Genomic DNA, 286,436 nt, shown 5'->3' with positions numbered 1-286,436 from the left:
TTACCCGACGACTCTGGGAGGAAATCTGTTCGCTCCTTGTGGACCGCTGGGAGGACCTCGAAGCTCGGGCCCAGATTAAAGAGCGTAAGTATATACAGTACCGGTTGCTTGATTTAAACCTGTGTTTCCCGAACTCCAGTCCTCGTGGTCCCCACGGATCATGTGTTCAGGATTTCTATTTACTTTGGAAATCCTGAAAACATGACCCCTGGGGACCATGAGGACTGGAGTTTGGGAAACACTGATGTTGTATACTAACCACTTTGTCCTTTCTCGTTTCAGGGGAGAGAATTGTGAAGCGGTGGCGGTCTGTGAGGGATCGTTTCAAGAAGGAGTTCAATAAAGAGATGCGGGCCCCGAGTGGATCTGGAGGACGCAGGAGCAAGTACAAGTACGCACGAGCCCTGTCGTTCCTCCGGGAGACAATGCTCACCAGAAGGTAAATATTACACACCACATGTGACAAAAAAATGTTTAGATGTAACTTTTTTTTTTCAGCCAGGGCCATACCATGTCACTATTTTAATTGTTTTTTTTTTCTCTTTATTCCACAGCACGGTGAGCAGCACTCGGGAGCCTGCACGATTGGACCCTTCTGAGGCGATCCCTGAGGAGACCGGCACCGAGGGAGACTTCGACCGCCCCGGTACATCTGCACCTTCCCAGCCTTCCCACACATTCGACCCATCAGTCCCATCCACCAGCACAGGAGCATCGTGGCCGCCTACATTACATGAAGCTGCTGGTGAGGAGATCGCTTTCCCTTTACCCCACCCTTCTGCCCCTGCCACCTCTAGTATACCTGCGGGTACTGGGTGGCAGCGGCAGAGGGGTCAGGAAAAGACTTATGCGCCAGAGTTCTTGCATCTGAATGCATCTTTCCAGAACTGTCTAAAAGTCTTGTCAGAGCAAATCTCCGCAGGCTATCAGCAGATCAACTCCAGCATTCTGGAGGTGAAGACACTTCTGCAAACCATGCATTCAGAAGCAAGATCTTCGCCAAACCACACCTTTTTCAGGTCTGTTGTGGAGCGCATGGAAACGCTCTCTCCTGCCCAGCAGATGCATGTAATGCATTCATGCCACGCTGCTCTCCAGCAAGTTACCTCCCAACCTCCTCCTCCCACCACAGTAGTTCCTCCACCTGCACCCCCTCCAGCCACTTTCCATCCTCCCCCTCCTATTACATCTACACCCCCTCCAGCCACTTTCCATCCTCCCCCTCCTATTACATCTACACCCCCTCCAGCCACTTTCCATCCTCCCCCTCCTATTACATACCATCCACCTCCCCAGCACCATCCACCTCCCCAGCACCATCCACCTCCCCAGCACCATCAACCTCCACAGCACCAGCAACCTCCACAGCACCAGCAACCTCCCCAGTACCAGCAACCTCCCCAGTACCAGCAACCTCCCCAGTACCAGCAACCTCCCCAGTACCAGCAACCTCCCCAGTACCTGCAAACTCCCCAGTACCAGCAACCTCACCAGTACCAGACATCTCCCCACTTCCAGCAACCTGCCCCGTACCAGACATCTCCCCACTTCCAGCAACCTGCCCCGTACCAGACATCTCCCCACTTCCAGCAACCTGCCCCGTACCAGACATCTCCCCACTTCCAGCAACCTGCCCCGTACCAAACTCCTTCCCCATACAACTTGCCATCAACATCATCTGCTCCTACAGTCCCTGCCCAACCCTCCACTCCACCACCCACCACCTCTTCTGCTTCCCACATGTCCACCCATTCTGTAGTTTTTTCCACACCTTCACCTCTAACTGTTCCTTCCCCACCACGATCCCAGTCCTCTCTCCACACTCCCAGTGTCGAAGTGTCCCGCAGCCCCTACAGCAGTATTTCCACCACACACTACACAGATTTATAATGTGTGTATTTAAATAAAAATGACCAGATTTATGGTTTCAGTTTTATAGTTTCAAAGCTTTATTAAACAAGTTTATTAAAATTTTAAAAAAGTTTACTAAAAAAAACATTTTTCAATAAAAGTTAAATTATTTTACACTGGTTGTCTGTCATTTCTTTCTACGGCGAAAAAGGTTAAATACAGGGTATTTAAAAGGTGAAATGGTATTCAAAACTAGGTATATAACTGTGGGTAAATTTTAGCTTTTTGCCACAGTTGTGTTCCTGGTTGTGTTTGAAGCAAAGTATTTCACCTAAAAAGTTGTGTTTATTGTTGGTGATTTCCTAACAATGTACACAACTTTTGTTAAAAGGTGAAATACTTTGCATAAAACACAACCAGGTACACACCTGTGGCCTAAAGCTAAAAATAGAGACCATGACAAGATAGCCAACTTTGGTTGGCAAAGGTATATACTGTTGGTACAGAAGGTACACAAGTTTGGTTGGGCACAAATCTTTCACACTCTGTCATCCTGCCAGTGTACTCTGCCTTGAGGTGACATAAAGTATAGTGCAAAATTGTCCCTCATTACTGAAACCGTCACAGAACTTCTAGTGGTAATGTCATGGTAATCTTGCAAGGTGGTTTCTTCAGAGGTGTCCTCAATGGAAATGGGTTCCTTGCAGATAACAAAATTGTGGAGTACCACGCACGCTTTGATCACCTCGTCCACAGTTTCTGTCTTGAGGTTGATCGCAGTCAATAGGACCCGCCATTTGGCTGTCAGAATACCAAAGGTACATTCAACCATTCTTCTTGCTCTTGTGAGGCGGTAATTAAAAATGCGTTTTGGTCTTGTCAATCCTCTACTAGAGTACGGTTTCAAAAGGTGTTCTGACAGCTGGAAGGCTTCATCGCCTACACAGACAAATGGCATAGGTGGACCAGATGTTTGCGGCAGCGGTCTAGGTGGTGGGAACTGGAAGGTGTTTCCATACAGTTTACGCCCCATGGCAGACAGTTTGAAAACTTGAGAGTCATTGGAGCGGCCATAGGCCCCAATATCAACCGCAATAAATTTGTATTCCGCGTCAGCGATGGCCATGAGGACAATTGAAAAATATTTCTTGTAATTGAAATATTCCGATCCCGATCCAGCTGGCTTTACAATGCGGATATGTTTCCCGTCCACAGCGCCCAAGCAGTTGGGAAACTGACATATCTGTTGAAACTTGTCAGCAATTTCAATCCACCTCTCTGTTGTGGGCTCTGGTAAAAACTCTTCAGCTAAGGAGTCCCACAGTGCACGGCATGTGTACTTCACTATTCCAGATATGGTGGAAATCCCGAGTCTGTACTGGAAATGCAGTGACGAAAGGGATTCTCCAGTTGCAAGAAATCTGTGGGGAATTAAAAAACAATAAATTAGTTTTAAATCACAGCATTACATACCAAAACTGAGCTATAACACTTGGAGATACAAACTACCACCAACAAGATTGCAGTGAAAGTGTGCTCTGATGCGATCACATCCAATAAATGTGGCTTACCTTAAAGTCACCATCAGACGCTCTGTGGGTGAAACAGAGAAGCGGCAATAGGTGTCCGCTTTTCTTATGAGGTGTGCAATGCGCTCCACCAAGTAATCAAAATTCTCCATTTTCATCCTAACATATCCAAAAAATTTATCCGGGTTTCGTCGAAGGTCCATGCAGAGTGTAGAATAGACCCCACGCGTCATTCTCTTGGCTGTGATGGGGTGGATCCACAAACGTCGTCTACGATGCCTGATGCGCTGCTGTCTCGCTCTCTCCTTCTCCAGAACAATCACCCTCAAACGATTCGCCTCAGCTATAAAATCCGCCAAATTCTTCAAAATATTTCCAATGACAACATCCATCTTCGCCAATAACTTGCTCTTCTCTCCAACCTGCACTTTCTCCTCTACAACCTGTCAAAGAAGGGCTGTAGGAACATGCTATATATAGTTTTCCAGTAGCCAATCCCGTTCGGAAGGCCACAAGGGTCAATTTTAAAAACCGGATCCGGGGTAATCCGTCGAAAAACGGATAGAAAAACGGATGAACCGGATGAGACGGATCCGGTTTTGTCTGTCAAGAAAAAGACGGATCCGGCAGAAAAACGGATCCGTCACATCCGGTTTTACTAAACATTTGCCGGATCCGGCGTTCCGGCACGACGCCGGATCGCGCCTGACGCCGAAAACCTGAAGTGTGAAAGTAGCCTAAACTAAAAATGCCGCAGCGCGCATGAAACAGGTCAGACTTGGCGGGAATGCGCAGCGCACAGGTGGACAGTGTGAGTGCTCCGACCTCGGAGCATAGCGTTGGAGCAGACCCAAACCTGAAAGGCCGCAGCGCCACTACCAGAGACTGTTGACAGACACTTGCGTCGTGTCCGCCTTCTCCTCTGCTACCACTGACATCACCCACTGTGCTGCTACCGCTGACATCACTGACTCCGCTGCTACCGCTGACACCATAGACGTCACTGACACGTATGACAGTGAGTCACAAGACCCGTGAGAGGGACACGCGCCCGCACTGGCAGGGAAGCTGGGTGACCCTTTTTGAACTGTGCCTTAAGTCTGCATATAGTCACCGCGCAGTGATAAACTTTGCCCAGGATAGAGACTTTATCCTCTCCGTTCCCTCATCTTCCGGATCCAAGACCATCACCAGGACCACGAGGAATCACTGCTGTTGCCAGGATCCAGGACGCCATCTTCTCCAGGACTATGCCAGACCCCATACGTGCCACGGTCTTGGCACCAATGTTTAAACCCAGGATTCCAACTGCTGAAGTCGCTGGTTTGATAAGTTTAACACTTCTGAACTTCTTGTCTTATTTGAATAAAACTGTTTTTTCCTAGTTATAATGCCCCCCGCTGAAGTAAACCCTTTCCCCCACTTCTCCCTGTGTGGAGTATCCACTGTATTATTAAACCCCCTTTAACCCTTGCTCTGCCTCCAGTCCATTACTGCATCTTTCTTTTGTCACGATTAGTGTTGAGCGATACCACCCGATACTGAAAAATATCGTATCGGAATGGATTGGCCGATCTAAAAAAAGTATCGGGTATCGCCGATTCCGATCCCGGAAGTCCCATTCAAGTCAATGTAACTGAAATATCGGAATTAAAAAAAACCCTTTGTTTCCCTGTAGGTTAATTCTATATGAAGAAACACAACTAATAATAATGTAGAATGTATTGTGGGAGGTGTAGGAGACATTAAAGCCATAGAGGTTTAGCCCAATCAAATGGAATAGCAGAAATTAGTTGGTTTTTTTTAAAGACGTTTGGAGTTACAAAGATATTTACTATGTTAACCTCTTTTATATTTTGTCAGATATGTATGTTTCGCTACTTCCATGCTCTTCACCTTCTTTTTTACTTCTCCCACACTTTCTCATTCATCATCCTCAGCAGCATCTTTTTCATCAACTTCTTCTTCACCTTATTCATCTTCTTCGTCTTCTTCTTCTTCACCTTCTTCCTATTTTTTTTTTACATTCTTCATATTCTTCTTATTCAACTATTATTCTTCTTCATATTCTACTTCTTCATCTTCTTCCTATTCTTCTTCTTCATCATATTCTTATTTGTGTCAGGCATTCCTGTAGTTGTAATCTATAAAAGTTTGAAGATTACACCGTCCACTCTGCCTGTCACAAAAGATTTACAACAGGATTTGTCCGCGTTCAGTTTGGCCTGCAGCAGCAGGCGTTTTCCAGGGGCACCACGAGGAGGAACGGACTCACCCCCATACACTGCTTAGTCTTATTCTGCTTATAAATTAGAAAATATCATTTGCTCTGATTTTTAGTCTTATGCTTAATGTTCTTCTGCTTTTGGTTTCTATGCTTCTTGGTCTTCTGTCTCTTGTTGTTCTGCAGCTTGGTGGTTGTCTTCCTGTTCTTTGTCCTCTTGGTCATCTTCTTCAGGGTCATCTTTTAGGTATTCTTCTGTGTGGTCTTCAGGGTCGTCGTCTTCAGGGTCATTGTCATGGAGATCCAGAGTGAGAATCAAAAAAGATATTTCCACAAGCTTGAACTTGGAAAAGTAGCAGAAGGTACAAGAAGGCTGAGGAACTGCCGAGAACCAGCTGACGGTACTGGAACCCGGAGGGGCAGCAGAATGAACAAGAGCCAATGGCACAACCGTGGACCAGCTGACGTTGCTGGAACACGGTTACTAAGCAGGAGCTACCTGTGCTCCAAAGCACTACCAAGGACCAGCAGACGTTGCTGGAACTCGGATACCAAGAAGGAGGCACCTAGGCCAAAGGCACTGCTGAGAACCAGCTGACGGTGCTGGAACCCGGATGGGTAGCAGAAGCTGCAAGAGAAAATGACACTAGCGAGGACCAGCTGACGGTGCTGGAACCTGGTGGGGCAGCAGAAGGAACAAGAGCCAATGGGACAACCGTGGACCAGCTGACAGTGCTGTAACACGGTTTCTAAGCAGGAGGTACCTGTGCTACAAAGCACTACCAAGGACCAGCAGATGTTGCTGGAACTCGGATACCGAGAAGGAGACACCTAGGCCAAAGGCTCTGCTGAGAACCAGCTGACGGTGCTGGAACCCGGATGGGTAGCAGAAGGTACCCATGATCAACAAAGTTGCAAGGCCGCGAGCGAGACGCAGTTTCCGAAACCCATAGTCCTACAGGGGGTGCTTGCCCTATTGGCACTACTGAACCAGCCTTTATTACCAGAACCCGCAGACCACATAGGAAGCACCGAAACTGCAGGCACCATAGACTCGGCTAACCCGACCTCAACACGACAGGACAACGCATTGGTGGCAAAGTGACGTTGACACTACCCGGAAACAGCAGGCGTGCTGGAACCATGCTGGGCAGGAGGGAGTGCCCGTGCCAAAGACATTTCCGAGAACCAGCTGACAGTGCTGGAACCCGGATGGGTAGCATTAGCTACAAGAGTCAATGGAACTACCGAGAACCAGCTGACGGTGCTGGAACCAAGAGTGGCAGCAGAAGGAACAACAGCCAATGGCACAACCGTGGACCAGCTGACGGTGCTGGAACACGGTTACTAAGCAGGAGGTACCTGTGCTACAAAGCACTACCAAGGACCAGCAGACGTTGCTGGAACTCGGATACCAAGAAGGAGGCACCTAGGCCAAAGGCTCTGCCGAGAACCAGCTGACGGTGCTGGAAGCCCGGATGGGTAGCAGAAGGTACCCAGGAAAAAAACAAAGTTGCAAGGCCGTGAGCCGGCCGCAGTTACCGAAACCCACAGTCCTACAGGGGGTGCTTGTCCTATTGGCACTACGGAACCAGCCTTTATTACCAGAACCCGCAGCCCACATAGGAAGCACCGAAACTGCAGGCACCATAGACTCGGCTAACCCGACCGCAACACGACAGGACAACGTATTGGTGGCAAAGTGACGTTGACACTACCCGGAAACATCAGGCGTGCTGGAACCAGGCTCGGCAGGAGGGAGTACCCGTGCCAAAGACACTGCCGAGAACCAGCTGACGGTGCTGGAACCCGGATGTGTAGCAGAAGCAGGCAGAGGGCTGATGTTGTTGGCATGTGGATGGAGCAGGATACTTTGCCGTCTACACAGCAGGGGAACAGCTGGCATTACTGAACCCCACTAACACAGGAGCTAGTGTGTTTTGCTCTGTGAAGATGGCACTTCTGAACACCAAATAGCGTTGTTGGAGCCCAGGTTGAGGCATGGAGCAGGCTGAGGTCTGATGTTGTTGGCATGTGGATGGAGCAGGAGACTTTGCCATCTACACAGCAGGGGAACAGCTGGCATTACTGAACCCCACTAACACAGGAGCTAGTGTGTTTTGCTCTGTGAAGACGGCACTTCTGAACACCAACTAGCGTTGTTGGAGCCCAGGTTGAGGCATGGAGCAGGCAGAGGGCTGATGTTGTTGGCATGTGGATGGAGCAGGATACTTTGCCGTCTACACAGCAGGGGAACAGCTGGCATTACTGAACCCCACTAACACAGGAGCTAGTGTGTTTTGCTCTGTGAAGACGGCACTTATGAACACCAACTAGCGTTGTTGGAGGCCAGGTTGAGGCATGGAGCAGGCAGAGGTCTGATGGTGTTGGCATGTGGTTGGAGCAGGAGACTTTGCCGTCTACACAGCAGGGGAACAGCTGGCATTACTGAACCCCACAGACACAGTAGCGAGTGTGTTTTTCTCTGCGAAGACGGCACTTCTGAACACCAACTGGCGTTGTTGGAGCCCAGGATGAGGCATGGAGCAGGCTGAGGCCAACTTGCAGCACGTTTTATAGAGGTTGTAGACTACTACTGATTGTAACCGTGCTCCACTTAGGCCTCAGGCTCCACTGTCTCTAGTATTTCCCCTGGCCTCCATCCCCGCCAGTGACAGCTCTGAAGTGGCGTCAGCACAATCCACACTTGTTCCTGTGTTACTTGGGCTCAGTCCCGTCAGTTGATCCCCTGACATGTGTCCGGCAAGGTCTCCTGCTCTGTCATTCACACTACTAGTAATGGGAATGTGGACAGACCAGGAGACCTTGCCGGACACACATCAGGGGATCAACTGACGTGACTGAGCCCCAGTAACTCAGGAACAAGGGTGGGATTGTGCAGACGCCACTTCAGAGCAGCAACTGGCGGGGATGGAGGCCAGGGGAAATACTGGAGACAGTGGAGCCAGAGGCCTAAGTGGAGCAGGGTTAAAAATCAGTAGTAGTTTGAATGTGGATGGAGCTGGAGACTTTGCCGTCCACACAGCAGGGGAGCAGCTGGCATTACTGAACCCCAATAACACAGGAGCTAGTGTTTTTCTCTGTGCAGACGACACATCTGAGTGACAACTGGCTATGTTGAAGCCCAGGGATTATAGTTCAGGTGGTAGAAACATGAACACAACAGGAGACCTGGATACAGTTGCCAAGCAATTATTTAGTCGGGAAGAGGACTGGCAAATTCTGGGGAGATCCAGGCCTTGTTCATTTTCAGAAAAGTAAGCCGGTCGACGTTATCGGAAGAAAGTCGCGTGCGACGGTCTGTTAGTACACCACCTGCGGTACTAAAGATGCGTTCCGATAAGACACTGGCAGCAGGGCAAGCCAGCACCTCCAATGCATACTGGCTAAGCTCTGGCCATGTATCCAGCTTAGAGACCCAAAACTTGAAAGGGGAAGAGCCATCTGGGAGTACACTCACAGGGCAAGACATGTAGTCTGTCACCATCTGACGGAAATGTTGCCTCCTGCTGACTGGAGCCGTCAGTGATGGTGTAGACAATTGTGGCGGACACACAAAACTTTGCCACATTTGGGCCATAGTGGTCTTGCCTTGTGCTGAGGTGCTGCCTCTGCTCCCTCTTTGTGCCGAGTTTCCTCCACTGGCTCGACGCACAGAGGTGCTTTGTAAAGCACTACCACCACTGCTGTCGGATGGAATGGAAAACATGATGGACTGCACCAGTGTGTCTTGGTACTCCCGCAGTTTGCGCTCCCGGTTCAACATTGGTTTAAGAGTTTGCAAGTTGTCCCGGTAGCGAGGATCTAGGAGGGTGTACACCCAATAATCAGCCATGTAGAGAATGTGGGCAATGCGGCGGTCGATTCTCAGGCACTGCAGCATGAAGTCAACCATGTGCTGCAGACTCCCAACTGCTAAAGAACCGCTGTCCCCTGCTTGAGGCTTGATCTCTGCCTACTCTGCATCACCCCACCCTCGCTGTACATACTGACTAGAGCTTTGTGTACCTCCCTCCTCTGGAGAGATGTCTTCCTCCTCCATCGACTCCTCCTCATCCTCCTCACAAAGTGTCCCCTGCCTAGGCCTTTGTGAGGAAGCACGTAGCGCAGACTGTCCAGAAGCAGATGGCATTTGGGACTCCTCATCCTCCACCTCTTCGAAAACCTCATCCCTTAGTGCTTGCAGTGTTTTTTGAAGCAGGCAGATAAGGGGGACAGTCATGCTGACTAGTGCATCATCTGCACTCGCCATCCGCGTGGAATCATCGAAGGCACGCAAAACGAGGCAGATGTCCTTCATAGAGGGCCACTCAGTGGTGCTGAAGTGTGACCGGCGCACAGTGCGACTTGTTTGCGCCTGATGCATCTGGTACTCCATGACTGCTGCCTGCTGCTCACACAACCGCTCCAACATATGTAACGTAGAATTCCACCTGGTGGGTAGGTCACATATGATGCGATGCTCTGGAAGGCGCAATCGGCGCTGCAGAGCAGCAAGGCGCGACCTTGCCGTGCTGGAACGCCGCAAGTGAGCGCACTCTATGCGGACCTTGTGCAGCAGTGCATCAAGATCCGGATAGTCCCTCAGAAAGCTCTGCACGACCAAGTTGAGCACATGTGCCAGACATGGGATGTGAGTGAGGTTGCCAAGGCCAAGAGCTGCCACCAGATTTTGGCCATTGTCACACACTACCAAGCCCGGCTGGAGATTCGCTGGCAGAAACCACACGTCGCTCTCCTGCTTGGTGGCATTCCAGAGCTCCTGCGCTGTGTGGCTTCGATTCCCCAAAGAAATTAATTTCAGTACGGCCTGTTGACGTTTGGCCACGGCTGTGCTCATATCGGTCGTAACAGGCTCCTGCTGCGCTGTTTCAGAGGAACTTGAGTAGGAGGAGGAGTCAATGTGTACAGACTGGATTCCTGCAATCCGTGGAGTTGGCAGAACATGTAGAGCGCCACTCTCCAGATCTGTACCCGGCTCCACAACATTGACCCAATGGGCAGTGAGGGAAAGGTATCGTCCCTGTCCATGGTTACTGGTCCACGCATCGGTGGTCAGGTGGACCTTGCTACTGACAGCATTTAGTAGCGCATGTTTTATGTTTGCCTCCACATGTTTCTGCAGGGCAGGGACGGCTCGCCTGCTGAAATAAAAGTGGCTGGGCACGGTGTATTGTGGGACTGCCAATGCCATGAAGTCCCGGAAGGTGTCAGTCTCCACCAGCCTGAATGACAGCATTTCAAGTGCCAGTAGTTTGGCAATGCCAGCATTCAGAGCCTGTGCTCGGGGATGGTTTGCCGAGTATGGCCGCCTTTTCTCCCATGCCTGTGCTACCGATGGCTGTCGAGTGGCCTGGGAGTGTGAGGATGACTTTGAACGTGGTGCTGTGGGTGGAATGTCACAGGGTCTCCGGACAACAGTGCCAGAGGTTCTTCCTCGGTGATCCTGTGAGGAAGCCGAACCAGCTGTGTGTGAGCTGGAGGAAGAGGCCCCAACACGAGCTGAAGAGGTGGTAGGTGGTGCTGTATGTTGGCCTACGTCTTCAGTGTGTCTGTGTAACTCTACCTCGTGCTTGGTCCGCACATGTTTCCACATATTAGTGGTATTGAAGTTGCTGACATTTTTCCCTCTTTTGACTCTCTGATGACACAGCTTGCATTTGACAAAGCAAATGTCATCTGCAACTGTGTCAAAAAAGGACCACGCACTGCAAGTCTTGGGAGCACCCGTTTTGCCTTTTGAAAGTGGAACGCTCCTAACGGGTGCCAAAGTGGAGGCTACAGGCAACCAAGTCTGCCCCCTCCCTCTCCCTTCGGTTTTGGCCATTCGGGGAATCTCTTCCTCAGAGCTGCTCCCACCACTTTCCTGTTCCTCACACCATGATGGGTCAAGGACCTCATCATCTACACTCCCCTCTTCAAACACCTGCTTCTCCTGGGTTGTCTCGCCAGCACCGTACGCAACAGAAAGTGGCAACTGTGTCTCGTCATCATCTGATGCGTACTGAGGTGTGCTGACCATAGGCACTGGCCCACCCGCCTCTTCAGATTCAGAGGGACAAAGAAGTTGCGCATCACTGCATACTCCCTCTTCTTCACATTCTGGAATGCTGCTTGGCTGGCCCCCTCTTTCCAAGCCAACAGATTCAGAGAACAGAGGTAGAGACTGTGATGGCTCCTGTCCAGGGCTCTCTGACTGCACGGGCACTTTGGCAGGTTGTGAAGAGACAGATGGTTGCTCTTCGGTGCTCTGGCCCTGAGAGGATGTGGAAGTCATTGAAGTCGATGCGTTAGCTGCCATCCATCCGACAACGGCTTCAATTTGTTCCTCCCGCAGCAGTGGGGTACGGTGAGGTCCTACAAAGCTGCGCATAAAGGACTGTTGCCTGCTAAAACTGGGGGATGCTGACTCACTGGTGCAAACAGCAGGCACAGAATCCCCACGTCCTCTCCCTGCAGAATCCCCACGTCCTCTCCCTGCAGAATCCCCACATCCTCTCCCTGCTGAAACTCCACGCCCACGCCCACGTGCCTTACTCCCTGCCTTCTTCATCTTGCTAGACTGAGAAAGATAGGCAGAAAGGTACAAAGGGGGGCCTTAGTGTGCTTATTCCTGAACAGCTGGTTACAGGTTTAAGAAACACTAATTTTATGCAGTGTGTGTCGACTACACTTTAATGGGAGCTAATGTAGCCTACACAACTTTCAAATGTAGTGTTTGGTGAACTTTGTTTTTTTTGGGGAGAAAAAAACTAAAAGGATGTGACCAAAGATTTGAAAGTGAGAGTATCACCAACTTTTTGGAGCTATTACAATGCAGGCAGGTAACCTACAATGCAAAAGATGAGGCTCCAAAAAAATTGGGTAATACTAATCTGGCTGCAGCTGAAGGGCACAAGCCAGAAAAAAGGCTCCTCTATCTACTCCTATATAGTGTTTGCAACCAACCAATGTAGATGGATATGGATGGATGCACACTAATAGGAGAAGAAAAAATGAGCTGCAATTAAAGAAAAATATGTGTGAGGCAGTGACGCACGCTGAGCGGCCTTCAACCAGACGTAGCTGCAGGACACACTACTCAGCGTGAGCTGCACTCACACACAGTCAGAGACCTCTCAGACAGCCGTGAACAGTGCAGCTAAGTGGGCACTAGCATTGAAAGGCTGCAGAAAGGCTCCGCTGTCTACTACTAGTGTTTGAAACCAACGTATATGGATAGGGATGGAAGCACACTAGATAGAATTTTTTAAAAATAAGCAGCTCAAAAAGAAAAATATGTATGAGGCAGCAGTGAGGCACGCTGGGAGGCCTACAACCAGACATGGCTGCAGGACCCACTCCACAGCGTGAGCTGCACTCACACAGCCCTTGCAGACAGCTGTGAACACTGCTGCTAGGGAAAAGAAAGCTACAGTGGTGGTTTATGTAGCCTGGGTAAAGCACAATATTGTTTTGAGAATCGCTATTTCTAACTGTCCCTCACAGTCTTCAACAGCAGCCTGTCCCTAACTGAATTCACAGCAGAGTGACCAGAAATGGCGGCGGCGGTGGCTTTTATAGTGTATCATGACATCATTTCAGCAGCCAATCACAGCCATGCCAATAGTTAACATGCCTACATGCCTAACAGGATGTGCCCACACTTCTGAGGATTCCCATTGGCTGAACCAAAGCGAGCGGGCTGATAGCATTATGGGAACTTCCGATTCCGGTATCTGATATGAAAATAGTATCGGAAGTCAGTATCGGAATTCCGATACAGCTAATATCGGCCGATACCCGTGACAAATGGGTATTCGTGATTCATGTGAGCTTCCTTACCTAGTTATTTAAAACTCTTATTGGCCACCCAACCCCATCGATTCATACCCCAACAAAATAAACACTCCAGAGGTATTTGGATAAATTGGCCACAGCAGCCTTTTATTAAACATATAACATAACATTTTAAACACAACATCCCAGAAGGGGTGGTCCTCGAAGCCCCAAACCATAAAACTCAGATTTGATATTCCCAACTTGGTCCCCAGGTCGAGTCTTGCCTCTAGCCGATAAGCACCAGCTCAGAGACACATATCAACCCACCTGGCCAGTTTCCATTACCATTAAGCACGGGTCTACTTTAATCCCTTCCGCGGGATAATTCAATTACCAAAACCATAAAACTCAGGTTTGATATTCCCAACTTGGTCCCCAGGTCGAGTCTTGCCTCTAGCCGTTAAGCATCAGCTCAGAGACACATATCAACCCACCTGGCCAGTTTCCATTACCATTAAGCATGGGTCCACTTTAATCCCTTCCGCGGGATAATTCAATTACCCGTCCACTTGAATCCACCCAGGGGGGAGTCCAGGACCTCTTGAGATCCCCCCCCTGAACCGCTATTTACCAGCACCACCAACTTCGAGGACCCCCCCACGCCACACTGCCGTGACAAGTAATTATACAGACTTACAAAACAAATAATAACCCCAACCCCTAAATACCGCCCATATCCATACAAGAAAAAGAAACCTATTAACACAAGATTAACCCCAAAGCAATTACCTAACCAAAAGCTAATTAAGGGTGGGTGGGTGGGAGCTTCTTGTCGCTATGTGGGGGAACCTAAAATGGTTGCCACACTAAGATGGTCACTGTCTTTAGAATGATAGCTCCTACTCCAGCTCTGACCCCGCCTCCCCCTCATCCCAGCACTAGCCCCAACCTTATCCAAATACATTAACTCGTAGTACCATCCTAATCCCTAACTCCAGCTCACTATATTCCCACTCAACCCTGTCATGTCGGCCTCCCTTTTAAGGCCTGCGGCCCAGTACGGCCTCTCTATACTTGCGGTATCGGAAAGCTCAACACTAGTCACGATCCATGTTGGATTGTGGCAGATTTAGCACAGATAACCTTTTTTTTACTTTAAGCCTTTGGCTTAAGGTTAGTTTTGCCCTGGGTGGCCGCTGGGGTTATTACACTGTAGTTGCTTTAGTTCTGGTTTTGCCCCCGGTGGCCGCTGGGGTTATTACATGAAAATTACCAAGCAGGTGTGATTACCCTGGCTCCTACCTATAAAGGAGTATCAGTTGTTCTCAATTGCTGTTGGTGATATTGTTCATTCCCAACCAACCTTGGTGGAGAAAGGAGCTATTGAGAGGATTTCCTTGCAGCTCAGCCAGAGCTTGGAATTAGCAGCTATTCAGGTGGAAGCTGGATCCGGGTGTTGTACTCTGTTGCTTGGAGCAATTGCAGCAGAGCAAAGCTAAGTTGTGTGTTTTCCCTGTTGCATTTTCCTTCTGTGTATTAGTACAGCAGTGGGACTAGTGTCTGCACCATCCAGTTCACTAGTAAGGGATAGGTGCAGGGCGAGTTAGGGATTGAGGTATCCTGCTTGGCCACAGGTGAAGAGCAAGTATAGAGAACGTTAGGAGTGTTCAGGGATACTGCCTCAGGGGAGTGCAGGAGGTCTCCACGTCCCCTGTTATGAATGAGTCACCAAGGAGGAAAAAACAAAAAGCAAGCTAAGCCCAGAAAACCGGAGAGGTTGGTAACTAGCGGATTGCAGACCCCTGATCCTATCCACAACAACTAGCAGTAGCCGTGGAGCATGCCTACGGTGGTCCTAGATGCCTCGTCACGGCCGGAGAACTAAATAAGCCTAAAGAAAGAAAGGGAAAATCTAAACTGCCCCAGAGCAGACCCCAAAGCAATAGACAGCCCCCAACATGTATTGTCGGTGAAACAAGATGAAAGCACAGACACAGATAGAAAGATAGGCTGAGCAAACAATGGGGCCCTCGCTAACTAGAAAGGACAGGAAAGAAAAGCTGCTGTCTGCAATCATGCAAAAAACCCTGCCAAAAAAAATGTCCAACACGTCTGATAGAAAAAGGCCCTGAAGTCGCTAGACTTCAAATCACTATATCAGCACTCAGGTATATTCTGAAGACAGAACAAAAGAGATCAACTGATCAAGACAAAATGTGGATTCAGCCCAGTCCCACCCAGGGCTGGCTGAACACAAAAACTAAGTAAACCAGACAAAAACTCATATGAACAATAGCAGAGAAAACTTAGCTTTAGGAAGGCAGGAACTAAACTACAAACCAGGAGCCACAGTCAGGAAAAATCACCAGCAAGAAACTAGGGAGTCGGCTGCCTTAAATCCAATCAGAAACTCCTGATGTCCAATCGCAGTTCTCTTCCTCAGGTGGCCGGTCTCTGCCATTTAGATCAGCTTCATTACCTCCCTTCACCAACAGAGGGAGTCCAGATAGAGAACTCACTACTCCTCTGTTAGCACAGCCAGCTCCATAACCCTCACCAGAAGCCAGAAGCAAACCCGAAAATGAGCTCACAACAGTACCCCCCCCTTGAGGAGGGGTCACTGAACCCTCATCCACGCCACCGGGCCGATCAGGATGGGCCCGATGAAAAGCACGAACCAATCTATCGGCATGAATATCAGAGGCAGAGACCCAAGAATTGTCCTCCTGGCCATAACCCTTCCACTTGACCAAATACTGGAGTCTCCATCTAGCCAGAAGAGAATCCAGTATTTTCTCTACCTCATATTCCACATTACCTTCAGCCAATACAGGGTCAGGCGGTGCAGCCATAGGAACTACTGGCTCAACATATCTCTTCAACAGCGACTTATGAAACACGTTATGGATCTTAAACGTAACAGGAAGAGCCAATCGAAAAGAAACCGGATTAAGAATCTCCAAAATCTTGTAAGGTCCAATAAATCTTGGCTTGAACTTTGGAGAAGTCACCTTCATAGAGTTATTCTTTGATGACAACCAAACCATATCACCCACTTTAAACCGGGGACCAATGGTCCTATGCCGGTTAGAAAACCGCTGGGCCTTTTCCTGGGAGAGAGACAACTTATCCACTACTTGGTCCCAAATCTGCTGCATTCTCTCTACCACAGTGTCAACACCTGGGCAGGCTGAAGATTCCACTTGCCCTGAAGAAAATAGAGGATGAAACCCAAAGTTACAGAAAAAGGGCGACATCAAGGTGGCAGAACTAGCTCTATTATTTAAAGCGAATTTGGCCAAAGGCAAAAATGAAACCCAATTATCCTGATCAGCAGATATAAAACATCTCAAATAGGACTCCAAAGTCTGGTTTGTTCTCTCCGTCTGCCCATTGGTCTGAGGGTGAAACGCAGAGGAGAAGGACAACTGAATTCCCTGCTTGGAACAAAAGACTTTCCAGAATCTGGAAACAAACTGAACTCCTCTGTCCGATACAATGTTCTCAGGAATCCCATGCAACCGAACCACCTGTTGTAAAAACAAGGGTACCAACTCTGAGGAAGATGGCAACTTTGGGAGTGGTACAAGATGGACCATCTTAGAGAATCTATCACAAATCACCCAGATAACAGTAATTCTCTGAGAGACAGGAAGATCAGAAATAAAATCCATTGAAATATGGGTCCATGGCCTCTTAGGCACCGGCAAGGGCATCAACAACCCACCAGAGCGAGAACAGAGTTTAGACCGAGAACAAGTCCCATAGGACTGCACAAAATTCCTGACATCACGAGATAAGGCGGGCCACCAAAAAGACCGACTCACCAAATCTCTGGTACCAAAAATACCTGGATGACCAGCCAATGCGAAGCGATGAACTTCAGACATCACTCTCTTCCTCCACTGGTCAGGAACATACAATTTTCCCATAGGACAACGCTCAGGTTTGTCCTCCTGGAATTCTTCCAGAGCACGTCTCAAATCGGGCGAGACGGCAGAAAGAACTACCCCCTCACCTAGGATGGTAGTAGGCTTGGTCACATTAGGAGAATCAGCAAAGAAACTCCTAGAAAGGGCGTCTGCCTTAACATTCTTAGTGCCTGGGAGAAAGGAGACCACAAAATCAAAACGCGTAAAAAACAAGGCCCACCTAGCCTGTCTAGGATTCAAGTGTTTGGCCGACTCAAGGTAAATCAAATTCTTGTGGTCAGTGAGGACCACAACTTGATGTCTAGCTCCCTCCAACCAATGTCTCCACTCCTCAAATGCACATTTCATGGCTAACAATTCCCGATTCCCCACATCATAGTTGCGTTCAGATGGGGAGAACTTTCGGGAAAAGAAGGCACAGGGATTCATTTTAGACGTCACCGGATCTTTTTGGGACAAAACAGCTTCTGCACCAATCTCTGAAGCGTCTACCTCCACCTGAAAAGGAAGTGAGACATCAGGTTGCCGCAAAACCGGAGCAGAAGTGAACCTTCGGTTCAGCTCCTGAAAGGCCGAAACAGCCTCTGAAGACCAATTCAGCACATCAGCACCCTTCTTAGTTAAATCAGTCAGTGGTTTAGCAATACCAGAAAAATTAGCTATAAATTTACGATAAAAATTAGCAAAACCCAAAAACTTCTGGACAGCCTTCAAAGAAGTGGGTTGAACCCAATCATAAATGGCCTGTACCTTGGCCGGGTCCATTTCAATAGTTGACGGAGACAAAATAAATCCCAAAAATGAAATCCTCTGTACACCAAAAAGGCACTTCGATCCCTTAACATACAAGGAATTCTCCCTCAAAATACGGAACACAGTCCGAACATGTTCCACATGAGAATCCCAATCCCTGGGAAAAATCAAAATATCATCCAGATAGATGATCAAAAACTTATCCACAAGTCCTGGAAAATATCATTCATGAATAGTGTTGAGCATTCCGATACCGCAAGTATCGGGTATCGGCCGATACTTGCTGTATCGGAATTCCGATACCGACTACCGATATTTTTTCAATATCGGAATTCGGCATCGGAATCGGAAGTTCAGTTGATTGACGGCCTGACGTCATCATGATGCGCGGTGTGTGCGCATCATGATGCGCCGTCATTTCGGGCCTTCCGGGGGTCTCTGCCGGCCTGCCGGGGGGCTGTGCCGGCCTGCCGGGGGGCTGTGTGGACTGCCCGGGGTCTGTACCGGCCTGCCGGGGGGCTGTGCCGGCCTGCCGGTGGTCTGTGCACCCTGTGGGGGTCTGTACCGGCCTGCCGGGGGGCTGTGCCGGCCTGCCGGGGGGCTGTGCTGATGTCCGGGGGTCTGTGCAAGCATCGTCCGATGGGACTACAAGTCCCATCGGGCGATGCCTGCTACCATGACAGTGATTGACACATTAGCCAATGATGGGACAGTAGTAGTCCCATCATCCGGCTAATGTGTTAAATGTAAAAAAAAAAAAAAAAAAAAAAAATACTACATACATACTACATGCATGCTACATACATACTACATGCATGCTACATACATACTACATGCATGCTACATACATACTACATGCATGCTACATACATACTACATGCATGCTACATACATACTACATATATACTACATACATACTACATACATACTGCATGCTACATACATACTACATACATACTACATGCATGCTACATACATACTACATACATACTACATACATACTACATACATACTACATGCATGCTACATACATACTACATGCATGCTACATACATACTACATGCATGCTACATACATACTACATGCATGCTACATACATACTACATATATACTACATACATACTACATACATACTGCATGCTACATACATACTACATACATACTACATGCATGCTACATACATACTACATACATACTACATACATACTACATACATACTACATGCATGCTACATACATACTACATGCATGCTACATACATACTACATGCATGCTACATACATACTACATATATACTACATACATACTACATACATACTGCATGCTACATACATACTACATACATACTACATGCATGCTACATACATACTACATGCTACATACATACTACATATATACTACATACATACTACATACATGCTACATACATACTACATACATACTACATGCATGCTACATACATACTACATGCATGCTACATACATACTACATGCTACATACATACCACATATATACTACATACATACAATACATTCATACAATACATACATAGACATACAGTACATATAACATAGAGTAACATACTTACCAATACTTGTCACATTGTTCCCCGAAGCCATTGTCTTTTCCGGGATAAATATTAACATAACAAACCACAAAAATACTCACCCACGATCCGAAGCAGTCCACGAGTGTGTCCCACGACGATCTTGGGTAGAGAACGGCAGCATCAGATGATGCTGCCGTTCTCTACGGGCTGCAGGAATCCAATGACGGAAGGTAGGTATCCTTCCGCACTGTATTCCTCCGCCACTTAAAAAAAAAAAGTCCCTAGTCTCACTTTATGCCATTGCTGTGTGGGAATTTCCCACACAGCAATGGCATAAAGTGAGACTAGGGACTTTTTTTTTTTTAAGTGGCGGAGGAATACAGTGCGGAAGGATACCTACCTTCCGTCATTGGATTCCTGCAGCCCGTAGAGAACGGCAGCATCATCTGATGCTGCAGTTCTCTACCCAAGATCGTCGTGGGACACACTCGTGGACTGCTTCGGATCGTGGGTGAGTATTTTTGTGGTTTGTTATGTTAATATTTATCCCGGAAAAGACAATGGCTTCGGGGAACAATGTGACAAGTATTGGTAAGTATGTTACTCTATGTTATATGTACTGTATGTCTATGTATGTATTGTATGAATGTATTGTATGTATGTAGTATATATGTGGTATGTATGTAGCATGTAGTATGTATGTAGCATGCATGTAGTATGTATGTAGCATGCATGTAGTATATATGTAGTATGTATGTAGCATGTAGTATGTAGCATGCATGTAGTATATATGTAGTATGTATGTAGCATGTAGTATGTATGTAGCATGCATGTAGTATATATGTAGTATGTATGTAGCATGCATGTAGTATATATGTAGTATGTATGTAGCATGTAGTATGTATGTAGCATGCATGTAGTATATATGTAGTATGTATGTAGTATGTATGTAGCATGCATGTAGCATGCAGTATGTATGTAGCATGCATGTAGTATATATGTAGTATGTAGTATGTATGTAGCATGCATGTAGTATATATGTGTTATGTATGTAGCATGTAGCATGCATGTAGCATGCATGTAGTATGTATGTAGTATATATGTGGTATGTATGTAGCATGCAGTATGTATGTAGCATGCATGTAGTATATATGTAGTATGTATGTTGCATGTAGTATTTATGTAGTATGAATGTAGCATGTATGTAGTATGTAGTATGAATGTAGCATGTATGTAGTATGCATGTAGCATGTATGTAGCATGTAATTTTTTTTTTTTTTTTTTTTTTTACATTTAACACATTAGCCGGATGATGGGACTACTACTGTCCCATCATTGGCTAATGTGTCAATCACTGTCATGGTAGCAGGCATCGCCCGATGGGACTTGTAGTCCCATCGGACGATGCCTGCACAGACCCCCGGAGCCTGCACAGACCACCGGCAGGCCGGCACAGCCCCCCGGCAGGCCGGCACAGCCCCCCGGAGCCTGCACAGCCCCCCGGCAGGCCGGCACAGCCCCCCGGCAGGCCGGCACAGCCCCCCGGAGCCTGCACAGACCACCGGCAGGCCGGCACAGACCACCGGAGCCTGCACAGACCCCCTGGCAGGCCGGCACAGCCCCCCGAAAGGCCCGTACAGACCCCAGAGAGGCTGTACAAGGGCAGGAAAGGGTTTTTCTTATTCCGATACCGGAAGTCCCATAGACTTGAATGGGACTTCCGGTATCGGAATCGGCGATACCGATACTTTTTTTAAAGATCGGCCGATACCATCCGATACGATACTTTGAAGTATCGGACGGTATCGCTCAACTCTATTCATGAAGGATTGGAAGACAGAAGGGGCATTAGTGAGCCCAAAAGGCATCACCAGGTACTCAAAATGTCCCTCCGGAGTATTAAACACCGTCTTCCATTCAACCCCATGCTTGATGCGAATAAGATTATACGCCCCCCTGAGGTCAAGCTTAGTAAACCAGCAAGCACCTTTAACTCTGGAGAATAAATCAGAAATCAGGGGTAACGGATACTGATATTTAACCATAATTTTGTTGAGGGAACGATAGTCAATGCAAGGCCTTAATGAACCATCTTTCTTGGCCACGAAAAAAAAAACAGCACCTAAGGGCAAAGAGGATGGTCTAATATGACCCTTCTCCAACGACTCCTTAATATAAGATCGCATAGCCTCGTGTTCGGGTACAGATAAATTGAAAAGTCGACCCTTGGGAAATTTACACCCAGGTCTCAACTCAATTGCACAGTCATAACTTCAATGAGGAGGCAAAGACGCAGACTTGCTCTCACTAAATACATCATAAAAATCAGCCAAATAGTCAGGAACATCATGCGACTGGGGAGAGGTGGAGAAAACAGGAGTGTCGCCAAGAGCACACCGACAACCCCAACTCACCACAGACACAGATTTCCAATCCAAAACCGGATTATGGATTTGCAACCAGGGAAAACCCTGAACAATGGTATCATGTAAATTATGCAACACCAAAAATCTGCAATTTTCTTGGTGGTCTGGGGCGACCCACATTATCACCTGGGTCCAAAACTGAGGTTTATTCTTCGCCAAAGGAGTAGCATCAATACCCCTCAAAGGAATAGGCGTCCGCAGAGGTGTCATAGGAAAACCACAACGTTTAGCAAAATCCAAGTCCATTAGATTCAAGGCCGCTCCTGAATCCACAAAAGCCTTCGCGGAAAATGTGGATAAGGAGCAGATCAGAGTAATTGCCAAAAGAAACTTAGGTTGTACACCACCCACAGCAAATGTGTGTGCAAAACATTTCTCTCGTTTAGGGCAGACAGAAATAACATGAGAGGCATCTCCACAGAAAAAACACAGCTTATTACGCCTTCTAAACTCCTGATGTTGCGCCCTAGACAAAACTCCATCACATTGCATAGGTTCAGACATTTGTTCAAAATGTGGCAGCGCCTCCCGTGTAGTCTTGCGTTCACGTAAACGCCGATCAACTTGAATGGCTGATGACATAGAATCGTCAAGACCAGAGGGAACAGGAAATCCCACCATAGTATCTTTTAAAGTCTCAGACAAACCCTTCCAAAACAGAGCTGCCAATGCACTATCATTCCATGTAGTAAGGACCGCCCACTTTCGGAATTTCTGACAGCATAACTGCAGGATCCTGACCCTGGTTCAATGCCAATAGGGCTCCCCGATGAGTTAGGCTTCAAGGCAAGAAATAATTTACAATTATTCTTAAAATTCAAACATTTAGACCGATCCCCAGAAAACACATCAGGAGCAGGGATCCTTGGTTCAACAGCATGTGAATGAGTGAGATAGGCGGAAATTCCCCGCACTTCAGCAGCGAGCTGCTCCACACGATCAGACAATTGCTTAATCTCCATCAAGGAGAAAAAGAAAAGAAAAAAAAAGAATCCTCCTACGGTCCCAGAGAAAAAGAGGAGAAAATATACATATAAAAAAAAAATTCTGGCCCTTTTTTTTTTTTTTTTTTACAATTCTCTCCTGCTTTTGAGTACCCTAGATATGGCTGGTGATTCTGTTATGAATGAGTCACCGAGGAGGAAAAAACAAAAAGCAAGCTAAGCCCAGAAAACCGGAGAGGTTGGTAACTAGCGGATTGCAGACCCCTGATCCTATCTACAACAACTAGCAGTAGCCGTGGAGCATGCCTACGGTGGTCCTAGATGCCTCGTCACGGCCGGAGAACTAAATAAGCCTAAAGAAAGAAAGGGAAAATCTAAACTGCCCCAGAGCAGACCCCAAAGCAATAGACAGCCCCCAACATGTATTGTTGGTGAAACAAGATGAAACCACAGACACAGATAGAAAGATAGGCTGAGCAAATGATGGGGCCCTCGCTAACTAGAAAGAACAGGAAAGAAAAGCTGCTGCCTGCAATCGCGCAAAAAACCCTGCCAAAAAAAATGTCCAACACGTCTGATAGAAAAAGGCCCTGAAGTCGCTAGACTTCAAATCACTATATCAGCACTCAGGTATATTCTGAAGACAGAGCAAAAGAGATCAACTGATCAAGACAAAATGTGGATTCAGCCCAGTCCCAGCCAGGGCTGGCTGAACACAAAAACTAAGTAAACCAGACAAAAACTCATATGAACAATAGCAGAGAAAGCTTAGCTTTAGGAAGGCAGGAACTAAACTGGAAACCAGGAGCCACAGTCAGGAAAAATCACCAGCAAGAAACTAGAGAGTTGGCTGCCTTAAATCCAATCAGAAACTCCTGATGTCCAATCGCATTTCTCTTCCTCAGGTGGCCGGTCTCTACCATTTAGATCAGCTTCATTACCTCCCTTCACCAACAGAGGGAGTCCAGATAGAGAACTCACTACTCCTCTGTCAGCACAGCCAGCTCCATAACCCTTACCAGAAGCCAGAGGCAAACCCGAAAATGAGCTCACAACAGTCCCCGTTCCCTATTGCAGGGCCCACCATTGTACCTGTTTCCCCGGTATTCCCCTTGTTTGTCCTGGTTTGAGTGCCGTACTGCGGGTCGCGGTACAGAGGACTGGTGACATTATCACCAACCCCTTTTTTTCCTGGTGAGCCATGACCCACATACAGGTCTCTACCCAGCTGCTTCAGCCCCTCGCTGATGAGATTAGGGTGCTGTGTGGCGAGGTGGTGCATCAGCTGCAGCAGTTGGTGGGGTTTGGGGCCTTGGTTCAGGTGCAGGCTCAGCCAGAACCCAAGATATCCCTCCCTGACAGGTTTTCTTGAGGGAGAGATAAATTCTTGGTTTTTCAGCAAGCCTACAAGTTATACTTCAGGCTTCGCCGTCGTTCATCAGGGAGTGAGGAGCAACGGGTGGGAATCATTATGTCCCTTCTTAAGGGGGATCCCCAATCCTGGGCCTTCTCCCTGCTGGTCAATTCACCATCCTTATGATCTGTGGATGAGTTCTTTGCGGCATTGGCGCTAGTGTATGGGGATCCTGATGGCATCTCCATGGCGGAAACGCGACTCCGTAGGATTAAACAGGGAGCCCGGCTTGCTGAGGAGTACTGCTCAGAGTTCAGGAGGTGAGCCACTGACACGCAGTGGAATGACCCTGCACTTAGGAGTCATTTTGTAAAGGGCCTGTTTTCAAGGTTGCAGGATACTCTGGTGCAGTATGCCGCCCCCAGGTCGCTGGAGGCCGCCATGTCCCTTGCCATCCGGGTGGATAGACACCTCAGGGAGAGACATACACCTAATGTACCCCCTATAGTCCTCTCTAAAGAGGAGGACACACCAGTGCGGACGGAGGAACCCAGGCTGCTCGGAGTTGTTGGTGCTAAAAAGGGGTTGCCTGCAGGTCACCATGGTGTGGGGGTATGTTTTTCCTGTGGGAATCCTTGCCATTTCATAAGAGCCTGCCCAGTGCGTGCCAAACCTCCAGACAAACCCATGCAAGTAGGAGGAACTAGTTTTCATACAGTGTTGCCTACGGTTCGTGGTGGGGGCATGTTTTCACTGTGGGCAGACTGATCATGTCCTAAAGGCTTGCCCAACGCACGCCAAATTATCTGTTGCAGCTAAGAAGCCGCGTCCCCCTGGTCGTTTGGAGGAAGATGACCTGGGAGTGTATATTTCCTCCATTTTGCCCTCTCAAGGCACTATGTCAGCAGAAGTGGTGGTTGGTGGGGTACCTGAGGGCATACCGGTGCTTATGGACAGTGGAGCAGAAGTCAGTCTGGTGGATGCTCATTTTGTCCAGACTCATGGCCTGAGGTGTAAGACGCTGAGCAAACCCCTAAGCATCCTGTCCCACTGAGCCAGGGGAGGTTGACCCAAGTCGTAGAAGAGAACAGCTGCATATAGGACATCATGAGGAGTCCCTGTCATGCTACGTCTTGGAGGGAATGCCAGTACCTATCGTTTTAGGCCTCCCTTGGTTGAAAAAACACAACCCGGTCATAGATTGGCGGTCTAGGGAAGTAGTCAGCTGGGGCAGTCGTGTGAGGGCTGCTGCCTAGGGGCTACTGTCTCTGCCGTCTCTCTACAACCGTCTCCTTCCTCTCCAATGGGGGCAGCAGAGGTGCTGCCGGGGAGTAGGGACAAGTCTCAACCCTCGCCAGTAGCGAACCCTGAGAGGCGCAGGCCTCGTAGTAGGAGGGGTCGGAGGGTGGTGGGACCCGCTCTGAATTGCGGGGGTGTGAGTGTGGTGACACAGGGGGATGCCTCTGTTGTCAGTTCCATAAAGAGTTCACCGTCTTGTGGCAGACGGATGGGTGGCAATAAACGTTCAGGTCTGGACCTGTGTGTGAACGAGTATGTATGGGTGGCCACCAAAAACATCCAGTGGAAGTGTGTTGCTGGGGTCTCGAGTTCTCAGGTGATTGGGCCGTATCAGGTGTCGGCCATCCTCGGCCCGGAGACTTACTAGCTGGAGTTACCCCCTAATATGCCCATACACAACTCGTTCCCCAGGTCGGCGCTTTGGAGACTTGTGGTGCCTCCGGAGCATACATTGCCACTACCAGCTGCGCACGTTTGTCATAAACCTGAGAATCAGGTAGTTGCTGGGGTGAACCCTGGACCTGGGCGTCCCCACTGTAGGTGGTTTTTTGGTGTGGAGTGGTCTTGAGAGGGTCCAGAGGCCCCTCATTGAGGGAGGGTACTGTCACGATCCATGTTGGATTGTGGCAGATTTAGCACAGATGACCTTTTTTTTCCGTTAAGCCTTTGGCTTAAGGTTAGTTTTGCCCCGGGTGGCCGCTGGGGTTATTACACTGTCGTTGTTTTAGTACTGGTTTTGCCTCCGGTGGCCTCTGGGGTTTTTACATGTAAATTACCAAGCAGGTGTGATTACCCTGGCTCCTACCTATAAAGGAGTATCAAGTGTTCTCAATCGCTGTTGGTGATATTGTTCATTCCCAACCAACCTTGGTGGAGAAAGGAGCTATTGAGAGGATTTCCTTGCAGCTCAGTCAGAGCTTGGAATTAGCAGCTATTCAGGTGGAAGCTGGATCCGGGTGTTGTACTCTGTTGCTTGGAGCAATTGCAGCAGAGCAAAGCTAAGTTGTGTGTTTTCCCTGTTGCATTTTCCTTGTGTGTATTAGTATAGCAGTTGGACTAGTGTCTGCACCATCCAGTTCACTAGTAAGGGATAGGTGCAGGGCGAGTTAGGGATTGAGGTATCCTGCTCGGCAACAGTTGAAGAGCCTATATAGGAAACCTTAGGAGTGTTCAGGGACACTGCCTCAGGGTAGTGCAGGAGTTCTCCACGTCCCCGTTCCCTATTGCAGGGCCCACCATTGTAACTGTTTCCCCGGTGTTCCCCTTGTTTGTCCTGGTTTGAGTGCCGTACTGCGGGTCGCGGCACAGAGGACTGGTCACTCCTTGACAGCTTTCCTGCTGTATCCTGCAATTTAATCGGATGCCGAGCAGGGAGGAGGAGGGACGATGGCTGAGACCCAGTGATTCACTGCATGTTTGGGCACACGCACCCCGCCCATCATGTGTCACTCAGCCCAGCTGGTGTCAGAGAATCCCCGCCGTGCATATGAGTATAGCAGGACCTTCTGCTCAGATGCCAGGTGGGGAGAAGGATAACGCAGCGGCGCAAAGATGCGCACGCACCCACATCGAATTCACCAGCGCCATCTTGTTACCTGGCATTAGCGATGGCAAGAAATGAAGCAGGACCAATAATATATCATGCATTGCATTTTTATATAGCATGAAATCTATCCGTTACTTAACGTGGAGGAATTTCTCAGTTTCATGAGATGATTTATTGCTATCTAGTGACCATTGTCCATATTACTTCTTTAATGACAAAAGGAATAACAGGATGGTCCCCGGCAATGTGTCTCATCATGAGCCTGTTGGCGCCAGCATGGGGAATCTGGATGGACAAAGGGTGGCACTTGTCAATGAATTTCAGGTGATTTCACAGGAAGCACACATATATATATATATGTATATATATATATACCCACTGGAACATTGCCTCATTACCTCCTGACAAAGCTACACGCGGAACGTGCATTGGAGTTGGAGTGCTGGGCACTGTGATTCCACTTACTATAATGACACATGGTCTGTATCTCTGAGCTATATCTGTTAACATACACTTGCTGCCTCACAGTGGTTTTTTGTTATTGCCTTTGTGCAGGTAACTTTTACCTAGCAGCATAATTATATCTTTTTTGCTCTTATTACTTTTTCATAGCCTTGTAATTATTCTAACATGGTTATGTATTTGTCTATTAGATATATTGGATGTAAGAATTTATAACATATTTGTACATGCCAATCATATCTTGTCTGAACCACACTGCCCTAACTGTTTTTAACGGTTTTTTAGGGGCTTGTTTGTACTGTTTTTCTCTCAATGTGTGATTTTTGTAATAAAGATTATTTTGTTTAATCATGAAACTATTTATATTTGATATATTTAAAGTGGCGATGTTAGTCTGAACTTGATTCTTAAGTGGTTACCCCCACATAATGCTATTTTTTTATGCATTATCGGTCTACAAATCATTTTCATTGCATTGATCATTGTTCAAAGACCCTGCATGAAAGAAGAGTTATCATTTCAGATTCTTGCCCAACTGAACTATTCTTCCTGGCTTGCTGAAAATAGACATCTAGTTAATTAAGATAAAATGCTGTGTTCCCACAACATGTACTGTATGTTCCTGTATTTCACAACATTGATGACACTACTAATTTAGATCAAATTCTAAACTCCACTAGGTTTTTTGGTTTGAATACCACAGGACTCCATATCAAGTTTTATTGATGTCACGTACTTGTAATGATGACTGAACGACACCGCAGGGCAGGACTCAAATATGGTAGAGTAGATCAGGAGGTAGAAACAAAACACCAGCTTTATTGAAAGACAGAGGATTAAATGATGGAAAATAAGATTAACACTTCTTATAATGATAATGCAATAATAGATACAAGGAGAGATAGCTGGGTCATGTCACACAAGCTGCGCTCCAGCTATGGCAATGCAAAGTTTAATGCAAACAGTATAAACAATTTATACACATTACTCTCTTCTAACTTCCTACCTGGCTTTTGATTATAGGGCCATGCTGCTTCAGCCCTCTAGCTAAAGAAGCCTGCTCTACACCCTAACACAGTTGAACACCGGTGTTTCATTCACACTTGTAGAACTTAGAAGAAAGTCTGCTAGCTTCTGCTTGGTCCTGACGTAGTGGTGCCGAGTTTGTTATGTTGAGCTCTTCCTTCACGTTAATGGGTTTGTCTTCTTCCGGGTGAGGGCAAGTCTCATTCCCACTTTCAATGCTGAGGGATTTCTGGCACCACAGCCCTTGTAACGCTGGTGGGTTTGTACTTTGTTTCTCTGGCGTTACTCTTCATGTCTCTGCTTTAACCCTTTACTCCTCTCCCCCTAACTAGCAGGAATACTGTTGTCTGCTACCTTTATAGATGCTGCTCAGTTCCCTGCTCTGCTGCGTAGCTGTGTTGTGATGTCTTACTCCGCTGCATGACCATCTGGCTGCCACTGTATAAGCTATCCGCGGGTTGCAAGGTCCTCTGCAGCTGGTGCATGACTTTCCACGTGTGTCCAGGCTTGCAGCCGCTGCCAGGTGCCCTAAGCCTCAGTTCCAGTGCTGACTGTGCTGTAATGGTTTCTGTTTGCGCTTAGGGTGCACGACCACACCTTCTCTGCTTTTATTAGGGTTAGTGTGTGCACCTGAGTTGCTTTCCCTAGCCTATTGCTGAGGGGCAGCTCCTAAATAAAGTTACTCTTTCCTGTTGGGCGTTGCCAGAGCTTCGCATTAAGTTTCTGAGTCTTGCCATGTGTGTTTGGTGTTCAGCTCCTGTTCTGCCTGCATTCAGTTCTAGGAAAGCTGATGCCTGTTCTTCCGCCTGCTCTGGGGGCTGAGTACCCAGATCCGTCGTTCCCGTAGTCTGCATATCCAGGCCTGTTTCTGTTGTGTTTTGTTTCCCGCGTCCCTGAGGGCTGCATTCTCAGGCCAGAACCCTTGATCCTGTATCTGTTCCTATACCTGACCTTGTCTGAATTGTGTCCTCTGTGTTATGTTCCTGAAGTCCCTCTGTGTCTGGAACCCTGTACCACGTGACTATGAACTAACCTGGGTTCGTCTTTTAAAGAGCTGAGCGTTTACTATGCTGTGCTCAGCCTGCTATGCGGGGCTAACTCCATCCGGCCCCAGTCCAATCCGGCGGTGCTTGCACCATCCCGCTTGAGTTCCTTTCTAGGTCTGATAACCGGAACCTGATGACTGTAGTTTGTAACCTGACAACCGCTGCCTGGTGCCTGGACATCGTGTCCGGTGTCCGGAGTCTGGCGACCGCTGTCTGGTACCCGGAGCCTGACTACCGCTGCCTGGTCCTGTGCCGTCCGTCTCTCAGCCGATGACCTGAGCTGCCACGCCAGTGTTTCTGGTCCTGTGCTGTACGTGTCTGTCAATGATCTGAGCTGCCACACTGTTGTTCCTGGTTCTGTGCCATCCGTGTTCCAGCCGATGACCTGGGCTGCCACGCCAGTGTCCCGATGTCATGCCTGTGTCCTGATGTCCCAATGTCCAGTCTGTGTCCTGATGACCCGATGTCAAGCCTGTGTCCTGATGTCCAGCTTGTGTCCTGATGTCCTGTCTGTGTTTTGATGTCCTGATGTCCAGTCTGTGTCCTGATGTCCAGCCTGTGTCCTGATGTCCAGCCTGTGTTCAGATGTCCTGATGTCCTGCCTGTGTCCACGTGAAACGATGTCCTGCCTGAGTCCTGATGTTCTGCCTGTGTCCTGATGTTCCGCCGGTTCCCCGGGGTCCACCCTGTGATGATGTCTGTCCTGGGTCGGTGTCTGATGTTCTCCTGCTGAGCCTGTGCTACGCCTGAGGCCTGAGAGAGAGGCCATCCTAGTATGCCTGTGCCAGAAGACCCTGGACTGCATCAACCCATGATGACTCCTGCCATCTTCTGACGTCTGTCCGAGGTCGGTGTCTGATGTTCTCCTGCTGAGCCTGTGCTATGCCTGAGGCCTGAGAGAGAGGCCATCCTAGTATGCCCATGCCAGATGACCCTGGACTGCATCAACCCGTGATGACCCCTGCCATCGTCTGAAGTCTGTCCGAGGTCGGTGTCTAATGTTCTCCCGCTGAGCCTGAGATACACCTGAGGCCTGAAGGTACTGTCACACTTAGCGATGTACCAGCGATCATGGTCAGGATCGCTGGTACATCGCTAAGTGGTCGCTAGTGCACTGCCACACAGGTAGATCTCACCAGCGGCATCGCTGGGGACGGGGGTCGCTACTTACCTGTCACACTAGACGATCCTGCGTCCTCCCGCCCGGCTCCACGCTCGTCGCTCGTCTCTCCACAGGAAGCGCCGCAGGAAGCTGATGACGAGAAACTGTCCTGGAAGTTCTCGCGCGATCAGCGATAACCAGCGGGGGATCGGGTCGTAGGTAAGTATCAGACATAGCGATATCGCTAGCAATATCGCTATAACGTCACAAGTTATAGCGATATTGCTAGCGATATCGCTTAATGTGACAGTACCTTGAGAGAGGGGCCGTCCTAGTATGTCCGTGCCAGATAACCCTGGACTGCATCATCCCGTGATGTCCTCCTGCCTTTGTCTGTTATCCTGAGACATGTACCCTTCCTTGATGTGCGGAACTGGGAGCCTGGCATCGCTATGTTCCTTTTATGTACTGTGATTTCGTTTAAGTAAACTTTATGTTTCTTCATACCTGAAGTTGTGCAGTGATATCTAGTTCTGCTTGTCACCATCTTGCCCATATGCTCAGCTGCCACAGACCCTGCTCGCTGCCCTTCCCTTGTCTGGGTAGGGCTAGGCTACCCTTCTGTGGTCTAGTGGGTCCACATTCCGTTTTACCTGGGATGCTCGCCCATGTCGTCGTGGTCGGGCGATGTGGAGGCGTCGGCTGCGCCGCGTCTGCGGCCGCAGCCGTAACAGCATTGTTCTGTATCTGGAATTACAGGTGCTCGGGGAGAAGCATCTTGTCTGTGCAATGCGATTTTTTATTCCTTCTGACACGATCTTGCGGTAACCGGGCACTATCTTCTCCCTTGAAGTCGTCAATTCATTTACCAATCTCTCAGTATAAGGACACACTTATAGTCCTATCTCTATCACCCAAGCATGAGTCTCTAGCTACATTTCCTAAACAGAGAATTCCTGCTTCTAGCCATTCCAAGTGCACACAAATCAGAGGGGAGCATCAACTCTCAAAGTCACAGTGTAATTCAGTTCTTGACAGGGGCTGACCCCCTACACGCCACTGAATCCTTCAGCCTCGTGGTTTTCAGGGATGTTAGCGGCTGGAGCGCCCCAATTTCATCACTTCTACTAAGAAAGACTATCAGCGTCTCGCTGCACCATCTGAATACTAGTGCTCAGAGATGAGCTGAAGAACCCACAACTCCTATCCTCCATACAGAAGAATACAGCTGTGTGCACATGGTGCATTTTGCTGCATATTTGCTGCTTATTTCCCACCTGGAATTGGTCCAAAAACGCCCTGTAAACCTTATGTCAACAAAGTCTATGATAATCCTGAAGCACTATACCCATGGTGAGTAATTTTCCTTTCAAGATTTGGCGTGCGAAAAATTCTGCAGCATGTCAATTCTTTGTGCTTTTTTGCCCTGCGTATTTACTATTGACTACACTATAATCAGTCAAAAATACAGGTCAAATACGCAGAGCAAAAATGCAAGCAAAAACACACGGAATTCACGTGGAAATGCTGCAGATATTTCTGCAAGCAAGTATTCAACATGCGCACGTAGCCTATCAGTGTCAAGCTGCACCGCCCGGATACTGATGCGCATCGGAGCGCCAAAGACCTGACCACAACTCCTATCCTCCATCGAATGATGAGTAGCCAACTCCTGCACACAGTATGATATTCTATGCTATTATCAAAGTATGTTTTGCAGTTGGAAAGGCAAGTTTGTTTCATTTTAGCATCTATTGACTATTTCTGGGGATTAATATAAATTCTACTTGTCAAGTATCACTACTTGAATGATGTATATTTACCTATAAATTTACCTAATTCTATAAGTTATACTGATATTAGTTTATATTGACTCAATCATTCACCTAATATATACAAAATGGTGCAACTTTATTTATGTACTTAAAGAGGTCTTAAACAATTTTTTTTTTATTTATTTAGTTCATTGTTATCATAGAATCATAGAATCGTAGAGTTGGAAGGGACCTCCTGGGCCATCTGGTCCAACCACCTGCTCAAAGCAGGATTCGCTAAATCATCCAAGTCAGATGTCTGTCCAGCCTCTGTTTGAAGACTTCCATTGAAGGAGAACTCACCACTTCTCATGGCAGCCTGTTCCACTCATTGATCACGCTAACTGTCAAAAAGTTTTTTCTAATATCTAATCTGTGTCTCCTCCCATTCAGTTTCATCCCATTGCTTCTAGTCTTTCCTTGTGCAAATGAGAATAAAGATGATCCTTCTACAATGTGACAGCCCTTTAGATATTTGTAGACAGCTATTAAGTCTCCTCTCAGTCTTCTCTTTTGCAAACTAAACATTCCCAAATCCTGCAATCTTTCCTCATACGACAAGGTTTGCAGACCGGTCACCATTCTGGTCGCTCTTTTCTGAACTTGCTCCAGTTTGTTGATGTCTTTTTTAAAATGTGGTGCCCAAAACTGGACACAATATTCCAGATGAGGTCTGACCAAAGAGGAGTAGAGGGCAATAATTACTTCACGTGATCTAGACTGTATGCTTCTGTTAATACATCCTAGAATTGCATTTGCCTTTTTTTGCTGCTGCATCACACTGTTGACTCATATTCAGTCTGTGATCTATTAGTATACCCAAGTCTTTTTCACATGTGCTGTTGCTTAGCCCTATTCCTCCCATTCTGTATATGCTTTTTTAATTTTTATTGCCCAGATCTAGTACTTTGCATTTTTCCCTGTTAAAAACCATTCTGTTAGTTGCTGCCCACTGCTCCAGTTTATTTATATCTTTTTGAATCCTCTCTCTCTCTTCTCTAGTATTAGCTATCCCTCCTAGCTTTGTGTCATCAGCAAATTTAATCAGTTTACCCTCAATTCCTTCATCTAAATCGTTGATAAAGATGTTGAACAATACAGGGCCCAGGACAGAGCCCTGTGGTACCCCACTTGAGACATTCTTCCAACTCGATGTGCAGCCATTTACGACCACTCTTTGGGTCCGATCACTAATCCAGTTATGAATCCACCTAACAGTTGCCTTGTCCATTCCATACTTAGTCATTTTTTCAATAAGGATTGTATGAGATACTTTGTCAAATGCTTTGCTGAAGTCAAGATATACTATATCTACAGCATTTCCTTGATCCACCCAATCAGTGATTCCGTCATAGAAGGAAATTAAGTTAGTCTGACATGACTTGTTAGTTACAAACCCATGCTGACTCTGTTTAATCACTTCATTCTTATCCAGGTACTGACATACATGTTGTTTAATAATTTGTTCAAAGATCTTTCCTGGTATAGAAGTCAGACTCACCGGCCTATAGTTGCCTGGGTCCACCTTCTTCCCCTTTTTGAAGATAGGAACAACATTTGCTCTTCTCCAGTCATCTGGGACTTCTCCTGTTCTCCAAGAATTTTCAAACATTATGGAGAGGGGTTCAAAAATTTCTTCTGCTATCTCCTTCACTACTCTGGGGTGTAATTCATCTGGTCCTGGAGACTTGAATTTATTTAGGTTAGCTAAGTGTTTCCTCACTATCTATCTGTTTATAGATATCCTGGATTCTTCTATTCCCTTAATAGGATAGTGAAGAACAGTTGATGTTACATTTCCTTTCTGAGAGAAAACAGATGCAAAATAGGAATTTAAAAGTTCGGCCTTCTCAACATTCTGTCTTACCATTTCATCATTTTCATCCTGTAAAAATCCTATAGCATCTTTGACTTTTCTTTTACTTTTGACATATCCCCAAAATCCTTTATTAATGCTTTTGACATCTCTTGCAAGCCTCAATTCATTGTCAGCTTTAGATAATCTGATTTGTGCCCTGCAGGTTCTGCAGACAGCATTATATTCTTCTTTAGATATGCCTCCCTCTTTCCATTTTATAAACATTTTTTTCTTCTTTTTAGCATGTGCTTAAGTTCTGTGTTCATCCATCCTGGTTTCCTTAAATGCTTCCTATTCTTCGCTCTTTTCGGAATTGTTAACAATTGTGCTTTGAGAATTTCATTTTTCAAGATTTCCCATCCTTCCTGGACATTTTTGTTTTTAAGGATATCCAGCCATTGGATCCCTCCAATTCTCTTTCTGAATCCCTTAAAATCTGCCTTTCTGAAATCTAACCTTGACGTCTGAGTCTTCACAGGTCTTCCTCCTCTAGTTATCCAAAATTCTAAAATAGCATGGTCGCTACCTCCTAGGGTCCCAGCCACTTTTACCTCCTCCACCTTTTCCTCCCTGTTTATAAGGATTAGATCCAAGGTAGCAGTTCCCCTTGTTTCTCCCCTACCTTTTGGAAGATAAAGTTGTCAGCAAGAGAGGATAAGAATTTCCTTGACCTGTTAGTTTTGCCTGAGAGATTTTCCCAACAAATGTCTGGATAGTTGAAATCTCCCATGACAACTATGTCATATTTTTTGGAGAACTTGGCCATTTGATGCATAAAGAGTTCATCCATATCTTCAGCTTGCACAGGCGGCCTGTAGTAAATGCCTACAATGGTGTCCTTTCCATTGTTCTGTCCTTGTATTCTTACCCAAACAGTTTCCACAGAACTCCCAGTCTCTGAAGCTTCAATCTCTGTGCAGACATACGCGTTTCTAACATACAATGCGACACCTCCTCCTCGTTTATCAAGTCTGTTTCTTGCAAATAAGTTGTATCCTTCTAGTCTTGTATTCCAATCATGTGTATTGTCCCACCAAGTTTCAGTGATTCCAATGACATCATATTTCTTTTCCTGTGTTAGTAGTTCCAATTCTCCTTGTTTGTTGCCCATGCTTTGTGCATTAGTATAGAAACATTTTAGTTTGTGATTGGTTTCTCTTTCTCCAATATTTTTATTAATTAGATAATTTTGTCTTTGTTCTTCCTTTCCACTTCTAATAGCAGAGTTCTCAATAGCATTTGTCAGGTGCATGGCTTTTTCTGGTCTTTTGCTTCCCTTCCCATGTTTTTCTAGTTTAAAGCTCTCCTTACAAGTGTAGCAAGGCGACTTCCAATTACATGTTTTACAGTCTTCCTAAGGTGCACCCCATCTCTAGCAAGTAGTCCATCATATAGATAATTCACTCCGTGATACAGAAATCCAAATCGTTGCTGATGGCACCATCGACGTAGCCAGTTGTTCACCTGCAGAATCTTATTCCACCTCCTTGTTCCATGGCCATCCACTGGGAGGATGGAAGAGAAGACCACCTGCGCTCCCAGTTCTTTCACTTTCTTGAAAGTGAAATAATTGTTGCCTTTACTTTAAAACCTATTTATCTAGGTATTAGGTCTTATATAGATTCATGGGATTTCCATTTCTATTTACTATTTCTCTAACTGTATAGAGCAATAGTACCATTACTTCTAGTTATCTAAATTTTAAATTCTATTTATTGAAATGCAGCCTCAAACCTCCAGCATACTTCACTGCTCTCTGCAGACACTCATTGTACCACTCTCCAGACCTCCAACAAACACACTAACTTCTGTTGCAGCCAAATATTTCACATTGTGACTTATAATTCCACAATGCCTGCTATCATTTTTCTGCACCCCAGTTCATATGTTTTCAGTTGAGCCACTTGACTTACTGCCAGGTCAAATGTTTGTTTTGGCAGCATTTCTTCCATGAAGACAACTTCTGGCCAGACTTTCAGAACAGTATTTGGGTGTAGCTGGGTCCCACTATAAGCAACCAGTTCTGAGTTGATGACACTGCTGGATATCTTCTTACTTTAAAGGGAAATAAGCATTATGTTTCTTTCATCTGCTGATCTAAGTTTCCTTGGCTGACCATTGTGTCTATGATCTTCCACTTTGCCCATTTTTTTATGTCCTCACTACTGTTGAGCATTCCGATACCGCAAGTATCGGGTATCGGCCGATATTAGCTGTATCGGAATTCCGATACTGACTTCCGATACTTTTTCATATCGGATACCGGAATCGGAAGTTCCCATAATGCTATGAGCCCGCTCGCTTTGATTCAGCCAATGGGAATCCTCAGAAGTGTGGGCACACCTTGTTAGGCATGTTAACTATTGGCATGGCTGTGATTGGCTGCTGAAATGACGTCATCATGATGCGCGATCTGTGCCGACTGCAGGGGGTCTGTGCCGACTGTCGGGGGTCTGTACGGGCCTCTCGGGGGGCCTGTGCCGGCTGTCGGTGGCCTGTATGGGCCTCTCGGGGGCCTGTGCCGGCCTGCCGGGGGCCTGTGCCGGCTGCCGGTGGTCTGTACGGCTGTCGGTGGTCTGTGCGGGCCTGCCGGGGGTCTTGTGTGTGTGCAGGCATCGCCCGATGGGACTACAAGTCCCATCGGGCGATGCCTGCTACAATGACAGTGATTGACACATTAGCCAATGATGGGACAGTAGCAGTCCCATCATCCGGCTAATGTGTTGAATGTAAAAAAAAAAAAGCATACTACATACATACATACATACTACATACATGCTACATATATACTACATTCATACAAAATACATACATACTACATACTACATACATACTACATATATACTACATTCATACATACATACATACTACATACAAGCTACATATATACTACATTCATACATACATACTATATACATACTACATATATACTACATTCATACAACATACATACATACTACATACTACATACATGCTACATATATACAACATACATACTACATACATGCTACATATATACTGCATTCATACAAAATACATACATACTACATACATGCTACATATATACTACATTCATACATACATACTATATACATACTACATATATTCTACATTCATACAACATACATACTACATACATGCTACATATATACTACATTCATACAACATACTACATACATACTACATACATACTACATACATGCTACATATATACTACATTCATACAACATACATACATACATGCTACATATATACTACATTCATACAGCATACATACATGCTACATATACACTACATTCATACATACATACTACATACATGCTACATGTATACTACATACATACTACATACATACTACATATATACTACATTCATACAACATACATACATACAACATACTACATACATGCTACATATATACTACATTCATACAACATACATACATACTACATACATGCTACATATATACTACATTCATACAACATACATACTACATACATGCTACATATATACTACATATATACTACATTCATACAACATGCATACATATATACTACATACATACTACATATTTACTACATACACACTACATACATACATACATACTACATACTGCATACATACATACTACATTTATACTACATACATACTGCATACATACATACATACTACATACTGCATACATACAAACTACATATATACTACATTCATACAACATACATACTACATACAATACACTCATACAATACATACATAGACATACAGTCCAGCAGAGCCGGGGAGTCAGACAAGGCTGCAGCCTAAGCCCAACGCTCTTCAACATTTACATCAATGAGCTGGCTACCGCTCTGGAATCTTCCACAGCACCAGGTCTCACCCTCCACGACGTGCAGGTGAAATTCCTGCTGTATGCAGATGACTTGCTGCTTCTGTCACCAACCGAGAAAGGCCTCCAAGACAACCTGAAAATCTTAGAGAAATTCAGCTCCACCTGGGCTCTACCGGTCAACCTAAAGAAAACCAACATCATGGTGTTCCAGAAGAGAAAGAGAAAATCAGACCAGCACCCTTCATTTATCCTCAACAACTGCGCCCTTACAGGAACGGACATATATACCTATCTGGGCCTAGAGATTCACCGATCAGGGAGCTTCAAACAAGCCATAGAGACCCTGAAAGACAAGGCATGCAAAACCTTCTATGCCATCCGAAGGAAACTCTACCATCTAAAGCCACCAGTGAGGGTCTGGTTAAAAATCTTCGATTCTATCATCGCCCCAATCCTCCTGTATGGCAGCGAAGTCTGGGGTCCTCACACCTACCCAGACTGGTCAAGGTGGGATTCAAGCCCAACAGAAATATTCCACCTGGAATTCTGCAAGCACCTTCTCCAAGTCCATCGGAGCACCTCCAACAGTGCTTGCCGGGCCGAGCTGGGCAGATTCCCTCTACACCTAACGGTTCTAAAGAGGGCACTGTCATTCCGGGCTCACCTACGTAGGAGCAATCCAAGCTCCGATCACCATAAAGCCCTGACACATGTAGGGGAAACAGAAAAACCAGGACCCTCGGAACAGCTCACCCAAACCCAACCTGACCAGAAAACCAATCACAACAACCTGACAAAAGCCGGAATCAGGAAGATGGTAGACGAAGGCCAGGAGAGGTACGTAAGTGACTGGAAGAACGACATCATCAGCTCACAGAAACTGACCATGTACCAGAGTCTACAGAGAGACTACAGACTGGCTCCATACCTGGAGAAACTCCAGGACCCCAAAGACCGCAAGATCCTGAGCCGGTATAGACTCAGTGCCCACAGTCTGGCCATCGAATCCGGCCGACACAGGCAGAGCCACAATCCCAGGGAGGAAAGACTGTGCCAACACTGTGACCAGGAGGCCCTGGAGGATGAGACCCACTTCCTGCTACACTGCTCCAAGTACTCAGCAGTGAGGGACACTCACTTCAGGAGACTCTCACATCTCTTCCCGGATTTCACCACCATGAAGGAGGAAGAGAAAACATACATCCTGCTGGGGAAGAAGAGAGAGCAGTGGAGATAGCAGCGCAATATGTGAACGAATGCCATAGACTGCGAGAAAGAGAACTCTGATATGCCATGGACTTCTATGGCACCCACCCTGGATATGCGCCAATCCCCCATCCACCTTCCCTATGCCATGGACTTCTATAGCCTCATCCTGGATCTGCCCCCATGCCGCCATCCACCTTCCCTATGCCATGGACTTCTATAGCCCCAACCTGGATCTGCCCCATCCACCTTTCCTACAGCCCCTTCCCAACATCCCTACAGTCCCTATCCCTATTCCCTTCTGTACACCTGCTTTGGCAAAACTAATGTGTATTTAGTCCTGCCAATAAAGCTTCTTTGAATCTTGAATCTTGAATCAGTACATATAACAGAGTACATACTCACCAATACTTGTCACATTGTTCCCCGAAGCCAGTGTCATCTAAGGAAAAATATGAAAATAACAAACAAGCCATATACTTACCCTGATCCACAGAAATCCACGAGGGTCCCACGCCGATCTCCCGTGGAGAACAGCAGCATCAGCTGATGCGACCGCTCTCTACGGGGCTCAAGGAATCCAGTGTCGGGAGGTAAGTATCCTTCCGCACTGTATTCCTCCACCACTGTAAAAAAAATAGTCCCTAGTCTCACTTTTGGCATTGCTGTGTAAGAAAGTTCCCACGCAGCATTTGCCATAAAGTGAGACCAGGGACTATTTTTTTACAGTGGCGGAGGAATACAGTGCGGAAGGATACCTATCTCCCGTCACTGCTGCTCTCCATGGGAGATCGGCGTGGGACACTCACGCGTGGATTTCTGCGGATCAGGGAGTATATGGCTTGTTTATTTTCATATTTTTCCTTAGATGACACTGGCTTCGGGGAACAATGTGACAAGTGATGGTGAGTATGTACTCTATGTTATATGTACTGTATGTCTATATGTATGTATTGTATGAATGTATTGTCTGTAGTGTGTATGTATTGTATGAATGTATTGTATGCAGTATGTATGTTGTATGTCTGTAGCATGTTGTATGTATGTATGTATGTAGTATCTATGTATGTTGTATGAATGCAGTATATATGTAGTATGTATGTAGTATGTATGTATGTTGTATGAATGTAGTATATATGTAGTATGTATGTTGTATGTATGTACTATGTATGTATGTTGTATGTAGTATGTATGTTGTATGAATGTAGTATATATGTAGTATGTATGTAGCATGTATGTAGTATATATGTATGTTGTATGAATGTAGTATATTTGTACTATGTATGTATGTTGTATGAATGTAGTATATACACTCACTGGCCACTTTATTAGGTACACCATGCTAGTAAGGGGTTGGACCCCCTTTTGCCTTCAGAACTGCCTCAATTCTTCGTGGCAGAGATTCAACAAGGTGCTGGAAGCATTCCTCAGAGATTTTGGACCATATTGACATGATGGCATCACACAGTTGGCGCAGATTTGTCGGCTGCACATCCCTGATGCGAATCTCCCGTTCCACCACATCCCAAAGATGCTCTATTGGATTGAGATCTGGTGACTGAGGAGGCCATTTGAGTACAGTAAACTCGTTGTCATGTTCAAGAAACCAATCTGAGATGATTCGAGCTTTATGACATGGCGCATTATCCTGCTGAAAGTAGCCATCAGATGTTGGGTACATTGTGGTCATAAAGGGATGGACATGGTCAGCAACAATACTCAGGTAGGCTGTGGCGTTGCAACGATGCTCAATTGGTACCAAGGGGCCCAAAGAGTGCCCAGAAAAAATTCCCCACACCATGACACCACCACCACCAGCCTGAACCGTTGATACAAGGCAGGATGGATCCATGCTTTCATGTTGTTTACGCCAAATTCTGACCCTACCATCCGAATGTCGCAGCAGAAATCGAGACTCATCAGACCAGGCAACATTTTTCCAATCTTCTACTGTCCAATTTCGATGAGCTTGTGCAAATTGTAGCCTCAGTTTCCTGTTCTTAGCTGAGAGGAGTGGTACCCAGTGTGGTCTTCTGCTGCTGTAGCCCATCTGCCTCAAAGTTCGACGCACTGTGCGTTCAGAGATGCTCTTCTGCCTACCTTGGTTGTAACGGGTGGCAATTTGAGTCACTGTTGCCTTTCTATCAGCTCGAACCAGTCTGCCCATTCTCCTCTGACCTCTGGCATCAACATGGCATTTCCGGCCACAGAACTGCCGCTCACTGGATTTTTTTTCTTTTTCGGACCATTCTCTGTAAACCCTAGAGATGGTTGTGCATGAAAATCCCAGTAGATCAGCAGTTTCTGAAATTCTCAGACCAGCCCTTCTGGCACCAACAATCATGCCACGTTCAAAGGCACTCAAATCACCTTTCTTCCCCATACTGATGCTCGGTTTGAACTGCAGGAGATTGTCTTGACCATGTCTACATGCCTAAATGCACTGAGTTGCCGCCATGTGATTGGCTGATTAGAAATCAAGTCTTAACACACAGTTGGACAGGTGTACCTAATAAAGTGGCCAGTGAGTGTATGTAGTATGTATGTTGTATGTATGGTGAGAATCATGTGGGAATAGTGGATGAGGGCAGGTATATCTCTCCCAGATACCTTTCCTATGTGGCCTAGTCTGGTCAGTATCGCACCTGGTTACTAATGAATAATGGGAGGCGTATATAAAAGGATGCCAGGTGGTTGTGTGAGTGTCTCAGCCTGGGAACACAGAGAGCCTGTCTGTGTGAGAGACGCACGTGAGTGAAAGCAGTGCCCACTGCAACTGTGGTTTGGCTGGACAGGAGAAGCCCGCCAGTTGGTAGTTAGGTTGTACTATGTTTAGTTAGTGCCGGACAGGCAAGGATTTGTTTTATGTTTTTTTTCTTTATGCATTGCTTTCAACGTTAATAAACCTGACCCAGTGTCAGTTATACACGGACCCCGGCTGTGCGCCTGAGTTTCATGCTGAATGCACGTGACCTTTGACCCCAGCAACGGCGATCCCGGAGTGTTTTATCACATTGTGGTGGAGAATGAGGGCATCACGTGGGAAGCATGAGCATGAAGGACGTGGTGAAAGCGCTGGTACAGTCCACCACCGTCCAGCAAGAAGCTAATCGGGTGATGATGGCCCAGCTGAATGAGTTGGTGGACATGACAGTTACCGATTGTTCACTTCTCCAGCAGGTGGCGCAGCGCTTGGCAAGCTTACCTGAGGTTAACCTGGAAGCCGAGTCGAGAGTGATTCACGTGAGTCGGTACTGGCAGAAGATGACGACCGAAGATGATGTCGAGGCATGCCTGACCACGTTTGAACGGACGGCAGTGCGAGAAAAATGGCCGAAGGCACGATGGGCCGGCCTGATTGCCCCGTTTCTTTCCGGTGAAGCCCAAAAGGCTTATTATGACTTAGAACCTGAAGCCGCACAAGACTTTGACAAACTGAAAGCCGAGATCTTGACCCGGCTGGGAGTGACGACCGCTGTCCGTGCACAGAGAGTGCATCAATGGACTTATCAGCCGGATAAACCACCGCGGTCACAGATGTTCGACCTGATCCACGTGACGAAGAAGTGGCTACAACCCGAGGTGTTGACAGCGCCAGAGATAATCCAGAGAGTCGTCATGGACAAATACCTGAGAGCCCTACCGCCAGCCCTGAGGAAGTGGGTAAGCCATGGAAATCCTACGACGGCAGATCAACTGGTGGATCTGGTTGAACGTTACTCCATGGCGGAAGGACTCCGAGACGACGCTACCCCACCTCGTTTTCATCATCTCCACGTGGAACCGGTAAGACTGTTCCAGGGAGTAGGGGAGAAGGAAAAATCCCTAAGACAGTGGGGGAGGAAAACGGGACTGCCCGCACTGCGAGGCCGCGAGTAACAAACTATGGTCTAAGCAAGGGGCCCGTTAGGTGTTTCCGCTGCCTAGAGATGGGACACATTGTTGCGAACTGTCCGCTCACGACTGAACCCATGCAGTGCGACGTCACAGACTCTAAAAACCGCATGTCTATGGTTGCACGGGTAGTGAGTGTGAATGCTGGTCAAAAAGATGTGGAGAAACACTTGTGTGATTTAAGTGTTGATGGAAAAAATGTGGTGGCATTGTTAGACTCAGGAAGTGTGGTGACTCTGGTGAAGGCCAGTCTGGTGTCAGCCCCGACTGGACCATCAGACACATTTTCTGTAACGTGTGTGCATGGAGACGCCTGTTCGTACCTCACCACGGTCGTATGCATTACTACTTCCTATGGGTCTGTGCAACATAAAGTGGGACTCGTCCCGGCGTTGTTGCATGATGTTATCCTGGGCCGGGATTTTCGCCACTTCTGGCAATTGTGGGAGAATCAGTTGATACCCCAGGGTAATAGTGTACATGATTCTTCTCCCAGGGCGCGTGTGGGTCCCAAACCCCTGGAAGAGGTCTCCCCGGAAGACTCGGGGGAAGAGTCTGCTGGAAATGACCTGCAGTTGCCGTTTTCAGTCATGGCGGGTGATACGGAGGAGACCGGGGAAGAGGAGGAGGCCGACAGCCGCCCACCTCCCCGTTTGCCGGATTTAGAAGTTCAGAAAGATGACTTCCAAAGCGAGCAAATAAAGGATCCTACCCTTTCTCAGGCTAGGACAAATGTAAAAGTGATAAATGGGGTACCCGTAGAACCTGGCTCTAGGCTGGCATATCCTTACATGGTTCTGGAGAATGATTTACTCTATCAGATAGAGAAAAAGGGGGAAGACACGGTGCAACTATTAGTCGTGCCAAAACCCTACCGGCGGCAGGTGCTGGACCTGGCCCACGGACATGTGATGGGAGGTAACCTGGGAGTCCAGAAAACCACCGAAAGGATATTACACTGTTTTGTTTGGCCAGGCATGCATCATGATATTCGTGTATATTGTGAGTCTTGTCCTGACTGCCAAGCCTCTGCACCTAAGCCCTGGTTCTGTAGTCCTTTGGTACCCCTACCTATTATTGATGTCCCGTTTGAGAGGATTGGGATGGATTTAGTTGGGCCCCTTCCACGGTCTGCACATGGACACCAACATATCCTGGTCATCTTGGATTATGCCACTCGTTACCCGGAGGCCATCCCTTTGCGTAACACGGCCACCAAAACGATTGCCAAGGAACTGGTGCATGTGTTTAGTCAGGTCGGTATACCAAAACAGATACTCACCGACCAGGGGACCCCCTTTATGTCCAGGGTAATGAAGGAGCTCTGCCTATTGTTACAAATCGAACCGTCACGCACATCCGTGTATCACCCTCAAACAGACAGGTTGGTCGAACGGTTCAGTAAAACTCTGAAGCAGATGCTGAGAAAGGTGATAGACAAGGATGGGAAGAACTGGGACTATTTACTTCCCTATTTGCTTTTTGCCATCAGGGAAGTACCCCAGTCTTCCATGGGATTCTCGCCTTTTGAGTTATTGTACGCCCGACGTCCTCGCGGACTGTTAGACGTTGCAAAAGAAACCTGGGAGGGTCAGGCCACTCCATTTAAAACGGTGATAGATCACGTCACACAAATGCAGGACCGTATTGCGGCTGTTATGCCTATCGTCAAAGAACACATGATGCAGGCTCAAGGAGCCCAAAAAAGAATCTATGATAGGGGCGCCAAGATCTGTACATTTGCACCCGGAGATAGGGTGTTGATCCTGGTCCCCTCGGTGGACAGTAAATTCCTGGCAAAGTGGCAGGGCCCCTTTGAGATCAAGGAAAGAGTTGGTGAAGTATACTACAAAGTATACCAGGCAGATAAACGGAAACCTGAACAGATTTATTATGTAAATCTGATAAAACCCTGGAAAGATTGGTCTGCCTTGTCAGCGGAGCTGGCCCATCCCGTCTGCTCGCATACCGTACCGGAGGTACGGGTTGCAGAGACTCTCTGGGAGCGGCAAAAGACTGAGGTCAGGCAGTTTCTACTTCACAACCAAAAAGTTTTTCTCAGAAAAACCCGGGGAGACTACGCTAATGAAACATGACATCGTAACGGAACCTGGTGTCACAGTTCACGTAAAACCCTACTGAATCCCGGAAGCGCCGTGAAGCCGTTTCCGGAGAAGTGAAGGCAATGTTAGAGTTAGGAGTCATTGAGGAATCACACAGTGCTTGGTCCAGCCCGATTGTGCTAATTCCTAAACCGGACGGCACCATCCGGTTCTGCAATGACTTCAGGAAACTGAATGCAGTCTCAAAATTTGATGCCTACCCTATGCCCCGGGTCGACGAGTTAATAGATCGGTTAGGAAAAGCCCGGTATATTACGACCCTAGACCTAACAAAGGGGTATTGGCAGATCCCTCTGGCGGAGGCTGCCAGAGAAAAGACGGCATTTGCTACGCCGGAAGGTTTATTTCAGTATGTGTATATGCCGTTTGGACTGCATGGGGCACCGGCGACCTTCCAGAGACTGATAGATCGAGTCCTGAGGCCACATAGGCAGTACACTTCAGCCTATTTGGATGACATTGTCATTTACAGCTTGGACTGGGAGACTCATCTCCAGAAAGTACAATCTGTGATTGACGACCTGTGGGAGGCAGGTCTAACCGCGAACCCCAAGAAATGTCACATCGGGCTAGAAGAAGCCCGGTATTTGGGGTATGTAATTGGGAGGGGTATTGTTAAACCCCAGCTCGATAAGATTCAGGCGGTACAGGACTGGCCGCAACCTGTCAACAAGAAGCAGGTGCAAGCCTTTCTGGGGATCGCCGGCTATTATCGCCGGTTCATACACAATTTTGCAGCCATCGCTACCCCCCGACGGATCTTACAAAAGGGAAAGACTCAGTCATGATTAAATGGAGTTTAGCGGCTGAAGAAGCCTTCCATAGCCTAAAACAGGCACTTTGCTCTCAACCAGTACTAGTGACTCCGGACTTCTGCAGCGAGTTTGTGGTACAAACGGATGCCTCTGATACCGGTATCGGGGCCGTACTGTCACAAGTGAGGGACGGAGCGGAACACCCAGTCCTCTATCTCAGCAGGAAGCTGAACAAACATGAGCAAAAGTATGCAGTCATAGAAAAAGAGTGCCTAGCCATTAAGTGGGCTCTAGAGGCCCTCAAATATTACCTGGTGGGCCGAAAGTTCAGGCTGATCACTGACCATGCCCCTCTCAAGTGGATGCACTTGAACAAGGAACGGAATAGCCGGGTGACCCGGTGGTTCCTTGCCCTGCAGGCCTACACTTTTACGGAGGAGCACTGCCCAGGGGTACAGATGGGGAATGCAGATGCCCTGTCCCGAGTGCACTGTTTGGCGGGTGTCATTGCTCGACCGGAGTGGTCTGAGCAGAGAGGGGGGATATGTGAGAATCATGTGGGAATACTGGATGAGGGCAGGTAAATCTCGCCCAGATACCTTTCCTATGTGGCCTAGTCTGGTCAGTATCGCACCTGGTTACTAATGAATAATGGGAGGCGTATATAAAAGGATGCCAGGTGGTTGTGTGAGTGTCTCAGCCTGGGAACACAGAGAGCCTGTCTGTGTGAGAGACACTCGTGAGTGAAAGCAGTGCCCACTGCAACTGTGGTTTGGCTGGACGGGAGAAGCCCGCCAGTTGGTAGTTAGGTTGTACTTTGTTTAGTTAGTGCCAGACAGGCAAGGATTTGTTTTATGTTTTTTTTCTTTATGCATTGCTTTCACCGTTAATAAACCTGACCCAGTGTCAGTTATAACGGGACCCCAGCTGTGCGCCTGAGTTTCATGCTGAACGCACGTGACATTTGACCCCAGCAAAGGCGATCCCGGAGTGTTTTATCACAGTATGTACTATGTATGTATGCTGTATGTATGTTGTATGAATGTAGTATATATGTAGTATGTATGTAGCATGTATGTAGTATATACTGTATGTATGTTGTATGAATGTAGTATATATGTAGTATATATGTAGTATGTATGTATGTTGTATGAATGTAGTATACATGTATGTATGTAGTATATATGTATGTTGTATGAATTTAGTATACATGTAGCATGTATGTAGTATGTATGTATGTTGTATGAATGTAGTATATATGTAGTATATACTGTATGTAGTATGTATGTATGTTGCATGAATGTAGTATACATGTATGTATGTAGTATATATGTATGTTGTATGAATGTAGTATATATGTAGCATGTATGTAGTATGTATGTATGTTGTATGAATGTAGTATACATGTATTTATGTAGTATATATGTATGTTGTATGAATGTAGTAGATATGTAGTATGTATGTATGTTGTATGAATGTTGTATGAATGTAGTATGTAGTATATATGTATGTTGTATGAATGTAGCATGTATGTAGTATGTAGTATGTATGTTGTATGAATGTAGTATATATGTAGTATGTATGTATGTTGTATGAATGTAGTATATATGTAGTATATATGTAGTATGTAGTATATATGTATGTTGTATGAATGTAGCATGTATGTAGTATGTATGTTGTATGAATGTAGTATATATGTAGTATATATGTAGTATGTATGTAGCATGTAGGTAGTATTTATATATGTAGTATGTATGTAGTATGTTTTTTTTTTGTTTTTTTTTACATTCAACACATTAGCCGGATGATGGGACTACTACTGTCCCATCATTGGCTAATGTGTCAATCACTGTCAGTGTAGCAGGCATCGCCCGATGGGACTTGTGGTCCCATCGGACGATGCCTGCACACACACAAGACCCCCGGCAGGCCCGCACAGACCACGGCAGCCGGCACAGGCACCCGGCTGGCTCGTACAGACCCCCTGCAGCCGGCACAGGCCCCCGGCAGGCCGGCACAGGCCCCCGAGAGGCCCATACAGACCACCGACAGCCAGCACAGGCCCCCGAGAGGCCCATACAGACCACCGGCAGCCGGCACAGGCCCCCGGCAGGCCGGCACAGGCCCCCGAGAGGCCCATACAGACCACCGACAGCCGGCACAGGCCCCCGATAGGCCGGCACAGGCCCCCGAGAGGCCCGTAAAGACCACCGACAGTCGGCACAGGCCCCCGAGAGGCCCTTACAGACCACCAAGAGGCCCGTACAGACCCCGCCCGCACACACAGACACGCACAGTGTCTGCCCATGCACCGCCCACACTCTTCCCCCCTCCCGAACAGGCTGTACAAGGCAAGAAACGTTTTTTTTTAATTCCGATATTTCTGTCCCATTGACTTGAATGGGACTTCCGGGATCGGAATCGGCGATACCCGATACTTTTTTTTAGATCGGCCGATCCATTCCGATCTGATATTTTTCAGTATCGGGTGGTATCGCTCAACACTAGTCCTCACTGCTGAAAAATGCAGTCATAGCTAAAAGTTTTGAGACTGACACAAATTTTGGTTTCCATAAAGTTTTCTACTTTTTTCGTAGTTGCTTTCAGATGTACAGTATTAGTCAGATGTTTCTATTATATACTGAAGTACAATTATAAGCATTTCTTAACTTTTTAACGCTTCAGTTTATGGAAGGACTTCGTATTTATAGTGTTAATCCTTATTTTCCCTGTCTTTTGAAATTCGTTCTGGAATTCTGGATACCAGCTTCTGGACGAAATGCTTACTGATAGCTATCCATTTTTGCCCAACAGAGCTTGTATATTAGCACAATTTGCTATTTTTTTGTCCATTTGCTTTATGGGGCTTGATCACAGATTATGAATGAGATAGAGATCTGAGGAGTTTCCTGGACATGGACTCAAAATGTCAATGTTTTGGTCACCGTCCACCTTATTTATCACTTTTGCTTTGTGACATGATGCTCCATAATGCTAGTTCTACAGTAATGTTGTTTGGATTGTGACAGAGTTCTGTGGCGCCCCCAGGAGTATGATCGCCACAATGTCATTGACTTCCTCCTAGGGAGTGTGATGTCATGCTTGGAAGCAATAAAGGATCTCTCTGGCAGTTAACCACAACACACAACACAGTTTTCCTTTCCAGGTCAGCAGAGGGAGCTCTGAACCAAACCTGGGGGAGGAGCTACTCTCTGGGGGCCAGGAAGGGAAGAGAGAGGGAGTTCGTGTGAGGAGGGCAACGTGTGTGGACGTGAGGAGAAGAGCTGGGAGATTGACCAGAGAGTTCAGGCTCATTCCCAGCTATAGCGCATGATCTGGAGCCCGGTATCCAAGGCTGTATGGACACTGATGGTCCTGCAACAGAAACCGGAGGAATAGGAAGCTGTAAATGCTCTATTCCCACATAAGACTCGGAGGCACAACAGCAACATGTGAGCCAGAAGAGGAAGGCTACAGCTGTCTGCCGTACGAGGGAGTTCTAAGTGAGAACAAGCAAGTGGAACTTCAGTGTAATACAGTACTGCAAGAACCTAAAATAAGCGCTAGAAAGGAGACTACACAACCCATCTGCATAGAGAGATTCCTAAGTTGCTTCCAGGCCGGGTAGCCTCTGTTCCATCTGTAATCTGGAATTCTGGACTGCTTTTACCAAGCAAGTAAAGGTAAAAGAAACTGCACCCTATTGTGTCCTTGCCTTCTTCCTGCAAACTCTCCAGAACTGCTACATCTCTGTGCCAGACACTACACCCTCTTCCTCAACACCTATCCTCTTCACCTACTCTGCCCTGGGACTGCAGCCCTGCCTGTGGAGGGCTACAACATCATTGCTGCACCACACCATCTGTCCCAGAGGATCTGTTTGCAGCGTCGGCTTAACATCTTCATTGCCGAACACCACAGGTGGCGTCACGAATCATTCACTCAAACTTTATTCCATCACTTAATTCCTTTTACATGGGCACCCAGGGCCACAGACCGGCTCACCGCTGCTTTGACATTCCCCTCTGAGAGACCGGCCCGGTACCGAGTACCCCACAGCCCTGGGAGGGCGACCCAGTTCCAACTGGAGGGAATTAAGCCCAGCTTGTGTAAACCCTAGACCATCCACAAGCTCCTCACAGTCAAGAATGTGTTGAAGTTTACCCCAGGGTTCTCAGCTGATAAAGACTGTATGGATTAATGTGTCTTCTGGTAGATCGATCAACAGGAATACGGACTTGTAGTGGATAGCCACTGCCCGTCAGCTCATTCATGCATGTCCATTCAAATATCGATAGCAATCAAGGTGCCCCTTCATGGAAGAAACATCTTTGCACATCTTTTGGAAATGCCATCTTACGCAGGGCCTTTCGGAAGCCCTTGAACATGAACTCAAAGACTATGTAACCAAGAGGAGTCTTTCGTATCACTTGGTACTTTAGAAGCTATGAATTCCCCAAAGATTCACTCTGTTGTAGCCATAATTGAGGTTTTATACCTTATGAACGGTTTTAAGGACACTGTGTGTGGTCTGCCCACTGAATATAGGGTGAATATGTTTATATTATGTGCTGGTTTAGTTATAGCACCATCTAGTGGTGGCTGAATTTATAGCTGTGTCTTAAATAGCTTTATAGCCTGTGCCTTTAATAGCAGACAGTGTTGCATTGTGGGATTAAAGCAATGTATTCTGGGATGAGGAAGATACCATTTTATTCTGTGTATTTCATAGGACACACGTTGTTTATTTGTCCTTCGGTACCTCCCCTACTTGAGTCGCTATCCTGGTAAAGCATATCTGGTAAGATTAATATCTTTTCTTGCAATGCAGTGTTGTACAGAGATGTTATTAACTGTATAGCAGCCAGTGTTCAGTAGATGTAATTAGACACCTGTGTATTCCATGTAAAGTTTGCATCACACTGTATACTTCCTGTAATTGGGTTAGCTGTGTGATCATCTGCCCAATACTTACCCATGTCATTTGTATTCTTTATAGTTTTACCACATGTTCTATACTCTTCACCAATAAACAAGTTAGACTACAAAGAAAGGTCTGCTTATTTTGGAAGATAGAAGGTGATTTATGCTGTATGCTAGATTGCACACTGTGTCAACGTGTATGAAGGCAGAACAGTGTGGCTTGCCAAGGATTGTCTAATTTCATATTTTCCTGATCCAAAGACCACTCAGAAATGATTCCATCTTGGACAGCCCAAATGTCGATGAGGAAGGGTACTAAACCTTTTGACTTCCCCCTCTTCTCTCTTTTTATCATTGCCTCTGAATAAAGCTTCTGGCCTGTAATTCTCCTTATCTCTATTGCAACATGTAATCTTTTGTGGGTGACTTGTAGCAATTAAGTTAGAGTGATGGCATAGCTCCCAACCATTCTGGATTCAAAGGGATTGTCTCACTTTGACATGTCAGAGATTTGTCCCTGCTTCTAAATACTCACCGCACTCTGACGTCTTCATCGCTCCGTAGGTCCTCCTCCTGGGGGGGAAGGATCGGTTCTCTCTGCTCAGTGCAAAAATTAAAATATAATAATCACTGCTACTTGTCCTGTGATCAACACTCCCAGTACTCAAACTCACATCTCAATGTTCATAGGCAGTAGCTTAACCTGTGAGCCACACCTCATAATGATGAGCACAGGAGAATTTGATAATCTTGACTTGTATTTCAGGCAATGAACCCAGAAGCAGATTATGTATGTACATAGAAAAACCGTCTATATTTCAATGTATTTTTATGTTCCCTGTACACTGAGGTGAAAAAAAGTCGGATTTTTTTCTATAAAACTACTAAAAATAATAAAAAGCAATTCCAAAGAAGTTAAACATTCTTCTGTGAATTGCACGTGTGAGCAAACCCACAACCTTTAACATTACGGGCAGGAGCTAAAGCGGGACAAGTTCTGATGTAACAGGGAAATACTTTATCTGTATTGCAGGCTCTGACTCCACAAGTAGATTGTACTGATACATTGTACACAGCAGAGTATTACTGTATTTCTGCATTCTAAACGGAGAATAATAAAGATTTTTTTATCCTATAACATTACTAAAAAAAATTGAAAAACACTTAAAACTTTGTCATTTTAATGAGCTTTTTTAAAAAAAATAATGACCATCACAAGTCAGCAAATAACAGACATATTTGGTGTACTGTAAGTGTCCTTACCCCACAACGCAATAACAATCTTTTCTGGTTTTTGCATGTTTTCTGAGATTCTTTTATTTTTATCCTCCTTATTTGATGCAATTTTGGTGCAGATGTGAATCCGTGTTTTTAGTGCTTTTTAATACTGCAGAAAAGCTTTGATTCTGTGCTTAGAAATGCAACAGTGTTTTTTTTCAAAGAAGTCTACAGAAAAAAAAAGCACCAAAATCGCAGAGTTCAGCAGCGTCTTTAAATGCCTTTAGAGTGTAGATTTCATGAAATTGTAAGGGGGTGGCAGTGCTATGGACAGTAGAGACAAGCTGCCCCTTTAAAAGACAGCACCCCCTTGGTTAGAGCAGTGGGACATTCTGTGCTTCCCTGCTGTAAAGGCTGTTTTGGTTTCATCTGCCAGACTACAGAGGGAGGGGCTGCTTTTCTGTGTGGAGAAGAGAGTCTGCAGGAAGCTGGTGTGCTGAGAGCTGTGAGGAGAAAAATGTGCAGCTTGTAACTGACTGAACTTGTGGATTGTGTATACTCTTCTGGGGATAACGAAGGTGTCTTTCCCGTGTTGCTGCAAGGAGCCAAGAAGATATACAAAGAAGAAATTCAGAGGAGAGAATTCATCATTTCTAGGAGCAGGCTTGGAATCTTCACACAATGACAAGACCACATTGCGCAGAGCTGCCAGGGAGGACATCGCATCATCTAGCAGAGAACTGCAGTGGGCCCCCCAGGAAGGAACTGAGACACCAACTTCACCATGAGTGTTAACCTCGTGTGCGCACATGTTTAGGGCTTAGGATAGGCTGCAATAGACAGAGCACTGTAGCCATACGGCCGGAGTAGCAGCGGTCAGATAAGCTATAGTTAGAGAAGCAGCATACTGTACTTTATTGCTTTGTTTTGCCTTTTGTCTGTAATAGCTGGTGCTCCATGCCATTTGTATGGCCCAGCTAAAGAATATCACTTTTGTAAATTGCTTTATGTCATTGCATACCTCTGTTTACACCTTCCTATCACTGCATTCCTTGCTTGTAAATAAATTAACCCTTTATTGTTTGCACCTCATCTTGTGTACTGTAGTCTCCCTGCATTGTGGTGGTCCCCCGGCAATCGCTTCAAGTGGCGTTGCGAGCAGGGTTACTGTCACCAAGATACAGGCAGCAGGCGGCAATGGCAGGAATGCTAGTGTTAGTGGGGATGCTGTGGGCATTGGTGGAACCCCTGCAAGGACACTCCCTATGGGCATCACCATATTTAGTGTGCTTCCAAAGTTTGACGGCAATAATATGCTCCTGTCTGATTGGGTGTCCCGGTTGCAAAGCACCCTGAAGATTTAGAACATCAGCACAGACCTTGAAGTGGATATTGCTTTGACTGCCTTGGAGGGAGAGGCCCGTAAAAATGTCTGTCTACAGCCGGAACTCACCCGTAGTACCCTGAAGGAGCAAGTGAAATTCCTGGAAGAGATCTACGGTGAGACTGCTAGCGCGGGACACCTCTGAGCCAAATTTTTCTCTAGACTGCAGCAGGAAGAAGAAGGGATCTCTCAGTATGCGACAGCACTGCAAGAAGTGTTGGCAGAAGTGAAAAGGAAAGAGACGGATGGGCTGGGTAGCATGGGCTCCATAGACCGGATACTCCGGGAACAATTCATTCTGGGACTGCATAGCACATCCTTGAGAAGAGCACTGTCAGAACGGGTCTGTGTAGATCCGACTCTTTCATTCCGTCAAATCCTGGCAGAAGCAGTGGCCCGAAGCAAGGAAGACAGTTACGCGTCTGGTGTGATGCGTGTCCAGGGTGCAAATACCTGAGGAGATCCAAATCATCATTACTGAGGCAGATGCTGGATTCAGAAGTAGTGCCGAGTAGTCAGAGCCCTTGGGCGGCACCGATGGTGCTCGTCACGAAGAAGGATGGGACCATCCGGTTCTGTGTAGATTACAGGAAACTCAATGCCTGCACTGTGCGAGACTCATATCCGTTACCCCGCATCGAGGAATCCTTGACAGCATTGGGGAAAGCCAAGTACTTCTCCACCTTGGATCTAGTGAGTGGATACTGGCAAGTGGCCGTGGCTGAGAAAGACAAGGAAAAAACTGACTTCATCCTCCCTATGGGACTGTTCGCATTTAACCGGATGCCCTTCGGCCTCTCCAATGCTCCGGGCACGTTTTAACGGCTGATGGAAAAGTGTTTGGGAAACTTAAACTTTGAGGCTACCCTGATCTACCTGGATGTGTTCTCTGCCTGGTTCGAAGACCATCTTGCCCGGCTTGGACAGGTACTCAGAAGACTGCGGGCTAATAACCTCAAGGTGAAGCCAAAGAAGTGCCACCTCTTCAAGAGAGAGATTGAGTACCTGGGCCACATAGTGTCACAAGATGGAGTTCTTCCTTCACCAGAAAAAGTGGCTGCTATCCAGAAGTGGCCAGTTCCTCGCACCGTGTGGGAACTCCAGGCCTTCCTTGGACTCGCCGGGTACTACCGACGGTTTGTCAAAGATTTCGCAAAGGTGGCGGGTCCTCTGAATGAACTGCTGAGGGGGACCGCCGGAGTGCCGAAGACCCAGTGCATCCCCTGGGACCAGAGGCGAGATGAGGCCTTCCAGGCTATAAAGAATGCTCTTACTTCAGCCCCGATTTTGGCCTACGCAGATTTCGATCAACCGTTCCTGTTGTACACAGACGGTAGCCTTCATGGACTCGGTGCAGTACTTTCCCAAATACAGGATGGACATGAGAGAGTCATCGGGTATGCCAGTAGGTCCCTGCGAGACAGTGAAAGAAACCCCCATAATTACAGCTCTTTCCAATTAGAGCTCCTGGCCTTCGTATGGGCCATGACAGAGAAGTTTGCGGGCTTCCTGGCAGGGACCAAGATTCAAGTTCAAATGGACAATAATCCCCTGGCCCACCTTGAGAATGCAAAATTGGGGGCCTTAGAACAACGGTGGGTGGCTCGCCTGGCCAGGTTTGACTTTACCATCAGTTATCGCTCTGCTACTGAAAATGCTGATGGCCTGTCACGATTGACGGTGTAAACTCCAGTTGGGGATCTCGATGAACAACTCGAAGAGGAAGAAACCCCAGACTTCCGTAAGTTCAAGACCCCAGTGGTTGCGGTCCAGTCGAGTAGGGAGGCCTGCACACTACCCCGATCTCTGGGGAGAACCAATGAAGAGTGGGGAAATGTTCAAGATGAAGACGGAGGGCTGAGACAAATGAAATGCTGGGTAGCACAGAAGCGGAAGCCAGGCAAACAAGAGAGAGCTAGTCTGGACGCTGAGATGAAGAGTGTCTTACACCAGTGGGATAGGCTGGAGGTGCGAGAATCGGTTCTATATCGCAAGAGGCAACAACCGAAAGACACTGAAATAAGGTGGCAGGTGGTCATCCCAGGAGGAATGGCCCAAGAAGTGGCTAAAGATGCTCACGAATTCTGAGCCCACTTCGGGTTCACAAAGACCTACCAGTGGTTACAGCGGCATGTGTACTGCCCCCGGTTGGAGTCCGTGGTAGAAGAGGTTTGCTGGCAATGTCGGGTATGCGACCTCATTAAGAGTACTGAAAAAAGGGCACCCATCCAGACCATACATACTAAGGAACCGCTAGAAGTCCTGATGATTGACTATCTCCTCGTGGGACACTCAGCCCGGGGGCCCCAGTACTGTTTGGTGATGACCGACCATTTCTCCAAGTTCGCGGTAGTCACCCCGACTAGAGATCAGACTGCCGAATCGGCGGCACGGGCCATCTGTCAATACTTCATCCGAGTGTATGGGTGCCCAAAGCGCAAGGTGATGGAAGAACTATACCGTTTGTATGGCATCGAACGGTCCCGGACCACCCCTTATCATCCTCAAGGCAACGGAGCATGTGAACACTTCAACCGGACCTTACTTCAAATGCTGAGGACGTTGGAAGAGGACAAGAAGGCATGCTGGCCAGATTTCCTGCCAGAGTTGGTCTGGACCTACAACAATCGGGTCCATTCCACCACAGGTTACACCCCCTATCTGCTGCTGTTTGGAAGAGCTGGACAAGAGATCATTGAATTGAAGTTGGAACAGCCAGAGGAGCTGATGGAGTGAAATGTTACTTCATGGGTGAAAGAACATCGGAAACGACTGCAAACAATATGGCGGTTGGTGGGTCAGCAGCTACAGGAGAAAGAACATACGGGCCGTAAACCAATTCAAGAGATACTGCTCCAGCCCGGGGACCGAGTATTAGTCAGAGAGAAATGCCCCAAGGGTAATCTAAGCGAGAGATGGGAAGTACAGCCTTACAAAGTCATCGAGCGAGTGTATGCTGACGGTCCGGTCTACAAGGTTCAGGTTGAGGATGGGGCGTCCGCCCCTAGAGTGCACCACAGGAATATGCTACGGCCGTGCCGGTCTGAGGCCCGTCCTGTACCAGTGCCGCAAGAGGGTGATGCTCAGCCTCCTGAACCTGTCTTGCCTGCTGGTGAAATCAAATGAAAAAAAAGGAGAAAAGAGACACAGGATAACATGCACACAACAGCAGAATGTCCATGTGAAGAAAGGCTTTTATTTGACATACAATAGCCATGAAGGTCCAAGTGTACAATAAAAACAATTAAAAACCACAAATAGAACAAAAGTGGGCAGGTGAAGAAGTCATGCAGTATACAGAAAGAGAAATAATTATATAATTACATATTTCAAGTATGCATTCACAACAATGCCCTCTATTACCATATAATATGCATAGAATATTTAGTATAAAGATATGGACAAATTGCAACAGTAAAATCTGATCAACCTACAGTATTAGTCAGACTTCCCCTGACGAAGCTGCAGGCAAGCAGCGACACACGTTGGGCATTGTGGGCAGTGTGAGTATACTTGGGTGATTTTCATGTGATCCAGCAATTGTCTTCCCTCATCCATGGGCTTGCATGGTAATCATTTGGATTGTTCATATACCTACTATTTGTCACTATTTGTGTATTTTCCTCATTATTCAAGTGACTAGTAGGTAGGTTCGCACTTATGTAAATTGTTTTCTGTCATTGCATACCCCTGTTTACACCTTCCTATCACTGCATTCCTTGCCTGTAAATAAATTAACCCTTTACTCTTTGCACCTCATCTTGTGTACTGTAGTCTCCCTGCATTGTGGTGGTCCCCCGGCCATTGCTTCAAAATAACATCCACTTTGTTTAGACATTAATATCATGTTCACATGGAGCATAAATGATGCTTTTTTGCACAGCACAGAAATTCTGCTGTTTAACTGTCCAAGCAAAGTGGATGTGATTTCATGAAAACTGAGCCTGTGAGTCTAAAGATGCTGCAGAACTGTGCGGTTTTGGTGCTTTTTTGTCTCTCGTGGCTTTTAAGTGGAACCTTAAATAAATGCATGTAAATAAAGTAACTGCAGTTTTTTACATAAGGGCAGAATCAAAGCTTTTCTATACTATAAAAACCACATTAAAACTTGGCTTCTCATCTGCACAAAAAATGCATCAAATAAGGGGTAAGACCAGAGTCCGGTGAATTGATCCGCTCATCTCTAGTCCCAACTGCCCAGGATACAGTGGACAGTCCTAGATTTGGGTCTACACCCTGCAGTCTCAGGAGTCTTCTGAATGTCCCTCACTACCACTGCCCCTCTGACATCTCCTCCTGCCAGGGTAGAAAGATATTGTAATTGGGTGTAGAATGGGGTGTAGCCAGGGGCATAATCAAAGTTCTCTGCAGCGCGCCACATAATTTATCCCTCTTTCTGATCTTTCTGATCTTCAAAAGTTGTGAGGTATGCTGATGGTGCAGTATGCAGGGTAACCTGTGCTAATCTCTTTCTTCTTAGCACGTGATGCGTCTCAGTACATTGTATGTTTCTGTTTGACGACTGTTGACAAAGTCATAAAATATCTGTAAATTAAAGTTTCTGGTTTGGCTGCTGTTCTGCAAATTTGGTGCAGCTAGATATTTTTAGGCGCTGTTCCAGCTATCGCCAGTAGGTGTCATAAGTTGCCCTTCTCTTTTATTCCTGTGTTTGGAATTTCCTGTTCCCCGAATGGTTAATTGTTCAGAACCACCCCTTCTTCTGGCCTTGGTCAACAACATGTGTTACACCGCTCCGCCATACTCACCCGGCCTCCGCTCCCACGCCACAGTCAGCCTCCGCTCCCACGCCGCAGCCTCTCTCCACCCGACGGCCGTGGCGGTCACCTGAGACGGGCTCATGACCGATGCCCTCCCTGCATGCTATGCGCATGCACCATAGGCCGCTGCCGCGCCTCCTTCCTGCTTCTTATGCTCCGGCTGTGCCCTGACCCGGAAGCACCTTTGGACCAATGGCTGACCAGACGGGGCCATATCAGGCTGCTTCCCCCTGAGGGAGGCGCCTGATCGTTGTGTTTCCTAGCACTCTGGCCTTGCTTCATCGTGTGCTCTCTGCTCCTGCAGTTCCGTTCTCAGCTGCTCTCTGCAGCAGCCTCTCAGTCCTGCAACCTGTGTTCCTTGTTCTCTTCCGCAGTCCTGTCTCCAGTGTTCCTGCCGTCCTACTCCAGTTCTGCCTCCAGTGTTCCTGCCGTCCTACTCCAGTTCTGCCTCCAGTGTTCCTGCCGTCCTACTCCAGTTCTGCCTCCAGTGTTCCTGCCATCCTACTCTTGTCCTGCCTTCAGCGTTCCTGCCGTCCTACTCCAGTCCAGCCTCCAGTGTTCCTGCCGTCCTACTCCAGTCCTGTCTCCAGTGTTCCTGCCGTCCTACTCCAGTCCTGTCTCCAGTATTCCTGCTGTCCTACTCCAGTCCAGCCTCCAGTGTTCCTGCCGTCCTACTCCAGTCCTGTCTCCAGTGTTCCTGCCGTCCTACTCCAGTCCTGTCTCCAGTATTCCTGCTGTCCTACTCCAGTCCTGTCTCCAGTGTTCCTGCCGTGCTACTCCAGTCCTGTCTCCAGCGTTCCTGCCGTCCTACTCCAGTCCTGTCTCCAGTGTTCCTGCCATCCTACTCTTGTCCTGCCTTCAGCGTTCCTGCCGTCCTACTCCAGTCCTGTCTCCAGTATTCCTGCTGTCCTACTCCAGTCCTGTCTCCAGTGTTCCTGCCGTCCTACTCCAGTCCTGTCTCCAGTATTCCTGCTGTCCTACTCCAGTCCTGTCTCCAGTGTTCCTGCCGTGCTACTCCAGTCCTGTCTCCAGCGTTCCTGCCGTCCTACTCCAGTCCTGTCTCCAGTGTTCCTGCCGTCCTACTCCAGTCCTGTCTCCAGCGTTCCTGCCGTCCTACTCCAGTCCTGTCTCCAGTGTCCCTGCCGTCCTACTCCAGTCCTGTCTCCAGTGTTCCTACTCCTGTCATTCCTTCCCGTTCCAGTCTTCTGTCTCACTTCTTTCCGGCCTCCTGGTTCCAGTCTTGTTCTGTCATTCTTTACTCCAGTCTCACAGTCTTACTCAGGTCTATCGTGAGCCGCCCCTCTCGGTACTGGCTACCATGGTACTCGAACCCCTGGGCCTGCTCATAACGGTCCCTGTATAGGGGTCGGTTCCACCGGGCAGCTCGCCCGGGGTCCCTCGGTGCCACGGTCCAGAGGGTCCACTCCCGGGGTTTTCCTGCTCCAGACCACCCACGCTAACAACATGTAACCATTCTCCAGCGTCTCCTGAGCAGCCCACATGTGTGTAGCTCAGCTCTTTGCAAAACCATTGCTATAACAAGCGGATTCCGGTAAGGATAATGCAATTATGAGTTATGAATCTGTGTTATATGCGATAATGCAGCCCCCTATGATGTTTGCATTGCATGCTCAGCTCCTGTGATGTTATTTCACTGCATGTTTGTTATAAGCATCCTCTAGTTATGCATCCTCTGCTCAGTGAGTGTAAAGCTGGCAGCCACTAGTTGTGTTAGATATTTCTTTCTCCATTGCTGCTGTGTATGTTACATTGCTCAGCTCTTATATAATGCATGATAGCAGCATCCTGTATCATTGCTACTGTTGTGATAATACCCTGCATTGCTATTACCTTCCAGTATTCGTCTATTGTATACTGTCTACTAGTACTGATATGCTGTATTATCTGTCTTTTGTAGTTTTTACCTGAATCATCCACATTTTGTACAACAATCTGCTGAATTATCCATCTGTTATCATCTCCCATCGTTGTCCATATCATCCCAATAAATAATAGACTTAAGCACCCATACAGTCTTGTTTCTGGGAGTGGATGAAAGGTTCAGCCGTATGCTGGAATCCACACAGCATCATGCGTGGAAGAAGGCAGAACAGCTGCAGTCCCTAAATTATGTCGCAAAACCGTTTAGAGTATGTGCACACGTTGCGGATTTGGCTGCGGATCAGTAGTACAGTAGTACCATGTAAACCGATGGAAAACCAAATCCGCTGTGCACATGCTGCGGAAAATTCCGCGCAGATTTGCTGCGGTTTATTGTCCGCAGCATATCAATTCTTTGTGCAGAATCCGCAGCGTTTTTACACCTGCTCCATTATAGAAATCCACAGGCGTAAAAACGAAGGCGAAATCCGCACAAAACTACAAAAAATCTGCACTAAATCTGCAGGTCATTTTACCTGCGGATTTATGAAAATCTGCACAGAAAAATCCGCAGCCAAATCCACAATATGATACAGACTTTTAGGATCCCTACTTCCCATAGGTGGCAGCAGAGTTCTTATTTTTTCCATCTGTGAAGCGTGTGTTGCATACAGTACAGTCAGCACACCCTGCCTGCAGTCACATGGTTCCCCAGAAGTCACAGTGCACAGAATTACGCGTCCCATGCTGCCTTGCAACCGGTGTTTGCAGCAGTGAGGCAGCTTCACAGCTCGAGATGTCTAAAACCCGCTGGAGAGGCACAGGGGGAGCCCTACTCGGTTTGCTGCTCCTTGCAGTGGGCTTCTTGGTGTGTGCGCTGCTCCTGCGGACTTACACACTGCCGAGCAGACTGGTCACCTGGCAGGGACCAGGGGCCGCAGAAGTGGTGTTTACACCTGAGGAGAGGCAGCAGCTGAAGAGAGCAATAGTAGGTGAGTGACGGTAATAATGTATTTTGTATAACCGTAGAGTTGTCAACTTGATTTTTTATTTTTTACTTTTATGGTTTTTTGGAAAACCATAATAAATAATTAGGTCATATGCACACGATGCAGATATCCAGCGGATTTTACCGAGCAGAAACGCTGCATATCCACGTTGTGATGTACAGTAGCATGTTAATCAATAGAAAAAAAAAACCGCTGTGCAGACGCTGCGGATTTTTCCGCGCAGTTTTCTTGTGGTTCAAAATATGCAGCATGTCACTTCTTTTGTGCGGTTTTCCTCCTGCTGCATTCTCCAAATCCGCAGGGGAAATCCGCAGGGAAAAACCGCAAGAAAAAAGGAAGAAATCTGCAGGAAAAATGCAGGTAATTTGACCTGCGGATTTCTTCAATTCTGCGCGGAAAAATCCGCAGGGCAAAAAAGTACGTGTGCACTCCGCCTTAGGATTATCAGTGATGCATGTTTACAGCCAATAATTGTGATATGAAGACTAGAGATGAACAAATTTGTTCGGATTTTGTCCCCTAATCTAATTTTGACATATTCGAGCCATATTCTAACAATATTCGTGCGGAATGTATGTCTTATGATCGGTTCCGAACATATTCAGTAATTTCTACTCCCATTGACTCTAATGATGCTCGGCTGTGTTCGTCGAATATTGCAAAACTAATATTCGATTCCGATTGTATTCGGAACCTAATCCAAACAAAGTCGCTCATCTCTAATGAAGACATCAGCTGCATTCACTGTGAATGGTAATATAATAATTATAGTCAAAATAATCTATATAAGTTTCTTCAGCTTCTAAACAATCACGGACGCCTGAAATGTTTTTTATGGACAGGTCAAAAAGATGCATAGTTTTTACGGCCTGTCCTGGAATTTCTGATCGGTTGACCAGCTTCCCGGAGAGCTGTATACGATGGGTATATACATCAGTATATTATGTATGTGTGGCTTCTAAGGACTGTACGTACAGTATAGTGATTATATAAGTCTATCCATGATGACATTTTGTATCAGTTGTACATATAGTCAGATTATCAAACCTCTGTCAAAACGTATATAAAGAGAGACTTTTGAAAAATTTGAAGTCACAAATGTTGTTTGTTATAAAATGCAGTTAAAAAATGGCATGTAATCTTACTGCAGTTTTTACATGTAGTAATGCAGAAATGTGTCCACGTAATGCAAGCCCAAAGTTTTCTGCACAGTCCAAAAAATGGGGTGTTATAACCTGAATGCAAAAATATAAAAACTCAAGAGACATTTTATTGTGGAAAGTGTGAGATATATACCATATTTCAAATCGCAGCAGAAAATCATCCTCAGGTATTAAGGGAGTTAAGTAGAGTTGAGCGACTTTGGTCGGATCGGGTTTCGTGAAACCCGAATGAAACAAAATAAGTTTCAGATGAAACTCGTCCGACTAGAGCAAAACAAAGTCGGAGTTTCGTCCGAAACCCGACCCCAATGCAAGTCAATGGGAAATAAAAGTCGGACGAAACTCCGACTTTTTTTGCTCTAGTCGGACGAGTTTCATCTGAAACTTATTTTGTTTCATTCGGGTTTCACGAAACCCGATCCGACCAAAGTCGCTCAACTCTAGAGTTAAGTAATGTGATAGACAGGACTCTATTCCTTATATTTAAGACTCTATAGAAACAGGGTCTGTTCCTTTGGATTGGCGGCAAGCAAATGTAGTACCAATATTCAAAAAGGGGTGTAAAAGGGAACCTGGAAACTATAGGCCGGTAAGCTTAACATCTGTTGTGGGTAAAATTTTTGAAGGGTTTCTAAGGGATACCATTATGGAATATCTCAATGTTAATAAATGTTTAACTCCATATCAACATGGATATATGAAGGATCGCTCCTGTCAAACTAACCTGATCAGCTTCTATGAGGATGTAAGCTTTCAAATGGACCAAGGAGAATCATTGGATGTCATTTATCTTGACTTCTCTAAAGCATTTGGGTACCGTTACACTTAGCGATGCACCAGCGATCCTGACAACGATATGGATCGCTGGTGCATCACTAAGTGGTCAGGAGAGGGGCAAACGTGCCTCCAGATGCGGTGTCCACCGGCCGGTGGACACCGCATCTGGAGGCACGTTTGCCCCTCTCCTGTATACTGACAAGCTCATTACCTTAGAGAGATTATTCTCCTCAATGCTTAAAGTACCATCGTCCTTTCTGATAGATGCCTATAAGCTCTACACAATCTATATACCACACGTAACTGAAGGTCACATTGACCGAAACGTCTTTTTTCGTGTACTACAATAAACCGCCTTGCAAATACCTTTAAGTTGAGTGCTAGGTTTATATTTGTTGCTTTAACGGTTTGGGAACCTAACCCTTAGCACCATCTTGAGTTGTGCTCACCGTGTTTTTTCTATAGTTTGCAACTACAGACAGATTTGAGTAAATTGGAGAATTGGGCTGAAAAATGGCAAATGAGGTTTAACACAGATAAGTGTAAGGTTATGCACATGGGAAGGTGAAACAGATGCTACAATTACTTACTAAATGGGAAACTGCTGGTGAAATCAGACATGGAAAAAGACTTAGGCATCTTAGTCAATAAGAAGCTAAATTGGAGTGCCCAATGTCAGGCAGCTGCCACCAAAGCAAATAGGGTGATGGGATGCATTAGAAGAGGTCTGGGGACACGAGATGAAAACATAATTCTCCCTCTGTACAAATCACTCGTCAGACCACACTTGGAGTATTGTGTGCAATTTTGGACGCCGGTGCTCAAGAAAGACATTACTGAACTTGAAAGGGTTCAAAGGCGGGCTACTAAAATGATAAATGGAGTGGGTTCACTACAATACCCAGAAAGGTTATCAAAATTAGGTCTATTTACTCTAGAAAAGAGAAGACTTAGGGGAGACCTAATATATGTGTACAAGTATATCAGAGGGCAATACAGAGATCTCTCCAATGAACTGTTTGTACCAAGGACTGTGACAAGAGCAAGGGGGCATTCTCTTCGTTTGGAGGAAATACAATTTCTGTACCAGCATGGAAGAGGGTTCTTCACGGTAAGAGCAGTGAGGCTCTGGAATTCTCTTCCTGAGGAAGTGGTGATGGCCAACTCACTGAATGAATGTAAGAAAGGAATGGATGCTTTTCTTGTAACAGTATAGAAGGTTACGAATAACATAATATTTTAGGTAGATGGTTGACCCAGCTTAGGGGAAGGAATTTTTTTCCATATGGAGAAAATTGGCTTCTACTCTGTGGGGTTTTTTTGCCTTCCCCAGGATCAACAATGCAGAACAGCTGCACTAAAAATAGGCTGAACTAGATGGACATAAGGTCTTCCATCAGTCTAAACTATGTTACTATGTTACTTTTTAAAAAAAAAAAAATCTACAGCGAGATCAGATCTCCATCAAAAACAAACTCAGAGTGCGAATGAGATTTACTTTATGTTTTAAAAACCTAAAAGAAAAGTCTGTTGTATATACTATATAAAAACATGAGGAAATCTAAGTACATATCTTTGAATTTTTTTTGTTTTCCGTTTTTCATATAAATTACCAGGCCTACTTCTGCCTCCTGTGGCAGTCTGAGGTGACTGACCATTGGGCAAATGTCACATGGGCCGGCCCAACTGTGGGCACTGGGCAGCATCGACCTGCTGACCAGTTGCCAGCATCGGCATCATCTGGACGCCGATAGTGTTGTCAGCTGTAGTGGGACATAGAGCCGTCGGGGCTCCGTGATCCGCCAGTTACTTCAACAGGTTACAAGCTACTTCTAGCCTGTGGCATATTATAGTCCGGCACCACGCAGGAGACGTTGGGTGGTGCGATCACATCACAGAAAGATGCTGCCCACTCTGCCCCACTGCGAGACAAGCTGGAAGAGGTGATGGAGACTGCAGTGGATGTGGAGACTGGGTTAGTTGATTATAAGTTGTTTTTCTTTTATTATTATGCAGCCCAGGAGTTGGGGGCTATGGCTGGCATCATGCGTTGTATGGAAAAATGTATTGTGGGACCATCATACTGTATATAGGGGAGCTGTTGAGGCCAACCTACTGTATACAGGAGGTTGAGAACATTATATTGTATATAAGGAGCTATGTACTGTATATAGGTGTGGCTATGTGGCCATCATGCTGTTTGTAGGGAGCTGCTGTTGGGCCATTATTCTGTATATGGAGAGCTAGGGGACCTCATAGGGAGCTGTGGAAACATTATACTGTATATAGGGTAAATTTGGTGGCCATCTAGCCATATGGGAGGCTGTGAGGCCATCATAATATAACCTGCTCAAAAAATAAAGGGAACGCTTAAACAACAGAATATAACTCCAAGTAAATCAAAGTTCTGTGAAATCAAACTGTCCACTTAGGAAGCAACACTGACAATCAATTTCACATGATGTTGTGCAAATGGAATAGACAACAGATGGAAATTATTGGCAATTATCAAGACACCCTCAATAAAGGAGTGGTTCTGCAGGTGGGGACCACAGACCACATCTCAGTACCAATGCTTTCTGGCTGATGTTTTGGTCACTTTTGAATGTTGGTTGTGCTTTCACACTCGTGGCTCAGATAGTGCAGCTCATCCAGGGTGGCACATCAATGCGAGCTGTGGCAAGAAGGTTTGCGTGTCTATCAGTGTAGTGTCCAGAGGCTGGAGGCACTACCAGGAGACAGGCCAGTACACCAGGAGACGTGGAGGGGGCCGCAGGAGGGCAACAACCCAGCAGCAGGACCGCTACCTCAGCCTTTGGGCAAGGAGGAACAGGAGGAGCACTGCCAGAGCCCTGCAAAATGACCTCCAGCAGGCCACAAATGTGCATGTGTCTGCACAAAAGGTTAGAAACCGACTCCATGAGGATGGTCTGAGTGCCCGACGTCCACAGATGGGGGTTGTGCTCACAGCCCAACACCATGCGGCCCTCCAAAGAAATGCCACCCCACACCATTACTGAACCACTGCCAAACCAGTCATGTTGAAGGCTGTTGCAGGCAGCAGATCACTCTCTTACCAGACTCTGTCACATCTGTCACATGTGCTCAGTGTGAACCTGCTTTCATCTGTGAAGAGCACAGGGCACCAGTGATGAATTTTCCAATCCTGGTGTTCTGTGACAAATGCCAAGCGTCCTGCATGGTGTTGGGCTGTGAGCACAACCCCCATCTCTGAACGTCGGGTACTCAGACCATCCTCATGGAGTCAGTTTCTAACTGAAGGTAAGAGGGATCCGGGAACCTGCATGGCCAGCAGGTAATGGAATGGAGTCCGTGTTATACTGACCGGGGTCAGGAAGAGACTGTACTTTGTGCTATGTTTGCGGGATACTTCTGAAGATAAGAGGCATCCGGGAACCTGTGTGGCCGACACCAACAGGTAACGGACAGGTGTCTGTGTGTTACTGACCTGGGTCAGTGAGAGACTATTGATTTGTTAAAGCTGAAGGTTTAACGGACAGTGTAATGACTGCTGAAACTGTCTTGGTAATAAAGTGAATGGTCTCGTTTTAACCCTGAGTGTCCCAGTGTTTACCTCCAAAACCTGCAAAGCAAGTAATCTCCATCCACTCACATGGTGGAACCTTACAATTGGTGGAAGATGCGGGCAATGGTCCAAGAAGGACGCGTGCAAATTTTTTTGCTGTGGATCGGTGGGTCCATGAATTTTTTTTTCTCTTCACATTGACTTGCTGTGGCTCGGCGGGGCTACGAAGCTTGCTATGGACCCATGGATCCATGAATACGGTGCAGTGGAAGCGTGCATGGACTTTTGACAGTGGGAGCTGCAGTTGCAAGTTGCAGAAAGAGGTTCTGCAGCAGCAGGAGCTGCAGTGACACCAACAGCTGCTTGTGAGCGGCAGCCAGAGGTTTGTGGCTACAGCAAGAGCTGTGGCAGTGCCAGCAGGAGCTGGTGAGGTATCATAGGAGGACAGTGTGAACCAGGTCACATAAACTCTTTAAGGGCCAGTACAAGCACGAAAGACAAACTGTACTGTCTGAACTCTGGCCTAAGAAGGCCGTGGAGGAGTACACGGGGTGTATCCCAGAGTGGGGTGGAGTCCCAAAAGGGGGGCGTTAACCCATCCAGGGATGGTGTCCCAAAAGGGCGGAGCATCCCGACGTAAAAGGGGTAGTGCAGACAAACTCTTGCCAGGGGAAAATGTACTACAGTTGTGGCCAAAAGTATTGACACCTCTGCAATTCTGTCAGATAATACTCCGTTTCTTCCTGAAAATGATTGCAAACACAAATTCTTTGGTATCATTATCTTCATTTAATTTGTCTTGAATAAAAAAACACAAAAAAGAATGAAGCAAAAAGCAAAACATTGATCATTTCACACAAAACTTCAAAAATGGGCCAGACAAAAAGTATTGGTACCTTCAGCTTAATACTTGGTTGCACAACCTTTAGCCAAAATAACTGCGACCAACCATTTCCGGTAACCATCAATGAGGTTCTTACAATGCTCTGCTGGAATTTTAGACCATTCTTCTTTGGCAAACTGCTCCAGGTCCCTGATATTTGAAGGGTGCCTTCTCCAAACTGCCATTTTTAGATCTCTCCACAGGTGTTCTATGGGATTCAAGTCTGGACTCATTGCTGGCCACCTTAGAAGTCTCCAGTGCTTTCTCTCAACCCATTTTCTAGTGCTTTTTGAAGTGTGTTTTGGGTCATTGTCCTGCTGGAAGACCCATGACCTCTGAGGGAGACCCAGCTTTTTCACACTGGGTCCTACATTATGCTGCAAAATTTGTTAGTAGTCTTCAGACTTCATAATGCCATGCACACGGTCAAGCAGTCCAGTGCCAGAGGCAGCAAAGCAACCCCAAAACATCAGGGAACCTCCGCCATGTTTGACTGTAGGGACCGTGTTCTTTTCTTTGAATGCCTCTTTTTTTTCTCCTGTAAACTCTATGTTGATGCCTTTGCCCAAAAAGCTCTACTTTTTTCTCATCTGACCAGAGAACATTCTTCTAAAACGTTTTAGGCTTTTTCAGGTAAGTTTTGGCAAACTCCAGCCTGACTTTTTTATGTCTCGGGGTAAGAAGTGGGGTCTTCCTGTGTCTCCTACCATACAGTCCCTTTTCATTCAGACGCCAACGGATAGTACAGGTTGACACTGTTGTACCCTCGGACAGCAGGGCTGCTTGAACTTGTTTGGATGTTAGTTGAGGTTCTTTATCCAACATCAGCACAATCTTGCGTTGAAATCTCTTGTCAATTTTTCTTTTCCGTCCACATCTAGGGAGGTTAGCCACAGTGCCACGGGCTTTAAACTTCTTGATGACACTGCGCACGGTAGACACAGGAACATTTAGGTCTTTGGAGATCGACTTGTAGCCTTGAGATTGCTCATGCTTCCTCACAATTTGGTTTCTCAAGTCCTCAGACAGTTCTTTGGTCTTCTTTCTTTTCTCCATGCTCAATGTGGTACACACAAGGACACAGGACAAAGGTTGAGTCAACTTTAATCCATGTCAACTGGCTGCAAGTGTGATTTAGTTATTGCCAACACCTGTTAGGTGCCACAGGTAACTTACAGGTGTTGTTAATTACACAAATTAGAGAAGCATCACATGATTTTTAGAACAGTGCCAATACTTTTGTCCACCCTCTTTTTTATGTTTGGTGTGGAATTATATCCAATTTGGCTTTAGGACAATTCTTTTTGTGTTTTTTCATTTAAGCCAAATTAAATGAAGATAATAATACCAAAGAATTTGTGTTTGCAATCATTTTCAGGAAGAAACTGAGTATTATCTGACAGAATTGCAGGGGTGTCAATACTTTTGGCCACAGCTGTATGTGTGTCCAGTCTGCCTTATGAACTACCCACCCGGCATGATGCTATGAGGGTGTGCCCTACAGATAAATAATGAATATGTGGTGGGTCTGGTCGACTGTGGCAGCCTGGTGACTCTAGTGAGGGTTGCACCTGAGGTATTTGAAATACCCGGTAGAAAGCTCGGGGTCACCTGCAACCACGGGGACACTAAGGATTATCCAGTGGCCAGGGTAATCTTTGAGACATGCCGGGACATTGCGGGACAGAATGTCGCTATAGTCCCGAATTTGTCTTGTCCAGTGGTTATAGCCCGGGACTCTAAACTGTTCTTTGACTTGTGGAAGAGGGGAGTTCCTCTACAGCAGGAAGATGGAGGCCTCTCTACTGTTAGGGTGGCATGCATTGAGACAGTGACGCCTCCCAAAGTGGATGGGTCAGATGTAGGAGCGGCAAGAAGAAAGGCGGCTGTCTGACAAACTCGGGGACCTAGCAATGGGGTCCAACACTGTTAGATGTGGGGACTGCTGGTTCCAGGATGACCGATCGAGTGATGGTGACTTCCATTCAGATGGTGACGCAAGAGGAAAGGGTGCGTCTGCCCAACTTACGGACCTGATGTCTCTTGACATGTACACAGAATGACTGATAGTAATGTGGTAGATAAGACATGTGGAGCGGACACCCAGTTAGAGGGTAACTGGAGGATTCACTATACTGTGGGGTGTGACTCAGACTCCGGGGGAGTGACTGTGACTATAAGATATAAAGGGAGTACAGTAAGGAAGGGCCCCAGAAGGAGGGAAAGTCCTCCCGTCATCAGAGACATAAAGGGCACAAAGAGCCTGAACAAATTGCACCTTTTGAGTATGTCAATAAAGAAAGAACTGTGACTTGTTCGTTAATGCAAGATGTGAGTACTATTCCAGACACTGAAGAGGTCGGGGATGAAGGTGACGTGTCATCACTAGTAGCAACCGCTAAGGTTGAGTATGATGTTGTGATGTCAGAAGCACTGACACAGTGGAACGACAGGGCAGAGCCTCAGGAAAGTTTGAAGGAGTCTGAATTCTTGGCAGTCAAGGCCCGGCTGGAGAGAAGGAAACGCAGGAGTTCAAAGACCTCGCTAGAGCGTTGTCTCGAGAGAAGGACAAGGTGGCAGATTTACAGGCCGAGATAAGGAAAGAGCATGTAAAATAAGAAACGGTCCTGAGACAGGCGGCTGAGTATAGGGTGGATGAGCTGTAGAAGGAAGTCTCTGAGCTAAGAGGTCACCTGTTAATGTGTCAAACCGAGAAGAAGGCCATATTGGGAGATATGGAGGTGCTCCGGGAAGCATTAGGAGGTCTAATGCAAGAGAAAAAGTTGGGGGTTGCAGATTTACAGCGGCAGTGCCGGTATGATAATGAAGTGGAGCTGCAAATGCCCATCTTGGCAAGTGGTCTTGAAGAATGTGAAACTGAGGAAGAGTTTGCGCTGAGGGTGGAACAAGACAATCAACTGGTCGAGGCAGATGTCTTGATGGAAAGGTCTATGGTGAAGCGGGAGCCAGCTGTCCATGAAGAGAATGAGACCTCGCTCCTCAAGTGCGTGATAGAGGTACCCGAAGACGTGCGAGAAGCATGTGCCAGGGAATCTATGCATGAAGATTTCAAGAAGTCTGTGGCGGCGTGTAAGGTGTATTAGACCCCGGAAGATAAATAGTGTTACTGTCCACATCTAGTGTCACGGCAAAAAGAGTAGCTGTTCTGAGTGACCAGCACTGGAGATGTGAGCAGACAAAGTGGTTTATCCAAGAAGCTGCTAAGAGGCTAGAGCATGTGAGGAAAGCTCGGAGGCTTCAGGAAGATGTAATACACGTACCTATTCCTATGGTGAGGAAAGTCATTGGGAAAAATGGTCGAGCTGTGCAAGAGATGATGAATAAGTCTGGGGTGGTGAAGCTAAGGCTATGTGCACACGTACCGGAACTCTCGCGGAAATTACCGCGAGAATTCCGGAATTCCATTCCGCGGGAAAATCGCATTTTGCAAGCGTATTTAGCTTGCAAAATGCTAGCGTTTTCCAAGCGATCTGTAGCATCGCTTGGAGAACTGATTGACAGGTTGGTCACACTCGTCAAACATAGTGTTTGACAAGTGTGACCAACTTTTTACTACTGAGGCCGCCTATGCAGCATCAGTAGTAAAAGAAAAAATGTAAAAAAAAAATAAAAAATGGTGTTATTCTTACCTTCCGACGTCCCGCGCAGCCGTTCCCAGTAATCCTTTGCTAAAATGCCCGCGATGACGTCCGTTCTCGCGGGATCGCGATGTCTCGCGGTAATTCGCGATGATGCCGCGCAAATGACCGCGAGACTTCGCGATCCCGCGAGGACGGTCGTCATCGCGGGCATTTTCGCAAAGGATTACTGGGAACGAGAGCGTGGAGAGAAGCGGGAAGGTTGCGCGGGACGCCGGAAGGTAAGAATAACAATATTTTTTATTTTAAATTCTATTTTTTACAGGGATATGGTACCCACAGCCCAGAGGACAGTCTCCTCTCCTCCGGACCGTGGGCACCATCCGCAAAGGTTCTGCTTACTTTCCGCATGGTGTGCACAGCCACATGCGGGAAGTAAGCGGAACAATGCATTCCTATGGGTGCGGGATCGCCGCGATTCCGCAAAATTAATGAGCATGCTGCGGTTTTTACCGCGAAGCGATTCCGCCACGGTAAAAACCGCAGCATTAGCACAGCATTGCGAAATCCCATAGGAATGCATGGGATGCTTATTTTTCGCGTTTTCGCGGCAAAATCGCGCGGTTAAAACTGCCGCGGAAACGCGAAAAAAACGCCACGTGTGAACTCAGCCTAAGTATTCCAGGTGACCATGAAGATCAGATACCCAGTGAAAAGGGTATGGTACCATTCTTCGCTTTAGGTACAGTGGAGAGTCTTGAAAATGTACGTACTCTGCTGGAGTATCGTATGGCATATCTAAAGGGGATGGAACAGTTAAGGCTGGAAAGACGGTGCCTTACGGGACTACTGGCCCACATCAGTGAAAGAAGATGGCGACTGCTTCCAGCCCGAGATATTGAGAAACGAGGTACTTCTATAGAGACTGGCAGTACGCTGACTGAAGCAAAGCGGGGTAGAGATAGTGACTCCACTGTTAACTTAGAGCTGAGTAGCAAAGACAGGAGACACCATATAGCACGTGGTAACAGAGGATCAGACTCAGATCAGCCAGTAGGAACGACTGGACGTGGGGCTCATGACCACAACAACTGTGGGAGGTGGCCATGGAGAGAAAGGTCACATGAAGGGACACTTTTAAGAAGTGTGGTGGCTAAAAAGGGTCTGGTGACACAGACAGAAAGTGACTCAAGTGCTGAAGTCCAAGGGCGACATACTGAACACTGGGGGTGGGGGAGGCCTAACAAAGGGGTGATGTTGAATGACGCCCAAAATGGACAGAGACGGTTCTCTTGATGGATGGGGCTAGGTAACGTCTGTGACCTGTTTCGAGGTCCCGGGGATATGACAAGTGTTCAACCCCACAAGTTTGAACAGAGGGGGGGAATATGTGGTGTGACTTGTGGTCACGTGGTTAATAGGATGTATGTATCACAGGGATGGCAGCTTACTGTGATGTAGCCCAGAGTGTTTTATTAAGTGTACGTAATATTTAAGTAGTTGTTGTTCACATTTGGGTCCGGACTATGGGTAGCTTTGAGAGTTGGGAGGGTCTGGCTACCCATGTACCTCACTCTGTGGTGAGGGGGGCTCACTGTACCCCATTTTGCCTGAAGATATGTGTGTGGTTGTGAATTTGGAGGACCTGGGATGAGGTCATGATCATGTGACTAGCCATGTGATAGGTAACTGGGAGTGGTTACAGCTATCTAGGGAAGGTGTGCTGCACATGTGAGAGAGTGTGTTAGGAGTCTGTCATCCTGGACGGACCTCCCATGTTCCAGGCTCGGATGTCGCATAGCCTGGGGAAGCCGTGCCAGTGAGTCGGAGTCAAAAGGAGCGGACGGTCTTGAAACCCGTGTGATACTGACCAGGGTCAGGGAGAAGTGCTTACAGGATACCTATGAGGGTAAGAGGTATCCGGGAACCTGCATGGCCAGCAGGTAACGGAATGGAGTCCAAGACCTGCAAAGCGAGTAATCCCCGACCACTCACATGGTGGAACCTTACTATATATATATATATATATATACTGTGTATATATATATATATATCACAAAACTCAAGATAAAAAGCGGACGGCACCGCTGTTACCGTGTGACTTCAAATGATGTGCGGCATACAGAAGCCCAGCAGCTGGGAATCTCGGGTGCCAGACCTGGAAACAGTCAATCCTGGGAATCCATGCAAAGAGAAGAGGTCGCAGTCATCGAGATGAAAGTTTCACTGATCTATTGACATATCATGAACATGTCAAGTCGGGGGAGTGACATAAGGAGTGCAAGAAAGGCTGACAACGGCCGTTTCGCGCTATTCGAGCGCTTCAACCCGAGCGCTTCAAACGGCCGTTGTCAGCCTTTCTTGCACTCCTTATGTCACTCCCACGACTTGACATGTTCATGATATGTCAATAGATCAGTGAAACTTTCATCTCCATGAGTGCAACCTCTTCTCTTTGCATCGATATATATATATATATATATATATATATATATATATATATACACACATACACACACGCACATACACTACCGTTCAAAAGTTTATGGTCACTTAGAGATTTCCTAATTTTTGAAAGAAAAGCAGTTTTTTTCCAATGAAGCTAACATTAAATGATTCAGAAATACACTCTATACATTGTTAATGTGGTAATTGACTATTCTAGCTGCAAACATCTGGTTTGTAATGCAGTATCTTCATAGGTGTATGGAGGCCCATTTCCAACAACCATCACTCCAGTGTTCTTATGATACTTTGTCTTTGCTAACTGTGTAAGAAGGCTAATGGATAGTTAGAATACCCTTGAAAACCCTTGTGCAAGTATGTTAGCACAGCTGAAAACAGTTAGGCTGATTAGAGAAGGTATAAACCTGTCCTTCCATTGAGCTACTTGAGAATCTGGAGCATTACATTTGTTGGTTCCATTAAACTCTCAAAATGGCCAGAAAAAAAGAACTTTCATGTGAAACTCGACAGTCTATTCTTGCTCTTAGATATGAAGGCTATTCCATGCGAGTAATTGCCAAGAAACTGAAGATTTCCTACAACGGTGTGTACTACTCCCTTCAGAGGAGGGCAAACAGGCTGTAACCTGAGTAGAAAGAGAAGTGGGAGACCCTGCTGCATAACTGAGCAACAAAACAAGTACATTAGAGTCTGTAGTTTGAGAAATCGACGCCTCACAGGTCCTCAACTGGCAGCTTCATTAAATAGTACACGCAAAACGCCAGTGTCAACGCCTACAGTGAAGAGGCGACTCCGGGATGCTGGCCTTCAGGGCAGAGTGGCAAAGAAAAAGTCATATCTGAGACTGGCTAATAAAAGGAAAAGATTAATATGGGCAAACGAATACAGACATTGGACAGAGGAAGATAGGTAAAAAGTGTTATGGATAGATGAATTCAAGTTTGAGGTGTTTGGATCACACCGAAGAACATTTGTGAGATGCAGAACAACTGAAAAGATGCTGGAAGAGTGCCTGACGCCATTTGTCAAGCATGGTGGAGATAATGTGATGGTCTGGGGTTGCTTTGGTGCTGGTAAAGTGGGAGATTTGTACAAGGTAAAAAGGATTTTGAATAAAAAAAGCTATCACTCCATTTTGCAACGCCATGCCATACCCTGTGGACAGCGCTTGATTGGAGCCAATTTCATTCTACAACAGGACAATAACCAAAGGAAACCTCCAAATTATGCAAGAACTATTTAAGGAAGAAGCAGGCAGCTGGTATTCTCTCTGTAATGAGTGGCCAGCGCAGTCACCAGATCTCAACCCAACTGAGTTGTGGGAGCAGCTTGACCGTATGGTACGCAAAAAGTGCCCATCAAACCAAACCAACTTGTGGGAGGGGCTTCTGGAAGCATGGGGTGAAATTTCTCCAGATTACCTCAGCAAATTATCTGCTAGAATGCCAAAGGTCTGCAAATGCTGTAATTTCTGAAAAGGGATCATTCTTTAACGAAAGTAAACTTTGAAGGAGAAATTATTTAAAATAAAAATCTTTCTTTCGGGCCTTGTCAATGTCTGGACTAGATTTTAAATTCCTTTAATATATATATACAGCTCTGGCAAAAATTAAGAGACCACCACATCAAAACCCTGTCATGGGCAGCCCATTCTCCAGACCTGAACCCCATTGAAAACCTCTGGAATGTAATCAAGAGGATGATGGATAGTCACAAGCCATCAAACAAAGAACAACTGCCTAAATTTTTGCACCAGGAGCAGTGTGAAAGACTGGTGGCAAGCATGCCAAGACGTATGAGAGCTGTTTTTATAAATCATGGTTATTCCACAAAATATTGATTTCTGAACTCTTCCTGAGTTAAAACATTAGTATTATTGTTTCTAAATGATTATGAACTTGTTTTCTTTGCGTTATTTGAGGTCTGAAAGCACTGTTTTGTTTTTAATTTTGACCCTTTTTCTTTGTCAGAAAATAAATACAAAATGTATTGCTTGGAAAGTCGGAGACATGTTGCCAGAAGTTTATAGACTAAAAGAACAATTTACATTTTACTCAGAAATATACCTATAAAGAGAAAAATCAGACAAACTGAACATTTGAAAGTGGTCTCTTAATTTTTGCCAGAGCTGTATATATACACAGTGGCATGCAAAAATGTTGGCACCCCTGGTCAAATTACTATTATGTCAGTTAAGCAAATTGAAGATGTAATGATCTCTAAAAAGCCTAAAGTTAAAGATTACACATTTCCCTTGTATTTTAGGCAACAAAATATATATATTGTAAATTTTTACATTTTAAAAATTTCTAAAATGAAAGTGGGCTGATGCAATAGTTTGGACACCCTTGGAGCTTTGCATGCTCAGATAACTTTGACTAATGTTTCAGACCTTAATTAGCCTGTTAAGGTTAAGGCTTGTTCACTATTACCATGATTTAGATGAAGGAATTGAGGGTACACTGATTAAATTTGCTGATAACAAAAAGGGATAGCTAATACTAGAGAAGAGAGAGAGAGAGGATTCAAAAAGATAAATAAACTGGAGCAGTGGGCATCAACTAAAAGAATGGTTTTTAACAGGGAAGAATGCAAATTACTACATATGGGTAATAAAAATGAAAAAAGCATATACAGAATGGGAGGAATAGGGCTAAGCAACAGCACATGTGAAAAAGACTTGGGTATACTAATAGATCATAAACTAAAAATTAGTCAACAGTGTGAAGCAGCAGCAAAAAAAGGCAAATACAAATCTGGGATGTATTAACAGAAGCATACAATCTAGATCACGTGAAGTCATTATTGCCCTCTACTCCTCTTTGGTCAGACCTCATCTGGAATACTGTGTCCAGTTTTGGGCACCACATTTTAAAAAAGACAGCAACAAACTGGAGCAAGTTCAGAGATTGGTGACCCATCTGCTAATCATTTAGTATGAGGAACGGTTACAGGATGTGGGAATGTTTAGCTTGCAAAAAAGAAGACTGAGAGGAGACTTAATAGCTGTCTACAAATATCTGAAGGGCTGTCACATTGTAGAAGGATCATCTTTATTCTCATTTGCACAAGGAAAGATTAGAAGCAATGGGATGAAACTGAATGGGAGGAGACACAGATTAGATATTAGAAAAAACTTTTTGACAGTGAGTGTGATCAATGAGTGGAACATGCTGCCACGAGAGGTGTTGATTTCTCCTTCAATGGAAGTCTTCAAACAGAGGCTGGACAGACATCTGTCTGGGATGATTTAGTGAATCCTTCTTTGAGTAGGGGGTTGGACCAGATGGCCCAGGAGGTCCCTTCCAACTCTACCATTCTATGATTCTATGATCATTAGGAAAGACCAGGTGATGCAGATTTCCCAGCTTTGAAAAAACCTAGTTAACTCTAACCTTGTGCCGAAAACCAGCAGCCACGAGTTCTTCTACACAGCTGCCTAGCACTCTGAGAATGAAAATGGTGGAGGCAAACAAATCAGGAGAAGGCTATAAGAAGATAGCAAAGAAGCGTTTTCATGTTGCCGTTTCCTCAGTTCAAAATGTAATTAAAAAATGGTAGTTAACAGGAAGAGTGGCAGTCTAGGTGTGGTCTGGAAGACCAAGCAAAATTTCAGTGAGAGCTGCTCATAGGATTGCTAGAGAGGCAAATCAGAACCCCCACTTGACTGCAAAAAGACCTTCAGAAAGATTTATCAGACTCTGGAGCTGTGGTAGATTTTTCTACTCTTCAGAGACTGAAGAAAACCTCTCTTGCATCCTCACTATAAAATTCAGCGTCAGAAGTATGCAAAAGAACAGCTAAACAAGCTTGATGCATTTTGGAAACAACTCCTTTGGAACGATGAGGTTAAAACAGAACTCTTTGGCCACAATGATCAACTGTATGTGTGGACAAAAAAAGGGCACAAAATTTCATGAAAAGAACACCTCTTCAACCAATAAGCATGGGGGTGGATGAATTATGCTTTGGGGTTGTGTTGCAGCCAATGGCATGTGGAACATTTCACAGGTAGATGGAATAATGGATTCAACGAAATTTCATTTCATGACAGCATGGGAAACACTGGATGTTCAGGCCCCCCCATTGAAGTGAATGGGGTCCGGGTTCGGGTCAGGGTACTGTTCTGGTACCCTAACTTTTTGTAACTATTCGGGCGGACCCAAACATCCAGGTGTCCACCCATTGCTTGTGGTCATCTTGCTGTATCTAGGGAGCTATAGACCATCATACTGGGTGTATGGGCTATAAGGAATTATACTGTATATAGGCAGATGTGGTGGCTATCATATTGTGTATGGGATATATAGGCCATCATATTTTTTATTGGGAGCTTTGAGGCATCAGACTTTGTGTACAGGAACTGTGGTGGCCATCATACTGTGAGGGATCACACTGTGTGTAAGAGTTGATGGGCCATTATACTGTGTAAGGCAGCTATGGCGCAGTCCATCATTCAGTGTATAGCGGGCTATGAGAAATCACACTGTTTATGGTGCCTTGGAACATCATACTGTGTATAGGAGGCTATGAGATGTCACACTGTGTATATAGTGCCTTGGGGCATAATACTGTGTATAGAAAACTATGATGGATTATATTGTGTGTAGAAGTGAATGGGCTATCATACTGTGCATAGGCAGCTATGGCATATCATACTGTATATAGGGGGCTATGAGAAATCACACAGTGTATAGAGGGCAATGATGGTGATGGGGGAGGAGGCAATGATGGTGGTGGTGGAATAGGCAATGATGGGGGTGCTGGGGGAGAAAGCAGTGATGGAGGTGGTGGAAAGGGCAATGATACATATATGGGGCTATGGGCATTCATAGTGTGTATAGGGGTGCTATGGCCCAATATAATGTGTGTAGGGGACTGTGGGTCATCAGAGTGGAGGTTATAGGTCTTAACGGGTGATGGTGTGTTTTCATAATTCATAAGGGTTGACAAAATGGAGTTCATTGTTCATCAGGGAGGACAGTTTGGTAGTAATGGCTTATAAGAGCGGAGGATAGAGTGGAGGTTATATTTCATAAGGACGCCGTCGCAACTCTGTAGCGGGATTTCCCAGGGTAATGGGCTCCTTCCCTGTCCCTCAAGCTAGGAGGAACCTAGGCTCTGTACCCCAGATTACCCCTGAAGGTGGAGATGTCCATGTTACTGTTCAGGTTCGCCCCCCCCCCCGAACACTGGGTGTTTGTTGCGCTGTCATCTGCATGACAGCGCAGCAAACACCGCTTCTGATCTGCAGTGAAATCATCCCCGTCAGGCAGAGAGGTACAGAAGTGTATAGGATAACACTATCATGACAGACAGACATAAAAGAAAACTACAATCATAAAAACACACTCACAAAAACGACTGAGTGGGAATCATGGGAGCAGTAGGAGGGATAAACTAAACAGGAAAAAGGGATCATATAAAAAAAAGGGAAAAAAAAGGCCATGTAAGAAAAACCGTAATAATATAAAATACAAAATTTTATTAGAAATAGTATATAAAAACAAAAAATAATGAACAGCTCAACCAAGTGATGGTGCACGTTACAAAGGAGGGAGTATACAAAACTCCTAAAAAGTGTAAATTCATAGAGAAATTATTATATTGCAAAAATGCCCAGAGAAGGTAAAAATATACATTACGCTTAATCAAAATAAAGTGCAAGTGTCATAGCAGCACCTTAAATATAGAATAGCACATGATATATACATATACCAATTGTATACAGTGATAGAGGATTAGATACACATCAGTGTGTGAGTATTGTTATAAGTAAATGGTAAGGGTCTGGAGTACATGAGACAGGTAAACGATCAGGCTTATAAGCACAATGTGCTATTAAAAGAGATAAAATGCCTGAGCAAATGGCATGAAATAACATCAAAATAACATTTTGTAACTAAAGAGTAAGGATATGTGCACACGTTGCGGATTCTGCTGCAAATCTGCAGCGGATTTGGCCCTGCGGATCCGCAGCAGATTCTCCTGCGGTGTACAATACCATTCTAATCAATGTAAAACAAAAAACGCTGTGCACATGCTGCAGATTTTTCCGCGGATTTGAATCTGCAGCATGTCAATTCTTTGTGCGGAATCCACAGCATTTTTACACCTGCTCCATTATAGAAATCCGCAGGTGTAAAAACACAGGGGAAATCCGCACAAAATCTGCAGGAAATCTGCACTAAATCTGCAGGTAAAACGCAGTTCATTTTACCTGCGGATTTAGTAAAATCCGCGCGGAAAAATCCGCAGCAGAACTTACCCTAAACGTGCTGCCAGGTCCTCTATGCGCGTTTTGGAGCTTGCCTTCTTCACGTCCTCCGGAAGCATATCTTCCTGCTCTATCCTGCTTTAAGCCAGAGAAACCAAGGAGAGACCTGCCCACAGGCCGCCTCGAAGCACAAACATGTTCCTTATCATAGAAACAGAGCCTGTTTGTGCTTGTTTTAAACAAAAAATAATTATTAAAAAAAAATCAAGGCAGCAGAGACTGAGACCAAGAGACTAATTGATAAGGAAAGCAAGACTAATCTAAAAATATTCTTCAACTACATAAACAGTAAAAGACTAAAAAATGATAATTTTAGTCCCCTCAAAAATGTGTGAAATGGTAGAAAAGGATGGCGAAACGGCAAATCTATTAAAAGTCTTCTCTGCATTGCTAACTCAAGAAAATTCCATGACAGAGAACCTGACTTTGTTGAAAAATATAAAGTACAAGGATATGTGTACTTGATTCTGTGATTGCCATATATTGACACCAGAAGGAATTGCCATCTGCCTCATTTGCCTTCCTCGGGAACAAGATATTAGTTTTTAGGTTGAACTTCAAGGACTTGTGTTTTCTATCAATATTAAAACTGTTAAACAGGCTATGCTGGAACAGTAGACAAACAAGCAAGGCAGGACACATCACCTGGAGGACTGATAATGCCATGTCTGAAACCAAACTTAGACGTAAGTTGAAGAACCAGCAGAAGATTGTAGTAATCTGAACAGACTCTAATAACAGTTTGCAATGTTTACTGCAAATTATGGGTTAAACAGCAGGACACATACAATATTACAGGATAGGGGTGCCAGATTCTGTGAGGAGTCGTTGATTCGGGGAACTAGTCTGATTGCAATACATGGAGTCAGGAAGCATTTTTCCATTAATATGGAATTTGCATCTTACTCAAGGGGTTTTAACTTTCCTATGGATCAACATTATAGGGTCTAGGTTGAAGTATCCATAGCAGTTTACAATGCAATGTGAACAAACTGTAATAACTTTTTAATCCTTACTGCAAATGGTGAGTTAACCAACTGGTCACAGATGCAGTAGATGCAAGATTAAGAATTCACTGCAGATTTCAATTTAATGTGAACAGAGTTTAATAACAGTTCCTAATGCTTACAGAAAAGGATGCGTTAACCAACAGATCTTGTGGAGCAGTAGGTGCAAATTATAGAAGTCACAGTGTATGAGGAGATGATGGTAGCAGAAGATACTGGATGGAGGTAAATTCAAAATGACAACTGAACACATTACAGCCTCAATGCTCAGACCCAGAAGTGTGTCAAAGTGGGCTTTAAAAGGCCTTAGAAGATTATTATCGAGGAACGCAGTTGTTGTAAGACCCAAAAAGGAACACAACAAAGGGTAGCGACCATAGGGAAGGCAAGGCAGGTGCGTAAGAGAACACTTTTCAGGCCATTTCCAAACAGTTTGAAGTTAATAATTTTGTCACGCCTGCAGGTGATGTTTGTGGTTCGTGGATCCACTGTGCCATGGTGTCGGGCATACCTAGGAGAGTTGTGGCTAAGCAGCCACCTGGTTTTAACTGGAGAACCTGATGGTGAAGTCAGGCTTGAGCTGCATGTAGGTGCCACATACCACCCCGAAGCAGTCCTTGATTCTGCAGCTGCTGACCCCAGGAGTCAGGTTCGTCATTAAGGATAAGGACTCGGAGTCACTTACAGGCAGGATTCGGACTCTGTTCAGACTACTCAGGTTCTAGGTGCTCTGACAGAATGGATATTGATACAGAGTCACAGACAGGGCTGGATTCAGATACTGGAACAGTATCAGAATGTACAGACACAGGAGCGCTAATCTGGACTAACTAAGATGAGGGTTCAAGTACCACCGAAGGGACTTCACAGGGTTCAGATACTGCCAGAGAGACTTCACAGGTTTCAGATACTGCCACAGAGACTTCACAGGTTTCAGGTACCACAGGGGCGGCTTCATGGGTTTCAGGTACCGCTGGAGTGGTTTCACAGGGTTCAGGTACCGCTGGAGTGACCTCTCAGGGATCAGGTTCCGCTGAAGCGGCTTCTCAGGGTTCAGGTGCCACTGGAGTGGCTTTTCAGGGTTCAGGTGCAACTGGATGAGGTTTCGGGTTAAGACCCTGGCTACACAAAGACAAATAGTTCAGGATCAGGCCCTGCCCACACAAGAACCAGGGGTTCAGGTTAAGGACCTGGCCACACAAGGACCAGAGACTTGTGCAAACTCTCAACTACATTTGAACAGAGACATGGCAACATACAGTTGTATACGCACACTACTACCAGGAACTATAGGGGTTGCTCTAACACCTTCCTAAAGAAGAGGGTGCCTTTTATACTTAGATGACTACCAGCTATTGTTCTAGGCGTGCCGGTCGGTCAGTGCACAGGGAGATAATGAGTGATTCCCTACTAAAATTTAAGAAGGGACTGGATGCCTTTCTTGAAAAGTTTAATATTACAGGGTATATACACTAGTTTCCTTAGTGTTGCGTTGATCCAGGGAGCTAGTCTGATTGCCGTATGTGGAGTCGGGAAGGAATTTTTTTCCCCAATGTGAAGCTTACTGTTTGCCACATGGGTTTTTTTTGCCTTCCTCTGGATCAACATGTTAGGGCAAGTTAGGATAGGATGGGTTGAACTAGATGGACTTAAAGTCTCCCTTAGATGCGGGTTTGTGTGCAAAATTTGGGAGTTGTAGTTGTTATATTAAGGGGTTAATTCGCTTTTTAAAAATGCGTGGGCTTCCCATTGCCCTGTAGCGGTGGCGAATGGGTTAATCTAACAAAGGGTTAATGTCACCTTACAATCGAATGGTGACATTAACCCTTTGTTAGATTAACCCACTCGCCACCAATATAGGGCAATGGGAAGCCCACGCATTTTTTAACAAAGAACCCCTTAAAATAACAACTACAACTCCCAAATTTTGCACACAATCCCTCATCTAATTATTAGTCAAGGACATATAAAAAAAACATGAAATGAAATGCTTTACTGAATGTAAACCATGTGTCATTTCATGTCGGGTTGGGGAATTATTTGATAGAAGCCGGCAATTTAATTAGCGGCTATTCTGCTATGAAGAACTCTGTGAAATATAAATATATATACGGTATATATGTTTGTCACAATGACATGTATGTGTATATATATATATATATATATATATATATATGTATTCTATGTGTATATATCTATTCTTTCTTTATTAAACCTGTCAGTGTGAGTTTACTGTATAGCGCACTGAATTGCCGGCTTTTGTAAAAGACACCGGGTGCGTATTTCTCGCAAGTCACATGTGTGGTCCGTGTGTAATCCGTATTTTTTGCGCACCCATAGACTTGCATTGGCGTATTACGGGCGTAGTACACTAACAAATCGCAGCATGCTGCGATTGGCACGGACCGTAGAATACGCCCGAGAAATATACGGCTGATGGGAGCTGCCCCATAGAGAATAATTTGTCCGTGTGTAATGCGTGCTTTTAACGCCTCTCACTCGTCCGTATTCCTCGCCAGTGTGACCCCGGCCTAATGCTCCGTGCGCTAACAGTGTGAAAATAACCACAGGTGTCACACTAGGTAATAGTCTTTCTAGGAGTTGTAGCTTACCTATTTGTAGATATAGGTTGATAACTGCGGTGTCGGGAGAAACTGTAGCTTTCTTGTGTCTGGTCACGCTAGAGACAACCCCGGGAGGTAGGGGTAGAAGCGGACGTGTGTCAATACTGCCAGGGCACGGAACATTGGGTATAAGGGCATTTTAGTGTTTTTATTACATTGTGTTATTGTTTCGACCTTGTCAGCATCGCTACTTCTGGACTGAATTAATGTTTGGAGATCCAGCTTAGTTGTAAGCGCAGGTTCCTTTCTTTGTGATTTATTCAGTGTATTCTAACAAACCAAGCACAGGGTTTGTTTAGGCACCCGCAGCTACAACGTCAATTTGGTGAGCGCCAGTGTATATTTATATTTATTGTTCCTAGCTAAGAAATAATATTTACCACATATCTACTTTACATCAGCATGATTTTAGAAAAGTCTTTTTATTTTGTTAGGATGTTAGACTGCTTGACAATTGTACAACAATTTTTCATTTGTTTAACAATTATTTTTTAGGTACCGCTTCACTTTTGAAATTACTTTAGAAGGACTCACTGTCAGAAAACCTCAAAACAATACCCCATTTTAAAAATTGTAACCCACCAAGAGTTTAATCAAATTTTTATGAATTTTGTTAACACTTCAGGTATTTCAAAGAAATTGATGATACAAAGTTTAATTGAAAAATGGAAAACAAAATGTTTTGCACTCAAATTTTTCATTTTCACAAGCGGTAATAGGAAATAAGACACCCTACAATTTTTTTATGCAAATTGCCAAACATGGCAATTACCCATATGTGGTCAAAAACATACAGGTGTGCTCGTAAGAGAGGGAGTACTTGATTATTTGATTTTTGGAGTGCAATTTTGGTTGGAAGAGGTTGAGGATGCCGTGTGGCATTTGCAGAGTATCTGAGGTGCCAAAACAGCAGAAACCGCATCTAAGTGACCCCATTTCAGAAACCACACCATGTAAGGAATTTATTATGCAAAGCATTTTTATTCCTAGAGAATGTTACTTTAGCCCTAATTTTCATTTTCACAAGGGTGTACGAGGAGAAAACGTACCCCACATTTTGTTATACAACATTCTCTTCTCCCTGTCTTTTGGCTGGAATAGATGTGCGTGCTGTATCGCATTTGCTGTTTTTCAAGCTTTGGAATCATGGGGTGTACTTAATTTTCTACACACTGCTTCTGCATTTTGGCTTAGTTTTTGGTAAATAAACAAAATACGCTTTGTCATAATTTATCTTAAGTTGTATTTACTTGATTTTAAAATCTTCTAAGGACCAGATTTTATTTTATTAAGTCCTGATCTGTAAATCATGGAATTCAAAGAGGGTGTGCTTAATTTTTCCTGTGACTATATAATATAGTATATGCTTGGTCAAGCAAGATATTGAACCAGTAAACATGGACATAATATGACTTGTATTTGATGTACAGCTTGTGTACATAGAGCATTCATAGTGCACAGTCTGTGTGCATGGAGTATAAATGGTAAGGCATTTATTTATATGATGTTTTATGACTTACACATAATAAAAGATAATATGTAAATGAAAATACATATTATATCTCTGTCTTCAAGAAAAGGGATAAAATGCTGCAAGAGTGATTGTATAGCAAAGGCTGCCATTCATAGCAGGACTGTAAAAAGGATATTGTGTGATAATGTAGACCCTATGTGCATAGTCAATTATACCACAAGTCTTCCTATCCCATCAGGTGCTATCCAAATTCCAACAGTTTCCTTTTCTGAAGAGGAGCAGAATTTTACAGCGCTTGCTGATTTTGGAGAATACATCCGAAAAGGTATGTGTCAGGTAAAACACTGATTATATCAAAACTACACTAAGCATTACATACACTACATTATGCTGCGCTCAGATTAGGTGGCAAAAACGTAGTGACAAATTCCCTTTTAATAGTAACTTCTTCTATATCCCTCTAAATGTGTGTCTTTATTACTGCAATTACAGTATGGTACTAATATAATAAGGATGATAAATAGGTACAGAAGTAGCAGTTACAGAGATAACGCATACAGGACTGCGGCCATTCACAGTATTGGCAGCAGGATTTTACCAGCCTCTCAATATCTAACAGGACAAATCCTGGTAATCAATGCATGTAGAAGTTTGTGACTCTGGGTTTGTCACAAAGAGTTTTTGACATAGATATTGGTGCATAATCAGCTTGAAAATGAATATAAATGCACACACAAATATAACTGCGCATGAGCCCCATTAGTTCTTGATTTTTTTTGCTTTTTGAGTGGTTAAAAAACTAGTTTTAAATCATGGTGCGTTTTTCACTAGATGTTTATAAAATTAACCACTCCTGAATCACAAACACTTTCTGATTCACGAAACTAGTATATAAAAGTCCAGTCTATCAAAATACATAATTTATCAATTCATATGGTAAATACTAGTGACGAGTGTACGTGCTCAGATAAGGTGTTATCTGAGCATGCTCGTGTGCTATCCAAGTGTCTTCGGCGTGCTTGAAAAATATGTTTGAGTCCCCACGGCTGTGTAAGGGGAAGGAACTAACTAGGTTGTCTCCTCTGTGAAGGGTCTGGAACCGTCGGGGCTGTCACCTATATCCCGCGTAGAAAGCTTGAGACTCCAGACCGTACTCTGTGTTTGAGAAAAGGGGGCGTAGCTAAACGGACAGAACTGCAGCGCGCAAGTTACCAGACAGTTTGGGCGGGAGCTTTGAGCGCCCAGGACGCCTGTGAGGTAAAATCAGCTGAGAGGCTTCTGGGCAGAGCAGAGCCTGGGACGGCAGAGCGCTTTGACAGGAGACCTTTGACTGAGTACCGCTGAGACACCGCTTTCCCAGCCAACATCACTGCCCTCACTGAGACCGCTGCCACAGCTGACAACGCTGCCACAGCCACCCCTGCTGACAGTACTGACCGTGAGATACAAGGTCTGTGAACGGGACTTAGGCGTGTGTCGATTCGGCACAGCAAACCGGGCTGCCCATTGTAAACTGTGTTTGGGCAGTGCTGCAAATCTCCGTAGTGTTGGGACACCGCTAAGGATAAGGACGTATCCCTCTACATCACCTCATCTGCTGGACCCAAGACCCGCATCAGGATCCCACGGATTCACCGCCATCATCAGTACCACGGGAGGACACCGCCAACGTCAAAAGATACTACATCATTTACCTCAGGATTATGACCCCCACTGCAACGCAATCTAGGCAGCACCAGTCACAGACAGCAGTTCAACTGTGACTGGCGCCTGAGTCACAAGTTATGTTTTATTGTACTGTCGGTTTTACTTGTGCCTGTTCCTTAAGTTATCCCCAGTAGCCTTTTGCTGCATTAGGGAATAGTATCCCTCCGTTTTCTCCCTGATTGGAGTTTCTACTGTGTAATAAACACCTTTCACCCTTGGTCTGTGTACAGTCCGTTACTGCATCCTACATCCCTGCAGTCTCCTCACACTTGTTTGTCTCGCGGCTGTTCGACAGTCACAACACTTGCAGGAATTGTCTGTCTAACAGCCGTGAGACATGAAGGTGCAGGGATTGGAGCGTGATCGAATAACACCTTATCCAAGCATGTTCGCTCATAACTAGTAAAAAAATTTCTGAGAAAAAAATTGAATGTCAGATTTTTGGTTTTTCAACCCTAAAAAAATGCAAAATATAATAAGTGATCTAACTATACCACAAATTGAAATCAATAGAAACAATGGGAAAAAAGCAACTCTCACACAGCTCTATTGATGGAAAAAATTATATACCGTATTTTGCAGATTATGAGACCCACCGGATTATAAGACGCACCCCAAATTTTGAGGAGAAATATAGGAGAAAAACTTTTATTAATAAAAAGGTGGTGCTTCTTATAATCCATGTGTCTCATTGCTTACTGGGGGTGGTGACTGTGGTGAAGCAGAGTTCCAGGGTCACTCTTGGAGGAGGAAAGAATGGCGTGTTGCTGCAGGCCGCAGGCTGGGATGAGGGGATGTTCCGGTGTGCGCCGCTGTGGGTGTTCGGTGGTGCGGGGGCTCTGCCAACATTTTCTGAAGGCCCAGAGCCCCTGCACTTACATGGTTTACTGTGCAGTGGACTCCGGGAAAATGTCTGCCAGGGCATGCGCAGATGGAGATCTCAGCACCAAGATATCGGGAGATGAGATCGGGGGATGAGGGGGTGTTCACACCGGAACACCCCCTCATCCCAGCCTGCGGCCTGCAGCAACAGTGGTTTCACAAAATGTTGGCAGAGCCCCGAACACCCGCAGGGGCGCACATCAGAACACCCCCTCATCCCAGCCTATGGCCTGCAGCAACACTCCCCTCTTGCCTCCTCCAGCAGCGACCCTGGGATCCTTCTCCACCGTGGCCGGTAAGGTATATCCGCATTGTAAGACGCACCCCCATTTTACCTCAAATTTTGAGGAAAAAAGTGCGTCTTATAGTCCAAAAAATACGGTATATCATTTTTTTTCTGTGGGGTTTCTGTAGGTTTTTTCACCACTTTCAGCTTAAGTTCCCACAATTAAGTTTTGGTGAGTTTTTGGCACTTATTTTTGCTGTGAAAAAAGCATAGCATCTTCCAATTTCAGCAAAATGGATAGGATTTATGGAAAAATCATGCCCACTTTGCCTTTTTTTATTCAGCATAAACTGACCTGAGGTACCTGCTTCAAATCTGCAACATGCCAATGGATACACTGAGTTTTATGTGTGGATTTTCCTATAGACTTGCATTGGATGTGGGAAACCCACAGGTAAAATCTGCTATCTATTTTTAGAGCATCTTCGCTACTGAAACGCCCCAAAAATGAATCTAATCCGCACAACTATCAATGAAGTTTTCTAAAAGCCAAATGTCAGGAACAATAAAAAACCACGAAACTTTATTTAAAACATGACATACTAAAATATCTAATTTACATAATAGCTTCATAAAATCTGCAACATCAAAAAGTCAGCAAATATTCATTTTAGGAACCTAGCCGAATTAAAAAAAATCATACAAGTAGTTTTACATCACAGCAATTATATTGACTTGAAAAATCGTGTTATCAGTCAAATGTACCACTCTTTGAACACGGTAAAAATGAAAACAAGAGCTGGGATTGTAAGTTTTCTTGTTTTTAACTTTTTCTTTTTTTCACTTTACTTAGAATTTTTATTTTCCCATTTTTCATCACATTATTTGGTAAAGTGAATGGTGTCATTCACAAAAACAATTATTAACCCCTTCACCCCCAAGGGTGGTTTGCACGCTCATGACCGGGCCAATTTTTACAATTCTGACCACTGTCCCTTTATGAGGTCATAACTCTGGAACGCTTCCATGGATCCCGGTGATTCTGACATTGTTTTCTCGTGACATATTGTACTTTATGATAGTGGTAAAATTTCATTCAAATAACTTGAGTTTATTTGTGAAAAAAATGGAAATTTGGCAAAATTTTGAAAATTTCGCAATTTTCCAACTTTGAATTTTTATGCCCTTAAATCACAGAGTTACGGCACACAAAAAACTTGATAAGTAACATTTCCCACATGTTTACTTTACATCAGCACAATTTTGGAACCAAAATTTTTTTTCATTAGGAAGTTATAAGGGTTAAAAATTGACCAGCGATTTCTCATTTTTGCAACACCATTTTATTTTTACGGACCACATCACATTTGAAGCCACTTTGAGGGGTCTATATGATAGAAAATACCCAAAAGTGACACCATTCTAAGAACTGCACCCCTTAAGGTGCTCAAAACCACATTCAAGAAGTTTATTAACCCTTTAAGTGTGTCACAGGAATTTTTTGAATATTTAAAAAAAAAATGAACATCTTACTTTTTTTCACAAAAAAAATACTTCAGGTTCAATTTTTTTTATTTTACCAAGGGTAACAGGAGAAATTGGACTGCAAAAGTTATTGGGCAATTTGTCCTGAGTACGCTTATACCTGATATGTGGGGGAGAACCACTGTTTCGGCGCATGGCAGAGCTCAGAAGGGAAGGAGCGCCGTTTGACTTTTTCAATGCAAAATTGGCTGGAATTCAGATCGGACGCCATGTCACGTTTGGAGAGCCCCTGATGTACCTAAACAGTGGAAACCCCCCACAAATGACCCCATTTTGGAAACTAGACCCCCTAAGGAACTTATCTAGATGTGTGGTGAGCACTTTGAACCCCCAAGGGCTTCACAGAAGTTTATAATGCCCGGGCATGAAAATAAAAAAATCGTATTTTTTCCACAAACATGATCAATTAGTCCCCATTTTTTTTATTTTCCCAAGGGTAACAGGAGAAATTGAACCCCAAAAATTGTTGTCCAATTTGTCCTGAGTACGCTGACACCCTATATGTGGGAGAAAACTACTGTATGGACACACGTCGGTGCTCGGAAGGGAAATAGTGATGCTTTGGAATGCAAACTTTGATGGAATGGTCTGCGCGTGTCATGTTGCCTTTGGAGAGCCCCTAATGTACCTAAACAGTGGAAACCCCCCACAAATGACCCCATTTTGGAAACTAGACCCCCTAAGGAACTTATCTAGATTTGTGGTGAGCACTTTGAACCCCCAAGTGCTTCACAGAAGTTTATAACGCCCGGGCGTGAAAATAAAAAAATCATTTTTTTCCACAAAAATGATATTTTTGCCCCCAATTTTTTATTTTCCTAAAGGTAACAGGAGAAATTGGACCCCAAAAGTTGTTTTGCAATTTGTCCTGAGTAGGCTGATACCCCATATGTGGGGGTTAAACACTGTTTTGGCGCATGGCAGAGCTTGGAAGAGAAGGAGCACCATTTGACTTTTTCATCTCAGAATTGGCTGGAATTGAGATCAGACGCCATGTTGCATTTGGAGAGCACCTGATGTGCCCAAACAGTGGAAACCCCCAATTCTAACTCCAACCCTAACCCCAACACACCCCTAACCCTAATCGGAGCCCTAACCCTAGCCCTAACCCTAGCCCTAACCCTAGCCCTGGCCCTAACCCTAGCCCTAACCCTAATGGGAAAATGGAAATAAATACATTTTCTTTTAATTTTTTATTTTTCCCTAAGTAAGGGGGTGATAACGGGGGGCTTGATTTACTATTTGTAGCGGGTTTTTATGTTTGGCAGCTGTCATATGCTAAAAGACGCTTTTTATTGTAAAAAATAGTTTTTGCATCACCACATATTGAGAGCTATAATTTTTCTGTATTTCGACCCACCGAGTCATGTGAGGTCTTATTTTTTGCGGGATGAGTTGACGTTTTTATTAGTACCATTTTCGGGCACGTGACATTTTTTGATCGCTTTTTATTCCGATCTTTGGAACGCAGAATGAACAAAAACCAGCGTTTCATGAATTTCTTTTGGGGGGGGTGCGTTTACACCGTTCAGCGTGCGGTAAAATTGATAAAGCGGTTTTATTCTTCACGTCAGTACGGTTACAGCGATATCTCATTTAGGTCGTTTTTTTATGTTTTGTCGGTTTTATGCAATGAAAACTATTTTATATAAAAAATATTTATTTTTGCATCGCTTTATTCTGCGAGCTATAACTTTTTTATTTTTTCGCTGATGATGCTGTATGGCAACTCGTTTTTTGCGGGACGAGATGACGTTTTCAGCGGTACCATGGATATTTATATGCGTCTTTTTGATCGCGCGTTATTGCACTTTATGTTTGGCGGTATGATAATAAATCAATATTTTTTGCTTCGTTTTTTATTTTTATTTTTTAAGGGGTTCGCTAAAGGGGTTAACTAACAGGACAGTTTTATAGGGCAGGTCGTTACGGATGCGGCGATACCTAATATGCGTACTTTTATTGTTTTTTTTTATTTCCAAAAAATGGATTTATTGGGGGAATTCTTTAATTTTTTTTTCTAATTTATTTGGCGATTTTTTTTAAAATTATTTTAACACTTTTTTTTTTACTTTATTACATAGTCCCAGGTGGGACATCACTGTCCTGTGACAGATTGCTGATCTGTCACATCACAGATCACTGTGACAGATCAGCGATCTGTCAGAGGCACTGCTGGAGACTTCCTCATGCCTGCGCTTTGCAGGCACTGAGGAAGTCAGCTCCCTGCAGGCCCCCGAAGGCCCCCGTTGCCATCTTGGATTCGGGGGCCTGCAGGGAAGGAGCCCCCCGCAGCAGCGCTGCACATTGCGCTGCCGTGGGGGGCTCAGGGAAGCACGGAGGGAGCCCCCTCCCTGCCAATGCTTCCCTTTAACCCCCGGTACACTGCGATCATGTTTGATCACGGGGTGCAAGGGGTTAACGTGTCGGGGGTGGTCCGTGACCGCCCCTGACATATTGTGCCGGGTGTCAGCTGTGATAATCAGCTGACACCCGGCCGCGATCAGCGGCGCTCACCACGTGGGCGCCGCTGATCGCGCTAGACGTACTATCCCGTCCATGGGCATAGGGGCCCGGGTCCCATGGACGGGATAGTACGTCTGATGTCAGAAAGGGGTTAAAGAAGAAGAAAAAATCCGGCACCGTTATGTGACAAAAAAATTACCCTCGATGATAGCACCTGTGACTTCACATCCGTTGTCAGTAACACACCTTTTTCCCCTATAGAACGGGTGCTCAATCCCATGTAGAAAAAACATGAAATATCATTGTAAGGCCTCATACCCATTTGCGATTAAAAAAACGGTCCAATTTCTGGACTGTAAAAAAGCATGGAGTGTTATGCGAGTGTCATGCGATTTCTATGCGATTTTTAATCTTTCCATCCGTTTTCTATCCGTTTTCCTTCCGTTTTACATCTGTTTTTTTTTTCCCAGCCACTCTTTTTCTACAGTCATTTACAGGACCATTTACAGTGTTCTATACCACAGAATGGTGATGTATCGGTTTAAAACGGATGGTCAACGGATGGTCCGTTTTTGGTCCTTTTTTTAATCGCACCCATTGACTTGTATTGGCGAAAATTGCTGCAAATCGCAGCATGCTGCGATTTTTTTCTCAGACCGATTTTGGATGAGAAAAAAATCACAATTGAGATGTCACCAATTCACTAACATTGGTCAGAGTGCAATCAGATTTAAAATCGTATTGTAATCGTCCGATTTTATCGCCAGTGAGTATGAGGCCTAAGAGAAGAAAACAGGATGGCACTCACCGTTCTCTTGTAACAGTTTGCTTTATTTCATAAAAACGAGGCATAGGCATTGGCACAGGAGCAATGTGTAAAAGACGGACAACAGCCGTTTCGCGCACAATGCACTTCAACAGGTCCTGTTTTCTTCTCTTAGGCCTCATACTCACTGGCGATAAAATCGGACGATTGCAATACGATTTTAAATCTGATTGCACTCTGACGAATGTTATTGAATGGGTGACATCTCAATTGTGATTTTTTTTTCTCATCCAGCTTGCAAGTAGTTCACCACAATCCAGCATACAGCTACATCCTAGGGATGGCACGGGCACAGAATGGCCTGACAATGGTCTCTTTATCTATCATATACCCCAGTTTATCAGATTACACCACTGGCAGGGTTTGATTGGATAACCTTCAATCAAACACTCACAGGTAAGATAATGACTTGTACTACATAAGTAGTACAGTTTATTATCAATGTGAACAAGGAATCACATGTTCAAGTCCCCATGTTTGACTGGTAAGTATTGTTTAAAAAAAAAGGTTTACCTGTGACCAGAAAACCCCAAAACCCAACCCCCCCCACATAAAAAGCACATTTGGTATCACTGTGTTCATATTGATCAGTACTATAAAACTATATTGCTGTTTAATTCACAACGTGAGCGATGTATAAAAAAATATGAAAAGCTTTGCTATAATTGTTGTGTTCCTAATTTCACCTAGAAATAAAAAAAATTGATCAAAAAATTGTATGCATTTAAAAATTCTATCAATAAAAACTATAGAGTAATATGCAAATGAAAGCACCCTCATTCGGTTCTATAAACATAACAATTAAAAAGTTAGGGCTCTCAGAATACAAAGTTTTTTTAATTGGTATAAATATAGCATATAGCTCCGTCAATGGAAAAATAAGAAAGTTATAGGTGTCAAAATATAGTGACCAAAAAAAAAGTTTTTTTAACCCCCTTACCCCTCAATCCTGTTTTTCACCTTCATGACCAGGTCAAATTTTACAATTCTGACCAGTGTCACTTTATGTAGTAATAACTCTGGACCGTTTTAAAGGATCCCACTGATTCTGAGAATGTTTTTTCATGATGTATTGTGCTTCATGATAGTCTTAAAAATTGTTTGATATGACTTGTGTTTATTTGTGAAAAAAATACAAAATATTGCAATTTTCAAACTTTTAATTTTTATGCCACTAAACAAGAGCTATGTCACACAAAATAGTTAATAACATTTCCAACATGTCTACTTTACATCAGCACAATTTTTGAAACATTTTTTTTTTTGTTTGTAAGTTATAAGGGTTAAGCGATATCTCATTTTTCCAACAAAATTTACAAAACCATTTTTTTAAGGACCACATCACTTTTGAAGTGACTTTGAGGGGCCTATATGACAGAAAATATTGTCTGTAAAGCGCTGTGGAATTACCGTAATGGCTAAATAAAATGAGTAAAAATAAATAAAATACCCAAAAGTGACACCATTCTAAAACATGCAGCTCAAAACTGCATTCAAAAAGTTTATTAATAACCCTACAGATGTTTCACAGGAACTGAAGCAATGTGGAAGGAAAAAATTAACATTTCACTGTTTTTCGCAAAAATTTTATTTAAACCCACATTGTTTTATTTTCACAAGAGTAACAGGAGAAAAGGGACACCAAAAGTTGGTGTGCTATTTCTCCTGAGTACATCGATACCCCATATGTGGGAAAAAACTACTATTTGGGCGTACAACACAGCTTGGAAGGGAAGGAGCATCATTTGACTTTTTTAACACAAAATTGGCTGCAATTGAGAGTGGATGCCATGTCGCATTTGAAGAGCCCCAGATGTGACTAAACAGTGGACACCCCTCACAAGTAACACCATTTTGTAAACTAGACCCCTCAAAGAATGTATCTTGACATGTGGTGAGCACCTTGAAGCCACAGGTGATTCCCGGAATTTTACAACGTTGAATTATGAAAATGGAAAAAATGTTGTTTTGGCCCCAATTTTTTTCATTTTCACAAGGATACCAGGAGAAAATTTGTTGTGCAAGTTCTCCTGAGAACACAGATATCCCATATGTAGGGGAAAACTACTGTCTAGGTGCATGATAGGACCTGTAAAAGGAGTGATGTTTTGGAACACATTCCAACTTTAATGAAATGGTCTGCAAGCATCATGTTGCGTTTGGAGAGCCCTTGATGGTTCAACTATCTTGAGGGAGGGGGGGATAGATAGAGATAGTGAATAGGCTACACACACACACTTACACATAAAGTGACTTTGATTAGGGAACGTGATAGGCTGCTCTGAATAAATGTGTGTTGAGTGCCTAAAACTGTGCAAGTTGTGGCTGGTCCTAATTTCTTGGGGTAGAGCATTCCAGAGGATTGGTGCAGCGCAGGAGAAGTCTTGGGAGTCGGGAGTGGGAGGTATGGATTAGTGCAGAGGGTAGTCGAAAGTCGTTTACAGACCGCAGCTATTGGCTAGGTCGATAGACAGAAATGAGGGAGGAGATGTAAGGGAGTGCCGCTCTGTGGAAAGCTTTGTGGGTGAGAGCAAGTACTTTGAATTGGATTCTGTAGTGAATGGGCAGCCAGTGTAATGACTGGCCAAGAGCAGACACGTCTGAGTAACGATTAGCCAGATGGACAACCCTGGCTGGTGCATTAAGGATAGACTAGAGAGGGGAAAGTCAAGTGAGGGGGAGGCCAATTAATAGAGCAGTACAGTAGTCCAGGCGGGAGTGGATCAAGGCGACAGTGAGGGTTTTTGTTGTTTCCATGGTGAGAACAGGGTGGATTCTAGAGATGTTCTTTAGGTGTAAGCGGCAAGAGCTGGCAAGAAATTGTATATGGGAGGTGAAGGCGAGATTGGTGTCAAACGTAACACCCAGACAGCGCGCCTGCTGCCGGGGTGTTATTATGATGCCACCGACAGAGAGGGCAATGTCAGATTTAGGGATGTTAGTGGATGTTGGGAGCAGAAGAAGTTCAGTTTTGGAGAGGTTGAGTTTCAGATAGAGGGCAGACATGATGTTGGAGACTGCGGGCAGACAGTCACTGGCGTTCTGTAGTACAGCGGGGGTAAGGTCAGGGGATGACGTGTATAGTTGTGTGTCATCAACATAAATTTGGTACTGAAAGCCAAATATGCTGATGGTCTGTCCAATTGGGGTCATGTAAAGAGAAGAGAAGGGGGCCAAGGACTGAGCCCTGAGGTACCTCAACAGTGAGAGGAAGAGGAGATAAAATGGAGCCAGCAAACAAAACACTGAAGGAGCTGTCAGAAACATCGGAGGAGAAATCGAGGTGAGGCAGTGTCCTTAATGCCTAGTGACTGAAGTCTAGAGAGTAGGAGACGGTGGTCAACAGTGTCAAAAGCTGCAGAAAGGTGGTCACTATTACATTTTGCTGTCAGAAGATCATTAGTCACTTTGATGAGTGCAGTTTCTGTTGAATGTAGGGGGCAGAAGCTGGACTGTGAAGGGTCTAGGAGGGAATGAGTGGAGAGGTAACAGGCAAGGCGGGAGTAGACAAGGCGCTCCAAGAGTTTAGAGATGAAGGGGAGATTGGAGACTGGTCGTAGTTGTTTGTGCAGGATGGGTCGAGGGCGGGTTTCTTTAATAATGGAGTAATGATAGAGTGATTGAAGAAGGATAGGAAAATGCTCGAGGAAAGGGAGAGATTAAAGATTGTACTTGGGTGACAACTGGAGAGAGAGACTGGAGGAGCTGAGGGAATGGGGTCAGTAGTGCATGTAGTTGGACAAGAAGAAGAGAGATGCCTGGAGACTCCTACTTCTGTGATGGGATCAAATGTGGAGAGTGAACTAGGGGAAATGCAGGGAGGGATGGGAGTCACTGAACTTGGTGGCTGGGAGTGGATTTCCTGAAGGATATTATCTATTTTCTCTATAAAGTGGGAGGCCAGGTCATCAGCACAAATGTCAGGGATAAGGGCTTGTGCTTTCGGCCTGAGGAGGGAGTGAAAGGTGTCAAAAAGTTTCTTGGGGTTGTTGGATAGTGAGGAGATCAGTGGGGTGTAGTAGATCTGTTTGGCGAGGTGGAGGGCAGAGTTATAGGTTTTTAACATAAATTTGAAGTGGGTGAAGTCTTCTGGTGTGCGAGTTTTCCTTCATAACTGCTAGAGCATCGCTGGAGTAATCGAGTTTGAGATGTGAGCCAGGGCTGTTTTATTCTATGCTTGGTAGTTCTGAGGGTGAGGGGCGCTACTTGGTCAAGGGTGCTTCTGAGAGTGTCATTGTAGTGGTGTATAGCCAGATCAGGACAGGAAAAAGAGGAGATTGGGTACAGTGATGAGTGTAGGGAGTATGAAAGTATATGAGGGTTAATGGCATGTAGATTTCTGAATGTGCGGTAGGTAAGCGTGTGCTGGGGTGGGCGAGGAATTGTGAGCGTGAAGGAGAGAATGTTGTGGTCACAGAGGTGAAGTGGTGAGTTATTTAGGTACGAGATTGAACAGAGCCGGACAAAGACCAGGTCAAGGGTGTTACCATCTTCGTGTATTTCAGAGGTTGAGAGCTGTGAGAGGCCTAGAAAAATGGTTAGTGATAAAAGCTGGGATGTAGATGTGGAAGTGGGGCTGTTATTGGGGATGCTGAAGTCTCCCAGGATAAGGGTTGGGAGTTCTGAGGACATGAATTGTGTCAGCCAGGCCGGGAAATGGTCAAGAAATTGGGTGGGTGAGCCTAGGGGCCGATACATATGACCGCTACTCGGAGGGAGAGGGGATGGTGGAGCCTGATGGTGTGGACCTCAAAAATGGGAATGAGAGTGATGGAACTGGGGGGATGACCTGGAAAGTGCTTTGCAGGGACAGGAGTATGCCGATTCCACCACCAGGTCTGTTTGTGGGTCTCGGGGAATGGGAGAATTGTAAGCCACCATGGGAAATGCAGCAGGGGGAGGCAGTGTCATAATCCTGAATCCAGGTTTCAGTGAGGGCCAACAGATTAAGAGAGTTGTTCAGAAAGTAGTTGTGCAGGAAAGGAAGTTTGTTACATACAGACCATGGATTGTAGAGGGCACAGTTAAAAGTAGATGAAGGAGTGCAACTAATCTTAATAAGGTTAGTAAGGTTTCGATGTGAGGTAGGGTAGGGGTTGAGAGATGGTGGACCAGGGTTAAGGGAAATGTCCCCGGAAATCAGTAGGAGTAGGAAGATAAAGAGCAAGTAGTTTTTGGAATTGTCAGAAGTTTTTTTGTGCGATGTGTTTGGGCAAGATGGGCTGAAATAATTTTTCAGGAAGGTGAAAAGTGCATGGGAGCTGTACATGGGAGAGGGAAGTATAGAGGAGTTGATGTGTATGAGTCATGATGGAGGGGGGATGGGGCAGTGATTGTGGATGGCAAGGGAACATAGGAGGATAGAAATAAAGCACATGGCTGAAAAAGAGTGCAAAGTGTGGATTACCTGACTCCTGCCCTGACTAACTGCCATGGATTAACTGTTTTTTCTAGATGCTTAGCTTCTGGGATGCTTTGATGGATGAGATACGTGCAAGGACCCCACACTGCGTGCACCCCTTAGAATGCTTCTAAATTTATAGGACACGAGAGAGGGATTGTGGAATATGGTTTGTGATAAATTAGCACCAGCTGCTCTACACACCCAAATGTGGATAGATGATCAGAGACACAAGTCCTGGCTCTATCTCTGCCATAACACCTTTCCCAAGATGGTATCTACAATGACCCCCAACCATTGATACACATCAGTAAGTTCTGAGAACGATGCTACAGATGAATTATTTCTCATGGCACTGTACAACTTGATCAACGACATCAACTCTCCCCATGTTCTTGTTGTACCCCAGTACACAATCTGGTTTGAGGGCTTGTGTATAGGAAACATGTAAAGCGGTCGGGTGCTGCCATCACCATGATACTCAACAAAAGGGCATTCCTCTTGTACTCATACTTGATCATCAGCATTTTGTCACTACATTAAGCTCTGCGCTCACCTTTTCTGAACAACTGCCCAATTAGTCTTAGGGAGGCTTCTCTGATTTTTGCAGACAGCATCGTGTGTTTCGGTAGCTCACGCAGAGAGGGACTTGAAGAGTGGGATGCTGGTATAAAAGTTATCTACGTAGAGGTGATCACCTTGATCCAGCAGTGGGTGCACCAACTCCTACACAATTTTCCCAGTCACACTCAGAACAGGGGGAAGTTCAGGGGATTGAAATTGGGTGTCCGTCCTTCATAAACTTTAAACCTGTGTTTGTACCCTGAAGTACTCTCCCACAGCTTGTAGAGTTTACTTCCATACCTGACCCTCTTACTGGGCAGATATTGTGGGAATTTGAGCCACCCCTTGAAATGTATTAGGGACTCATCCACGCAGAGGTTCCTTTGGGGAGCGTACACCTCAGCAAACTTGCTGCTGAAGTGATCAATGACCGGACAAACTTTGAAAAGTCAGTCAAAGTTGGTGTCATCTCGAGGAGGACACCGTGCATTATTGTTGTAATGACTAAGTTTGTGGATGACATCAAAATATTTACTTCTCATAGCCATACGGAATAGTGGAGTGTTGTATAAAACATCCAAGAAGTATCATTTCTCCTTGAGGAGATTGACATGCTAAGCATGCCGAGATGAGGGGACTTAAAGCCGCAATGCTCCTCTGGGAAATATGCAAATTGTCTCTTCAGAGGGGAAGAGGACTAGAACTCTAGTTTCACCTATTGGAAGTAACAATCCTAAAAGTCAATGTTGCACCTTTAATGAGCCTTTTCACATGACTTAGGATAGAAGCCAAACCAGGATCTCAATTTGCAGACACTGTGTGTCAGGGTACTGCCCCTCGTCAGTGCAAAGTGTGAGATGTGGTTTGACTGTGTGACAGTCGTCAGTATAAAACATCAATATTCCAATATTATTGAAGTTCTGGCTTATTCACTAACCCCATGTGAAGAACAAGGCCCCAAAATGTCTTCATTTCTTCTGTGTTTATAGGGCTCCAGTTAGAAAATGAAGTAGTGGTGTTTTGGTCCAAAAATTTAATCTAAATTTTTATTTTTGCTTCCATTTTTTATTCTTTATTATCTGACACTAACCCTGACTTACTAAGGTATATTTCTGCTATCCCTAATAGAGATGGGTGAACCTGAACAGAGAGAGAGATTTTTTCTTTTCTTAGCAGATCGGGTATCCATTATTTTCAGTAGTTTTCGGGTTCAGGTGGAAGTTTGCATACTATTCTGGTACCCGAACTGAACTTTCCAAAAATTTCGGGTCGGGTAACAGAACTCGAGCTTCCACGGGTCCACCCATTCCTAATCCCTAATCTACTCCAATCAACTAATCTGAATTATATTTGATTCAATTCTTTTTTCACCCAAAAAGAAATAACTGGAGGCTGATCAGTGATGTGTGTCACTGACCGACATCAACGACTGTAGGACGCACACACAGATGTAGTGCAAAAAAAAATAGGCAGTAAAAAAAAAAGTCCTGGCCAAAAGCGAGCATGGGTACCAATCAGTGATGTGCGTCTGATTGGCAGTGGTGTAAAGGGGGTGGAGAAAAATTAGGAAAAAACTGGAAAACAGAACTCGAGCATGAGTGCTGATCAGTGATTTGTGTCACTGATTAGAGGTTGACGACTGTAGGACGCATGCACGGAGGTGGTGCAAAGGGGAGAGGGGGATAGACTGAGAAGAAAAAAGTCATGGAAAGCAGCGAGCATGAGTGTCAGTCAGTGATTTGCAGCGCTTGGCGGCTGCAGGACGCAAGAAACTAGAAAAAAAACTGCCAAAATAAGAGTTCAAGTACTGCTCAGTGCCTGGCAGCAGTAGGGGGTGGAGGAGGGGATTGGGGTGGATTAGGAAAAATCGGGGATCAGGAACATCTTCTTTATTCTTTCAAGAACAGCAGCAGCAACACTAGCAGTGATTGCACAGGCTTCAAAAAGTCTGTTCCACCACAGGGCACGGCACAGCACTATAGAACAGCACTATGACTGCTCTGCACTATTCCGAAGTTAGAATGAGTAAGTGCAGAGTGGTCACTGTAAAGTCAGATCGCGTCTGTGCACTTCGATTAGTGCGATCGATGCTGTGAACAGCCAATCGCAGCGATCGTAGGTGGGGTGACGAAACCCAATGTGACAACCAGTCCAGGTGCCCTGTTCTTAGAAACAGCAGGCAACTTAATGTGATCACCTCAACTGTGGTTGTGGTGCCGCATTTTAGCCATGACATACCCAGTGCATCCAAAGTCGGGAAGTCACTCCCTTCCTTGATGTACTGAGTACATTTGTAAGGGTTATATATAAGGAATTGTGGGTACAAAACCTTATGAATGTTTCCTTAGCAATATTAAGCATTTCCACATAAGATCCTTCCTTAGCTCTCATACCCATCACCATAAAAAGTTCTATATTGTTCCAGAAATGTGGGACGAGTGTCATGTGATTTTCATGCGCGTGCAATGCGATTATTATTACCTAGCATCCAATTGACATGAAAATGCGATCCAATTGCAATGCAATTTTAATGTGGTTTTACATAGAGTAATTCTCTGTCATTTACACACAGTTTTCCAAGGAAATTTTCTTCACCATATAGATAGATATAAATATGTGACTGAGCTATATTATCAACTCTTTGCGTGTGTAGCTTACTGTACATGTATTTTATTGCTAAATAAATAAAGTTCTGAAACAATGGTGCGCGATCCCCCCAAATTTTATTAACCAGTAGAGGGAAAGGGAACAGCTGGGGGCAGATGTTTATAGCCTCAGAAGCGGGTAATACCCATGGAGCTCCCCAGGCTATTAATATCCGCTCATAGCTGTATGCTTAGCCTTTACTGGTTATTAAAATGGAGGACCCACTCAAAAAATTACATAGAATGATATAATGTCCCTGTCATGATATAGGACATGGTTAATGTCCTGCTCTCTCAGGGATAACTTTTGCTTGCCTCCCTTTGGATTTGGGAGGGGTATTTATACTCACTCCAGATTAGGATTCCCTGTCAGCTATACTGTTGTTCTGGCTGTGTGTCTGACCCCCTGGTGTGCATGTATACTGCTTTGCTTGATTGCCTCCCATGTGTGACCTGGTCTGTCCGTTCACTCTGTTCTCTGTCTCAAATTTTGGCACTATTGTCTTCTCCGGTTCTGACCTCCTGGTTTGGCTATTGTTGCTCCATTACAGTTTGTCCCTGTTGTACCGTCTATTGCCTGTTCTGGTTTACTGATCTATTGCTTCGTCCTGACTATCCATTCTGTCTAATCCTTTGGTACTGTCCTGCTATCTCGTGCTAAGACCCTGGCCTGATCTGGTTTATGTCCCTGTCTATGCCCCTTGGTAACTTTGTCCCATAGTTACCTTTCTAGGAGTTTTCCTACAGCTCCTAGCTCTCTGGAGTTTAGGCCACGCCCCCAACAGTCACGTGCTTCAGGTCCTGCTTGTCTTTACTCAGGACACGCGCACTGGCTTAGTGAGCAAGTGCCGTGTGGTGTTCCTGACAGCCCCCCTATAATTAATAATTAGTAAAGGCTAGGCAGACAGCTGCCAGCTGATATTAATAGGCTAGGATTGTGCCATGTATATTGGCCCCATCCCAGACTAAAAACATCAGCTCTCAGCCATCACAAAAATGGCGCATCAATGAGATGCGCTAATTCTGGCGCTTAGCCTCGCTCTTCCCACTTGCCTTGGTGGGTTGGAAAGTGGGGTGATGGTATTGGAGTTGATGTCCGCTTTGTATTGGCAGCTGACATCAAGTCCAGAGGTTATAAGATGCCCCCATTACTAACCCCATAGTCATATTGTAAATATAAAACACCCTGAATAAAGTCCTTTATCTAATATATAAAGCTCAATGTGTGTGTATGTATGTATGTGTGTATGTCCGGGATTGGCATCTTCACCGTCACGGCTACAGCCATAAAATTTGGCACAGTCGCATGTCTGGACCCCGAGAGCGTCATAGGCTATGTTGTGAGGTGAAATTTTAACCCTGCGCATTCCAATTCACCAAGCAATTTTGCCCCTAGGTACATAATGGGGAAAAAGTGTATGTATGTGTTTATGTCCGGGATTGGCATCTGCACCGTCGTGGCTACAGCCACAAAGTTTTGCACAGTCACACGTCTGGACCCCGAGAGCGTCATTGGCTATGTTGTGAGGTGAAATTTTAACCCCGCGCGTTCCAATTCACCAAACAATTTTGCCCCTATCTACATAATGGGGAAAAAGTGAAAGGAAAAGTGTTGGAGGCAAATTGACAGCTGCCAGTTGTGAACAAGGGGGACTTAAAGAATAAGAGCGATGGCGCCAAAGAGTATATGCCGTACAGTTGCTAAGGTGGGGCCCTGACATGGGATACTCACCACACGCGGGGATACGAACACACACACAAACTGCGCCACACACTACCACGTGCTTCAACACATATACCACCCTCAGCACACATTTCACCACACATACACCAACCTCACCACATAAAAGTCAAAACACAAAAGTCGCCACTCAAAACTCACCACGCTGTCTCAGAACTGTTTAAAAGATGAAAAATGAGCTGTGATTGGTTGCTATCAGCAACAGTTTTCTTTGTAGACAGTTGTGGTAACTGAGGCCTATTATTCTTATCATTTCTATGGTGTTATCGTCCTTCTGTAAAGCTGAAAATAACACAATTTATTACCTTGCCAACACAGACCACACTCTGACACAGACTGCAGGGGGAGCCCAGTATCACACAGGATAGGATTAGCTACACGGCTCAGCAGTTAGTATCACACAGGAGACGATTAGACACATGGCTCAGCAGGCAGTATCACACAGGATAGGATTAGATACACAGCTCAGCAGTCAGTGTCACACAGGATAGGATTAGATACGCAGCTCAGCACACAGTATCACACAGAATAGTATTAGATACACGGCTCAGCAGACAGTATCACACAGAATAGGATTAGATACACGGCTCAGCAGTCAGTATCACACAGGATAGGATTAGATGTACGGTTTTTATGTGCAATATAGTTATTGTAATTTGTTATAACTAACCACAGTTGGTTACTATGCCCAGGCAACGCTGGGCTCTTCAGCTAGTTTTAAATAAAGACACTAACAATTTTGTTTATTTAAAATTAAAAAAACAAAGTTGCACCCACCTCAATGCCCTTTCCACTGAAGCCAATGTCCCCTGTAAAAAAAATTAAAATAAGAAATAACCATATCCCTCACCTGTCCCCGACGTGAAGATAATTCTCCAATGCCCATGTCCACTTTAAAAGAGTTTGAAAAAAATAAGCACCCATATTCCTCACCTCTCCGACGAGAAGATAGTAACCCATTTGTCCATAGCCGACGCTAGCTCTGTTACATCTATTTGGCATGTTGAACACTGTCATGATGTGAGTCTTCAGCATGTCAGGCAGCCGAGACACTGAGTTGCCCATGCTTGCGCACCTCAGTACCTCGCGGTGAGGGAAAAAAGATGAGCACGTGTGTCTCTCTGCAGCATAAGTATCACGGCAGCAAAATGCAGTTATTACTACGGCTGCGAATTAACATCAAGCTCCTCTCCTCTCTTCACACAGGTACAATCTCTGCTCCTGCTACAATTCCTGCTTGCTGTCATCTAGTGCAACCTGTCATTTAATGGTACAATCTCTGCTCCTGCTACAATCCCTGCTTGCTGTCATCTAGTGCAACCTTTCATTTAATGGTACAATCTCTGCTCCTGCTACAATCTCTGCTTGCTGTCATCTAGTGCAACCTTTCATTTAATGGTACAATCTCTGCTCCTGCTACAATCCCTGCTTGCTGTCATCTAGTGCAACCTTTCATTTAATGGTACAATCTCTGCTCCTGCTACAATCCCTGCTTGCTGTCATGTAGTGCAACCTTTCATTTAATGGTCTATAACAGTGCCTACTGAATGTTTGCTAAATTCATTTGTTGCATTGAACTCAATACTTACTGCTGTATAGACATCTTGGGGCCAGTAGAGATGTTATCAGGTGTAAGGTGTTACTAGCATATGGATGTAGGGAGGCCCTGTGCCTTTGATTGTCTAACCTCCCCTGGTGTGCTAGGCAATTGGTAATTTATCCCAAATCAGTTCCCACAATCCCTCTCACCTGATCCTCTACTCAGTCTTAAGGCCCTTTTACATTTAGCGATGCACCAGCGATCTGACCAGCGATCCCACCCGGTCAGGATCGCTGGTGCATCGCTAAATGATCGCTAGTGAGCTTTCATACAGAAAGATCTCACAGCGATGCAGCAGCGACGCAGCGCACGATACTTACCTTTCACACACAGCGATCCTGACGTCCTCCCGCCCGCCTCCACACGTCGCTCGTCGTCACAGCAGGAAGTCTCAGCAGGAAGCGCCCGACGAGAAATGGAGCCGGACATTCTCGCGCGATCAGCGATGGACAGCGGGGGAGCCGGTCGCTGGTAAGTATCACACATAGCGATATCGCTAGCAATATCACTATAACGTCACAAAACCAGTGACATTTTAGCGATATTGCTAGCGATATCGCTTAGTGTAAAACCCCCTTTATATATTCAGATGCCTTCAAGGGGGCCACGTGTGTGGGGTCTGGCACGTGTCTCCCTGCAGCATAAGTATCACGGCAGCAAAAGTATCGCGAAAATGCAGTTATTACTACGGCAGTTAGTCTCGGCAGGAGTCAGGATCCCACACTATCTACCTGTCTCTTTTGGGTATGTCTGCTGAGTAAGCCCTTCTTATTACTTGGACCTAGCTTCTCTTAACCTATCTTATTTCTTCACCATGTTTACATATGCCCTCACAGTGTTTGCTCCTTTAGTCCTCACTCTCCTTCGCTATCCTCAAACCCCAGCAGCCTCTAACCAAATAATCATCTCCCCTTCCCTCATTCCTCCCCACCTGACTTCCTCTGCTGAACTGCTCCTCAACCTCAAATCTGTCGGAATGAAACATAAAACAAGCTGCCCACTCTCCTCCTCCCATGTGCTCTACCTTTCTCTGCTTCTCCTCACTGCTGGCGACATATCTCCCAATCCTGGACCCCCACAGCTCCCACCCCCCATTACTTACCCTTCCTACTGCTCCCTATCTAATAGGAACTACCACAATCTTTCCAACTTAAAACCTGTGCCATTGACACCCAACCCCCTGCTCCCTCTCCCGGGTGCACTTTGGAATGCCCGCTCCATATGCAATAAGCTCCATGTGATTCTTGACCTCTTTCTCTCACAATCTTGCTTTCCTCGGCCTCACAGAAACATGGCTGACACCCTCTGACACCGCCTCCCCTGCTGCGCTGTGTTACGGCGGCCTCCACTTTACCCACACTCCTCGCCCTGGCAACAGACACGGTGGAGGAGTGGGTCTTCTCCTTTCTTCCAACTGCACCTTCAACCCAATCACACCTCTTCCCTCCCTAATCCTCCCCTCTTTCGAAGTCCACTCTGTCCGCATCTACTCTCCCTCCAACCTCCAAGTGGCCGTCACATACCGAACTCCAGGCCCGACCACTGCCTTCATTGACCAATTCTCTACCTGGCTTCTTCACTTTCTTTCAACTGACACCCCCACTATCATCATGGGTGACTTCAACATTCCCACTGATACCCTTCAGTCAGCAGCCTCCAAACTCCTGTCCCTTACTTCATCCTTTGGACTTACTCAGTGGTCCTCCTCAGCCACCCACACAGATGGACACACATTAGACCTGGTCTTCACCCGTCTCTGCTCTCTTTCTAACTTTACCAACTCCCCTCTCCCTCTATCTGACCATCATCTACTCACTTTCTCATCCCTGTCCTCACCTGGCACCCATGTCCAGCAACATGCACACCCCCGCAGAAACCTTGCACACCTAGACACCCACGCGCTCTCTGACTCTATTCTACCACTGGCATCCATATCCTCACTCCATGACACAGACAGTGCCACTGCCTTCTACAATGCCACTCTCGCATCAGCTATTGACACGGTTGCCCCTCTTGTTCATGGCAGAATGCGACATATCAACAGACAACCCTGGCACAATAACACCACTAAAAAGCTCCGGCAAGTGTCCAGGATTGCAGAGCGGCACTGGAAGAAAACAAATTCGCAAGATGACTTCACCACATTCAAACAGGCAACACTCGATTTCAAATCTGCCCTCACCTCTGCTAAACAGGCCTACTTCACAACCCTCATATCTTCCCTATCTTACAACCCCAAACAGTTATTCAAAACTTTTAACTCCCTCCTCCGCCCACCACTGCCTCCTCCAACCTCCCTCATCTCTGCCAAGGACTTTGCCACACACTTCAAAAACAAGATTGACCAAACAAGGCAAGTCTTCATCACTCAACCACCACAACCCATTTGTATACCAGACCAATGCCCAAACCCCATAACCTCACTCTCCAACATCACTGAAGTGGAGCTTAATCGCCTCTTCTCCAAATAGCACCTCACAACCTGTGCACTTGACCCCATCCCATCCTGTTATGATTGAGTCACCGTAGGAGGCAAAAACAGAAATGCTAGCTAAGTCCAGAAAACCAGAGAGGTTGGCAGCTATCAGATTGCAGACCCCTGAACCTATCAACACAACTAGCAGTAGCCGTGGGGGGGTTCCTACGATGTCCTAGACCCCTCGATCACAGCCGGAGAATTAAATAGCCTAAAGAAAGAAAGGGAAATCTAAACTGCCCTAGAGCAGACCCCAAAGCAAAAGGCAGCCCCCCACATATAATGACGGTGAAGCAAGAAGAAAGAACACAACACAGACAGAAAGATAGACTGAGCAAAGACGGGGCCCAAGCTAACTAGATAGGAAAGGACAGGAAGGCTGCTGTCTGCAATTCGTGAAAAACCCTATGAAAATAAGAGCCAACAGACTGACAGTGAAAAAGGCCCTGAAGACGCTAGGCTTCAAAAAGACTATGTCAGTACTCAGGAATATTCTGAAGACAGAGCAACAGGCAAAAGAAGAATCAGTTCACCCCAGCAGGGAATGGCAGAATCCAGAAAAGCAAGGCAAACAAAAACAAAACACAAATGCTAAAAGGCAAAGCAGAAAACTTAGCTTTAGAGGAGCAGGAATCAGACTGGTTTCCTAGAAGTCCACAGAGAAATCACCCGCAGGGCAGAAGGGCGTCGGCAGCCTTATATCCAGTCCGTGACTCCACTCAGCCAGTCATCATCATTAGACTCAGGTGCCTGATAATCAGGCTCATTACCTTCCTTTACCAGAATAGGGAGTTCACCAGACCTCAGTGACGAAGGGGAAAATGAACTCACAACACCATCCCACCTCCTCCCCAACCTCACCACCTCACTTATCCCATCCCTAACCCACCTCTTCAACCTATCACTAACGTCCAGTACCTTCCCATCTGCTTTCAAGCAAGCCACAATCACGCCTATCCTTAAAAAGCCAACCCTCGACCCAACCGCTATGTCCAGCTATCGCCCAATATCATTGCTTCCATTCGCTTCCAAACTCCTGGAACAGCATGTCCACGCTGAACTTTCCTCCCACCTATCATCTAACTGCTCTTTGACAATGTACAATCTGGTTTCCGCCCCCATCACTCCACTGAGACAGCCCTGACCAAAATTACTAACGACCTAATTACAGCCAAATCAAATGGACAATACTCTATACTCCTGCTTCTAGGCCTGTCCGCTGCATTTGACACAGTTGACCACTGCCTCCTTCTACAGATCCTCTCCTCCTTCGGCATCAAAGGCCTTGCCCTATCCTGGATCTCCTCATACCTTTCCAACTGCACATTCAGCGTCTCCCACTCCCACACCACCTGCTCATCCCACCCTCTCTCTGTTGGAGTCCCCCAAGGCTCTGTTTTAGGACCCCTACTCTTCTCAATCTATACACTTGGTCTGGGGCAACTCATAAAGTCCCACGGATTCCACTATCGCCTTTATGCTGATGACACTCAGATCTACCTCTCTGGCCCAGACGTCACCTCTCTGCTGTCCAGAATCCCAGAGTGTCTATCAGCCATATCCTCCTTCTTTTCCTCTCGCTTCCTTAAACTCAATGTAGACAAATCTGAACTCATCATCTTTCCGCCATCTCACAGATCTTCTTTATCCGATCTAGCTATAACAATTAATGACATCACACTTTCCCCAGCACCAGAAGTCCGCTGCCTCAGAGTAACCTTTGACTCTGCCCTGTCCTTCAAACCGCACATCCAAGCTCTTTCAACCTCCTGTCACCTCCAGCTCAAAAGTATTTCCAGAATTCGTCCTTTCCTCAACCCTCAATCTACTAAAATGCTTGTGCATGCCCTCATCATCTCCCGTCTCGACTACTGCAACATCCTTTTCTGTGGTCTCCCTGCTAACACCCTCGCACCTCTCCAGTCCATCCTTAACTCTGCCGCCCGACTAATTCATCTCTCTCCTCGCTACTCCTCCGCTTCTCCCCTCTGCAAATCTCTTCACTGGCTTCCATTCCCTCAGCGTATCCAGTTCAAATTACTAATTCTGACCTACAAGGCCATCTATAACCTGTCTCCCCCATATGTCTCTGAACTAATCTCCCGATACCTTCCCTCATGTAATCTCCGGTCCTCCCAAGACCTCCTTCTCTCCTCCACACTTATTCGCTCCTCACCCAACCGCCCTCCAAGACTTTGCCCGAATAGCCCCTATTCTCTGGAATTCTTTGCCCAACAAGTCCGACTATCAACCACATTTGGATCCTTCAGACGGAACCTGAAAACCCACCTGTTCAAGAAAGCCTACAGCCTGCAATGACCCCGCTACCTCCTCTCTCACCACTACCGGTGATATCACCTCAACGAACACCGGAACTGCTGCAACCCACCAACCTACTGTCTCTTTCCCCACCATCCTGTAGCATGTAAGCCTGAAAGGGCAGGGTCCTCTCTCCACTCTGTATCAGTCTGTCATTGTTAGTTTGTTTACTGTAAGTGATATCTAATTTGTATGTAACCCCTTCTCATGTACAGCACCATGGAATCAATGGTGCTATATAAATAAATAATAATAATATAAAATGAACTCTGTTCATCTCAGTGATGTAATTGCCTCTGAACCCTGCTGACCTTTCTAATGGCTCCATGAGATTGAGAATTTTCTCACGTTCGCGGTGACATCAATGAGGTGAAAGGGGTTCATTGGATATGAACTCCACTTAACCTTATCACGTGACTGCAAGTCACTGATCTGCGCAAGCATGCACAGCTCAGTGTCTTTGTTGGATGGCAGGCTGTATTGTCACATCGTCTAGATGTAGCAGAACTAGACACATCGCAGGACAAATGGATTATTATCTTCATGTTCGGGACAGGTGAGAAAGATGTTCGTTTATTATTTTAATTTTTTTACAGGGGACATGGGTTTCAATGGATTGGGTATATAAGGGTGAGTATAATTGTTTTTGGTTAATTTTAAATCAATAAAAAAGTCTGTGACATTTTTTACATTTTTTTTTTCAAATAAAGGACTTTATTCTAGGTGTTGTTGTTTTTTTTTACAATATGACCATGGGATTATTAATGATGCTTCTTATAGACGCCTCTCCATTACTAACCCCTGGGCTTGATGTCAGCTGCCAATATAAAGCTGACACCAACCCCAGTAATATCACCATGCTTGCCAATGCACCAGAGCAAGTGGGAAGAGAGAGGCTAAGCTCCAGAATTGGCGCATCTTATGGATGTGCCATTCTGGGGCATTAAGAGCTGATGTTTTTAGTCTGAGATGGGCCAGTATCCATGGCCCCTTTCTAGTTTATTAATATCAGCCCGCAGCTGTCTGCCTAGCCTTTTGTGGTTATTAATCATTTTTTTTTTAGAGGTCCCCCATTTTAATAACCAGTAAAGGCTAAGTGTACAGCTGTGAGCTGATATTAATAGCCTGGGAAGCTTCATGTATATTAACCCCTTCCCTGGCTATAAACATCTGCCCCCAGCTATCCACATTCCTTCAGCTGGTTAATAAAATTTCAAGGTATCCCACGCAATTTTTTTCAGAAATTTATTTATTAACCACTTAATGACCGGAGCTTTTTTCGGTTTTTGCTCCCCTTCTTCCCAGAGCCATAATTTTTTTATTTTTCTGTCAATATGGCCATGTGAGGGCTTATTTTTTGTGGGATGAGTTGTACTTTTGAACGATATCATTGGTTTTACCATATTGTGTAACAGAAAACTGGAAAATAATTCCAAGTGCGGTGAAATTGCAAAAAAAGTGCAATCCCACACTTGTTTTTTGTTTGGCTTTTTTGCTAAGTTCACTAAATGCTAAAACTGACATGTTATTATGATTCTCCAGGTCATTATGAGTTCATAGACACTAAACATGTGTGGGTTCTTTTTTTATCTAAGTTGTGAAAAAAAATTCCAATTTTTGCTAAAAAAAAAAAAAAATGCGCCATTTTCCGAAACCTGTAGCATCTCCATTTTTCGTGATCTTGGGTCGAGTGAGGGCTTATTTTTTGCATGCCGAGCTGACATTTTTAATGATACTATTTTTGTGCAGATACGATCTTTTGATCACCCATTATTGCATTTTAATGCAATGTCGTGGCGGCCAAAAAAACGTAATTATGGCGTTTTGGTTTTTTTTCTCGCTACGCTGTTTAGTGATCAGGTTAATCCTTTTTTTTATAGATCGGGCGATTCTGAACACGGCGATACCAAATATGTCTGTTTGGTTTTATTATTGTTCTATTTTGAATGGGGCGAAAAGGGGGTGATTTGAACTTTTATGTTTTATTTTTTTTTTTCCCGAAACTTTTTTTTTTACTTTTGGCATGCTTCAATAGCCTCCATGGGAGGCTAAAAGCTGCCATAGCTCGATCGCCTCTACTACATAGAGGGTGGCGCTCATAGCAATCCAGCATCAACAACCATAGAGGTCTCAGAGACCTCTGGTTGTTATGCCGACGAACCGATGACCCCCGATTATGTGACGGGGTTCACCGGTGAGCGCATTTCCGACCAGATGGCCGGGAGCGCTTGTTAACAGCGGCATTTAACTAGTTAATAGTCGCAGGCAGATCGCGATTACGCCCGCGGCTATTGCGGGCACATGTCAGCTGTTCAAAACAGCTGACTTGTCCCGGCTTTGATGCTGGCTCACCGCAAACTCCAGTGATTTCTCTGTCCGCTGTTTCTCCCTACTTCGCCACTACAGTCCTGATCAGCAGGTCTCCTTTACTTGTTTAGTTTCCTGTTTCTTCTATTACTGGTGCCCTGGAATGTCCTCTTGGGACACTTCACTAGTTTCCCATGCTCAATCCTGTTTAAGCCCATTACTTTCAAGAGCTATCACCTCGGAGTCTCGTGGCTAGGTGTCATCCCCTAAGACCCATCTCAAGAAGGCCACTCTGTCTCTCGTACAATTATACTCAAGAACTCGCTATCACTTCTTCGATTTCCTCTCATTTAAGGTCCACCTTGAATTTGGCACTGTGCAGCTTGGACCATTATGTCCACTCACTTTGAACTCCAGGCCTTTTCTAACTTTCTAGCAGGAAGCAGTCACTTTCCCTTTTCACTAGCTCCTTAGAGTATTGGCTAGTCCCAACTGTTAACTCTAAGTTACCCTATAGTCAACTATCTATATACAGTTGTGTGAAAAAGTGTTTGCCCCTTCATGATTTCCTGTTGTTTTGCATGTTTGTCAAAGTTAAATGTTTCATATAACCAAACAAATTTAAATATTAGACAAAGATATCACAAGTAAACACAAAATGAAGTTTTTAAATGAAGGTCATTATTATTAAGGAAAAAAGATATCCAAATCTAATGGGCTCTGTGTGAAAAAGTGATTGCCCCTTCCCCTTAAAACATAAATTAACTGTGGTTTATGACATCTTTTGGGAAACGGAGTTCAAATTCACTAGCCACGCCCAGGCCTGATTATTGCCACACCTGTTCTCAATCAAAATATCACTTAAATAGGACCTGCCTGACAAAGGGAAAAAGACCAGAAGATTCTTAAAAGCTAGAAATCAAGCCGCACTCCAAAGAAAATATGAAACAAATGAGCAACAAAGTAATTAATAATAATAATAATAATCTTTATTTTTATATAGCGCTAACATATTCCGCAGCGCTTTACAGTTTGCACACATTTTCATCACTGTCCCCGATGGGGCTCACAATCTAAATTCCCTATCAGTATGTCTTTGGAGTGTGGGAGGAAACCGGAGTACCCGGAGGAAACCCACGCAAACACGGGGAGAGCATACAAACTCCTTGCAGATGTTGTCCTTGGTGGGATTTGAACCCAGGACCCCAGCGCTGCAAGGCCACCGTGCTGCCCCTATTGAGATCTATCAGTCTTCAAAAGGTTATAAAGCCATTTCTAAAGCTGTAGGACTCCAGCAAACCACACTGAGAGCCATTACCCACTAATGGTTAAAACATGGAACACTGGTGAAACTTCCCAGGAGTGGCCAGCTGACCAAAATTACCCTAAGGCTGTGTTCACACACAGCGTTTTTTTTCACGTTTTTCCCCCGGATTTACCAAAAAATCTGTGGGAAAAACGGGAAAAAGAAGCTTCCCATTCATTCTCATGCATTTTGCACTTTTTGTGCATATTGATGCGTTTTTTACCGCGAAAAAAACGCTTTGCGGTAAAAACCGCAGCATGCTCATTAATTTTGCAGTAAATTCCGCATTTCTGGCTATTTTCTATGTGTCTGGGGACGCACGGAAAAAATTGCGGCAAAAAACGCGCAAAAACGCGCGGGAAAAAAACGCGCATTTTCTGGAAAGGAGTCCTGTTTTTATGCAGAAATTTTCTGCATACGTGTGCACATAGCCTAAAAGTGCAGTAACGACTCATCCAATAGGTCACAAAAGACCCCACAACAACATCCGAAGAACTGCAGGTCTCACTAGCCTCAGTTGTGGTCAGTGTTCATGACTCCACCATAAGAAAGAGACTGGGCAAAAATGGCCTTCATGGCAGAGTTCCAAGACGAAAACCACTGCTGTGCAATAAGAACATAATGGCTTATCTCAGTTTTTCCAGAAAACATCTTGATTATCCCTAAGACATTAGGGAGAATACTCTGTGGACTGACAAGACAAAAGTTGAACTTTTTGGAAGGAGTATGTCCCATTACATCTAGTGTAGAATTAACACAGCATTTCGAAAAGGAATAATAATAATATTTATTTATATAGCGCCAACATATTCCACAGCGCTTTACAGTTTAACAGTTTCAAAACACAAGACATAAGTAACAACGTTAACAATACAATAATTAAAGCAAAATAAGACGACTCTGCTTGTGAGAGCTTACAATCTACCATAAGGTGAGGGAGATTCAAAGTACAGGTGTGTATTTACAATTGTATATTTACAATGAAGGTCCAGCCATCTTGAGGGAGTGAAGGATGGATGGAGATAGTGAATGGGCTATACACGCACACTTACACATAGAATGACTTTGATTAGTGAACGTGATAAGCCACTCTGAACAAATGTGTTTTGAGGGAGTGCCTAAAACTATGCAAATTGTGGTTAGTCCTAATTTCTTGGGGTAGAGCATTCCAGAGGATAGGAGCAGCATGGGAGAAGTCTTGGAGTCGGGAGTGGGAGTTACGGATTAGTGCATAGGTTAGTCGAAAGTCGTTTGCAGAGCGAGCGATCGGCTAGGCCGATAGACAGAAATGAGGGAGGAGATGTAGGGGGGTACTGCACCGTGGAGAGCTTTGTGGGTGAGAACAAGTACTTTGAATTGGATCCTATACTGAATGGACAGCCAGTGTAATGACTGACGAAGAGCGGAAGTACCGATTAGCCAGATGGATGACCCTGGCTGCTGCATTAAGTATGGACTGGAGAGGGGATAGTCGAGTGACAGGGAGGCCAGTTCATAGAGCGTTGCAGTAATCCAGCCGGGAGTGGATCAATGCTACAGTGAGGGTTTTTGTTGTTTCCATGGTGAGAAAAGGGCGGATTCTAGAGATGCTCTTTAGGTGTGAGCGGCAAGAGCGGGCAAGATATTGTATATGGGATGTGAAGGAGAAATTGGTGTCAAACATAGCACCCAGACAGCACGCCTGCTACAGGGGAGTTATTGTGGTACCACCCACGGAGAGGGAAATGTCAGATTTAGGGAGGTTAGTAGACGGCGGGAGCAGAAGAAGTTCAGTTTTGGAGAGGTTGAATTTCAGATAGAGAGCACACATCCCAACAGTAAAATATGGTGGTAGTAATGTGATGTTCTGGGGCTGTTTTGCTGCTTCAGGACTTGGAAAATTTGCTGTGGTAAATGAAACCATGAATTCTGCTGTCTACCAAAAAATCCTGAAAGAAAATGTCCGGCCATCTGTTTGTGACATCATGCTGAAGCGCACTTGGGTTATGCAGCAGGACAATGATCCCAAACACACCAGCAAGTCCACCACTGAATGGCTTAAGAAAAACAAAATTAAGACTTTGGAGTGGCTAAGTCAAAGTCCTGACCTTAATCCGATTGAGATGCTGTGGTGTGACCTTAAAAAGGCAGTTCATACTCGGAAACCCTTCAATGTGGCTGAATTACAACAACTCTACGAAGATGAGCGAGTCAAAAATTCCTCCAGAGTGTTATAAAACACTCATTGCCAGTTATCACAAACGCTTGATTGCACTTGTTGCTGCTAAGGGTGGCCCATCCAGTTATTAGGTTTAGGGGGCAATCATTTTTTTTACATATGGCCCATAGGTCTGGATTTCTTTTTCCCTTAATAATAAAGACTTTAATTTAAAAACTGAATATTATGTTAACTTGTGTTATTTTTGTCTATTGTTTAAATTTGTTTGGTGATCTGAAACATTCATATGTGACAAACATGCAGAACAATAGGAAATCAGGAAGGGGCAAACACTTTTTTTTACTTATCCCATAATACCGCAGTGGCATGTAAAAGATTGGGCTCCCCTGGTCAAAATTACTATTATTGTGAACAGTTAAGCAAGTTGAAGATTAAATTATCTCTAATAAAATGCCTAAAGTTAAAGATAATGTATATCATTAGTATTTTAGGCAAAATTTATATATATTTTTCCATTTTTTACAGTTTAAAAATTAAAAAAAGGAAAATGGGCTGATGCAAAAGTTTGGCCACCCTACATGGTAAACACCAGTAGCACTCCTTTTTGAAATATCACAGCTTGTAAATGCTTTTTATAGCCAGCCAAGCGTTTTTCAATTCTTGTTAGAGGGATTTTCTTCCATTCTTCCTTGGAAAATTCTTCCAGTTCCAATGTAACACAACTGCAGAGCAGGGCTGTGGAGTCGGTATAAGATGGGCCGACTCAGGCCTCTAAAATATATTATAAATTGGGTACAATAGTTCAATGCAGTATATGCTGTACATTTTTTCAGAAGAATTTGGAAAAGTCATTAAATATCTGTTCTGTTCCTGATCTAAGGATCTAGGCTTTTAGTTGAGATGAATCTGTTGTACACTTTATGTACATGCTCAGTAGTGAGTCCAGTCTTGTGGAATCAGAGTCATGGAGTCAGAGGCTTGACTTACCCACTCCACAGTCTACTAAATATTTCTGAAGGTCTTTTTCAGTCAATTGGGGGTTTTGATTTAACTCTCTAGCAATCCTGCGAGCAGCCCTCATTGAAATTTTGCTTAGTCTACCAGACCTTATCTTGACCTCCATTGTTTCCTGCTAACTGTGATTTCTTTTTGGGCTGAAAAAGCACAACTTGAAAACGCTTTCCTATTTTCTCATGGCCTTCTCCTGCTTTGTGGGAATACGCCATTTTCAGATTTTCAGACAGTTTCTTCAAAGAACCTATGGCTGCAGTTTTTTGACACAAGGTTAAAGGAGGTTCGGTTTTTATAAAGCTGGGAAATTTGCATCACCTGGCCTTTTCCAACAATGATGATGACACAGGCTAATTAAAGGGAATCTGTCACCCTTTTTTCCCCATCAGCTGCCGGCATTGACATCAGGGGCTTATCTACAGCATTCTGTAATGCTGTAGATAAGCCCCCAGCGTAACCTGAAATATGAGAAAAACACGTTAGATTATACTCACCGGAGGGTGCGGTCCGGTCCGATGGGTGTCGAGGTCCGGTCCGGCATTGGAGCAGAATTTAGGCTTCACATCATGGAAGACATTGGGATTGGTGGCTTAGCAATCGCAAGATGCACCCATGATAGCAGCATTCGAGTGACAGATGAAGAAGTTTGCATTGCGTTGGTCTAGCTACTATAATGAGCTGAAGTGGCCACCGCACCTGGGTAGTGCAGATCTTTTGTTTATTTCTATCTGTAGCATTTATACACTGCTCAAAAAAAAGGGAACACTAAAGTACCACATCCTATATATATGTATTTACATATGTTAGCTATAGGCCAAGTTCACACAACTGTATTTTCAGTCCGAGTGCTGTCCATGACCAAACTGACACCACAGGGACAACTTTATGATCAATGTTATTTATTTAGGCTGGTCAGATGAGCATTTATTTCTTTTCATGACCAAATTTGCATGTGAAAAAAAAAATCACAGCATACACTAGTTTCTTCCATATGTTGAATGAGACATGTTTATCCAAGCTCATGGTTGCACGAAAAAAAAAAAATCAGGTCCTATAAAGATCAACCTCAGAACATCTGATTTTTATAGATATATTGTAATTTTTTAACATTGGAACCTGTATTTAGTCTTCAATTTTAATAGTGTCTGATGTCTGAAAATGCCAAGTGAAGTTTGAATAATTTATTATACGTTTGTGTGAACTTAGCCTTAGGGCTCATTCACAGTCTGATTTTTCCACATACAAGAAAAACAGAGCAATTATTCTCATCAAACTTTGATCAGCACTTGGTCAGAGTGTAGTTCGAGTGTCATCCATTTTTCATATACTGTACGTGGAGAAATAAAAAAAAAAAAAAGATTCTCTATCTTCTCCACTGTCATAGACTTGCGTCGCCGATTTTGATCCCTAGATCAGAATTGGACATGTCTCCAATATTTTCCAAGGAACTCTTGGTCCGAGGAAATGGTTGGACACATGCAGAGTCCCATAAAATAACTAATGTACGAGTGCTATCCGCAGAAACCACGGACAGCGCACATACGCAAAAATCGGAGTGTGGGAGAGCCCCTTGCACACTGTATACTTGGTGTCTGCAGTGCAGTTCCTACCCCTGAAGACACCAATCATGTTGTGTGTTGTAATATGTAAGTAGTGTAAGGTATACAGTAGCATAATAAAAGTTTGGGCACCACTGGTCAAAATTACTGCTATTGTGAACATTTAAACAACTGAAAGATGAAATGATCTCTAAAAGGCCTAACGTTAACCCCTTCATGACCCAGACTATTTTGACCTTAATGACCTGGCCATTTTTTGCAATTCTGACCAGCGTCCCTTTATGAGGTAATAACTCAGGAACGCTTAATAATAATAATATTTATTTTTATATAGCGCTAACATATTCCGCAGCGCTTTACAGTTTGCACACATCATCATCACTGTCCCCGATGAGGCTCACAATCTAAATTCCCTATCAGTATGTCTTTAGAATGTGGGAGGAAACCGGAGTGCCCGGAGGAAACCCACGCAAACACGGGGAGAACATACAAACTCCTTGCAGATGTTGTCCTTGGTGGGATTCGAACCCAGGACCCCAGCACTGCAAGGCTGCAGCGCTAACCACTGAGCCACCGTGCTGCCCTTTTCATGGAGCGCTTTCTAAGGTGGATTGCAAAGGAGAGGGCACTGGGAAGGAATGCCTGCACCCATCTCAGTACTGCTCATGTGAACAGGAAATGGCTGGATTGTAGAGGAGAGGGCACTGGGAAGGAATGCCTGCACCCATCTCAGTACTGCTCATGTGAACAGGAAATGGCTGGATGATTGTAGAGGAGAGGGCATTGGGAAGGAATGCCTGCACCCATCTCAGCACTGCTCATGTGAACAGGAAATAGCTGGATGATTGTGGAGGAGAGGGCACTGGGAAGGAATGCCTACACCCATCTCAGCACTGCTCATGTGAACAGGAAATAGCTGGATGATTGTATCATCGAGGTGAGAAGTCGGATGTTACCGTGTTACTCCAGTACATGGATCACTTGAACAGTTGGTCAGGGAAATTGGGGCGTTGGCAGTTTGGCTTAAGGACTCAACAGCCCTGGACCCAGCAGATAAGATAAAGGGGGAAACCAGCCATATGTGTATAGGGGAGTCCCCGGGGAATGTGGGATTCGAGGCCCCGCTACATGGCATGTCAACTGTCTCCTGACACTTCCGCTGCACCTGACAGAACGCTCCGATTCACCTCTCTCAGAACTGGTGTCTTCCTCTGTTCTCAGCTAATTGACACCTGGGCGTTACTTTCTGGGGGTCTCCTCCCACACTGGCCAATCAGAGCTGCCAGTGTCGGGATCCGCAGGGACACGCCTCTGACCAGGAGCATGGTAACACCCAATTGTCAGCCGCAGCTCTGTGAGAGGATGGTCCGGCCCGTCCTGCACGGCAGCAGCTGGTGGCCAGCACACGTGACAGTGCACACAGTACACGCAGCCTCCGCGGCAGGGAGCAGCTTTCATTTCTCTTGGCCGCACATACAATGCCAGGTACCGGTGCGGTGCAGGTGAGGCAGCAGCGGCTCCTCGGAGCTGCGCCACTGCCAGCACATGGCGGTACACTGCCCGTACTATGCCCGGACCAGCTCAGACCGCTGCTGTCATAGGGCCGGGCCTCATACTCACGCTTCAACGGATCCTAGCGATTCTGAGATTGTTTTGTCGAGACATATTGGGCTTCATGTTAGTGGCAAATTTATGTCGATAATTTTTGCGTTTATTTGTGAAAAAATCAGAAATTTGGTAAAAATTTAGAAAATTTTGCAATTTTCACATTTTGAATTTTTATTCTGTTAAATCAGAGAGTTATGTGTCACAAAGTGGTTACTAAATAACATTTCCCACATGTCTACTTTACATCAGCACAATTTTGGAAACAATTTTTTTTTTTTGTTAGGAAGTTATAAGGGTTAAAAGTTGACCAGCGATTTCTCATTTTTACAACAAAATTTACAAAATCATTTTTTTAGGGACCACCTCACATTTGAAGTCACTTTGAGGGGTCTATATGGCAGAAAATGCCCAAAAGTGACACCATTCTAAAAACTATACCCATCAAGCTACTCAAAACTACATTCAAGAAGATTATTAACCCTTCAGGTGTTTCGCAGGAACTAAAGCAACGTGGAAAGAAAAAATGGACATTTTACTTTTTACAACAAAAATTTTCTTTTAGCATCAATTTTTTCATTTTCACATGGGCAACAGGATAAAATGCATCCTAAAATTTGTTGGGCAATTTCTCCTGAGTACACCGATACCTCATATGTGGTCATAAACCACTGTTTGGGTACATGGCAGAGCTCAGAAGGGAAGGAGCGCCATTTGACTTTTTGAATGGAAAACATGCTGGAATATTTAGCGATTGCCATGTCGCGTTTGGAGAGCCCCTGTGTGCCTAAACTTTGGAGCTCCCCCACAAGTGACCCCATTTTGGAAACTAGACCCCCCCAAGGAACTTATCTACATGCATAGTGATCACTTTGAACCCCCCAGGTGCTTCACAAATTGATCAGTAAAAAAAAAAGTACTTTTTTTTCACAAAAATTTTCTTTTAGCCTCAGTTTTTTCATTTTCACATGAGCAACAGGATAAAATGGATCCTAAAATTTGTTGGGCAATTTCTCCTGAGTGCACAGATACCTTATATGTGGTCATAAACCACTGTTTGGGCGCACGGCAGGGTCCGTAAGTGAAGGAGCGCAATTTGACTTTTTGAATGGAAAATTAGCTCCAATCGTTATCGGACACCATGTCGCGTTTGGAGAGCCCCTGTGTGCCTAAACAGTGAAAAAACCCCACAAGTGACACCATTTTGGAAACTAGACCCCTTATGGTGCATCACAGAAGTTTATAACGCAGAGCATTGAAAAGAAAAAATAATTTTTTTCCTCAAAAATGATTTTTTAGCACGCTATTTTTCATTTTCACAAGGGTAACAGGAGAAATTGGACCACAAAAGTTGTGCAATGTGTTCTAAGTACACCAATACCCCATATGTGGGGGGGAACCGCTGTTTGGGCACATGACAGGGCTCAGAAGGGAAGGAGAACCATTTGACTTTTTTAAATGAAAATTACCTCTAATCGTTAGCGGACACCATGTCGTGTTTGGAGAGCCCCTGTGTGCCTAAACATTGGAGCTCCCCCACAAATCACCCCATTTTGGAAACTAGACCCCCTAAGGAACTTATCTAGATGCATAGTGAGCACTTTGAACCCCCAAGTGCTTCACAAAAGTTTATAACGCAGTGCTGTGAAAATAAAAAATATTTTTTTTTCCTCAAAAAATTATTTTTTAGTGCGCAATTTTTTATTTTCACAAGTGTACCAGGAGAAACTGGACCCCAAAAGTTGTTGTCCAGTGTGTCCTGAGTACGCTGGTACCCCATATGTGGGGGGACCACTGTTTGTGCACACGTCGGGGCTCGGAAGAGAAGTAGTGACATTTTGAAATGCTGACTTTGATGGAATGGTCTGCGGGCATCATGTTACATTTGCAGAGCCCCTGATGTACCTAAACTGTGGAAACTCCCCACAAATGACCCCATTTTGGAAACTAGACCCCCCAAGGAACTTATCTAGATGTGTGGTGAGCACCTTGAACCCCCAAGTGCTTCACAGAAGTTTATAACGCAGAGCCGTGAAAACAAAAAATCATTTTTTTTCCTCAAAAAAATGATTTTTAGCCAGCAATTTTCTTTTCCACAAGGGTAACAGGATAAATTGGACCCCAAAAGTTGTTGTCCAGTTTGTCCTGAGTACGCTGGTACCCCATATGTGGGTGGGGACCACTGTTTGGGCACACGTCAGGGCTCGGAAGGGAAGTAGTGACATTATGAAATGCTGATTTTGATGGAATGGTCTGCGGGCGTCATGTTACATTTGCAGAGCCCCTGATGTACAGTGGGGAAAAAAAGTATTTAGTCAGTCAGCAATAGTGCAAGTTCCACCACTTAAAAAGAAGAGAGTCGTCTGTAATTTACATCATAGGTAGACCTCAACTATGGGAGACAAACTGAGAAAAAAAAATCCAGAAAATCACATTGTCTGGTTTTTTTTCATTTTATTTGCATATTATGGTGGAAAATAAGTATTTGGTCAGAAACAAAATTTCATCTCAATACTTTGTGATATATCCTTTGTTGGCAATGACAGAGGTCAAACGTTTTCTGTAAGTCTTCACAAGGTTGCCACACACTGTTGTTGGTATGTTGGCCCATTCCTCCATGCAGATCTCCTCTAGAGCAGTGATGTTTTTGGCTTTTCGCTTGGCAACACGGACTTTCAACTCCCTCCAAAGGTTTTCTATAGGGTTGAGATCTGGAGACTGGCTAGGCCACTCCAGGACCTTGATATGCTTCTTACAAAGCCACTCCTTCATTGCCCTGGTGGTGTGCTTTGGATCATTGTCATGTTGAAAGACCCAGCCACGTTTCATCTTCAATGCCCTTGCTGATGGAAGGAGGTTTGCACTCAAAATCTCACGATACATGGCCCCATTCATTCTTTCATGTACCCGGATCAGTCGTCCTGGCCCCTTTGCAGAGAAACAGCCCCAAAGCATGATGTTTCCACCACCATGCTTTACAGTAGGTATGGTGTTTGATGGATGCAATTCAGTATTCTTTTTCCTCCAAACACGACAAGTTGTGTTTCTACCAAACAGTTCCAGTTTGGTTTCATCAGACCATAGGACATTCTCCCAAAACTCCTCTGGATCATCCAAATGCTCTCTAGCAAACTTCAGACGGGCCCGGACATGTACAGGCTTAAGCAGTGGGACACGTCTGGCACTGCAGGATCTGAGTCCATGGTGGCGTAGTGTGTTACTTATGGTAGGCCTTGTTACATTGGTCCCAGCTCTCTGCAGTTCATTCACTAGGTCCCCCCGCGTGGTTCTGGGATTTTTGCTCACCGTTCTTGTGATCATTCTGACCCCACGGGGTGGGATTTTGCGCGGAGCACCAGATCGAGGGAGATTATCAGTGGTCTTGTATGTCTTCCATTTTCTAATTATTGCTCCCACAGTTGATTTCTTCACTCCAAGCTGGTTGGCTATTGCAGATTCAGTCTTCCCAGCCTGGTGCAGGGCTACAATTTTGTTTCTGGTGTCCTTTGACAGCTCTTTGGTCTTCACCATAGTGGAGTTTGGAGTCAGACTGTTTGAGGGTGTGCACAGGTGTCTTTTTATACTGATAACAAGTTTAAACAGGTGCCATTACTACAGGTAATGAGTGGAGGAAAGAGGAGACTCTTAAAGAAGAAGTTACAGGTCTGTGAGAGCCAGAAATCTTGATTGCTTGTTTCTGACCAAATACTTATTTTCCACCATAATATGCAAATAAAATGAAAAAAAAACAGACAATGTGATTTTCTGGATTTTTTTTTCTCAGTTTGTCTCCCATAGTTGAGGTCTACCTATGATGTAAATTACAGACGCCTCTCATCTTTTTAAGTGGTGGAACTTGCACTATTGCTGACTGACTAAATACTTTTTTTCCCCACTGTACCTAAACTGTGGAAACCCCCCACAAGTGACCCCATTTTGGAAACTAGACCCCCCAAGGAACTTATCTAGATGTATGGCGAGGACCTTGAACCCCCAAGTGCTTCACAGCAGTTTATAACGCAGAGCTGTGAAAATAAAAAATCTTTTTTTTCCTCAAGAAAAAAAGATTTTTAGCTCAATTTTTTTTTCACAAGGGTAACAGGATAAATTGGACCCCAAAAGTTGTTGTCTAGTTTGTCCTGAGTACGCTGATACCCCATATGTGGGTGGGGACCACTGTTTGGGCACACTTCGTGGCTCGGAAGGGAAGTAGTGACTGTCACAGTCACGTGTGTCTGGACGCAGCGAGTACCACAAGGCGAACCCATATGACACACGTGACCCTGGATACACCGCCTCCAGTTGGGCGAATTTAAATAATAGGACGTGCAACTGGATACACCGCCTCCAACTGGCGAATTTAGATATTACACATATATGTAAAGTAGTCTGGAAACCCCGCCTCCAGTAAGGCGAATTTAAATAATAAAGGGGAACCTGGGTAACATTAACAATGGTGGGTCCTGCAATAGGGAATGGGGAAGTGGAGACCTCCTGTACTCCCCTGAGCCAGTGTCCCTGCACTCCTAACGTTCCCTATGCCGGTTCCGCACCGGGCGACGCATAGGAACCTAAAAACCCTAGCTCGCCCTGAACCTAGTCCCTCACTAGGGAATTGGTCGGTGCGGAAACTAATCCCACCACTGCACTAAACACACATGAGGGAAAATGACAATACAGGGGAAACACCACTTAGCTTTGCTCTGTTGCGTACGCTCCTAGCAACAGAGCCCACCACCTGTGTGCATCTTCTCCTCCACCCGGATCCATCCACAGGGGGCAATCACTTTGGCACCTAGCCAAAGGAAAAAAAAGTTCACTTATCCATTTAAACTGTCAGATCCACGCTGGATCATGACAGTACCCCCTCCTTAATGAGGGGCCTCTGGACCCTCAAGACCACTCCGCATTAGGGAAACACCAACAGCGGGGACGCTCAGATCCTGAGTTCACCCCACCACTACCTGACACTTCAGGTTAATGACAAACGCACCGCTGGTATTGGCAATATGTGTTCTGGAGGCACCACTCATCTCCACAGCGAAGACCTGGGGAACGAGTTTATGTATGTGTATGTTTAGTATGCGCAGGTAACACTTCGCAACACATTTCCACTGATGTTTTTTTTTTTTGGTGGCCACCCATAGACGCTCGTTCACACACAGGTCCGGACCTGAACGTTTATTGCACACATTCGTTAGTCATAAATTTGGTGAACTCATTCTGGACTCGACAACAGAGGCGTCCCTCCACTGTCACAACACTCACACCCCCGCTATTCACCAAGGGACACCACCCTCCAACCCTTTCACCATGAGGTCTGCGCCTCCCAGGGTTGGTTAATGGCGAGGGGTGAGATTTGTCCCTACTCCCCCGTAGCACACCTGCTGCTCACACCTGGAGGTGAAGGGACTGGGATATGGAGGAAATATACACTCGCTTGTCGCCTCCACACGACCAGGAGGGGCGACTTCGGTGGTATTTGAAGATTTGGCGTCAGCCCCGCGGTCTACACACCAGTCTGCTCACTACAGGGACGTACCCCTTCACCTCGGGGAACCCCAGACAGCACCATGGGGATCACCAACTCCACCCACCTGTCTGGGGACGTCCGCCTGTATGAACAAGTCCCGCTCCCCAGCAGCGACTCTAGGGGGCACTTTGCCAGAGCCGCAGGAATATGGAGGAAAAATACACTCGCTGGTCGCCTTCCTCCACACGACCAGGAGGGGGCGGCTTCTTCGGTGGTATTGAAGATTTGGCGTGAGCCCCGCGGACTATCACCAGTCTGCTCACTGCAGGGACGTACCCTTTCACCTCTGGGAACCCCAGACAGCACCATGGGGATCACCAACTCCACCCACCTGTCTGGTTACGTCCACCTGTATGAACAAGTCCCGCTCCCCAGCAGCAACTCAAGGGGGCTTTTGCCAGACCCGCAATTTGCCAAAGCCGCCATTTTGATTTCCTGGTTGCCTGAGCAGAGGCCCCAGGCCCTGATAACTGCTGCTGCAGCGGCTCTAACACACCTTGCCGCTCCCCACTCACTTCAGTGAGGCCCGGCAGCAATTACTCAGCGGTCTCCACAGGGCCAAGGCTCACCAGAAAAAAAAAAGTTGGGTTGGTGATAACGTCACGGTCACGTGTGTCTGGACGCAGCGAGTACCGCAAGGCGAACCCATAAGACACCCGTGACCCTGGATACAGCGCCTCCATTGGGGCGAATTTAAATAATAAAACATGCAGCTGGATACGCCGCCTCCAACAGGCGAATTTAGTTATTACACGTTATACATACAGTAGTCTGGAAACCCCGCCTCCAGTAAGGTGAATTTAAATAATAAAGGGGAACCTGGGTAACGTTAACAATGGTGGGCCCTGCAATAGGGAATGGGGAAGTGGAGACCTCCTGTACTCCCCTGAGCCAGTGTCCCTGCACTCCTAACGTTTCCTATGCCGGTTCCGCACCGGGCGACGCACAGGAACCTAAAAACCCTAGCTCGCCCTGAACCTAGTCCCTCACTAGGGAATTGGTCGGTGTGGAAACTAATCCCACCACTGCACTAAACACACATGAGGGAAAATGACAATACAGGGGAAACACCACTTAGCTTTGCTCTGTTGCGTACGCTCCTAGCAACAGAGCCCACCACCTGTGTGCATCTTCTCCTCCACCCGGATCCATCACCATAACTGGATCCTTCACCATAGTGCAGCCTTGGAGCAGAGTCCACCACCAGTTGCAGAAGCCCAGTAACAGAGTCCCAAAGATAAGTTCAGCTCCTGCCCAAAAAGTCAAGCATGCTTGAGTCCAGCTCTCAGCAACCAAGTCCCGCATGCTAAGTGCAACTCTCTCCATAGCCGCCACTCCACCAAGCCATGCAAGCACTTCCTGCCGACACCATAAACTGTGACTCCACCACGCCATGCCAGCCCTTCTTGCAGACCACATAGCTGCCACTCATCCCCTCTGGCTGGGCTGCGCAGGACTCATGTTCAGCTCCTTCCTCACCCAGGCTTGCTTCCTTAATAACGAACACAATATCACCAACAGTCATTGAACACACCTGGCTCTCTTTTATAGAGCCTCACACCTGAATTATTACGTGCACTAAACCAAAGAAACTAAAGTGCACTACCACTCACCACCACCGGGGCAACGTAGAATGAACGACACCACGTGTAATAATTCTAATGGCCACCGGGGGCAATCACATCACTTTGGCACCTAGCCAAAGGAAAAAAAAGTTCACTTATCCATTTAAACTGTCAGATCCACGCTGGATCATGACAGTGACATTATGAAATGCTGTCTTTGATGGAATGGTCTGCGGACGTCATGTTACATTTGCAGAGCCTCTGGTGTGCCTAAACTGTGGAACCCCCCACAAGTGACCCCATTTTGGAAATTAGACCCCCCAAGGAACTTATCTAGATGTGTGGTGAGCACTTTGAACCCCCAAGTGCTTCACAGAAGTTTATAACGCAAAGCTGTGAAAATAAAAAATCATTTTTTTCCTCAAAAAATGATTATTTTAGCTCGCAAATTTTTATTTTCACAAGGGTAACAGGAGAAATTGGACCCCAAAAGTTGTTGTCCAGTTTGTCCTGAGTACGCTGGTACCCCATATGTGGGCGGGAACCATTGTTTGGGCGCATGTAAGGGCTGAGAATGGAAGTAGTGATGTTTTGAAATGCAGACTTTGATGGAAAGGTCTGCGGTCGTCGTTACGTTTGCAGAGCCCCTGATGTGCCTAAACCCCCCACAAGTGACCCCATTTTGGAAACTAGACCTTCCAAGGAACTTACCTAGATGTCTGGTGAGCACTTTGAACACCCAAGTGCTTCACAGACGTTTATAACACAGAGACGTGAAAATAAAAAAATCATTTTTTTTCAAAAAAATCATTTAGCACCCAATTTTTTATTTTCCCAAGGGTAACAGGAGAAATTAGACCACCAAAGTTGTTGTGCAATTTTTCCTGAGTACGCTGATACCCCATATGTTGGGGTAAACCACTGTTTGGGCACACATCGGGGCTTGGAAGGGAGGGAGCACCGTTTGACTTTTTGAACTCAAAATTCGCTGGTATCAATGGTTGCACTATGTCGCGTTTGGAGACCCCCTGATGTGCCTAAACAGTGGAAACCCCTCAATTCTAACTCCAACCCTAACCCCAACACACCCCTAACCACAGCCCTAACCCCAACACATCCCTAACCCTAATCCCAACCCCAACACACCCCTAACCCTAATTCCATCCCTAACCCTAATTCCAAACCTTACCCTAGTTCTAACCCTAACCCTAGCCCTCTTTCCAACCCTAACCCTCTTTCCAACCCTAACCCTGCACTGCAGGACTCTGCTTTGCCCTCAACAGGGCAGAGCAGTGCGCCTGCGCCGGAGCGACTACAGGAAGGGAAGCAGAGGATGGCATCGTATGAAGATGGGAGGAGCCGGACCGGCCTGCTACACCCATCGGACCGGCCCGCCCCCTCCGGTGAGTATAATCTAACGTGTTTTTCTTATCTTTCAGGTTACATCTGGGGGCTTATCTACAGCATTACAGAATGCTGTAGATAAGCAAGCCCCTGAAGTCAATGCAGGAAGCTGATAGGGCAAAAAAGGGTGACAGATTCCCTTTAAGGTCTGAAACCTTGCTCAAAGTTGTTTGAGCATACAACTCTCCAAGGTTGCCTAAACTTTTGTATCAGCCCATTTTCCTTTTTGTAGTTTTTAAAATAAAAAAAATACAATATATATAGGTTATTTTTGCTTAAAAGGAAATGTCATCTTTAACGTTAGGACTTTTAGAGATCATTTCTGTCAGGATCCTGTCAGCGCCGGCGTGCAGCCTCCGCTGAGCAGGGACTCACCCGCACTGTAGGGGGGCCCGGGGTCAGGTACAGCCGGAAAGTACAGATACACAGGACCTGTGGACGCTGAAGTTTAGCAAGCAGTCACAGGACCTACGGTCATGTGACTGCAAGGGGGCGGGGTTTAGCTTCCTGCTTTCAGAGATGGCAGGACACTATACAGAAATACTCAGAGTCAGGCAAAATGGAGAACATACACAGAGATATCAGTAAAGTACCAGGGATGAGACAGAATGGATAGTCAGGGCCAAGCAGAAGTCAAAACCAAACAGACATAGAAGGTACTAAGCAAAATCCAAAGCAATATCCAGAGAACAGACCCAGTCATACACAGAGAATCAAGCAACCAGAACACAGCACAAACACACTCAGGGGTCACCACACAATGCCAAGGGCGAAAGTATAACTGACGGGGATGGGAGCGTCCTGAGGCTATAAGAAGCCTCTCCCAGAGCCAGGGAGAGGCCAAAATCAAAGCACCAGGTGTGCAGGTAAGCCTGCACTGGGATCACAACCTTTAACCCCAGAAATGCCAGTCATCAGCACTGGTTCCAGACATTAACCCCACGTATGCGAGTCAAACCCGCACTGAGATCATGACAATTTCATCTTTGAGTTGTTTAAATGTTCACAATAGCAGTAATTTTGACCAGTGGTGCCCAAACTTTTATTATGCTACTGTATACCTTACACTACTTACATATTACAACACACAACATGATTGGTGTCTTCAGGGGTAGGAACTGCACTGCAGACACCAAGTATACAGTGTGCAAGGGGCTCTCCCACACTCCGATTTTTGTGTATGTGCGCTGTCCGTGGTTTCTGCGGATAGCACTCGTACATTAGTTATTTTATGGGACTCTGCATGTGTCCAACCATTTCCTCGGACCAAGAGTTCCTTGGAAAATATTGGAGACATGTCCAATTCTGATCTAGGGATCAAAATCGGCGATGCAAGTCTATGACAGTGGAGAAGAAAGAGAATCTTTTTTTTTTTTAATTTCTCCACGTATATGAAAAATGGATGACACTCGAACTACACTCTGATCAAGTGCTGGTCAAAGTTTGATGAGAATAATTGGTCCATTTTTCTTGTATGTGGAAAAATCAGACTGTGAATGTGCCCTAAGGCTAATTTCACACAAACATATAATAAATTGTTCAAACTTCACTTGGCATTTTCATACATCAGACACTATTAAAATTGAAGACTAAATACAGGTTCCAATGTTAAAAAATTACAATATAACTATAAAAATCAGATGTTCTGAGGTTGATCTTTATAGGACCTGATTTTTTTTTTTTTTGTGCAACCATGAGCTTGGATAAACATGTCTCATTCAACATATGGAAGAAACTAGTGTATGCTGTGATTTTTTTTTTTCACATGCAAATTTGGTCGTGAAAAGAAATAAGTGCTCATCTGACCAGCCTAAATAAATAACATTGATCATAATGTTGTCCCTGTGGTGTCAGTTTGGTCATGGACAGCACTCGGACTGAAAATACAGTTGTGTGAACTTGGCCTATAGCTAACATATGTAAATACACATATATATATAGGATGTGGTACTTTAGTGTTCTCTTTTTTTGAGCAGTGTATAAATGCTACAGATAGAAATAAACAAAAGATCTGCACTACCCAGGTGCGGTGGCCACTTCAGCTCCTTATAGTAGCTAGACCAACGCAATGCAAACTTCTTCATCTGGCACTCGAATGCTGCTATCATGGGTGCAACTTGCGATTGCTAAGCCACCAATCCCAATATCTCCCATGATGTGAAGCCTAAATTCTGCTCCAATGCAGTTTTTTAATTATCTGAACACCAAGCTACTCCTAAAGACTACAGAATTTACAACACGGAGACACACACTTAAAGGGGACACATTGCTATAGCTTACCAAGCTACTGGTCCAGAGTGACACTGTGTCTAGAAAAAGATGCAGGGGCAGCCTACAGACATTGGGTTGTTATCGGTCTGATTATCCAACAGTATAATTAATGGCTTTTGGGCCTGGAAGGTCTATGCCATGTTTTGAGTAAAATTAGGCTCAACGTATGGCTGATGTAGTGTGTCTTTAGTGTGACCTACTTGTAAAACTCATATAATGTATAACGAATACATGCGGCTACCTTTTATGCTTCAGATTTTCTTTATTTAAATGTCATTTTTCTTTTTTTCCAAATCAGTTTTTCCAAGAGTGTTCTCCTCAAGTATTATTAAGCATGAAGTGGTGGCAGAATACAGCCACCTTTTTGCGGTACAAGGTTCCAACCAAAATCTACAGCCGTACATGATCCTTGCTCACTTGGATGTTGTACCAGCCCCTCCTGAAGGTTGGGATCTTCCACCTTTCTCTGGAGAAGAACGTGATGGCTACATATATGGAAGAGGAACACTGGATGACAAAAGCTGTGTGATTGTGAGTCTAAAAACACTGATACATTGATATTGTAATACTACAATTATAACTCTTTGGACTATAAGCAAACGAAAAACATTAACCTTAACCTGCATGCTGCTAATTTACTGAACTTGAGAAATGATTATTTTAGTGGATCTATCAATCATTATTTCATTTTCACTGGATTTTCTCGCAAGCAGGCCATGACCTTAACCACTATGTCTGTCAGTATACTTCAAAGGTCAGTTTTAATCATTAGATCAAGAAATGTTATTGCATCAACCTATAACCTCAAAATATGATTAACAGAAGATCAGCACAAGGTGCAAGCACCTGCTCCTCTCATCACTTCTTAGCCACAGTTTTGTGGCCAGGTGAGAATGGGAAATACAAGTCTACTAGTTTGGCGATTGGTGGGGTCCAAGCGATTATAGTCACAACAAGTCTTTATTTGATGCTAGATTTTCTTCAATTCCTCCCTGTAGGTCAGGTGAGCACAATCTGCATTCCATGGGCAACATGCAGCCCTGGATGTCTTCTGTGCCGTCTCCACCCATTTGGTCACATACACACTTGTCTGTGTTTAGCTGCTTACATATTATTTCTATATGAAAAGACAAAAGAGCCATCTATGCCCCCCCCCAAATATGTGAAGAATGGCAGTTACAGGTCGCTGTCTATGAAGGTAGCATTCTCCATTGTCTGACCCGGGAAACCTCCATTGAACCTAAGAACCTGATGCGCTTTGCCACTCCATTCATTCTTAATGGAATATATTATTATCATTATGCTTTGTTTTTATAGTGCTATCATATTCCACAGTGTCTTACAGACGCCATCATCACTTTTCCCACTGGGGATCACAGTGTAATAATGTGCAGGTGCTGAGTATGTCACCACGGAACAGACGGACCAACAGTTAAGGGGAGGTTTATTAACAGGGATTGATACTGGCAAACATAACAGTGCAGTATTGGTATAATGAGAACAAGTAATGAAGACAGTCAAAAAAGGAATAAACAGGGATAAACAATCTTATAAGGGGGTTTTCCTATGAAGGCACTTATCAGTCTGAAGAGGGGGTCTTGATTGAAGGGTCGAGCTTCTTCCATGTTGGCGCTGAATCACCAGCAGCGCTTGTCGTCTGTAGTCCTTTTGTACTTTGTGTCTTTAACAGTACCCAGCCGGGGTCTGAGGGGTTAATGCGGGAGTCAGAGGAATACGAGGTAAAATGAGGTTCCGCTGCTCTGAGTCCTTCTCTCCAGCCTTACAGCGAAGTCTATTCTCAGGGAACAGAGGCACTGCACTGTCACAGTGATAACCGGCACTTCACACACGGGTCAGTACCTCTAGACAGGTCACAGTCTCTGCGTAGGGCTCAGTCTCAATACAGGACACAGTCTCATCACAGGCCTCCGCGCAGGTCTCAGTCTTTCCACAGGGATCAGGACGCACCTTTGCTGACACTGCAGTGCCCGGCCTCACGTACTCACAGTCTGCAGTCTCTATGCGCGGTGCCTCGGTCTTTACTCTGTGAACGGGAGCTCTGTCTCCCTCCCGGTCTGCGTCAGTGTCCTCTCCCGTCTGCTGCCCTGGCTGCTCTGAGGAAAGTGCGCACACTTTTCCCACTCTCTGTCCTGTTCTCTTCCTGTACCTGGCCCCTTTTCTGTCCCCCGAGGAACCTACTGCCCTGCTCAATGGTTCCGGGCACGAAGCAGAGGAGGCAACCCTCCCCCGGCTCTTCCTGTACTTCACCCCCTTACAACAGTATAAATCCCCTTTCAGTATGTTTTTGGAGTAGGGGATGAAACTGGAGAACCAAGAAGAAACTCACACAAAACACAGAGCCACTGTGCTGTCTATAGCCAAGAGCTGTGTTCACTTGGTCTTCAGCACCTTCAAAAGAATGAATGCTTCACACAGGCTCAGTTCCTGGGATTGGTGTGGGTCCCAGCTGTCGGACCACCAGCAATTGAGAAGTTAACCTCTATCCTGGTGATAGGGAATAATTTTGCAGATTTGTCCTGCTGCTATATTTTATCTTTTCATCAATCATAAATAGTCGTCCTGTTCCTGCAGGTGAAAAACGTTCCCAAAAACTATGTTTCCAACACCTTGCTTTAATGTTGTAATACTATTGGCATAATTACATTATGCTTCATTCATGCCGGAAAATGAAATCTTCAGACAGTCTTGTTTTGCAGGTCTGAGACGCTATTAACTAATGTTTCACAAAATGTAAGCAGTTTGTGATGTGCCTTTTATTGAGTGGTAGACTAGTCAAAGTAGCCTTATCATTACTATAAGGCCTCATTAGTGGAGTGCTCTGGAAAGCGTGATGCCTTCTGAATTACAGCTGAACTCTGGAGCTCCATATGTTGGTCATCAATCTGACTAAGTAATTTTGATCTGTTTTCTGTATTCACCAGGGAGTTCTTCATGCCCTTGATTTACTGCTGAAAAGAGGCTACAAACCCAAACGGTCATTCTATATTGGACTAGGACATGATGAGGAGGTAAGTGCCAGGTGAAAAATGTAAGGTATTCCATTTTGCTGCTGCAGAAAATATAAGGGATTTGCAGGCTCGATCTGACACACAAAGCTCAGCCATATAGAAAAAAGAGAAAATGGATCCAGCATTTCAGGTAAAATCCCAGGCTTTATTTCATGCTTTAAAACATAGTATTGTGGCGCCCCTGAGGGTTCAGTCGCCACAGAGGTACTGCACCTCCTCCTGAGGTGTGGCACCCCACTCTCCAGGTAAGGTGGGGACACCTGACCACACTCCAACACCTGCATCCCACACAACATAGTAGTGTAGCAAAGCACCCTTTGGTGGCTCCCTGCTTGGAACACGAAGCGTACTGGGAGGCGGGTGGAGTTAGTTTGCACTAAAAGAGTGGGAAGAGGATAGGATTGAGTCAGTTAGTCACAGGAGTCTGACGAGGTCAGTCTGTGAAAGGAGATCCCCTGAGTGGGATGGATGAAGGAAGTGCTGCAGCCGACCTCATTGATCTGGGTCCGCTGGCACAGGAACGGGACATTGAGAGAAAGCCTGACTCTCCATAAGAAGGAAAGGATTAGTACGGAACATGAGGAGAAGAAGAGAACCAAGGACCAGGGTTAGAGGAGAACCTTTCCCAAGTTCTAAGCGCAAGGCCGGGGTCCGGTCCCCCGAGGTTGTACAGATACTAATTGTCCTGCAGCAGACACCGGAGGAATAGAAGTAGTGACCACTTTATTCCCACACCAGCCTTGGGGGCACAACAGCAACGTGTGTGAGCCGGGACTAGGTAGAGGGAGTCCCTGAAGTAGGCTACAGCTGTCTGCCGTACAAGTAGAGTTCATAGGAACATCTGACAGGAGGAACTCCAGTGTAACTCAGTACTGTGAGTACTTCACTTAAAGACGCTAAGAGGGAGACATTCAGAACAGGCACATATATTGGCGGAGTGTTGGAAAGGAGTACTTCATCTTGCCTGGAAGTTGGCTGAGCTCCTGATCCAGAGGACACGGCACGGATGCGGGCACCTGTACCACAACAGACTGTGAGTAAAGCTTTGGAACTACATGCCCTGGTGTCCTCCACCTATTCCTGCGCCAGCCTGTACGACACCGCTACATCCCTCCTGCGCTCGACACTACACCATCTAAGTGTCACTTCACCTACACTGCCCTGGGACTACAGCCCTGCCTGTGGAGGGCTATAACATCATTGCTGCCCTACTCCATCTGTCCCAGAGGATCCGTCTGCAGCGTCGGCTTAACAATTGCCGAACACCACAGGTGGCGTCACGAATCACTTATAAACTTTCACCACCATAAGCACACTGAAACAACCCCTTTTGTAATGGAGCCCCAGGGCCACGGACCGGGTCACTGCTGCCAAGACAACTCCCGTTAAGATGATCATCCGGCCCGGTACCGAGTACCCCACAGCCCTGGTGAGTGATGGCGCTCCAGTATCAGGGAAAAGTTCACACTTAACATGGGTTATCCGAGGAGACGTGTTTCTAGGCGATGCTTCTTAATCATAACCTGATTTCAAAAGTGCAACTAAAACAGAATATAAAAAACCATCTCCAGGTAACCACACCTCTACACACATTTCAATAATCTAATTAATAGGTGAGGCACCTGCAATATACTCAAGATAGAAAAAACACACTTATGATAAAATTAGATGGAGGGCGGTAATGTCACGATGGGGTCATGCTTTGAGAATCTCTCCCACCATGTGCTTACCCACCTATCCACTCTCTTTCCCCATGTGCTGACTTCTCCTGTCTGTGCTCTCTTCTTTGACCTGTCTACCCCATGTGCTATCCTCCTTGTCTGCTGTCTTTCTCCTTCCTGTGCTGTGTTCTCCCCTCATGTGCTGTCCTGTTTGAGCTGTCTCCCCCCTGTGCCCTTTCTCTCTCACCCGTGTCTGACCGTGTACAGAACATACCACAGCTCCTGGGCAGGGGAGGAAGCAAAAGACAATACTGACATTACAGCAGGAGATTGCAGAGGATACATTTTGTGAGGTAAAATATTGTTTAAAAACAGTCAGTAAAATATTTTACCTCACAAAATGAATCCTCTGTGATCCCCTGCTGTAATGTCATTATTGTCTGTTGCTTCCTCCCCTGCCCAGGAGATGTGTTATGCTCCGTACACGGTCAGACACAGACAATTTTTAAAATTAACTTTTGTTCGTGGGAAAACCCCTTTAATGTGACTGGCTTCCTCTGCCTGTAGACACGTCGCTCATCTGCAGCTGGTTCAGCCGAATGATTCACTGCACCTGCGCAGAATTCACGCAGGCAGAGTGCGACGGTGTTCCGCTGGTGGTACCGCGCAAGAGGCTGCGTGAGTTTGAGTGTGAGTTTATGAGTGTGAGTTTATGAGTGTGAGTTTATGAGTGTGAGTCTGAGAGTGTGAGTCTGAGTGTGTGAGTCTGAGTGTGTGTGTGAGAGTGTGACTGTGAGTGTATGAGTGTGTGGGGGGTTCGTACGGCATATAGAGTGTGTGATAGTGTTCCGCTGGTGGTACCGCACAATAGCTTGGTACCAGCAGCAGTTTCCATATTGAGACACCCATCACTTGGGTGTCCCAATATGGCGGTCTGTGAACTTCCTCCGCTTGGAATTCTGGGATACGGTGACATCTGGACAGAACAGGAAATGAAAACATTACAAGGAAAATATATAAATAGATCATATATCTAATAAAATCATGGAAAGAATTGTCTATGATGATTATATTATACTCATGTTAATAATGTAGAATCAAATCTGATCTGTTATTTAAACCTGCAGGGTAAGAAGTGTTCAACATTAAAATCCAAAAACTTCACGATTCAGCAAGACTCTTACGATCACCCTCTAACAGAGTTTAACTCTTTCTAAACCAAAGAATTCAAAATAGATCAGATTTTCTTATTTTCTGCTCCTAATGTCTTTCTGCAGGTGTCCGGGCACAAAGGAGCAATGAAAATTGTGGAGAAACTCCAGTCTCGTGGAGTGAAATTGCTGTTTGTGATAGATGAAGGGTTGGCAGTCCTTGATGGAATAATTCAAGGAGTGAAGAGGCCAGTGGCTCTGTAAGTCACTTTCTTTTAGGACTCGTTCCAATGAGCATATTGTACAGATGTGTGCAATCCAAGTTAAAATCATATACCACACTGACCGCACACTAACCAATGTACATCAAGCTTATGGGGGACAAAAATAAATAAAATCGGATCCCATATGGATAATCTGTATAGCATCTGATTTTTACAGATACAAGTTATTAACAGAGGAAATGGTATTTAGAATCATAGAATGGTAGAGTTGGAAGGGACCTCCTGGGTCATCTGGTCCAACCCCCTGCTCAAAGGATTCACTAAACCATCCCAGACAGATGTCTGTCCAGCCTCTGTTTGAAGACTTCCATTGAAGGAGAACTCACCACTTCTCGTGGCAGCCTGTTCCAATCATTGATCACTCTAACTGTCAAAAAGTTTTTTCTAATATCTAATCTGTGTCTCCTCCCATTCAGTTTCATTCCATTGCTTCTAGTCTTTCCTTGTGCAAATGAGAATAAAGATGATCCTTCTACAATGTGACAGCCCTTGAGATATTTGTAGACAGCTATTAAGTCTCCTTTGAGCATATACATTTTGTTTACTGCTGATGTATAAAAATGGATGCTACCTGAATGTCTCATGGATGTAAAACATGGACACAGAGCACGGATAAAAATTGTGCGCATTTTCTAGATGAAAATTGAACAAATTTTCATCCGCTCGTCTGAACGTGGCCTTAATATTGTTACTACTGAGATTGCTATTGCTTACAGACTTGCAGATTAAGGGCCAAATTAACTATTTGTGGGGTTTTTATGTCACCTTTTTTTCTTGTGGTATTTGTTGACTTTTTTGTGCTAAAGTCTTCAAAATTTTAATTTCCAGACTAGGAAACAAATCACGTTGAAAATCAGTTGCTGAAAAAGTCATCTCTTGCAGCAATATTCCTTAAAGCTTCTTTATTAAACCACTATGCGTTTCAACGTTGTACTGGCCTCTTTCTCAAATGTAAAATAAAACAAAAGCTCATGCTCTATTTTTTTTTTACCCTATTGGGTGCTTCTCCGGCCGAAGTTATTGTTTCTCCAAATTCTTCAAAATGGTGCACGTGGTTCATGAATTTTGTGGAAAACCCAAAATGCTGTTTATTTTTTGTGTTACCTTTTTACAGCAAAAAGTCATCTGTTCCTCTAAAATGTTGCAAAATTTGCGCAAATTTTTTAACATTTGTAAAAAAAAAGTGACTTTAAAAAGTCACAATTGACAAAGCAGCGAAAACATCTGCAAACCCCTTGCACAATGGAGAACATCAAAAAAGCTGGCGCTGACATGTAAAATAGACATTAAAAAATTGCTAATGAAAAAAAGGAGAAAAACACCAAAAAATGGAGAGAAAAGGGCCCAAGTGCAATAATGAATCTGGTCCTTATAGTTTGCTCTTAAGCAACTTTCTGGACTTTGACATTATAAAATCTCAAGGAGAATCTTTATTTTAAACTGATAAGTTTCCAGTAAATATTAACTAATTGTTGTAGAACAAAATTGTCTTAGTTTATCATCTTCCAATCCCAATATTCTCATAGTCCTGTACCAGCCAAATAGAAGCAGTAAAGTAACAGTTCACGTTAAAAAAAATTGTTAACAAGTCCTGAACAAATAAAATCAATGACAAACTTCTTACTAACCCAGGATGAAACTGTACATCGTTTTTGTCATATTGATCTTGTGGGTGCTGCTAGTGTACCTGTGAGATCAGCAGGAGGAACATGGCTCTATTATGCATATTTGCTCCCAGTGCAACTTAGGGGAGGAACATAAAAATACCACAATCATTTTTTTTGATAGTGGCTGTGTCTGGTACTGCAGCTCAGTCCCATTAACTTGAATTAGAAGTTGAGGTGAGCTATAATCACAGAGAAATCGAGATTGACGCATAGAAAAAGGGATTGTTCACCATTTTACAACCCCTTCTTAAAGGGAAGTTGATTCATGCTACCGTAACCACAGGAGCCATGAATAGGACATTTGCTGTGTCATTTGCTTTGTCATTCCAACTAGGTATGTTTTACTCTGAATTGGAAATTCAGAGCAAAGCCATATACTCAAAAGCTGTCTGTGGACCACATATGGAGAGACATGTATCTCAAGGAATGCAAGATAGGGAAAAGTTGCTGAGGACCAGCCTTTTGAACTAGACAAGTCACCCGAGCCACATGGTCCCCTGGCCATTTAAACTTTTGTTTAGTCTGAAGTGCTGGAAGTTCAGCAGAAGGTTGTCATGTACTACCGTATCAAATGCCTTTGCAAAATCCAGATGCCCAACATCCAGATTTGCACTCAATGCCTCATGGTCAAACAGCATCTTGGTTAGACACAACTTGTCTTTCTTGAATCTGTGCTTTGCCCTCAAAAATATTGAACACCGATGTCATCCAACTTATCTAACACTGTTTACACTGCTCTGCCTTCTTACATTCTTGAATATCAGTACTGCATAAGACACTGCAATCCTATGGCGTCAACCTTGTTACGAGATAATTTAGGAAGAAAAAATACTGTGGTCTCAAGTTCAACTTCCTGAATACCTGTGGATGAATACCGTCTGGCCTAGCGGCTTTGCCAATATTTAATTCACTCAATTGCAGCCATACTCCTTGTTGTCTCAAGTTAATTAACCTGTAAAATTGTAACGTGCTTCAAAAAATGGGATTTTTAATTTTATGGTATGCAGTTCATTGCTTACTTTATTAATCACCCTGCAGTCCCAGCATGACCAGTGACCTAGGCAAAAAATGTGGCATTAGCAATATCTATGCTTTCCAGACTGCTCACACCGCTCTGAAGCTGACCAGAAAAGCTGTTTCTGCTAGCAGCATGATTGAGCACACAGTTGGGACCACTGGTTGGCCTGCACTGTCTATCTTTAGGGGTGCACTGCTCCCGGCAAAGTGAGAAGCTGGGGATTGGGAACATGGCACTATTTAAGACTCATCTTGAGACGACAATACCTTTAACGCCTTCACGACATGTGCTGTACATTTACAGCGCATGTCGTGTCCCTCCCTTTGATGTGGGCTCCGTCTCTGAGCCCGCATCTTTCCAGGCACATGTCAGCTGTTTTGAACAGCTGACATGTGTCCCTAACAGCCACAGATGGAATCATAAACCACCTGCGGCTGTTAACCCATTAAATGATGCTGTCAATCACTAATTAGCGCATCACTAATCCCTCCCATCGGCGCCCATGTCACTTTACCGTGGGTAGCCAATGAGTTGGCAATACAACCCAGGGTCTGCAGGAGACCCCTGTGGTTGTCAGTGCCGGATTGCTATGCGCGCCGCCCATCGGTCAGTACTCATAGCAAGTGAGCATTTCTGCTACATACAGGCGATGTGATCGTCGCCTTTCTGTAGCCGAGGCGATCAGACAACTGCAGCTTCTAGTCTCCAATGGAGACTATCGAAGCATGCAAAAAGTTAAAAAAAAGTTTTTAAACATAATAAAAAAATAAACAAATATAAAAGTTTAAATCGTCCCCTCAAAATGCACATATTTGGTATCGCCGTATTTAGAATTGCCTGATCTATCAAGCTATAAAAAGAGTTAATCTGATCGGTAACAGCGTAGTGAAAAAAGTCCAAACGCCAGAATTAAATTTTTTTTCTTGCCTCAAAATTGCTTTAAAATGCAATAAGGGGCGATCAAATCATCATAGCTACACCAAAATGGTATAAATGAAAACAGCAACTCGGTGCACAAAAAATAAGCCCTCACCCAACCCGAGATCACGAAAAGTGTAGACGCTACAAGTCTTGGAAAATAACGCTTTTTTTTTTTTTTTTTTTTAAACAAACTTTGGATTTTTCTTTCACCATTTAAATAAAAAACAACCTATACATATTTGGTATCTAGGAACTTGTACTGACCTGGAGAATCATAATGGCAGGTCAGTTTTAACATTTAGTGAACATGGTAAAAAGAAATCCAAAAAACAGTTGTGGAATTGCGTTTTTTTGCAATTTCACCGCACTTGGAATTTTTTTCCTGTTTTCGAGTACACGACATGGTAAAATCCATGGTGTTGTTCAAAATTACAACTCACCCCACAAAAAACAAGCCCTCACATGGCCATATTGATGGAAAAATAAAAAAGCTATGGCTCTGGGAAGAAGAGGAGCGAAAAAAAGAAATGCAAAATGAAGGGGTTAAAATTGGTGAACTTAATGGGAAACTATCATCAGAAAATTACCTATTGTTTAAATCAGGTTTTTACGATATTGTACATGTATTTAAAAAAAACTCTGTGTTTTTTCTTTTTCGTGTAATGATCTTTATTAAATTTAAAAAAATATACTATTCTTGCAATTATCACACTAACCACAAGGGCTTTTTCAGATTCTAACTTCCTTGTTCTTTCAGGAATTTTATTATTCTCAGTGGCAAGATTTCAATGAAAGGTAACGCCTTTATACACAGCCGATAAAACAGGATCCACCAATCACAATAGATGCTTACACAGCTGACCCTGCTCCCCTTCTCTTCCCAAAGGCCTCATTAAATGCTTCAATACAAAAAGATAGCGTCAGGGTCTTACCATTGTGGCTATATCTGTGTTTTGTTTCCTAAAATAAAAGGAAGTATGAATCTTAAAAGGGCCCTAGTGGTCAGTATGAAAATTGCAAGATTTATTTTTAAAAACATTGTGATGCTTTAAAAAATCACCTTTTGATTTACTGAATGGCTTGAGGTATCTATGCATGGGGTGATTTTTATTTGATAATTTGTAAAAAAGACAACCTTGTTTTCTCACTTGTAGAGTCGGTACCACTGAGAAAGGATCCATCACTTTGAACTTGACTGTAATCCAACCTCCAGGACATTCATCAATGCCTCCTTCTGAGACTAGCATAGGGATCCTTGCAGCAGCTGTGTCCAGGTAATAACTATTATACCAAAAGAAAAGCATTACATACGGCCATATGTTAAGTAACAATCATAATCTTTATTGAAAAATACAGGGTGAGCCATTTATATGGATACACCTATATGTATGCACCTAAATAAAATGGGAATGGTTGGTGATATAGTGGATTGGTCGTCGTGGGCAGTTGAATGGCCACCAAGATCTCCCGATCTAACCCCCTTTGATTTTTATCTTTGGGGTCATCTAAAGGCAATTGTCTATGCTGTGAAGATACGAGATTTGCAGCTTCTGAAACAACGGATACTGGAAGCCTGTGCTAGCATTTCTTCTGCAGTGTTGCTATCAGTGTGTCAAGAGTGGGAGAAGAGGGTTGCATTGACAATCCAACACAATGGGCAGCACTTTGAACACATTTATAAGTGGTCATAAACTTGCAAATAAGTCATGAAAGAAGAACCAAGCACACCATTGTTTTTCTTTTGTTTTTCTTGTGAAAATTCTCAATAAGTTTGATGTGGCACATGACCCTCGTCCCATTGGAAAAATAAAGTTGGATACAAAATGTCTGACTTCAAAATGGCCACCATGGTCACCACCCATCTTGAAAAGGTTCCCCCTCCCATATACTAATGTGCCACAAACAGAAAGTTGATATCAACAACCATACCAATTTTATTTAGGTGGATCCATATAGATGGCCTACCCTGTACAATAAAATCAATAAAAAGATGGTGTAATTGCCACAAGTACAGAAAAAGAGTGTGGGTATGTCTGGGATTATTGACCTCCTACACATAGAAATATATATGTATACCTAAGAGTATAGTTGTTTTATCCTATTATACACAAACAGAATCAAATATATGGTGCACTAATCTCATTATTTAACATTTCAAATTATACTGACAGAAATTTTGCTTAGTGCAAATGAGAGCACATGTAGTAAGACAAAAAAGAATCCATTACATTTAAAGGCAAAATTGCTATAAATATAATAATGTGCAAAATGTGCTCCCATCACACAAAACAAATATAGTTATATACCAAGATCCAGTGACACATATAACAATGTCAGCCATGATGACATATAACAGAAATCATCATTAAATACATTACATAAACATAGGTATACAAGTGGTATTGTTACCTTAAGGATACAGCCCTCAAGGAAAAATTGACCCACTACACCCAATGCGCGTTTCGCTATGGACGAAACATTTTCATAGCGAAACGCGTGTCGGGTGTGGTGGGTCAATTTTGCCTTTAAATAAATTGGATTCTTTTTTGTCTTACTATATGTGCTCTCATTTGCACTAAGCAAAATTTCTCTGTCAGTATAATTTGGAATGTTAAATAATGAGATTAGTGCACCATATATTTGATTCTTAGGTATACACATATATATATTTCTATTTCAAAACAGCTGACATGCCCCGGGAAAGATGTCGGCTCAGCGCCGGAGCCCACATCAAAGGGAGGGAGTCCGACTATGGCGTAAATTTACGCCCAACGTCGGAAAGGGATTAAAGATAGTTTACAAAACTATAAAAAAACTTATATAAAGATAGATAGATGATAGAAAGATATTAGATATATAATAGATAAATAGATATCCTGCAGATATACAACTCCATAAACCCCTACATATTATAAACTTGGACCCTTTAGTGCCTTTCATGTGGATTTTATTCCACAGTTTTTTAGGCTTGTTTAACCAAATAAATAAAAAAAATCAGCAAAGGTAAAACAGACAGCTGTGAGCTGATATTATATGGCTGGGAAGATCCCTGGTTACTGGGCCAGTCCCAGCCTAAGATACCAGCCCACAGATGCCAAAGAAGTGGCGCATCACATAGATGCGTCAGTTCTGGTACTTTGCCTCATCTCTTCCAGATTTTATCACATATTCCCATTGCTAACCCAGAAATTTTAAATAAAGACAAGTAGGTCCAACATAGTCCACAATTGGAAACTTGAAAAACATAAAAAATGAAAACAAAAAAAGACACTGTTTCTCGTTCACCAATTAATTAGAAATTAAGTGTCCCACACAGGTCCGATATAGTCCAGCGCTTCCCACAATGTTCCCAAATTCCATCATTAAAAGCCTATGAAGACTTGTTCTGAGGCTCCATAGGCTTTTAGCAGCAGCCACTCCTGGCTCACATTACGCTCCACGAGACCCGGCGGCTATGAACAGTGGTTAAGTCAGTAACAATAATGCTCAGAGTCACAGAATCTCACAGAGAGCAGCGTGACTTGGCGACTCCGATGATCGTTATCTTTACTGACGTCACTGCTCTTCAGAGCCGCTAGATGTTGACAGAAAAATGGGGAACATTGAGGGGAGCGCTTGACTACATCTGACTAGTTTGGAACCAATATATTGGTGAATGAGTGACAGTGTCTCGTTTTATTTCAGGTTTCCATTTATGGACTACATCAGATTCCCTAAACTATGTCGGATCTGCTTGTTTGTTTGTTTTTTATAAACTGGTGAACCAGAGAAAGTTTGAGGGAGTGTTTATTCAAATAAGGTGTGTTTTTATGTGTTTTTTTTTTTTTTGCAACTGGGTTAGTAATGGGGAGTCTGATACACATCACTCCATTACTAACAACAGGACTTGATGCCAGTAATGATTTTTGACAATTCACAGCTGATATCAACCCCAAGCCCCAATACCCCGTTTGCAAACATCAGAGCAACGGGGAAGAGGGAAGACGAATGGCCAGAATTGGCACATATAATGTGATACTCCACTTCTGGGTGGCTGTGGGCTTGTATTTTTTGGCTGGGGAGGGCGCAATAACTATGGACCTTTCTATCCCAATAATATAAGCCCACAGCTGTGTGCTTTACCTTTGTTGGTTTCATAAAATAGGGGTACCACACATTTTTTTTTAATCTATTTATTAGGCTAATCAATTCTAAAAAGCTCAACAATAAACTCCACATCAAAGGCACTAAAGGGTGCAGTTTTATAATATGTAGGGGGGAGGAGTGAAATTATATATCTGCATCAATTCTCAGGGTTCAAGCTGTGAACTTGCTGTGCTTGGCTGATGCAATTTCCTGGTTTCTTTTGAGATGTGTGCTTAAAAATCGGACAGCAGACTCATGGTCCATGTGCCGTCCATTTTGTTTCTCGCACTCATTGACTTGCATTGGCGAGTCTCTTCCTATAAATGCGGTCACTTACAGCATGCTGTGATTTTTTTTTTCTCAACCCGATTCCAGCTGAGGAAAAGTCTTAGTTATTTATAATGCCCCCTCATTGTATAGTATCACCCACACAGTATGCTGATCTCTTAGTAGCCCACAAACTGTTTGATGGCTCCAACATTGTATGATGGCCCCCTAGATAACCTCCATATAGTATAATGCACCAGATAGTCCTCAATATAGTATAATGCACTCCCCATAGGCCTCTATACAGTATAATGCACTCCCCACAGGCTAAAAGGGAGCAATCAAAAAAATCATTGCCCTGTCTTCCCTGATCTTCCTTACTACTAACGGGATTAGCGTATGCCAGGTTGAAATTCCATCGCATCATGAAGACTTCTGCCCCCTTGAGACCTTCTCTGAGATTCATAGGACAAAATTTTTTCATCTTCCTGTTCAGTCTGGTGGCAAAGAGATCTATGTCCGGATGGCCCCACATCTGTGCTATTTGGTCGAAGATGGAATGGTTTAGCTCTCACTCCCCTTGCCTTAGTTGATTGCGGCTTAGAAATTGCGCCCTGATCTCTTCTCCTCTTATGTGTAGACTCTAAAAGAAAGGATATGACCCTTCGCTAGTTGGAATAAGTGATCTTTAACCTCAATCAAGGGTCTGGATTGGGTTCTCCACTTGTGGTGTAGCTAGGCCACTGACACCTGATTGTCGGAGAGAATTCTGACATGATGACCCTGTAGGGCAACAAGGAGTATCCTTACTGCCAGCTCTACTGCAAGTAACTCCTTTGAGTTTGATGAAAGTGCTACCTTGTTCCCTGTCCAGACCCCCTGGACTATTATATCCTCTAGATGAGCCCCCCACCCTTTGGGACTCACATCAGTGGTGACCATCTGTGTAACCTTATTTTCCCAGAGAACCCCCCCCCCCGGACAGATTAGATACATTCAGCCACCAATGGAGGGACTGCACTGGCCTCAGGGATGACATCATCCTCCCATCCAAGTGCTCTTTAAGGGAAATCTTATTTTCTAATACTTCCAACAGCAAGATCTTAGAATAGAACTGGGCCCACAGGACTGTTTGTTTTAAGCTTCTTTTTATTGTTTTAACATAGACAAGAATAACAATATATGCGACAAGTACGAACAAGTATCATTGGCTTCATAGATTTCCGTCAGGACGCTTCGAACAACTGTTAGCATCTCTTTTGTTGCTATTTGTGGCATTTTGCTATATGACAGAACAGACAATAGCTAGGTTATGAAAAAACTTAAACTCGTAAGTCCAATACAATAGTCGCATCAGAGTATAAACTTTCAATTAAATATAAAGATAGTAGTTAGAGAGAAGGGGAAAAATATAGAAAAGGAAAATATTTGGGGGTAGGGTGGGATAGGAATTTCAACAGGAGTAGTGTCCAGTCGGTAGTTATTTTGCCCTGTTTTTCTGGTTAGTCAATCAGTGTTGCTTCAAGTTTAGCTGGTCTCCCACAGGACTGTTGGCATGCAAGCAGTCAGAGAACCTATGAGGGACACTGTGCTGCTAAGGTACATGGTTGGGACCCTCAGGGCTTTAGACACCTGACTCCGAATCTTTTCTATTTTATCTCTTGAGAGATGACACTCCTGACCTCTGAGTGTATTCTTGTATTTTTCAATGCTCGACTTTTGACTTTCAACAGCCAGCCTAAGTTCTTTTAACCTCTACACCCGAAAGACTGTTTTATGCCTTTAAATCAGAGAGTTGTCACACAAAATAGTTAATAAATAACAATTCTCACATGTCTACTTTACATCAGCACAAATTTGAAATATAATTTTTTTTTTTAGGAAGTTAGAAGGGTTAAAAGTTGACCAGCGATTTCTCAATTTTCCAACAAAATTACAAAACCATTTTTTTTGGAAACGCCTCACATTTGAACTGACTTTGGGTGACCTATGTGACAGAAAATACCCAAAGTGACACCATTCTAAAAACTGCACTCCTCTAGGTGCGCAAAACCACATTCAAGAAGTTTATTAACCTTTCAGGTGCTTCACAAGAATTAAAGCAATGTGGAAGGAAAAAATAAACATTTAACTTTCTTTCACTAAAATTTTCCTTTAGACCTAATTTTTTTTACTTTCGCAAGGGTAACAGGAGAAAATTAATCCTAAATTTGTTGTGCAATATCTCCTGAACATGCAGATACCCCATATGTGGGGAAAAAACTTTGTTTGGGCACACAGCAGTGCTCGGAAGGGTAGGAGCGCCATTAAAATTTTTGAATGCAAAATTTGCTGGAACAATTGGCGGACGTCATGTTGCGATAGGAGAGCCTCTGATGTGCCTATAGAGTGAAAATCCCCCACAAGTGACACCATTCTGGAAACTAGACCCCTCAGGGTACTTATATAGATGTGTGGTGAGCACCTTCAACCCCCAAGTGCTTCACAGAAGTTTATAACGTTGAGTCGAGAAAATAATAAAAATCACATTATTCCCAGAAAAATCTTTTTTTAGCTACAAATTTTGCATTTTCATAAGGGTAACAGGAGATAATGGACCCCAAAATTTGTTGTGCAATTTCTCCTGAATTCACAGTTACCCCATATGTGGTCGAAAACTACTTTTGAGGCACAGTGTAAAGCTCAGAAGGGAAGGCGTGCCATATTACAGTGCAGATTTTGCGTCACTGGTTTGAGAGTGCCATGTTACATTGGCAGAGCCCCTGAGGTATAGAATGTGAGCTGAACATTGCAATAGATGTATACACACTGAGCCGAAGTGGTGTATACAACTTATTACAGTGGTGACATACATCTGCAAGCAGATTGAATGGCAGACCATTCGGAAGAATCGTGAAGACCAAAAGAAGAAAGCCGACCATGTGGTCAGAAAAAGATAGGAACAATCATATACCTAAAATACCTTTATTATTTCATATCTGGGTAAGTGTGAACAATGGAAGAACTTAGAAGAGCTTATACCTCAAAACGAATAAGTATAGGTACATGGTGCAATTCAAAAAAGATCATTAGTAAAGCCGAGTTTTTTTGTTACCAAAGTACAAAAATATTTTATTAGGTAATATAGCTACAACAAAGCAAAAATAGACATTTAATAAACACCATATACAGTACAAAGTACATAAATGCTAAAAACATTTTGAGGTGTAAGCTCTTCTAAGTTCTTCCATTGTTCATATATGTTTCATGGAGATTATCTCACCAATTAATTATGTTTTCTACATTGATCTTGAATCCTAGCTATGTTTTCATATCTGGGTAAGTGGTAGCACCATGCACACAGGTGCACACACGGTTAAAAATAAAATATAGTGTAAATTTTAAAAAGATAGAAATGATCCATGATAGCCACCAGGTGAAAGTTATATAACACTTAAGTACAAATGTGTATGCCATACAATATAGCTTTAAAATAGCATTTGTATAAACTGCTACAAAATACACAGTCGTCCGAAATAATATCAACTGAATGCCATATATCACGGCTAGATACAGCTGAATATAGACATAATCGTAAACTTAGTGGTTAAAAAATTATTGCTGGATCAATCCTTCAAGAGTTAACTGGGAGCAAAAGAAAGTGCAGTGTGCAGTAATGGAATTGGCTGCAACATGAAGCAAGATACAGTATATAAGAGGATGTAATTATCTGGAGGACTAGTGGATCCCGTGTGGCACACACCCGACGCACGTTTTGGACTTTTAGTCCTTCGTCAGGGGGTGACAAAGGACTAAAGGGGGTGACAAAGAACTAAAAGTCAGGTGTGCCCACTGGGGGTTTCATCTGAACCACGTATTTTAGAGATTCACACAGTAACCCCGGTGTAAGAACTCCGCGTAGAGTGCAGGATAAATATGCGCCCAGCCTTACTGCAATCTTTGGGAGGCGGAATGATAAACTCAACAGCAGGTGAAGAATTGGTTTAATTTATTTTTTATTCCGTTCCTTCTGCGGTATAAATGATATGGCAACTTTATTCTTCTGGCCGGTGCGATTACAGCAATACCAGATTTATATTGGGTTTTTATGCTTGTCTACTGTCAACAGTAAAAGATGCTTTTTATTGCAAAAACTAGTTTTAGCATCTCCATATTTAGACAGCTATAATTTTTCCATATTTCAGCCAACAGAGTCATGTGATGGTTTGATATTTGTGGGATGAGTTGACGTTTTTATAGGTACCAGTTTTGGGCACATAACATTTTTTGATCGCTTTCTATTTCCATTTTTGGGAGACAGAATGAACAAAAAACAGCAATTAAGGAATTGTTTTTTGGGGATCTTTTTTATACCGCATGTGATAAAATTGATAAGGACTATTTTCCTATGAGTAAGGATGTAATACACCAGAAACAGGTCCGGTTTCCTGAGGTTTCATTTTACTATGTTTTAATCTAATTTTCAGTAAAGACAGATTTTATTGAAATCCTGGATGGATGTGGCGATGTACTTCCCTTTCCACCACTATTTGTCTAAGCTCGTGTGACTCTACCCTAAAGTAGCGAATCGGGCTCTATTCATTGTGACTAATACACACGTGGATATGTTGAAATTATAGGAAGTTAAAAACTAAAAAAAAAAAAAAAAAGCCCCAATATAAAAATTACATGTTTTTTATTTTTAATACAGATTGTGATATGGACAAAAAAAATTTCCAACAAAAAAATTATGCGCAAAAATCCGATTTAAACAATGTTATTTTTTTTATGATAGTTTCCTTATAACATAAACAGTTTTTGCCCCAAAAGCATTGCAACATGCCCAGTTTTCTCAGTGCTTGTAGTAATTGAGTGGGAATTTTGATTATTTAATTCCAGATAAGGAGTTAAATTCTCATGTCATGAACTTGTACCAGTTGTGAGCATCACATGACCAAAATATACTTTTTCTCTAAGGCCGGGGTCACACTACCATAGAATAAGGACGAGTGCTATGCGAGAAAACATCACATAACACTCAGACCAAAGTTAATCTATGGGCCAGCTCACCTCACCGCCGTTTTTTTTTCTCAGGCGTATTCTACATGCATGTAAAATCACAGCATGCTGCGATTGCATGCGTATATTGTCCAAGACTCGCAATGCAAGACATGGGTGCAAGAAAAAAGTCGCACAGCACTCGGACCATGCGAATGCTGTCCGATTTTTATGCATCAGTGTCCTTTGAAAAGCCAGCAGTTTATGTGCCGCATACAGTAAAATCACACTTGACAGGTTAGAATAGAATAGATAGTATATATATATATATATATATATATATATATATATATTGAATACATAGATATATAGATGTCAGTGACACACATATATTTATATCTATTTATATTGCATAGATAGATTTTGTAAAATCACTGCAGAAGCCGACAGGATAGAAGAGATGGATTACATACATTAAATACACATAGAATAGGTAGATATATAGATGTCAGTGACAAATACAATTAGTACAGTGTGTGCAAATTACTGTACATGTATTTAATTAATAAAAGCCGACAAATGGGGGCAGATGGTTATAGTTTGGGAAGAGGGTAATACTCATGGAGCTTCCCAGGCTATTAATATCAGCTCACAACTGTATACTTAGCCTTTCCTGGCTATTAAAATGGGGGACCCCCCAAAAAATGACGTGGGGTCCCCCTATGATTAATAACCAGCAAAGGATATGCATACAGCTGCGGGCTGATATTAATAGCCTAGGAAGGGGCCATGGATACTGGCCCCCCGGCTAAAAACATCAGCTCTCAGCCGTCCCAGAAAAGGCCCATCTCTAAGATGCGCCAGTTCTGGCACTTAGTCTCGAACTGCTATTCCCTGTCTGACAGCACCGCAAGCGTGAGAAAATTCTCCTCCTCGCGCATGCCGTCAGACAGGTCCTGCAAGTTCACAGTCAATGAACTCACTTCACCTATGTGACATGGGAAATTTTTCCACGGCCGCTCGCGCTGACGTCACATAGGTGAAGTGAGTTCATTTTCTGTGAACTTGCAGGACTTGTCAGATGGCACCGCGTGAGCAGGAAAACTTTCTCACGCTTGCAGTGCCGTCAGACAGGGAATAGCAGTTCACAGGCAGACACTGAGCACACGGTGCTCAGTTTCTCCACTGGATGACAGGCTGCATGGTCGCACCATTCAGCATACCATTTAGATGTAGCAGAGCTAAACCCGTCATGGGACTAATGGATTGAAAGCATCTCTGCGGAAAGGTGAGGAATTTTGTTGTTTGTTTTTTTACCCCTTTTGCAGATGACAAGGGCATCGGTGGAATTAGGCGAGGTCATAAGTATGGTTTAATTAAGAATATTAAAGGAGTCTGTGACTTTCTTTCAATTAAAGGACTTTTTTCTGGGTGTCTGTATTTTCTTACACTGCGACTATGTGGTTAGTAATGGGGGCGTCTTATTGACGCCTCTCCATTACTAACCTCGGAGCTTGATGTCACTAGACAATACAAATGTGACAGCACCCCCCCCCAACTATTACCTCACTTGCGACCGCTACAGAGGAAGTGGGAAAAGTAAGGCTAAGTGCCAGAATTGGCGCATCTTAAAGATGTGCCTTTTCTGGGGCGGCTTACACCTGATGTTTTTAGCTGGGGGGGCAGTATCCATGGCCCCTTCCTAGGCTATTAATATCAGCCTGCACTGTCTGCATAGCCTTTGCTGGTTATTAATTATAGGGGGACCCCATGTCATTTTTTGGGTGGGTCCCCCATTTTAATAGCCAGTAAAGGCTAAGTATATAGTTGTGAGCTTATATTAACAGCCTGGGAAGCTCCATGGGTATTACCCCCTTCCCAGGCTATAAATATCTGCCTCCAGTTGTCGGCTTTCTCACTGCTTTTTACAAAAATTGCATGGGGGCCCACGCCATTTTTTTTTCCGAAAAAATCTTTTATTAATAAAATACATGTACAGTAATTTGCACACACACTGTACTAATTGTATTTGTCACTGACATCTATATATCTACAGTACCTATTCTATTTGTATTTATTTTCTCGTGTTCTTTGTTTGAAATGTTCAGTTCCTTTTTGGAATGGGTGGTTAGGGATGTTTCCGGTGTTCCATCTGTTATTCATTACTTGGATGATTTTTTGTTTATAGGGCCACCGGAGTCGGTTTTATGTAGGAATACCTTGGCCGCCATGGAATGGGTGGCAGAGACTTTTGGGGTGCCGTTGGTGAGGGAAAAGACCGAAGGCCCCTATACGGTTTTGAGTTTTCTGTGCATACTGATTGATTCGGAAAGAATGGAGTGTCGGCTACCAGAGGATAAATTGTCCTTGTTGAAGCAGGAGGTTCTCAGGGTTAGGAGATTAAGGAGGTGACATTGAAAGAGTTGCAGTCGTTTCTAGGCCGATTGAATTTCGCATTCAGGATAATGCCCATGGGCCGAATTTTTTGCTAGGGAACTGGGTGGCGCAGGCACTGGCCCCACCGCTGTACTCTGGCGGTGTGGCAGCGTTTTTTGGAAAATTACAATGGTAGATCTTTGATTCAACAGGAATTTTTGAACAATTTTGATTGTGAGATTTATACGGACGCGGCAGGCGGGGTCGGTTATGGGGCCTATTGTAGGGGTCAGTGGAGCGTTGGCAAGTGGCCCGATCGGTGGCGTTAGAGAGGCTTGACGAAAAATCTGGTTTTGCTGGAATTGTTCCCCATTGTGATGGCAGTATGGATTTGGGGCGAGATGTTTGAGAATAGGAGAGTTAGGTTTCATTGTGATAACATGAGCGTGGTGTCGGTGATCAACACTTTGTCCGCTTCTTCTCCCCCGGTGATTAAGCTGGTGAGGGAATTGGTGGTACGGTGCCTGGAATTGAACACTTTGATTACTGCGGTGCATGCGCCGGGCGTGCAAAACTCTATAGCGGATGCTTTGTCTCATTTGCAGTGGGAGCGCTTCCGGGAACTGGCACCAGACGTGGAGGCCTCAGGAGCGGAATGCCCTTTGCATTTGTGGCAGATTATTACGGACTGGCAGGAACATTGATCCGGGAGTCGGTTACGAGACAAACTTGGGAGTCACACGAAGCAGCATGGAACATATGGCGGGCATGGGTGTCCCATTGGGGAGCATTGGAGTCCGATGAAGAAGACAGGACATCGGCTGTGTTGTTTCTGGTTGGCAGGGCGGCTGAAACGGGCTGGTCAGTTACGAGGGTTAATAAATCAATTGCTGGCCTGGCTTTTGGTTTTAAGTTGGAAGGTTCGGTCGATGTCACATAGAATTTCCTGGTTAGACAAGCATTAAAAGGTTTCCGAAAAGGGACCCAGAGTTTTGACAGGCGTCGACCTATTTCGTTTAGCACAAGGGAAGGGTTGGGGAGAGTTCAGGAAAGGATTTGTAGTTCTTCGTTTGAGGTGGCATTGTTCAAATTGGCTTTTTCTTTAGCGTTCTTTGGGGCTATGAGGATAGGCGAAATAGTGTCGCGTAGTAGAGACAGGGCTGGAGGTTTGCTGGCGGAGGATTGTGAATTTTGGAATGGGGGGATTGTTTTTTGGATTCGGCGTTCAAAAACTGATCAGTTGGGAAGGGGTAAGCGAGTGGTATTGGGAAGAGTGGAAGGGGCGGTGATGTGCCCGGAAAAGTGTTTGGAGTCATATTGGAGCTTGTGGTCGGGTCGAGTGGGCCCCTTACTGTGCCACGAGGGCGGTGCGTTTTTGTCTCATTTTCAGTTTATTGCGGTTCTTAAGAAAGGTTTGTGGGAGTTGGGTCTCCCTCCTGGTTCAAACGGGTCGCATTCTTTTAGGATTGGTGTGGCCTCTGAAGCACATAGTCGTGGTTTGGGGGTGGACGAGATCAAGCGTATCGGCCGCTGGAATTCCGATCGATACTTGACATATGTGCGGCATTGATGGGGCTGGGGTGAATGGTTTGGGGGTGATTAACAATTGTTGTTTTGGTTATGTATTTCAGGTCAGGATCCGTACTTGGCCTGGATTTTCGGACACTCGTTTGTGTATTGGGGGGCGCTTCGGGCGGAGGCCGGATGGTAGCAATTGGGTTTTCGGAGGGATCGAGTTGTCATTTGTTGGTTGGGACGTCGAGGGATGGTCTGGAGCAGGGCTTTGTCAGAATTTTCTAGATTTGCTTGTTTGGATAAGGCTCCCAACATTTTGGTTGTACATCTGGGAGGAAATGATTTGGGCGTCAAACCTGTCAGGAAGTTGATTAGGGACATTCGTTTTGACTTTTTGAGGTTGTGGGCATCGTTTCCTGGGGTGCTGACGGTTTGGTCTGATATTGTTCCCAGAAAGAAGTGGAGGGCGGCCCGATTGTTAAAAGGGATTAACAGGGCCAGGGTGAAGTTGAACCGGGCCGTATCCAGTTTTGTTTCCAGAAATGGGGGTATCTGCGTACGTCATTTTGAATTGGAATTGGGGGTTGGTAATTTTTGGAGGGACGACGGGGTTCATTTGAACGAGATCGGAATTGATTTATGGGCATTGGCGATACAAGGTGGAATCGGAAGAGCACTGGTGGTGTTGGGGCACTCACGAGCCTGAGGTGGTCAGGTCTGTGAGTGGTTGGCGGGGGGTGGGGTTCTTGGAGTTGACGCTAAATCAGCGAAAAGGAATTGGAAGTTAAAATTCTGGACAGTTAAAAATTGTTTCGGTGGATCTGGCTTTTGGTTACGGCTCTGGACGGGGTTTTACCCGGGAGCTTTTGGTGGTTGGACTTCCCGGAATGGGATGTTTGGTGCCCTTGAGCTGGTGGTTTATGGCTGAGGGTAACATGGAGTTTTTTAAGTTCTTGTGTTTTTTGCCAAATATTTAGCCAGAATTTTTGGGGCTCCAAGAACCCTCCCCTCATGTCATATAAGATTGTGTATTTAATACTTATTGTAAATGTTTATGTTATTTGTTAATAAACTGGCCGCTGTGGCCATAATTATCCAAAGAAGATAATGTGTAGTGTCTTTATTCTAAAAGGGTGGGTGTTTTTCCTAGTACGGGAAGTGTATATAGGGGGTACAGGATGAGGGAAAACCCCCAGATTGGCCATACGTGGTCAAGAGGGGGCAGGAATAGGCGCAGCTCATATGTAAGCCCCACATGACTGCGCTGGGGACATGAAGGGGTTTTTATTTTGTTTTAAAATCGGGTGGGGAAGGATGGGATTGGTGGTTCAGGGATAGGGGAAGAGAGTTGGGGGTGGGGCATTATAAAGGGTCAGGAATAGTGCGGGAACCCCTAACTTCAGCCGGAAGGACAGCAGGAGAAGACCCACCCACCCTCCCCCTGTTTTAATCGCATGGGGTTGGTCGAGGTTGAGCTGGGAGCATGGTGAAGGCATATTAGCGGTGGTTCAAATGGAGGTTGCTTCCTCACAGTGGCAGAGTTGGCGGGGGGTGGGGTTCTTGGAGTTGACGCTGAATCAGCGAAAAGGAATTGGAAGTTAAAATTCTGGACAGTTAAAATTGTTTCGGTGGATCTGGCTTTTGGTTACGGCTCTGGACGGGGTTTTACCCGGGAGTTTTTGGTGGTTGGACTTCCCGGAATGGGATGTTTTGTGCCCTCGAGCTGGTGGTTTAGGGCTGAGGGTAACGTGGAGTTTTTAAGTTCTTGTGTTTTTTGCCAAATATTTAGCCAGAATTTTTGGAGTTCCAAGAACCCTGCCCTCATGTCATATAAGATTGTGTATTTAATACATATTGTAAATGTTTATGATATTTGTTAATAAACTGGCTGCTGTGGCCATAATTATCCAAAGAAGATAATGTGTAGTGTCTTTATTCTAATAGGGTGGGTGTTTTTCCTAGTACGGGAAGTATATATAGGGGGTACAGGATGAGGGAAAACCCTCAGATTGGCCATACGCGGTTATGTGTTTTTTGTGTGGGTTTTTGCCTCGGAAATGCATGTTCATTTTTTACCTGCGGTTTTTCTGCATCTATTGCAAGTCTATTGGAAAAATCTGCATATAAAACTCAGTATACCTGCAAGAGAAATTGGCATGTTGTGGGTTTCAAACATGCCCTATGGGTCAGATTACGCTTCGGTAAAAAAAAAACACAGTGGGTAGGATATTTTTATATAAATCACATCCACATTGCTGAAAATGTAAGATGCTGCGATTTCGACGCAATGAAAATACGCAGCGTCAAAGCCTCGCCAAAAACTCATCGTGTGCACACAGCCTAAAGGTTACCATTGAATGACTACTAGTGGAGATCTTGAAAAGCATTAGAAATTTTCGCATTTCAACAAATTTGCTTTATTTCTTAAAACCATAATATCTCTAAATTTATTTTATTCTATTAAACTTTTACAATGTTGCAATTTTTTTAAACTGCACAGATTAGAGAGACTACCAATGCCAAATATGTTTGGAGAAGGTCCAGAGGCTTCCATGTTTGAGCATCTAGCAGGAGAGGTAAGAATTATTCTTTTATACCAATGTCATTCACCTTTTAATACTAATATTATGGAATGCAGGTACAGTGCCTTGCAAAAGTATTCGGCTCCCTTGAACTTTTCAACCTTTTCCCACATATCATGCTTCAAACATAAAGATACCTGCAAAAGACCTGAGACTGGGACGGAGATTTGTCTTCCAACAAGACAATGATCCCAAACATAAAGCAAAATCTACAATGGAATGGTTCACAAATAAAAATATCCAGGTGTTAGAATGGCCAACTAAAAGTCCAGACCCGAATCCAATCGAGAATCTGTGGAAAGAGCTGAAAACTGCTGTTCACAATCGATCTCCATCAAACCTCACTGACCTCGAGCTGTTTGCCAAGGAAGAATGGGCAAGAATTTCAGTCTCTCGAAGTACAAAACTGATAGAGACATACCCCAAGCGACTTGCAGCTGTAATCGCAGCAAAAGGTGGTGCAGCAAAATATTAAGTTAAAGGGGCCAAATAATATTGCACGCCCCACTTTTCAGTTTTTGACTTTCCACAAAAATTAAAAATAACCAATAAATTTCGTTCAACTTCACAATTGTGTCCCACTTGTTGTTGATTCTTCACCAAAAATTTACATTTGGTATCTTTATGTTTGAAGCATGATATGTGGGAAAAGGTTGAAAAGTTCCAGGGGGCCGAATACTTTCGCAAGGCACTGTACATTTGGGATTTAAATGGCCTTTATTACATTGCTCTCAATCTTCATTGTATTGGAATGCAATTGGGCCATTCATTTCAATGAAGAAAATACTTTTTAACCTAGAGTGCATTATATTTTCTTACTACATTGAATGGTAATAACAGGATAGGGGTCATCACTGATTATATGCCCCAAAGCTCTTTTATGACTTTTTATTTAAAAAAAAAATGAAATAAATGTATTTTTGTGCAAACATTTTGTAAAAAGAAAAACTTTTGAATTAATTTAATAGAGTGTGTAAAATGTGAACTATATAGAATGCAAAAAAAAAATCAAAGGTCATTTTTTTTCTATACCTGCATTGAAAAAGATTATATAAATCTATGGGTAGTTTATAAGTTTCCAAAGAAAAAACAATTGTTCAAATTCCCTGCATAAAGCAAGGCCTCATACAACAATGTAAATTTAAAAAAAAAATGGCTGCTAAAGTTTGGATCAACAAAAACCCAATAAATAGTACTGTAGGCATCTGGCGCAAAATAAGTGTCTCAAAAAGGTGCAATAAGAAATGTAGACAATGGAAAATTTCCCAATCGGACACTTACATGAAGGGAGTGTGTAGCGCTGGCTTCCCTGTCGCCCCAACGCGCGTTTCGCTTCTTCGTCACGCGCCTCCTGACGAAGAAGGGGCGACTGGGACGCCAGCGCTACACACTCCCTTCATGTAAGTGTCCGATTGGGAAATTTTCCACTGTCTAAATTTCTTAGTGCACCTTTTTGAGACGCTCATTTTGAGCAAGATGGTATTGCTTGCTCATAGAGTATTTTCATATATTGGGTTGTGCCCTTGTCCATAAGGAATAATTTTAGAATGTTTACTCAGTTGATATGAAAGCAATTCATATGGGTGTTACCATGGACATATGAGTTTGGCATTTTTTGTAGGCATGAAGGCCTTTGCAATATTATGCATTTGTTAATGCCAACTTCGGGCAAATGTGCAATATGGCTCCTCTTTAGGATTGCAGTATCCCTGTTTTATCTGTGAATTTTCTTGTTATGTCATGCTATTGTATTTAATACAATTTTGTAATTATTGGCAATTTATACTAGTTTGTTGTCGTGCATTAATTGCTAAAGTTTGGAGAAGGAAAAAAAAGTGGCTTTTCTAGAAAAAAAAAATTTGTACGCTTTTATTATAACACTGTTCTTTTGTCTTGGACAGTAACACTGTATGACAGTATGATTGCTTGGTGCCTGTATATACATTGTGATTGTCAGTCTTTATTTTACAGTTTTCGTTTCCACTCAATGTCATAATGGCCAACCTCTGGCTCTTCTCTCCAATCATCAGTAGGTAAGAAGTGCAGACTTGTATCATATACTCGTACAGTGTTTCAAAAGTTAAGAAACACCTATATCAATTAAAAACTGTTTGACGGGGGTGACCCAATTTTAGACACAAGCCGTGGAGTAGAGGAGGAAACCTGGTCGTGACACCAACATAGCAGTCGTTAATGTCATCATTTTGGATTCAACTTTTTCAAATGGGAAATTGAAAATTACACCCAAAAAACTGGTGTGCTTCATGAGAATGAAAAAAGTTACACTAACAATTTTTTTCTTCTGTACAGGCGATGGTAAGGATTACATATTCCCAAGCAGAATGTGTTGAAATTGTCCTCATTTCTTGTGAACAAAGCACACGTGTCGTCCTGAAAGATTTCAAAAATTCCATCCAAACAGGACCCCCTTCACCCACAGCGAAATTGCCAAACTTCTTGTCATCACAGCACCTGATATGAAAAACAAGGGTTGCTGTGTCATCTATGCTACAAATTCTATCTGATGGTGTAGGTCATCCTGGGTCAGGAGTCACAGCACACGCCATTGACAGGTGGACAAAATTCTCTGAATTGAGGTACGGCATGCCGTCCATTTCCACTGTTTTTTTTTCACAGATTGAATGAGGCCAGAACAGTTGATTTTGTTGTGCTGTTTTGTGTTTGTTGGGAACATAACATGTTTATTGGAATTTCACAAACAGCTTGGCAACTGCACTGTGGGTAATGTAAGTCTTGTTGGGGTGGAGTTGGTTGAAATCCTCCACAGTGACACGTGTTTAGGTCAGCAGGAATGAGTCAATTTGTTTAGGATAATTTCTGTTTAGGTGAAGTGGATCCTGGAGGTCCAGTTAGGCAGCAGGGATCCGACTGTCAATCAGAATGACGTCGGAAGTCACATCCTGTGAACAGAGCGGAGCAGGAAAAGAAGCCTCTGTGGAAGAACGGCGCCGGACACAACGGGCAGATAAGCTTCAATTACCTGCCTGTTAGTGCCCAGGTACATTTTTTTTTTATAAAGTCCTGGATACCCCCTTTAACATGAAACACCCCGGTGTTTTCTGGTAAAATTCTCTAATAGTTTCATGTGTCACACCTTTCTATTTGAAAAACTGAAGTTGGTTGCAAGGTCTATCAAGATTCCTCCTTTACCACAGCTTGTGTCTAAAATTGGATCACCTGCTGCCAAACAATTTTCATACTGTATGGCTATTTCCTTTTTGTGTTATTCAAAATATTATTATATACTAGAGGTGTGCCCGATGCTATCGCATCAGAAGGGAAGTGTGTGAGTAGGTGTGTGTGTGTGTGTACATGTATGTGTGTGTTAATACATATGTGTGTACATGTGTATGTGTGTGTGAGTACATGTGTGTGTATGCACATGTCTGTGTGTCCCGCAGCTGCCTGCCCACCTCCGTGCAGTCACAGCCGGCAGGAAAGAGGGTGGTTTGCGGCCTGTGCTGGAGATGTGAGTACAGGGGAAGAGTCTTGAGGAGATCATTTGCATATTCCCAGTGCCTTCTGGGATAAGTGAAGAGTCTCCGCGAGCTCAACGATCACTGGGTTTTGGCCGTTGCAGCTGAAAAGAGGAAATCGGAAAACCAGGGGAAGAGTCTTGAGGAGATCATTTGCATATTCCCAGTGCCTTCTGGGATAAGTGAAGAGTCTCCGCGAGCTCAACGATCACTGGGTTTTGGCCGTTGCAGCTGAAAAGAGGAAATCGGAAAACCAGGGGAAGAGTCTTGAGGAGATCATTTGCATATTCCCAGTGCCTTCTGGGATAAGTGAAGAGTCTCCGCGAGCTCAACGATCACTGGGTTTTGGCCGTTGCAGCTGAAAAGAGGAAATCGGAAAACCAGGGGAAGAGTCTTGAGGAGATCATTTGCATATTCCCAGTGCCTTCTGGGATAAGTGAAGAGTCTCCGCGAGCTCAACGATCACTGGGTTTTGGCCGTTGCAGCTGAAAAGAGGAAATCGGAAAACCAGGGGAAGAGTCTTGAGGAGATCATTTGCATATTCCCAGTGCCTTCTGGGATAAGTGAAGAGTCTCCGCGAGCTCAACGATCACTGGGTTTTGGCCGTTGCAGCTGAAAAGAGGAAATCGGAAAACCAGGGGAAGAGTCTTGAGGAGATCATTTGCATATTCCCAGTGCCTTCTGGGATAAGTGAAGAGTCTCCGCGAGCTCAACGATCACTGGGTTTTGGCCGTTGCAGCTGAAAAGAGGAAATCGGAAAATTTGGCTCATCTTTCATCGTTTTTAAGAAATCTCAAGATGGAAGAGGCCAGGAGCCATTTGGTGAGCTGCATTTCTTGCTACATGTTCACAGATTTACCAGTGGAAAAGCCAAACTTCACATGCCACAAATGCAAGCTTGTGTCCCTGTTGGAGGAAAAGTTGCAAAATCTCGAAGAGAGGTTAGCTACGTTGAAGATCATTAAGGAAGGTGAAGAGTTCTTGGACAGAGCACAATTATCTCTTCATGTTACAGAAAGAGAAGAAATTCGAAGTGCACCTGAAGAAACAGAGGAATGGAGACATGTGACCCAGAGAAGCAGGAGGATCAGGAGGCAGTCAGCACCCATACTGCTCAGGAATCAGTACCAGGCTCTCACGCAGGAAAACGATGAAGAAATACATCAGGATAAGACTTTGCCAACAAACAGCAACCTTGTACGCCCTCAGAGTCCTCCTGGATGGAGAAAGAAAAATGTTGTGAAGAAGAAACGGAGAGTGGTGGTCATGGGGGATTCCCTGCTGAGAGGAACAGAGGCCGCTATCTGCAGACCGGATATAACTACAAGAGAAATGTGCTGTCTTCCAGGTGCAAAAATTAAAGATGTGTCTGACAGGATATCAGGACTCTTCAGACCTACAGATGACTACCCATTCCTGCTACTACATGTGGGGACAAATGACACCGCAAGAAACGACCTGGAAACCATCTGCAGAGACTTTGAAGACTTAGGCAAGAAAGTGAAAGAACTGGGAGCGCAGGTGGTCTTCTCTTCCATCCTCCCAGTGGATGGCCATGGAACAAGGAGGTGGAATAAGATTCTGCAGGTGAACAACTGGCTACGTCGATGGTGCCGTCAGCAACGATTTGGATTTCTGGATCACGGAGTGAACTACTTATACGATGGACTACTTGCTAGAGATGGGGTGCACCTTACGAAGACTGGAAAGCATGTATTTGGAAGTCACCTTGCTACACTTGTAAGGAGAGCTTTAAACTAGAACAACATGGGAAGGGAAGCAAAAGACCAGAAAAAGCCATACACCTGACAAATGCTATTGAGAACTCTGCTATTAGAAGTGGAAAGGAAGAACAAAGACGAAAGAATCTAATTAATAAAAATATTGGAGAAAGAGAAACCAATCACAAACTAAAATGTTTCTATACTAATGCACAAAGCATGGGCAACAAACAAGGAGAATTGGAACTACTAACACAGGAACAGAAATATGATGTAATTGGAATCACTGAAACTTGGTGGGACAATACACATGATTGGAATACAAGACTAGAAGGATACAACTTATTTGCAAGAAACAGACTTGATAAACGAGGAGGGGGTGTCGCATTGTATGTTCGAAACGCGTATATCTGCACAGAGATTGAAGCTTCAGAGACTGGGAGTTCTGTGGAAACTGTTTGGGTAAGAATACAAGGACAGAACAATGGAAAGGACACCATTGTAGGCATTTACTACAGGCCGCCTGTGCAAGCCGAAGATATAGATGAACTCTTTATGCATCAGATGGCCAAGTTCTCCAAAAAATATGACATAGTTGTCATGGGAGATTTCAACTATCCAGACATTTGTTGGGAAGCTCTCTCAGGCAAAACTAACAGGACAAGGAAATTCTTATCCTCTCTTGCTGACAACTTTATCTTCCAAAAGGTAAGGGAGAAAACAAGGGGAACTGCTACCTTGGATCTAATCCTTATAAACAGGGAGGAAATGGTTGAGGAGGTAAAAGTGGCTGGGACCCTAGGAGGTAGCGACCATGCTATTTTAGAATTTTGGATTACTAGAGGTGGAAGACCTGTGAAGACTCAGACGTCAAGGTTAGATTTCAGAAAGGCAGATTTTAAGGGATTCAGAAAGAGAATTGGAGGGATCCAATGGCTGGATATCCTTAAAGACAAAAATGTCCAGGAAGGATGGGAAATCTTGAAAAATGAAATTCTCAAAGCACAGTTGTTAACAATTCCGAAAAGAGGGAAGAATAGGAAGCATTTAAGGAAACCAGGATGGATGAACACAGAACTTAAGCACATGCTAAAAAGGAAGAAAAAAATGTTTATAAAATGGAAAGAGGGAGGCATATCTAAAGAAGAATATAATGCTGTCTGCAGTACCTGCAGGGCACAAATCAGATTATCTAAAGCTGAAAATGAACTGAGGCTTGCAAGAGATGTCAAAAGCAATAATAAAGGATTTTGGGGATATGTCAAAAGTAAAAGAAAAGTCAAAGATGCTATAGGATTTTTACAGGATGAAAATGATGAAATGGTAAGACAGGATGTTGAGAAGGCTGAACTTTTAAATTCCTATTTTGCATCTGTTTTCTCTCAGAAAGGAAATGCAACATCAACTGTTATTCACTGTCCTATTAAGGGAATAGAAGAATCCAGGATATCTATAAACAGAAAGATAGTGAGGAAACACTTAGCTAACCTAAATGAATTCAAGTCTCCAGGTCCAGATGAATTACACCCCAGAGTACTGAAGGAGATAGCAGAAGAAATTTTTGAACCCCTCTCCATAATCTTTGAAAATTCTTGGAGAACAGGAGAAGTGCCAGAAGACTGGAGAAGAGCAAATGTTGTTCCTATCTTCAAAAAGGGGAAGAAGGTGGACCCAGGCAACTATAGGCCGGTGAGTCTGACTTCTATACCAGGAAAGATCTTTGAACAAATTATTAAACAACATGTATGTCAATACCTGGATAAGAATGAAGTGATTAAACAGAGTCAGCATGGGTTTCTAACTAATAAGTCATGTCAGACTAACTTAATTTCCTTCTATGACGGTATCACTGATTGGGTGGATCAAGGAAATGCTGTAGATATAGTATATCTTGACTTCAGCAAAGCATTTGACAAAGTCTCTCATACAATCCTTATTGAAAAAATGACTAAGTATGGAATGGACAAGGCAACTGTTAGGTGGATTCATAACTGGCTTAGTGATCGGACCCAAAGAGTGGTCGTAAATGGCTGCACATCCAGTTGGAAGAATGTCTCAAGTGGGGTACCACAGGGCTCTGTCCTGGGCCCTGTATTGTTCAACATCTTTATCAACGATTTAGATGAAGGAATTGAGGGTAAACTGATTAAATTTGCTGATGACACAAAGCTAGGAGGGATAGCTAATACTAGAGAAGAGAGAGAGAGGATTCAAAAAGATTTAAATAAACTGGAGAAGTGGGCAGCAACTAACAGAATGGTTTTTAACAGGGAGAAATGCAAAGTACTACATCTGGGCAATAAAAATGAAAAAAGCATATATAGAATGGGAGGAATAGGGCTAAGTGACAGCACATGTGAAAAAGACTTGGGTATACTAATAGATCACAGACTGAATATGAGTCAACAGTGTGATGCAGCAGCAAAAAAGGCAAATGCAATTCTAGGATGTATTAACAGAAGCATACAGTCTAGATCACGTGAAGTCATTATTTCCCTCTACTCCTCTTTGGTCAGACCTCATCTGGAATATTGTGTCCAGTTTTGGGCACCACATTTTAAAAAAGACATCAACAAACTGGAGCAAGTTCAGAAAAGAGCGACCAGAATGGTGACCGGTCTGCAAACCCTGTCTTATGAGGAAAGGTTGCAGGATTTGGGAATGTTTAGTTTGCAAAAGAGAAGACTGAGAGGAGACTTAATAGCTGTCTACAAATATCTAAAGGGCTGTCACATTGTAGAAGGATCAACTTTATTCTCATTTGCACAAGGAAAGACTAGAAGCAATGGGATGAAACTGAATGGGAAGAGACACAGATTAGATATTAGAAAAAACTTTTTGACAGTTAGAGTGATCAATGAGTGGAACAGGCTGCCACGAGAAGTGGTGAGTTCTCCTTCAATGGAAGTCTTCAAACAGAGGCTGGACAGACATCTGACTGGGATGATTTAGCGAATCCTGCTTTGAGCAGGGGGTTGGACCAGATGGCCCAGGAGGTCCGTTCCAACTCTACGATTCTATGTGTGTGTATATGTGAGTACGTGTGAGTACGTGTGTGTGTATGTAAGTATGTGTGTATGTATGTGAGTATGTGTATGTATGTACGTGTGTGTATATGTATGTGTGTGTGCGTATATGTGAGTGAGTGTGTGTATGTGAGTATGTATGTGAGTACGTGTGTGTATATGTGAGTACGTGTGTGTGTGTATATGTGAGTACATGTGTGTGTGTGTGTGTATATATGTGAGTATGTGTGTGTGTATATATGTGAGTGTGTGTATGTGAGTACGTGTGTGTATATGTGAGTACGTGTGTGTGTTTATATGTGAGTACGTGTGTGTGTATATGTGAGTACGTGTGTGTATGTGAATACGTGTGTGTATATGTGAGTATATGTGAGTACGTGTGTGTGAATACGTGTGTGTGTATATATGTGATTACTTGTGTATGTGTATATATGTATGTGTGTGTATGTGAGTACGTGTGTGTGTGTATATGTGAGTACGTGTGTGCGTGTATATGTGAGTACGTGTGTGTGTATGTGAGTACGTGTGTGTGTATATGTGAGTACGTGTGAGTATGTGTGTGTGTATATGTGAGTACGTGTGTGTGAGTACGTGTGTGTATATGTGAATACGTGTGTGTGTATATGTGAGTATGTATGTGTGTGTATGTGAGTACGTGTGTGTGTGAGTACGTGAGTACGTGTGTGTGTATGTGAGTACGTGTGTGTGTATGTGAGTATGTGTGTGTGTGTTAGTACATGTGTGTATGAGTGCACGTGTGTGTGTATGAGTACACGTGTGTATGTGTGTGTGTATGTGAGTACGTGTGTACGTACGTGTGTGTACACATATTTGTGAGTACGTGTGTGTACGTACGTGGGTGTGTGTACGTACATGTGTGTGTGTACCTGTGTGTATGTGAGTACGTGTGTATGTATGTGTGTGTACGTACGTGTGTGTACGTACGTACGTAAGTGTGTGAGTACGTGTGTGTACTTATGTGTGTGAGTACGTGTGTGTACTTATGTACGTGAGTGTGTGAGTACGTGTGTGTACGTACGTGTGTGTGTACATACATGTGTACGTACGTCTGTGTGTACGTACGTGTGTGTACGTACGTGTGTGTACACATGTGTGTATATGTACATGTGTACGTGTGTGTGTATGTACGTGTGTGTGTACATGTGTGTGTATCTACATGGTGGGCAGGCAGCGGCGGGTCCGGCGGCGTGGCCAGCAGCGACGGGTTCAGCGGTGGCAGGTCCAGCGGCGGGGGGGAGTCCTGGTGGCAGCCAGCCGGCAGGAAAGACAGCGGCTTGTGGCCTGTGCACAGACCTGCAAGCCACGTTTTTTCCTGCCGGCTGTGACGGAGGTGGGTGGGAAGGCAGCGGCGGGTCCGGCGGGAGGGTTCTGGCGGGGGCCAGCCAGCAGGAAAGACCGTGGCTTGCGGTCAGTGCACAGGCCGCAAGCTGCGGTCTTTCCTGCCGGCTGTGACAGAGGTGGGTGGGCAGGCAGCGGCGGGTCGGTCGGCGGCGTGTCCAGCAGCAGCGGGGGGGTCCGGTGGCGGGGGGGATGAGTACACGTGTGTGTGTATGTGAGTACGCGTGTGTATGTGAGTACGTGTGTGTGTATGTGAGTACGTGTGTACGTACGTGTGTGTGTGTACACGTATGTGTGAGTACGTGTGTGTACGTACGTGTGTGTGTGTACGTACATGTGTGTGTGTACGTGTGTGTATGTGAGTACGTGTGTGTGTGTGAGTACGTGTGTGTGTGTACGTACGTACGTGAGTGTGTGAGTGTGAGTATGTGTGTGTGCTTATGTACGTGCGTGTGAGTACATGTGTGTACGTACGTGTGTGTGTACGTACGTGTGTGTGTACGTACGTGTGTGTGTGTGTACGTACGTGTGTGTACACATGTGTGTGTATATGTACGTGTGTGTGTGTACATGTGTGTGACGGGTCCAGCGGCGGCGGTGGGGGGTTCAGCGGTGGCAGGTCCAGCTGCGGGGGGGAGTCCTGGTGGCAGCCAGCCGGCAGGAAAGACCACGGCTTGCGGCCTGTGCACAGGCTGCAAGCCGCGGTTTTTCCTGCCGGTTGTGACGGAGGTGGGTGGGAAGGTAGCGGCGGGTCCGGCGGGGGGGTCCTGGCAGCGGCCAGCCAGCAGGAAAGACTGTGGCTTGCGGTGTGTGCACAGGCCGCAAGCCGCGGTCTTTCCTGACGGCTGTGACAGAGGTGGGTGGGCAGGCAGCGGCGGGGGGGTCGGTCGGCGGCGTGTCCAGCAGCAGGGGAGTCTGGCGGCGATGGGGGGATCCCGGCGGTGTCCTGCTGGTGGTACTGTGGAAGAGTCTGGTACCACCAACGGGTGCCATATTGAAATACCCATCACTTGGGTATTTCAATATGGCGGTCGGCGTACTTCCGGTCGGCGCAGTGGATTGTGTGATTCGGGGACATCCAGACGGAAGTGGATGACGGACAATTTAAGGCAATTATATATATAGATGTAATTGTCATTTTCATTTTCTATTTAGAGTGCTAGAGCAGAAGCCATCCACCAATGCTATAGTGCGCACAACAACTGCAGTAACCATCTTTAATGCTGGTGTAAAGGTACTGTGCAATGTATGGTTATAATGTCATTATTTTCTTGATGCGTGACATTGTCATTAGTTTAAGGACTAATCAGTGGGAGCCACTACTTTAATGCAATTCTGCGACATGGTACTTTTGTGTTTTAACCCTTGAACGCAATATCACATACATGTACATGATTGCGGGGGCAGATACTGGCTATATTAAATAGCTGAAATCTAATATATAAAGCTCAATGTGGGTGTGTATGTATGTATGTCCGGGAATGGCATCCGCACCGTCGCAGCTACAGCTACAAAATTTGGCACAGTCACACGTCTGGACCCCGAGAGCGTCATAGGCTATGTTGTGAGGCAAAATTTTAACCCCGCGCGTTCCAATTCACCAAACAATTTTGCCCCTATCTACATAATGGGGCAAAAGTGTATGTATTGGCATCTGCACCGTCGCAGCTACAGCCACAAAATTTGGCACAGTCTCACGTCTGGACCCCGAGAGCGTCATAGGCTATGTTGGGAGGCAAAATTTTAACCCCGCGCGTTCCAATTCACCAAACAATTTTGCCCCTATCTACATAATGGGGAAAAAGTGAAAGGAAAAGTGTTGGAGGCAAATTGACAGCTGCCAGATGTGAACAAGGGGGACTTAAAGAATGAGAGCGATGGCGCCAAAGAGTACATACCGTACAGTTGCTAAGGTGGGGCCCTGACATGGGATACTCACCACACGGGGATATGAACACACACACAAAATGCGCCACACACTACCACGTGCTTCACCACATATACCACCCGCAGCACACTTTTCACCACACATACACCAACCTCGCCACATAAAAGTCGAAACACAAAAGTCGCCACTCAAAACTCACCACGCTGTCCCAGAGCTGTTTAAAAGATGAAAAATGAGCTGTGATTGGTTGCTATCAGCAAGTTTTCTTTGTAGACAGTTGTGGTAACTGAGGCCTATTATTCTTATCATTTCTATGGTGTCATCGTCCTTCTGTAAAACTGGAAATAACGCAATTTATTACCATGCCAACACAGACCACCCTCTGACACAGACTGCAGGGGGAGCCCAGTATCACACAGGATAGGATTAGATACACGGCTCAGCAGTCAGTATCCCACAGGATAGGATTAGATACACGGCTCAGCAGTCAGTATCACACAGGAGAGGATTAGACACATAGCTCAGCAGGCAGTATCACACAGGATAGGATTAGATACACAGCTCAGCAGTCAGTATCACACAGGATAGGATTAGATACACGGATCAGCAGTCAGTATCACACAGGATAGGATTAGATACACCGCTCAGCAGACAGTATCACAAAGATTAGGATTAGATACACGGCTCAGCAGTCAGTATCACACAGGATAGGATTAGATACACGGCTCAGCAGTCTATCACACAGGATAGGAATAGATACACGGCTCAGCAGACAGTATCACATAGAATAGGATTAGATACACGGCTCAGCAGTCAGTATCACACAGGATAGGATTAGATGCATGGTTTTTATGTGCAATATAATCATTATAATTTGTTATAACTAACCACAGTTGGTTACTATGCCCAGGCAACCCCGGGCTCTTCAGCTAGTTTATTTATAAAAGACGTGGACGGAGATAATGTTGTTAACAATTTAAACTCCGCTGTCAATCTCTGACAGTGGCATTTAAATTGGAACGGGCACCACTGATTACGCTCAGTGGCTCCGATCGGCTCCAATGGTTTACTATGGCAGCCGTTGGCCTACAAAAGGCTCCCATTGCTACCATGTTTGTACTACTCCACAGCTCAGCAACATGCTGAGCTTTAAAGGAGACCAAGACTTACACTATAGTACATACTGAAAAACTATTGTATTATGGTATATTATAAAATAAGCGATCGGACGATCGCAGGCTCAAGCCTCCTCAAGGGACTAAAAAATAAGTGAAAAAAATTGTTTAAAAAGTTTATTTTTTTAAAAAAAATATAAAAGTTCAAATAACCCCACCCACATTAACAATAAAGAAAGGAGACTAGTCTAGCACCACCCCTGGGCAAATTTTTGCATCATCGCTCCAGTCGATTGACAGGTCTCTTCTATAAGTCTTGTAAGGTAGCGCTGTTTTTCAAGTAGGGGATACTCTCTTAGCCGCCACAAAACCAGATCTGGCACGGGTTTTCCATAAAACAATTATAGTCCATGTGGTTTATTCAGCATCATAAACCCACAGCAGTAACATAAAGTTCATCACATCAGCATAGCATCCATGACAGAGTTCAGCTCTGTAACCCCTGTGGTCACACAGGTAAGGAATACACAGGATCTTCAGCCTCAGTTATCTCCCCCACGTCAGGGTTTCCTCATGACTGCTTCACCTCATCATGCTGCAGACGTCCATTCCCTCCAGGGAATCATCAGGCAAGTGCAGCCATTCAACACAGCGTTCCTTGCTGTCAGGAAGACAGCCCCCATCTCTCCCAGACGGGGCCTTCCAAAATGGACCAACCAGGTCCCAGCATACACACATGTGACCTACCCTGGCCACCTTATATGGTCCGTAGCCATGCCCACCGGGTCACATGGCTATGACCTCATCACAGGTCCTTGAACCATTCTCACACTCTTTACAATATCGTTCTTAACCACACCCCTGGGTGGATTTGTAGGTAACTAGTGCTGCCGGTCTCCCCAGCTACCTGGAGACTTCTCCCGGACACATTGAAACAGCACCTCAGCAGTATCAATGCTGATCAACACATAAGTCTCCATCTCAAGGCCACCCACCTTGAGATACACAACGGTCATTCAGTACTCTGCCATCCACATAGCGCCCCCTAGCGGACACAGTGGTCACTACACCACATACCTCCCCCTCTGTTCAAACCTGTGAGGTTGAACACACAGCATAAACCCAGGATCTCGAGACCAAGCACTCACTACACCTTGCCCCCCAGGTCGAGAGAACCGTCTCCATCTGTTATACGGCCTCATTCCTACGTTAGGCCTCCCTCGCCCTTAGCGGTCAGAATATCGGCCCTGATCTTTGGCCCTCCAGTCACAGCCTGTCTGCGTCATTAGACACTGTTTGGTCTCCACATTCCTCTCCCTGTTTGTTCCGTTCCCCGACCAGATCCACCAGGCAGGACGGTCATAAGTCTTAGTTAAGCCTACTGTCTAGCCTGAGTCTGACTCATTCAGCGTCTCACAGGAACTACGGTCTCTCAACGTCATCCTGCCAGTCGAACTACCACTTGCTGACATTCTTCGGCCATCTGCCATGTCACTTCTTGGAGGAACCGTTCGGGTCCTTACATCTTGGGTTGAAGGCGGCCGCCACCTGGTGTTCCGTACCTCTTTATTGATTCGCTGACGGTCCAGCCTCAACTGCTCAATCTCTTGCAGGTACCCCACTGATACTCCAATAGCATCCGAAAGTTTCTCAGGCTTTCCACGGAGCCAACCACCATGATGGGAATCCTACCCTCTTCACTGGATATCTGGTCTTCATCATCAGGAGGGATCCTCACCCTCACCACACCGGAGATATTCAAAAGGTCTTGCATTACCTTCCCAAATCCTCCAATGATTCTCCCAATCAGACCTTTGGGAACCGGAACTACATCTTTCCGCAAACCTAGCCGATCCATAGCCTCCCTTGGTAACTCTAGGCGTCGAGCAGCTTTCATATTACTCTGCCTAACCAGCTGTTTGGCGTGAAGACATTGCAGATGTATTTCTTTCAGGATAGCTACTCGGTTTGATGTATCTTCTCTGGCTGATATTATCACCAACTGCCGAGTCTCAGGCGCCCAGTGCACCTTACACGCTTTGACCGCCTCTTTGAAAGCCTCATGCACACCTTCCTCAGCACAGGCTTCTTGCATGTCTTCTGGAACATCAATCACAGACTTGAAGGTCGTGGTCTTGCTCACTTCCTGGACCAAAGGCTCTGGCTTTACCACGGACAATTCCCTCACTACAGATGAGCCGACTGGATGACCGTCTTCTTCAGCTCTTTGCTCACCAACTTCACAAGATTTTATCTCTTCATGACCCTTTGCCACGATTGGTACTGGCAGTTCCATCTTGTTGTCACTCGGGCCCAACCGCTGTCTTCATCCAGTTTCCTCTCCCGCCGAAGATCTCTTACAGTTTCTTTGAGTTCCTCCATCCCTTCCCTAAGGGTCTTGTTCACACTTTGCCAGGTGGACAGGTGACCTCTGAGTGCCAAGACTTCTTTCTCGAGCTCCTCGACCCTGTGCTCGGCCGTTTGTCTCAGGACTCCTTCTCGTTTGACATGTTCTTCCACCTCTTCTCTGAGGGCCTTCCTCAGTCCTGGCCACGTTACCATGTGACCTTTGAGCTCAGAGACTTCTTTCTCTACCTCCTCTAGTCTGTGCTCCCTTTCCCTCTCAGAACCACAGTCACCCCCAGAGTCTGAGTCACCCCGACCTGCCAAGCAATCTCTCCAGTTACCCATTAACCGTGTGAATACTTCAGCCATCTTATCAACCAGGTCAACGTCAGTCCTGTCACGAGACGCCAGGTCCGTCCGTTGGGCAGACGTACCCCTTTTGCCGGTCACTTCTACCACTGACCTCTCCACGTCGGGAGCCGTCACCGTCTTAATATCTGTTAGCCCAACAGTAGAAACGTCTCCACCCTCGTACCATAGGTCATCAAACACGACAAACTCCCGGCCCCCCTCCAAGGTATACACTAAGTCTGGTGGTATACCGCCACCTTGGCACTCACTGCCTCTGGCCCCTCAAACACCACTGTCTAGTGCATAGTTCACAGTGACCCCATGTTTACAGCGAACCTGGGCCATTTTCTCAGTCAGACAGAAAGTGAGAGGAGTTCCTAACAGAGTCACCTGACTCTTTGAGTCCAACCGGTGCACACTTGCGGTCCGTCATGCTCCGGAAAGTATAACCAACATTCTCAAAACACTCTACACGAACACTGCTCTTCCTCTTTTGACACACCGGCCCCTTTCTGGACCACCACCCCAATTTGGGTCACCGCCCCCCTCTGGCACGCCACCCCCTTTTGGGCTACCACCCTGATTTGGGCCACCGCCCCCTTTCGGGATTTCCCCATGTCCGTTATACCGGTCTTCTCAGACCACAGTTCACACAACACAGTTTATGTCTCTTATGATACCACACAAGTCCTTGTCGGCACCACCACAGCTCCTGCTGTCACCGATCTTCGACACCACCGGCTGCCATTCACACACAGCTGCTGGTGTCACCTTGGTAAACCCGCCGAGTTACCGGAAACCGCTTGTCCCCTTCATAACCCCGCCGAGTTACAGGAAGCCGCTTGTCACCTTCTTGACTCTCACTAAGCCACTGCAGGCTGAGTTGAGAAAAGAAAAAAAACCACACCATACAAAACTCACGTGTCCTGTCTGTGTGCGATTCAGGACGTTCCGTCTCCGCCTGAGACCGTCCAACACACAGGGCGCACTGGGTGTTATTCAGGGAGCCAACTCTCCTCCCAGGGTTTCCCAACACACCGGCCTCACAAGGTTCAGGGGCTCGGCGGGTGCTATTCAGGACATCCGTCTCCGCCTGAGACTGTCCAACACTTATGCCTCACCAGGTCCAAGGTCATACCATGTGCTCCAGGGATCTGATTCTTCTCCCAGAACCTCCCAACACTGACCCTCCAGGACCTTGCTCACTGAACCCTCCAGGTACACAGTCTTTCTCACTGACCCAGGTCAGTACAACACGAACACCTGTCCGTTACCTGTGTCGGCCACACAGGTCCTCGGGTACCTCTTATCCGCAGAGGCACCCTAGCAATCACCAGTCTTTCTCACTGACCCCGGTCAGTACAACACGGCTTTCACGACCGTCACCTGCTGGCTCAGCGTTGCCAGCACTGCAACATGTGCCTTTGGAAACCGTTGCCCTTAGCAACCGAAACTTTGCAGTCCTCTTCCGTTGTTCCTAGCAACAAGGCTACAACAATGCCCGTAGCTTTCTTGACCAATTGTAAGATAGTGTTGTCATTCCAGTAGGGGATACTCGCTCAGCTGCCACAAAACCAGATCCGGCACAGGTTTTCCATAAAACAATTATAGTCCATGCGGTTTATTCAGCATGATAAACCCACAGCAGTAACATAAAGTTCATCACGTCAGCATAGCATCCATGACAGAGTTCAGCTCTGTAACCCCTGTGGTCACACATGTAAGGAATACACAGGCTCTTCAGCCTCAGTTATCTCACCCACGTAAGGGTTTCCTCGTGACTGCTTCACCTCATCATGCTGCAGACGTCCATTCCCTCCAGGGAGTCATCAGGCACGTGCAGCCATTCAACACAGCATTCCTTGTTGTCAGGAAGACAGCCCCATCTCTACCAGAGGGGGCCTTCCAAAACGGACCAATCAGGTCCCAGCATTCACACATGTGACCTACCCTGGCCACATTATATGGTCCGTAGCCACGCCCACCGGGTCACATGGCTATGACCTCATCACAGGTCCTTGAACCATTCTCACACTCTTTACAATATCGTTCTTAACCACACCCCTGGGTGGATTTGTACGTAACTAGTGCTGCCCGTCTCCCCAGCTACCTGGAGACTTCTCCCGGACACATTGAAACACCACCTCAGCAGTATCACTGCTGATCAACACACACATAAGTCTCCATCTCAAGGCCACCCACCTTGAGATACACAACGGTCATTCAGTACTCTGCCGTTCATCCTCTCTCCTAGGACATCCACACAGCTCCCCCTAGCGGACACAGTGGTCACCACAGTCTACATAGAGAAAGACCTATCAATCAAATGGTTCAGTGCACAGTCTACATAGAGAAAGACCTGTCAATCAAATGGATCAGTGCAGAGAGAATCTGGCCAGGGAAGACATGGACTAGTTAAATTTCTGACAGATTCTTAACTTATTTGTGGGGCCCAAAAGATTTCTACTTGTACACATGATAGACTAGAGCATAGGGTAATGTTATGTTGTTCAAAGAATAACTGAGAAGTATCATTTCTCCTTGCGGAGAATGACATGCTAAGCATGTCGAGGTGAGGAGACTTAAAGCTGCAATCCTGTGGCACTAGAGTTCTAGTCCTCTTCCTCTCTGAAGAGACAATTTTCAAAGAATAACTAAAACCAAATAGCAAGTGGAAGTGTAAACTGAGATTCACATTCATTTTCCAGGTAGATGGAAGTTACACACACTACCAATGCTTACTCTGCATCATTTCTTTTCTGTCTTTTTATTTATGAGAACACTAGAAAATATATATCATCTAGCCTGTATATATGTGTTCTTTTTTAGTCAAATGTGATTCCTGCCATGGCAAGAGCTACTGTCAACTTTCGACTTCATCCAGCTCAAACAGTGGTCGAGGTAAGAAACATTCAGTTTTCTGTATAAATAGTGGATGCGCTTTCATATGATACAAAAAGATGTGTTATAGATTGTGTTAGCACTGATTGGCAGATAAAGGCTGGATGTCACAGCCAGAACCTGCCTCTAACAGAGCTCCACCATAACTGTTAACCTGTTACATGCAGCTACCAATCTCTGACAGCGGCATTAACAGCGTAGTGGCATAGGGGTGTTGTAACATGGAGCAGGGCGGTAGGCGCGGGCGAGGTACTTGTGTTTCACACTATGACACGTTGAAAATGGGGGTCTTGGCTGTGTGTGTGTGCTTTTATACCTGGGCAATACATTTCTGCAGACTGCATGGTGCCACTGTATCGAAGAGGCCAGGACCAGATGTTGAGAATGATTTAAGGGAGACTAAAGTCCAACATTAAACTTGTTTTAACTGAACATAAACTTGATAAGAACTATGTATATAAGATAATAGGCACGTTTCTTCATAAAGGTTTATCTTGCAGTTCTCAGTTACATTTAATAACACTTAATTTCTCTTGCTCTTCACACTTTTGCATCTCATGATAATCCAGCAAACGATTATGGGAGACTTTGTCTTCATTTGAGAGGGCCCCACGGGTCGAGGTGTAATCCTACAGCAGTTCCCAGCTATCCTCAGTTCTCAGCTGTCTAACGAGGACGCCGCTGCTTGGATGCGTCGGTACAACTACTCACTAGAACCTTAAAAGTCCATTGTACTGTAGTGCGGAGGTGTTCACACTGTGCGGTAATGAGGCTGTGACCCAGTAAAGTTCAAAGAAAATGTCTTTACTGTCCAAAAACTCAGGAATCAAAAGGCAAATGGCTCCGGATTCTAGCCAGGGCGTCAAAACAGTCCGTCTCCGAAACCGATTGCCATGGGCGACTGCACCACCGTGTCACCCTGAGGCGACAGGCGTTTTGCTTCACTTGGCTCTGTGTTACCTCACACAAGCCAGATGTTGCAGAGCCAGTTGCTATGCAGCTTGCACACAAAACACTAACACATCCAAACATTTGCTGTAGATTATTAAACGGATCTGTGGCCCTGGGCCCTTCTGGAGGGAGTGAACCGTCCCACTACCATCCTGTAGTTCATTCCAAAAATAAAAGCCCATGCGGTGTTTTGTTAAATCTGCCTTGGGCGAATAGCTTGTCCAAGACCAAACTTACTTTTATTCTGCACTGCAACTACAGCTATGTCTGTGACTGCAATGCACTCCAGCGGGCTCAATATGCTTCTATGCACATCATGGGGGAATACATACGGTCCCTCGCATATAATTCACCTCACTGCCTCACAATACACACAGTTGAGTTCCCTTTCACTGTAGACACCTGTTCATTAAATTCCTGCTGATACAATTACTCTAAGTGTACAGTGTCCATTTTAGGACATGATCATATATCAAAATAAAACATCAGAAATACTCTGTCTGATACCTGATTCTCATACCTGATACCTGATGTCTGATACCTGATAACTAATACCTGATAACTGATACCTGATGACTGATACCTGATAACTGATACCTGATGTCTGATACCTGATAACTGATACCTGATAACTGATAACTGATACCTGATAACTGATAACTGATACCTTATAACTGATACCTGATGTCTGATACCTGATAACTGATACCTGATAACTGATACCTGATACCTGATAACTGATACCTGATGTCTGATACCTGATGTCTGATACCTGATGTCTGATACCTGATGTCTGATAACTGATGTCTGATAACTGATGTCTGATACCTGATGTCTGATACCTGATGTCTGATACCTGATACCTTATACCTGATACCTTATACCTGATAACTGATAACTGATGTCTGATAACTGATGTCTGATACCTGATGTCTGATACCTGATGTCTGATACCTTATACCTGATACCTTATACCTGATACCTTATACCTGATAACTGATACCTTATACCTGATACCTGATGACTGATACCTGATGACTGATACCTGATGACTGATACCTGATAACTGATAACTGATGTCTGAGACTTGATTGCTATCAAAAATCAAGCATCAAAATGCTTTTCAGATACAGTAGGTGAGTGGATCATTTCATAACGGAAGAAAAAGGATTTTTAAGCAGGCTGGTGAGCTGTTGGCTGACTGGTTAAGCAACTCGTTCATGGAATATGAAATTTGTGGGTTCTAATCCCACATCAGATTTTTAATTATTTATATACAGGAAAGATGTATATCTTTGTACCGTGTTAGCCAGTGGATAGAAAAATATTCAGGATTGAGAGTCCTCAGTAGTTGATACCTTTTAATGGCTAACTGAAAAGATGGTAATACATTGCAAGCTTTCGAGACTACTCAGGTCTCTTCATCAGGCTAGACTAATACAAAATCTGAAGTCACATATTTATGCACAATACAGCCTAGAAAAAATGCAATAGATAAGACAAGTGACGTGAAGCAGAACTATCAATATGGGAGAGGGAGAAACATAAATATAAACATTGGACCAGTTCATAGATAAGGAGTCTGGATGTTTTATGGTCCTCTGATTGGGGTCTAGTTCTGTGTTGCCCCGCAAGGTTTTAAAAGGAAATTCCTTAATTGATGTAAAAAGACATAAATCCATGCGACACATTCATTCCAGCATATTTCCCATAAGGGATGGGGGCAATGCTCTAGCATCACTGCGTTGAGAAACATGTGATGGTGTCTCCGCAGTGTTGGATGTTTATCTCCATGAGTTCATTCATCCTCATTTTTCACAGTCTTTTACTAGGCATTGCTCCTACTAGCCAGTTTCCTACTCCACACTGATGAGGGGCAATACCCAGAAACAGCTGTCTGTGGATGGATACCATGTTTTGGCATAGGTGGTTTCCTTCATTGGAGACTGCCCTTCCCGTGGTTGTTCCTTCCCGGTGAAAGACCTGGCCAGTCATTGCTTGCGTTGAGAAACATGTGATGGTGTCTCCGCGGCTCTTGATTTACATGTTTTTGCATATTTCCCATAAGGGATGGGGGCAATGCTCTAGCATCACTGCGTTGAGAAACATGTGATGGTGTCTCCGCAGTGTTGGATGTTGATCTCCATGAGTTCTTTCATCCTCATTTTTCACAGTCTTTTACTAGGCATTGCTCCTACTAGCCAGTTTCCTACTCCACACTGATGAGGGGCAATACCCCGAAACAGCTGTCTGTGGATGGATACCATGTTTTGGCATAGGTGGTTTCCTTCATTGGAGACTGCCCTTCCCGTGGTTGTTCCTTCCCGGTGAAAGACCTGGCCAGTCATTGCTTGCGTTGAGAAACATGTGATGGTGTCTCCGCGGCTCTTGACTTACATGTTTTTGCATATTTCCCATAAGGGATGGGGCAATGCTCTAGCATCACTGCGTTGAGAAACATGTGATGGTGTCTCCGCAGTGTTGGATGTTGAGCTCCATGAGTTAATTCATCCTCATTTTACGCAGTCTTTTAATAGGCATTGCTCCTACTAGCCAGTTTCCTACTCCACACTGATGAGGGGCAATACCCTGAAACAGCTGTCTGTGGATGGATACCATGTTTTGGCATAGGTGGTTTCCTTCATTGGAGACTGCCCTTCCTGTGGTTGTTCCTTCCCGGTGAAAGACCTGGCTAGTCATTGCTTGCGTTGAGAAACATGTGATGGTGTCTCCGCGGCTCTTGATTTACAGAATATGTTGGTGGCCGCAGGCGGACTTTACTATAGGCCCCACCAGATCCATTGCTATCCACTCAAATGGTACCTCTATAATGGGTAGAGGTACCAATGGGCTCCGGAAATTTGCATTGGGTGTGGTAAGTTGACATTCGGGACATGATTCACAATACCTCTGCACCTCAGCATAAATCCCAGGCCAAAAGAACTGCTGCAGAATACGTTCTTGGGTTCTCTTTACCCCTAAGCGCTCCCCAGTATGTGTGAGTGTGCCATCGCTAACTCTGCCTGACGGTACGACTGGGGCACTACCAGCTGTTCCACCACTTCATCCCGGATTTTATCAAACCTGTATAACAAATCCTGGATGACAGCCATGCGGGGAGAAACGGCCTATGCACCCGGTTGCTGAGCCACTACATTTATTTCTACCACCCTTTCTCGTGCCCGGGCCAGAGTGGAATCCTGGAGCTGAGCTGTCCCAAACATCCCAGGGGACACTTCCAGCTCTGGTATCAACGGGGTCTCCTCAAACTCTCCTGCTAGTACCTCTTGGGTAAACCTATCGAAGGTTACACTTTGGCCCTAGGTTAGGATGGCGACCCTTATGGTAGGTATCCCTGACTCAGGATCTTCGGGTACCGCGTCCGGAATGATTTACCCTGGGAGGGTTAACCCTGTTCTCCCACAGGGACCAGAACAGGGGCAAGTTTCTTCCCAACACAATCCCATAAGGAAGGGTCTTCACCACTCCCACCACATGTTTTATCTCTCCACACAGGTGGAAAAAGTAACCTCCGCTGTCGGGTATTCTTGGAGTTCACCATGTATACACAGCACACCCACTTTCCTTCTAGTGGGTTCTAAGCCCGAGAATAACGACCCATGCACCAGTGTCACTAGGCTTCCTGAGACCAGGAAGGCCTCGGCTTGGTGCCCGTTTACGCGCACCTGGCACAGATGCGATTCACCTGCCGGAACGAATGGATCTGCGGCGAAAATAGCCTGGGCATACATCAACATACAAGCATAGAAAAATAGATTCAGCTCACCCTTTGAATACTCTCTGTACCTTCGGAGCACGGATCACGTCCCTATAAGACGATAAGTGGCACACATTCTTGAAGATAAAAGATCCAGCTATGAAGGATGATAAAATCCAAAATTTTATTCCAAGATCAGATAAAAATCCAACGAACCTGACCGGGAGACCTGGAGGAAAGGTTGCAAGATGAGAACTGGACTCGTTTCGAACAAGTGTTCTTAGACTGAGCTCTGTGGAGCTTGGGTCACGCCCCCAGCAGTGCTTCAGGTCCTGATAGTCTGAAGCAGGCATCATCACCGCTGCTGTCCTGCTCCACAGGTATCTTTGAGCACTGTTTTTGTACTCAGGACACGCGCACTGGCTCAGTGAGCAAGTGCAGTGTGGTGTTCCTGACACCTTCCCTGTCCACTTATGACTACCAAGAGAATAAGAGTGAACAGATCCTACGTAGTTATGTATCATACACATATACTGCAGGTGTAGGCAGGCATAGGTTGAAAGAAAATGCAGAATGGATTTGAATAAGGGTCTCTAGGCTCATACACACCACACTGAGAGTGGAATGACCACTCGTAAGAACAGAATCTGTACTCTGGGACTAGGTATGAGTGAACTGAACCTGTAGAACCTGTAGAAGTAAGCTGGGCCCAGAGACCTTTGTTGAAATCCATTCTGCATTTTCTTTGCTGCCTGTGTTGTGCTGTATTGTATTTCAATGGAGCCCATGGAAGTCACCGGGCTTTCCTTGTTGACATTATTTCACATGTTCCTTCCAGCGCTTCCCCACCCCCATTGTTTCAAATTGGCAATCCTGTCATTCCTTTTGGTACAACCCCAGTGAACAATAGCTTTCCTGCTGTGCCAGCCAATTGTGTTTTGATTAGTTAAAACATGTACTTTAATAGATCTATCCCCATATTTTTTTCAATAAAAGTGTATTTTGAGTTCATCTAAAGTATTCTATTTCTTCATGTAGTGCACACAATGTGGTTTGAATATCTTGCATTTCATACTATCAACGCAGAGGTGACTTGGAAATGCCGACTGCATCGCTCTTCAAAGTGCCATTCAATTTTCAAAACCAAAGATGACAACATGGTTCAAGAACCAACAGAACATTATCATGACTCCTGCCCTCAAAAAGCAGAAGCAAATGTGATTCTGTGCTGCAGAGTATCTCACCTATAATTCTATATTATTCTCCTGCCCTTCAGAGCATCTAACTTATAATTCTATATTATTCTCCTGCCCTGCAGAGCATCTCACCTATACCTGTATACTGTCCCCCTGTCCTGCAGAGCATCTCACCTATACCTGTATACTATCCCCCTGTCCTGCAGAGCATCTCACCTATACCTGTATACCATCCCCCTGTCCTGCAGAGCATTTAACCTATAATTCTATACTATTCTCTGTCCTGCAGAGCATCTCACCTATCATTCTATATTATTGTTCTGCCCTGGAGAGCATCCACGTATACTTGCATACTATCCCCCTGCCTGTCCTGCAGAGTATTTAACCTATAGATCTATTACATTCTCTGTCCTGCAGAGCATTTAACCTATAATTGAATCACCCCCAGGGCTGTGGGATACTCGGTACCGGGCCGGTGTCTTAATGGGATAGGTCGCGGTGGCGGTGACCCGGTCCGTGGCCCTGGGTGTCCATGCAAAATGGGTGAAATGTAGCTGAATAAAGTTTATAGGTAGATGATTTGTGATGCCACCTGTGGTGCTTGGCAAGGAAGGTGTTAAGCCGATGCTGCAGTGCAGATCCTCTGGGACAGATGGTATAAGGCAGCAAAGATGTAGTAGCTTTCCACAGGCAGAGCTGTAGTCCCAGGGCAGTAGTAATCGGTGTTGAGGTAGGTGGTGTAGTGTTAGGCACTGAGATGTAGAAGTGCTGAGTGGGTTGCAGGAAGAATTCAAAGAACACAATAGAGTGTAGTTTCTTTTACCTTTACTGAAGGTACAGTCCAGAATTCAGATCACAGATGGTACAGGACTTGGTCAGCCTGGAAGCAACTTGGGAATCTCTCTATTCAGATAGGTTGTGTAGTCTCCTTTCGGGCTCATACCCACTGGCGATTAAAAAACGGTCAGATTTCTGGACTGGAAAAAAGGGTGGAGTGTTATGCCAGTGTCATGCGATTTCTATGTGATTTTTTTTATTTTTCCATCCGTTTTCCATCCGTTTCTCATCCGTTTTTTTTCCCAGCCACTCTTTTTTCTACAGTCATTTACAGGACCATTTACAGTGTTCTATACCACAGAATGGTGATGTATCCATTAAAAACGGATGGAAAACGGATGGTCCGTTTTTGGTCCGTTTTTTTAATCGCACCCATTGACTTCTATTGGCGAAAATCGCTGCAAATCGCAGCATGTTGCAATTTTTTTCTCAGATTAAAAATCGGATTGCAATCGTCCGATTTTATTGCCAGTGAGTATGAGGCCTTCTAGTGCTAATCTGAAGTACTTGCAGCTCTGAATTACGCTCAAGTTCCTCTTGCTTGCTGTTACTTCAACTCCACTTGTATGGCAGGCAGCTGTAGCCATCTCTTTCTGTCTCACACACGTTGCTTCTGTGACTCAGAGTCTTAGGTGAGAACAGAGCATTTACAGCCTCTTGTTCCTCCGGTTTCTGCTGCAGGATCATTAGTATCCATACAACCTCGGACACCGTGGTCCGGTCAATGCGCTTCAGCTGGGAGTTATCCATACAACCTCGGACACCGGGGTCCGGTCAATGCGCTTCAGCTGGGAGTGAGCTTAACTGCAGCTCAATCCTTCCCAGCTCGTCTCTCCACGTCCACACTCTTCCCCCTCTCTGCATGATCTGACTAACGTCCCTTTCCTGGCCACAGAGAGCAGCTCCTCAGCAGTTTGGTTCAGAGCTCCCCCTGCTGGCCTGGAGTGGGAACTGTGCTGTGTGCTGGAATTACCTGATTGTGAGATCCTTCATTGCTTCCAAGCATGACATCAAACTCCCTAGGAGGGAGGTAATGCCACTGCGGCGACCGTACTCCTGAGGGCTCCCCATAATTTTATACTATTCTCTGTCCTGCAGAGCATCTCACCTATAATTCTAGATTATTCTTCTGCCCTGCAGAGCATCTCACGTATACCAGCGTACTATCCCCCTGTCCTGCAGAATATTTAACCTATAGATCTATGCTATTCTCTGTCCTGCAGAGCATCTCACCAATAACTCGCTACTGTTTTCCTGTGGGTTTTTATGTCTGTGGGCAATTTTCTGTGGGCATTTTTCACTTATCATGTGAACATCCTCACCTTGCACCTCAAATATCATAGATCTGAAACTTTGTGATGCAGCAATTGGCAATATTCTATGTGGGCAATTTTCTATGTGGGCAATTTTCCATGTAGGCAATTTTCCGTGTGGGCAATTTTCCGTGTGGGCTATTTTCTGTGTGGGCAATTATCCGTATGGGCAATTTTCCGTGTGGGCAATTTTCCATGTGGGCAATTTTCCGTGTGGGCAATTTTCCGTGTGGGCAATTTTCCGTGTGGGCAATTTTCTTGTGGGCATTTTTCTTGTGGGCAATTTTCCTGTGGGCAATTTTCCGTAGTGGAGCAGAGTCCCATATAAAGTCCTGAGTGGCCGTATACCACTTAATCAGGCTGATCATCTGATCTAGGGTGCCGGGAGCCCCTTGCCCCACCCAACGCTGAATAGCGGCTGGCAGAGTTATTACTAGCCGATCGACCACCACCCTCTCTGCATCTGGAAAGGGGTTAAGGTCTCAGGCTGAAGTCATTGGCTCGCCAATTCTTTGGGCCTGCTTGTCCTACTCCTGGGGGTTGGCCCTCTGCCCAGGGGTTGCCCATTTAAATAACAGAATCTTGCGATGTGACCTGCTTTGCTGCAGTGGCAGCAGATGGGAATTCCGTTCTGGTCATAGCGATCGTTGTCTCTCCCTCTGAGCGGTGGGATCCTCTTCCGTAGCCACGGGACGTCCTCTGGACTGGAGGCCAGCTGGATCTTCTCTTTTGAGGACACTTGCATGGGCTGCACGGTTTTGGCAAGTGAAACCATAATTTTGGTCAGGTCTTGGACCTGAAGGCATAGTTCTGCAGATGGATCATTATCCAGAGTCTGTGCATCAGCCTCCACAGGGCTCTGAGGGAAGGATGATGCCTCTTGGTGGTAATTGCTGGGCGCCTAGGGGGCACTGGGCGGCTGACATTTGGTATACTGTCCTGCACTCTTTGTTTGCACCCAAAGAACCTCATTTTTATTTCTGCTGCAGAGCTTGTGTCAAAGGTGCTCCTCAGCTTAACCAGAACTTGCTTAACAGTCTCTTTATCAGTGTCCTGCCAGGACTTTACTTCTCTTTGAGCCGCACCAGTTAGCTGTCCAATAAGGATGTTTACTTTTTGGCTTTCAGACAGAGAATACACTTCAAATAAACTGCACAGTTTCTCCTTGAAATCGTTCAGGGTATGTGACTCCCCTGAGTATTGCAGTTGCCAGGCTGCTCCTGGAATATATGGCATTGAAAGCGACATTATGGGGGCTGAGGCGGCGGTCGCTTGATTTGCTGCGCTCTGGGAGCTGTGCTGGCTGCTGGATTCTGCTGCGCTACTGAGGCTGCAGCTGCACCTGTCCCTGCATCCTGCGGCGCTAAGGGGGCTACGGCGGCGTTCACCGCTAAATCTTCTTCCGCATTAGACATTCTCTTCCTCCCGTAGTTAACATTAGCCAGGCTTTGAATTTCCACTGGCTTACCAAGCTGTAGCTCCGCAGGCTGGATGAACGCTGCATGCCAGGATTCCAGGCCTCAGCTCCTTGCTTCCCGCCCGCTGATATCTTTGTGCGCAGCACTTCACTTTTTGCACTCTCTCTCAGACTCCGCCCACGACAGCACGCCCCTTCGGCTTCCTGCGCGCCGTGTGGCATGGTAATGGCAGCAATTGCACAATTTTAATACAGTCCATAGCACACAGTACAGTCTCTGGCACACAGGACCTGGTGATACCTGGCTTCGATATCCTGTTCGTGACGCCAAGTTGGAGCGCCCGCCAGGGCAGTGGGGTACTCGGTACCGGGCCGCTTCTTAAAGGGGCAGTGTCACAGCGGCGGTGACCCGGTCCGTGGCCCTGGGCATCCAATAATAGGGGTGTATGTACAAGGGAATGAAAAATAATGAGTTTTTGTATTAAGTGTTCGCGACGCCACCTGTGGTATCCGGTCAGAGGCGACCAGCACTGCAGTGCAGATCCTCTGGGACAGATGGTGTGATGCAGCAGAGGTGGAATAGCTCTCCACAGGCAGAGCTGAGTCCCAAGGCAGATGAGAAAGATGTTGAAGAATAGATGGTGATGTAGTGTGGAGCAAGGGATGTAGCAGTGCTGAGAAGGTGGTGCTGGAAGAATTCAAAGGACACAACAGAGTGCAGCTTCTTTTACCTTTTACTGTGCTTTGTAGGTACAGTCCAGGATTTAGATTACAGATGGTACAGGAGTTGATCAGCCTGGAAGCAATTTAAGAATCTCTCTATACAGGTGGGTTGTGAGGTCTCCTTTTCTAGTGCTATTTTGAAATACTTGCGGTTCTGAACTCCACTCAAGTTCCTCTTTCTGTCTGTTACTTAGAACTCCACTCGCATGACAGGTAGCTGTAGCCTCTTTCATGAACTGCCCTTAATGGCGTCTCTGGCTCACACGCTGCTACTGTGTCGTCAAGTCTCAGTTGGGAACAGAGCATTTACAGCCTCTATTCCTCCGGTTTCTGCTGTGGGACCTTTAGTATCCATACAGCCTCGGGCTCCGGCGTCCGGTCTCTGCGCTTCAGCTTAGGGGTGAGCTCCTCTAAGCTCTTAGCCCCCAGCTCCCTCTCCCACGACGTCCTCCTTCTTCTCTGTCCACACTTCAACTAAACTAACTTCCTGTTCCTGACCACAGAGAGCAGCTCCTCTACAGTTAGGTTCAGAGCTCCTTCTGCTGGCCTGGAGTAGGAACTGTGTTGTCTGCTGGAACTACCTGACAGAGAGACCCTTTCACTGCTCCCAGGCATGACATCACTCCCGTAGAGGGAGGCAATGTCACCCCCCGTACTCCTGGGGGCGCCACATGTTTCCAGAAACACAAGCTGGGCATAATGTACTGGGCACTACAATGTACTACAATAGCAAATTTGCAATTTTCACTCAGCAACATTCACATCTGCTTGTTTCTAGAAAATATCCATGGAGTCAAATCATCATTACACCTGTAGATAATCTCCAAAATGGGGTCACGTGAGAGGGCTATTCTGCTCTTATAGCACTTAGGAGCTCTGTATATGGAGTTTGCATACTATTCTAGGAAAATCTGTGCTCCAGGAGCCAAATAGCAGTCTGTCCCTCTGGAGTCTTGCCATGTGGCTAAACAGTACTGTATACAGCCACATATGGGATATTTTCACGTTTAGCAAAAATTGTGGGACAGATTTTGGTACCATTTTTACTGAGCTTTGTACTGTGCCTCAAAAGTATTTCCTGATTACATGTATGGTATTGGTGTACCGAGGACAAATTGCACAACAAACTCAGAGGTCCATTTTTTCCTATTAGCCCTTATAAAAATGAAAAATTTGCAGGTGAAACATCATTTTACCTGTAAAAATGTAATTATTCTTTCTTCACCTCCCAATGGTATAAATTTCTGTGAGGCACATATGCTGTCAACATATTCACTGTACCCGCCTAGATTAATTCATTGAGAGGTGGAGTTTGTAAAATAGGGTCACATATGGGGGCTTTCTACTGTCCTGGCACCTGAGGGGCTCTGCCAATGTGACATGGCCCCCTCAAACCACTCCAGCAAAATCTGAACTCCATTATGGCATTTACTCCCATCTTAACTTTGCACTGTGCCTCAAAAGTAGTTTTCAACCACATATAAGGTATCAGTATACTCAGGAGAAATTGCACAAAATGTGTGGTCCATTTTGCTCCTGTTACCCTTTTCAAAATGAAAAACTTAGGGCCAAGACCAACATATTTGCAGGAAAAATTGGATTTTTTTATTTTCACAGATCAACGTTATAAACTTCTGTGAATCACCTGGGGTATCAAAGTGCTCACCACTTGCCTATCTAAATTCCTTGGAAGGGTCTAGTTTCCAAAATGGGGTCACTTGTGGGGGATTTCTATTGTTTAAGCACATTATGGGCTTTCTAAACGCGATATGGTGGCCGCAAATTTTGTGTTTAAAAAGTCAAATGGCACTCCTTCCCTTCTGAGCCCTGCGATGCACCCAACAGTTTCCCTCACGTAGTGGGTATTGGCATACTCAGGGGAAACTGCACAACAAATGATACAATGCATTTTCTCCTGTCACACTTGTAAAAATGCAAAATTTGGGGCTAAAGTAATATTTTTGTGAAAAAAGTAAAATATTCATTTTTTTCCTTTCACATTGCATTAATTCCTGTGAAGCACCTGTGGGGTTAATGAACTTCTTGAATGTGGTTTTGAGGCCTTTGAGGAGTGCAGTTTCTAGAATGGTGTCACTTTTGGGCATTTTCTGTCAGATAGACCCCTCAAAGTCACTTCAAATTTGATGTGGTCCTCAAAAAATGTTTTTTTGTAAATTTTGATGGAAAAAATGAGAAACTGTTGATCAAATTTTAACCCTTATAACTTCCCAACAAAAGAAAATTATGTTTAAAAAATTATGCAGATATAAAGTAGACGTGGTAAAGGTTACCGTATATACTCGTGTATAAGCCAACCAGAGTATAAGCCGACCACCCAAATTTGGCCTAAAAAAACTGGGAAAACTTATTGACTCGCGTATAAGCCTAGGAAAATGCAGCAGCTACTGGTAAATTTCAAAAATAAAAATAGATACCAATAAAAGTAAAATTAATTGAGACATCAGTAGGTTAAATGTTTTTGAATATCCATATTGAATCAGGAGCCCCATTTAATGCTCCATATAGTTCATGATGGCCCCATAAGATGCTCCATACAAAATACACCCCATATAATGCTGCACAAAGGTTAATAATGGCGCCATAAGTTGCTCCATAGATTATGCCCCATATGCTGCTCCATAAGATGTTCCATAGATTATGCCCCCATAAGATGCTCCATAGAATATGCCCCCATAAGATGCTCCATAGATTATGCCCCCATAAAATGCTCCATAGATTATACCCCCATAAAATGCTCCATAGATTATGCCCCCCATAAGATGCTCCATAAAATGCTCCATAGATTATGCTCCCATAAGATGCTCCATAGATTATGCCCCCATAAGATGCTCCATAGATTATGCCCCCATAAGATGCTCCATAGATTATGCCCCCATAAAATGCTCCATAGGTTGTGCCCCCATAAGATGCTCCATAGATTGTGCCCCCATAAGATGCTCCATAGATTATGCCCCCATAAGATGCTCCATAGATTATGCCCCCATAAGATGCTCCATAGATTATGCCCCCTTAAGATGCTCCATAAAATGCTCCATAGATTATACCCCCATAAAATGCTCCATAAAATGCTCCATAGATTATGCCCCCATAAAATGCTCCATAGAATATGCCCCATATGTTGCTGCTGCAAAAAAAAATTACATACTCACCTCTCGTCGCTGGGGACCAGGTGCCAGTGTCACCGCTGACTCAGGACCCCGGCACCTGAGATATTCACCTGTCCCCGGTCCAACGCTGCTCGCTGCTGTCTGCCGCATCCTCTGTCAGTGACTGTTCAGGCAGAGGGCGTGGCACATATTCATGACTTTAATGAGCAGTACCACGTGACTGCTGAAGGAAGGAAAGGACACCGTGGGAGAAGCGGGGGGGCTGCAGAGACATGCTGGGGGGTCAGTATGATCTGACAGCCCCGCTCCCCCTCCATCGCCGACCCCCTGGCGTATATGACTCGCATATAAGCCGAGAGGAGGACTTTCAGCCCAAAAAAATGGGCTGAAAATCTCGGCTTATACGCGAGTATATACTGTAGTTATTAACTATTTTGTGTGACATAACTCTCTGGTTTAAGGGCATAAGAATTAAAAGTTTGAAAATTGTGAAATTTTCACCAATTTTACAATATTTTCATAAATGAACACAAGTCATATCGAACAAATTTTACCACTGTCAAGAAGTACAATATGTCACGAAAAACATCAACGGGATACGTTGAAGTGTTCCAGAGTTATCACCCTAGAGGGTCACACTGGTCAGAATTGTAAAATTTGTCGTTGTCATGAAGGTGAAAACTGGCTTGGGGGGTGAAGGGGGTTAAAAGAAAAGTACACACATTGTATTACCACCCACAAAGATCTATCTAAATAAAAAAAATTATGAACCCCATCTGTAAACACAGTAAACACCAAAAAAATTCAAAATGTCAAAATTGCAGTAAGGTGCTATCAAAGCTTCATATCTATCCCAAAATGAAATCAACAAAAATGTTTTAACCTGAAAAAACAAGTTCTCACACAGCCCCATTAACGGAAAGATTAAAACATTACAGGTCTTTGAAAATGGTGACACAATCAAAAAAATTGTTTTTTAAAAAAAATTATGATTTTTTTTCCCCCCAATAAAATATGTTAAAAACTTGTCAAGTTTGGTATTGCCGTAATCGAACTGAGTTGTATAATCATGGTGCCATGTAATTTTTGCCTCACAATGTACATAATAAAAGCAATTCCCAAAACACAATGTCAAAATTGCATGTTTTTCACAATTTCACGTCACTTGTAATTTTTTTTTCCTTTTTCAGTAAAATGAATGGTGTCGTTCAAAAGTACGACTCCAATCCCACCCCATAAAAAAAGAAGCTTTCATAAATCTGACTGACCGATAACAGCATGACCGCGCAGGAGATACTGATATATCAGTACCACCCCCGAGTCAGTGCAGGAGCTCAGCGCTGCCAGTGGCTGAGCTTCTGCACTAACAGCCAGGAGCGGTTTCCACGCTGCCCCTGGCTGTTAACCCCCTAATTGGTGCGATTGAGCGCGATCGCAGCATTCAGGAGGGTGGCAGAGGGACAGGAACCTTCATATCGGCGTCCCCGCGACATCATCGCAGGGCCCAATCGTTGCCATGGTGACCCGGGGTCATCATGACGACCCATGGTCATCAAGCTACGGAAAGCCTCTGAGACCATGCTCACAGCCTGCTGTCAGAAGCTTTCAGCATAGGTATAATGCACTGCAATGCTGGAGCATTGCAATGTATTATACCTGCAACCAAAGTGAAAAAAGTGAAAGTCCCATAAAGGGACTAGGTAAAAAAGAAAACATTTATTACAAAATATGTAAAAAATATTAAAAATAATAATAATAATAATAAAAGAAATCCACTAATAAATATCCATTTTAATGTAAAAAAATTAAATAAACAAAAAAAGTACACGTTTGGTATCCGCCGCATCCGTAAAAATCCGATCTATAAAAGTGTTACACTAGTTAACCCTTTCAGTGAACGCTGTAAAAAAACCCACAAAAAAAGTAGCAAATTATGCTTTATCATCATATCGCTTGGAAAAAGTGGAATAAAACGCGATCAAAAAGACAAATGTAAATAAAAATAGTATCACTGAAAACGCCATCTTGTCCCGCAAAAAAGAAGCCGCCATAAAGCTCTATCAGCTGAAAAATAAAAAGTTATAGCTCTCACAATAAAGCAAGGCTAAAATAATTATTTTTTCTATAAGTTTTTATTGTGTAAAAACGCCAAAACATAAAAAAAGATATAATTGTGGCATCCCTGTAATCGTAGTAACCCGAAGAATAAAGCTGCCTTACCAATTTTACCACACACAGAACAGAGAAAAATAAACAATTCCTGAATTGCTAGTTTTTATTCATTCTGCCTCCACAAAAATCGGAATAGAAAGCGATCAAAAAATGTCATGTGCCCAAAAATGGTACCAATAAAAATGTCAGCTCGTCCCGCAAAAAACAAGACCTCACATGACTGTCGGCCGAAATATGGAAAAATTAAAGCTCTCAAAATATGGCGATGCAAAAAATTCTTACAAAAAAAAAGCGGCTTTTAGTGTGTGACAGAAGCTAAACATAAAAAAAATATCAATCTGGTATGGCTGTAATCGTACCGACCCAAAGAACAAAGTGGCCTAATCACTTATACCGAACAAGGAACGGCGTAAAAAATAAAACCAATTTTTCACATTTTGTGGATTTGTTCATTCGGCCTCACAAAGATCGCAATAAGACAAAAACAGTGGTTTACCCCCACATATGGAGTATCAGCGTACTCAGGACAAATTGCACAACAACTTTTGGGGTCCAATTTGTCCTGCTACCCTTGGGAAAATAAAAAATTGGGGGTAAAAAGATCATTTTTGTGGACAAAATGTGATTTTTTTTTTATTTTCACAGCTCTACGTTATAAATTTCTGTGACGCACTTGGGGGTTCAAAGTGCTCACCACACATCGAGAATAAGTTCCTTAGGGGGTCTAGTTTCGAAAATGGTGTCACTTGTGGGGGGGTTCCACTGTTTAGGCACATCAGTGACTCTCCGAATGCAACATGGCGTCCAATCTCAATTCCAGCCAATTTTACATTGAAAAAGTGAAACGGCGCTCCTTCCCTTCCGAGCTCTGTCATATGCCCAAGCAGTGGTTTACCCCCACATATGTGGTATCAGCATACTCAGGACTTGGGGGTTCAAAGTGCTCACCACACAGCCAGATAAGTTCCTTGGGGGGTCGTTTCCAAAATGGGGTCACTTGTGGGGGGGTATATCAGTGGCTCTCCAAACGCGACATGGCGTCCGCTCTCGATTCCATCCAATTTTACGTTCAAAACCTCAAATGGTGCTCCTTCCCTTCCTAGTCCTGCCATGCACCTAAAGAGTGGTCTTCCTCCACACATGGGGTATCGATGTACTCAGGAGAAATTGCACAACAAATATTGTGGTTTGTTTTCTCCTGATACCCTTGACAAAATAAAAAAAATAGTGTCCGAAGTCAAATTTTTGTGAGAAAAGGTTAAATATTCATTTTTTCCTTCCGCATTGCTTCAAATCTTGTAAAGGACCTGAAGGGTTAATAAACTTTTTGAATGCAGTTTTGAGCACCTTGAGGGGTGCAGTTTTTAGAATGGTGTCACTTTGGGGTATTTTCTGTCATATTGACTCTTCAAAGTGACTTCAAATGTGAGGTGGTCCCTAAAAAAATGGTTTTGTAAATTTTGCTGAAAAATGAGAAATCGCTGGTCAAATTTTAACCCTTATAACTTCCTAACAAAAAAATTATGTTTCAAAAATTGTGCTGATGTAAAGTAGACATGTGGGAAATGTTATTTATTAACTATGTGTAACATAGTGACATAAGGCTCTGATTGAGGCTGTGTGCCCACGTTGCGTTTTTTTAAGCGTTTCCGCAGCGTTTGTGCTGGCTCAGACTCTGCAGAAACGCTTAAAAGATGCTTCAAATTAATTTGCATGCTTTTTTGGCTTTTTGTGCCAATGCATGAGTTTTTAACCGCTCAGGAATCGCTTAGCGGCTAAAAACGCAGCATGCTCATTAATTTCCGCATTGCTGAGCGTTTTTAGCCTTCCCCAATGTTCCCAGAAAACGCGGGTCAAAAAATGCGCGGCTTTTTTTGCACAAAATGCGCAAGAATCGCGTGGAAAAAAGACGCGCGTTTTCTGGGAAGGGGATCAGTTTCCTGAGCGTTTAAAAATGCTAGCGTGGGCACATAGCCTCAGGGGTATAAAATTTAAAAGTTTGAAAATTGAAATTTTCAACATTTTTGCCAAATTACATTTTTTTCACAAGTAAGCACAATAAATTTTGAAGAAATGTTACTACTATCATAAAGTACAATATGTCACGAAATAACATTCTCAGAATCCGTGGGATACATCGAAGCGTTCCAGAGTTATAGCCTCATAAAGTGACAGTGGTAAGATTTAAAAACTAAGGCCTGGTCATTAACCTACAAAGTGGCTTGGTCCTTAAGGGGTTAATATGGGGCAATTAGCATCTTCTCCATGGGGTTTTGTCCTTCCTCTGTATCAGTGTTTCTCACAGCCCCCAAGAGGTCATGTTCTTAGGTTTTCCTTAGTATTGCACAGGAGGTGGAAGTATCATCAAGGCTTTAGGAATTCTCTCACCTGTGCAATACTATGGAAATCCTGAAAACATGAAAGTTGGGAGCCTGTGAGGACTGGAGTTTGTGATACAATGCTCTGTATCAACATGTTTAGGAATAGATTGTACTTGTGTCTTCTTTCAACCTAAAAACTATGAAACGTCTATGAAACACTTTGATTGACAAACCGGAAGCACTGCAATATCAAAATATTAGAGCTTATTAGACAAGCTGTGTTACAGGCCACCATGACTGGATGACCCCAAAGCCATTATTTTTCTGTGTAATTGCCTTGTCAACCATAGAAACACCATTTTCGATTTGCAGGAATGTTAATGGGGTTAGTTTAGTGATGTCATCTTACCATATCGTATTCTCATCATCTACATCATCAGTTTATCCGCGGAGCGCTGCTAACACAGCCACTCCGACTATAAACTACTGTAGAATGAATGGAAGCAGCCGGCGCATGCTCAGTAACTAGCGGTGACGTCACCGCTCATCACTGAGTCTGCGCTCTGCTTCCATTCATTCTACAGTAGTTTATAGTCGGAGCGGCTGTGTAAGCAGCGTTCTGCCTGTAAACTGATAACCCCCGAGATGGATTACGCCGTTGGAACGTGACTGAGCGCCGGACAGGTAATGTATATTTTTGGTTTATTATTTTAAACTTTTTTCCAGGAGAACGATGGCATTGCAATTTAATTAATAGTGTAATAAAGATTTAAACAATGTGTGTATTCTTTCATTAAAATACTTTGTTCTAATTGTGTGTGTTTATTTGTGTGTCTTATTAACACCTCTCCATTACTAACCTGGGCTTTGTGTCACCTTACAATAGAAAGGGGACATTAACCCCTTATTACCCCACGTGCCACCGCTACAGGGCAAGTGGGAAGAACCCGACAAAGCTCCAGAATAGGCACAACTAATAGATGCGCCTTTTCTGGGCAACTGGGGGCTGCTTTTTTTAGGCTGTGGGGGGCCAAGATCAATGTCCCCTTACCAGCCTGAAAATAGCAGCGCCCAGCTGTGAGCTTCGCCGGGTTGGTTACAAATATAAGGGGGACCCCACGTCGGGTTTTTATTTTTCATTCTTCTCTCCTGCTTGCTGTTGCCGGCAGAGCAGGAGAGAAGAATGACAGCCGCAGTCAGCACCAGCTGCCGGGGAACAGCCCTTACAGTAGTGCTTCTTCCCCGGCGGCCGTCCATGAACATGAACAGTGTGAAGTGTGAACTGTTCCCCATGTGCCCCGTGTGAACGTGTTCTGCACTTTTGCGGACCGTGCGCTCCCACAAACAATGACATGAATCCCGTTTTTTTTTACACAGACCATGTGTCCGTGAAAACACGCTGACATGTGCAGAGACACATTCATTTTAATGTGTCTACGTGTGTCAGTGTCTCCGGTACGTGAGGAAAATGTCACTACACGTACCGGAGCCACTGAAGTGTGAAACCAGCCTAAAACATAGTGGACCTGTTAGGCGATGGATTCCTGGCACTGCACAGCAGGAGTCCAGAGCCAGACATCCTGCGGTCTCCCATTCTTCCTCAACCGCTCCGGGTGTTGCTCAACAAACACAGCGAGCCAGGCTTGCTGCTCAGACTCGCTCTGACAGCCTGGATGTTGCTGCCACCTCTGGTGCAGTAATAGCAGGGCAACCTGCTCTGCAGGGAACTGCTCCTGAGGCTAAGTCCTCATGCTTAGCTACTGGGCATGCCCGCAACTTGACCTCTCACTGGAGAGCAGGGGTCACATGCTCAGGTCCTACGTCGGATCTGAATGGCCCTTTCCAAGCTAATGGAAGGTCCCGGAAGCGCATCGCTATAAAAAGCCCGCATGGCGGCTCGGCGATGCGCTAGTGTAGCATATTATGCTGTGTGTGTATGGTGACGGATGTGTGGACTGGTGACTGACGCATTATGAAACCCCTTCCCTTGGATATTACGAATGGTGACAGAGAGTTGGATAATCAGTCTCAGCTTGTGGCAAGCTACACGCCACGTGATCCTCGCCTACACTAGCGTCCGTCGGCGCCCGTGTCTCAGCGCCGACGTCTGCGGCTTTACCTGCCGCTGCGCTGCACTAACCGCAGCTACACTTGGTCGCTGTTGCGACGCCACACGCAGGCCTCTGTGACATTAACAGAGCCGCGTCTCGGCATCACATTGCCTCTTGCGACTCTGTGCCAGAACAGAGCCCTCCTTAGCGTTCGGGTGACGTTAACCCGAGCGCAGTACCTCATTGATTAGGTGCATCTGCCATTGTTCAGCAGTGGTCTTGTCACCTACCGCACGGTGGACTCAGGGCGGCGAACGCACCTCCTGTTATTTTATATTTGGTGCGTTCCGCCGTCCTAACATTACACTAGCGCCAGGGTCTGGCTGACTATGGCAAACGTGCAGCAGCTGCAGCACTACATTCGGCAGCTGGAGAGCAGGTTGGCGGCTATCGTGAGCACCAACTCAGCTGCGAATGCGGTGCTAGCTGCCGCCCAGACGCTCACTGAGGCCATCTCACGTGTGCCCACACTTTTGCCCTCGCCAACAATCTCTTCCCTCCCCGATAAGTTTTCGGGTGAAAGCGCCACCTGTAGGGGATTCGTCAGTCAGTGCTCCATTCACCTGGAGTTGCTGGCTGCACGGTTTCCTACAGAGCGGGCCAAGGTGGGCTTTATTGTCTCCTTGTTAGCTGGCCGGGCATTGCAGTGGGCCACACCGTTGTGGGAACATGATGATCCCGTGGTTCAGGGGCCTGCTCAGTTCCTCGCGGCTCTGAAGTAGGTCTTCTTGGGACCACGGGTCACGCACGATACGGCTCTCCAACTGTTAGCGTTAAGACAAGGGTCACTCTCGGTTAGCCATTATGCTGTCCGGTTTAGGACATTGGCTTCCGAACTGGAGTGGCCGGACAAAGTGTTATTCCCAGTGTTCTGGAGAAGCCTAGCTGAGCATGTCAAGGATGCTCTAGCCACCCGAGATATTCCCACAACTCTGGAGGAATTGATCTTCGTCTCCACCCGTATTGATCTCCGGTTCACGGAGCGCGGGCTGGAGAGGACTCAATCCAGACGTAAAATTAACCTGGCTCCCACCTTTACCGAACCGCTGAGCCATTCCTCTCAGGAGCCTCCCTCCATCGAGCCCATGGAGGTATCTCGCACCGGTACTAAGCCACGTCAGGTGCAGGGCTCTGTGCGCTGTTATCACTGCCGACACTTTGGCCACTCGGCTGGCACATGTCCTCAGCGGCCAAAGGGACGACCCCGTTCCATGGTTGTAGGTGGTGGCCAGTCCCAGATGGAGCCCTTTTCGCCTAAGCCGGTATTCCGGGGTACTCTGGACAATGGTTCCTCCACCTGGGAGGCAGAGGTTACTCTGGACTCCGAGGCCGAGGGGAACTTTATATCCTCGAGTTTTGCCCAGAGTCACTCTGTTCCCCTGGTACTACTCCCACAACCTCTGACCATCAGGGTGGTGGATGGGGCACCATTGCCATCTCAAGTGACCCATCAGACGATCCCATTCGGTCTCGCCATGTCCCCCTCACATCGGGAGACCCTGTCCTTGCTTATTATGCCTCATGGCATCGATCAGGTACTCCTCGGGGTTCCCTGGCTTCGTTGTCACTCCTCTCACATTGATTGGGCGTCGGGGAGAATACTGGGCTGGAGCAAGGACTGCGAGGGAAGGTGTCTAACGGACAGTCTTCAGGTAGCGTCTACAGAGCTGCCTACAGATCTCTCCACGCATCCTGAACCTTACCATCAGTATGCGGACGTCTTCTCTAAGAAGTCTGCGGAGACACTCCCGCCGCACCATCCCTATGATTGCCCGATTGACCTCCTGCCGGACACAGAACCTCCTCGAGGTTGTGTCTACCCATTGTCTCTCCCGGAGACAGAGGCAATGTCCCAATATATCCGGGAGAACCTGGTGCGGGGCTTTATCAGGAAATTGGTGTCACCGGCTGGGGCAGGCTTCTTCTTCGTTCAGAAGAAGAGCGGAGAGTTACGCCCCTGTATCGACTACCGGGGTCTCAATGCCATCACGGTAAAGAATAAGTACCCTCTCCCGTTGATCTCCGACTTGTTCGACAGGTTGCGTGGGGCGCGGCTCTTCACAAAGCTAGACCTACGAGGGGCATACAACCTGATCCGTATTCGCGAGGGAGACGAATGGAAGACAGCTTTTAATACTCGGGATGGCCATTATGAATATCTGGTCATGCCCTTCGGCCTTTGTAATGCGCCCGCTGTCTTCCAGGACTTTGTCAACGACGTCTTCCGTGACATGCTTTCTACCTCGGTGGTGGTCTATCTGGATGACATCCTCATCTTTTCGCCAGCTTTTCCCACCCACCGGGAAGATGTCTGCAGGGTATTCGACCGCCTGCAGGCGAATTCCCTGTTCGCCAAGCTGGAGAAGTGTCAGTTTGAGCAGGAGTCCTTGCCATTTCTGGGCTAGGTCATCTCGGCCCAGGGGTTGGCTATGGATCCGGCCAAACTGCAAGCGGTTATGGACTGGCAGGAACCCCATTCTCTTAAAGCGGTGCAGCGCTTTTTGGGGTTCGTTAATTATTACCGTCAGTTTATACCCCACTTCTCCACTCTGGTAGCTCCTTTGGTTGCTCTCACGAAAAAAGGAGCTAATCCTAAGGCGTGGACCGAACAGGTTTCTAAGGCTTTTTCCTCCATAAAGTCCCACTTTGCAGGCACTCCCAATATAAACCGTCCCAATGTGGATAAGCCGTTTATCCTTGAGGTAGACGCTTCCATCGGTGCAGGAGCAGTCCTTTACCAAAAGGATGCTCAAGGTCGGAAGCATCCCTGCTTCTTTTATTCTAAGACCTTTTCACCGGCGGAGAAAAATTACTCCATCGGCGACAGGAGCTGCTGGCCATGAAATTGGCTTTCTCCGAGTGGAGACATCTCCTGGAGGGAGCCCGGTTCCCCTTTCAGGTGTTCACGGACCACAAAAACCTGGTCTATCTTCAGACGGCCCAACGCCTGAATTCCCGTCAGGCCAGGTGGTCGCTCTTCTTCTCTCGCTTCCGCTTCACCCTGCACTACCTCTCCGGGGAGAAGAACGTCCGAGCAGATGCCCTCTCGCGCTCGGTGGTCTCAGCGGAAGAAGGAGAAGCTGAGCCCCGGTTAATTCTCCCTCCGGAGAGTTTTACGACCTTGGCTCCTATTGCTCTCGAGTCGGTACCGCCAGGCAAGACCTTGGTGCCCCCTCGGCTACGGCCGGAGGTTCTTGCCTGGGCACATGCCTCCAGGCTAGGTGGCCATTTTGGTAACAAACGGACCACCGAACTCCTGGCAAGGTCATATTGGTCGCCACATATGGCTCAAGACGTCAAGGCATACGTGAAAGCATGCGTCTCGTGTGCCCGGAACAGGCCCTCTAGACAGAGGCTGGCGGGGCTCTTGTTTCCCCTGCCAGTAGCGGATAGACCATGGGAAATGGTGGGCATGGACTTTATAGTTGGCCTGCCCAAGTCCAGTGGCAGTACGGTCATCTGGGTGGTTACCGACCATTTTTCCATAATGGTACATCTGGTGCCACTCGCACGACTACCTTCCGCCCGAGGTCTGGCCGTCCTGTTCATTAAGCATGTATTCTGTTTACATGGTATGCCGGAAAATATCGTAAGTGACCGAGGTCCCCAGTTTGCGTCTCGTTTTTGGAGGGAGCTCTGCATCTTACTCAGCATCGAGCTAAATCTGTCTTCCGCCTACCATCCCGAGACGAATGGCTTGGTCGAAAGGGCGAATCAGACCTTGGTCACCTATCTACGACATTTTGTTTCTGCCAGGCAGGATGACTGGGCATCCTTGCTGCCTTGTGCTGAATTTGCCTTAAACAATGCGGTGGCCGATTCCACTGGTCAGACGCCTTTTCTCCTAAATTATGGTCAACACCCACGCGTCCCTGTCCCAATGCCGGTGTCCTCCACTGACTCCAGGGTGGAAGACTGGGCAGTGGAGGCCCGGGACATTTGGGATCACACTCAGGATGCTATCCGGGCATCTAAAGAAAGGATGAGGGCGTCCGCCGACACGCACCGGCGACCCGCGCCAAGCTTCTCCCCTGGCGACATGGTGTGGCTCTCCACCCGGAACATTAAATTGCGGGTCGAGTCTCCCAAGTTCGCACCACGATACATTGGACCGTTCAAGGTCCTCGAGCGACTAAGGCTGGTTTCACATTTGCGTTAAAACAACGCTGCGCCCTGCGTCGTTAAGCCCCGCCCCGAGCCGGCTCCCTGCCCGCCCCATCCGGGATCACCGCCTACTTTCGCATTTGCACGCATGCGATCGGCGCACCCTATCTTTAGCATAGGGTGCGCAGATCATGCGCTGCCAGTGTGAAAGTAGCGTGCTGCGCACTTTTGACGGTGCGCCGTGCGCGCCGAAATGCAGCATGTTGCATTTCGGCGCGCACGGCGCACCGTCAAAAGTGCGCAGCACGCTACTTTCACACTGGCAGCGCATGATCTGCGCACCCTATGCTAAAGATAGGGTGCGCCGATCGCATGCGTGCAAATGCGAAAGTAGGCGGTGATCCCGGATGGGGCGGGCAGGGAGCCGGCTCGGGGCGGGGCTCAACGACGCAGGGCGCAGCGTTGTTTTAACGCAAATGTGAAACCAGCCTTAGCTCAGTGGTCTACCGCCTGGCTCTTCCTCCACATTTGGCCATATCGGACGTGTTTCATGTGTCCCTCCTCAAACCAGTTCACATGGTCCGGTTTTCTGAGCCATCCACCGGGTCATCAGACTTATCGTCTGACGAGTATGAGGTTAACGCCATCGTGGGGAGCAGATTTGTCCGTGGCAAAAAGTTCTATTTGGTGGAGGACTGGAAGGGTCATGGTCCCGAGGCTCGGACCTGGGAGCCGGTGGAGAATATTCATGCACCGCTTCTGGTCGTGGCCTTTGAGCGCAGTGAGGAGGGGACCCTGGGGGGGGTAATGTTAGGCGTCAGATTCCTGGCACTGCACAGCAGGAGTCCAGAGCCAGACATCCTGCGGTCTCCCATTCTTTCTCGACCGCTCCGGGTGTTGCTCAGCAAACACAGCGAGTCAGGCTTGCTGACAGACTCGCTCTGACAGCCTGGATGTTGCTGCCATCTCTGGTGCAGCAATAGCAGCGCAACCTGCTCTGCAGGAAACTGCTCCTGAGGCTAAGTCCTCATGCCGTGCTACTGGGCATGCCCGCAACTTGACCTCTCACTGGAGAGCAGGGGTCACATGCTCAGGTCCTACGTTGGATCTGATTGGTCCTTCCCAAGCTAATGGAAGGTCCCGGAAGCGCATCACTATAAAAAGCCCGCATGGCGGCTCGGCGATGCGCTAGTGTAGCATATTATGCTGTCTGTGTATGGTGATGGATGTGTGGACTGGTGACTGACGCATTATGAAACCCCTTCCCTCGGATATTACGAATGGTGACAGAGAGTTGGATAGTCAGTCTCAGCTTGTGGCAAGCTACACGCCACGTGATCCTCACCTACACTAGCGTCCGTCGGCGCCCGTGTCTCAGCGCCGACGTCTGCGGCTTTACCTGCCGCTGCTCTGCACTAACCGCAGCTACACTTGGTCGCTGTTGCGTCGCCACACACAGGCCTCTGTGACATTAACAGAGCCGCGTCTCGGCATCACATTGCCTCTTGCGACTCTGTGCCAGAACAGAGCCGTCCTTAGCGTTCGGGTGACGTTAACCCGAGCGCAGTACCTCATTGATTAGGTGCATCTGCCATTGTTCAGCAGCGGTCTTGTCACCTACCGCACGGTGGACTCCGGGCGGCGAACGCACCTCCTGTTATTTTATATTTGGTGCGTTCTGCCGTCCTAACAGGACCTCCACCAGCAGATAACATGGCTCCTGAAACCATCATTGATTGTGGATACTTCACACTAGACCTTGGAAATCAAGGTCCCAGAGTCTGGAGGAAGAGTGGAGAGGCACACAATGCAGGCTGCTTGAGGTCTAGTGTGAAGTTTCCACAATCAGTGGCTTGGGGAGCTGTGTCATCTGCTAGTGTAGGTCCACTGTGTTTTATCAAGACCAAAGTCAATGCAGCTGTCTACCAGGAAATTTTAGAGCACTTCATGCTTCCCTCTGCCAACAAGCTTTTTGGAGATGGAAATTTCATTCTCCAGCAGGACTTGGCACAGCTGGTGTTGTTAGGTTGAACAATAAGTAATGTTCAATCATTGCCTGCTCCTGTCCCAATGGATATTGATCAGTGCGCACAAAAAGAATCACTCCAGATATAGTTGGATGTAATCTCTCTTTGATCAATCTATGGCATAGCTCCAAGAGAGAGCAAGAGTGAGAGAGACTTTATTGATTCACACATAGGTTTTATGTCCATTGTAAGGGGGCTCGGTTAACTCTAAAGTGTCCAGATGTATTCCATTGGTTAGTGGGTTGGGCAGTGAGCTAGTCCAGGCGGATCCATGAGGTCATCAGTCTGGGTTGGTCCATGAGGTCATCACAGTGGGTGTCGTCGTGGGTGGATCCATGTAGCACATGGTGGTTGGCCAAACAGGGAATTCCAGTTCCAATAGCACATGGTATGAGGCAAGCAGGAAATGGCAGCCATCTTTAGTGTCACACTTTGATCTGAAAAAGCTCATGTAAGGTGAAATAATTAATACACTTGAAGTTAGTTAAGTATTTGAACTTAAGTCTCTCCTCAACAGTGTTATAAAGTCTTCTAATTTACTGAGATAATGACTTTAGGGTTTTCATTGGCTGTAAGCCATAATCATCAACATTAACAGAAATAAACACTTGAAGTAGATCAATCTGTTTGAAAAGACTCTATATAATATATGAGTTTCACTTTTTGTATTGAAGAATTGAAATAAATTATGGTAACTTTTTGATGATATTATAATTTTGTGAGATGCACCTGTACTTAGTATATTTTATTGCTAAAATTTCTTAACCTTTTCAGTATTTACGTACAGATATTTTGTTAATGTATGTTCATTGACTTGTGATTTAGAATTTCAGATCTGCAGCATGTCAATTCTTTATGCGGAATTCAATGTGGATTTCATCCTTTAATAAGCTGTATATTACAGTTACAGATCCACATCACTGGTGGGTAAAACCAGGAGTGGGGAAATAGGAGTGCTAAAAGAGTAGAAAGGACTGATAGTCATAAATCTACTGTACTGTATGTATTAGAACACCCCACTCCAATCCCATAAAAATGCATACATATGCTCCTTATATACGGTATACCTGTTGTTTCAAACTATTGATAAAATAATTGTATGAGATCTTTACACAGGCAAGGCTGTTCACATTCCTATTTTTTTGTCTTGAAGTTGATGTATCTATTTATTATCTTTGTGAACTTTGTGTTGATTTAATAAAGAAATCTACATTTCATATTTATTGTATTAATTGATCTATTTTTGGTAGGGATCAGGGTAATGGTTCAAGTATTATTCCTTAATGTTACCTGGTTGATCTAAACTAAGATTTTTCTGCTTTGTTGGGTTTTGCAGGATTCATTTTATGCTAGGACTCAACCAAAAATTGGGAATATTTTTTTTGTATCATAATCCATTTGTTAATTTCGCAGGCATTGGACATAATTCAGAACACCATAAGTGATGAAAGAGTGGAAATTTCAGTCCTTAACTCATTTGACCCTCTGCCTATCAGTCCCTATGATGAATCAAACTTTGGATACCAAACTTTACAGCGAACAATTAATTCTGTCTTCTCAGCAGCCCCAGTTGCTCCAGGTAAGATGATATATGCAATATATTATGTTTCTACTTTTGCATCTCCGGGAAAAGTTTTGTGAATACCGTAACTTTATTCCGCTTCATTCTATCTGCCAAGTTTTAGTAAATAAATTAATTAAAAATAATTTGTTTATCTTATTTGTAATCCATTTCAGTACATTTATGAAAAATAACCATCGAGAACAATCATATTCTAAAGCCTACTTAAAAAGGAGACAAGAAATTTAGAAATTTGTATTTATTCATAGAAATAGTAACATACATTAGACTAACACCATGGGCTTACATAGACCTGTGTTTCATTCCACAGTTTTAATCAAAAGTCTACTAGCCCTGTGAACATCTGATGTTGTGGGATATAAAAATCACCTAGGCAGGTTAATGATGCAACTATTTTTTATTCCATATATCCATGGCCAACATACAATGTCCTCAGTCCACAAGTTCCCAATCTGAGATCAGTAGTTTCACTGGCCCCGTACCAGGTGATACCCACTGTCTCCCATCTTTTGGTTGACCCACAGCTTTTGGTATCTCCAGCCGGTATAGTGTGCAGTCACAGCCTATGTCCCTCCAGACGATGGATATCACGACCATAGCTCATGGATACCCCTCCAGCCAACAATCAATCTCCAAAACTCCATAGTCCATCTATCCATCCCAGCATGTATCTTCTCACGTCGAAGTCACTCCAACAACTGCCTGATTCAACCCCTGTGTCTTTTCTCCCTCCCCCTTAGAGATTTTTCTTTAGCTCACAGAAAAAAGTATATTCCATCACCTGAGGCTGTATGTGAGACTCCTGTGGTGACTGCTCCCCTGGATCTACTATCTCCATCCACACAATGGGCCTAGGGCTGGTAGAACAATGGATTGATAGGATGATTGCTTTACATTTACCCTTAGCAATCTACTGTCTAGCCTATATAGCTATATATAGCTATACATAAAGCTGGAGTCACACAAAGCGACTCACCAGCTATCCCGACAACGATATCAACGTGTCAGGATCGCTGGTGAGTCGCTACATGATCGCTGGTGAGCTGTCAAACAGACAGCTTCACCAGCGATCAGCACCAGTGACGCCGAGCGCGCGGCGTCGCTGTGTACGTTAGTTACCAGTGCGCTGATGCAGGGAGCTGGTGGCTAAGGTACACATCGGGTATCTAAGGGAGGCACAAGTGTCTGAGCAGCCTATTGATCACGCCCATAATATTAGCAGGCGGGCTGCTCTGCACTATATATACACATGCATCCCACAAAGGACCAAGCCAACATAAAGGGTTCTAGCTGCATCCTGCTAAAAAGTGCAAAAAGATAAATAAATATGGGGTATTGGTTACTATTTTGGCCAAAGCAGATAAGCTCACAACCCAACGTCAAGGGTCCCCAGATATTATGAGTCCCTAACACTCAGTGTGACTTATGCCTTATGCAAGCCTCATCTGTGTGCAGTTTTTCCACTGGGCAGCCAGACCACAATTGGTTACTGGCTGTCCTCATCAGTGGAATGCACTTGTGCTGCCCCAACCTTTATCAATGGGGTTCTGCTGCATCCTGCCAGTGCATTAGTCAGGGTTTGGTGAGTTACCTTTCAAATGATTTTTCCATGCCCATATACCCATCATACATATTCTCCATCCCATAGTCCCATGCCCATATACCCATCATACATATTCGCCATCCCATAGTCGAGTGCCCATATACCCATCACACATCCTTCTTCTCATAGTCCCATGCCCATATACCCATCATACATATTCTCCATCCCATAGTCCCGTGCCCATATACCCATCATACATATCCTCCATCACATAGTCCCGTGCCCATATACCCATCATACATATCCGCCATCCCATAGTCCCGTTGCCCATATACCCGTCATACATTTCCTCCATCCCATAGTCCAATGCCCATATACCCATCACACATCCTCCATCCCATAGTCCCGTGCCCATATACCCGTCATACATATCCTCCATCCCATAGTCCAGTGCCCATATACCCATCACACATCCTCCATCCCATAGTCAACCATTATGACATCATAATGAGCGGCGGGGCTTGCAACCTATGATGACATCAGCGTCACCATGGCAACCATTATGACATCATAATGAGGGGCGGGGCCTGAAACACACACTTTTTCCCCATTATGTAGATAGGGGCAAAATTGTTTGGCGAATTGGAACGCGCGGGGTTAAAATTACGCCTCACAACATAGCCTAGGACACTCTCGGGGTCCAGACGTGTGACTGTGCCAAAATCTGTGGCTGTAGCTGCGACGGTGCGGATGCCAATCCCGGACATACACACACATACATACATACACGCACACATACATAGACACACATTGAGCTTTATATATTAGAATATTAGCTATTAATTTTACCCTAATTTCTTGTGTATAGTATAGTGATAGCCAGTTTAAATAAAGTAAAAAAATCACTAAGTGTCTCACAAAATAGGTATACATTAAAGCTAGCAACATTTTTATGACCGTATTCTACTATAAATTCTATAGTAAATGACTCCTCTGTGCTTGCATTGTATATAGTACAGAAATAATGTCCAGTTTGTGTATTTCATTAGGTGTCTGCATTGGAAATACTGACAGCCGTCATTTTGTTAATCTGAGTGACAGCATATATCGATTTAGCCCTTTCAGATTGAAACCTGAAGATCTGCTTAGGTAAGAGTTAACTGAACGAACTCTCTTATTTTAGGAATATGAAATTACACATGCAAATTGACTTAATGATTTTTAAAATATATTATGAACTCACATCAGTGTCATTTAAAACGGTACCTAATCTGATAGCAGCACAATGTAGAGACAGAAACCCTGATTCCAGCAATGTGTCACTTACTGGGCTGCTTAACTAAAGGGGGTTTTACACATAGCGATATCGCTAACAATATCGCTAAAGCATCACCGATTTGGTGACGCAGCAGCGATATCGCTATGTGTGATACTTACCTCCGACCGGCTCCCCTGCTGTCCATCGCTGATCGCGCAGCTCCATTTCTCGTCGGGCGCTTCCTGCTGGGCTTCCTGCTGGCGCCGACGAGCGACGCGTGGATGCAGGTGGGAGGACGTCAGGATCGCCGCGTCTGAAAGGTAAGTAACTACCGCTGCTGAGTCGCTACATCGCTGTGAGATCTGCCTGTTTGGCAGCTCACTAGCGACCATTTAGCGATGCACCAGCGATCCTGACCGGGTCGTATCGTGGTCGGGATCGCTGGTGCATCGCTAAATGTAAATGGGCCTTTAGTTTTAGAAAAATCACTGTTTTATCAGTGGGAGATTATCACTAAAGGACAAGTAAATCTGCCATGTAGTCAAGCATATTAATGAGCTCAGTATCCCCACCCCATCACTGATTGGCAGCTTTCTGTGTACTCAGTATATGGGCGTAAAGTTGCCTATCAGTGGAGAGGGAAGGGTTATATAGAGCTCAGCATTCAGGGATCTGGTAGATCAGCAGCAAATAACATTTTATCAGAATGACAGCAGTAGCTCAGTAAGTAAAACATCGCTGGAATCAGGGTCTCCGTCTACATTCTGCTTCTCTGAGAAGGAATAACAAAAGCCTGGTGAGAGATTCTTTTTAAGGGACTGGACATATTTTCATTTTTATGATTTGACATACAGATAATAGGAGTCTTATCTCTGAAACTCCATTCTCAACTCATGTAATGAACTACAGTAGAGGCTTCAAGTTTGAGCCGATTGCTATTTCTCATGTAGTCTGTATAGAAATAACTGGAAGAGACAGTAAAATCCTCATTCAAAGATCATATGAGTAAAATATATCCTAAAATGCAATAATTGTTGTAAGCAACCAATTATTTAGTCTGCATTAGAATAACTACGAGTTGCTTCTTATATTTCAGAATCCATGGGTTAAATGAGCGAATTTCGCTGGAGAACTTAGAACGCCTTACACAGTTTTACTATCAGTTGATTCAGAATGCTGACTCTGATAAAGTTCCTATTGTTCATCGAGCCACCCATGAATTATAATGATGGTGATAAGGGTGAAGATGCTAGGAGTATTCCAGCAATAAGTCCTATCTGCACTATGAATGGTTGACGATATCATTGATTATAGTAATGTCAAACTTGAATATTTAATTTTTTGACCAGAAACAGGCAATGTTTAAGGAGGCGATGAAACTGCTGCTAGTAGAAGACCTGCTTGGTCATGATTGACTACTAATCACTAATCTTACAAGTGTTATATGACTGTAATAGGAAAGTTCAGTCTCAGCCTGAATAATAACTATGGAAAAACGACCAACTTGTTTTGATGGCTTTGTAAGACAAGTAATTAGAGAGGAACTAATTAGAGTAAAATTGAATTCTCCTCAAATTTTACAAAAATATCATGTTCTCCAGAAGATAACATTTTTGCAATTTCTTCTATGTGAATTCCGCAAAATGCGGCCTCTATAATGTTAAACTATACAGGGACACACAAACGCTCACTGTCCCACCACCCCTCCAGACCGCAGTATGGTCATCTGCAGCTCTTCTTTCCTACATTGCTCACATTCTCTTCGGCCTCGTCACTCCACTTGGCCTCTGACATCACCGCCCCAGCTCACGTCACAATATTATAACAAGCATTGCCTTGGAGCACAGTAACTTCAGAGGCCTAGTTGTGCTTAGGGCCTGGAGTGAAAAAGCTAAAAAGAACTTGGACATGACTTGGTCATGAAGTGTGGAGGCTCGGACTGTCGACAGGTGAGGTGAGTAATATATAGATTTTTTTCCATCCTATGTTTGTTATTCTTTGGGGTCCATAGAGACCCCAATGCAGAATAATAAAGATTCAAATTGAATTTACCTGTAAAAGCCACACAATTTGGCACAAATTTTGGAAGATTTGATTATCTTTAGAATAAAACAACATAACTTTTCTTCCAGTTTACACAATTGTAAAACATCTCAATGCAGGAGACACATATTCAGAACCAAAGACCGAATCAGCAAAGCCTTTCTCAAAGAATTGAGTAAAGCACCTTAGAAGGCCCGTAATGGCTCTAAGTAGCATGGGTTGAAAAAAATAAATTGTATATTTTATATTCTGAGTTACGGTAATTTTGCTACAGTGTTTTTATGAAAATTCAGTGAACAATGTATTTTTTGTAACTGGTGGTCATAGACTTTAATGTACCAAGGAAGTTTTGAGGTTAGTTCAGAATAATAGACTAATGTTTTTGAATTCAAGTTTTCAAACCATATTCTAATTGTTTACTTTGGACTTGAATTCCTTTTGAAAGACTAGTTGGGCTTTGGGAGGGGGTCTACAGTGGCAACTTCACTGTAAGTTTAAGGGCTCATACTCACTTGCGAGAGACTTGCACGATTCTCGTGCGAGTCTCTCGCATGAAAATATGGGACTGCCACCGGCACTCGGACCGGAGCATGCGGGTACATGTATTTCTATGCAGCCGCACGCTCCGGTCCAAGTGCCAGTGGCAGTGCCATGTTTTCATGCAAGAGACTCGCACGAGAATCGTGCGAGTCTCTTGCAAGTGAGTATGAGCCCTAACAGGTGAAAACAACAGGTAACATTTGGAGACAACACAGGGGGCTAGAATGGATTTGCTTACTCCACTCTTAAGGGGGTTTTACACATAGCAATATCGCTAAAGCATCACCGATTTTGTGACGTAGCAGCGATATTGCTAGCGATATCGCTATGTGTGATACTTACCTCCGACCGGCTCCCCCGCTGTCTGTCGCTGATCGCGCGAGATCGGCCGGGTCCATTTCTCGTTGGACGCTTCCTGCTGGCGCCGACGAGCGACGTGTGGATGCAGGCGGGAGGACATCAGCATCGCTGTGTGTGAAAGGGAAGTAACGACCGCTGCTGCGTCGCTACGTCGCTGGTGAGATCTGCCTGTTTGGCAGCTCACTAGCGACCATTTAGCGATGCACCAGCGATCCTGACCGGGTCGTATCGTGGTCCGATCGCTGGTGCATCGCTAAACGTAAAGGGGCCTTTAAACATTAATGGTTTGCCCCATGAAGCACTGTTTGTTTGTTTTTTACATAGATTTGTATCTGGCATTAATGAATATGAATGACTTATTCCAATTTTAACATTCATTTTTTTCTGATTGATTTATTCTAATAATTTGTAGTAAAGTGCTGGAAAAGCACTCAAAAATGTTTTTTTTCTCATTATTATTTTTTGTAACCCAAAAACCCAGTAAATAAAAATAATATCTAGTTGGAACTTCTTTGTGAATCTATTTGTGTTCTCTGAATCACTGATTGTATTTACTTGTTTATCTTATCTAGTTGTTTGTAAGGCTAATTTCACACTTGCTTTTTTTTGCAGCGCGTTTTTCCCGCAAAAAAACGCATTGAAAAAACGCATACAAAAGCATACAACTGCTGCGTTTTTTTCAAGCATTTTTATGAGCATGCATGAAAAAAACGCAGCGTTTTTATGCGTTTGTATGCGTTTTTAGTGCGTTTTTACCGCGTTTGCGTTTTTTCCAAACATTAGGTGGCCCCTCACACTAACCCAAACCATGACTTTACTAACCCTGACCCTAACCCTGACCCTAACCCTAACCCTGACCCTAACCCTTAACCAAACCATACTTAACCCTAACCCTGACCCTAACCCTGACCCTAACCCTTAACCAAACCATACTTAACCCTAACCCTGACCCTAACCCTGACCCTAACCCTTAACCAAACCATACTTAACCCTAACCCAAACCCTAAACCCTAACTAACCCTGACCCTATCCCTGACCCTAACCCTTAACCAAACCATACTTAACCCTAACCCAAACCCTAAACCCTAACTAACCCTGACCCTAACCCTGACCCTAACCCTAAACCCCCTTAACTAACCCTAACTCTAACCCAAACCCCTAATTCCATGGTTAACAAAAAAAAACGCATGTGCAAAAAAACGCATACATAAGCATGCCAATGCGCACGTATGCGCACCCATAGACTTATAATGGGTGTCTTGCTGTAAAAAAACGCATTGCGCGCGCATGCGTTTTTTTGAGGCAAGTCGGACGCCCAAAAAATGCAACAGGATGCATTTTGTGCGCCCGAGCGCATACCGCAAAAAAACGCATGCACGGAAAACCGCGTACAAACGCATGTGTATGCGCACATAAGCGCATCCCATGCAAAGTATAGGAAAAAAAACGCATGCGCTATTTAGCGCTAAAATACCGCGAAAAAAAACGCAAGTGTGAAACCAGCCTTAAAGAGGTATTCCCATTCCCATCTCCAAGATCCTATTCCAACATGTAGTAGGTGTAAGGCCTCTATCTCATCAGTGTAAAAAAAAAAAAAAATCGCTCCAATATTGATCCAGAAAAGTGTGATGCTAGTCACAACCCATGGACAGGCCATAAGCCAGCAAAGTCAAACATTCCAGGGTCAATACCAAAACAGCACATTGATAACCAAGGGAAAATACGAAGTCGTAAAATAGCTGATAATCAAAGGGGGAATAACAAATGGGTAGTCAGAACATGGTCCAAAGGTCAGCAGCAGAATATCAGAAGCAAAGGGGCAATAACAAATGGGTAGTCAGAACATGGTCCAAAAGTCAGCAGCAGAAGATCAGAAGTTAAAACAGAGGGATCAGGCGAGCACACACCAGAGAGCACAAGATTTTGACTGGCAGTGATCTGGGCCAGACAGATCACCTAAACATCAGGTTGATTACCAAGAATATGGAGCACCTGTGGAAATCTCTGCGCAGTCCAGTCTCAGATAGGTCAACAGAGCTGTCCATAACTGAGTCACAGACACTCTAAGCAGAGGAATTGTGACAAAAAGTAGGATGAGTGTCATGCTAGTACAATGCATGTTTTTTACACCTAGCATCCATATGACATGCGTTTTTAACAGGGCTGTGGAGTATGAGTCGGTGTTCAATTTGGTGGAGTCGGTAAAAAATGTACTGAATACGACTCCTAAAATATATAATAAATTGGGTATAGTATTTAAATTTATTTTGGGTATAGTATTTAAATGAAGGATATGCTGTAAATGTTTTCATAATAATTTGGGAAAGTTATAAAATATCCTGTAAATGTCTGATGTATTCCTCATCTAAGGATCTCAGTTTTTAGTTGAGCTGAATCTGTGCTGCGCTTTATGTACATGCTCAGTAGTGACCAGTGCTGGGGAGTCGTAGCTGAGATGAATCGGTGCTGGACTTTATGTACATGCTCAGTAGTGACCAGTGCTGGGGAGTCGTAGCTGAGATGAATCGGTGCTGCACTTTATGTACATGCTCAGTAGTGACCAGTGCTGGGGAGTCGTAGCTGAGATGAATCTGTGCTGCACTTTATGTACATGCTCAGTAGTGACCAGTGCTGGGGAGTCGTAGCTGAGATGAATCTGTGCTGCACTTTATGTACATGCTCAGTAGTGACCAGTGCTGGGGAGTCGTAGCTGAGATGAATCTGTGCTGCACTTTATGTACATGCTCAGTAGTGACCAGTGCTGGGGAGTCGTAGCTGAGATGAATCTGTGCTGCGCTTTATGTACATGCTCAGTAGTGACCAGTGAAGGAGTCGTAGCTGAGATGAATCTGTACTGCGCTTTATGTACATGCTCAGTAGTGACCAGTGCTGGGGAGTCGTAGCTGAGATGAATCTGTGCTGCGCTTTATGTACATGCTTAGTAGTGACCAGTGCTGGGGAGTCGTAGCTGAGATGAATCGGTGCTGCACTTTATGTACATGCTCAGTAGTGACCAGTGCTGGGGAGTCGTAGCTGAGATGAATCGGTGCTGCACTTTATGTACATGCTCAGTAGTGACCAGTGCTGGGGAGTCGTAGCTGAGATGAATCTGTGCTGCACTTTATGTACATGCTCAGTAGTGACCAGTGCTGGGGAGTCGTAGCTGAGATGAATCTGTGCTGCACTTTATGTGCATGCTCAGTAGTGACCAGTGCTGGGGAGTCGTAGCTGAAATGAATTGGTGCTGCACTTTATGTACATGCTCAGTAGTGACCAGTGCTGGGGAGTCGGAGTGTTGGAGTCGGAAGTCAGGGAAATTTAGGAGTCGGAGACGGTTGTTTGGCTTATCAACTCCGCAGCCCTGGTTTTTAACATCATCTTTTACATACTGTAATTGACTATTTAATTTAAAGCTACTTTACAAAACTAATAAAGCAATCATTCATACACATATAGATAGATGATAGAAAGATATTAGATATGTAAGAGATGATGGATAATTTCACTATCCCCTGCATATTATTAAACTTGCACTCTTTAGTGCCTTTCATGTGTTTAGCCTCGTTTAACCTAATAAGTAAATATGTATTACGTGAGGTCACCCTATTTTGATAACCAGCAATGATGAAGCAGTCAGCTGTCGGCAGACATGGATGGGAATTTTTTTATTTTCAATAAATTGGTGAACAAGGGATGGTGTAGGGAAGTCTTTATTAAAAAAAAGTATTTTTTTCTGTTTGAGTGTATTCATTTTTTATTACTGGGTTTTTAATAGGAGTGTTTGACAGCCTCGCCTCCATTACTAACCTCAGGGCTTGATGGCAACTGTGATTTTTGACAATTTACACTTCTCATCAACCCCAACTACCATTACCCAGATTGCCACCTCTACAGGGCAATTGGGAAGAGCCAAGCAAAGCACATGTGATGAGTCCATTCTGGGGTGGCTGTGGGCTTGCATTTTTAGGTTGGGATGGGCCCAATAACCAGGGATCTTTCCAGCCTCATAATATAAGCCTACAGCTATTTTCTTTACTTTTGCTGATCATCAAAAATAAGGGGGCAACACGTCATTTTTTAATAGGTTTAATAAGGCTAAACACCCTTTAGTGCCAAATGAAAGGCATTCAGGTGCAAGTGCATTATATGTAGGGGCTTGTGACATTATATATTTACAGGACTTCTAGTGTCATGCTAGGGCGATGCCTGGCGTGCAACAAAGGGAAGGAGTGACGAGCTGATAAGGAGAGGTAGGGAGAGGGGGAAGATGGTGAACCCTCAACACTCAGGTGTCACCATATCGCTCTAGTCGGGTCCTTCCCCCCCATGCGCCATCACGTACCTAAGTCCTGGCTAACCCTGGGTCTTAGCCCTAGATAGCGAACTGGACAGCAAGGCATTAGTCTTAAGGGCATGTCACACTAAGAGATATCGCTAGCAATATCGCTATAACTTGTGACGTTATAGCAATATTGCTAGCGATATCGCTGTGTCTGATACTTACCTACGACTGGCTCCCCCGCTGGTTATCGCTGATCGCGTGAGAACAGGCTGGGCTGTTTCTCGTTGTCAGCTTCCTGCGGCGCTTCCTGCTGTGACGACGAGCGACGCGTGGAGCTGGGCGGGAGGACGCAGGATCGCCTGGTGTGACAGGTAAGTAGCGACCCCCGTCCCCAGCGATGTCGCTAGTGAGATCTGCCTGTGTGGCAGCTCACTAGCGACCACTTAGCGATGTACCAGCGATCCTGACCGCGTCATATCGCTGGTCGGGATCGCTGGTACATCGCTAAGTGTGACAGTACCCTTACTCCTACAATAAGACAACACGGAGAAAGGAACAGACAGCAGAAATAGACAGCAAAGGATATACACAGAAATCAAAGGGAACGCAAACAACTTCTCCAGGACGCTTTGGCTTCTACAGGAACACCCCAGCTACTCAGGTAAGCACTCTCAGGATAGTAAAACTTATTGCTGGCATGGGAGGAAGCAAGCAGGGAATTTACATAGTGAAGAGGGAGTGCATCATTAAGCAGCAGCTGAGACCATAAACCAGATGGAATCTCAGCAGATTTAAACCAAGCACTCCTAACCCCTTACGTACCAAAAGAAAGAGTAAACCTGCACCACACATGTGAATGGTCATGTGGGTTCCAAAGAGGTCCTGTGATCAACTAATCTCCGTAATCTTCTGATCCCAGGTCCATCACAGATCCCAGCAGGGTGCAGCACACTCCTGACATCTAGCTATTCTATCTATCTAGTGCTGCCACCAGAAATTTCAAGGCCACATACTGGCAAAAATTTACGGGCCCACTTGAGACTCTGCCCAGGCTCTACAACACCTTTACCCCTCGATCCTTCCACAGTCCCACTGCCAACTCTTGGAAAAACTCCACTTCTGCACCACATCCTCACCAATGACACATTAACAGTTCCAATCAAACACCATATCACATACATAGCCATCATCTTTTGTTTTGTCCAAAAGAGTTTTTAAGTCTGCCACCACGACAAAGTAGACTCTTTTGGCAGGGCTCTACTCTAACCTATTAAAAATTTCTTAAAATCTCCAAAACTCTTTTTACGTCCAGTGGGGAAAATAAGTATTTGATACATTGTTGATTTTGCAAGTTTTTCCACCTACAAAGAATGGAGAGGTCTGTAATAGTTATCAGAGGTATACTTCAACTGTGAGAGACAATCTTAAAAAAAAAATCATATTGTATGATTTTTAAATAATTAAATTGTATTTTATTGCATGAAATAAGTATTTGATCCAATAGAAAAACAAAACTTAATATTTGGTACACAAATCTTTGTTTGCAATTTTATTTTAGTTTGAGACACTCTTTTAGATCATTATTGTTTTGTCTTTTACGTATTGTTTTAATATTTGGAAATAAAGTGTTTAAATTACAGAGATCAGACATTTCCTATAGTTCTTGAAAAAGTTTGCACACACTGCTGCGTGGATTTTAGCCCACTGTTCCATAGATATCTTTTCCAGATCTTTCATGTTTCGGGGCTGTCGCTGGGCACCATTGAGTTTCAGGTCCCTCCAAAGAATTTCTATTCAGTGTAGGTCTGGAGACTGGCTAGGCCTCTCCAGGTCCTTGAAATACTTCTTATGGAGAAGTAGGTTGCTGCCTTCAATATGCTGCTGTCGCCCTGTCCCCTTTGCAGAAAAGCAGCCCCAAAGCATGATGTTTTCCTCCACCATGCTTCATGGTTAGGGCAGTGTTCTTGGGGTTATACTCACCCTTCTTCTTCCTCCAGACAAGGCGCGTGGAGTTGATAACAAAAAGCTCTATTTTGGTCTTATCTAACCACATGACCTTCTCCCATGCCTCCTCTGGGTCATCCAGATAGTCATTGGTGAACTTCAAGTGAGCATGGATATTTTCTGGCATGAGCAACAGGACCTGCAGGATTTCTGTGGCCCCAGCTCTCTTCAGGTCATTGACCAGGCCCTTCTGTGTAGTTCTGGGCCGATTCCTGACCTTTCTCAGAATCATCCTTACCCCATGAGGTGAGGTCTTGCATGGAGTCCCAGACCAAGGAAGATTGACAGTCATCTTGTTTTTCTCCCATTTTCTAATAACTGTGCAAACAGCCATCACAGCCTTGTGGAGATCTACAATTGAAAAAGCTAAAAAGAACTTGGACATGACTTGGTCATGAAGTGTGGAGGCTCGGACTGTCGACAGGTGAGGTGAGTAATATATAGATTTTTTTCCATCCTATGTTTGTTATTCTTTGGGGTCCATAGAGACCCCAATGCAGAATAATAAAGATTCAAATTGAATTTACCTGTAAAAGCCACACAATTTGGCACAAATTTTGGAAGATTTGATTATCTTTAGAATAAAACAACATAACTTTTCTTCCAGTTTACACAATTGTAAAACATCTCAATGCAGGAGACACATATTCAGAACCAAAGACCGAATCAGCAAAGCCTTTCTCAAAGAATTGAGTAAAGCACCTTAGAAGGCCCGTAATGGCTCTAAGTAGCATGGGTTGAAAAAAATAAATTGTATATTTTATATTCTGAGTTACGGTAATTTTGCTACAGTGTTTTTATGAAAATTCAGTGAACAATGTATTTTTTGTAACTGGTGGTCATAGACTTTAATGTACCAAGGAAGTTTTGAGGTTAGTTCAGAATAATAGACTAATGTTTTTGAATTCAAGTTTTCAAACCATATTCTAATTGTTTACTTTGGACTTGAATTCCTTTTGAAAGACTAGTTGGGCTTTGGGAGGGGGTCTACAGTGGCAACTTCACTGTAAGTTTAAGGGCTCATACTCACTTGCGAGAGACTTGCACGATTCTCGTGCGAGTCTCTCGCATGAAAATATGGGACTGCCACCGGCACTCGGACCGGAGCATGCGGGTACATGTATTTCTATGCAGCCGCACGCTCCGGTCCAAGTGCCAGTGGCAGTGCCATGTTTTCATGCAAGAGACTCGCACGAGAATCGTGCGAGTCTCTTGCAAGTGAGTATGAGCCCTAACAGGTGAAAACAACAGGTAACATTTGGAGACAACACAGGGGGCTAGAATGGATTTGCTTACTCCACTCTTAAGGGGGTTTTACACATAGCAATATCGCTAAAGCATCACCGATTTTGTGACGTAGCAGCGATATTGCTAGCGATATCGCTATGTGTGATACTTACCTCCGACCGGCTCCCCCGCTGTCTGTCGCTGATCGCGCGAGATCGGCCGGGTCCATTTCTCGTTGGACGCTTCCTGCTGGCGCCGACGAGCGACGTGTGGATGCAGGCGGGAGGACATCAGCATCACTGTGTGTGAAAGGGAAGTAACGACCGCTGCTGCGTCGCTACGTCGCTGGTGAGATCTGCCTGTTTGGCAGCTCACTAGCGACCATTTAGCGATGCACCAGCGATCCTGACCGGGTCGTATCGTGGTCCGATCGCTGGTGCATCGCTAAACGTAAAGGGGCCTTTAAACATTAATGGTTTGCCCCATGAAGCACTGTTTGTTTGTTTTTTACATAGATTTGTATCTGGCATTAATGAATATGAATGGCTTATTCCAATTTTAACATTCATTTTTTTCTGATTGATTTATTCTAATAATTTGTAGTAAAGTGCTGGAAAAGCACTCAAAAATGTTTTTTTTCTCATTATTATTTTTTGTAACCCAAAAACCCAGTAAATAAAAATAATATCTAGTTGGAACTTCTTTGTGAATCTATTTGTGTTCTCTGAATCACTGATTGTATTTACTTGTTTATCTTATCTAGTTGTTTGTAAGGCTAATTTCACACTTGCTTTTTTTTGCAGCGCGTTTTTCCCGCAAAAAAACGCATTGAAAAAACGCATACAAAAGCATACAACTGCTGCGTTTTTTTCAAGCATTTTTATGAGCATGCATGAAAAAAACGCAGCGTTTTTATGCGTTTGTATGCGTTTTTAGTGCGTTTTTACAGCGTTTGCGTTTTTTCCAAACATTAGGTGGCCCCTCACACTAACCCAAACCATGACTTTACTAACCCTGACCCTAACCCTGACCCTAACCCTAACCCTGACCCTAACCCTTAACCAAACCATACTTAACCCTAACCCTAACCCTGACCCTAACCCTTAACCAAACCATACTTAACCCTAACCCTGACCCTAACCCTGACCCTGACCCTAACCCTTAACCAAACCATACTTAACCCTAACCCAAACCCTAAACCCTAACTAACCCTGACCCTAACCCTGACCCTAACCCTTAACCAAACCATACTTAACCCTAACCCAAACCCTAAACCCTAACTAACCCTGACCCTAACCCTAACCCTAAACCCCCTTAACTAACCCTAACTCTAACCCAAACCCCTAATTCCATGGTTAACAAAAAAAAACGCATGTGCAAAAAAACGCATACATAAGCATGCCAATGCGCACATGTGCGCACCCATAGACTTATAATGGGTGTCTTGCTGTAAAAAAACGCATTGCGCGCGCATGCGTTTTTTTGAGGCAAGTCGGACGCCCAAAAAATGCAACAGGATGCATTTTGTGCGCCCGAGCGCATACCGCAAAAAAACGCATGCGCGGAAAACCGCGTACAAACGCATGTGTATGCGCACATAAGCGCATCCCATGCAAAGTGTAGGAAAAAAAAGCATGCGCTATTTAGCGCTAAAATACCGCGAAAAAAAACGCAAGTGTGAAACCAGCCTTAAAGAGGTATTCCCATTCCCATCTCCAAGATCCTATTCCAACATGTAGTAGGTGTAAGGCCTCTATCTCATCAGTGTAAAAAAAAAAAAAAATCGCTCCAATATTGATCCAGAAAAGTGTGATGCTAGTCACAACCCATGGACAGGCCATAAGCCAGCAAAGTCAAACATTCCAGGGTCAATACCAAAACAGCACATTGATAACCAAGGGAAAATACGAAGTCGTAAAATAGCTGATAATCAAAGGGGGAATAACAAATGGGTAGTCAGAACATGGTCCAAAGGTCAGCAGCAGAATATCAGAAGCAAAGGGGCAATAACAAATGGGTAGTCAAAACACGATCCAAAGGTCAGCAGCAAAAAATCAGAAGCAAAGGGGCAATAACAAATGGGTAGTCAGAACATGGTCCAAAAGTCAGCAGCAGAAGATCAGAAGTTAAAACAGAGGGATCAGGCGAGCACACACCAGAGAGCACAAGATTTTGACTGGCAGTGATCTGGGCCAGACAGATCACCTAAACATCAGGTTGATTACCAAGAATATGGAGCACCTGTGGAAATCTCTGCGCAGTCCAGTCTCAGATAGGTCAACAGAGCTGTCCATAACTGAGTCCCAGACACTCTGAGCAGAGGAATTGTGACAAAAAGTAGGATGAGTGTTATGCTAGTACAATGCATGTTTTTTACACCTAGCATCCATATGACATGCGTTTTTAACAGGGCTGTGGAGTATGAGTCGGTGTTCAATTTGGTGGAGTCGGTAAAAAATGTACTGAATACGACTCCTAAAATATATAATAAATTGGGTATAGTATTTAAATTTATTTTGGGTATAGTATTTAAATGAAGGATATGCTGTAAATGTTTTCATAATAATTTGGGAAAGTTATAAAATATCCTGTAAATGTCTGATGTATTCCTCATCTAAGGATCTCAGTTTTTAGTTGAGCTGAATCTGTGCTGCGCTTTATGTACATGCTCAGTAGTGACCAGTGCTGGGGAGTCGTAGCTGAGATGAATCGGTGCTGCACTTTATGTACATGCTCAGTAGTGACCAGTGCTGGGGAGTCGTAGCTGAGATGAATCTGTGCTGCACTTTATGTACATGCTCAGTAGTGACCAGTGCTGGGGAGTCGTAGCTGAGATGAATCTGTGCTGCACTTTATGTACATGCTCAGTAGTGACCAGTGCTGGGGAGTCGTAGCTGAGATGAATCTGTGCTGCACTTTATGTACATGCTCAGTAGTGACCAGTGCTGGGGAGTCGTAGCTGAGATGAATCTGTGCTGCGCTTTATGTACATGCTCAGTAGTGACCAGTGAAGGAGTCGTAGCTGAGATGAATCTGTACTGCGCTTTATGTACATGCTCAGTAGTGACCAGTGCTGGGGAGTCGTAGCTGAGATGAATCTGTGCTGCGCTTTATGTACATGCTTAGTAGTGACCAGTGCTGGGGAGTCGTAGCTGAGATGAATCGGTGCTGCACTTTATGTACATGCTCAGTAGTGACCAGTGCTGGGGAGTCGTAGCTGAGATGAATCGGTGCTGCACTTTATGTACATGCTCAGTAGTGACCAGTGCTGGGGAGTCGTAGCTGAGATGAATCTGTGCTGCACTTTATGTGCATGCTCAGTAGTGACCAGTGCTGGGGAGTCGTAGCTGAAATGAATTGGTGCTGCACTTTATTTACATGCTCAGTAGTGACCAGTGCTGGGGAGTCAGAGTGTTGGAGTCGGAAGTCAGGGAAATTTAGGAGTCGGAGACGGTTGTTTGGCTTATCAACTCCGCAGCCCTGGTTTTTAACATCATCTTTTACATACTGTAATTGACTATTTAATTTAAAGCTACTTTACAAAACTAATAAAGCAATCATTCATACACATATAGATAGATGATAGAAAGATATTAGATATGTAAGAGATGATGGATAATTTCACTATCCCCTGCATATTATTAAACTTGCACTCTTTAGTGCCTTTCATGTGTTTAGCCTCGTTTAACCTAATAAGTAAATATGTATTACGTGAGGTCACCCTATTTTGATAACCAGCAATGATGAAGCAGTCAGCTGTCGGCAGACATGGATGGGAATTTTTTTATTTTCAATAAATTGGTGAACAAGGGATGGTGTAGGGAAGTCTTTATTAAAAAAAAGTATTTTTTTCTGTTTGAGTGTATTCATTTTTTATTACTGGGTTTTTAATAGGAGTGTTTGACAGCCTCGCCTCCATTACTAACCTCAGGGCTTGATGGCAACTGTGATTTTTGACAATTTACACTTCTCATCAACCCCAACTACCATTACCCAGATTGCCACCTCTACAGGGCAATTGGGAAGAGCCAAGCAAAGCACATGTGATGAGTCCATTCTGGGGTGGCTGTGGGCTTGCATTTTTAGGTTGGGATGGGCCCAATAACCAGGGATCTTTCCAGCCTCATAATATAAGCCTACAGCTATTTTCTTTACTTTTGCTGATCATCAAAAATAAGGGGGCAACACGTCATTTTTTAATAGGTTTAATAAGGCTAAACACCCTTTAGTGCCAAATGAAAGGCATTCAGGTGCAAGTGCATTATATGTAGGGGCTTGTGACATTATATATTTACAGGACTTCTAGTGTCATGCTAGGGCGATGCCTGGCGTGCAACAAAGGGAAGGAGTGACGAGCTGATAAGGAGAGGTAGGGAGAGGGGGAAGATGGTGAACCCTCAACACTCAGGTGTCACCATATCGCTCTAGTCGGGTCCTTCCCCCCCATGCGCCATCACGTACCTAAGCCCTGGCTAACCCTGGGTCTTAGCCCTAGATAGCGAACTGGGCAGCAAGGCATTAGTCTTAAGGGCATGTCACACTAAGAGATATCGCTAGCAATATCGCTATAACTTGTGACGTTATAGCGATATTGCTAGCGATATCGCTGTGTCTGATACTTACCTACGACCGGCTCCCCCGCTGGTTATCGCTGATCGCGTGAGAACAGGCTGGGCTGTTTCTCGTCGTCAGCTTCCTGCGGCGCTTCCTGCTGTGACGACGAGCGACGCGTGGAGCCGGGCGGGAGGACGCAGGATCGCCTGGTGTGACAGGTAAGTAGCGACCCCCGTCCCCAGCGATGTCGCTAGTGAGATCTGCCTGTGTGGCAGCTCACTAGCGACCACTTAGCGATGTACCAGCGATCCTGACCGCGTCATATCGCTGGTCGGGATCGCTGGTACATCGCTAAGTGTGACAGTACCCTTACTCCTACAATAAGAAAACACGGAGAAAGGAACAGACAGCAGAAATAGACAGCAAAGGATATACACAGAAATCAAAGGGAACGCAAACAACTTCTCCAGGACGCTTTGGCTTCTACAGGAACACCCCAGCTACTCAGGTAAGCACTCTCAGGATAGTAAAACTTATTGCTGGCATGGGAGGAAGCAAGCAGGGAATTTACATAGTGAAGAGCATCATTAAGCAGCAGCTGAGACCATAAACCAGATGGAATCTCAGCAGATTTAAACCAAGCACTCCTAACCCCTTACGTACCAAAAGAAAGAGTAAACCTGCACCACACATGTGAATGGTCATGTGGGTTCCAAAGAGGTCCTGTGATCAACTAATCTCCGTAATCTTCTGATCCCAGGTCCATCACAGATCCCAGCAGGGTGCAGCACACTCCTGACATCTAGCTATTCTATCTATCTAGTGCTGCCACCAGAAATTTCAAGGCCACATACTGGCAAAAATTTACGGGCCCACTTGAGACTCTGCCCAGGCTCTACAACACCTTTACCCCTCGATCCTTCCACAGTCCCACTGCCAACTCTTGGAAAAACTCCACTTCTGCACCACATCCTCACCAATGACACATTAACAGTTCCAATCAAACACCATATCACATACATAGCCATCATCTTTTGTTTTGTCCAAAAGAGTTTTTAAGTCTGCCACCACGACAAAGTAGACTCTTTTGGCAGGGCTCTACTCTAACCTATTAAAAATTTCTTAAAATCTCCGAAACTCTTTTTACGTCCAGTGGGGAAAATAAGTATTTGATACATTGTTGATTTTGCAAGTTTTTCCACCTACAAAGAATGGAGAGGTCTGTAATAGTTATCAGAGGTATACTTCAACTGTGAGAGACAATCTTAAAAAAAAAATCATATTGTATGATTTTTAAATAATTAAATTGTATTTTATTGCATGAAATAAGTATTTGATCCAATAGAAAAACAGAACTTAATATTTGGTACACAAATCTTTGTTTGCAATTTTATTTTAGTTTGAGACACTCTTTTAGATCATTATTGTTTTGTCTTTTACGTATTGTTTTAATATTTGGAAATAAAGTGTTTAAATTACAGAGATCAGACATTTCCTATAGTTCTTGAAAAAGTTTGCACACACTGCTGCGTGGATTTTAGCCCACTGTTCCATAGATATCTTTTCCAGATCTTTCATGTTTCGGGGCTGTCGCTGGGCACCATTGAGTTTCAGGTCCCTCCAAAGAATTTCTATTCAGTTTAGGTCTGGAGACTGGCTAGGCCTCTCCAGGTCCTTGAAATACTTCTTATGGAGAAGTAGGTTGCTGCCTTCAATATGCTGCTGTCGCCCTGTCCCCTTTGCAGAAAAGCAGCCCCAAAGCATGATGTTTTCCTCCACCATGCTTCATGGTTAGGGCAGTGTTCTTGGGGTTATACTCACCCTTCTTCTTCCTCCAGACAAGGCGCGTGGAGTTGATAACAAAAAGCTCTATTTTGGTCTTATCTAACCACATGACCTTCTCCCATGCCTCCTCTGGGTCATCCAGATAGTCATTGGTGAACTTCAAGTGAGCATGGATATTTTCTGGCATGAGCAACAGGACCTGCAGGATTTCTGTGGCCCCAGCTCTCTTCAGGTCATTGACCAGGCCCTTCTGTGTAGTTCTGGGCCGATTCCTGACCTTTCTCAGAATCATCCTTACCCCATGAGGTGAGGTCTTGCATGGAGTCCCAGACCAAGGAAGATTGACAGTCATCTTGTTTTTCTCCCATTTTCTAATAACTGTGCAAACAGCCATCACAGCCTTGTGGAGATCTACAATTGAAAAAGCTAAAAAGAACTTGGACATGACTTGGTCATGAAGTGTGGAGGCTCGGACTGTCGACAGGTGAGGTGAGTAATATATAGATTTTTTTCCATCCTATGTTTGTTATTCTTTGGGGTCCATAGAGACCCCAATGCAGAATAATAAAGATTCAAATTGAATTTACCTGTAAAAGCCACACAATTTGGCACAAATTTTGGAAGATTTGATTATCTTTAGAATAAAACAACATAACTTTTCTTCCAGTTTACACAATTGTAAAACATCTCAATGCAGGAGACACATATTCAGAACCAAAGACCGAATCAGCAAAGCCTTTCTCAAAGAATTGAGTAAAGCACCTTAGAAGGCCCGTAATGGCTCTAAGTAGCATGGGTTGAAAAAAATAAATTGTATATTTTATATTCTGAGTTACGGTAATTTTGCTACAGTGTTTTTATGAAAATTCAGTGAACAATGTATTTTTTGTAACTGGTGGTCATAGACTTTAATGTACCAAGGAAGTTTTGAGGTTAGTTCAGAATAATAGACTAATGTTTTTGAATTCAAGTTTTCAAACCATATTCTAATTGTTTACTTTGGACTTGAATTCCTTTTGAAAGACTAGTTGGGCTTTGGGAGGGGGTCTACAGTGGCAACTTCACTGTAAGTTTAAGGGCTCATACTCACTTGCGAGAGACTTGCCCTAACAGGTGAAAACAACAGGTAACATTTGGAGACAACACAGGGGGCTAGAATGGATTTGCTTACTCCACTCTTAAGGGGGTTTTACACATAGCAATATCGCTAAAGCATCACCCATTTTGTGACGTAGCAGTGATATTGCTAGCGATATCGCTATGTGTGATACTTACCTCCGACCGGCTCCCCCGCTGTCTGTCGCTGATCGCGCGAGATCGGCCGGGTCCATTTCTCGTTGGACGCTTCCTGCTGGCGCCGACGAGCGACGTGTGGATGCAGGCGGGAGGACATCAGCATCGCTGTGTGTGAAAGGGAAGTAACGACCGCTGCTGCGTCGCTACGTCGCTGGTGAGATCTGCCTGTTTGGCAGCTCACTAGCGACCATTTAGCGATGCACCAGCGATCCTGACCGGGTCGTATCGTGGTCCGATCGCTGGTGCATCGCTAAACGTAAAGGGGCCTTTAAACATTAATGGTTTGCCCCATGAAGCACTGTTTGTTTGTTTTTTACATAGATTTGTATCTGGCATTAATGAATATGAATGGCTTATTCCAATTTTAACATTCATTTTTTTCTGATTGATTTATTCTAATAATTTGTAGTAAAGTGCTGGAAAAGCACTCAAAAATGTTTTTTTTCTCATTATTATTTTTTGTAACCCAAAAACCCAGTAAATAAAAATAATATCTAGTTGGAACTTCTTTGTGAATCTATTTGTGTTCTCTGAATCACTGATTGTATTTACTTGTTTATCTTATCTAGTTGTTTGTAAGGCTAATTTCACACTTGCTTTTTTTTGCAGCGCGTTTTTCCCGCAAAAAAACGCATTGAAAAAACGCATACAAAAGCATACAACTGCTGCGTTTTTTTCAAGCATTTTTATGAGCATGCATGAAAAAAACGCAGCGTTTTTATGCGTTTGTATGCGTTTTTAGTGCGTTTTTACCGCGTTTGCGTTTTTTCCAAACATTAGGTGGCCCCTCACACTAACCCAAACCATGACTTTACTAACCCTAACCCTAACCCTGACCCTAACCCTGACCCTAACCCTTAACCAAACCATACTTAACCCTGACCCTAACCCTTAACCAAACCATACTTAACCCTAACCCTGACCCTAACCCTGACCCTAACCCTTAACCAAACCATACTTAACCCTAACCCAAACCCTAAACCCTAACTAACCCTGACCCTAACCCTGACCCTAACCCTTAACCAAACCATACTTAACCCTAACCCAAACCCTAAACCCTAACTAACCCTGACCCTAACCCTAAATCCCCTTAACTAACCCTAACTCTAACCCAAACCCCTAAATTCCATGGTTAACAAAAAAAACGCATGTGCAAAAAAACGCATACATAAGCATGCCAATGCGCACATATGCGCACCCATAGACTTATAATGGGTGTCTTGCTGTAAAAAAACGCATTGCGCGCGCATGCGTTTTTTTGAGGCAAGTCGGACGCCCAAAAAATGCAACAGGATGCATTTTGTGCGCCCGAGCGCATACCGCAAAAAAACGCATGCGCGGAAAACCGCGTACAAACGCATGTGTATGCGCACATAAGCGCATCCCATGCAAAGTATAGGAAAAAAAACGCATGCGCTATTTAGCGCTAAAATACCGCGAAAAAAAACGCAAGTGTGAAACCAGCCTTAAAGAGGTATTCCCATTCCCATCTCCAAGATCCTATTCCAACATGTAGTAGGTGTAAGGCCTCTATCTCATCAGTGTAAAAAAAAAAAAAAATCGCTCCAATATTGATCCAGAAAAGTGTGATGCTAGTCACAACCCATGGACAGGCCATAAGCCAGCAAAGTCAAACATTCCAGGGTCAATACCAAAACAGCACATTGATAACCAAGGGAAAATACGAAGTCGTAAAATAGCTGATAAGCAAAGGGGGAATAACAAATGGGTAGTCAGAACATGGTCCAAAGGTCAGCAGCAGAATATCAGAAGCAAAGGGGCAATAACAAATGGGTAGTCAAAACACGATCCAAAGGTCAGCAGCAAAAAATCAGAAGCAAAGGGGCAATAACAAATGGGTAGTCAGAACATGGTCCAAAAGTCAGCAGCAGAAGATCAGAAGTTAAAACAGAGGGATCAGGCGAGCACACACCAGAGAGCACAAGATTTTGACTGGCAGTGATCTGGGCCAGACAGATCACCTAAACATCAGGTTGATTACCAAGAATATGGAGCACCTGTGGAAATCTCTGCGCAGTCCAGTCTCAGATAGGTCAACAGAGCTGTCCATAACTGAGTCCCAGACACTCTGAGCAGAGGAATTGTGACAAAAAGTAGGATGAGTGTCATGCTAGTACAATGCATGTTTTTTACACCTAGCATCCATATGACATGCGTTTTTAACAGGGCTGTGGAGTATGAGTCGGTGTTCAATTTGGTGGAGTCGGTAAAAAATGTACTGAATACGACTCCTAAAATATATAATAAATTGGGTATAGTATTTAAATTTATTTTGGGTATAGTATTTAAATGAAGGATATGCTGTAAATGTTTTCATAATAATTTGGGAAAGTTATAAAATATCCTGTAAATGTCTGATGTATTCCTCATCTAAGGATCTCAGTTTTTAGTTGAGCTGAATCTGTGCTGCGCTTTATGTACATGCTCAGTAGTGACCAGTGCTGGGGAGTCGTAGCTGAGATGAATCGGTGCTGCACTTTATGTACATGCTCAGTAGTGACCAGTGCTGGGGAGTCGTAGCTGAGATGAATCGGTGCTGCACTTTATGTACATGCTCAGTAGTGACCAGTGCTGGGGAGTCGTAGCTGAGATGAATCTGTGCTGCACTTTATGTACATGCTCAGTAGTGACCAGTGCTGGGGAGTCGTAGCTGAGATGAATCTGTGCTGCACTTTATGTACATGCTCAGTAGTGACCAGTGCTGGGGAGTCGTAGCTGAGATGAATCTGTGCTGCGCTTTATGTACATGCTCAGTAGTGACCAGTGAAGGAGTCGTAGCTGAGATGAATCTGTACTGCTCTTTATGTACATGCTCAGTAGTGACCAGTGCTGGGGAGTCGTAGCTGAGATGAATCTGTGCTGCGCTTTATGTACATGCTTAGTAGTGACCAGTGCTGGGGAGTCGTAGCTGAGATGAATCGGTGCTGCACTTTATGTACATGCTCAGTAGTGACCAGTGCTGGGGAGTCGTAGCTGAGATGAATCGGTGCTGCACTTTATGTACATGCTCAGTAGTGACCAGTGCTGGGGAGTCGTAGCTGAGATGAATCTGTGCTGCACTTTATGTACATGCTCAGTAGTGACCAGTGCTGGGGAGTCGTAGCTGAGATGAATCTGTGCTGCACTTTATGTGCATGCTCAGTAGTGACCAGTGCTGGGGAGTCGTAGCTGAAATGAATTGGTGCTGCACTTTATGTACATGCTCAGTAGTGACCAGTGCTGGGGAGTCGGAGTGTTGGAGTCGGAAGTCAGGGAAATTTAGGAGTCGGAGACGGTTGTTTGGCTTATCAACTCCGCAGCCCTGGTTTTTAACATCATCTTTTACATACTGTAATTGACTATTTAATTTAAAGCTACTTTACAAAACTAATAAAGCAATCATTCATACACATATAGATAGATGATAGAAAGATATTAGATATGTAAGAGATGATGGATAATTTCACTATCCCCTGCATATTATTAAACTTGCACTCTTTAGTGCCTTTCATGTGTTTAGCCTCGTTTAACCTAATAAGTAAATATGTATTACGTGAGGTCACCCTATTTTGATAACCAGCAATGATGAAGCAGTCAGCTGTCGGCAGACATGGATGGGAATTTTTTTATTTTCAATAAATTGGTGAACAAGGGATGGTGTAGGGAAGTCTTTATTAAAAAAAAGTATTTTTTTCTGTTTGAGTGTATTCATTTTTTATTACTGGGTTTTTAATAGGAGTGTTTGACAGCCTCGCCTCCATTACTAACCTCAGGGCTTGATGGCAACTGTGATTTTTGACAATTTACACTTCTCATCAACCCCAACTACCATTACCCAGATTGCCACCTCTACAGGGCAATTGGGAAGAGCCAAGCAAAGCACATGTGATGAGTCCATTCTGGGGTGGCTGTGGGCTTGCATTTTTAGGTTGGGATGGGCCCAATAACCAGGGATCTTTCCAGCCTCATAATATAAGCCTACAGCTATTTTCTTTACTTTTGCTGATCATCAAAAATAAGGGGGCAACACGTCATTTTTTAATAGGTTTAATAAGGCTAAACACCCTTTAGTGCCAAATGAAAGGCATTCAGGTGCAAGTGCATTATATGTAGGGGCTTGTGACATTATATATTTACAGGACTTCTAGTGTCATGCTAGGGCGATGCCTGGCGTGCAACAAAGGGAAGGAGTGACGAGCTGATAAGGAGAGGTAGGGAGAGGGGGAAGATGGTGAACCCTCAACACTCAGGTGTCACCATATCGCTCTAGTCGGGTCCTTCCCCCCCATGCGCCATCACGTACCTAAGTCCTGGCTAACCCTGGGTCTTAGCCCTAGATAGCGAACTGGACAGCAAGGCATTAGTCTTAAGGGCATGTCACACTAAGAGATATCGCTAGCAATATCGCTATAACTTGTGACGTTATAGCAATATTGCTAGCGATATCGCTGTGTCTGATACTTACCTACGACTGGCTCCCCCGCTGGTTATCGCTGATCGCGTGAGAACAGGCTGGGCTGTTTCTCGTTGTCAGCTTCCTGCGGCGCTTCCTGCTGTGACGACGAGCGACGCGTGGAGCTGGGCGGGAGGACGCAGGATCGCCTGGTGTGACAGGTAAGTAGCGACCCCCGTCCCCAGCGATGTCGCTAGTGAGATCTGCCTGTGTGGCAGCTCACTAGCGACCACTTAGCGATGTACCAGCGATCCTGACCGCGTCATATCGCTGGTCGGGATCGCTGGTACATCGCTAAGTGTGACAGTACGCTTTGGCTTCTACAGGAACACCCCAGCTACTCAGGTAAGCACTCTCAGGATAGTAAAACTTATTGCTGGCATGGGAGGAAGCAAGCAGGGAATTTACATAGTGAAGAGCATCATTAAGCAGCAGCTGAGACCATAAACCAGATGGAATCTCAGCAGATTTAAACCAAGCACTCCTAACCCCTTACTTACCAAAAGAAAGAGTAAACCTGCACCACACATGTGAATGGTCATGTGGGTTCCAAAGAGGTCCTGTGATCAACTAATCTCCGTAATCTTCTGATCCCAGGTCCACCACAGATCCCAGCAGGGTGCAGCACACTCCTGACATCTAGCTATTCTATCTATCTAGCGCTGCCACCAGAAATTTCAAGGCCACATGCTGGCAAAAATTTACGGGCCCACTTGAGACTCTGCCCAGGCTCTACAACACCTTTACCCCTCGATCCTTCCACAGTCCCACTGCAAACTCTTGGAAAAACTCCACTTCTGCACCACATCCTCACCAATGACACATTAACAGTTCCAATCAAACACCATATCACATACATAGCCATCATCTTTTGTTTTGTCCAAAAGAGTTTTCAAGTCTGCCACCACGACAAAGTAGACTCTTTTGGCAGGGCTCTACTCTAACCTATTAAAAATTTCTTAAAATCTCCGAAACTCTTTTTATGTCCAGTGGGGAAAATAAGTATTTGATACATTGTTGATTTTGCAAGTTTTTCCACCTACAAAGAATGGAGAGGTCTGTAATATTTATCAGAGGTATACTTCAACTGTGAGAGACAATCTTAAAAAAAAAATCATATTGTATGATTTTTAAATAATTAAATTGTATTTTATTGCATGAAATAAGTATTTGATCCAATAGAAAAACAGAACTTAATATTTGGTACACAAATCTTTGTTTGCAATTTTATTTTAGTTTGAGACACTCTTTTAGATCATTATTGTTTTGTCTTTTACGTATTGTTTTAATATTTGGAAATAAAGTGTTTAAATTACAGAGATCAGACATTTCCTATAGTTCTTGAAAAAGTTTGCACACACTGCTGCGTGGATTTTAGCCCACTGTTCCATAGATATCTTTTCCAGATCTTTCATGTTTCGGGGCTGTCGCTGGGCACCATTGAGTTTCAGGTCCCTCCAAAGAATTTCTATTCAGTGTAGGTCTGGAGACTGGCTAGGCCTCTCCAGGTCCTTGAAATACTTCTTATGGAGAAGTAGGTTGCTGCCTTCAATATGCTGCTGTCGCCCTGTCCCCTTTGCAGAAAAGCAGCCCCAAAGCATGATGTTTTCCTCCACCATGCTTCATGGTTAGGGCAGTGTTCTTGGGGTTATACTCACCCTTCTTCTTCCTCCAGACAAGGCGCGTGGAGTTGATAACAAAAAGCTCTATTTTGGTCTTATCTAACCACATGACCTTCTCCCTTGCCTCCTCTGGGTCATCCAGATAGTCATTGGTGAACTTCAAGTGAGCATGGATATTTTCTGGCATGAGCAACAGGACCTGCAGGATTTCTGTGGCCCCAGCTCTCTTCAGGTCATTGACCAGGCCCTTCTGTGTAGTTCTGGGCCGATTCCTGACCTTTCTCAGAATCATCCTTACCCCATGAGGTGAGGTCTTGCATGGAGTCCCAGACCAAGGAAGATTGACAGTCATCTTGTTTTTCTCCCATTTTCTAATAACTGTGCAAACAGCCATCACAGCCTTGTGGAGATCTACAATTTTGTCCCTGGTGTCCTTAGACAGATCTTTGGTCTTGGCCATGGTGGAGAGTGTAGCGCTATTACCAGCGCCCCTGCATGGTGTCCCTTCCCCCTCCATGCAGGCATGCCAGCTTACCAGTGTGGTCCCCTGCTTGCTTCTGCTTCCTGTCACTTTCTGGTTTCTGTGTGGACGCCGCAGTTCCTGGCAGCGCGCCTAGTCATCCAGGAGTGTGCATGGTCCCCTGCTCTTAAAGGTTCATTGCACATTAGTAAATGCCCTCAGCTTATAGCTTCTGATGTCCCCTGGTGCCGGTGTGGTCAGTGTCCTAAACCTGTATCCCTGGTCCCAATATGGCCAGGTATCCCTGGTCCCAATGTGGCCAGTCCTGTATCTGAAGTCCCCTGGTCCCGGAGTGGCCAGTCTTGTATACAAAGTCCCCTGGTCCCAGAGTAGCCAGTCCTGTGTCCAAAGTCCCCTGGTCCTGGAGTGGCCAGTACCTAAACAACGGTCTGTGTGCGGTCAAACTATAATCCAATATCCTAGACCTAGAAACTAGCCTGAATACGTGTCAGTAATCATTCTGTAGAGGTGCCAGAACTTACTAGTCTGAACAGAGACCTAGCCCTAATCAGTGTCAGCATGCCTGACCCTGGGGACAGCAGCTGCAGTACTGGGTTCTGCCCAGTGGTACCAGGCGGCTACCAGCAGATCATTCTGTCTCCACCCTCAACTCTTGCATATAATGTGCCGCAAGACACTGACCCTGACACACCCAAACCCTTTACTGCATGGTTTTTAAATGGAATCTGTGGCCATGGGCCACATGGAAAACCCGGCAATGAAACGGACTGCACCACTACCATCTTGTAGTTCATTTCAAAACACAAAAGCCCAGAGCAGGTTTTCTCTAAATCTGCCTTGGACAACTAGCATCTTCCAAGAAGGAACCCATCTTCCTCAAATTACCTCAGATACAGCCTGACGTCACTCAGCCTTTTACTGTAAAATTTGACGCGTCTGAAGTGGGGGTGCAGGCTGTATTGTCGCAAGTTGCATCTCCTGGTAAAAAACTGTCATTTGTGGAAAGAAATTAGGACATTAGTAACAAGGAACTCTTGGCAATCAAATGGGCCTTTGAAGAGTGGCTTCATTTTCTGGAGGGGGCAGTTCATCCGGTTATGGTAATCACGGATCATAATAATCTTGCATATCTATTGTATGAAACATCTAACACCTTGACAGGCAAGATGGGCATTGTTCTTCACCAGGTTTAATTTTTTGGTTACATACAGGCCAGGGAACAAGAACATTAAGGCGAATTCCTTATCTCATTTTTTTCCAGGAGGTGGAGATAATTGTGAACTGATTCCTATACTGCAAAAAGAGGTGGTTATTGCATCCATATGCTCTGATCTTGAAAAAGAGGTTGTTGATGCTTGGGATGCATCTCCTGCCTGTTTGTCAGGTAAACTGTTTGTGTCTGTGAATCTCCATCTGAGACTTCTTAGTGAACAGCATGATTTGGTCGTTGCGGACATCCCGGTGTTAAAGCCACCATAGATCTTCTTATTCTGTGTTTTTGATGGTCAGGGGTACATCAGGATATCCAGGAGTATGTAGCCGCGTGCAGTGTCTGTGCGCGATCTAAAACTTCCAACCATTGGCGATTCCCAGTAGACCGTGGACTTATTTATTGGTTTTGGTGCTATCTTGAGTCTCTTTGTTCATGCTAGTAGAGATGAGTGCCCCAGAGAAAAAAAAAAACTACTTTGTGTAAAAGCGTACCTCTAGATCCTTTGAAAAGCCGGCAATTCATGTGCCGCATACAGTAAAATAACAGAGTGACAGGTTAGAATAGATAGTATAGATGTATACACATAGAATACATATATACAGCTCTGGCAAAAATTAAGAGACCACTGCACAGTTTTATAAAAATCAGCTTCTCTACATGTCTGACAGCCATTCCATTCCAGTGTCAGTTGAATTCCAACCAGAGTATGCCTCATTCTACTTAATGTACTTCTGATTAGATGATCACCTGAACCAAATCTTATTTAACAAAGGAAAGCATAAAAAACCCTGCTGTGGTGGTCACAATCTTCTTGCAATAGGACAAGCTGGATGGCAAAACAAGTGCTAGTAATATCCAAAAAGTAATAGGAATGAAAAAATAACTTTTAACCATGCCAAAGGAGATGAAAATAAAAATCTTGAGTGAGGAAAAGAAGGGCTCAATTCTGGCTTTACTAGCAGAGGGATACAGTGAGCGTCATGTTGCCTCCATCCTTAAAATTATTTCTAAGATGGCAGTCCATTACAACAAGGTCAAGCAGCAGACATTTGGGACAACAAAGCTACAGACCGGCAGAGGGCGAAAACGACTCTCCACTGACCGGGATGACCTTCATTTTATTCGACTGTTACTCAGCAACGCAAGATGACATCAAGTGACCTACAAATGGAATGGCAAATTGCAGCTGAGGTGAAGTGCACGGCAAGAAAAGTTCGGAACAGGCTTCTAGAGGCAGGGCTAAAGTCATGTAAAGGTAGAAAAAAGCCTTTCGTCAATGAGAAGCAAAGGTGAGCCAGGCTGAAGTTTGCCTAAGACCATAAAGATTGGACCATAGAGGACTGGAGTAAGGTAATCTTCTCTGATGAGTGTAATTTTCAGCTTTGCCCAACACTTGGTCGTCTAATGGTTAGACAGAGACCTGGAGAGGCGTACAAGTCACAGTGTCTTGCACCCACTGTGAAATTTGGTGAAGGATCGCTGATGATCTGGGGATGCTTCAGCAAGGCTGGAATTGGGCAGGTTAATCTTTGTGAAGGACGTATAAATCAAGCAGCATACAAGGTTATCCTGGAAAACAGTTAATTCCTTCTGCTCAGACAATGTTCCCCAACTCAGGACTGATTTTTCCAGCAGGACAATGCGCTATGCCACACAGCTAGGTCAATCAATGTGTGGATGAAAGACTACCACATTAAATCCCTGCCACGGCCAGCCCAATTTCCAGGCCTGAACCCCATTGAAAACCTCTGGAATGTAATCAGGAGGAAGATGGATAGTCACAAGCCATCAAACAAAGAACTGCTTATATTTTTGTACCAGGAGTGGCATAAGGTCACCAAAAGCAGTGTGAAAGACTGGTGGAAAGCATGCCAAGACGCATGTAAGCTGTGATTAAAAATCATGGTTATTCCACAAAATATTGATTTCTGAACTCTTCCTGAGTTAAAACATTAGTATTGCTGTTTCTAAATGCTTATGAACTTGCTTTCTTAGCACTGCATTTTTTGTTATTTTGACCATTTCTCATTTTCTGAAAATAAGTACAAACTTTAGTGCTTGGAAATTTGAAGACATGTTGGCAGTAGTTTATAGGATAAAAGAGCAATTTACATTTTACTCAAAAATATATCTATAAAGAGAAAAATCAGACAAACTGAAAATTTTGCAGTGGTCTCTTAATTTTTGCCAGAGCTGTATGTCAGCAAGCACCCAACGAAAGATCAAAATCAAAATGCTGCTCATTCATCAGGTGATTCGATCGTTTATGCCATAGCAAATATAATTATTCTCAGCAGCACATCGCCCCGTGTAAACTGCAGATATGCTGCTGATAACATTTTACTGTATGAGGAACACATTGATCTGACTGGGATGATTTAGGGAATCCTGCTTTGAGCAGGGGGTTGGACCAGTTGGCCCAGGAGGTCCCTTCCAACTCTACAATTCTATGATTCTATGATTAGTGATTGTTCTGTCCCCATCATTCTTTGTTAGCCAATGTAAAGAGGCCGGGAAACAAATACCGAAGGACTTCAATATTGTTGATTGCACTTATTTAATGGCCTGAACTCAGCACATGTAAATGCAACCTAAATGTTTGCGTGTGATGTGCAATATGTGAGCATTTAATGCCCCACTTTCAACTTTTGTCCAGGGTCTCACTTTGTCTAAAAGGGCCCTGCACACTGACATCACCATATTTGCATTTAGAGATAACAGTGTATTTGCACAAACACATGGATTTAGATAGTGAGAGCCATGATACTGGAGTGAGAGCCATGATTCTGGATGCCAGCTATTGTGATTCTACAGAATTGATAATAGCCCTTTTCAGGAGGTGAGTGGGAGGGGATGAGGTGAGCAGCTAAAGCCCCCATCTCAGATAGCGAGATCGCTGTTGCGTCACCGATTTTGTGATGCAACAGCGATCTCGCTTGTGATCTCTCTACGTGTGACACATAGCGGCGATCGGGCCCCTGCTGCGCTGATCGTGCTCGAATGTCCTGGGCCATTTTTTGATCGCTGGTGTCCCGCTGGCCAGCATGCATCGCTGTGTTTGACAGGGACAACAACGAACGACCTCAACACTACAGGTCTGAGAGACAGGGTCCCAACGACCATCTTATCGTTGCTGGGTCACTGTTGAGATCTGACTGTTTGAAATCTCACCAGCGGCCACGTAGCGACGTACCAGCGATCCCTACTAGGTCATATCGTTGTCGGGATTGCTGGTGCGTCGCCAAGTGCGACGGTACCATAACTGCTGCATAGAAGTAAATTGGCTGTAGAAGGCTGACAAGTATGTCACGAAATCTGCCCGATTATTTTTTGCTCCCTAATCTGAGAGCAGCGTAATGCTGATTCCAGTGGCGTGTCACTTACGGGACTGCTTGGTGTAGTTTTTACAAAATCATTGTTTTAACAGTAGAAGATTATTTCTAGACGACTACTTGGCCTGCGGCCAGGTAGCCCAACAATGATGCCAGCACTGATTTGTGCCTATACACATGGTAAACAGAAAGCTGCCAATCAGTGGTGTGGGCGGGGTTATGAAGAGCTCAGCATTCAGAGAACTGCTAGATCTGCAGCAGATAAAAACAGTTTTTAATCAAAGCTGCAGCACCCAGTAAAGTAATTGATACATTACTGGAATCAGGGTGTCTGCCCCTACATCATGCTGCTCTCATATGGAGGTAGAAAAATATGGTGACAGAGTCCTTTCAAGAGTTGTAACTACTACATACTCTTGACCAGGGTCTGGAAGGCACTGGTGGTCAAGCTCTATGGCAACAAGTTGTACATTATGAATGAATAAAAGCTGTCATTGCAGGAGAATGACAGAAGACCAAAAAGCAAATAAATTACAAAATAGCCTATTTTCATCTTAACTAATTAAATAAATTATAATAACTTGAGAAAAAACCCTTTAGATGTCACTGCAATATATACATCAGTCCTCAAAGGGAGAATTTGTGTTTTCGCAACTCTACACAAATGGAATCTCAAGAGAGAAAAATGGTGAAAACCACTATTATCCAAAAATAAAATTAAAAAGACATGTGAATGAAGAGAAACAAAATGAATGTTCTGGCCTAGCCTAGGAATAAAAAATGGTATTCTGCTCGCCAAGTACAGTTAGGTGTCCCCTGCCCACTAATTTTAAAGTTTTTCTTTTAATGACAAAAAACCATCGGATCTATAATAGTGAAAGTATTCATTTAATGTCTCTGGTGGTCAGTGAAGACAATGAAGGGTTGATTGTCCCTAGGGTCCAAGGTAAAGGGGTCTGTAGTAACTGTAAAAGTTGCCATAATCTAAAAAACAACAGTACTTGAAACTAGCATGTATTGGAAGAAATGTGTATTGAAAAGAGTATTTAAAATGAAACGTCATGCAATTTTTGCTATAATTATTGTTAAAGGGCTTCCATGTGGTTTTGGCACATGTGGGATGCAGTAGAATGCTAATACAAAATAACACCAGTAGCAATACCAATTAACTCAGTACCTCTGAGAGAAAAGAGTGAATCCGTTGCCTACACTGTTCATATTTCCAGTGTGCATGAAAACATCTGCTATTTATATGTAGCTAAACATCTAACATATGGCACACACATTTACCCACGGTTAAGTTATTATTATTATTTATTTATATACCCCCATTGATTCCATGGTGCTGTACATAAGAAGGGGTTACAAACAAGTTACAGATATCACTTACAGTAAACAAACTTACAATGACAGACTGATACAGAGGGGAGAGAGGACCCTGCCCTTTCGGGCTTACATGCTACAGGATGGTTGGGAAAGAGACAGTAGGTTGGTGGGTTGCAGCAGTTACGGTGTTGGTTGAGGTGATATCTCCAGTAGTGGTGAGGAGGTAGCGGGGTCATTGCAGGCTGTAGGATTTCCTGAAGAGGTGGGTTTTCAGGTTCCGTCTGAAGGATCCAAATGTGGTTGATAGTCGGACATGTTGGGGCAAAGAATTCCAGAGGATGGGGGCTATTCGGGAAAAGTCTTGGAGGCAGTTGGGTGAGGAGCGAATAAGTGTGGAGAGAAGGAGGTCTTGGGATGACCATAGATTACTTGAGGGAAGGTATCGGGAGATTAGTTCAGAGACATATGGAGGAGACAGGTTATAGATGGCCTTGTAGGTCAGTATTAGAAATTTGAACTGGATACGCTGAGGGAATGGAAGACAGTGAAGAGATTTGCAGAGGGGAGTAGCGAGGAGAGAGATGAATTAGTCGGGCCGCAGAGTTAAGTATGGACTGGAGAGGTGCGAGGGTGTTAGCAGGGAGACCACAGAAAAGGATGTTGCAGTAGTCGAGGCGGGAGATGATGAGGGCGTGCACAAGCATTTTAGTAGATTGAGGGTTGAGGAAAGGACGGATTCTGGAAATATTTTTGAGCTGGAGGCGACAGGAGTTAAAAAGAGCTTGGATGTGCGGCTTGAAGGACAGGGCAGAATCAAGGGTTACTCTGAGGCAGGGGACTTCCGGTACTGGGGAAAGCGTTATGTCATTAATTGTGATAGATAGGTCAGGTAAGGAAGATCTGTGAGATGGAGGAAAGATGATGAGTTCATATTTGTCCACATTGAGCTTGAGGAAGCGAGAGGAGAAGGAGGATATGGCTGATAGACACTCCGGGATTCTGGACAGCAGAGAGGTGACATCTGGGCCAGAGAGGTAGATCTGAGTGTCATCAGCATAAAGGTGGTACTGGAATCCATGGGACTTTCAGTTGACCCAGGCCAAGGGTATAAATTGAGAAGAGTAGGGGTCCTAGAACAGAGCCTTGGGGGACTCCAACAGAGAGAGGGTGGGATGAGGAGGTAGTGTGGGAGTGGGTTACGCTGAATGTGCGGTTTGAAAGGTATGAGGAGATCCAGGATAGGGCGAGGTCTTTGATGCCAAAGGAGGAGAGGATCTGTAGTAGGAGGCAGTGGTCAACTGTGTCGAATGCAGAGGACAGGTCTAGAAGGAAGAGTATAGAGTATTGCCCATTTGCTTTGGCTGTAAGTAGGTGGTTAGTAATTTTAGTCAGGGCTGTCTCAGTGGAGTGATGGGGCGGAAACCAGATTGTAGATTGTCAAAGAGCAAGTTAGAAGAGAGGTGGGAGGAAAGTTCAGAGTGGACGTGCAGCTCCACGAGTTTGGAAGCGAATGGGAGCAGCGATATTGGGCAGTAGCTGGACATAGCTGTTGGGTCGAGGGTTGACTTTTTAAGGATAGGCGTGATTGTGGCATGTTTAAAAGCAGAAGGGAAGGTACCGGACGTTAGGGATAGGTTGAAGAGGTGGGTTAGGGATGGGATAAGTGTGGTGGTGAGGTTGGGGAGAAGGTGGGATGGGATGGGGTCAAGTGCACAGGTTGTGAGGTGCGATTTGGAGAAGAGACAATTAAGCTCCTCTTCAGTGATGTTGGAGAGGAAGGTTATGGGACTTGGGCATTGGTCTGGTATACAAAGGGGTTGTGGTGGTTGAACAATGAAGACTTGCCTTGTTTGGTCGATCTTATTTTTGAAGTATGTGGCAAAGTCCTCAGCAGAGATCAGGGAGGTTGGAGGGGGCAGTGGTGGGCGGAGGAGGGAGTTGAAAGTTTTGAATAACTGTTTGGGATTGTAGGATAGGGAAGATACGAGGGTTGTGAAGTAGGCCTGTTTAGCAGAGGTGAGGGCAGATTTGAAAGCGAGTGTTGCCTGTTTGAATGCAGTGAAGTCATCTTGCGAATTTGTTTTCTTCCAACGCCGCTCTGCAGCCCTGGACACTTTGCCGGAGCTTTTTAGTGGTGTTACTGTGCCAGGGTTGTCTGTTGGTACGTCGCATTCTGCCACGAATGAGAGGGGCGACCGTGTCAATAGCTGATGCGAGAGTGGCATTGTAGAAAGCAGTGGCACTGTCTGTGTCTTGGAGTGAGGATATGGATGCCAGTGGTAGAATAGAGTCAGAGAGTGCGTGGATGTCTAGGTGTGCAAGGTTTCTGCGGGGGTGCGCATGTTGCTGGACATGGGTGCCAGGAGAGGAGGACAGGAATGAGAAAGTGAGTAGATGGTGGCCAGAGAGAGGGAGAGGGGAGGTGGTGAAGTTAGAAAGAGAGCAGAGGCGGGTGAAGACCAGGTCTAATGTGTGTCCGTCTGTGTGGGTGGCTGAGGAGGACCACTGAGTAAGTCCAAAGGATGAAGTAATGGACAGGAGTTTGGAGGCTGCTGACTGAAGGGTATCAGTGGGGATGTTGAAGTCACCCATGATGACAGTGGGGATGTCAGTTGAAAGTGAAGAAGCCAGGTAGAAAATTGGTCAATGAAGGCAGTGGTCAGGCCTGAAGGTCAGTATATGATGGCCACTTGGAGGTTGGAGGGAGAGTAGATGCGGACAGAGTGGACTTCAAAAGAGGGGAGGATTAGGGAGGGAAGAGGTGGGATTGGGTTAAAGGTGCAGTTGGAAGAAAGGAAAAGACCCACTCCTCCACCGTGTCTGTTGCCAGCGCGAGGCGTGTGGGTGAAGTGAAGGCGGGGCGGCAGTGGCCGTGGGCTGGAGTGGGGCAGCAAGTCTCGGACGGTCGTCTTGGCGTCGTCCCTCTGAAATCCTCAGTGAGCGTCTTCCCTGGCACTGGTAAATCGCTCTCCACGGTCTCCTGCTGCTTCTGTCCCGGTCTGCTGACTCATCGTGACTGGCGCTCCCCGCCCCATTTATACTGGCCCCTCCCCTAGCCCATCTGTCCATCTCAACGGTCCGTCCCCGAACTCTGTCCCCCAGGAATAGTTCCCCCGGAACCTAGATGACGGCTCCCTTGGTTCCAGCCCGGACACTCGACGGGGGCCGTTCCTCCCACACTCCCCCGCCCTGTATGCTCGCCAGTCCTCGGGCGAGGGTTTCCGTAGACTCGGGTTAGTCTTTTGAGACGACAGTCCTTGTCGCCATACGAACTGGTCCTGTTCGTAACCTTCAGGCGGTTTGCCAGCTGTTGACCGCTTGGAGCGTCGAAGCTCGGGTGTAGTGGAGTCTTCTGGGGTGGTGGAGGGTGGTCGACTAGTTGATTCTGGTGGGATGTCCGGGTCCACTGTAGTGCCACTACTTGGGTGGCCCGCAGATACAACTGGGAAGTCCTCTTCATCATCCAGGTCCCAGACCGTGGGCGGGGGGTCAGGAACCTGGGGGTCGGTTCAAGCCGCGGGGGATCGGTAGACGTACAAGGCCTTAACATGTTACTGTGCACCACACGAGTGTTGTTTCGCATTTCGTACACAGGCACGTCGGGGCTTATCCGGCGCAACACTCGGTACGGGTTCACCTCCCATCGTGGCTCTAACTTATTTTGGGGACATTGATCAAGTACGAGTACCCGATCCCCAGTCTGGAAGTCAATGGGTGGGGGCAGCGCTCCCCCCGGGTGTTCTAGATCCTGGTGCTTTGTGTGGACGATCCGGTGGAGGGTCTGCAGTCGGTGCCGGTGGTTTCGGACTCACGAGGATACTCCGGCCCAAGGTTGAGGTTCCTCCGGGTTTAACTCCACTTCCGTAATTCCTTTGCCTTCCCGTCCAAACAGCAATGAATAGGGGGTGTAACCGGTCACTCGGTGCACCCGGTTATTATATACCCACACCCAGTGGCGTACCGTCAATAGTAGCAGACCACGCAGCTGCTATGGGGCCCGGACAGGTGAGGGGGCCCAGATGGGTGAGGGGGCCCACGACGGCCACTGTGGTTTTGCAGCTGTGCTGTGCTGACACAGTACTATCTCCTTTAATTAAATGTAAGCGCTGGCCGCCGGCCGCTGTATACCCCCTTGAAGCTCCCCTTTCCTTGTTTCCTGGTCAGCAGTTGGCTGAAGTCTCTGGCTGGATTTGCATGAGAACGCCACGCCTCCTGGCAGCCAGAGAGCAGCACAGTGCATTGCAGGAAGCAGAAAACAGAAAACATTCATAGACACACACACAAGACGGTGAGCCCGGCTGGGGGTGGATTTTTTTCGTTAAATGTGTCCCCTCACTGTGCTGGCAGCCTGGCACTTTGCACCTTAGGGAGGGGGGCCCGGCTGCACACACTGTGGAGGGTGGAGGGGGCCCTACATGCACTGCAGGTGTGTGTGGATTCCTCTGTGCTTCTGTGGCTGGGCCTCTCCTGACGTCATCTGTGCTGCTGTGGCTGCCTCTCCTGACATCCTCTGTGCTGCTGTGGCTGGCTCTCCTGACATCCTCTGTGCTCCTGTGGATAGCTCTCCTGATATCCTGTATGCTGATGTGGCTGACTCTCCTGACATCCTCTGTGCTGCTGTGGCTGGATGTTTGACCTATAACATGCATGCCTGGAGTTAAGAGCACCTGTTGATTTTTTTTTTTTTTTTTGAGGATGGGGGCCCATTCAGACTTTTGCTATGGGGCCCCATGATTTCTATGTATGCCCCTGCCCACACCAGCTCAGGGACATAATCAGGCCAGCGGGCCTTGCGGTCGCTCTCTAGGGTGCGCAGCATTTGGATTAGTGTTCGATTGAACCGCTCGCAGGCTCCGTTTCCCTGCGGGTGGTACGGTGTAGTCCGAGATTTATCGATCCCGTAGAGACGATGTAGCTCTTCCATGACTCTTCCTAGGAAGCACGCTCCTTGGTCCGAATGTATTCGTTGCGGACAGCCGTACACTTGGATGAAGTTTTTACAAATCGCATAGGCGGCCGAATCCGCTGTTTGGTCTCGGGTGGGGGTGACCACGGCAAACTTGGTGAAATGGTCCACCATAATGAGACAATGTTCATACCCATGATAGGCAGGACCTATGGTCAGATAGTCCACCGTGAGGAGCTCCAAGGGGGCTGATGTTACAATAGTTTGCACCGAGGCTCATTGCGCGGGGGGTTTAGCGAGCTCGCACGGGCGGCAGGTTCGGCAAACTTCTTCCACAGCAGCGTGCAAGCGTGGATGGTACACTATCTGCTGCAACCATTGTGAAGTCTTTTGAGCACCAAAGTGGGCCCCCTTCTCATGGGCTTCCCGGGCCAGTTGGTTGAGATGGGCTCCGGGCATGATCACCTGCCATCTTGTAGCCGACGTTGTTCGTGACACGGCTTTTTGATATAAAAGTCCCTTTTTGATGACTAGCTTTTCCCACTGGCGCGGCATCAGCAACATATCCTGCGTCAAAGTCTGTCTCTGTGAGCCAGTGGGCAACTTGCCTGTGGCCACCCATCGGCGCAGGAGTCCAATTTCTCTATCTTCCTGTTGCTGCTGAATCCATTTGTCGCGTGGCTGTTCCAGTATTCCTCCTGAGAGCTCCAGATGAGGCGCTTCTTGCGCGTTGACTGTAAGCGCGGCGGTGGTGAGGGCAAACTGCTTTTCCTCCCCCTCTAATTCGTCGTCTCGATTCCTCCCTGGGGTGGTGTGTCGGATTCTGGAGAGCGCGTTGGCGTGCACATTTTCAGCTCCCCGTTTGTAGATGATCTTATAGTTGAATTTGGCCATCCGAGCCACCCACCGCTGCACTAGGGCCCCCAGTTTGGCATTCTCCAAGTGGGCTAACGGGTTGTTATCAGTCCGCACCACTACTTGGGAGCCCGCCAGGTACTCTGCGAATCGCTCCGTCATTGCCCACACTACCGTGAGGAGCTCGAGCTTAAAGGAGCTGTAACTGTCCGGGTTGCATTCTGAGCCATGCAGCGACCAGCTACCATAGGCGATCACTTTCTCCCGGCCGTCCTGCACCTGTGACAACACAGCTCCTAGTCCCTGGAGGCTCCCGTCGGTATGCAAGATGAACGGTTGCGAAAAATCCGCATACGCCAATACCGGGGCGTTCGAGAGTGCAGCTTTGAGGTCTTGAAACGCATCCTCTTGCGGTTGCTGCCACTGGATCTTCCGTCCATTCGCCCCGGCAGGAGCCCCCTTCAGCAGGTCCTGCAAGGCTCGGGCTCGGCGTGCAAAATTCTTCACGAACCGACGGTAGTAGCATGTCTTTCACCGTCTCGGGGGTAGGCCACTCTTGGATGGCAGCGACCTTTTCCAGGGAAGGTCTGACACCTTCCGCCGAGACGGTATGCCCCAGATATTCAATCCGGGTGCGGAACAGGTGGCATTTCTGGGGCTTTACCTTTAACCCGTACTTCTGCAGCCGGCCGAGCACCTGCCCCAACCGCCGCAGATGGTCCTCGAACGTGGCGGAATAGATGATAATATCATCCAGCTATATCAACGTGGTTTCAAAGTTGAGGTCTCCTAGACACCGCTCCATCAACCGCTGGAAGGTTTCTGGGGTGTTGGCCAGCTCAGCGGTATCCGATTAAACTCGAACGGTCCCATGGGGAGGATAAATGCCGTCTTGGCTCTGTCTTCCTCCAACATCGGCACCTGCCAGTACCCACTGGCCAGGTCTAGAGTTGAAAAGTATGTCGCGTTCCCCAAAGCGGACAAAGACTCTTCTATGCGGGGCAGTGGAAACGAATCCTTGATGGTGCAGGCGTTCAACTTCCGATAATCCATGCAAAAACGCAGAGTGCCATCTTTTTTACAAACCAGGACAATAGGGGCCGCCCAAGGGCTCTGGCTTTCTCGTATGACCCCCTTCCGAAGCATTTGGGCTAATAGGGTTTTCACTTCCTGGTATAGCTGCGGTGGTATTTGCCGATATCGCTCCCGGATGGGGGCCGCTCCTGCCGTGGGAATCCCATGCGTGATGGCCGTGGTACATCCGAAGTCGTCCTCGTGGCTGGCGAAGACACTGTAATATTGTCCAAGAAGTGTCTCTACCTGGAGAAGCTGGGCCGGCGCTAGGCCGGAAAGTTCGGCCCGCATTCTCTCCAGGATGGCTCGACCTTTCTCTTGGGCCGAGGATGCAGCAGTCTGTTGGGTTCGTACCGTTACTGCCCAGGGATCTTCGGGCTGCACCTTCAACTGGACCGCGGGGTCCGGCAGCATCTCCTCCAATGGCCTTACTAGTTTGGCCATTTCGGCCTGGGGCTTCAGGGCGATATCTTGGTCTTCCAGGATGACACAGCGCACCAGGACGGTCCCTTCCCGCACCGGGGCCAGAGAGCGGGTCACCAGGATGCCAGGGTGCAGGCGCTCCGAGTAACATGGTTCCACCTGCACCTCCACGCCTTCCAGTGGCATCGGGGCACGGACCGGCAGAGCCACCACCGTCTGCCCTGGAGGAAGCACGAGCGGGGGGGCCGCCGGCACGATGACCTTGCCCAGCGCCTCACCCTCCTGGCACTCCTGGAGCACTCGCGCCTCCCGCACCAACCGCTGGAAGACCTGCCCCTGGGCCGTGTGAGAACCCCACTGACTTAGGGTCTCCTGCGTGAGATCGTTGAGGAGTAGATTGCCGAACTCCCGCAGTATGTTCATGCCCAAGATCATTGGATGATGGTCTTTAGTCTCTCCTTGGGTTAGGACCACTCCCTGGCGGCCGAGGGATTTACCACACAATGTCATCTGGAGCCACACCACTCCGGCGACAGGTATCGGCAGTTGGTTTGCGGCCACTAGTCGGATCATGGGCCCCCACTTGTGCCTCACCGCCTCCGGGAAATGCTGTCAGAAGTGAGCTGCTGGCATGGTCATTACTTGCGACCCTGTATCCACTAGGCACCGTACAGCACGACCCTCGACTTCGGCCCATACTATTGGGCACTTAGCGACCAGTTCTTCGGGACTTCCACCACCCCTTGTTGTGGCTTCTGGCTCCGAGTGGTGTCCCCCATGCCCGGAGCCCTCTAGTTTAATGTCCGCCGAGTTGGGTATCTCCCACGCCGCGGACACTCCCGTGCGAAGTGGCCTAGTTCTCCACACTCATAACACCGGGGCGGTGAGGCTCGGCCACCCCGGGTATTGCGAGGCCCCCAGGGTCCGGGATTGTAGCCAGGCCGGCCAGGCGCGGGCTTCGTTCTCTTCTTCACTTCAGCCAGCTTGCCCCGGATACTCTTCAGCTCTTGTCTCATTTCCTCAATCCATTGAGGCTCTTCGACAACGCTTATGGAATCCTCCATGCTCCAGGCCTTCCCCACGGGAGCCGTCATCCCCTGCTCTTGCTCTCGTACGCGGGCCTGACTTCCCACTCCGGAGAAGGCTGTACGTGGGTTCACTTGGACCTGTTCCTGCAATGCCTGCTTGATTAGCGGGTCCCGGAGTCCAGTCACTAGCAGGTCGCGCAGGGTAATGTCGATGGGTCCTACCCCTATTCCGTCCTTCCTCTCTATGGCTGTGTAAAGCTCCTGGAGGGCGTTCATATACTGGGTGATGGTCTCCCCCTGCATCCGACTGAACAACCGGGTTCTCAACTTCCCCACGTCTGTTGGATCCCCGTGGGTCTCTTCCAGGATCTGCAAGACCCTGGCGAAAGTGTTGCAGCGTCCCGGGGGTCTCAACTTCACTGACTTCCGGGCTTCCCCATCTAGCGCCATAAGGGCCACCTCAGCCTCTAAATCGGGGGTCATGGGGTGCATGCGGAAAAGGCCCCACATACGCTCTGTCCAGCTCCACAACAGCGTATCGGAGCCAGAGAACCGGGCAAGTTACTTAGCATAGCCCCCAGGGAGATGCTGGAGCGGGGGCCCCCATTATCAGCAGCACCCGCAGCCCCACTCTGATCGGGCGCACCACTGCCTGCACTCGGAGACTGCATCCTGCCGACTACGCCAAATGTGGTCCTAGCAGGTGCGCAGGATGCAGTGACGAGTCGCGAGTCGGTTTGGTGTTTTATAATAACGTTTTATAGGCCTAAAGGGGACTTTCCTCAGTCTCGGCCTGTTCAACCAAAGGGGGTAACAAGGGTTGCCGTCGCAGGGGCTCAATACAACTCACACAAACAGAGGAGAACACGACTACGTCCGGCAAGAGCCGCTCACTATAGGGCCGCGGTATGGCTGACTACACAGAAAGCCCCCTGATCAGGAATAGAACCAGAATATTACTAACTCCATCTACAACTGATATTTTTTGGGTCCACTTGTACAGTAACATTTTTGTAAGCACTGGTCCATGATCAGATTTACACTAAATTGGGGATTCAGAAGTGAGATATGATGACCACACTGTCAGACTGGTCAAACCCCAAGGGCCGTTATAAAACTATTTGCAAGACCAGTCGAGTCTGATAGTAGTTGTACTCAGCGACCGCTGTTTGTGTATTGCGCATATTAAATTAATCAAATTTTTTTTTTTAAATAGCGTGGGGTCCCCTTTAATTTTCCTAACCAGCTGAGGGAACGGCGATAACCTTACTGACGTGACCGCTAGTCACACGCAGCCGCGTTCTCACGTTCAGCTCTGTGTGTTCCGGCTGGTGTGGAGTGGGGTCACATCATTGATGTAATTGCTCATCAAACCATCTCGATCGTTGTGGGACATGGCTATTAATGGGTTATTGGCAGAAAGGTGATATATAAATTTGCTTTTTCATTTTTTTGTTGTTGTTGAACAAATGGGTAAAAGAGGGTCGGGGAGTTTTAATTTCAAATAAATTACTCTGTGTTTATTTCAATTAAAGTACTGTTACCTGTGTGTGTATTACTTTTGACTATGAGGTTACTAATGGAGGTGTCTCATAGATGCCTCTCCATTACTAACCCCTCGACTTGATATCAGCGACCATAAACAGCTGACATCAACCCCACAACTATTATCCCTCTTGACGTCATACCAGGGCAAGTGGGAAAAGCGAAGCTAAGCACAAGAATTGGCGCATCTTATGGATGCACCATTTTTGGGGCTGCTGAGGGCTGATGTTCTTGGTCTGGGAGGGGCCAATATCCACACTCCCTAATTAGGCTATTAATATCAACCTGTCTTGTTTAGCCTTTGCTAGTTAGTAATTATAGGTGGACACCACATCATTTTTTGGGGGGGTCTGCACTATAATAGCCAGTAAAGGTTAAGCAAACAGCTGTGAGCTGATATTAATAGCCTGGGAACCTGTCGCGACTGCAGCCGCAGATGCGGCCCAGTAGGCACCTCCACGCCATGGCGAGGGGGCGGGCGTCCCTAGGGGACGCAATATGGACCCTCTATACCACAGAGGGGGATAAGATACACTAGGTCATCAAGACGCAGGCAGGACATCAGGGTCACCCGCAGGACATCAGAGTCACCGGCAGACATCAGACGGGAGTCATTTGGTTCCGGACATCCAACACGACCTACAGGCACTGCTGCAGTCATCCAGCTCCAGGCTCCAGGCAGCGGTCATCAGGTTCCAGACTGCGGTCGTCAGGCTCCGGGCATCGGACCTAGGAAGGAACTCAAGCGTGATGGAACTAACACCGCAGGATTGCTGGGCCTGCATGGAGCTAGCACCGCATGGTAGTCAAAGCACAGCATAACAGATGCTCAGCAGGAACACCAGTTACAAGAGTCCCAGAGTCACTGGGTGCCGGGCTCCAAACACAGAGGGATTCCAGGAACATAACACAGCAGACAGTTCAGACATGGTCAGGTACAGGACAGGTACAGGACAGGTACAGGATCAAGGATTCAAGCCTGGATACACCGCCTCCAGGGCAGGGCGAATTTAGACAGGGTCAGTTACAGGATCATGGATTCAGGCCCAGATATACCGCCTCCGGGGCAGGGCGAGGGAACAGGACAAAGTAGGAATCAAGGCAGGGAATTTGGTACCATAACCGAGACAGACATAGCAAAGTCAAGGAGCTTTGTGAGACCCATAGGGCAGGGTAAGTTTATAAAGGAGTTGCCCCTCAGCAATAGGCTAGGGACAGCATTTCAAGTACACACACTAACCCTGATAAAAGCAGGGAAGGTGTGGCTGCGCACGCCCTAAGCACACACAGAAACCATTACAGCACAGTCAGTGCAGGAACTGCAGCCTAGAGCACATGGCCATGGCTGCCAGCCAAGACACATGTGGAAAGTTATGCACCAGCTGCAAATGATCTCAAAACCCGCGGACAGCTTCCAGAACAGCGACAAGGGACCGCACTTGCGAATGGTCAAGCAGCAGAACAAAGACCCAACACCACATGTGCAGCTACGCAGCAGAGCAGAGAACCAAGCAGGCTCCACACAGGTAAAAGCCAGCAGTATCCCTGCTCAATTAGGGGGAAAGGAGTAAGGGGTTAAAGCAAAAAACATGCATTGTCACGACGACAACCAAATACAAACAGAACGGCGTGACAGAACCTTTATGGCTATTGAAAACTTCGCAGAATATTAACATCAGTCCTCAGACCATTAGCTTTCCCTCAGCTGGTTAGGAAAATTACGAGGAACCCCACGCCATTTTATTAATTTATTTCTTTAAAAAAAATAAAAGTACAGAAAAATAAGCACACGAAGCACTGATTAGAAATCAAACTGAAATATTTCTAGCCCTGGTGCTAGTAATGGAGAGGTGTCTGACTTTCCCAGCCTGACGATATAAGCCCTCAGTTCTCTTCTTACCTTTGCTGATTACAGTCTTTCATTTATTTATTAAGTTAATACATGTACAGTAAGCTACACGCACAAGGCACTAATTATATATCTCACGGATATCTATCTATCTATCTACAGGTCCAAAAATATAGGAGCAGCACACTGTAATGAGTGAAATGGAGCTATTTTATTTTAGCCCATAATGGCAATGTTTCGGTCCTGAGACCTTTCTCAAGCTGCACTCAGGACCAAAACGTGGCCATTATGGGTTAAAATAAAATAGCTCCATTTCACTCATTACGGTGTGCTGCTCCTATTTTTTTGGACTTCTGGATACAAGGTTAGCCCTCTGTGTTTGTACTGTTACACACTTAACATTATGGCTGGTCCAAACAATCAGGGCAAATGTATACCACCCACCTTTCGTGTCTACCTCTTTCCTCATAGACTGTAAGCTTGCGAGCAGGGCCCTCATTCCTCTTGGTATTTGTTATAATCTATGTGATTATTGTTATGCTGTAATGTCTATTGTCTGTACAAATCCCCTCTGAAATGTAAAGTGCTGCGGAATATGTCAGCGCTATAGAAATAAAATTTATTATTATTATTATTACAAGGTGTAACAACCCTGCTGGTATCACTGCATGGCCTTCCATTCCCCGCACACCAACTTACCTTCTGCTTCAAGCCATGCTGTGAACTCTGTCTGTTGCCAGCCCTGAGCTCCAGGTGCTATGCCTCTTGTTTTCCTGCTTGCTCTCCATGTTTCCTGACTGTGTGTATAGGGGGGCGGCGCCTGAACTCTCTGGTTCTTATGCAGTCAGGGTGCACCTGTGTAATGTGTCCCTTACCAATCACCTAGAGCCCTTGACTATTTAGTTTCGCCACACCCACTGACCTTTGCCTGAGCAATGTCTAAACTCAGTTAGCTCCTTGCTGCTGAGCCAGCCAGGCCCTGTCCTATGTCTTGCCTTCTCTGTAGGCTCTTACTGCGTATTCCTGTGTCTTGGTACCTTGCCTAGCATTTCTCTGTCCGCCTGCCAGGAGGCAGAATATCCTGGCCCTTGAGTCTTGTTCCAGTGCCTTGTCTGTTCTCTGTCCGCCTGCCAGGAGGCAGAATATCCTGGTCCTTGTGTCTTTGTCCCTGTGTCTCTGTCTGAACTCAGTCTTACCTCTGTCTGTCAGTCTCCTTGTCTGTGGTTCCTTCTCTGCCGTGTCTTTCCTTGTGGCCTCCCTATCTGTGCGTCGGCTCCTTAGCCTGCTCGGCTCCTTAGCTGCTCTGCCTGCTCGGCTCCTTAGCTGCCCAGCCTACGCCGCACTCCTGCGGTTCTGCCTACGCCGCACTCCTGCGGCTCAGCCTACTCCACACCTGCCTATATCCATACCTGCACTTCCTGTGTGAACAGGTCCAAATCCTGTTCCAGCATACACCACTCCCTCCTGCCTACACCTGCTGTGTGAACAGGTCCCTACCTGCTCTCTCATACCACGCCCACCTGTCCTGTGTCTCCAAGCCATGTCCGCCTGTCCTGTGTCTCCAAGCCGTGCCCGCCTGTCCTGTGTCTCCAAGCCGTGCCCGCCTGTTCTGTGTCTCCAAGCCGTGCCCGCCTGTCCTGTGTCTCCAAGCCGTGCCCGCCTGTCCTGTGTCTCCAAGCCGTGCCTGCCTGTCCTGTGTCTCCAAGCCGTGCCCGCCTGTCCTATGTCTCCAAGACGTGCCCGCCTGTCCTGTATCTCCAAGCCGTGCCTGCCTGCCCTGTGTCTCCTAGCCACGCCTGCTTGCCCAGTGTCTCAGCCGTGCCTGTCGTGTCTACCTGCCTGCCAGTCTATAGCACCTGTCCAAGTGACTTGTCCCCGAGTGGGATCAGCAGCCACAGCCAGACACCACCCTGGAGTGGCACACGACAGCTACCTGCCGCACAAGCCTGACCTCACCATCAGAGGCTCCAGTGAAGACCGAGGTAGCTGCCGTAGTCACGCCCCTTCCAGGGTAGTCTGGTTTGTGGCACAGTGGGGCCACAAACCCCCGGCTCGCGCCATTCAGCCAAGGCGCAAGCGTGACAGTTTGCTCAGGCCATGGTCCCTGCTGAGTCCCATGTCCTTCTGCTTGCAGAGCATGAGGGACTTTCTCTCTGCCAGTATGAGCATCTGGAAGAATTTGTTCCGATTGTTGAGACTTCTGAACCCATCATTGTCTCCAATGCCATCTACAACCAGCTCCTGGCTTATGAGAGGCTTGACCCTGAAGATCCTCCAAGGTTCTATGGAGATCCTAAGGAGTGCCAAGGGTTCCTGGAGCAGTGCCTGCGGTACATTGAGTGGAACTCAGCCTGTTTCCCCTCTGATTGGGTTAAAGTGGGATATATAATGTCCTACTTAGCAGGAGAAGCTTTGATGTGGATCTGTCCCCTCTGGGAAGCAGGGCATCCTATCATCACGGACCTAGAGGCCTTCCTAGTGGCCTTCCGTAAAGCCTTCGAAGTACCCAGTCCAGCTACGTCTGCCAAGTCTTCCCTTTCCAGATCTGAGAGGCGCGCCAGACGGGCGAAACCAGTGAAGAAACCACCTTGTCAGACCGCGACCGCCGTCCGAAATCCTCTAGTTCATCCACCTGTTAAAGCAGCTACTCGAGTTGAACCCAAGAAGACTGTTAAGAGTGGGCTGGCAAAGCAGCAGCCTGAAAACAGTCGTAAGATGGGCATACAGTATTGCTGCGGTTGTGTGGAACACCCGGACGGCTTCTGTCCGAAGGAGCGCAAGCTCCAAAACCTTGGGTCAGTGGGAGAGGCTGCCCTTGGTAAGAGTCCCTCCTCCTCACTAAGATCGGTGACTGTTCGTGTGCCTTGTGGGAGCTTCGGCCCTGCAGATGTGTTAAAGCCGCAAGTCAGACGGAGTCTGTGTAGGGTTCCTGTTCCACAGCTCCAGAATCCGGTGACGGTGTTTGGTGATGGTCGTGCCCTACTTATGAACAGTCGAGTGTCGAAGGGACAACTACAGCTCCAAATCGGAGCATTATATTTGGAGAAGTTCATTTTCCACTTGATGACCAGTTTGCCCATCGGTCCTTCTGAGCCGGATACTCTACTGCCCGTTCCGGTCTGAAGACCCAGCGTGGTGCCGCACTTGGAGCTACCTAGTCACCAAAGGTATCTAATTCCAATGTTACAAGGTCAGGCTACAGTGTTACCTTTCCCATCTGTTCTGCTGGCTATTGGGACATGGTGTGCTGATGTCACTGAAGAAAAGGAAGCAGTGGCGCCCTCTCCACACACCTTCTGTGACCAGTTCCCAGAAGCATCCCTGTCGCTTGAAAATTTTTCTTTAGGCCATAGGCAGAGGATGGATCCTGTACGGATGCCTTCAGATTCCATGTGGCAGGTGGATGAAGAAGTTGGAGCAGAAGCTCTTGTACGTCTGCTTTTTACCAACCCAGAGGAACAGGTCCAGTTCTCTTCTGATAATGGGCGAAGGATGGATCCAGTGTGGGTACCCTCAACTTCTAGTTGGCCGGCTAATGAAGATACTAAGGAGGAGGCCCAATTTACTTGGGATATCAGGCTGAAGTTGGTCTCAGTGAAGGTCTCTTCTGTTTCCAGCTGGCCGGCTGATGATGGGATCAAGTCTGAAGCTTCCAGGTCCCTACTTTCTGACAATCAGGAGGAAGAAGTCTTTGTACCCTCTGTGTGGGAAGCTGTTGGGCACCAAGAAACTTGGCACTCGGTGATTCCGGATGGCACACCTACCTCATCTTACCAGAAGGATGCCCTGTCAGCCTGGACTGTGTGTGGTCCCGTACTCCTTCTGCAGGTCATTCTGGCAGGCTTGAGGAAGAGGGGCCATAAAGGGGGGGTACTGTAACAACCCTGCTGGCATCACTGCATGGCCTTCCATTCCCCGCACACCAACTTACCTTCTGCTTCAAGCCATGCTGTGAACTCTGTCTGTTGCCAGCCCTGAGCTCCAGGTGCTATGCCTCTTGTTTTCCTGCTTGCTCTCCATGTTTCCTGACTGTGTGTATAGGGGGGCGTCGCCTGAACTCTCTGGTTCTTATGCAGTCAGGGTGCACCTGTGTAATGTGTCCCTTACCAATCACCTAGAGCCCTTGACTATTTAGTTTCGCCACACCCACTGACCTTTGCCTGAGCAATGTCTAAATTCAGTTAGCTCCTTGCTGCTGAGCCAGCCAGGCCCTGTCCTATGTCTTGCCTTCTCTGTAGGCTCTTACTGCTTATTCCTGTGTCTTGGTATCTTGCCTAGCATTTCTCTGTCCGCCTGCCAGGAGGCAGAATATCCTGGCCCTTGAGTCTTGTTCCAGTGCCTTGTCTGTTCTCTGTCCGCCTGCCAGGAGGCAGAATATCCTGGTCCTTGTGTCTTTGTCCCTGTGTCTCTGTCTGAACTCAGTCTTACCTCTGTCTGTCAGTCTCCTTGTCTGTGGTTCCTTCTCTGCCGTGTCTTTCCTTGTGGCCTCCCTATCTGTGCATCGGCTCCTTAGCCGCCCAGCCTACGCCGCACTCCTGCGGTTCTGCCTACGCCGCACTCCTGCGGCTCAGACTACTCCACACTCCTGCCTATATCCATACCTGCACCTCCTGTGTGAACAGGTCCAAATCCTGTTCCAGCATACACCACTCCCTCCTGCCTACACCTGCTGTGTGAACAGGTCCCTACCTGCTCCTTCTCATACCACGCCAATCTGTCCTGTGTCTCCAAGCCGTGCCCGCCTGTCCTGTGTCTCCAAGCCGTGCCCGCCTGTCCTGTGTCTCCAAGCCGTGCCCGCCTGTCCTGTGTCTCCAAGCCGTGCCCACCTGTCCTGTGTCTCCTAGCCACGCCTGCTTGCCCAGTGTCTCAGCCGTGCCTGTCGTGTCTACCTGCCTGCCAGTCTATAGCACCTGTCCAAGTGACTTGTCCCCGAGTGGGATCAGCAGCCAGACACCACCCTGGAGTGGTACCCGACAGCTACCTGCCGCACAAGCCTGACCTCACCATCAGAGGCTCCAGTGAAGACCGAGGTAGCTGCCGTAGTCACGCCCCTTCCAGGGTAGTCTGGTTTGTGGCACAGTGGTGCCACAAACCCCCGGCTCGCGCCATTCAGCCAAGGCGTGAGCGTGACACAAGGTTTGGTACTTGCCTAGGGGGGCTTTTTGCACCCGGACTCATTGTCTTATTATTGTGCTGCTCTGTATTTTTTTGTATCTATCTATCCATCTATCTAGTTCCTTACCGCTAGCAATCTCTATCTTTGACCATTTTTAAAACATACAACTCTTTAATTTCTGTGCTGCATTTCATTTCATATATGTTATACTGACAGCACACTGATAGCACATGGACACTCGGATGTCACACGGATTGCACATGGAAGTCACACACATACACACTGATTGCACACAGATGCGGACCATGGATTTCAATAGTATTGTTCTTTCCTGTACAGGAATCACGAGGACATGTGAAGGGATCCTGTCTGCTGATTCATAGGCAGTATAAATCAAAGACTGGGGGCTTAAATGCTGCTGTGTATATTTTACTCTGAAATGCTGAGATGTTTAGATAAAACTTACTTGGAAAGTTGGTTTAAGGGTACCGTTACACGTAGCGACGCACCAACGATTCCGACAATGATACGATCTGGCTAAGATCGTTTGTGCATCGCTAATAAGCAGTCATACAGGCCGATCTTCATAACGACGAATCAGCGATCAGCGATGTCACTAACGACCACGGCGATCGTTGGTACCGTGTCACACTCTGTCTATAATAGCAATTCAGAATTTGAATAGGCGTCCTTCAGCGCTATCTATATGAGTTCGGAGTCGCCAACGAGGTCGCTCGTCGTTGATAACACAGCGATGCATACTGGTCAGCATGACACCAGCGATCAAAAAATGATCCTGAACGTTCGCGCACGATCAGCGACATCGCAGCAGGGAGCCGGTCGTTTCCGCATGTCACACTTAGCGAGATCGCTAGCGTTGTCGCTTCAGCGATCTCGCTAGCGATCTCGCTGTGTGTAACGGGGACTTAAGTCTATGCGTCTCGGATTACTAGTCCAAGACACCTCCCGAGCAGCTTCTCCATGCCCTGCTTCCTTAGACTGACAGGTCTCACTATATGTGTGTATAGATAGAGTCCTTGCTAATCCAGGGGAGTGCAGACAAAGAAGCCATTAGAGACTAAACTCTTGGACTAGTCATCTGAAATGTATTTTACCAAGTCAGATATTCAAATTGAGTTTTTTTAAAACACCAAAGTGTTTCAGAGTAAAATACTCACAGCTGCAATAACCAATCTAGTGCCAAATCCATGCTGCCCGTGGTTTCCTCTCATAGGTTCCTTTAACACAGGGCTGCAATCAGGGGCGCGATTACCACGGTCACAGTGGTCGCAGCTGTGACGGGGCCTGGAGTGCTTAGGGGCCCGATCGCGGAGCTGCAGCCGCTCATTGGCTGTGCAGCTCCGTGGTTTGATTGGCTGCCAGGCTGCAATTGGTCTGACACGATGGCTGCTCTGTGCACACAGGACCTGTAATGAGGTCACAGGAGGGGATGAGTCAGGGGTCACATGATCAGGAGCCTCCAGTGTATGCAGGACTCTGCTGTGCTGGTTGTCAACGTGCTGGATGAGGGTAAGTTTTTGTGTGGGGTCAGGAGGGGTTTACAGGGTGGATGTAGCAGAGCCGTGTGTGTACGAGGTGTACGGAGAGAAGCCGCGTGTACGAGGTGTATGGAGCGGAGCCGTGTGTGTACGAGGTGTAGGGAGAGGAGCCGTTTGTGTGTGATGTGGACTAAGCAGAGCCACAGGTGTACGAAGTGAACGGAGCGGAGCCGCATGTGTATGAGGTGTGCGGAGCGGAGCTGTGTGTATGAGGTGGACGGAGTGGAGCCGCATGTGTATGAGGTGGACGGAGAGGAGCCGTGTGTGTATGAGGTGGACGGAGCGAAGCGCGTGTGTATGGATTGTACGGAGCGGAGCAGCATGTGTATGAGGTGGACGGAGAGGAGCCGTGTGTGTACGAAGAGTGCGGAGTGGAGATGTGCGTGTATGAGGTGTGCGGAGAGGAGCCACGTGTACTAGGTGTACGGAGCGGAGCCGTGTGTGTATGAGGTGTACGGAGCGGAGCCACGTGTACGAGGTGTACGGAGCGGAGCCGTGTGTGTACGAGGTGTAGGGAGAGGAGCCGTTTGTGTATGATGTGGACTAAGCAGAGCCACAGGTGTACGAAGTGAACGGAGCGGAGCCGCATGTGTATGAGGTGTGCGGAGCGGAGCTGTGTGTGTATGAGGTGGACGGAGTGGAGCCGCATGTGTATGAGGTGGACGGAGAGGAGCCGTGTGTGTATGAGGTGGACGGAGCGAAGCCGCGTGTGTATGAATTGTACGGAGTGGAGCCGCATGTGTATGAGGTGGACGGAGAGGAGCCATGTGTGTACGAGGTGTGCGGAGTGGAGATGTGCGTGTATGAGGTGTGCGGAGAGGAGCCACGTGTACAAGGTGTGCGGAGCCACCCTTGTACGAGATGTGCGGAGCGGAGCCGCGTATGTACAAGGTGTATGGAGCAGAGATGTGCATGTATTTTGGCATGGGGAGGCCCCATTTGAAAGTTTGCACCGGGGCCCATAACTTTGTAATTACGCCACTGGCTGCAATAACTGCAAGAAGTCATTCAATGCTCACTAAAGTTGTCCGGGAGTAAGATATTGATGACCTACAGCATATGTATAAGTCATCAATATGAAATTGACGGGCGTCCAACAACTTCACCGATTAGCTGATAGTTCTCTGGACAAAACCAAATGTAACAAATATATGGAGAAAAAAAATGCAGCTCAATATATTGTTTTGTGGCTGATGCTGAGCCAATCTCTAAAGGTTATCTCCCATTTGCATTGCAACCTGAATGTTTCTAAATCCACCATAGACTTCAATGCAAGTCTGATGCATCTGCTACTTGTATTTCTCTTGTCTGCATTTGTCATGTCTTTTTACACACTAAAATTGCAGTGCTAAAGTAATCATGAAAAACCAGGTTGCAGAAAAGTTGCTCAAATGATTTTGGTTGCACAACTGATTTGAGAGTTGCTGTTGAGTGACATGTCACCGTGTAGCCTTTGGCTTATGTGATCAACAGCAAACAAGAGTTGTGATCTCTCAACATATTTACACTAGACAATGATTAGGAATGAATGTTTGAGTTAATGTGTTTTTGCTATAATCACGCTGAATCAATAGTATTTAATCAGTTTGACAGTTTTATAGATTGGGTCATTCCAGACGCAGCGATACCAAATATGTATACTTTTTTTTTTTTACATAAATATGTGCATTTTTTGGTGTAATTTTTTTTGTTCTTTAGTTTTTGTTTTTTTTTACATTATTTTTTTTCAATCTTCTTAACTTTGTATTATGTTTTTACTTAGTCTGTCTATGGGACTTTAACATTAATTACTATGATCACGCCCACTTCCTCTCACAACATTCTAAATACTGCGATCGCTATCAATCGTGGCATCTGGAAGGTTAATCAGCTAGGGGTGATGAGGGCTCCGGCCCTGGCTATAACCGCAGGAGCTCAGCTGTCAGCTGTGCCGAGCTCCAGCCGGTGATCGTGATCGTGTGTAATCACATGCTGTGATCAATTAGTCAGGTTGACTGACCTATCTCAGCAATCAGAGAGCAGGGACCACTGAATTGAGTCCCTTCATCACTGGCGATGCTGCTCAGCTGTCAGTGACTGCAGTTGGCATGGAGCTGTCACTGTGTGTTTTCACACAATGACAGTTTTAATCCATGACGTACATAGCACGTCATGATGCGGGAACTTAAAACTGTTTCATGACAAGCTATGCATGTCATTGGTCGTTAAGGGGTTAAAGATAGTAGTGGGATCAGAGGGTAATAGTTGATAGTATTGGGCATTATTGAGTTGTCGCCTGGCCTCCAGACAGTACATAGTGTTTGGCCACAGGACAATATTACCTCCCTTGTCTGCTTCTTTTATTTCAAAGAGATCATTATTTCTCAGGCCATTGAGGGCCAACCTTTCACCTTCACTCAAATTATTTTGGCGATGTTTGTCCACTTTAAGAGCCCGAATGTCCCTGCACGTTTTATCAAAAAATATCTGGATTACTGGGAACATAGAAAAATTGGGAGTAGCTTGTGAGGGTAATCTACCATTAAATCTTTTTCTGGTTTCTCACTATCATTTTCTGTAAGTAGGTCTAAAAGATCCCGAAAAACTTGTCTATCCTGATCTGGGAGTTCATCAATGAGTGACAGCTGGTGATATAACATATTAAATGTTAATTGTCTCCAAAATAAATATACCGTAAGTCTTTCGTCAACTCAAATTTATCGAGACAATTCATTGGTGAAAAAGACAATCCCTTTGTGAGAAGTTTGATCTCAAGTTCAGATAATTCATATGATGAGAGGTTAATGATACGCAACCCCCCTCCCTCGGGATCACAGACATTATGAGGACTTGAACTTAGAATCGTCTCCGATTGTTGAACCTCGTTTCCCTCTTCGAGCTCGGTGACCAGGCCCGAAAATTCCTGTTCCTTTTGAAACGTGATCTTTGGTTTCCTTCGCCCCCTTCTATGCTGCTTTCCCTGTCGCTTGTATCGGTAGATAAAAAATCACTACTCAGAGTGGGTAAAGTTCTATTGTCCGTCTCATTGGTCTTATTGTCAGAGGTTTTAGTTGTTTTTCTCCTTATGTTGCCCTGATGGGACCATTTAGTGGTTAGATAAAATATGTGACCAGGTTATATTAACAAATTCCCAACAAATCCTTTTAGAGTGCCCCCCTGTGTTTGCTGCACTCGATCTGATAACAAGTGCAGCACTCCCATGTGCTGACTAAACCCTGGTTTTCCTTCTCTTTTTAAATATATGTGATAAGTGGGTATCTTGTACCAACTGGATTTGTGTCTCCATAATGGCATTTTTTGTGCAAGTATGTATGTGTATCTCTGCCCGCTAACAAAAAAGTTGTTTTACTTATTTGTTTTATATCAGCTCATAATGAGGGCTAAAATGTGTCTTTTTGAGGTATGCATATCTAGAACTGAGATATAGTGCGGTTGTGTAATATATATCTATGAACGTTGTTTCATTATAGTACTCGCTGACAAAAACAACATTGGGCCAGATATTGCGCACGCGCAATGCACACGGATGTGTATTTTTGATCTTTGATAAATTTCGCTATGTGTAATAATGTACCATAGGTATTGAAATTTTGGGTGCGCAAGCGAAGTAGGTGCTTTGTTTTTTGGCCGGCGCACAGCTTTAGACAACTTAGCGTTTTCTGCCCGTAAATAACAATCGACTAGTTACTTTGTACGTACTGAATATATATATGCGGTTTTCCGATTACATGCGCAAGCACAGTACTAATTGTGATCTTTACCTGGATATTTCCGGGTATTATACCGTATGTCATCGTACGCCCCACAGTATGGGTGCGCCGGCGCAGTTCAATCACTGTGTAGGCATTGAACACATACATGCGATCTTTTGATTACTTGCGCAAGCGCAGTACCAATTATGATCTTGATCTGGACACTTCCGGGTTCCACACCATATGTTATTGTAAAAACTTAGTGTTTTATGTTATGGCGCGCAAGCGCAGTCCATGCATGGACCTTTGCCTATGAACACTTCCGAGTGATTTAATATGCGTGATTGCAATGCCGCCCGCTGACCTCCTGCCGCCGGCTGCCAGCTGGTAACTATTTCTAGCTAATGACTTATGCTTAAATAGTCGATCTTGACAGAACCAGACACAGCTCACCTTGAAAAAGACACTTTAGGTGTCGGAACGCGTGGGTTATTCTCACACCACTTTGGCTGCCTGACTGCTTCCCATATGACGGGGTGACTGTGCCCTTACCCTGACTGACTGACCTGTGGTGATGTATTAGTCCACTTCATTCTATCTAGGCCAGTGATGTCTCTTTTTCAGGGTTTCTTTCTATATCAAGGATAGAGGAGCCTGGGACCCAGCATGAATAATCTTCTGTGGGTTAACAACATTTATATTCCCATCTTTCCTCATTATGGTGTAAAATTCATTGGCTATGTAAGAACAAAACCGTTGGCACAACCCTGAGAATTGTAGGTGGTGCCCAAGTAGGATCCCAATCCGTGAACTAAATATATATAAACTTGGCACACACCAAAGGTTTCTGATGCAGAAAGGTGATTTTTAATTATACAACAGTACATACATACACAGACGTTTTGGTCTAGGACCTTCATCAATGTACGATTAGAGTTGAGCGATACCGTCCGATACTTCAAAGTATCGTATCGGATGGTATCGGCCGATCTTTAAAAAAAGTATCGGTATCGCCGATTCCGATACCGGAAGTCCCATTCAAGTCTATGGGACTTCCGGTATCGGAATAAGAAAAACCCTTTCCTGCCCTTGTACAGCCTCTCTGGGGTCTGTACGGGCCTTTCGGGGGGCTGTGCCGGCCTGCCAGGGGGTCTGTGCAGGCTCCGGTGGTCTGTGCCGGCCTGACGGTGGTCTGTGCAGGCTCCGGGGGGCTGTGCCGGCCTGCCGGGGGGCTGTGCCGGCCTGCCAGGGGGCTGTGCAGGCTCCGGGGGGCTGTGCCGGCCTGCCGGGGGGCTGTGCCGGCCTGCCGGGGGGCTGTGCCGGCCTGCCGGGGGGCTGTGCAGGCTCCGGGGGTCTGTGCAGGCATCGTCCGATGGGACTACAAGTCCCATCGGGCGATGCCTGCTACCATGACAGTGATTGACACATTAGCCAATGATGGGACAGTAGTAGTCCCATCATCCGGCTAATGTGTTAAATGTAAAAAAAAAAATAAAAAAAAAATTACATGCTACATACATACAACATGCATACTACATACATGCTACATTCATACTACATACTACATACATGCTACATTCATACTACATAAATACTACATGCAACATACATACTACATATATACTACATGCATGCTACATACATACTGCATGCTACATACATACCACATATATACTACATACATACTACATGCATGCTACATACATGCTACATACATAACACATATATACTACATGCATGCTACATACATACTACATGCTACATACTACATATATACTACATGCATGCTACATACATACTACATGCTACATACATACTACATATATACTACATGCATGCTACATACATACTACATGCTACATACATACTACATATATACTACATACATACTACATACATGCTACATACATACTGCATGCTACATACATACTACATACATACTACATACATACTACATACATACTACATGCATGCTACATACATACTACATGCATGCTACATACATACTACATGCATGCTACATACATACCACATACATACTACATGCTACATACATACCACATATATACTACATACATACAATACATTCATACAATACATACATAGACATACAGTACATATAACATAGAGTAACATACTTACCAATACTTGTCACATTGTTCCCCGAAGCCATTGTCTTTTCCGGGATAAATATTAACATAACAAACCACAAAAATACTCACCCACGATCCGAAGCAGTCCACGAGTGTGTCCCACGACGATCTTGGGTAGAGAGCTGCAGCATCAGATGATGCTGCCGTTCTCTACGGGCTGCAGGAATCCAATGACGGAAGGTAGGTATCCTTCCGCACTGTATTCCTCCGCCACTTAAAAAAAAAAAGTCCCTAGTCTCACTTTATGCCATTGCTGTGTGGGAAATTCCCACACAGCAATGGCATAAAGTGAGACTAGGGACTTTTTTTTTTTAAGTGGCGGAGGAATACAGTGCGGAAGGATACCTACCTTCCGTCATTGGATTCCTGCAGCCCGTAGAGAACGGCAGCATCATCTGATGCTGCAGCTCTCTACCCAAGATCGTCGTGGGACACACTCGTGGACTGCTTCGGATCGTGGGTGAGTATTTTTGTGGTTTGTTATGTTAATATTTATCCCGGAAAAGACAATGGCTTCGGGGAACAATGTGACAAGTATTGGTAAGTATGTTACTCTATGTTATATGTACTGTATGTCTATGTATGTATTGTATGAATGTATTGTATGTATGTAGTATATATGTGGTATGTATGTAGCATGTAGTATGTATGTGGTATGTATGTAGCATGCATGTAGTATGTATGTAGCATGCATGTAGTATGTATGTAGCATGCATGTAGTATGTATGTAGTATGTATGTAGTATGTATGTAGCATGCAGTATGTATGTAGCATGTATGTAGTATGTATGTAGTATATATGTAGTATGTATGTAGCATGTAGTATGTATGTAGCATGCATGTAGTATATATGTAGTATGTATGTAGCATGCATGTAGTATGTATGTAGTATGTATGTAGTATGTATGTAGCATGTATGTAGTATGTATGTAGTATATATGTAGTATGTATGTAGCATGCATGTAGTATGTATGTAGTATGTATGTAGCATGCATGTAGTATGTATGTAGCATGCAGTATGTATGTAGCATGTATGTAGTATGTATGTAGTATATATGTAGTATGTATGTAGCATGCATGTAGTATGTATGTAGTATGTATGTAGCATGCAGTATGTATGTAGCATGTATGTAGTATGTATGTAGTATATATGTAGTATGTATGTAGCATGCATGTAGTATGTATGTAGCATGCATGTAGTATGTATGTAGTATTTTTTTTTTTTTTTTTTTTTTTTAACATTTAACACATTAGCCGGATGATGGGACTACTACTGTCCCATCATTGGCTAATGTGTCAATCACTGTCATGGTAGCAGGCATCGCCCGATGGGACTTGTAGTCCCATCGGACGATGCTTGCACAGACCCCCGGACATCAGCACAGCCCCCCGGCAGGCCGGCACAGCCCCCCGGCAGGCCGGTACAGACCCCCACAGGGTGCACAGACCACCGGCAGGCCGGCACAGCCCCCCGGCAGGCCGGTACAGACCCCGGGCAGTCCACACAGCCCCCCGGCAGGCCGGCACAGCCCCCCGGCAGGCCGGCAGAGACCCCCGGAAGGCCCGAAATGACAGCGCATCATGATGCGCACACACCGCGCATCATGATGACGTCAGACCGTCAATCAACTGAACTTCCGATTCCGATGCCGAATTCCGATATTGAAAAAATATCGGAAGTCGGTATCGGAATTCCGATACAGCAAGTATCGGCCGATACCCGATACTTGCGGTATCGGAATGCTCAACACTATGTACGATATATTGTACTGTGAGATTCTTAGTGACTGGGCTTTGTGAGATAGACCAATCCTGTGAGGAGGCACATGAAGCCGTCCCACTGCGTGGTGGTTTGTGGAGTGTGGACGCAGTATCCGCCGCACTTGGGATTCGCGGCGGATACTGCGTCCACACTCCACAAACCACCACGCAGTGGGACGGCTTCATGTGCCTCCTCACAGGATTGGTCTATCTCACAAAGCCCAGTCACTAAGAATCTCACAGTACAATATATCGTACATTGATGAAGGTCCTAGACCGAAACGTCTGTGTATGTATGTACTGTTGTATAATTAAAAATCACCTTTCTGCATCAGAAACCTTTGGTGTGTGCCAAGTTTATATATATATAAAATTTATTGGCGTCCTGTGGGGTTATATCAGCAGCATGTTTATATGACATATGGTTTACATATTATACTTATATTAGCGGCCAGTGGTTTAATGTCTTGTATTGACTCTTGGGGACTATGTTTGTCCGGATTCAATGCATTTTTTAAGTGTTTTTAATTGTGTGTTGTTTTTTTGGTTGTGTATACAATAAAATTTATTTTAATATATTTCCCGTTATTTGGTGTGGTGATCCTAATTACGTGCATGTTCTTTCTCTTTATTGTTAAAGTTTGAACCAAGTATCACTGGCATAATCAGCCCGATTCTCTTGCAAGAGAGAACATACAGGAGTGTGAGCAAGCACTTATATATGGGTCGCCCTCCCAGGGCTATGGGGTACTCGGTACCGGGCCGCTGTCAGGGGGATGTGTCACAGCAGTGGTGACCCGGTCCGTGGCCCTGGGCGCCCAAGCAATGGGGAGATGTAGTTAATAGTAGGATAGTTCGTGACGCCACCCGTGGTGTTTGGCAAGTAAGATGGTAAGCCAATGCTGCATACAGATCCGCTGGGACTGATGGTGTGGTGCAGCAGAGATGGTATAGCTCCCCACAGGTGGAGCTGTAGTCCCAGGGCAGTGTAGATGTAGCTGGCACGGGATGTAGCAGTGCCGAAAGCGTAGGGAACAGACAAGACACAGCAGTTGTAGTTTCTGTACCTTTACTGAGTATATGCAATCCAGAGTCCTGATTACAGATGGTATTGGAGCAGGTTAGCCTGGAAGCAGATCAGGATTCTCTCTCAGCAGAAGGGCTGTGCAGTCTCCTTCCTAGCGCTTTGTAGTGTGAAGCACTCCAGTACTTAGTTACTCTGAAATGCCTCTCTTCAGATGTTCCTAGAACTTTACTTGTATGACAGACAGCTGTAGCCTCTCTCGGGGACTCCTCTCCTAGTCAATTGCTGTTGTGTCCCAAGTCTTTGCTGAGAGCAGGGCATTTACAGCCTCCTACTCCTCTGGTATCTGTGGTAGGACCGTCAGTATCCGTACCACCGTGGAGACCAGGCTCCAGTTCTGTGCGCTCTCAAGCTGAGGGAGCTCGCCTTCTGCAGCTCAACCTCTCAGCTTCGCACCTCCCGTCTGCACACTTCACCCTCCACAGACTATCTGATCCTTCTTCCTCCTGGCCCTCAGAGCACACTCCTTTCCAGAGCCCTGGTTCAGAGTTCCTCCTGGTGGCCTGGAGTGGAACTGTGTTGCATGCATTAGGTTAACTGCTGGAGAGACCCATCACTGCTTCCAAACCTGGCATTACCCTCCCCTGGAGGAAGGCAAAGCCAGTGTGGCGACCATACTCCTGGGGGCGACACATATACGTAACATTTCCTGTTCCATTCCATTTCAATACTCTTCATTGTCTAGTTTACACCAGACAAAGCAAATACTATTCTATCCAGATGTCTAACTCATAAACCTTATTAAGTTAGATAAATGAAAAACAAACATACATAACAAGTCTTGCCTGTTTTTTACAATACAATGTACTACACAGGATATAGAAGGGAGGTTGTGCATTTAATTCTTAAAGTGAGCCTGTTAAGTGCCTCAGTCCTGCAAAATTGTTACTGTAAGGTTAAACTGTCTTATTTCTGAATTACAAAACAGACCTTGAAGTCTCCCAAAAATGTTTCCATCTTGGAAAATCAGCTTTTTATGCGCAGCTCTTTGTATACAAATTAGCCAGGACTAGTCCATGGGACGTCGGCCGAACTAACCATCGGGCACTTCTGGCAAATGCTAGAAGGGCCGGGGCCTGTAGTGGGCCGCTCGATCCGTTCCTGCTTCCAGGGCACTGCATGCAATGACGGGATGAGACGCTGCACGGCACTTCTGACCCCCCCACAGGCAGCTCCGTTCTCAGGCTGCAATTGGCTGCTCTGTGCACACAGGACCTGTGATGAGGTCACAGGAGGGGAGCAGTCAGGGGGTCACATGATCAGGAGCCTCCATGTGTATGCAGGACTCTGCCATTCTGGTTATCATGGTGCACTGCTCGATGCGGGTAAGTTTCTGTGTGGGGTCAGGAGGAGTTTACAGGGTGGATGTAGCAGACCCGTGTTTACGAAGTGTATGGAGCGGAGCAGCGTGTGCACGAGGTGAATGTGAGCGGAGCCGCACGTGTACGAGGTGTTCTTTTTCTTATTCTTTCCTCACTTTCTTTCTCTCTGTTCTTTTTTACTTTTTTCTTTCTCTCTCTCTGTTCTTTCTCTGTCTCTCTCTGTTCTTTCTTTCTTTCCCCTCTTTCTCTCTCTGTTCTTTCTTTCTCTCTCACTCTCCTTTCTTTCTTCCTCTCTCTGTTTTCTTTTTTCTCTCTCTCTGTTTTCTCTCTTCCTTAGTACCAGTCAGTATGCCCACAGTACCAGCAAATATACCCATAATGCCAGCCACTGTGCCCTCAGTACCAGTCAGTGTGATCAGCAGTGCTAAATGTGTGCAGTTGGGTGTGGACATGGGTGTGACTAGTTGTGAAATGGGTGTGGCCGGGGCATGGCCTAAAATTTGCAGCGCACGCCGCAGTCTTTGTCCCTCTTTCCCTTCTTCAAAAGTTGGGAGGTATGATAGGGGCGGCTATGACCAGGGGGTCTGGTTGCCCAATGGATAGCAGTTATGCCAGGAATTCTGTCACCGTGCGTACAAAAGGGGACAGAGCTTTGGGAGGGGTACTGCAATTAAAAGCAATAAATAAAGCCCCCTTTACATTTAGCGATGCACCAGCGATCCCGACCACTATATGACCCGGTCAGGATCGCTGGTGCATCGCTAAATGGTCGCTAGTGAGCTGCCAAACAGGCAGATCTCACAGCGACACAGCAGCGGTCGTTAATTACTTTTCAGTCGCGGCGATGATGACGTCCTCCGTCCGCGTCCACGCGTCGCTCGTCGGCGCCAGCAGGAAGCAGCCGACGAGAAATGGAACTGGACGATCTCGCGCAAACAGCAATAGCCAGCGGGGGAGCCGGTCAGAGGTAAGTATTACACATAGCGATATCGTTAGCAACATCGCTGCTGCGTCACAAAATCGGTGACGCTTTAGCGATATTGCTAGCGATATCGCTATGTGTAAAGCCCCCTTAGGACTGAGCTGAAATACTCGGCACAACTGTGACCACGTGTTATATAGTCGTGTTAATCTCCTCTCACTTCTTGTAACCTACAAGTGTACAAAGATATTATATAGTCACCATGTGACTAGTGGGCCTGTGTATCTTCAAATGCTAGGGCTGAATTTTAGTTCCAGTCCGGCCCTGGACGTCGCTTTCCCCAGGCTAATCTGGCCTCAGATCCTGTAATTATGCCCAGGACTGAGTGATTGTCAGCATCTACACAATGTACTCCATTTCAGAATAGTAAGATTAAGTTCCCAAGATGCGTTTTTGATGTTGCGTATTTTTGCTGTGCCAAAAATGCAGTGTCTTACTCATCCAGCAAAGTGGGTAGGTGTAGCGCCCACATCTCTGCCTGCAGTCCCTCTCTTCCTGCAGAGACACCAGCGTACTCACTGCCGAGGCTCCCGTCCTGCTCCTTCTGGGTCTGCTGCTGCCCGGGGTACGTGCACTCATAGCAGGTCCCCAGGCACTGTGCTTAGGGCACGCGCGCGCACTTCCTCTTTCTTAAAGGGGCCGCGTGCGTTCCTCTAAAGTGTCCCCAGCCAATAGCTGGAGGTCACTTACTATTTAAGCCGCCTCCCCCAACATGGAGGTGCCTGAGCAATGTTGTGAGTTTATTCCTAATACACTTGTCAGTTCTCAGGTTCCAGTACTTTTATTTTGCCAGCTACACTCACCAGTGCTAACCTCAACGGCAGCTGAGCCAGCTGCACCCACCAGTGCTCACCTCAATGGCACCCGCCAGTGCTCACCTCTACGGCATCCGAGCCAGCTGCACCCCCAAGCGCTCATCTCTCCATCAGACTGTCCTGTCTGCACCTGCATTTCCTGTCATCTTCTCTACCTGCCTGCATCTGATGGACATTCTCCCGGGCCATCCCAACTACCCTTTCTAGAGGTCAGCTGCCATCTACCCAAGGTCAGTCCTGGAGTAGCACCTGGATCACCTCCCTTGTCTCCTCACGGACCTCAGTGTAGTTAGCTGCCGCATGTCCGTGGTCAGATTGAGTGAGGCTCCTAGTCACGCCCCTCAGGGTCTTCTTTGAACCTTGGCACAGTGGTTCCACCACCCAGCCCGTTACAGTGGGATTTATAGAAATCTCAAGCCCACTATGCTTTTTTATGCGCAAACTGACCTGCGGTGCATTTTTTTAAATCCTCAATATGTCAATTTCTCTTGTGGATACGCTGAGCTTCATGTGCACATTAGGGCTCTTCTTTCAGCCAACATTTTCTGTTATTTATACTGATAGATCAAAGACTCATTACACTGAATGTGCCTTTTTACATGACTTTTTTAGTAGAACATTAAAAACCCAGAAAACCGTAAAATGTAAATTTCTTTTCATGCTGATTAGATATAAAAGGTAGCTGTCAGATCAATTATTTACAGTACTAATTGTTCTGTTAGGTTTTAAATACAATAATGCAATGAATTTGTGAACAAGACAATCATTAAGTTGAACCATAAGACATTGGATTCAGCATTATTTCCCCTAATCTGATAAATACACAAAGTACAAGCTGATATTGGCCTTCAATCAATCTAGTAGTCAGTGGCGTAGCAACTGTTTGTGGCGCCCGGGGCGGTCGAAAAATTTGCCGCCCCTTTGGTCGCTGATAATCCGGAAGAATCCGAAGAGCCCACACTACACTCGAAGATCTAATTTTTAGTCTACTACTAACTCTGCTGTTATTATTTCTAAATTTCTAGACTTTCATCTTCTTGCAGTTCTCTCTCTCTATATATATATGTGTATGTATTAGCGTGATGACACTACTGAACCTCCACCACTGCCCTGCCGAGAGCTGCACCATAAAACAGTGTAAGGAGACCCACGTGTCTTCCCCCTGCACAGACCCACAGTACACCCCCTACAGAGCCCTCATGTTCTCCCCTTGCACAGCCCCCCTCCCCCGTGTACCCCCCTGCACAGCCCCTCCATGTCCTCCCCTACACAGCCTCCCCATGTACCCCCCAGCACAGCCCCCCATGTCCTCCCCTGCACAGCCCCCCATGTCCTCCCCTACACAGCTTCCCCATGTACCCCCCTGCACAGTCCCCCATGTCCCTCCTACAGAGCCCCCCCATGTCCTCCCCTGCACAGCCCCCCATGTCCTCCCCCTACAGAGCCCCCTCATGTCCTCTCCCTACAGAGCCCCCCCATGTCCTCCCCCTACAGAGCCCCCTCATGTCCTCTCCCTACAGAGCCCCCCCATGTCCTCCCCCTACAGAGCCCCCTCATGTCCTCTCCCTACAGAGCCCCCCATGTCCTCCTCTGCACAGCCCCCCATGTCCTCTCCCTACAGAGCCCCTCCATGTCCTCCTCTGCACAGCCCCCCATGTCCTCTCCCTACAGAGCCCCCCCATGTCCTCCTCTGCACAGCCCCCCATGTCCTCTCCCTACAGAGCCCCCCCATGTCCTCCTCTGCACAGCCCCCCATGTCCTCTCCCTACAGAGCCCCCCCATGTCCTCCTCTGCACAGCCCCCCATGTCCTCTCCCTACAGAGCCCCCCCATGTCCTCCTCTGCACAGCCCCCCATGTCCTCTCCCTACAGAGCCCTCCATGTCCTCCTCTGCACAGCCCCCCATGTCCTCTCCCTACAGAGCCCCCCATGTCCTCCTCTGCACAGCCCCCCATGTCCTCTCCCTACAGAGCCCCCCATGTCCTCCTCTGCACAGCCCCCATGTCCTCTCCCTACAGAGCCCCCCATGTCCTCCTCTGCACAGCCCCCATGTCCTCTCCCTACAGAGCCTCCCCATGTCCTCCTCTGCACAGCCCCCCATGTCCTCTCCCTACAGAGCCCCCCCATGTCCTCCTCTGCACAGCCCCCATGTCCTCTCCCTACAGAGCCCCCCCATGTCCTCCTCTGCACAGCCCCCATGTCCTCTCCCTACAGAGCCCCCCCATGTCCTCCTCTGCACAGCCCCCATGTCCTCTCCCTACAGAGCCCCCCCATGTCCTCCTCTGCACAGCCCCCATGTCCTCTCCCTACAGAGCCCCCCCATGTCCTCCTCTGCACAGCCCCCATGTCCTCTCCCTACAGAGCCCCCCCATGTCCTCCTCTGCACAGCCCCCATGTCCTCTCCCTACAGAGCCCCCCCATGTCCTCCTCTGCACAGCCCCCATGTCCTCTCCCTACAGAGCCCCCCATGTCCTCCTCTGCACAGCCCCCATGTCCTCTCCCTACAGAGCCCCCCCATGTCCTCCTCTGCACAGCCCCCCATGTCCTCTCCCTACAGAGCCCAACTGTTTTGCATAATATCAGCTATATGAAGATGTAGGCAATCCAACTCCAAGGATTAGGGAGCCTCAACTTTAGAATTAGTAAATGGGGGAGAGGGAGTAATTACCTAGATGCCGCCCCCTGTAGCATAACATTACATGATGGAATGAAATTCAAGGGGCAATCACATACCGCGGTGTCTCCCTCCCCTCACAGACATCATGGGCAGGCTGGGCAGCGCTTCCCGCCGTCCCCCTCACTCACCGGCTCCTGTGTCCCGGGATCCGCTCCTCCTGCGTCACCTCAGCCACACGCCACGTGTTCTTCTGGCAGCTCCGACCGAACAACCAGCCCCGAGCGGCCAACACCTCCGCCCAGCACCGGCTCAGGAGCGGAAAGCAGCCGGGGCTCCGAGTCCGAGTCCAGCAAGGCAGTGGCGTAGAAGGTAGAAAGCGCCTGCACTGTGCCTCCGCGGAGTCCGCGCTGTTCTCCCAGTCAGAGGAGAGGAATTGAATTGCTGCTGCCGCCGCGCCGCCCCCACACACGTGCCGCCTGGGGCGGACCGCCCCCCCCGCCCCCCCCACGCTACGCCACTGCTAGTAGTTCAGCTTAACTTCTACTGCAATCATGATAAAAGTTAAGCACTAAAAGAGTGCCATAAAACGTAAGGACACTTTACAGTGGTTCTCCAACACCAAAGTAATTTTAGATGGTTTAAAAATAATAAATGGAGGTATATCCTCTGGATCCAGCCCAGTATGCTTTAGACCTCTGCACTTGCTTTGTAGTGATATCAGCTCTGCTTGGAAGTCACAGGACTACTGCAGCCTGTGGTTGGTTTCAGCAGTCAGATGATTAGAAGATTAGGTCATCAAAGAAACACCTAAACACAAGTTCTTATAGTCACCTAATTGCTGCAGCCAATCAGTGGATGCTGCAGTCCTTTGACTTCAAAATGGAGCAGACATTACTTCTAGAACCAGCACAGACCCCTGGCGCGGACTTCAATAGATCCGCAGGGGAGCTGGAAGATTAAACATGTCTCTCTTTCGTTATTTTAAAATCATCAATGCCTAAAGGCCGCGTTACACGCATCAATGTCCCAGCGATCCCACCAACGATCCGACGTGGATGGGATCGCTGGGACATAGTTAGGCCTGGTTCATACCACCGGCGGCGGCGGTCAGCTGAAATCCGCCAAAGGTGGAAAGAAACTGATCCGTCTCCGTTTAGCAATGGCGAATGACATCGGACCACGTAGGAGAACGGATCCGTGGAAGAAGCAATGCGGGCTTGATTTAAAGTGCCCGTGGGCGGCACCATGGCCGCGATCGTCACCGTAGCAGCGATCTCGCGGGAGGCTGGACGCGGTCGTCACCATGGACGCGATCTTGGCCATGGACGCGATACCTGGCGGGAGGCCGGTGGCGATCGTTACCATGGCCGCGATCTCGCGGGAGGCCGGACGTGGTCGTCACCATGGACGCGATCTCGGCCATGGACGCAATACCTGGCGGGAGGCCAGTGGCGATCGTTACCATGGCCGCGATCTCGCTGGAGGTCGGTCGTTATCGCTGCAAGAGGGCAAGATTACCTCTCCGGTGAGGAGAGAGAGATTTTAGCGCCTCCTGGAACTGCATTTATGGGTTAATGCTCAAAATAGCGGAAATAGCGGACCGTCAACGAAAAAAAACGTTGCAGGGTCCATCTCATCCGCCCAGGAGCTGCTAAAATCTTGGCGGATCCGTACAAAAACGGGTGGGACGGACGACCATCAGTCAAGATCTGCCAATAATGTAAGTCTATGGGGGAAAGTAACGGATCCGCCTCTTTTTTGGTGGATCCGTTTTTTAAAAAACTTGGCGGATTTTGACTGACGGGAGAAAACTGATGTGTGAAACAGGCCTTAGCTAATCGCTGGTGAGCTGTCACATAGACTGACCCACCAGCGATCAGGACCAGCGAGCAAGCTGGTATCCAAGGTAAACAGCGGGTATCTAAGAGCCGCGCTGCTCTTAGATACCCGCTGTTTACATTGAAAACAAGCTCCCAGCGTCGCTGATCGTTGGTCTCTCGCTGTAACACGCAGCGATGCGTGCTGGCAAGCAGGAGACCATCGATCAAAAAATGGCCCAGGACGTTCGAGCGCTATCAGTGATACCCGGCTGGCGAGATCGCTGTGGTGTCACGAAATCAGCGATCTCGCTGGCGATCTCGCTGTGTGTGACGGGGCCTTTAGAGAAAAAAAGAAAAAATAAATCTCAGACAACCCTTTTAAGGCTAAGTTTGGACAAATATAGCCATTATTTGGTCAGTCTGGTCTGCAAATAGTGGATGTGACTGTATCTATTTGTAACTGAGTGCAGGGGCTATTAATTATTAAAAATAGCTTTTGTCTTGTCTGGAAACTAGTGCATTTTTTCCACACAGAGCTAACAGTCGCACACTATAACACTGACTATCATTGATCTGTGTGCTGATTGAGCCCTAAATTACATTTATGTTTAAAATAAAAAAAAAAGTACTATCCAGTAAAACTTTGAGCTACCACCCAAAAATTGCATTAAAAAAAATATTTTCTTTCAGGAGGTCTTCAAAAACAAGATGACCAACTGAGGAAATCTGGTATAGATAAGGGGTGGTCTTAGGGTACCGTTACACCTAGCGATGCACCAGCGATCCCGACTAGCGATATGACGCGGTCAGGATCGCTGGTGCATCGCTAGGTGGTCGCTAGTGAGCTTCCACACAGGCAGATCTCACCAGCGACATCGCTGGGGTCGGGGGTCGCTACTTACCTGTGTCGGGATCCCTCAGATTACTCTTTCATCTGAAGGACCGATGTTCTTAGGTGTGAAGCATCATATGTCTCTAATTAAATCAGCTCCGTCGAGAAGAACTACACAGACACCAGCTGTATAATACCACTCGGGATGCCTGCCAAGACGCCTCTGGCTTATCAGTTAGGCTTCCGTCTTTTATAGTAAAGAATTTAAACATTTTACAGACATGCGCAGTACAAATGATTTTACAACTTGTTTTCGACAAAGAAAGTCATTTAGGCGAAAAAGCAGAGGTATTTGACCTTGGTTCACAAGGGAGATGTCTGAGACATCTCCTCGAAGAACAGATAAGGTTTTAAACAAGAGAATGCAACATAGACAGAACTCAATTTAACTCCTTCAGTTCCTATCATTCCCCCCTTTGACATCTTCATTTTCCACAATCTGGAACACTGGATCCTGCAACAACAGCGGATAGTGGCTCGTTCACCAGGTACTATCCCAGGCCGACGGGTTGCCCAAGGGAGACAGGTCTTCTACCTTCTCCATCCCCCAGATACTGAAGCCACGTCCATCATTGCAAGAGTACGCTCCTTCATGCCAGAAATGAGATGTCAATCTAGGACTCAAAGGAATAATAGTTAAATTCTTGTTGTTTACAGTCAAACTTCCTTATCTATTTCTACATCTTTTCTTGCATACAGAGATACACCAAAAAACAAGTTTCAATAGCACATATATTACGAAGATACAGACAACAATACGTAATAGACTTAGTATAATCCCAGTTATCCAGCCTCCAATACCCTTAAACCAATTAGCTGTATTAAGAAAGGAGAATGTATCTGACCACCAACTATCCTTAGTACGATCATTGTCTTTATTGTACTGATCTCTAAGTCTTTGAACATCCTCTATTTTTGATCTTAACTTTAAACTACTGTTGGGATCTATATAATGACAGCAAGCTGGTCCGATGACTTGACACATACCTCCTTGCGCTGCAGTTAAATAATCTAATACTATGGTATGCTGATTAGTGACTATAATAAGCTGATTTTGGACAGCAATGGTGGTGTTCAATATATCCAATATATCCCATATTTGGTCATCTAAGTAATCTGTAGCCCTGACTAATTTATCCCACATTTGAGTAATCATAGGATAAATAAAAATAGAGCTGACAATTTTATTGGTCACACTCATCTGCACTATATGTGGTCTCCCAGAGAGGCGAGGTGTATTGTCAGCAGCTCTTTTGTACAACGTGTGTTTAGGTATGCTCTGAGTATTCAACTGGTCATTCGGAATAACAAAGGTAGCTGGAGTCAAACGACCCAGGGTACAAGCACCTTTTACCCCTACTGGCAACCATTTATATGCATTGTCTCCACATACCCAGTACATGTCACTAGGTAGGTCCCATAGGGCTGAATGTTGTAATACCAGTCTATGAACTAAATCTATGAACGCAGATACATTCTGAAGCATACACCAATTTGGAAGTTGTCCTAAAGGGCTACAATACCCTACATCGGGATTTCTACAGGTGGGAGTTCCTTTCTCATATCCAGATGACTCGTTGCAAGGTATATTACCTGAAATATTAAAACAAGTTTCATTATTGCCCTGGGGAAATAAATTGGAATACTCCCAGGACGTATTATGCAACCTTCTTTCTAGCAGTATTGGTTTGAAGGCATCAGTAGAGTGGGAAGTTACATTAAAACTAACTTGTAGGCCATACATTGGAATTTGCCCCAGGTAGGTTAATCGAGTTCTATTCCTGGGTACCCAAGCCCCCCCTTTATATGCCAGATATTGAAGGTATGTATTACTTCCTGAAAGATTACCCTGCCACCAAGGGTATCCTACCCATCCCACAATAGGTATTCCAACAGTTGTGTTCCATAACTTCACATTATTTGTGGCATTATTAGCAAGTGTATCAGAACAACTGGTCCAGGCAAATAATTCCTCGGGTGGCATAGGAATAACAAGGAACGGAATACTAGTGGCTGATACTGGTGAATGTGTGCAGATCCAGCAAATGATTTGACCAATCATTCAGTAATTTTTCATGATGTTGTATAAACTTATTATTCAAGGACATTGGAGAATTTAGATTGTCCCACGCAGCTACCATTATTACAGATAATGCAACAAAACCAAACCAAAACATTATGCACTCTTATGCTTTGTTAACTCCTGTGGCTAGTTTGCAATGCGATGCGTGGATCCAGGTTGGTCGTCCTTCCAACTTAACAGAAGTAGGCGTTGTTAGGAGTACTTGGTAAGGTCCTTGATATCGGGGTTCAAGGGTCTTTCTGGAGTGTTTCTTGACATATACGTAATCACCAGGTTGTAGACAATGAGTTCCTTCCACACTATCTGGATCTGGAGTGGAAGAGAAAACTAGAGAATGCATTTGAGTTAAATGCTTTTGCAACTGGATTACATAACTTGTCAAATTATCCACATTGAGTGTTAAGACCTGTGGGTAGTACAACCCTGTGTTCGGTGGTCTTCCAAACAGTATCTCGAAGGGTGACAGTTTAGCTTTCCCCGTGGGTGTGTACCTTACTGAGAATAATGCTAATGGGAGACACTCTGGCCATGGTCTATGGGTCTGCTCCATGGTTTTCTGTATTTTCAATTTCAGTGTCCCGTTCATTCTTTCTACCTTCCCTGAACTCTGTGGGTGGTAGGGTGTATGAAATGCTTGTTCTACACCTATCATTTGCATTACATTTTGCATTACCTCAGCAGTAAAGTGTGTACCTCTGTCTGATTCAATTGTTTCAGGGACACCGAATCGTGGTACTAGTTCCATCACCAGTTTCTTTGCAGTGGCTCGAGCTGTAGCCGTTTTCACCGGGTAGGCCTCTGGCCATCCAGAGAAGAGATCTACACATACTAGGATATTTGCATACACTCCTACCTTGGTAGCTGTATGTCGTCAATCTGCCGTCTCTGAAACGGGTAGAGAGGCCTAGGTGTCGCTTTCTTAGGGACTTTTACTGTTTTACCTGGGTTGTGCTGTGCACAGATGAGGCATGATTGTACAAGTTTCGCGGCTGCGCAACTGAAGCCAGGAGCGATCCAGAAGGCATCTACCATGGCACACATGTGACTTTTTGAGGTGTGATTGGGGCCATGTGCTGCTTGCGCCATGATTGGGAACAGGGACTTTGGTGGGCACATTTTATCCTTATTCTCCCATACTCCATTTGAGTTCAGCTCAGCTCCCAGTCTCCCCCGGTGTACCTTCTCTGTTTGGGCAGCCTTTTGCTGGAGGGATTTCAGGACATCTAGACCCAATGTGGCTGGAATACGCTGACTCCCCGCCACCGTCCACTGCTCTCTCTAGGCCGCCTTGTGCTATTTTAGCAGCCTCGTTCGCCCTTCTATTGCCCTCTACCTCCACGGAGTCACCTTTGTGTGTGCTTTTACCTTGACAATGCCAACCTGGACTGGTAACATCAATGCCTCCATCAATTGTTTCACCAGCTCTGCATTTTTAATGGGCTTCGAATCTGTGAAAATATTAGCGACTTTACCTGCAGCGGCTCTACACGCCTCAGTGAGTGCCTTCAACTCTGCCTCCTGCGCCGACATGTGAGGAGAGAGTGGTTCCGCTCGGATTACCTCATGTGAGGATACTACTGCATATCCAGTGTAGAATCGTCCATCCTGGTGGTATCTGGGGCCATCTACAAAAAAGAAACTCAAAGTCTGCATTAGGAACAGGTTTTTCATGAATGTGTGCAAACCCAACTGTCTCCTGACTCATCAGTTCTATGCAGACATGTTCATGCGTCATGTCAAAGTATCCTTCCTCACTTGCCAATACGGTCACCAATTCCCCCTTTTCTGAATCCACAGGCAGGAGGGTGGCTGGATTCAGAACGTTACATCTTTTGAGGAGTGACATACTCAGGAATTAGTAGAGCACACTCAAGTCGGAGCTGTCTGGCCATAGACAGATGTTTTGGTTGAACTTGTAGGAGTATGGCATGGATGTCATGTGGGGAATAGATTGTCAAAAGAAACGTCAGTGTCATCTCACATGCCTTCCCTATTACGTCTCCACTTTTTTCCTTGTGCTCCAGCATACATGACAGGTCGTTTTATTGTCCTTGTTTGCTCAATTTCTTTAGCTACCTTAAGGAGGTCTTTCGGATCTACATGTCTCCATTCAGGTCTGGCTGTCTGTACTGCGTCTCGTAAGTCTTTGTTCATACCGTCAATGAATGCATTCACCAGTATTCTAACATCAAGTGGGTTTATGCAAATGTACCCTATGTCTGCCCATTTCAGCTGTAACCGTCCAAGGTATATCTCTACTCTATCTCCTCTTTGCTGTGTCACATTAGTCAGGAGTACAGACTGCTCTGATTGTTCCACTGCAGCCCATTGTCTTAGTGACTCACAGTACGTCTCCCCAGATCGTGCAGATTTATCATCCATGCCCCAAGCCTGATTCTTTGTCACATCTGTGTGTCTTAATTATATGATCTAGTGCGTCACCTGCCTTTAAACTCACCAACCTCTCTAGGTCTGCCCAGGTACACTTATATGTCTGCTGTACTTCCTTTTTGTGTCTGTAAAACGGGAATGGTTGGTCTTCAGGGGCAGGCAGCTGCTTCAGCAAAGCTAGCTGGTCAGAGGGGCTCCAGGGATAATACACCTGTATCTTTCTTATTCTAGTCACACTTCTAGGTCCTGCTGGGGTTGGCCGTCTGATGTCTACTGTCAGCTTACTCCTCAAGGGCCAATGTCCCCACTACCCACTATCCACACTATTATGTCAGCTTCTTATGATCTTGTCTGGATAGGATTTAGTGCAATTCTCTTAGGTCAGTAGCACAGGTCACACAAGTAGCTATTCAGTCTGGGTTTGTCTGAGTCTGACCACAGTGTTTACAAGTCCATCTGTTTTGTCTGGGTCTCTGGTTACACTTTGTCAATCAAACATTCATAATACACCTTCCACACTGCTGCACATTCTCAAGCATCATTTATTCACTTGCTATTTTCTTCCCTTGTCTGTGCCTTTTTGTACATCCAAACATTCACACTCTGGTATTTTTGCCTTTTTCAATGTTTGTCCCACTTGTTTTACTGCTTCCTTCCTTCTCTGTCTCTTGTAATTTGACACAATTTGCTATACAAATCAATCACACAACTAGAAGCAGGTTCAAACACATTAATGACCAAGCAATCACTTACAATTCCCTTCTAAATTAGGCACCATATCTTACTTTTAACTTCCAATCTTCAATTAAGTACTGTTGCTTTAAAATGCACAAATCTTTCAGCGTGTACCTTACGGATAGAATTACAGAGAATTTTGAGCACAGCTCACACTCAGCAGAGATAAGAGCGAAGGGAGAAGAAAAACTACGCAGCGCCATCCTTCACCCCTCCCGTCAGAATGCAGCGTCGTCCTTCACAGAATTCTGTAGTTCTTTAGACTTATCAAAATCAATTTCTACAAAGAAACTCAAAATCACGGGATTTCACTGTAAGGGCAGATAACTGTATAATGAGATTAACCATGCCTTGCCCTTTTTCTGGCCAAATGCATTCAGGAAACTTTACAATGTAATGCCACATATAACACGAACTATATCATTACTCAATTCATTCAGTCTCAGATGTAGATTTGAAATATCTATAACGCATCTGTCCGGGATTCCACCACAACTAGAAAGGTCACAAATCTCTTGACACAAAAATGATGTGTGATGATTCATTCATACGTGCTCATTCACTGATTTTTTTTTTTTTTTTTACTCAATTACTCATCTCTCATCTTATTCAGAGGTTCTCATAGACATATATACAAGGATTCACACAGCCTGCCTATCTTGCACTTTGGATTTGATTAATACTTTTTCCAGGTTCTTTGCTGCACTACTTCCATATCTATCCTCAATTATATCACATAACCGATTTCCTTCTTCAGGTGTCTTTCCCTGACTGTTCCCCATCTTATCTTTTATTCTTATCCTGTCTCTCTTGTTGTCTTCCTGTTAGTCCCCTGCCTTAGGTGGTGTATTGGGTAAGCTCAAGACTAGGCTCTACTATACCTCGTTACCTTCTTCCTAAGGTGCTAACAGGCTAAATGGAGTGTCTGTTCCTCGGTGTACTACGTGTTTCGTGTACTTATATGCTATGTAGCATCCGAACAGAAATACTCCCACAACACACAGGATTGTAAATAAAGTGTCCATCTACTGGGGTTCTTCAGTCATATCCTGTCACAGGCTCATTTCACGGTCCTGTGCTCATTCGGTCACACTCTTATCTGTCACAAGGTTTATTCGTAAAGGGTGTTGATTTAAGCTTAGGCGGTGACCTCCCCGAAAGGACGCTGTCACATGACCCAGTTAGGCAATATCACCACTCTTTGAACGAATACCTACTGTGCAGCTTATTTTTCTACTTTCCACAACCTTTCAAATCAAAGTAGCCATTCAACAACCTCCTCTATTCCTAGTGCGGAATCGTCTATTGTGAAAAACTTGTCCGTCCGGGCTGCGCAGTATGAACTGTTCACCCAGCCTTATATTCCGTAATGTCAGACCTCTCCCATTTTGATTTGCATCAGCTCTTTTTCTAAAAATAGCTGTGCACACACAGAACCTACAGTAACCTCTCATTCGAGCAGAAATTACATATGCGTGTCACACCCGATTTCCTCAGAGTTCTTATATGGACCTGATTTTACGGCCCCCTCCTCTACTAGATTCCCCTTTATACGGACCTTAGTTATAATGATAGATTATGAAGAGCAGAGAAGAGAAAAATTGATCTCTTACCTGGCCAGGTGTTTAGGTCTGCTGTTCACAATTTCATCAGTAACTGGAGTGGTCTGTAGATCGGGTAGTCTTGGAGAGGTGCCTATATCAGGTCCCTGTTTCGGGCGCCAGGAAACTGTCGGGATCCCTCAGATTACTCTTTCATCTGAAGGACCGATGTTCTTAGGTGTGAAGCATCATATGTCTCTAATTAAATCAGCTCCGTCGAGAAGAACTACACAGACACCAGCTGTATAATACCACTCGGGATGCCTGCCAAGACGCCTCTGGCTTATCAGTTAGGCTTCCGTCTTTTATAGTAAAGAATTTAAACATTTTACAGACATGCGCAGTACAAATGATTTTACAACTTGTTTTCGACAAAGAAAGTCATTTAGGCGAAAAAGCAGAGGTATTTGACCTTGGTTCACAAGGGAGATGTCTGAGACATCTCCTCGAAGAACAGATAAGGTTTTAAACAAGAGAATGCAACATAGACAGAACTCAATTTAACTCCTTCAGTTCCTATCACCTGTCAGACGTGGCGATCCTGCGTCCTCCCGCCCGGCTTCACGCATCGCTCGTCGGCGCCACAGGAAGCCCAGCAGGAAGTGGCCGACGAGGAATGGTCCAGGAGCTTCTCGCGCGATCAGCGATAACCAGCGGGGGAGCCGGTCGGAGGTAAGTATCACATGTAGCGATATCGCTAGCAATATCGCTGCTGCGTCACTAAATCGGTGACTTTACAGCGATATTGCTAGCGATATCGCAGTGTGTAATGGGGGCTTTATCATAGAGGTGGTTTGTGTATTTCAAATAAAAAATTATCAGTGAAATCACTGCATATTTAGGGTTAACTGACAGGTCTCGGAATATGTCAGAGACACCGCACTGCACTTGCTCATAGAGCCAGTGCGTGTGTCCTGAGAACAGAAGCAGTGCTAAAAGATACCTGTGGAGTGTGCAGCAGAGGTGACCATGCGTGCTTCAGGCTAATAGTGTCAGGGTCCAGTCAGCGCTGGAAGGTAAAGAGGCAAAGGACCTGCGGACACTGAAACTGAATAATGTGCACGGGACCTATGGTCATGTGACTGCAAGGGGGCGGGGCTTAGCGTCCTGTATTCAGATAGGGCAGGACACCATACAACAACTCAGAGTCAGGCAAAGCAGAGGTCACACACAGTACGGGCAAACGAGGTACAGAAGGGACAAACAGACGGGTAGTCAGACAGAGCCAAAGGTCATACACAAGAGGGCGACGTGGTACCAAGGGGACGAGCAGAGAGAAGTCGGGTCACAAGCAGAGAGTCATACACGAGAGGTAGCGCAGTACAAGAGGGTCAGGCAGAACTCGTAACAGGGACAGAACCAGATCACAACCGAACAAGCAAGCAAGATATCAGGCACAAGGCACACGTATACAAGAGGTCACTTAACTCAGCCGAGGGCAGGAGTATAACTGACACCGGACCCAGGTCCAGTGAGCACTAAATAGCCTCCTGCTGCCAGAGAGAGGCAGCACAATTAACCCATAGTCTAACCAGGACGGGTCAAAGCGAAATCCCGTCCTGGATCATGACAGTACCCTCCTCTCAATGGGGGGCCACCGGACCCCCAGGTCTCTCAGGGTACTTGGCGTGAAAGGCTCGGATCAACCGATCCGCATGAACTGATCGAGCAGGAACCCACGAGCGTTCCTCAGGACCGTAGCCCTTCCAATGTATCAAATACTGAAGGGCGCGACGGACCAACCTGGAGTCGACAATTCGTTCCACCTCGTACTCAGCCTGCCCATCTACCAGAACCGGTGTCGGGGAAGATGATGATCCCTCCCCACCGGACCTCACAGGTTTCAAAAGGGCCTTATGGAAAACATTAGGGATCCTTAGAGATGGCGGAAGACTCAACCGAAAAGCCACCGGGTTAACTGCTTCGGTAATTACATAGGGACCTATAAACTTGGGTCCAAGCTTCGCAGAGGGGACCTTGAGCCTTATATTTTTGGTGGATAACCATACCTTATCTCCGACCTGAAACACTGGACCCACGGATCGTTTTTTGTCCGCAAAAAATTTAAATTTGTCCTGGGCCTTCGTAATGTTATTCTGGACCTCCCGCCATACCTCCCCCAACCGCTGGATCGTCTCGTCCGCCCCAGGACACCCAGAATTCAAGCGGGAAAATTCTCCAAAATGAGGATGAAACCCATAATTGCAAAAAAAAGGAGATGTACCCGTAGACTGGTTAGTGCGGTTGTTAAAAGCAAACTCAGCCAATGGTAACACAGAACACCAATCATCCTGTTGGGCTGAGGTCAAACAACGCAGAATTTGCTCCAGAGATTGATTGGTCCGCTCAGTCTGCCCATTAGTCTCTGGATGGTAGGCGGATGAAAAGGACAGACCAATACCCAACCTCCTACAAAAATCTCTCCAAAATCTGGACACAAATTGCACTCCCCTATCAGACACCACATTCAGGGGTACCCCATGCAACCGCACCACATGCTCCACAAACAATCTGGACAATGTTTCCGCATTAGGTAGAGCTGCCAAAGGTACAAAATGTGCCTGCTTACTAAACCTGTCCAATACGACCCAGACCACGGTATTACCCTTGGAAGGGGGAAGGTTGGTGATGAAATCCATGGACAGATGAGTCCATGGTCTCTCAGGAATTGGCAGTGGTACCAATTCCCCGGCCGGCCGGTTATGGGGAGTTTTCGCACGGGCACAAACCTCACACGCAGACACATACTCCCCAACATCAGAGGCTAAAGAAGACCACCAGAATATTCTAGCAATGGCCTTCCGGGTCGCTGAGATCCCTGGATGTCCACCCAGAACTGAGTCATGGAACTCCTGGAGGACCTTGAGACGAAACTGAGCTGGCACAAAAAGTTTATCCACCGGCTTAGCTGGAGGTGCAAGAGCCTGGGCTTCTCGAATCTCCCGTTCCAACACATTAGAAACCTCTGCCACCACCACCCCAGGCTGAAGAATGGAGGATGGAGGTTCCGGGGGGGATATCGGATCAAGACTGCGTGACAACGCATCCGCTCTGATATTCTTGGATCCTGGTCGGAAAGTGATCGAGAAGTTGAATCGGGAAAAAAAAAGCGACCATCTAGCCTGTCTGGGAGTCAACCTTTTAGCTGACTCAATCTAAGCTAGGTTTTTGTGGTCCGTGATTACCGTTATAGGATGAACAGCCCCCTCCAAAAAATGCCTCCATTCTGCAAAAGCCAATTTTACGGCCAGAAGTTCCCGATTCCCCACATCATAGTTTCTCTCCGCCGGAGAGAACTTCTTTGAGAAAAAGGCGCAAGGTCTTAAATTGGTCAAAGTGGCGGGTCCCTGGGACAATACCTCCCCCACCCCCACCTCTGAGGCGTCTACCTCAACAATAAATGGTTCAGAGGGGTCCGGTTGGATAAGAACCGGGGCCGACATGAAACATTTTTTCAAAAACTGAAATGCCGCTACCGCTGCGGTTGACCAATTCTTGATATCAGCCCCCTTTTGAGTCATGTCTGTGAGGGGTTTAACCACCTGTGAGAACCCCCTTATAAATTTCCGATAGTAATTAGCGAACCCTAGGAAACGTTGCAGACCCTTCAAATCACATGGTTGAACCCACTCGAGAATGGCCTGCACCTTATTAGGATCCATGCGATACCCTTCAGCAGACACGATGAACCCCAGAAAGGACAGTTCCTGAACAAAAAATAAACATTTTTCAAGTTTAGCAAACAGACAGTTCTCCCTGAGCCTTTGGAGAACTGCCCGAACATGACCAATGTGAGTCTGTTTATCAGGCGAGTAGATTAAAATGTCATCCAAATACACCACCATAAAACGTCCAATCAAATCGGAGAACACATGATTTATGAAATTTTGGAAGACCGCTGGAGCGTTGGTCAGGCCGAAGGGCATGACCAAATTTTCAAACAACCCTTCAGTAGTGAGAAAGGCGGTCTTCCATTCATCTCCGTCCCGGACTCGGATAAGGTTATACGCTCCCCGTAGGTCTAATTTCGAAAACCACTTAGCTCCGGACAACTGATTGTATAAATCAGGAATAAGTGGAAGGGGATAAGTATTCCTCACAGTTATTTTATTTAACTCACGAAAATCGAGGCATGGGCGCAAACCACCGTCTTTTTTTTTTTACAAAAAAGAACCCTGCCGCCACAGGAGAAACAGAAGGACGAATATGTCCCTTACGGAGGCTCTCAGAAATATATTCCTTCATCGCAGCTCGTTCCGGACCCGAGAGGTTATACAGGCGGGCTTTGGGCAATTTAGCACCTGGAACCAGGTCAATGGCACAATCAAATGGGCGGTGTGGTGGTAAAACCTCAGCCTCTTTTTCGGAGAAAACGTCAGTATAATCTATCAGGCACTCCGGAATGCCTTCTAGACCCACGGACGACACAGACACAGAAACAAGTCATTTCTCAGAGCAATAGGGACCCCATTTAACAATATCCCGAGATTCCCAATTAATCACAGGATTATGCAGCTGTAACCAGGGGAACCCCAACACCAGTCCCGCGGGCAGGTTGTTCATTACACAACATGAAATACGTTCCTGGTGTAAGGAACTCACTTTAAGGAGAAACTCTTCAGTACAAAACACAATGTCATTCTTAACCAGTGGTGTTTTGTCAATAGCAACAAGGTGAATCGGAGTCTCCAACCTAACTGTCCCTAACTTACACCTGGCCACCAAGTCAGAGTCAATAAAGTTCAATGATGAACCGCAATCCACGAAGGCAGAACTGGATGTGGAGACACCCCCACAACAAAGTTCCACTTGAAATGACATTTTAGAAAATGCAGAAAAGGGTACCTGAGAGCCTGGGTGACCTCCACGATAATCACCAGGGCTCAGTCGCTTGTTGGTTAGTGGCCGGGAGGGGCAATCCTTTTTCCCATGTCCATACTCGCCACTGTGAACACAGCATTTTCTCACGTGCCGTTGTCTCCTTTCTTCCTCCTTAAGGTTGATGGTTCCCATCGCCGTGATTTTCAGTGAAGAACTGGCTCCCCTTCCTTGGGAGAATAATGATGTCTCGGTTTGTATCACTCCCCTTGCCCGTAACCTGCGATCCATTCGGACGGCCTGTGTCATAGCTTCCTCCAGGGCATCAGGTGGGGGGTGGAGAGCCAAGGCGTCTTTCAGATGCTCAGACAGGCCTCTACGGAACAACCCCCGGAGAGCAGCGTCGTTCCAGCAGACCTCAGCAGCCCAGAGTCTGAACTCTGAGCAAAACCACTCGGCTGAGTGTTTCCCCTGGCAAACATTCATCAGCCTGTCCTCAGCCATACGCACCCGATCAGGCTCCTCATAAATATGCCCCAGGGCCTCAAAAAATGCATCCACAGTCATACGCTCAGGGGCCGTGGTAGGAAGGGAGAAAGCCCAAGCTTGGGGGGCTCCCCTTAACAGAGACATAATGACCCCCACTCTCTGACTTTCATCCCCAGAAGAGTGTGGTCTTAAGGAAAAAAAAAGCTTACAGCCCTCCTTGAAAACTCTGAAGTCATTTTTATCTCCAGAAAAGGTATCTGGTAACTTCACTGGAGACTCAGGGGAAATTAATGTAACATCCCGATCCCCCAATGAAAGAACCCCCTGCGCAGTGTCAGCGATCAGCTGCTGAGACTGAGCCAGGACTCTTTGCTCTCCAAAGAGTTTCTGAGACATCTGCGTCAGATGCTTAACCTGCTCAGAAAGAGTGTGCACAGGATCCATCACACACACAGGTGAATGGGAGCAGAAAAAAAAAAAAAAAAATGGTATCGGTCAGTTATAATGTCAGAGACACCGCACTGCACTTGCTCATAGAGCCAGTGCGCGTGTCCTGAGTACAGAAGCAGTGCTAAAAGATACCTGTGGAGTGTGCAGCAGAGGTGACCATGCGTGCTTCAGGCTAATAGTGTCAGGGTCCAGTCAGCGCTGGAAGGTAAAGAGGCATAGGACCTGCGGACACTGAAACTGAATAATGTGCACGGGACCTATGGTCATGTGACTGCAAGGGGGCGGGGCTTAGCGTCCTGTATTCAGATAGGGCAGGACACCATACAACAACTCAGAGTCAGGCAAAGCAGAGGTCACACACAGTACGGGCAAACGAGGTACAGAAGGGACAAACAGACGGGTAGTCAGACAGAGCCAAAGGTCATACACAAGAGGGCGACGTGGTACCAAGGGGACGAGCAGAGAGAAGTCGGGTCACAAGCAGAGTCATACACGAGAGGTAGCGCAGTACAAGAGGGTCAGGCAGAACTCGTAACAGGGACAGAACCAGATCACAACCGAACAAGCAAGCAAGATATCAGGCACAAGGCACACGTATACAAGAGGTCACTTAACTCAGCCGAGGGCAGGAGTATAACTGACACCGGACCCAGGTCCAGTGAGCACTAAATAGCCTCCTGCTGCCAGAGAGAGGCAGCACAATTAACCCATAGTCTAACCAGGACGGGTCAAAGCGAAATCCCATCCTGGATCATGACAGAATAAAGTTGTTTTCTGCAACTACTCAAAATTTGTCCTAAAATAGGGAATGTTGAATGAAAAGTAAGCATTAATTAAAGAAGCACGCAAAATGTTTATCCTCTTAATAAACTGCAATCATTGTGCTATATAGCACTGTGTACTTACAATTGCTCATTTTGCCTTTCTACCAGGTTAATTCTTCTCTTTTCCATTAGGTCTATGACATCATGTGATTAAATACTGGCAAGCTGATGCCTTCTAAGCTCTATGTAGAAACAGGAAGTCAATTTTCCCTGTATGACTCATTAGTCACTGCAAAACTCCCTGATGGGGGAGACTTCCTATTTCTTCATAGAGCAGAGAAAAGAGTGATTTAGCTGCGTAGAAAAGCAAAATGAGCACTTGTAAGTACAAAATGCTATATAACATAATAATATTAATATATTAAGAGGATAAAAACTTTAATAAGAGTGCTCTTTAACCTTCGACTGCCCCAAGGTTTTACCCTGCTGCTACGGTGCTGCTATGGTGTTTACCTCCTGTACTGCAGTAATGATGTCTCATTCATCATTCATGCAACCACTGCAGCCAATCACACAACAGTGAAGACTGCATTTACTGCTGATCGTCAAGACATTCAAGAGGAAAGTATTATAATTTTATAACCCAATTCCCACATTAGGCCTCATTCAGTCATCTGTGTATTATGCACATGTTCTAACAGTGATTTTCACGGATAGAACGCAAACCCATTATAGTCTATGGAGCTGTTCACATGTTGGTGTTTTAACTGCAAACTGTGTGACTGTGCAAAAATCATGGAGACATGTCCATTTTTTACCAGTATCATGGATGAAAAGTAACAACACAATTCTATGGTCTCTTGAAAATCACGGATGCTGAAATACTGCAGGGAATGATGCCATCTGTTCATTTTTTTTTCTGAGTCAAGGATCAAAACGGCCCATACAAGTCTCCGTGAAAATCATGGACAGCACACGGAGAGCTATGAATAAATGACTTTACTTACAAAACGCGTCAGTCCAGGACGACATTGCTGGCTGTGAGGTGGGGGGCCCACTGCTGGCACCGGGGCCCCCCACCGCCTTCTCAGGGGCCCATAGCAGCTAGGCGGCATAGTAGGGAGATCGATTCTCCCTGCTCTGCCGCAGAATGTAACTGTATGGGTGCGCTGTGCACGCCGATACAGTTACAGTAGCGTAGCTCGGTGGGCCCCCTCAGAGCTCGGGGCCTGGGGCGACCGCCCCCTCTGCCCCCCGATAGCTACGCTACTGGTGTCAGTATTTGATGACCTGGGTTCAGTGGTTTTAGCATGTATGGAATAAAGTTACAAGAAACAGAGTTTCTCATGGACGAAGAGATGGCTTTTCTCTTACCGGATTATATTGACAAACTCTGCTCAATCTGCTGAATTAACCCATTACAGGTATAGTGAGCTGTAGGCTTTATTATGCTGTATTTTTTACAATAGAATCACAACAGAATTCTAGGCTTAGGCCTGATTCAGACTGCAGTGATTTTTCTCATGCACAAAAATGGTCCGAGTTTAATCAGTGATTTGATCAGTGTCCTCAGAGTTTGGTCAGAGTTTCAGTTTTTACCATCAGAGTTTGGTCACAATTTTTTCAGATAAATAAAAAAAGATACAGGTTTCTCAATCTTCTCATATAAAAAGTCCATGAAAAACATAGAGCCCACAAATAGCATCTGAGTTCTGTCTGATTTTTTTTTTTTTACAAACCCATTAACATGCATTAGGAATTATGATCCAAAAATCGGATCAAGATTAGAGATGTCTCTTTGATTTTGTAAGAATCACCAGGTTCGCAAAAATACATGGACATATAAACAACCCCATAGACTATAATACACACGTGGTCAAAATTGTTGGTACCCCTCGTTTAATGACAGAAAAACCCACAATGGTGACAGAAATAACCTGAATCTGTCAAAAGTAATAATAAATAAAAAATCTATGAAAATGATCAAATGAAAGTCAGACATTGCTTTTCCACCATGCTTCCACAGAACTCTTAAAAACATAAAACTCATGAAATAGGCCTGGACACAAATGATGGTAGCCTTAACGTAATATTTTGTTGCACAACCTATTGAGGCAATCACTGCAATCAAGCGATTCCTGTAACTGTCAGTGAGACTTCTGCAGGTGTGCACAGCAACAAGCGGTGATATCATCACTGAGTCTGCGCGCTCTGCTTCCAGTCATTCCTCAGTAGTTTACAGTCGGAGCAGTTGCATTAGCAGCGCTCCGGCTGTAAACTGATTAACCCCTGAGATGGATTACGCCGTGGGATGTGACTGAGCGCCAGACAGGTATGGATATTGTTGGTTTATTATTTTTTACAGGAGAACGATGGCGTTGATATGGAATTAGGAGTATAATAAAGATTTAAACACTGTGTGTGGTGTATTCTGTTCTTATTGTGTGTTTATTTAACCCTCTTATTGACACCTCTCCATTACTAACC

General features: G+C 45.5%; 1 protein-coding gene across 1 annotated transcript; it reads left to right on the top strand.

The window, feature by feature from the left end:
• Window positions 1-61,206: 61,206 nt before the first annotated feature.
• On the top strand, window positions 61,207-208,063 carry PM20D1 (peptidase M20 domain containing 1). The gene is made up of 13 exons (XM_073587233.1): window positions 61,207-61,479; window positions 85,553-85,639; window positions 130,730-130,962; window positions 133,374-133,460; window positions 136,399-136,532; window positions 141,317-141,436; window positions 155,923-155,998; window positions 157,976-158,037; window positions 166,763-166,841; window positions 174,137-174,208; window positions 201,640-201,805; window positions 204,401-204,500; window positions 205,706-208,063. The coding sequence occupies exons 1-13, from the start codon at window positions 61,284-61,286 to the stop codon at window positions 205,833-205,835; spliced, it is 1,542 nt and encodes a 513-aa protein (XP_073443334.1). The 5' UTR covers window positions 61,207-61,283; the 3' UTR covers window positions 205,836-208,063.
• Window positions 208,064-286,436: the final 78,373 nt, after the last annotated feature.

This window comes from Dendrobates tinctorius, unplaced genomic scaffold (assembly GCF_039654945.1).
Source record: "Dendrobates tinctorius isolate UK_male_01 unplaced genomic scaffold, ASM3965494v1 ptg000098l, whole genome shotgun sequence".
In the NCBI taxonomy this organism is placed as follows: domain Eukaryota; kingdom Metazoa; phylum Chordata; class Amphibia; order Anura; family Dendrobatidae; genus Dendrobates; species Dendrobates tinctorius.
This window is presented reverse-complemented; position numbering and strand designations above follow the sequence as displayed.

Coding starts and splice junctions, on each gene's coding strand:
- PM20D1 (XM_073587233.1), top strand. CDS start 61,284: ATGTCTAAAACCCGCTGGAGAGGCACAGGGGGAGCCCTACTCGGTTTG. Junction 85,640..130,729: donor TGGAGAATACATCCGAAAAG/GTATGTGTCAGG, acceptor TTTCCAAATCAG/TTTTTCCAAGAGTGTTCTCC. Junction 133,461..136,398: donor GACTAGGACATGATGAGGAG/GTAAGTGCCAGG, acceptor GTCTTTCTGCAG/GTGTCCGGGCACAAAGGAGC.